The 280,706-nt window shown below is 54.7% G+C and overlaps 5 protein-coding genes across 22 annotated transcripts in view; 4 read left to right on the top strand and 1 right to left on the bottom strand.

Moving 5' to 3' along the window:
* The first annotated feature begins 6,638 nt into the window (after positions 1-6,638).
* On the top strand, positions 6,639-11,559 carry DUSP2 (dual specificity phosphatase 2). Its single transcript, XM_054018829.1, has 4 exons — positions 6,639-7,194; positions 8,048-8,181; positions 8,883-9,102; positions 9,888-11,559. Exons 1-4 carry the CDS (start codon positions 6,807-6,809, stop codon positions 10,100-10,102), a joined length of 957 nt encoding a protein of 318 aa, XP_053874804.1. The 5' UTR covers positions 6,639-6,806; the 3' UTR covers positions 10,103-11,559.
* A 14,909-nt stretch (positions 11,560-26,468) lies between these two features.
* ASTL (astacin like metalloendopeptidase) lies at positions 26,469-43,764 on the top strand. Its single transcript, XM_054017603.1, has 9 exons — positions 26,469-26,555; positions 30,138-30,228; positions 30,807-30,924; positions 32,032-32,213; positions 32,850-32,931; positions 33,473-33,618; positions 42,313-42,441; positions 43,235-43,362; positions 43,642-43,764. The coding sequence occupies exons 1-9, from the start codon at positions 26,469-26,471 to the stop codon at positions 43,750-43,752; spliced, it is 1,074 nt and encodes a 357-aa protein (XP_053873578.1). The 3' UTR covers positions 43,753-43,764.
* A 5,612-nt stretch (positions 43,765-49,376) lies between these two features.
* NUDCD3 (NudC domain containing 3) lies at positions 49,377-103,812 on the top strand. Its single transcript, XM_054018221.1, has 6 exons — positions 49,377-49,776; positions 55,209-55,513; positions 80,838-80,970; positions 88,990-89,133; positions 101,615-101,803; positions 103,272-103,812. The coding sequence occupies exons 1-6, from the start codon at positions 49,579-49,581 to the stop codon at positions 103,380-103,382; spliced, it is 1,080 nt and encodes a 359-aa protein (XP_053874196.1). The 5' UTR covers positions 49,377-49,578; the 3' UTR covers positions 103,383-103,812.
* A 16,618-nt stretch (positions 103,813-120,430) lies between these two features.
* CAMK2B (calcium/calmodulin dependent protein kinase II beta) lies at positions 120,431-265,635 on the top strand. Of its 16 annotated transcripts, none has more exons than XM_054017945.1 (24): positions 120,431-120,530; positions 137,093-137,187; positions 184,177-184,236; positions 188,634-188,688; positions 193,237-193,302; positions 206,516-206,588; positions 212,032-212,134; positions 212,228-212,311; positions 214,785-214,879; positions 216,932-217,054; positions 219,422-219,505; positions 220,980-221,022; positions 223,798-223,872; positions 238,026-238,063; positions 238,477-238,548; positions 248,248-248,292; positions 252,630-252,678; positions 256,596-256,724; positions 257,890-258,018; positions 259,394-259,507; positions 263,077-263,152; positions 263,472-263,566; positions 264,234-264,468; positions 265,043-265,635. In XM_054017945.1, exons 1-23 carry the CDS (start codon positions 120,466-120,468, stop codon positions 264,464-264,466), a joined length of 2,001 nt encoding a protein of 666 aa, XP_053873920.1. In that variant the 5' UTR covers positions 120,431-120,465; the 3' UTR covers positions 264,467-264,468; positions 265,043-265,635. The 16 variants fall into 16 exon arrangements, with proteins under 16 accessions (XP_053873920.1, XP_053873918.1, XP_053873919.1 ...); XM_054017943.1 differs by having other exon boundaries at positions 238,023-238,063; XM_054017944.1 differs by lacking the exon at positions 206,516-206,588 and adding an exon at positions 197,319-197,391 and having other exon boundaries at positions 238,023-238,063.
* Positions 265,636-277,588: 11,953 nt separating this feature from the next.
* The window catches only part of YKT6 (YKT6 v-SNARE homolog), an 11,327-nt gene continuing 8,209 nt past the window's right edge, over positions 277,589-280,706 (bottom strand). For all 3 annotated transcript variants that reach the window (XM_054017811.1, XM_054017813.1, XM_054017812.1), the window contains exon 8: positions 277,589-279,950. In XM_054017811.1, the coding sequence (XP_053873786.1) occupies positions 279,915-279,950 (36 nt within the window). In that variant the 3' untranslated portion in view covers positions 277,589-279,914. The remainder of the gene's footprint in view (positions 279,951-280,706) is intronic.

The raw sequence follows: 280,706 nt of genomic DNA, 5'->3' as shown, positions 1-280,706 counted from the left end.
TGGCTGAGTCATGCAAACACCCCTCCCCAATGCATCTGGGTAGAGCAGGTGCATTCCAGGAATGGGTTTCTTCTCCGCACCAGGAAGCGTGAGGTGCATTGAGCAAACACATTTGTCCACCTCCCAGCGATGTTGTGTCTGTATTTCATGCAGTGGAATGGCCGTTCCATCAGCATTGGCCAAGCCCAGACAGCAGCAGCTCAGCAAAGGTGATAACCCTGCATACTCGCTGTGATTACCCAGAGAAGGTGCAGTCCCCAGCAAGCTCGTTCCATTATTAGCTCATGCCAGTTTCTGCAATTAACTGCAGCGCTGTTTGCTAATGTTAAAAGCAATTATCTCAGGGTGATATTTTCACTGACACTGTCATTATCATTTCCAGCCTGCGCGTGCACAAGTCATGTTCATTCTGGGCACTGCACACTTCACCTGGGGTTTGTGTCTCCATCAGGTGCATGGAGTGGCTCCAGAATGGATCTTCCACTAACTCTCTGTCTTTGATGGGCAAGCGTGCTGAACCTTGGGAGGTTACTCTGGGCCCAGGAGTGATGGCCTTGTTTTGCCAAGATCAAAAAGCTTTGTAATGGACTGGACCGAGAGGCCCCTTCCTGGGTGACTAGCTGGCCTAGGACATTGAGACTAGGCCACTGAGCTGTTCTCCCCTAGACTATGGTTTGAATCCAGCCCAAGCTGATGGGCACTTTTGAAAAGACGTGTTCAAGGTCTGAGTAGGCCATGGGGTCTGAGCTCCCCTCATGCCTAGGGAGGTCCCTCTAGCTCAGGATAGAGGTAGGAAGACAGTGTGGGGGAAGCTAGCCCTGCCTGTGCACCACCGTCTCTGGGGATAGGGGGCTTCAGGGTGAATATAAAGCGAGTGTCATTTGTCTGCTGACTCTCCCCGTGCCTCCAGCAGCACAAACGTGCCCCACTGCCCAGCAGACCAGAATGGATTCTTGTGGGCAGCCAGCCTAGGCTGTGGTCCCCACTGACCCAGTCCCACCCTGTGAGGGAACGGCTCATTCTCACAGCTGAGAGAAAGGGGCTTTCCCTGATTCTCTCCTGTGGGTTGCTTCCTCCCACTCTTCTGGCGCTATATTTATCCAAATGCCCACAGTTGCATCAGCCCCTAGCCCATGCTCAAAACCAGCCTATGTCACCCGTGTCCCTTATGGAAAGGAAAATGTGAAAGTGGGGGCAGGCTGGAGACCACCTTACTGATGACAGGCCACTGGAGTCAGTGGGAGCCGCCCACGCCCAGTATCTTTAGCCCCTTAAAACATTGGCTATTTGGCTACTGAAATGTGGCTCCAGTTATTCTGTGGCAAGGTGGCTGGGCCTGGTATTTGCCATTGGGGCAGGGCCTGGCTCTCTGTTCGTCGGTGGGTGGGCAGCACTAGCCCACTGATGTCCCACTGATGAGGCTCCTGAGAGCTACCTCAGTGATAACTTTAGTTGCCAGGTGTCCGGTTTTCAACTCTGGTGGCTCCGGTCAGCAATGCTGACAATGCATCCCCGCCTGCCACTCTCAGCAGAGCGGCCAGTGACTGCGCGGGCCATGGGAGGGCATATCCAGGGAAAGCTGCCTCTGCTCTGGCCTGGGGCCTGCACATGCTGAGAGAGAACTAGAGCCCTTCAGTCTCCTGGGCTGCCGAGCCAGTGGTTTCAGGAGACTGAAATTAACATGATGGCAAATTCCATCTCAGGCCGCCTGGGCAGCTGGAGGGACCGTTTGGAGACGTCGCATTTCACAAGCTAGCACCCGCAGGAGTGATGCACTTTCTAAGCACAGAGAGGGGCTGGAGGAGATGAGACTAGAAAGGCTTTATTCGCTCCTAAATTTCAGGTCTGCTTGGCACAGAAGAGCGGGTCTGTTAGGAAACTAGCTACAACTCTCTGATGCTGTGCTGGCTCTGCCCTGATTTGAGTTAGAGCAGCCTAGAGGCTGCTCTAACTGGTAAACTGGGGCTAAGGTCCTCAAGTTCCATCCTACTGCTGTCCAGCCCTTGGCATGCTCCTTCCCCTGGTGGGGCCTCTGTGCTGGGAAGGTGAAGGCTGTTGGTGTGGGCATTAGTTCCACTACCAAGGGAATTCTGTGCTGGCCACAGATGGCCAGAATCTATCCCCTCCATGTCACATAAGCAATGTCTGGGCCTGTGGGTGCAGACCATGGTGGTACCCAGGGACGTCTCCTCCCCTGTGCAGAGTGGGACGGCACTTAGGAGCCCTGTCCATGCCGTGTGGATACCCACGCTGTGCCCCCAGCATCACTACGGCTCACTAGTGAGTCTTGTGGCCCTTGCCCCAGCCATCAAGGAACCAGGAGAACAGAGTCCCAGGCGTCAGGAACCTGCCTCTGATTTCACTGCCCCCTGTGGCGGATGGTAGCTAAAGGCAAGGGGCTCTTGGCCTCTCCAGACCCAGAGTGTAACTGTGACATTGAAGCAAGAGGCGCCTGGGGGCAGGCAGTGGCCACTCAGGGCATCAGCCCCCTAGACTTTGTGCTGCGATTCTGAAGGTAGCAGACAGAAGCAGATCCGCACTATGGGCCAGACTCAGCGCTACACCCCACAGAGTCACACAGGGGTCGCTGAGAGCAGGTGGACACAGAGACGAATCCGGATTCATCCGCCTGACCTTTCCCTTTTTGTAGCGGTTACGCATGAGAAATGTACGTCTCCCTGCTATAATTAGCACTCACTAGCTGACCGGAACACAGGGCCTGTGGTTCCACTGACTGTCACTGCTGCAGGGGAAGCGTCTGGGGGTTCCCCCTTCCCCGGCTGGCTGGGACTTTCCTTCCCCAAGAAGTGAAACTCCAGGAGGCAGAGACCTGCGAGAGCATCACACTGGGGGGTGTATAGGCAGCAAAGAGCGGGGGGGGGGGGGGGGGGGGGAGAGGAGAAGAGGGGCATGATTTGCATTTTGCAATCCTGCAGTCAGTGGGGGATGGAGCAGTGCTCTGGGGATGGGAAGGTCGGAAGATGAGGGGGACACAGGAGGTTGGTGTGTGCAGGGAGAGGTATGTTAATTTGTGGGTTGGGGGAGGAGGAAGAGTCACTGCTGGGACATGAGGGGTCGGAGCTCTGGGGAGGTCTTGCCTTGGGGTGGGGAACAGAAGGAGCCAGTCTCTGCAGGGGGTCTGGATGTGTGCCCAGGGACTGTGAGTTGGAGACTGGAGAAATGATGGCTCTCCCCATAGTCTTCCAGCCCCCTGGATTAAACTGAGTGCACCACCCTTGGTGGCAATGGGAATCAATGGACGTTGAAATCAGGCCACATGTCCTGGTGCCTGGGAGCTCAGATCCTAATCCTAGTCTGCCCTGTGGCTGCTCCTGACCTTCCAGAGGGGATGATGCACATCAGGTTTGCAGTCCCAAAGCTCTACTTCAAATGCTAGCAGGGCAGGGGTCGTCCTACGGCAGGAAAGTGGCGCTCCCCCACATGACTCCCAGGGTGCTTGTTGGAAGCGGAGACCTTAAAGAACAAGGCCCCACTTGTTCTGGGGGGACATCAAAGATGCCAGAGCATTTCTCCCCTGAGAGTTGGCGTTTGCCCTGGTATTCTTGGCCCCAGTGCCCAGCTCTGCTCACTCCAACGCTGGCTTTAGCAGGGCTGTGCACACAGCAGCTGATCCAACTCCTACGCCAGTCCATGCAGAGCCGACCCAGTGGGCGAATCAGCCTGTAGATTGTGGAATGCATGGTGCAGTGGGAAATGTGAGATCATGTTCACGGGCTCAGACAGACTTCTGCACTCTCCCAATGCCAGGGGTATCATGACAGCCCAGAGCAGGGGTCTCAACCTTTGCTATACTTTCTCCCAGGTAGCTGTGACCTAGCCAAGACTCCCCTCCCATCTACCAATATGGGAAGGGCATGGGTGGGGGGGGTCGCAACCTCCTGCTACCTGGTCATGCTCACCACCTAAAGATCAGGGTAGGCCACAACACCCCAATCCAGATCCCCATCTGAACTTCCCTGACATGTAGTGGAGGTGATGGTGGTGGGGGGGCTGGATCATGGTGTGAGTCTGGCCTCCTTTTCTGCTCCACACTTGTTGCATCCATCTCAGCTGTCGAGAGACTGCCCACCTCTGCTGTGGGGGGTCTCCATCATCACTGCAATTCCTTACCGCCCCCTCCCCCAGTCATCCCTGCTAGAGTCACTTCTCCTCTCAACCCTTTACTTGGGAGGAGGTGGGTGGTGCATCACCTGCAGTAGACACCATACCCGAGGTGGGATCTACAGTGGATCTGGCTCCTCAGGGGCTCCTCCTAGGTAGCCATCACCTTATGTGCTGGCCTTGGAGAGCAGCCAAGGCCACCAGTGCTTTCTCCCTCTACTTCCCATGCGGCTGCTCCTTGGAAGCCACCTGGGAAGCCGTGTCCCTGAGCTCGTTGTTGGCTGCAGCTACCCCTGCTGGTGAAAGGCAAGGCTGACCCAGTCCTGCTGGTTCCCTTCATCCCAAATGGCCTGGTGTCTCCCCAGTCTCCATGGGGCTTGCAGGGTGGAGAAATGGGGAAGATGCTTCAGAGAAGTGTGCAGGCAACAAGGTAGAAGTCCCAGTCTTGACCTGGCCTGATCACTAGTATTCTTTGTGTTCTGGTAGCCCCTGGAGATCAGGACCCCACTGGGCTGGGTCCTGCACGCACACCTAAGAGGAGGCAGTCTCTGCCACCAAGAAAAGATCCCTACTCCCACTGCACAGGTGGGGAACTAAGGGGTTAAGGGACGTGCCCAAGTTCACTGAAGAAGTCTGTGGCTGAGCGGGGAATTCACGCCAAGGCTCAGCCCAGTGCCTAAACAAGGGGATCCACCCGCACTTTAAGGTGGCAGGGTTGACTGTTAGCTCCATAGGGCTGGAGCTAGATTAAAGGCCGAACCAAAGCCCTGCCCAAGCTCAGCCCCCAGAGCTGAAGGCTGGTTTGCACCGCTCCCACCAGGAAGTGGTAGCGAAGGCTCCACTTTTCAGCGCAGAGCTGCAGTGTGGCTGTGACCCACACTCCTGCTTCTTTCCTGCCCTCTGCTTGCGGCTTGTCCACCTCAGCCCTGGCCTTGAGCGGGAGGGCCAGCCCCGGGCTGGAATGGAGCCCAGGCCACAGCAGAAGTTCATCTTGCTGCTGTCTCTGCTTCCTGGGCATGGTGGGGCGTGTCAATACCGATTTTCTTCACAGCGACTCCTGCCCCCAGCCCCGTGACTCGCTGCCAGAAAAGGCCGGCCTGGGGGAGAGGAGAGGATGAGTCAAAGCCGGGGCAGACCTGATAAAGCCCCAGTGTAAAATGGGACCAGATCACAGGACCCTTGTATCCTCCCTCCCCCCCATGTCACTCTGCCCCCACAATTTCACATTCTGAGACCGGGGCCCCCATGTGGGAGGAAACCACAGAAGGTCCCCACGCCACTGACTAAAGTCAGTTGAGCAGCGCCATATATAGAAACCACAGGAAACCAGGTGTGGGGCGGGCAGGGGTTCCAGGGGAAATACGTTGTCTGGGTTGGAAAGGGGCTGAGACAGATGAGAGCATTCATGGGGGCTGCTGAGAACCAGGGGAGCGTTTGGGGAGACTTTGGAGAGCCACTGAGAGCCAGGGAAATGCTGGGTTGAAAAGGCTGTGGGAAGAGGCGTCTGCTTAGATACAAGAAATGATTGTCTGGAGGGGGAACTGGTTAGCGTCGGGAAGTGAGGGAGATTTTCCTTGGCTCCCCCAGTCACAGACAGGGAGATTACTGAGCTGTCTTTACACAGGGCCAGGAGCTTCATGGCCAGTCTTGTAAGCAAACCACACAACGCAACTCACATTGAGATATAGGCATGTGCAGAGAAAGACACACAGAATGAGATACACACAGACTGTCACACTCCCACACAGGCATGCACACACGAGATTCATACACACACAAATATACACACCCTGATAGACACACACACATGCACATGCACACACACAAATATACACACTCTGATAGGTACACATTCACACACACCTCCTGATACATACACACCCACACCCTGAGAGATACACCCTGAGAGATATACACACACATATATACACACTCTGATAGGTACACACTCACACACACACCCTGATAGGTACACATTCACACACACACCCTGATAGCTACACACGCATACACACAAAAGTACACACACCCTGAGAGGTATACATTCACACACACACCCTGGTAGATACACATGCACACATACATGCAAATACACACCCTGAGAGGTACAGATACACAAATATACACACTCAGATAGGTACACACACACTCTGATAGGTACACATTCACACACACACATAAGTACACGCACCCTGAGAGATACACACACTCTCTCACACAAACAAATATACACACCCTGATAGAGAGAGAATCTCTCTCTCGCTCGCTCTCTCTCTCTCTCTCTCTCTCTCTCTCTCACACACACACACACACACACACACACACACACACACGCAGTGGGACGGCCTTAGCTCCTCTGATCTCAGTGCACGTGAGTGGAAGCTGCCCAAAAAAGGAGTTCCTCAGTGACACACAGTCCCTTATATGGCTGCCCGGAGCTGGCCCCTGCTCTGAGTATTTAAACGCCAGCGCCCGGGTAGGCGGCAGAGACACTGAAGCGTCCATCGCCCCGCGTATCCAGCCTCGTGCGCCCTGCTCTACGTTGCGCTCACTTCCCGGCCGAGCCCCGTGCGCCCTGTTCCGGACCCCACTCTGCGCTCACTGCCCGGCCGTGCCCGTGCGCCCTGCTCCGGACCCCGCGCTGCCCCCCGGGATTGGAGTGGACGCATCCCCCAGCCCCAGCCATGGTGATGGAGGAGGTGCTGCAGCTGGAGAGCGCGGAGCTCGCCAGGCTGCTCCGAGAGCCCGAGGAAGCCGGGCGCACGCTGGTGCTGGACTGCCGGCCCTTCCTCGCCTTCTGCCAGGCTCACCTGCGGGACTCGCGCCCGGTGCGCTGGAACGGGCTGCTGCGCCGCAGATCCCGCGGCAGAGCCGGCGTCAGCCTGGACTGGCTCGTCCCGGACAGGGCGCTGCTGGGGCGGCTTCGCAGAGGCGAGCTGTCCCGCCTGGTGGTGCTGGACGAAGCCAGCGGCTCGGTGCTGGCTCTGCGGGCCGACAGCCTGGCCAGACTGCTGCTCAACTCCCTGCTGCTGGAAGCAAGAGCCAGGCCCACGCTCATCTACCTGCTCCGAGGTAAAGGCACCTTCCCCTAGGGGCTCGCCTGTGGGCACCCAGCACCCCTCCAGGAGAGCATCCTTCCCCCCACCGGAAGAACACTGCGCACCACCCCCACCAGGAGAGCAACCTCACCAACCCCCCCCCCCAGAACACTGAATACACCCCCCCCCCACACACCATGAGAGCACCCCCACTAACCCTGGGAGAACACCCCGCACCAGGGGAGCGCACACACTCTCAGGATCACACACAAACTCACTCCTATACAGTATCAGTACCACCACTTCACACACATAAGAAATGTCACACAAACACAATCTCACACACATTCACAGCATGACACACTCTAACTAGCACCCCACAAACTTACAGGCACTCACAAACTCTCTGGCACACAGCACCAACTTCCACTCGTGAACACACATGCACAACAACCAGAAATCTTCTCTGCCTCTCTCTCACACACACATTCAAATACATAAATTCAGAACCACACCTGCAGCCCGTCACACTCACTGAGCTGCTCACACTACTCCTTAGTGCTAGAAAAGTACACACGGAAGGGCTAAAGGAGACATGGTTAGTACCTGGCTCCTGCCCCCAGCTTGGGAGGCCCTGGAGAGAGGCGGCCCCCCTTCTCCCAGCAGGTTGAGATTACAAGCTGCAGTAGCAAACCCCATTTTAAAATGCATTTTCAGCACACAAATGCTGGCCCATTCCCTGGGCTCATCTGCACAAGATCTTTCTGCCTGTTATTCCCAACGGCTTCAGTGCCTGTTTAACTAACCCTGGCACACCTGTCCCTGCGCATGTGCTGAGCAGCGATGCTCTACCTGCTGCTGACATTAACGTGGTGTGTTCTTTGCAGGGGGATTTGATGGTTTCCAAGCCCGCTTTCCAGAACTATGCTCTGAGCCACCGCCTCCTCCTGCCTCCTTGCCAGCCCTGATAGACCCCAAAGACGACAGTAACGCCAGGACCATGACTCCTTTCTACGATCAGGTAAGTTTTCCTGACTTCCTCAGCAATGCGACAAACTTGGGCTGGAAGGCTGATCTACAACAACGACTCCCCTCCCCCCATTCCAAATGTAGACACCCCAGAGCCTATGAACGCATATTACAGGGCCTGATTCTGATAGTCTGACTCATCCCGAATGGTCTCTTAAATGCTGAGGAGCCCGCTGACGTCAGTGTTCATGGGCGAAGGTGTTACTCAGCTGGCGTACGGGGGTCAGAATTGGGTACCACAATTAGTCATTCGTTTTGTTTGAGGGCCAGTCCTTGATCCCATTTCAGAAATGGGAGTTTTGACAAAGCCTCCAACAGCATCAGGATCTGTCCTTGAGTGTGTATCTGGCCCAACATCTGTCAGCAGGATTTGTGGGGCTCGCAGATTAAATTAATCATTAACTGATCTGGGTTTTCAGCCAAGGTCAAGTGCAGGGTCTATTGTCAGTTCACTCCCAGAAAAGTCATTGGTCCAGGCACTAATCTAATCTGTCCATCTGTCTAATCTCCTGATATCATTACTGGAGTAGCACTCCGATCCAGCAGAGATGAGGGGCATAGGAGTACCATAGGCAGATGCAGCTCCAGGTGATTGCAGGGCGAACTGGGTGCATGTCTCCAGGGGAGGGTAAAGCTGTGAAATCAACCCAGAGGAAGAAGGTCTCACGTTGTCTTTATTCTTCTTGTTTCTAGGGTGGCCCTGTGGAGATCTTGCCATTCCTCTATTTGGGCAGCTGCCACCACTCCTCCAACAAGCAGGTGCTGGAGTCCTTGGGCATCACAGCCGTGCTCAATGTCTCCGCCAGCTGCCCCAACCATTTTGAAGGGCAGTTTCGTTACAAGAGCATCCCTGTGGAGGACAACCACATGGCCGAGATCAGCATCTGGTTCCAAGAGGCCATTGGCTTTATTGGTAAGTCATGAGTACAGCCATTCCCCCTTGCAGCCCTACTGACGCCCTAGTACAGAGGTTTTCACATAGAGCTCATCAGAGGCTCATTGAAAGGAGCAGGAGCCTTTCCATTGATTTCAGTGGGGTTTGGATTAGGCCCGTAGTCTCTAGGCACGGCGCACTATTAAACCCCCTGCAGCCCTTGCTCCAGAGGGAGAACTTTTGTGTGTCAGGATCCGGTCCAGCCATAGGGCACGGTTCCAGCCCTGTCAGAATCTCATTCCTGGCCCCATGTCCTCCCCTAGGGGCAATGCCCCAGGAAAAGCAATGGCTCTTACCCAATGCCTTAAAGCCAAACAGGGCCTGGTTCCCCTCTCACCAGCCACTGGAGCAAATCAGGAGTAATTGCAGTGACATCAGTGGGGTTACACTGGTGTAAGCGAGAACAGAATCAGGCCTGTGAGCTCTGCGGGATCAGTGCACAGCAAGGAGAAGAGGAGGGAGTTTCAGGACTGAGAGCCCTACACTGGGCCCATCCTGCCCTGGACTTCAACCACTTACATCTAGGGACTCTTGGCCAAAGCATCTCCAATGAGCCACCCTGTAGGGCAGGCTGCATGGAGCGCTCAGCCCCTGGCTCTGAGGAAGGGGGATCTCCAGAGATACGAGCGGGAGAGTCTGGGTTTAAAGGGCACAGATCCGGGGGGGTTATTGGAGGGTTCTGAGGGCAGTGCCTCAGGACAGGATGTTCTCAACCCAGGGGTCCTGCTGGAGCATTCAGTGACCCTCTCTGCTTGCTCCCCTAGATTCCGTGAAGAGCAGCGGTGGGCGAGTGCTAGTCCACTGCCAGGCTGGCATCTCCCGCTCGGCCACCATCTGCCTGGCCTACCTGATCCAGACCCAGCGGGTGCGCCTGGAGGAAGCCTTTGACTTCGTCAAGCAGCGCCGCGGGGTCATCTCACCCAATTTTGGCTTCATGGGACAGCTTCTGCAGTTCGAGACAGAGGTGCTGTGCCATTAGCTACTGCCTAGCAGGCACCTCCCGCCCTCTGGAGCAGCCAAAGACCTAGACTCACAGTGTGTTTCCGTTTACAGCCCCAAGGGGGTGCTCTACCCAAACAGTATCACTCATGTATATTGCACTAAGATGTCAGAGGACACCCCTCTGCAACCTGTACAGACACCTCGACTTCCCCGGATGAAAGCCCCCATCCCCGTATGAATGCGTTGGACCCTTGAATGCGAAAAAAAGAAGTGAAGATGGGCAAGATGCAAAAAACGAGTGAAACTCTGCTTTTCCAGACGCACTGAGAGCAGCCGGGTGGCCTTGTTCCTCACACTGGGACCATCTGAAGGTTATGTCCACTTTATCAACCCCCCAGCCTCTCCCCAATCCCGGTCTTAAAAGAACACAGGATTGATTTGTCCCTATTGGTTTGTGGTGTGAAATCACAGCAGGTAGCTTCAGAGCGAGGCCGTTTACACTGTTAATTAGGGCAAAGTGCTTCGTTGTTTTTCAACGGGGCCCAATCCTGTTCCCATCGAGCAGGATCAGGGCTCATGTCAGATAATTCAGTACATTGCCTGATCTTTTTTGATCCACAACTTTCTGCTCCAGGGGACAGAAGGAAAGACAAAAGTCCAAATTTTCTGCTGGGAAAAACTCCACTGAAGAACCCACAGAGAATTTGGTTCCTTTGCTACCATACCACAAAAATGACTTGCACAGTGTCTCCTTTGATTTCTCTCTTGCCACCCAAACATCCATCTAGAACCCTGTCTGAACCGTGCCACAGAGTTTAATGGCTGACGCAGTGGGACTGGATTGATGTAAGAAAGCAGAGTTTGGTCTGTAGTGATAAAAAAAAGAGTTTAAACGTTTTCTTGGCCAGAGATCTTTCCTTGATCAAGTCAGCCTCATTGACCTGGAAAATCTACTCTGGCCCAGAGTGACAAATATACTGAATCATTATGACCAGATTATATGAACAGTGGATTATGATTGTCCACCAGGCCCCAGCCTCACTCCTGAGAGCCAGTAGCCTTTCTTCTTTGCACCTGAAAACCCGCTGTAATTCACTCCCTGCTCATTTTTAAAATATGCTGTGGAAGTGGGTTGAGGATACTTGATTGCAGATGATCCAATCCTTCCTCTTGGATAATGTGAGCCTTGCACAGCACCTTCTCTCTCTTGGGGGAGAGGGTGGGTGCCCATCTCCCAGCAGAGATCTCCTCTTTTGAATGCACTGAGGGACTTGATAAAACTTGCCAAGCCAAAGAACCCTCCTGGAGGGCTGACTTCCTCAGCAGCGCTCTCTCTGACAGTGCAGAGCAATACGGTTTCGTGCACTTGCAAACCTCTCGCTCGACTGAAATTAATGTATAGAGCTGTTGGAAATGTTGCACTTTATATTTATATAATATCCCACCGAGTTGGTTTGAACGATGTTTCAATTAAATGCTGGTTTTTATATTGTTCTCCGAGTCTCTGAGCATCATTCTGCCGAGGCTCTGGAGGGTCTCACTGAACAAGGGGACGTGGCCCCGATGCTGCATGACAACAAGCACCTACCACTGTCGCTGGTGTCCGCACCTGCCAAGAGCGGGCCCTAAAGGGGCAAGGCCAGATGTGCATTCCCTGTCTTCCAGCACTTGGGGCAGTGGGTTTCAGGCCCCCTTTCTCTCCTGCTGGTCTAGGACCAGGCAAGAGCCTCTGTGTAATATAGAGCAGCCTCAGGGCTCTCACTGGGTACCTGCATCTCTGCGGGGGGTAGGGAGGGGTCATTCTGGGTAGGGCTGGGGGTCACTGGGTGCCCAGGGTTGCTGTGCAGTAGGGGCAGTCTGGGCACGGCTGGGTCTCTGCGCTGGGTGTCACTAGTTACCCAGCATCTCTATCCATGCAGGGGCCATCTGGGTAGAACTGGTACACATCCTTTGAGTAGTGATGTGTGCTCCACTTCTGGGGCACGTGCACCCCTGTGCCTTTGATGAGAGATTTATGGTAGCCGTGCCGGTTTGGCCCACACCTACGCCCCACCCAGTGCTTAATTTGTGCCTGGGCTTGCCAGGGCTGACCCCCGGCACCTCTAGGCATGGCAGTTGATAGCCCCGGCACCGCTGGGTTTGCCATATCAGTTATGAATGTAAAAAAAATTGCTTCAGCCCTGACACCTCTTTCATTACAAATTAGGCACTGACCCCACTCATCCTCATTCCCTGACCCAAGGATATATGGGGCCGTGTGCCTGAACGGCCCTCATTCCCTTCTCCCTTTGGGCCTGAGACGGAGTCTGTAGCGTGCCCTGTTCTGTTGAATACTTTAGTGTTGTTAGCTAGCTCTTGAGTTAGATATAGTGGTAAATACTTGATAGTTGTAAATAGTGCCTTTGTTTTTCCCCATTTGCAGGGTCTCTTTGGACTCTTTATATCTGGGATATGCTGTGAGTCCTATGCTTAGATTTCACTAACCAATTATCAAGTGTAAACTCTTCCATGTAACATGGAGTCACAGACAGTCCCCTTGGGTACTCCACTCTGTCTTGCCACCCAGGTGAGCCTGCCCTTGTGATAGATGTCCCTTACACCAAGAGTCACAGCAATATTCAGGTTACTCCCAGTCCGAAAGGACCCGTCACTTACCCCAGGTCAATTGCACCTTGGATCTAACATCAAAGACAATGCTTGTAGCCAGTCCCATAATAAGCTATTTACAGATTTATTAATAGGAAAAGGAAATGAGAGTTATTTACAAAGGCTAAAGTGGGTGAACATAGATACACAAATGAGTTACAATCTTAAGTTTCCAAAGATGATAAAAGCTTCTAGAATAAGCAAGCTCTGTATGTCCTTTAGGGCTAGGCCAGGCTAAGTGACTGGGTATTCCTTGCTTATGCCTAGGACAGCTTGCCCCCTAGAATGCAAGCGGTATAGAAATCCAGTTCATCCTTATTAAGGGTTAATATCCCCTTCCTCACTTGTGCACGCAGCTGCAAATACAGCTGTTGGGAGGAATTCACGTGCATGACATATCTTCACTGGGGGAAGGGCAAACAACAAATAGCTTTTGTCCTCTTTAGTGTTCCACAATAGTCCATCTGGTGTTGATGGACCATCCCTGTTGGGCAAGACGTTAACACCTTCTGTTGGAGACCAGCACTTTACACTAGTTCTTGTCTTTCTCGTGGCTGGTGATTTATACAGTCACAGAGACTCACAATACAATTGCTCAAATATTACTTTAGAATATGGAATACAGATGTTATAAGTGAGATTAATGCGTGCAGTAACTCACAAGCAGTCAAAGTCCAAACACTAAACACATTCTTATAATCTAGGGTTACCATTCGTCCGGATTTACCCGGACATGTCCTCCTTTTTGTGCTAAAAATAGCGTCCGGGGGGGAATTTGTAAATCACTCAAAATGTCCGGGATTTCCCCCCCAGGCAGAGCAGAGCGAGCAGCTGGGAGGGCTGCAGGAAAGTCACCGGCTGGACTCCGGAGCAGCTGTAGAGCTCCTCCTCCCTCCCTCCCTCCCTGCATTCTGAGCCGGCAGCTCTTCCTCCCCTGCAGCCCAGCGCCCCGCTCCGGCAGCACTGTGCAGGGGCAGGGACCGGGTTGTGTGTTGCGCTGGGGAGCGCAGCCACGTGTCCGGCTCGCACAAAGCCCAACACCCTGTTCTGAGCAGCAGGGTAAGGGGGCCAGGGGGCAGGAGAAGGGGCAGGGAGGTTCTGGAGGGGGCAGTCAAGAGACGGGGGGGGGTCGGGAGTTCGGGGGGGGCTTTTTGGGGGGAGTGGAGAAAGTTTTTGGGCAGTCAGGGTACAGGTAGGGGGTAGGGTCCTGGGGGGCAGTTGGGGGGACAAGGAACAGGGAGTCTTAGGTAGGGGGTGGGGTTCTGGAGGGCAGTTAGGAGCAGGGGTCCCAGGAGGGGGCAGTCAGGGGACAAGGAGCAGGGGGGTGGGGGGTTGGGAGTTCTGGGGGGGAGCTGTCAGGGGGCAGGAGTGGGGAGAGGGATTGGAGCAGTCAGGGGACAGGGAGCAGAGGGGTTTAGATGGGTTGGGAGTTCTGGGGGGGGGCTGTCAGGGGGTGGGGAGTGGTTGGATGGGGCGTGGGAGTCCCAGGGGTCTGTCTGGGGGTGGGGGTGTGGATAAGGGTTGGGGCAGTCAGGGGACAAGAGGCAGGGAGGCTTAGATAGGGGGTGGAGTCCTGGGGGGCAGTTAGGGGCAGAGGTCCCAGGAGGGGGCAGTCAGGGGACAAGGAACGGGGGGAGGGTTGGGGGTTCTGGGGGGGCGGGAAGTGGGAGGGGCAGGGGCGGGGCTAGGGCGGGGCTCCTCCCGTCCTCTTTTTTGCTTGCTGAAATATGGTAACCCTATATAATCCTAATACCCATTTTAACAATGCTAACACACAGGTGAGCAGGACTGATTCCAGCTATGTATTTGTCAGTGTTCAGTTGAGACATGGTGAGATTGGCATGAGCTGGCACCTGGTCTGCCAGAGTCACACCCCATCCACCTCCAGATCAAGTCACCAAGAGCTTCAAGGCATAAGAATTCTAATACCCCAGTGTGTGGGGCAAGTGTGCCCCGTTCCTTCTTGGGGTGGGGTAATTACTTCCCTGCGGTTGTGTCCTTACGACCACCCCTTGTCTTGGGGTTGTGTGGACTAATGGTAAAAGTCAATATGGCCATTCTCTCTCTCAAGGTTGTGTGGACCAATAGCCAGAGTTAATATGTTATTACCTTGTACCTCATAGTTCGAACAAAACATCTTCATCCATTATCCTGTCACTACATCCTTATCTTTAGGAGGGGTCTGTGTGTTTTTGTACCATCAGCTCCGGAATGTCTTTATGTATTTACTTAAGAGGTCTGTGTGTTCTTGTACCATAGAATCATAGAATATCAGGGTTGGAAGGGACCTCAGGAGGTCATCTAATCCAACCCCCTGCTCAAAGCGGGACCAATCCCCAACTAAATCATCCCAACCAGGGCTTTGTCAAGGCTGACCTTAAAAACCTGCAAGGATGGAGAGTCCACCACCTCCCTAGATAACCCATTCCAGTGCTTCACCGCCCCTAGTGAAATAGTTTTTCTTAATATCCAACCTAAACCTCCCCCACTGCAACTTGAGACCATTACTTCTTGTTCTGTCATCTGGTACCACTGAGAACAGTCATGTTTATTGCTGACGATGCATGGTGCTAATGCCCCGGCGGAAAGGTTACAGGTACACCAACACGTATGCCTGTGACAATGGACCAGCTCAGTCAGTGGCGGGACTTTGCACTGCCCCCTAGTCCAGACAAAGGGTTAACGCAAGATATCCCAACATTAATAGACTGAGACAAACAATCTGGGATAAACAATGTACGTATCACCTTACTTGTTTCATGACATGTTTGTTACCTCCCCTTGTACTTTTACTCCTGATTTTTCAGACAAAATAGCCCTATTCACCACTTTCATCAAACCATTTTATCACATGCTCGGTTGGGGTGTTCTTGTGCTGGCCTGCCGGGATGTGTTTATGTATCCAGTGTTGTTAGCATCTAGGCTTGTTTGTTAGCCTGGGGTAGAAGTTTGGGTTTGACTTTTTGATACTCTTATATCTTATACTAACGTGTGAAGAACAATGAACAAAGATACTGTGTGTTGCATTACCCACAACCAGACGGGGCTTTTAGTACAATGAGACAAGATAAGGGATTGATGGCAGGTAGATGCATTGGTGGTATAGTGGGTGAGCTTAGCTGCCTTCTGAGCAGTTGGCCGAGGTTTGAGTCCTTGCCAATGGATTTGGGACAATCTCCGCTCATTGATATTTTTTGCGTTCCACAACCAAATCTCTGTACAACTTTTCATGAGTGATGTACCCAAGTACTCGGATTCTAATATCTAAACTGTATTGTTAAATCTATCCACCTACATTTGGGTTATTGCTGATTATGCACTATATGTATCTTATGACTTTAAAAACAAACTTTGTATTTGTGGATAATCTAAGCACTATGCCCAGATGTACAGACACTCTTTCCCCAACCTTTGTATTAGATAATTTTTTTAACATTAGCTTTAATAACATTTTTAAATATGAGTATACACTGGAAACTGCCTGGCTCTTCTCTCAAGGCAAGGTCAAGCAACTAGTTGGGAGATATGGGGGGTACTGGGGGGAAGGTATAAAACACTAAAAGATCAAAGAAATGCCTGTCCCTGAGTGTAGCACCACCTCACTCCTTCCCTCTCCCATGGAGTACAAAAGGGGTGGGATGAAGACCCCAGACCCACGACCCCCCAAAATGGACCATGACCATAAATGGTAAGGGGTGGGACTGTGGGCGTGCATTGCAGGTATATTTGGGCCTGCTAAGAAGAAGGAAGTGAGAATGGGGAACAGGGACATAGGAAAGGCTCTGCGATATCAGAGCTGGGAAGAGGGACTGTGTAAATGCTATGCGGCATCAGAGCTGGGAAGGGAACACTGGGAACCAGGGGCCTGCGGCATCAGAGTTATGGGATACATATGCCTGCTGGAAACTAACCCCAATAAACATCGCATTGCCTGCACTTTGGACTTCCGGTTTTCTGCATTCTGTCTGCGTGACAAGAACCAGGGGAGGGAGCGAAGGGAAAGCCCTCTAACAAGTGTGTTGTAGCAATGCCAGCAATACTGGTGCTGAGTTTGTGTACCGGTCACTGACTTCCAGGCAAGCATCTGCTTTTGACAGGGCTGGCTGTTGGTCATAGCATAACTTTTGCTGACTTTGGTACAGGCCTCAGACCTGGCACCAGGTTCATGCTTCAGGCTCTCTTTCTACTACAACAAGCAAGTCCCAGATCTTCCAAACTCAGGTTGGAAATTCCCTCCAGCCTGGGATCACCTCCCCTGTTGTTCAGTCTTTGTTCTCTAGTCCTGTTTCTAGGTGTTGAACTGTGTGGGGAGTGAGGCCCAAGGATGACGTCACTTCCCACTGTTATAACTTCTTCCAGCTTGCTGGAAAGATCCTTTGCTAAGAAGTGAGTCAAACAGCCTCCATCGTGTAGGTGCTCTCTCTCAGAGGTTTCCATTGTGTATAGTTCCTGAGGTAATACTTATGAGTGCGTGTATTCCCCTTAACAGGCCATTATCAGTTTCTGGCTGCCCCATTGTTGTACCTGAAAGGCTGGTTGTGGGTGTTTCCAACTTTACAACATATTTCAGTAACACACACACAGCAAAACTTCATAAATTCACATACAATGACAGCACATGCAGTCCAACAGGATATTAATGTTCAACAGATTAAGACTTTTAAAATGATACCTCACAAGGTGTACTTCGTACAAAATGTATCATAATGTTATGACAGTGGTGAATATGGGGGTGCCAGGGTGTTGCTTTGGGGTACAGAGTGTCACACTAGCTTTATAGCAGGTGGGGACAGTCGCCGTATAGCTGGATGCCATTGAGTACCCAGGGTCTCTGGGGCAGGGCTGTCAGGATAAACCTGGATGTCAGCCAGACATCCAGAGTGTCTAGGGGTGCAATTGGGCTAAAGCTGGGTGTCACTGGGTACCCAGGGATCCTTGGGGGGCAGTCTGGGTAATCCTGGGTACCCAGGGTCTCTGAGGCTGAGTTGGGGGTAAAGCTGCATGTCACTAGGTACCCAGGATCTCTGGGGGGCAGCTGGGATACAGCTGGGTGTCACTAGATACCCAGGATATCTGGAGGGGAAGTTGGGGTACCAAGAGTGTCGGGGGCAGTCAGGGTGTAGCTGGGTGTCACTGGGTACCCGGGGTCTCTGGGGGCAGTCAGGGTGTAGCTGGGTGTCACTGGTACCCGGGGTCTCTGGGGGCAGTCAGGGTGTAGCTGGGTGTCACTGGGTACCCGGGGTCTCTGGGGGCAGTCAGGGTGTAGCTGGGTGTAGCTGGGTGTCACTGGGTACCCGGGGTCTCTGGGGGCAGTCAGGGTGTAGCTGGGTGTCACTGGTACCCGGGGTCTCTGGGGGCAGTCAGGGTGTAGCTGGGTGTCACTGGGTACCCGGGGTCTCTGGGGGCAGTCAGGGTGTAGCTGGGTGTCACTGGTACCCGGGGTCTCTGGGGGCAGTCAGGGTGTAGCTGGGTGTCACTGGGTACCCGGGGTCTCTGGGGGCAGTCAGGGTGTAGCTGGGTGTCACTGGTACCCGGGGTCTCTGGGGGCAGTCAGGGTGTAGCTGGGTGTCACTGGTACCCGGGGTCTCTGGGGGCAGTCAGGGTGTAGCTGGGTGTCACTGGGTACCCGGGGTCTCTTTGGGGGCAGTGGGGCAATGCTGGGGAGGTGACAGTCAGTGGGTAAACAGCCGCTGCTGGGTCTGTGCAAGGAGCTGTGTGTGGGGGGGAGCCGCTTTCGTTCTCAGAGGTGTGATGCTGTTGGGCTCTTTGGCTCATGTTTTCCCTCCGTTGCCCCGCACAGCACAGTGCCCGGGAGTTGGTACCTTGTCTCTATGGCGGTAGTCCCTAAACTTTTCAGGGGCACCCTTCCCTTACCCTGTTTGCACCCCCCCCAGGCCTGGGACGTGGGGCGGGGGAGTGACAGGCATAAGGGGGGCGAGGCTGGGACCACAGCTGGGGGAAGGTCTGGGCTGGGAGTGGGGCCAAGAATAGAGCTGGGGCCAGGGTCCCAGGGTGGGAGCAGGGCAGAGCAGAGCTGGGAGCAGAGTGGGACTGGGTGGCACTCCCTCCCTGCCCCCCCACGGGGGCTGGTCTGGGCCCCACTGCATCCCCCAAAACTTTCCTCCACACCCACCCAGGGAGGGGTGCTCCAGTTTGGGAACTGCCTCCCTAGAGGGGGCGTGCCCCACAGTTTGGGGGCCTCTGCTAAGGAAAGATCCCCTGCATCTGCCCGCCTTGCTGCACAGGCTGCTGTTCTCAGCCTATTTGGTGTGGAATTCTACTGCCCCTTGGTGGCAGAGGGGGATTCTGGCGTTTGCATCAAAGTGCGAGTCCAGGACATTCTGAACGTCATAGAATCGGGCTGGGGGGCAGGTGAGGGGTGTCTCTCGGTCTCTCCTGGTGAAGCTGTTACACTTTGTATAAAGAATTATATCTTCATTGGAAGAGGGGCTTGAAGCTGGATGTCACACCCGAGTGCCCTGCCCACTGGGCTACTGAGTCAATCTCTCTGCTTGCCCTAGGATGTTTAATTATTTATACAGAGTGGAACAGCCCAGAACAGCCAGGCTGCTGGTGGTCACAGATCTGCCCTGGGAGGGGCGATCTGGGTTCACCTTCCTACTCTGAATCTGCGTCTGCCCATTCTCGAAGAGTGCCCCAGGCACTGCTCCCCTGGTCCACCAGCCAGGCAGCTCCAGTACTCCCAGTCTCATCGCCCAGCCAGGGGAGGCGTGCTCTGAGCACACCTGCTGCGTCAGGCCTTGCAGACAAGGCAGGTGGGGGATCACCGAGTCTGAGAAACCAACAGGGCTCAGGCATTAGCCAGGCACCAGGGAGCACAGCAGCACGTGGCTTCAGGCAGCTTGGGCATGGCACTGGTGGAAATGTAGGGCTAGCTTCACAAAGGGACTTAGGTGCCTAACTGCCACTTTCGGCACCTAAATCCCCAACTCCCCGCTCAGCTGCTGCTGAACCCGACAGTGCTCAGCCCTGGGGGGCACGAGGCAGCCACTCCTTGGGGATGGGGATGAAGAGGAAGCTGAAGCTGTCAGTGACCAGCACAGCCAGGAGCAGGGGCACTGGCTCCGGCCCCCCAGTACCCTGGTCGTCCCAGAGCCAGGCCAACTCCAGAAGGAGAGGAGAGGGCTCCATGGGGACAGACTGCCAGGTCCTATTCCTTAGGGACATTCTGGTTCTGTCCCTGTGAGAGGCCCCTGGGCTGAGTCTCCCCTCTGCCTGCAACGGCAAAAGGATTTCAATCCCAGGGATTTTCTAGGCACCTAAAAGTTAGCACTGCAAGGCCTATGTCCCTTTGTGGATCTGGGGTGATCATCCCCCAGCTGAGTGGGGATTTTGAGAATCTCACTGACACCTAAACGGTGGGTTGAGGCACCTTGGTTAAGGTTGTGCAGGACATTGCTAGCAGAGGTAGAAATTGACCCTAGATGGGGGAGGGATAGCTCAGTGGTTTGAGCATTGGCCTGCTAGACCCAGGATTGTGAGCTCAATCCTTGAGGGGACCATTTACTGGGGCAAAAATCTGTCTGGGGTTGGTCCTGCTTTGAGCAGGTGGTCGGACTAGATACCTCCTGAGGTCCTTCCAACCCTGACATTCTATGATGGGGGTTTCAGTGCAAGTCCAGCTGAGTGAGCCAAGCTAGCTGAGGAGTGTAAAAATCTGTACACAAAACACCCAAATTAGAAACGGGGTTTCAGTTTAGTCTGTTCTTTCCCCTTTTTCCTCCGTGTTTGGGAACATTCATATGAGCAGCTTTAAACGACCCACAGCCAAGGTTCAGTCTATACAGACAATCAAAAGGCAGAGCAGGTATGATACAAACTGAAGAGAAAAATCACATGAACCCCCACAGCCCAACTGGCTTGTCTACAGTGTGGGTCTGTGTATCTCTGCAGTGCTTCCAAGTGTGCGTTTGTATGCATCTGTCGTATACAATATGTGTGTGTAAGTAAGTGTAGGGGTGGGCAAATTGCATCATCAGTGATTTTGTGCGTTCCTGACGTGCTTTTTGCTTGTGTGTGATTGTACCGCCAATAATTGTGGTGGTGTGTGTTTGTAGCTCTTCAGGAGAGTTTGGTTTGTGCCCCTGCAGTGGGTATGTGAATGTAGCTGCAGTGTACGAGGTTTTGCTTGTGTCACTGTCACTCTGCAGTGTATTTGCATACTGATGGATGTGTGCGGCTGAACAAACGGATGTGAGCCGGCCATGAACAAACCGGGGAGGGAGGGAGGTTCTGGACGAGCCTCCCCAAAGTAGTTGTTGGAGACAGAGCTGGACAAATTTAGGAGTGCAATGGTAGGATGGGTACTTGTGATGATGGGAATCAGGGTTCACTTCTGGTTCATCTTATGTTCCTAAAAGCTCAGGCTACAGGGTTTCAGCTGGCCACTGGCAGAGGTCAGGAAGGGAAGGGGTTTTTTAATCTCTTTGCTCTGAAGCATCAGCGATGGCCACGGCTGGAGGTGGGACACTGGACTGGGTGGGCCAGGCATGGAGCATTCTTTCTCTCCGGTGCTTGGCTGGGCTGGTTCTTGCTCACATGGTCAGGGTCTCACTGATTGTCATATGTCATATATGGGAAGGAATTTTCTCCCAGGTCAGATTGGCCGGGATCTTGGGGGGTGGAGAGTCACCTTCCGCGGCAGCCTGCGAGTGGGGTTACTTGGCAGAATTATCGGGGTGTATCTCATTTAATAATTCCCTGCCATCGCAGGGACCTCGGGCACTGGGGCACCTCAGTCCCTCCTATTCACTGCCTGGGACACAGCACAGTCTAGTCTCCTGTGGGCTGTAACGCTTGGGTTGTTGGGTAGCGTGTGCGTGCTGGGTAGCCTGTGACCTGCTGGTGGCCAGACTAGATGATCTGGGAGTCCCTTCTGGCCTTAAACTCTATGGTTATCTCTGCACTGGGACCCCCTGAGCCGGGAGAGTCCCAGAGCCTGGGCTCCAGCCCAAACCTCAATGTCTCCACCTCAATTTTACAGCCCCGCAGCCCAACCCCCGCCCCACCAGGCCAAGTCAGCTGGCACTGGCCAGCCATGGGTGTTTAATTGCAGGGTAGATAGACCCTGGATATATTGGCAGTGGGTTATAGTGAGTTTGTAGCTATAGAGATGATATATGCTGCTATCCCTGCAGTGTGTGTGTAGCAGTCTCTTATTGTTGTTATATGGGCTCTGTACAATGGGTTAATGGATCATCCCTTAATCAGAGGGCCAGTTCCAGGTGGTGCCTCTCACCTGTCTCCTATATAAAGATTCACAGGGGAGTAGTACTCTGAATAGGCTGTGTGCTAGTAGGCATGTGTCGAAGTGTGTCACAGTGGTAGCTGGTCCTTTGGAGTTCCTCCTTTGCCATGGTGTTGTGTTTTGGCATTTGGCCTATATTCATAGGCCTTATCTGGGTAGCAGAAGGTAAGGGGAAATTCTGCCTCCTCCATAAAGCTGTTGGCTTTTTCCTGTGTCCCCATTAACAGTTTCTGCTCTTGCTCCTTTGAGGGTAGCTCTAGGGGACATGGGAAAGCCCCAGAGTGTGTTTAAGGCTCTGCTTAAGCAGACCCTGAGCTGTAAACATGGAACTTCACTATGTAATGTTTGGAACCTCATGCTGGAGTTTGCTGAATGGCTTGGAGATGTGCTGGTGTTTCTGTGGATCAGAGTAAATGTCAACTGAGAACTCCCATGTTGGTGCTGGGGCTACTTCAAAAACTGAGCCTAATGGAGATAGGCTCTAGAGTGGCTTTCTGCTAATGAAGTGACCCCTTGCTATGGGAGTAGAGTTGTCCACCTGCCCACTTAGGATAATGGGGAAGCTTAATTAGAGAAGCTGCTGGGCTCTACAGTGCAGTTCCAGAGAGTTTAGGGCTGTATGTCTGGGTCTGTGGCTTTAATTAAGGATGGGCCCTAACTTTACTCTTTACTTTGCATAAAGAGTAAGATGTCAGGGTGGCTTCCTTGGAAAAGGATCCCATTGGGTAGCTGATCTTCTATTAATACTATAGTGGAAGCTTTAGTCTCATTAGTGATCTCATCCCCTCCTATTTTTGCAAGCTTGGCTCTATTGGTTTTGCTAGGGCTTGGTTAAAGGAAACCACCTAGCTTCTTGAGCCAGGAAGCTGTTGTCTAACTAGAGCTATGGCACTTCTAGCTCTCAACAGGTGATATCTCTGTTCGAGGGGGTCCATCTGCCCTGCTCCAAATGCGAGCTCTGAGGAATACTAGCCAGAGAGCAATAGCTGTACCACTTTAAACATCAGGACTTTGTTCTTTTAAAGATTTTTATAAGGGTGGGATCCATGGTGGGACTTGGGTACTGCAATGCTGAGTGTCTCAGTGTAACCTGTGGGCAGCCTAGCATTCACTTCATTGTCCTTCTGCTTAAAAGCCCAACTTCCATGGAAAAGCACCTGGAGACCCAGAATTCATTCTAAGGATTTTCTGCAAGGATTGCACAGGGTCAAACTTCCTATTTCTCCCCCCCCCACCACCCCCAATTAACTTAAGTACCAACTTTATAAAATGATAAACAATGAACATGGCTATTTTATAAGCAACATACTTTATCTTCTGTTTAGAGGAACTTGTTTTTTATGTATAACTGGTCAGTCCCCACAAACTCAGTAAGAAGAAACTCCATTACCAAAAGTTTAGGTTGAGTTCACCTGAGTCTGTTAGTCTTTGATCACTAAATGTATAGATTCTGCTGAGTCAAAAGCAACATCTTCCCTCCCTTTTCTTGTAGAAATTTTCAGCTGGAAGCTATGCAGACTCCTCTGAAATCACTCCATTGAGCTAGTCAGCTGCTAACCAATTAACAGCCACTGAGTTAATCATGTAGATAAAAAACAAACTTGCATGCAATATTAATAGCAAAATAAATGACCCTTTCCCCACTGTATCATTTAAATAAGAGGCAAGCTGGTGAATTGTACTTGATGAGACTGTTTAACTAAAACAGTTTGGCTAAAATCAATCCTTCCATTTATACAATTAAAATAAATGAGGGGAAATGGGGAGGGAAAGCTTTCTGTAACAAACACTGCTAGGGCTTCCCTGGTGGAGAGCTAACCATATCACTAGCCTGCTGCAAAGCGCTTCAGAGTTTGGGACAACAGCCTGTGTCCTGGTGCTGGGCTCAGCTTCTCCCAGCCTAGGCTGGGCACATGGCTGTTGGCAAAGCAGCTGCCCTGACTGATAGTGGGGAGGGTGCTCTCCTGTCCCACCAAGTTGCGGGATGCCCATTCTGGGAAATGAGAGAGCAGGAGACTGGGCCTGGGGTCTCAAGTGGGCACCCTAACCAGCAGCTTGGCCTGGGGGTGGTGAGGCAGCTGAGCCTGGCTCTGGGGGTGCTTGGTGGGGTTGGGCTTCAGGTGGAAGGGATGGGGGGGGCTAGCCTCCCTGAAAGGGGGGTTCACCCACTGCTCATGTAGGATTTCAACAAGGGTCTCCATTTTCCTCCTCCATTGGCCAGAATTTGAATGGGGCTGGATCCAGCAAGCAGCCTCTGAGCATGCCCTGCACATGACGCCAGTCTTCCCCTGGCTTGTGAATCGCTCTAAGGTTTAGGTGCCCACATGCCTAGAGGGACAAGAGGCAGCTGTGCGTGATGTGCCCTGAGGCAGAAACGTCAGTGCCGAGGGAGCTGAGGCACTTGCAGGGTTTGGCAGGAGTTTTGTGGATTGTAGCAGTACCGAACTTGGGACTGAAGCACCTAAGGCTACTTGGGCATCTCAATGCCTAGCCTTAAGTATCAGAGGGGTAGCAGTGTTAGTCTGAATCTGTAAAAAGCAACAGAGGGTCCTGTGGCACCTTTAAGACTCCCAGAAGTACTGGGAGCATAAGCTTTCGTGGGTAAGAACCTCACTTCTTGCATCTGAAGAAGTGAGGTTCTTACCCACGAAAGCTTATGCTCCCAATACTTATGTAGTCTTAAAGGTGCCACAGGACCCTCTGTTGCTTCCAAGTAGCCTTGTGGATCAGGGCCTAAACATCTGTCCCTTGACTAGCTGCCAACTTGCCTCTTGCTGATGTTAGTAACTTGCTGATGACCTTGGTCATGCTGCTTAACCTTGCTGTGCCTCCATCTCCTTAATGAGGCTGAAAATGCCTAGCGCTTGGGGCAATGGCAGATCCTAGAGGGGCTTTAGGAAGTGACTGAACATAATGAGGAAGGAGCTTTGACTCGGTATAAAATGTCCCACAATTCTTGGGGATTTCCCTCAGATTGTCAGGGATCTGAGCGGATCAAAGATGGTGAGGCCTAAGCTTAGCTACCTTTACAAAGCTCTCTATATAAAAGTAGCTGGATAGCTTAATTCTTGAAACTTAGCTTGATGTTTCTGAATCTCCTGGGCCCTCGTGATAGCTACCTGCTGAGTGGATGTGGTGCAAATGAATCCTCACTAAATGGCAACCAGGGTGGCTGCAATACTTCCATAGTGGCTGAGTGCTATTCACTGAATGTGGGTTCTGGAGCATCTGTCCGGGACAGTCAACATCCCGGACTTTTCAAAAGGACTTGGCGGTGCCTGGTGGCTAAAGGCCAGCTTGGTAAAAGTGACAAGCTGTGAGAACAGCATGCACCTGCCAGATCAGGCCTCTACTGCCCAGAGCCGTATCTGTTTCCTTTCCTGGCTCCTGTGGGCCCTGCAAAGCCAATATTGCTGTGGGAGAGGGAACTGTATTTTAGTCTGGTTTGTCCTTGGTGCAGCTGGTGCTACCCCCATCTCCAAGGACCCAATTTGAGACTGTGCTAGTGCCCTGAACCAGGCCTGACTCTGGGTGGGTGATCAGCACTCTGAATAGCCACCCCCTCAAAACAGGCACCCATGATCCCAAGTCACTCCCAAAACTGCAGCTGGAGTGGGGATGAGTGGGTTAGATGCTGCTTGGGGTGGAATGGACGTGAAACCATCTCAATGCCTGTCCCTGACCTACCCCAAGAGGGGGTGGGAGTGAAATCTCCAATAACTTATTTAATCTCCCCCCTTCTAGCTCTCCCTACAGGAGGCCTTGGCAACTCCCTCCAGCTCCAAAATCCTCAACATGCAGCTGGGAATCCACCTGCGGGTGATGAGATCCTCAACATTAACCAAGGTGGGAAATCCCCTTGTGCTTTGAGGCATTTGTGTCTGTGGATCCCTCTGAAATCTGAATGCTGGAAGCTCTCACTTGCTGGGACCGGTTCTGCCCGGGTGTCCATGTCTGTATGACCAGGAATGCCATCTTCCCACCAGCCAGTGTATGCTGTGTACATGTGGGCAGGCTCCCTGCCTCAGCTGAGGCTCTGCTGAGGGTGGCTTATCCCAGCAAGTCTCCAGCAGTGTCTTGGTGTGGTGCAGTGCCCCCAAGTCTGGGAAACCTGAGAACCACCTTGCTCAGCCCATCTCCGGCGGAGGTCTAGCAGCTCTTGCTGGTGCTCTGCTGTCCACACCTGTCTCTAACTCCCCTGGGAGTGGGCAATGGGATGCCTGTGATAACGCAAGCCAGGAGAACAGTGGCCAAAAGAACATCAGACCTAATCCCCCCTGTGGGTGTTGGGTGGGGGAGGAGGGGAGGGGAGGGTGAGTGGTAGTAACAAAGCCTAGGCAGTGGACAGTGCCAAGAAGCAGGCCCATGCTGACTCCTAACAAACTGGCTGGGTGGAGCTTCCTGTTGTCAGGATGCAGGAAATGTTCTGACTCTGGGCTGGCTGATCACCTGGTGATGTACCTTCCCTCTGAGGCATGGGGTGATTCAAATGACGGGGATTCTCCTACTTCCAGAGCTCATTCCTCCAGAAGCACCAGCGAGCAGCTTCCTGCTGGAGGGAGACATCGTCAAGGTGGTGAGTGACCCTCCAGGGGGTGAATAACAAGGCAGGGTCATTGAGGCCATATCTGCTCTTGTCAGGTCTCTAACCCTGAGCAGGGTACTGCTGGCAGAACTGAGTCAAGAATTGGGAGCCTTACTGGTGTTCCCGACTGTAGGTCCGTGCGTTTGCTACAGCAGCATTCAAGCAAGATGCACGCCCTGCCCTGGGGAGAAGGGAAGCACAGAGAAGTAGTCAGCAGGGGCACAGACAGTCCTCTCAACTAGCTTTGTCTTGGCTTTCCTTCTAAAATCTCACTAGCTGTGGTGGTGGCAGAGAACAAACTCAATGGAAAACCAGTTCCACCAATGCAGAGATGTTTCACCCCCTTACCTATTGTTTGCAGAGGGCCTGAACAGCCCCATTTGTTGAGTGCTAAATCAGCTATTGTGTGATGACTTAGATGTCAGTATTCACGATCTTCACTACTCAGACCATGTAAGAGAAGCAGTACTGATGCTGGTGTTGCAAAGTGTGGGGAGAAGGACTCCTGAAGATGTGGATGGCTCTGCTGTGCAGGGGGGTCACTGTTCATTTTCCTGCTGTGGGGGGGTTTGGTTTCCAAAAGTCTGGGCATGGGGACCAACAGGGTCCTCTGAGCCCTGCTGTGGTCCTGGTAGAAGATGAATTGACATGAAATTATATCAAATTATGAAGGAGGAATATAAAAAAACACAAGCATGTAGGGATGAAATTGGGAAGACCAAGGCAATAAACAACACTAAACTAACTAGGGGCATAAGGGTAACAAGAACACTTTACAAATACATTAGAAGCAAGAGGGAGACCAAGGATGAGGTGGTAAGGGGACAATAACAGAAAATGCTGCAATGGCCAAAGTGTTAAATGCCTCTTCGCACAAAAAAATTAGCAGTAATTGGATTATTAACATGGTGAACATCAGTGTAAATGGGATAGGATCTGAGCCTAACATAGGGAAAAACAAGTTAAGAATACTTAGGCCAGGTCTACATTACAGACCTAAATCCCTATAACTATGGCATTCAGGCGTGTGAAATCCACCAACCCAGTTCCCCCTGGAGACAGGGATATCCCTATGGGAGCTGCTCTCCTGTCAGTGTAGTAGCATCTTCAATAAAGTGGCACAGCTGCATCGGTGCAGTGTGCTCCTGGACATAAAGACCAACCCCAAAACAAGTTGGCTGTCTTGCATCCTAGAATACTTAAAGAACTGGCTGGAGAGATCTGAGTCACTAACAATTCTCTTTGAGAATGTAGCGATCCCAGAGGACTAAAGGGCACAATAATTTCCCCCTATCTATAAAAGAGGAATAAGGACAACCCAGGGGATTGTAGACCAGTCAGTTTTTCTTTGGTACCCAGAAAGATAATGGCACAAATAACCAGTTTGCAAGCACCTAGAAGAAAATAGTGATCAGTCAGCATGGATTTGTTAAGAACAAATCCCTGTCAAAGGAGGATTTGAAGTTGGTTTGACAGGGTAAGAAGCCTTGTGAATAGGGATGAAGCAGTAATGTGATATGGTCTCACATGGCCTTCCCATAAACTAAAGCAACAAGGCCTAGATGCACCTACCATTAGGCAGGTGCACAACCAATTAGAAAAGCGTACTCAATGCTTCAGAGTCAAGCTGGAAGGGCATATTGAGTGGAATTCTGAAGGGATCTGTCCTGGGTTTAATTCTAATCACAATTTTCATAAATTGTTTGGATAATGCCATAGAGTACACTTAAAGTTTGTGCTGGATACCACGCCAAGAGGGGATTGCAAGCACTTTGGAGGACAGGATTAGAATTTGAAATGATCTTGACATACTGGAGAAACCGTATGGAAGAAATGGATGAAAGGCAACAAGGACAAACGTGATGTATGACATTAAGAAGGAATGAGTTGCCCCAAATACAAAATGGGATGTGATTTGCCTAGGAAGAAGTACAGCAGAAAAGGCTCTGGGAGTTGTAGTGGATCTCAAACTTAATGAGTCATCAATGTTTGGTGGCTTGTTGCATTTTGCAACAATATTACATCATTCTGGGATGTATTGGCAGGATTGTTGTAAGCAAGACATGAGAAGTAGCTTTCCACTTTTGGTCAATTTCAGTCATAGGATTTAAAAAATTTAAATCTGAAAATTCAGTGTTGTAATTATAGGGATCCTGACCAAAAGAGTTGTGAGGTGGTCACAAGGTTGGGGGGGGGGGGCATACTGCAGAACCACAACCTCCTACTTCTGCACTGCTGCAGCCCTGCCTTTAGAGCTGGAGAGCTGTCTGCTGCTGGCTGGGAGCCCAGCTCTGAAGGAGAGCTGCTGCCAGCATCAGTGGAGAAGTAAGGATGGTACAGTATGGTATTGCTACCCTTACTTCAGCGCTGCTGCTAGAGGGGCACTACCTTCAGAGCTGGACACCTGGCCAACAGCCACTGCTCTCTGGCTGCCCAGCTCTGAAGGCAGCACAGAAGTAAGGGTGGCAATACCATGACCCCTCTAAAATAACCTTGCCAACCCTGGGTCAGGACCCTGAATTTGAAAAACACTGGTCGCCTCCCCTGTGAAATCTGTATAGTAGTGGCTAAAAGCACACAGAACCAATTTTTCATAGTGCGGAGACTGGATTTCAGTCTGACATGTTTTTCATGGCCATTAATTTGATAGGGCCCTACTGATAAGGCCTCAGCTGCAGTATTGTGTTCAGTGCTGGGCACTACATTCCAGGAAAGATGTGGACAAATTGGAGGAAGTCCCCAGGAGTACAACACAAATGATATTAAAGGTCTAGAACACATGGGCTTATTTCTTCTAGAGAAGACTGAGGGAGATATAAAGAATAGGCTGATAAAGTGTTCCCCCTAACACTGGGGACAGGACAAGGGGCTTAAACTGTAGCAAGGGAGACTTAGGTTAGACATTGGGGACAAACTTCCTAACTGTCAGGATAGTTTGTTTTGTTCCAATGTTTACCTAGGGAGATTGTGTAATCTGTCATTGGAGGCTTCTTAAGAACCAATTAAGCTAAAACCGTCATGGGTGGTCTAGATAGTACTTGAGTGCAGGGGACTGGACTGGGATGACCTATTGAGGTCCTTTCCAACCCTGCATTTCTGTGACTTCAGGGCTTGCCAATACTTCTAGCAAGCCCTCTGCTCAGCTTGAGAATATCTTGCATCAGATTCTGGCTGAAGCAGTGTTCAGCTCCAAGGACCTGATGAAAGGGGGGTGTGTGTTGCAATGGGACTAAAACACTAACCATTTCACAATGCAAACACAGCAGCAATAGAGGGGGAGCTCTCACTGTAGATGACATGAGATTGCTTCTCTTTGTGGCTCACTCAGTGTCCTTTCCCTCTGTTCCCAGTACCATATGTGCAGCTTGCAGCAGCTAGTACACTTAAATTGTATTAAGTGGCAGCCACTGACTCATCTTGACTGGCTGGTAATGGGTGTTCAGGGAGGAACATAGTAGGGGCACACTCAAACTCGGCAGGTTCCTCTAGTCTTGGTGGGACTACTGGTTGGAGAGTCCAATCCTAGGGACACCTGCCCACCAAACCAGCTTGTTTCTCTTCCTCCTGCTCCAGAGTCCTTTCAGAGTGTTTTCATCTGCAAGCCCAAAATGGCCTAAGAGAAGAGGAACTGTCCAAATTCCCTACATCATCTCCTACAAATATGGTAGGTGGTGTCTAGTGCTCAGAAGCCCTTTCCTGGAGTGCCGGTTCCAGGTTTGGGGTGACCAGCACTAGCTAGAGACCAACAGGAGAATCCCTAGGGAGCAGAAAGGTGCCTATAACCAGTAACAGTTGGCCTTTGGCACTACAATCCTGAAAGCCCAGAACAAAGTAACCCCCTTGCCTATCTGGCTGGGGTTTCTCTCCCATCCAGCTGTAGGAACACAGACTTGCTGCTGCCTGGTCCTCTATGGAAGGAGTTTCACTAGGGACTAATCACTAACTTATCAGACTTCCTACACTAGTTTGGAGCTGGCTTGTCACCAGTTCCGGAGAGCTCCTGTCCCTCCAGGAACCCTGAGTGTTCCACTAGCCACAAAGCTGGATGCTGGAAATGGCCACCTGGTGTTGAGCCACTTGTCTGTTTATATGGCATTACACTGCCCTTGCCACCTGATTACAGTAGCTCCAGCTACTAGAGGGAAATCTGGTAGGGCTAGAGCTCCATGGCTCAGATGGGCTGTAGTGATGCAGGTGAGTCATCTAGGTGACATGACACTGAAGCACCCCTGTTCTCCCCAGACAAGCCTAGTGTGAAGATCATCAAGGAAGCATTTGCAGACTTCGCAAGATTCACATGCATCAAGTTTGTTCCATACTCGTACCAGAGAGATTTCATCTCTATCATGCCGATGTCTGGGTTAGTATTGAGCCTGAGCAGATAACTTAACTGCCTCCAAGGTAGTGCAGTAAAACCTCTCGCTTGCTTCCTGCTCGTGCATCCAGGCTTTATCTTGTGGTTGTCCCATGCTGCCTAAGCAAACTCCTCCTTGGCTGGTATCAATCAACCCCTCCTCTGAAGTTTGATTCCCCTCCAGTAAAATTCCTGAAGCAAGCCCCAGCTTCTCCTAAGAAGCTGGGGAGCAGCACAGAACTCTCTGCTGGAGAGAGAGCTAGCAGAGACTCACTGGTGCTGTCTTACAACCCCCTGCTAGCCAGCAGCAAGAACATCATCTGGGCCCTTTAGCACCAAAACATGGGTTCCTCCTACTTGAGCTGTAGGAGAAGTTGTAGCCTCTTATCCTCTGGACAAGACACTGGAGGGGGCCATGATGCTCCTAGCCAGTGTAACATCCCTCTTCTCCCAGGTGAGAGCAGCCCATCCAACATGCTGGAAGTATTCAGATTCAGCAGGGCCTGAACTGGGGAGCTTGGCACTGAAAGCACAACTGAAGTGCCTGAGCAGCACCACCACCCCTCTGTAGGTGGATCTTCCAGTGCCAAGGTGATCCCTGCAGTCCTAGGAACTCCAGTCTAATCTCTTCTCCCCGGCACAGGAGCCCTCAGCTGTCTTTCTGCTCATGTAACCCCTCCCCCTCCTAGCCCCCAAGCTCTTGGGCAAAGAGCTTGCCCGCCATGTGACAGAGCAAGAGGTACCATGGATGGGGTGGAGGTGGCTCTGTTCCCTGAGCTGGGTCAGCAGAACTCCTCCTGAGCTGAATGGCAAAGCTGTCAGATGGGGCAACTTCTCCAATGCCAGGACAGTCTCTAGCTTGACACTGCCCCTTCTGGCTTGTATAGATGCTACTAGCGCTCAAACAGGACCTGGCTGAAGTTCAGATCCTGCCCTTGGTGGGATTTACACTGGTATAACCAAATCAGGGCAGTTCCTGATGAGTGGAAGCTGCATGGATGGACTAAGTTCTGCAGCCTCCAGCTTTCCTGCCTTAGTCACATTGAAGGGGCTGCTCTGCTTGGCAGTGTACCCCGTCCCCTTCCCTGAACATCTGTCTCTGGTTCACACTAGGTGCTTCTCCAGCGTTGGACGCACTGGTGGGATGCAAGTGGTCTCCCTAGCACCTGCTTGCCTCCGAAGGGGGAAAGGGGTGACTCTGCACGAACTCATGCATGTGGTGGGTTTCTGGCATGAGCACTCCAGGGCTGACCGGGACAAGTACATTAGCATCTCCTGGAACGAAATCTTGACTGGTAAGTCCTCCCCTCTGCTGTCCATTCCAGATGAGCTCTCCTGAAAGCAACCAGTGGCTTGGAGAAAGATGTTGCAGAAGTTGGAAGTAGCTTGTTTCCACTCTGTACCTCCATAGCTGATCAAATGTCCTCCTTTGGGGAAAACTGAGGGAGTCTCCTTCTATCCCCACTGCTAACACAGCCCACGTGCCCACTGCTGGACACCTGGGATCTCCAGTGTAGGATGGTGGTATTGCATGTAGAAAGAAACTCCAGTTTCCTTTGGGTGGGAGTACATGTGCAGAACAGATTCCAAAACCTGGAAACACATCAATAGGAGATGCTGGACTTTAGAGCCTTTCATTAAGAACCAAAGCCACTTAGACTGGGGCAATGCTTATTCTAACAGACCAGGAGGGACTATCTAGATACCAAGCAATCAAAGTTAAAAAAAAAAAAAATGTCATGCCAATTTAACTGTATCCCACTGGTCTCTTGTGCCATGAGGGACCAGAAGAGCTGCAATTGTACAAGGCAAAACTGATGCCCTTCCAAGTGCTGCTGTTGTGCAGAGGGTACTGCAAGTCCCAGTCCATTTTCCATGAGGCTAGGGGACTAGGCTGTTGGAGTAGATCTGTTACACTCCTTGCCTTACAGGTTTTGAAATTAACTTCATGAAATCCTGGAACAGCAACATGTTGGTGAACTATGACTATTCCTCAGTCATGCACTATGGCAGGTAAGCCACGCATGCACACACAGCTCCTGAGGCTGCCAGCTTGTTCTCCAGAACTTCTGTTCTCAGTTAGCTTTTAAAGATGCAAGTAGAAACCACTCTTAAATGTGGAAGGAGTGTAAGCCAATGCAGTGGTGCCTGCCTGAGTCTGCAGAGAGCCCAAAATAGTTGAGGGGCAAACTGCCCCATGCATCCGAGATGTTGACTCAGGTTCCCAATGACTATAACAGTGCTAACTATTTCACTGCTATCCAAGCATATAAAAGTTATGTTCTCTCAGCTGCAAGTGGCATGTCACATTAGTGTCATGAATGGGTGGTGCTTGGGAGGGAGCCGCCTCTCTATCAGAGCCAGGAATAGTGTCTCCTTCAGGAACAGAAGGAGAATAAGGAGGCTTCCAACAGCCTCTCCAGTTACCTTGCCTGGTATTCTGAAGCTACCTTTTCACCACTACACTCAATGTAGGACACACTGCTTGGAAGATCGCTGCTTCTCCATGAACTACTTGGCCTCCTGACCAATTATTCTCATGTCTTAATTCTAGGTATGCCTTTAGTATGACTGGCTTGCCCACCATCATACCACTCTCCAATCCTTATGTTGCTCTTGGCCAGAGGTGGAATCTGAGCAGTTCGGACATTGCCAGAGTCAACAAACTCTACAAATGTTCTCCGACTCTGACAGAATCAGGTAGGGAGGAGCTGGGTGCCTTCTGTGCCTAAAGGGCTCTCCTGGTGCAGGGCCATGGTGCATTGTGGGGGCAATAATGCTTCTAAGCACTTTGGCACAAACCTTTTGTAAGTATCTGGGGAGTGGGTTCTCTCCTGTGGGAACAGCTAGGTTTGGGGAGGTGGTAGGGCCTGAAGGGGAAGGGGTGGTGCAGGATCAGGGCCCACATCAGAATGGGGGGTATGGATGCACTCTGGATTACAGTGGGTAACTATCTGCAGAACAGATGCTTCATTAGCCCATCCTATAGAAGTAGTAACATGCACTTAGCATTAGAGTGCACTGCAGCCATCCTTGGCATGTTGCATAGCATGACAGTTGAGACAATGTAGGTGCACAAATGGATCCTCTGCTAAACAACTTCTTTCCAGAAAGCCCAACTGAAAGTACTACCCAAGAGAATATAATGGACTTCCTCTCTAACGAGCTGGAACCTTGCCCAACAGAAGGGGAAATCAAAGTATCCACCCCCTCTCCCACTGCAGGAGCTGCCTCTCCAGGAACCAAACCCCCTGAAACAGTCCAATCTGCAAGGAGGCTCTCTAGCCAAACGACAAGTGCACCCACAGCAGGGACGGAGGAGCTCCTGGGCAGAACTACAATGGATGGTGAAGGCCTAAATGTCTCACTGGCTGAACACCCCATAATGGAGTCGGAGATATTTGAACCTACAAGGCTGTCTACCCATGGCATAACTTATCTGGAGGCTACTGGGAAGCCCCCTCCACCTCACATGGAAATGGGGACTGTAGGTGCTCAGGGGAAACCTCTGATTCCTACAGGGGAAACTTCAGTCCTGGGAACTGCTTCCATTAAAGAGTCTGACTTTACTACAGTAATGGCCCCTCCTGCTTGGCTCTCAGAAGTGACAAGTCACCATGGGAAGACAGCAGAGGGAATAGGTACTACTAAAATTCCTACAGATGCTCTTGCAGGGCTTGAATTCCCAGAACTGGTATCTCCTGCAAGAGTAGTCCCTGTGGAGACAGGGGGCACTAGGCCAAGTGATGTGGGAATAGTAGAGACTACAAGCATCCAAGGAACAGAGCTGGCCTATCACTCTACCTATCTGGTACAGAAGGGGCCCTCTCCAGCAACTGAAGTTGGAGTGGTGACCTTGTCTTCAGACCAAACACAGTCTCTGGAGAGTCAAACTGAGTTGGCCACAGCAGAGATCACCAGCCCCTCAGAAGAGAGTTTAGGGACCTATGCAGCACCCCCTGAGCAAGTACATGCCACAGAAACCCCACATCCAACCAGCACGGAGAAATGGACCATGAACCTAGCCAGACTGAGTACCAAATCCATAACCACCATCACACCCACCAGGACCAGGTCTGCCCCAACTTGGGAGACTCTCACTGTGCAGTATGCTACAGAGCAGACTTCTCTGCTACCCCCTGTACAGAACTGGACCAGCAGCCCAACTAAGCAGGGAAACCAGTCTGCAAGCAGCCAGGCATACAGCCTAGGGAGTCATGAGCAAAGCACCATTGCCATTCCTAACAGTGGCATTACAGAGACTGAGCCCACAGAAGTGATGCAACCTACATCATTAACTACCTCCTTTGAGATTGTTCAGAACCACACAATTTACCCAGTGGACATAAGAGTGCATGGGGCCACAACTAGGCATAAAAAAGGTACAGCCTTGTCTTCATCAGGAATGGAAACCTCCTATAGAGCACCTCCAACAAAAGCTACCACCTCCATGGAGACCCAAACTGAGGTGGGATTTGTTGAAGCCACAAAAATCAAAGCCAGCCACCAACATGGCTCTCCTAGCCTAACAGAAGGGACTTACTTTCCAGTGACCAAAGTGAAAGATGCTGAGTATGCTACAGAAGCAGAGACCCTTCCAGCAGATTGGGGCTCCCAAGCCTCTGAACCAGCTGAGTTTGGTATGCAAGCAACTAAAACCAACCACAGAAACAGAGAGAGGGTGCACACTAATGCATTATTTCCTGTTGGAAGAACGTCACCCACAGCGATTGGACCCACATACACAACACCCTCTCTGGGGGCTTCTGAAAACCCAATAACAAACCCACTCAATGCAGGACCTGCAGAAGCCACAAGAAGTGAAGCTAGAAACCAAGGTACCTTGTCCACCAGAAGCTCACCTGAGATGTGGGTACAAGAAGCCAGTAACACTCCTCCAAACAGAAGGCAAGAACTAACTTATACACCTGCTTCTGTGTTAACATCCTCCACAGCAACTGAACTTAAATTCATGGAACATCCTACAAGGGAAGCATCAGGCCTGGAAATTCCAGTGGCTCAAGCCAGCAGACCAAGTGAGATGGTAATTACAGGAGTCTCTCCTGCTTGGACTGAAGCTAAAGACCAATTTAGCTCTTCTGCAACAAGGGAGGCAATGCTGTTTCCAATTAGCAGTGATACAGAAAAGGGGTATTCTCCCCAGATTATCCAGTCTCCAGAATCTGCCAGCCTACCTGAAGTGGAGATAAAGGAACACAGAGTCAGTTCCAGAATAGGAGCTGGACTAGTCACATTTATCCCTCCACAGTCAAGGTCAAGGACTGCACTGGTGCCATCTATAGAAATGCCTGAGCTGACAGTTCCTGAGAGACTCACCCCTGTCCATACTGAACCCACAACTAACCAAGCCCAAACTGGCATAAAAAATACCAGTCTCACCTTAGTGGGTGAGATGCCTTCCTTACAGATCAAGCCCCCCAAAGCAGCATTCCCTACAGAGGGACTCTCACGGCTGCAGGCTTCACCACAGACGTTCAGCTCAATTGAACTAAGACTTAAAACTTCAAGTAAGCAACAAATGCATGCAGGTGTGACTTATGGGGAAAGCCTGACACCTCTGGAAGGGAGCCCTACAGCTTCCATTGCTGCATGTGAGCTGTGCCGTTCTACAAAAGCTCTTACCGTTCAAGCTCCTGAGACGCCTACACAGAGATCAGAGGAAGCTAAAGGAAAAACCTTCCCTCTCCCCCTGGGATCAACACTGCCTGCAGAAAATGAAACCTACATGAACCCTTATGACATGGAGATGTCAGAGAGCCATGCAACTGAGCTACAAACTACAGAAGTGTCATTAGCTCAACCGCCTCACTCTATCCATGTAGGAACAAGCTTTCCCATGGCCAACCCATCAGAAGCTGTGAACACTCCTGAGACACCAACCACTCACTCCATTCTCACCTGGGAACCCATAGCCCAAGTAGGGTATAGCAAGCAAATGATGACACAGTTCCCAAACACAAGCCCATTGGATGCAGAGCATTTGACTAAAATAGCCTCTTTGGAGGCCACAGCTGAGTCTGGGCTTGTGGAAACTACTGGCACTGGCATGGAAGCTAAAGAACATGGCTCTCCAGTAGAGAGAACCTCCCATCCACCAAGTGAAACCCCAGAAGCAACATTCCCTCCAGAGACTTCAACAACCAACCCAACTGAAATGGGTGTTCAGGAAGCAATAAGCACCCACAGAAAGAGAAGCAGATGGGTCAGTCACACCACTCACTCCATAGAGAGACTTTCACGGGCTGCAACTGAACCCACATACCTCATGGTCTCTAAGGAGCCTGGCAACCCAACAATCAGCCCAGACTATCGGACTGCAGAAGTGATCAGCACAAACACTGGAAATGAGCTGAGATTATCCGTATCCAGCAGCAGAACTGGTATAGGAGCCCAAGAATTCAAAGGTGAGCCCAGGAGGGAAGGAAGAAGACCCAGCCCTACACTCCCTTCTGTGGGAAGAATAGAGTCCCTAGAAGTGGTGCCATCTCTCAAGAGCAAAGTCATGCTCCTTCAGGGAAGTAGGCTCAGGAAAGGCCTGTTCCCCTTGAAACAAACCCAGCCATTTCTGGGAATGAAATCTACTGAATCGGTGATGACCACAGAAGAATCTCCACTTCTCCCTGAGACCTGGCAGCTGCACCAGGCACAGACTGGCTCCAATGTTCCTGCTATGCTTTCCCCAAGAACAGAGCAGGCCACAGGGGCTCATTCTGCTAGGGAGGAGACCTCTCTGCCCCCTCCACAACTGACTCCTGCCTCCCCTGAGTCAAACAAGCTTATGAGCTACAGAGAAACACATGCCACACGCCTCCATGGAGAGGAGGCTGTGCCAAGTATCTCCGCTCTAGAGAGAGCTCCCTCAGCAAGAACTGCCAGTCACATCCCCCACCCTCAAGAGCCCTGGGGGAGCAGGACAAGCCACCCGGTTGGAATGGGAGTACAGGAGGCTGAGAGCTATAGAAAGAAAAGTAGTGAGTACAGGCATGCTCTTGCTCCTGCCAAGGAGAGAGCACCTGCAGTAACTGAACTGTCTTGTACAATGGTGCTGGTTGCAAAAGCAATAGAGGATCAAGGGATGGCGATAGGAACGGAAGGTAGAGAGCAGTCTGCTGCCCCTACAACAGAGGGACTGGTACCTGTGGACACTAAAACAATAGAAGGCGTGTATACCTTTCCAGAGGCACTTGGGACTCAAACCACTAATGCAATTGAGGTGGTGGGTACAAAAGAAGCCCCAAATAGCCCCAGAAAAGGGGGCAGAGGAGGAATTTCTAGGCTGACTCCCACTGGAATGCCAGCAGCAGCAGTTGAGAAACACTTGGCACCTTCAAAAGTAACATCTGCCACAGGGCACCTTGAGACCCAAACCATCAGCCCCACTGAGTTGGCAAGGATGAAAATCCCATTCAGCCAAAGGAAAGCTTGTTTGACAACAAAAGAAATTAACTTGCCAGTGACTGAAGTGGCATATGGACAATTCCTGGAGGCTCTGACCAAAACCACTACCCAAGCTGTCCTGGGGCTGCAAGAAGTCCATAAGAGCCCTAAAAAGCAGGGTAGGGCGTCCATGCCTGTAGAGGGAACTAAAGCCACATATGTAATGGCCTCTCTAGAGACACCTAAGGCCCCAGTAACAAATCCAAGCACTGGGACTGCAAATACTACAAGCATTGGTGCTAGTCTCCACGATACCTCACATGTTCTCAGCATATCAACTGAGATGAATGTGCAAGAAGCCACAAGCAGCCATGGACTGAGAAAGGGAGGACACCCCTACACCGTCACTCCTGCTGGCACGTGGCCTGTAACAAGGGAGTCAGAACATAGAGGGCATCCTACCAAGGAAACCCTTGTTCAGGAGACCCAATCCATCAGCCCACATTGGAGAGGGGCTACAGAAACCACTTCCACTCAGACCAGAACCCAAACCCTCTCTAACACTGAAGAGGGAACTTCCATTGCAGACACTGCTACTGAAGTTGTGCATCCCACCAGGGTAATGCTGCTTCTGGAGGTTCCTGAAAATAAGACGGTTGGTCTAAGAGAGGTGGAAAAGGAAGCAACTAGTAGTTACAGAGAGGAAGGTGGTCTGTCTACTACCCATCCTCTGCCTTCAGATACCATAAGCACTGAAACTGAGCAAGTGCAGTCTACACAAGTAAATGAGCAGATGCTTCCTGAGAACTGGCCCACCAGGCGCCCTGAACAGGGGACAAGCAAACCAACAACTAACACAACCCAAACAGGTGGAGAATATACCAGTCTCCCCTCAATGGGTGGGGTGCCTTCCCTAGAAGCTGTGACACATTGGTTTGATCTTGCAGAGGGAATTTCATTGCAGCAGGCTTCACCCCACCAAACTTCCAGCCCAATTGAATTGCAAATCAAAACTATAAGCAGCCAAGAAACACCTGCAATGATCCTCCACAGGGAAGAATATGGCCAAACACCTATGCCCACAGAAGGGACGCAACCTGCCAAAATGAAAGCTTTAGCACTACTAGGGCTTTTTACAAAGACTGTATCCCCACAGTCTCCTGAGACCCCAACACCAAGACTAGAGGAGGTCAGTGTCTTCCACAGAAAGAGAGGCAGAGGAAAACCCTCTCTTCTCTCCATAGGAACAACGCTGTCTGAAGAAAATGAGACTTACATGGCATCTTCTACGAAGATAGCACTTGAAGCTTTGGCAGGTCAAACCACCAGCCAAACTGAGCTGGAAATTACAGAAGTTTCACTAGTGCAACTGCTTGGCTCTCCTACACCTGTGGAGAGAACTAGCTTTCCAGGGGCTGAGGCAACAGAAGCTGTGAATAAAGTTCCCAGCAACGGTACAGAGACTCAAACCATACTCCCAGGTGAGACCAGGGGACCAATTCCAACAGCAAGGACTCCACCTGCAGGAACTGAAGCCACAAGACCATCTTATTCCACCACAGTGAAGGTTGCTGAGACCCCTAGCAGTCCAAGTGAGAGGAGGGGGTACACAGCTACACATGGCTATAGAAAGAAAAATGGAGAACAAGCCTATACCCAGTCTGCTATTAGAAGCATGTCTTCTGCAGGAAGTGACACCACTCCTACTAGTCCCTCCCTGTGGCCTCCCTACTACCAAACTGCACTGGCTTCCACAGAGCCTGTGAAGACTCAAATGGAGTCTGGAGCAACATCTCCTGTTGGAGGAATTCCATCTAGAGAAGTGGAACCTACCTATAGTGGCTCTTCTCTTGATACCCGATCCCCAAGCCCACTAGCAGGGGACAAAGGCAGGAAATACACCTCCATCAGCAGAGAGCATGTAATACCAGTGGGTCACTGGGATGTGAGAAATGCAATCTCTGTCCTAGAACAGGACTCAAGTCTATCTGAGAAACAGGCTATCAACACCACCAGACTGGCCAATGGTGAACAGTCAACCCCCCAAGCACAGGTTCACCGAGAGAGCACTACCACCAGCTCTACAGTGGGAGTGATGCCAACCCCAGGCACTAAAGAAGCACATGGCATAAAAGTGACTCAGTTGAAACGGGCTTTTCGAAAGCACCCCAGTGACCTGTTTGCAGTGGACCCAGAGCTCCTACACCTTGTTGGCAAGAGGTCCTTGCCAGATATAGGTGAAAGCCCAGCCCTGCCCCATGACAACAATCCAGATCTCAAAGTGATTACTCTGACCCATGGGGACACACAAATGCAGAGTCCCCTGCTCTCAAATACCCTAGAAAAACTAAGGGCAAAGGTTCTAGAGGCATTCCAAAAGCAATGCGCCCTGTTGTCAGAGTTTCACATGTCCTCTGTCACTGGATTATATCCAGCTGCAAAAGAGATCAAAAGTGTTCCTTGGCTTGAGACCGGTACCTCTGATTCTGCTCCTGACTCTAAGCATGGGGTCTTTAGACCTAAAGAGCTTCTCTTGGGAAGGAAAAAGGCAACTAGCTTGGCTCCATGCCTGCTTTTTGCCAAAGCAATGCAGGCAACAGCACGCCCTGCCATGGACAAGCCTATTGCAGCTCCTCTTCCCAGGAGGCCATCTGGCTCTGGTAAACATGCCCATCACATCCTACCAGCTCCAAGGGCTATGGTGCAGCCTGGCTGGCAGGTCTGTGACTTTGAAAAGGACTTGTGTAGCTGGCAGCAGAGTGATACTGATGACTTTGACTGGATACTTGCTGGGGAGAGACCTGCTAGATCAGCAATTGGTGGCAACCTCTCTGAAGAAACCCATTCTCCTCCCTCCAGGGGTAAGTTCTGCTATCTCTTGGCAGGTCTCTCAGCAATGGGTTGGGAGTAACTGTGTACCATGGGATCCAGGAGTGGCCTGGTTAACCAGCCCTTGTGGGGAGCAGGCTAGGTACCACATAAGACATGAAGCCTTATTAGCAGTCATGGAGTCCAATACCGGGGAGTCTGCATTGGGACAAACTGGTGTCCATGGCCATGGCAGCCTCCCCTTCTGGTGACTGGCAGTCCTTTCACCAGGAGGAAAGGAGCTGTGCCAGACTGGGCATGCTGCCCTCTGACTAGCCCTGCTTGGCTGACTAATAGCAGGGAAAGCTCCTCCTAGAGCAAGGGAAAGGCCCCTCTTGTATGAGGGCTGGAAGTGCCCAGCCTTGCACTTGGTTATAGGCCTGGGAGGACCAAAGTAGCTGGTACAACTCGGGCATATTCTGACCCCAGTCCTAGCAGTGACTTTGTGAGCATGGAAGCTGAGCAATGGGAAGAGAAGGGACTCTAACAAAACCCTAGAGTCAAGTAACCCAACTAGCCTCTGATTCCCATTTTGAAGAACAGAAGTCTTAAGACCACACATTAGAAAGCAGGGTGTGGAGTCTCGCTCCTGAGACTTTCCCAGAGGGCCTCTGGCAAAACGTGTGTACCCTAGGCAAAACCAGCAAAGATCAGTGACAGACTTGGAACACCAACTCTACATTCTGAGGCTTTCATGCATTCTAAAGAAATGCAAGGCATGAGCCACCCTAACTTCCTTTGCAGCTCACTTAATAGCTAAACCTTAGTGTCCCTGGGGAGCAAGCAGCGCTAACATGGACAGATACCCTCTATGGGTGTTTACCTCTCCAAATGGAATGGGACTTCCACAGTATCCATATGCTCAGCCCACCACAAGCCAGGAACTAGACTCCTGAAAGCCTAACCCTAAAGCCATTTGGAGGATGCAAACTGTCACTTCTGGGTTACAAAACCCTTAGCCCCATACATGGCTGAACTACCAGCTCTTCCATGTACCTTGTTCAATCTTGTATACATGCACTGACATCTGAGCTGTCTGCCCCTCCCCTGTTTAGGGAATTTCTTCCTACCATGGTAGCAAGCAATCGGGGAGGATTACTACATTTGATTCAACTTGTCTTCCACCAGGTGGTTACATCTCCCTGAAGTCCCCTTCTGCCAGACAAACCACCGGACATAAGACTTCTCTAATCAGCCCCATCCTGCAAAGGCTTGGATGCATCCACTTCTGGTACAGTCCCCTGGGCTCTGTCATGGGTAAGCTTGGCCTTGTGCCTCTGACAAGGCTTGAAAGAATGTAAGACTGACTAAATAATACACTGGCAGCAAGCTCAGTCTTAAGCACCTGCTCTGACATCCTGGCTGAGGGCTCCCAGCTGGGGAAAGGAGGTGGGGCAGGACTGGCCCCTGAATTCTGAGCACAGCACTGCATGGCTCTGTCTGGAGCTGTAACAGATGCTTCCCATATTGGGCCTTTGGAAAAGCTCCCTCAGAGCCTAAGCCTGTGTCTAGATCAGTGGCTTTCAAACTGTCAGGACCCCAAAGTGGGTTGTGACTCCCTTTCTAATGGGATCACCAGGGCTGGCGTTAGACTTGCCGGGGGCCAGGGCTGAAGCCTGAGCCCCACTGCCTTGGCTTCAGCTTCAACCTTGGGTGGCAGGGCTGAGGTTATAGGCCCCCCCCCCACCTGGGACTGCAGCTTTGGTCCCCCTTCCGGGGGCCATGTAGTAATCTCAGTTGTCAGATGGAGGTCACATTGTGATCTAGGTGATCCAGAGAGCCACCATGTATCCCATGCACACACCAAACAGCAAAAAGGCATCATAAGTGCGTGGTATGTCTAGTGGTGGCCACTAATACTAGCTAAACACTAGCAGTTTATACCTGAGCTACAACATGGTGGAAGTGACTATTCCCATGAACCAAAGTAGCCCATAACTCTCATCTGCAGGGGGCTTTAGGGTGGGGACACAGACCATGTTTGGTTTGTTACTGGCCTTTATCAGCCTCTATAGCCCATTGGCACTAGTTGCTTGAATTCTCTCTCCAGGCACAATAAACATCTATATCAAGTTGACAGATGCCCCTGAGTGGCACAGAATTTGGTCTGCCAAAGGGCAGCAGGGCACAGACTGGCATCAAGTAGGCATGGAGGCCTCTGAGTCACAGAAGCTGCAGGTGAGAGCCCCTCTGGGTTGGTCTTTAGTCTCAGCTATTCTATTTCCTTCTATCTCTGGGTGGGGAGGGAGGAAGCCATGTGGTGATCAGGAGGCTCTTTAGGAAGATGCCTGGTAGCTTCAAGGGGAAAGGCTGTGCCCACTCTGCTGTCACCTACAGATCCTCACTGGAGAAGGCTGCAGGAACTAGGTATGTGCCATAAACACCAACACTTCCTGCTGTTGGCACTCCTGGAGCCCAACTCAAAGCCACAATCTACTGACCTCTCTCCTCCTGCAGGTGATGGTGGAAGGTGTCATTGGCCCAGATGCAGGGAGTGATGTTGGCATTGATGACCTGTCTGTCTGCATGGCAGAGTGTTGGGGAGGCTGTGACAAGCTGATTCATTGACATGAAAAGTGAAATGAGCAACCAACTAAATAAACATTTTTAAAGTGCAAAATGCCCCAGAGTCTTTCATGGGGCTGGCCTGATCAAACCTTGGTCAACTTGGGCTCATGTGCCAGCACCCTGGAGAGGTCTGTGTGCTCACTGAAGCTTGAGTTTCTGACCACTGGGAGGAAGGTCAGCTGGGCTCTTAGACTGGGAAGGTGGTGCTTTGGCACTCAGCTGAGTGGCTCATCTCCTCAGCCCTTGGGGAAGCACTGCAGGGGTTGGACTCATTGCTGGCATAAGGAGCAATTAGACCTGGTTCAGCTCTTTCCATTTCATCCTTTTCAAACACTACAGTGGGGGGAAATCTTCCTCTTCCTAAAAATGTTCAGCTTTCAAAGGGGTGGGTGAAAATCAACACATGCCTACAGAGTGCCTCAGTTCTACTCAAACTGAACTTCTAGGGGGGGGGGGGGGGGGAGAGACCTACTGGCCTCTTGCCCAGATCTAGAGCTGTCTGAGAGCATGGGTAGCTAGCCTAGCTTCAGGCCCGTCATGTTGGAGTGGGACCTGTCAGAGGCAGGCTTGGCTTGTTGTCTGCTCAGAGCAGTGAGCTAGGCAATGCTCCAACCCCCTGCAGGCAGTGCTCACATCCCTCTGCCATTGTTCAAGGCTGCTTGCACACCGTGATACTCCAACAAAAGGCAAGAGACCTGGCCTTGTCTAGTGACTAGCTCCAGTTGGAGTGTAAACAGGTTAGTTAATATAGAGGGACTGGCGCCAGAATAGCTACAATGTTTTCATAGACTTTAAGGTCAGAAGGAACCATTATGATCTAGTCTGACCTACTGCACAATGCAGGCCACAGCATCTCACCCACCCCTGTATCAAACCTGTGTCTGAGCCATTGAAGTCACCAAATCATGGTTTAAAGACTTCAAGGTGCAGAGAATCTTCCAGCAAGTGACCTGTGCCCTACACTGCAGAGGAAGGCCAAAAAAAACCCCAGGGCTTCTGCCAATCTGCTCTGGAGGAAAATTCTTTCCTGACACTAAATATGGTGATCAGCTAAACCCTGAGCATGTGGGCAAGACTCACCAGCCAGACACCCAGGAAAGAATTCTCTGTAGTAACTCCAATCCCATCCCATCACAGACCATTGGACATATTTACCACTAGTAGTCAAAGATGAATTGCTAAAATTAAGCTATACCATCCCCGCCATAAACTTATCAAGTTTAGTCTTGAAGCCAGATATGTCTTTTGCCCCCACTGCTCCCCTTGGGAGGCTGTTCCAGAACTTCACTCCTCTGATGGTTAGAAATCTTCATCTAATTTCAAGTCTAAACTTCCTGATGGTCAGTTTATATCCATTTGTTCTTGTGTCCACATTGGTACTGAGCTTAAATAATTCCTCTCCCTCACTGATATTTATTTCTCTGATTATATTTATATATTAAACTGCAAGGGCCTGTTTCTTAGCAGGGTTTGTCTAGGTGGGGTAAAGTGTTTGTTTGAGTTTAGGCTGAGCTTTGCCAGTTTGTGTTAACTAACCCCTGCCCATGCATCTGAACCAGCAAAGAGTGACTGGCTTTATGGAATAAAACAAGGGAGCTCACCTGGTTTTGAACTCTCCTTCATGTAGACACAAAGCTAGAATCTCTGCACACTGGCAGGAGGTGAACTCATAATGATAGCTTCAGGTTCACCTCAGCCAGATGAACTGTTGCATCTGATTAGCCCTCTCCATGCTAGGGTCTTAAACAACTTAGCTCCCACATTCCTACTGTCCCTGCTGTACTGCAGTGTAGACATGTGGGCTGGGGCTGAAGCCTGGGCTCCAGGAGCCTGGGAGGGTTCTAGGGCTCAGGCTGCAGCCCACTCCTGCATGTCTATACCACAATTAAACAGCCCATAAGCCTAAGTCAGCTGATGGGTCAGCTGTGGGTTTTTAAGTGCAGTATAGACATATCCAGTGTAAGAACCACTGGCTTAGCTCAGAATTTTGTTCGACTTGTAAATGTAGGTGCTGACTCCATGGGTACTCTGGGGCAGGAGCACCCATGGGGAAAGATTAATGGGTACTTTGCACCTACTGGCAGCCAAGCTCCTCCCACCCCACCCCACCATCTCCTCCTCCCCTGAGCGCGCCATGTCCTCGCTCCTCCACCTACCTCCCAGCACTTCCTACCCAACCGTTACCCTACCGCACTCCAGGAGGGAGGAGGAGGAGCGGGAACGTGTCGTGCTTAGGGAAAGAGGTGGGGCCAGGGCAGGGATTTGGGGAAGGAGTTGGAATAGGGGCAGGGAGGAGGTGGAGCTGGGCTGGGGACTTTGGGGAAGGCATTGGAATGGAGGCGGGGGTAAGGGAGTCAAGCACCCACAGGAAAGAGGTAAAGGGTGGCACCTATGCTTGTAAACATGCTTATTGACCAACTTCTGATCTTGCATACACCAGTGTAAATCTGGAATAAATGCAGCACAATCCAGATTTATTCCAGTTTTACACTAGGATAAATCAGGTGAGAATCTAGCTCATTTGCCTCTTCCCTAGTAGTATCGAGGAAACTCTAAGGGGACTCGGACAGGTGCAGTAACATGCATCCTGCACCAAGGGGGATGGGCTTGTAGTCTCTCCACTTTCTCTGGCACCTGCCAAGATTTCCTTTATCTCACAGTGGCACAGGTATAGCCAGCTCCCTTACGAGGTCAGATCTTTCCATGCAGGAGCAGTAGGTGCTCCCTAAAAGTGGGGGAGGGCACACTGGTGCCCAAATCATGGCCCTGCCCTGCTCGCTCTTCTCCCTCCCCCCAGGGCCGGCTCCAGGGTTTTTGCTGCCCCAAGGGGGGGGGACCCGTGATTGCGCTCGCGATCTGCAGCGGCAATTCGGTGGAAGGTCCTTCGCTCCGAGCAGGAGTGAGGGACCGTCCGCCGAATAGCTGGACGTGCTGCCCCTCTCCAGAGTAGCCGCCCCAAGCACCTGCTTGGCAAGCTGGTACCTGGAGCCGGCCGTGCCTCCCGCTATCGCTTGCCCTTACAGCCAGCAAAGAGGGAGAGTGTAGCCATCCCACTTTTAAAAGTGATGGGACTATGGCCCTCTAGCCTGCTTTGTTCTGGCACTCCTGTTTCAGTGCCCATTTCCACAAAGACAAAAATGTTCACAACAAGGTGCCTAACATTAACTATTTAAATGCATAAGAACGGCCATGCTGGGTCAGAGCAGGGGTCCATCTAACCCAGTATCTTGTCTTCGGTGCTAGATGCTTCAGAGGGAATGAACAGAACAGGATCAACCCTCTGTTTCCAGTCCCAGCTTCTGGCATGCAGAGGTTAGGGACAACCAGAGCATGGGGTTGTATACCTGACCATCTTGTCTAATAGTCATTGGTGGACCTGTCCTCCATGAACGTATCTAATTCATTTTTAACCCAGTTATATTTTTGGCCTTCACAACTTCCCCTGGCAACTAGTTCCAGTTTGACTATGCATTATGTGAAGATGTACTTAGGTTTGTTTTAACCCTAGGGAGGGGAGCCCTAACCATAGGAACCCTAACCCTAGGGTGGTGAGCCGAACCTAGAAGAGCCACCTCCTTCCCCTTCTCCCCCCGCCAGGGGCATGCAGTGATGTGCCAGCTGCTGGCCGCTTCCGGGAGCAGCGTGGGGCCACCAGCCACGGCATGCAGGCAGCCTGCCTGCCTGTGCCCTGCTGCACTGCCGGTCGGGACTCGGGGGCAGGTTGTCAGATATTTGTCCTGCATTTTGGGGGGCCCCCTGTCATTGGGGGCCCATGCCACCGCACGGTTTGTTTCATAGTAAATCCGCTCCTGACTTGGGCTGATGCCTCCTTGGATCTTTTAAAGGGTATGAGGGTGGGGGATCATGGCCCACATTATAGCTAAGCCAACTCCTCCTTGCCTTAGCAGTCTGGGGCAGCCCAGGAGGCTAGATAAAGCCAACTGGGTGGGGTCCCAGCAGGCTGCTGTGCAGAACCACAGGGAAGGCCAGGAGAGGTGTGGCTGGGTGGGAACTGTTGGAGGGGTACACCTAGTGAAGCTGCAAGAGGGAGATTTAGATATGTAGAGTGTGGGGAGACACAGGGGCAGACGGCATCAGTCGGAGACCAGGTGGTTAGGAGCTAGAGCACAGTCATGAAGCTATAGCACAGCAGCAGTGTCCCAGCTGGGGAAAGGAGTGACCATGAAGCAGGTCCAACAGGAAGGGCCTTGAGCAGTCGAAAGGGATCAGCAACTAACTCAGGCTGTTCTGCCCGTGATGGGACGAGGCTCCAACCAAGAAGCTATTTCACCTGGGAATCGAGTGCCATGGCAAGAAGTGACAGCAAACTACAGGCCAGTGGATTGGGCCGATGGCAGCTGGGCTGCACAAGGAGCAATGGATGGGGATACTGGGCCGCAGCAGGTGGGATCCAGAAAACAGGAAGGGCTTGTGGATGAACAGTGTGGAATCCCCCATCATTGGGGATTTTCATGTTTCAGAGTTAACACTGAGATGAATGGGGAAGTTCCTGCCTCTGTGTCTTGGGAAGAGCCGTGCTATGTAAAAAAAAGCCATTGCTAATCCAGCGCTCCCTTTTACCTTCTACCCCACTGTCTGCATTGTAGAGCTCAGTCCTGGTTCTTGACTATAGGGCTTTGTATAGCATCAGTAGTGTTCCCCAGGGTCTGTGCCCTGTAGCAAGCCCAGCATAAATTTGTGGGCAAATAAATAGAAAGGGGGAAACATAAAGTTTCCAATGCATTTCCCAGCAACAAAGCCGTTCTGTGTTCTCATTTCTATAGACTTCGTTTCAGAGTCAACACATCCACGGACAGAGATGTGGCAGGAGACAGGCATCAGAGCTACTGTTTCAGGCTCTCTGCAGACTCAAGCACAGGCTGCCCAATATTGGGGAGCACTCCTGGTGGCAGACTAGTCTGGGATGGGATGAGAAATGACACCTAGAGAATGAGAGTGAAGCCGGGGGGCAGGTGTGGCTGGGGGGAATTGGGGGCCAGGCCAGCCGCCCAGGTCAGCCCCGTCCCGACACCCTCCCCTAACTCTGCCAAACCAACCCCACCCAATGCCCTGCCCCCAATCCCTTAGGCCAGCCCCCTTCCGATAGCAGCCCCCAGCTCTATCCATCTAGCTCAGTGGTTCTTAAACTTTTGTACTGGTGACCCCTTTCGCATAGGAAGCTTCTGAGAGCCAACCCCCACCCCTTATAAATTAAACACACTTGTTTATATATTTAACATAAATGCTGGAGGCAAAGCAGGGTTTGAGATGGAGGCTGACAGGTCGCGACCCCCCATGTAATAACCTCGTGACCCACCGAGGGCTCCCGACCCCCAGTTTGCAAACCCCTGAGCTAGCCCCTCCCCCCGCAGTACGCCCCGCCCCCACCCCCGGGAGAGAGCGGGGCAGCCCCGGCCCGGGCAGGGAAGCCCTGGAACCCCGCCCCTGCTCTGCCACTATCAAGATGGCGTCCAAATCCGTCACGCGCTGCTGCGACGCTCTAGCTCGCCGTCTCATCTCAATGATCTGCGGGCGTGTCTCTATGGCAACGGCATCGGTTGCCGGCCGGAGCGTTTAGCGGAGCGGGACGAGCGGAAGTCGCCGCCGGGACCTGTCCAGAGGGACCGGAAGTGCCTGGCAGGAGGAAGCTAGGTTGCCCTGGTAGCAGAGGAGTCTGGCCTGGAGGAGCCCTCCCCTCCCCCCGCGCCCCAGAGACTCGGCGGGGCCGACCCCGTCCTCGCGCTTCCGGGTCCCGGCCCCTCCCCCACCCGCGGGGCCCCTGGGCTCGTCCCCCTCGCTGCTCCCCGAGCCCTGCGGGGCCCCGCCATGGACCTGGCTCCTGCCATGACCGACATGTACGACCAGGCGCTGCTGGGCATCCTGCAGCACGTGGGCAACGTCCAGGAGTTCCTCGGCGTCCTCTTCGGCTTCCTCTACCGCAAGACGGACTTCTACCGCCTCCTGCTGCGGCCGGACGACCGGCTGGGCTTCCCGCCCGGGGTGGCGCAGACCATGGCCCTCAAGGTAACCCGGGGCCTCGCCAGGGGCCGGGTTCCCTGCAGCCAGGCGGAGTTTTTACCCTCCTGGCTGTAAGAGGAGCTGTTCGGCCAGGGGGTCGCTGACGTCTGCCTGAGTCTGCAGGCAGCCTTAGACAAAGGCTCGGGCAGATATGAACTGGGCCATGCCTCCCGCCCCTTTGCAAGTGCCGCAAGCCCCAACCATCTCTATCCCAACTGCCAGAACTTCCAGCTTCCCCATGGCACCTTCAGCGGTGTAGTTCTGCCCTGTTAGTCCAGGATGAACCGAGAGAACAGAAAGGATGGGGACAGCATTGCATTAATGACTCTCACACCAGAATTTGAGTGGGCCAGCATAGAGCCTTGTCGGTTTCCCTCACAGAGTATAACAGTTGTTGTTCATGACACTGACACCCTGAGGGTTGGACCAGCCCTTCATCAGTTGTTCTCATGATGTATAGTGGTGGTTAGTGGCATTCTTACACCAGGGTCTGAGTGGGGCCAGCTGTGTTACATGAGCAGTTTGCACATGGCCAGTGACTCCCTAGCAAAGGGTGGAGTTACTATTTGTATTTATTTTTCAAGCTTCTAGAAATGTTTGCCAGTCCACAACCAAATAAAGACCCAGGCCTTGCTCTGGGGAGTGTACAGTCTGTGTGCCGTGACACAAGTGAGCCCTGTAAACACCCAAAGGGGATGGCGAGGGGAGGATGATTGTGAGGTTGATCAGTACAGAGCTGATTGTTTAATTCCTTTGTTATTTGCAGGTTACGTTGCTCTCCTGTCATGTCTTAGAGGTTCTACATCAAAAGTGAGGTTTTGGGAGGAATTGGAATGAGGGGAGATAGGTTTGAGGAGAAGAGACGAAGGGAGGATCACGGTTGGTGCTGCTGTTGGAGAGGAGGGCACATGAAGGATCACTTCAGAGATGTGGGCAAGGGCAGCATGATGGAAGAGGATAAGAAGTTTGAATGTGATGCACAGTACAGTGGAGAGCCAGTGGAATGATGCATGGTGGGTGAACTCCTGAGAGGAATGGGCATGAGAGGATCTTGACAGCAACATTTTGCACACACTGGAGGGGATAAGGTTGGTGTTAAAAATGCCTGACAGAGTGATTGCAGTAGCCAAGGCAAGAGGAGAAGTCAGAGTGATATTGACAGAGAAGGGGGGGAATTTGAGAGACACTTTTGGAGAGAAAAGCGCGTGGATCTGACCATAGCTTGGCTGAGAGGGAGGGATCGAAGACCTCTACTTTAGGTTTCAGTGTCAATATTTACCAGTTGGTTTGACAGGTTTGTTATTTATACAGCATTACAGAGGTGTGCTTGATGTCTTAGAAATCAATAGTCTATAAAAGTTCCCTCACCCAAGGCTATTCTGTTCTAAGTAAGTTGAAAAGGAGCATTGTCTAGTGGTTGGAGCAGAGGGCTAGGGGTCAAGAGATTTGGAACTGTATTCTTGGCTCTGTCACTAACTTGCTTTGTGACCTTCAGCAAGTGGATCCCCTCCCCCGGTTAAAATAGACTCTTAATTATCTACAGTACCTTACAGGCATGTATGGCTCGGTGCATGTTTGCAAAGGATTCTGGGACTCATAAAAGCCCCTCGAGAAGTGTCAGATATTAAGTATTTCTTATCATAATAAAGTTTTAAGGAACTGGAAATTGCCTGCTACACATGTGCATTCATTTTCAATTAACAATTTAATGCTGAGTATAATGTTCCAGTGAGGTGCAGGACAAGCATGCCTTATCTGAAAGTGCACATTTGAAATAAACACAGCCCCATTTAGTATGGTGTTTATGTGAAGGCATAAATGTGCTATGCTGGCACAGACACTAATCTTAAATACCCAGCCTGCAAAGTGGCCAAATTAGTGATGCTGTGGAAAGTTTGAAATCACCTTGCTTTAGAGAAAGCTCTCTCTACTTGGAGCTGGTACTCCAGAGTTGCAGGCAAGCAGCATAGAAGTGACCTGCAGAGAGGAGCAAAAATGGATTTGTGCCTTTATTACTGAGTCATGACGGACAAAGGAGACCTGGAAGTTATTTTGTTCCTTCTTGTTATTAACGTTGAAGCCTTGCCTTCCTTGCCTTTTGCTGGAGGACCAGAGAACTGGTGTGGGAGTTTTCTCATCCCCCCCAGTGGAATGGACAGATGTATTTTTCAGGGAGAGCATTCACTCCAAGTGTTTTACAGGAGTCTACGTTAAATTGGTGTGAACAAAAATAGAGGCAAACTAACGAGTTTTAAACAGTCTGTTACTGAAATATCGGGTCCACCTAGCTGAGAGCCAATAACAGCCAGACAGGGATAAGGAAGAGTAGCTTTATTCTGCAGAAGAAAGGAGAGCTTTGCACCTTGGTACAAAAACTCTGTCTTACACACATTTTACAGATCCTTTATACACATTCAGACAAAGGTCCTTGCAGTGTTAACACTTGATTGGTGGTGGTCAGACCCGTGCTTTTGCTATCTGGTCAGTGAAAACCGGCTTGGGACCAGCTCCAACTACCTTAAGGCCTTGAAGGGAAAACAGTTGAAAAGTTCAGGCTACTGTGTACTTGAAGTGTCTGCTTCCCCCCTAATGGCCGCTGGTTGACATAAAGGCTGCTCTGTTAAGGGGGGGTCACTAGTAACTTTCACAAGTCTGATTAACAATCCCCTTTCCTCTCAATTGCTCAGGTTACAGGTCTCTTGTGATGTTATAATCTCATTAGTTCTCCAAGCAGTTCTCCAGGAAAACCAGGGAAGGCAATGTCTGATATTTCTAATGTTCAAAAAGACAGTTTAAAAAACCAGGTAACCCCCTCTTTGAGTAAACAGGCGGCTTTTCAGGGCTTTAGGCAGCATAAAGTAGCAAACAAAGCCCATACCCGTTGTTTCCTTTGCAGATCACGTTTCAATAAACAGGGTCGTACTGAGGGGGAGGAGCCAAGGGGCATGAGAGGACCACATAGGCAGTGGGCTTGTACTAGGGTTGGTGATGGTGGAGTGCACAAGGAAGCTGTGTCACTGTAGTTCTGTGCTTCCCTGCCCAGCTGCAGTAGCTACTCAGAGCAACTCCCTCTCCGTCCTTCTAATGCTGCTGCCTCTCTCACCACAGCAGCTTGAGAGCAGCATCCCTGCTTTCCAGAAAATGGAACAGAGTGCACCTGCCATTGCTTTTGATAGAGCACTGAGATCTGCAGAGACCTCGGCTCCTAACATCATACATTGCAGCTTAACATTGCATTATGGGGTTCAGCTCCTGTCCCCGCTGCTTTGATGGCAGAAAGGGGACAAAACAGCCCCCTGGGGAATATCTTCAATACAGGGCTGGCATAGACCCCCATGTGCAGCCCCTGCCATTAGAGACTGCTGGCGAGTAGCCAGAGATGGTAAGGGGAGTCATTCCAAGAATTCTGAGCTTCAGAGAAGCCATTAATAACTGTAGCCAACTTCTGTAAGTTAGAGCAGACCCTGTCCAAAGTCATGCTAGGGGCTGTGCTGTCTGCAGGGGCAGCCCAGAATCCTGTGTGTGCAAAGGAGGTATAAAGCCCCCTTTGCCCTCCCCCTGCTTGTGCTGCGCGACCCAAGGCAAGTACAGAATCTCATCCCTGGACTTGTAGCCTGTGAGCCCCCAAAGGTGAGGGTGCCTGTAGACCCCACTGGAGAACTCTGCAGCCTGTGCTAGGAATTAGGTAGAGAAGTTGCTGTGCACATGGAGCAGCCCAATGAGGTGACAGACTAGTAAGTGTTACGGCCTGTTGAGGAGAGAATGTGTATCTTCTAAATGAGAAACTGTGTCATGTTCCCCCCCGAGGAGTAGCTCAGGTCTAATGACTGCGTGAGAACAAACCACTGCACAGTAGCCTAAATCTTAATTTCCCCAGAGAGAGGCCATTCTGGGCTCCGGCTTCAGTCACTTCCAGGACATGCTGTTTTTTTCCACTAGCCATGGGCATTCAGAGCCGAGACACTGCTCCCAATGGTACTGTGCTGCAGACCAGTTCAGAGGTCACCCTCCCTTCTCAGCTCAGGATTTTGGGTCCTGTCCTGATTTAAAGGGCACGGTCTGAGCCGTGTCTCTGAATGCTCTGCCTTGGGCTGGTTTGTGTTTCATGATTGAAATGCAGCTGGCCGAGTGGGTCTCTATGAATAGCACATGTGAGTCACTCGCTGGGATTCTTATGGAGCGGCCGTGCCTGGTTTCAGGCTGTGGCTTCACTAATATGCTCTTCTCCGAGGGAGCTGCTGGTGGCAATGTCACTCCTTTCGAGAGAGCTCTGCCCTTCTGACTGAGCCCGCCTGTAGCCTGGCTCCTCCGTCCAGTGTCTATTCCCAGGACTGCTGACTTCTCTAGAACTGTGGCAATGTTACTTCCGTCAGCTTTCTGCTAGCCTGACCGGGCAGCAGTACTAGCAGGTATGGATTTAAGAACAAAAGCCCAGTGAGCATGTGAACTGAGGAGTTTGGAGGGGAGGAACCAGTGTGGGGTTAGGGTAGGGGTGAGGTGGTACAATTGGAGAAGTAGCCAAGACCAGGTGGGTTGGGGAGTGGCAAGATTGCACCTGAAGACGAAGGCAGGCCTGATGCAGGTTGGAAACTGCTGGCTTCTCTAATCACCCCTCCTTTGGCCTCTCTTCTGATCTTCCACCCCCCCAGTAGCCTCCCACTCTGTTTTACACACACACAATGCCAACCAACCCATTTCTGTTTTAGATTAAAAAAGAGAAAGAACCAATATAATGTTGTTTGTGAGAGAGAGAGAGAGAGAGAACGGTGTACGTGTCTCAGGGTAACTGCAGCCACAGTGAGCTGCCTCAGAGCAATGACCCCACTGGAGGTTTCCTACTTAGGTACAGTCCACGGAAAATGGAAGAATACATTTGCTTATTCCTGTGTCACCTAAAGAATCTGTCAGCTCACTGCTCCAGGCAGGCATGCTTTCTGTCACCAGTTTCCTGTTAGAAGCAGTGCTATACTGAACTAGTGTCTCTTTTCCAGTCTCAGTGCCTCTAGTGTCAAGGTGCAAACCCTGCACCATGTCTGCTTCTGAGATAGACGCATATTACACCTCTACCCCGTTATAACACAACCCGATATAACACGGGTTCGCATATAGCGTGGTAGCAGCAGGGCTCTGGCGGCGCTTTAAAGGGCCCGGGGCTCTGGCTGCTGTGGGGAGCCCCGGGCCCTTTAAATCACCATTGGAGCCCTGCCGCCGCTACCCCAGGGCTGCAGCAGCGGGGCTTGCTGGTGATTTAAAGGGCCTGGGGCTCCCCAAATCACCGCTGGAGCCTTGCCCCCCTACCCCAATATAACGGCGTTTCACCTATAACACGGTAGGGATTTTTGACTCCCCACAACCGTGTTATATTGGGGTAGAGGTGTAGCTGTGGATTGATGGCTTGGCTGCCTGCTTGTTTGCTTGATTAGCTTTATCTCTTTCAGGCATTCAAGAACTTTGAACACCTGGCCCGTCAGGATGATGAGAAGAGGCAGCGGGAGCTTGTGGAGAAGATGAGGAAAAGGGAGGAGGAAGCGGCAGCGGAGAGGATGAAAGTGCCTGCTGTAGCTCAGGAAGTTGAGATCCACTCGGCACCAGAGCCAGTCCCTGGCCCAGATGATGGGGCTGCCGCCAGGCCTCAAGAGCCCACTGCAGCAGAGGAGACAGCCGAAGCGGCGGACAGCTCTGCGGCCACAGAGCCACCAGGAGCAGCTGCCCCAGTGGAGTCCCAGCCATCAGCATTGCCCAAGTATGGGTCTCTTGTTATGGTACTTCCCTTGTGTCCGTTGCAAGCCTAAGCAGCTCATTCTGAATAGAGTCTAGTCCTCAGTCCTAGCTCATGAGGTAATGGGGTTGTGGGAAGGTTGCACTTCTCCAGGGTGGTGTTTAGATTCTTCCCAACAGAGATCATTGTGTTGTGGGGACACAGGACAGCCCCAGCCTTGTCAGGCCCATCAGTCAGAGGAGGTGACATGGATTCACAGAAGCATGGCAAAGTCTTCAGATTTGATTTCTTTGCTCCTTTGTGCGCACTTCAGTCTGTCTGCTCTCTTCTCTCCTCTAAGCAGAGGAGGTGGTCTGTTAGCACCTCCCTCTTCACAACACTGCAGTACAATTGTTTGCTCAGCCAAGTCGCTAGGCCTTCCTCCCCCATGGTCAGCTCACACACAGTCGAGACAAGGCCACAAAGCATCTTTTTTCTCCCAATATGGGATGTGGTGCTGCTTGTGCATCTCCACGGACTCTACTACTTGACTGTGTTTCAATGCATTCAGGGAAAACCTTGTCAGCTATCCCATAATGCCTCGGGAAGTTAAGTGCCCAACTCCCATTGCTTTCAAACTCCCTCAGTCCACCTTGAGCACTCTGGCCATGCACCGAGAGCAGAGACACGTGGGGCAGTTCACTCTGGGAGGTTACCACACAGAGAACTGGGAGCAGGGAGGACCAGCCAAACTAGTTATACCAGCGCAGTTAGGGTCCAACTTCACAGCAAAACAAATGACCTTGTCCCAGCCTAGGCTGCAGGCCTGGGTGCACACCAGCTGATTAATCAAGCCATATATAAAGCTGATTGTGTGAGCTGCAGTGTCAATGGGACCAGAAGGTCAGGTTGTTTTCTTTTGTTCCTTGGGGTTTCTCTCTCCCCTGTGGAAGATCTCCCTGGCTCAGGCCAAGGCCAGCGCATACATTCCAGAGCAAAGCTGGACTCTCTTCATTTTTGAACTGGCCAGTTTTTAAAGCCTCTGTGCAGATGTCTGTTACCCCTGTGTGAGTGAGGAGCATTCTGCTGGCCTGGGCTCTCCTAAAACAATGGCAAATGACCCTTTGCAAGGCTAAGTCAAAATGTCTCCCCTTTCCTAGAGTGATTTTGTGGGGAGGAGCTGTGTCTGTTTCAGCTGGGCTCTGCTCCAAGTAATACCCTCTTGTCTCTCTGGAGGAACTGTTCTAGAATGTTGAGTGATCTAGAAGCACAGCTACTGCTGGGAATATATCAGGGCAGATTCTTTGGATAGCTGGCTGCCCTGCCCAGCCCATACAAACCACAAAGACCAGGGGATGTGAGGATGGTGGAGAGGGATTGGATGGTGCAGGGGACAGATGATGGCATATAAAGCATTTTGCCTCTAGATCAGCCATTCAGATCTAGAGCAGATTAACGAGGGAAAGTTGTTACCAGTTGGTGGCTCTTTAACTGCCTTTGTGAAATGAAATTCAGTATGATAATTAATGGACAGGTGTCCACTTCATAATGGGGCCTGTGTGATCCCCTTTACTGACATCCTCCAAAGAGATGCCAAGGATCGAATGGGCCACAGCAATGTCAGGCCGGTTAGGCAGGGGCAGTTTGCACTTCTGTTGCCTGGGCTGTCCTGGTGACGGGGGCTGTCAATCTCCTGTATCCATTCAGTACCTTTCAGGAGCACTAAATTAATGGTAAACAGCAAAGAAGCGTTAATAAGACACCAGGCTAATGAAGTATTAAAGGCCACACGTGAGTCTCTCTGGACTGAATATTTCCATCTAATCCTCAGGGATGGGGATGTTCCATGTTTCTCTCTGAGGAGACAATGCCAAAAGAAAGAACGGAAGAAAAGGATTACCATAACTCTGTGTTTTTTGGCTCTTATAGTGGGGTGTGTGTGTCTGATCCTTAACGTACTTTTCCTGTGGTTTGAGAGAGCTGCTGTATGAGTGGTGGATCCAGAATGTATAGCCTTCCGTGCCCCTCCAGTGACTTTATATTGTGTCTATTCAAACGTTGCTGTTATTGGGGGTGGAAGGCAAATGTCCAGCTCCTCATATCATGGCCTTCTGCCCCGCCTCCCCAACCCAGAGCACACAGACCATTTCATTCTTGAGAGTCTGGGTGCTAAGAGTTCAAGGCATTGCAGGCTGGGCTCATTTTCAATCCCCTGGCATCCCTCAAGAGCCACCACCCAAAGGCAGGCCAAGGATAGTGTGACACTGCCAGGACTCCCAGAGATGGTGAAAGATGTTTTTCCCCCCCTTGTCTGTGCCTTTTCTTCCTATTTCTACCCAAGCAACAGTGTGTTTGGCAGGACCATCCCCTCATCAGCAGATCAGAATATTGCAGGCAAAGGATTATGGGAAGTCCTTGCATCGTTGTCTCCAAATGCTATCTCTTTGGTAGAGGAAAGGCATGAAAAGCGAAAGGCCTTGCATTGCAGTAAAGTCCCTCCTATTCCCCCACCCCTGCTTATTGCAGTTTGAAAAGCTGCTGTACATGCGCTGGCTGCAGTGGACAGGAAGCTTCTCCAGCACAGTAGGTTGTGTTGATTTTTATCCCCTTACAGCTGCCACGGTTTCACAGCAGGGCTGGCATGCATGTAACGAGGAAACAAGCTGAAAGGGCTGGTTGTGTTGATGAGTGCCTGGAGTGGCTTTCCTCTTAGGAGCGCTACAAATAGGCCTCCAGAGCCTTTTGGTGCTTCAGGATAGGGCAGCTGGAACAGTGTGTTTTTGCCAGCACAGTCTAACTAGCTTGCATGCTGAGTTTGTGCAGCAGCAAGTGGAAGGATGGGACAGAGCGATCCCTGGGAGCTGGAACCAAGTGGCTGAGCGGATTGGTGACAGCCAGTGAGCCTTCCACTTCTAGGTTTCCTGGGTAAACATGATGTATGTTGGTAATGAATGAGGCCAGTGAGGAAAGGCCATTGGAAAGAGAGAGGCTGATCAACTTGATTCTAGTGAGGAGTCTGACCCAAGACATCTTTGATCCACATAAAAGAACCAGGTGGCCTTCTGCCTCCTGTTTGCTAGGATAGAGGATGTGAAGCAGGAGTGCACCCTGAGGGCTGCTGGGTTAGTCCCATGTGGGACTAAATGCAGTAAGGATGGGAAGATTAGAAAGGAACAAGAGCTTCAGGGAAGTAGAAAGAGAACGGAAGGAAAGAATGATGTTCTGCTGCCAGAGTTATAGTTGTCCTGTGCATAAAAGCTTCATTCTTCCAGGCTGTCAGTCTGGCACCTTTCACTAGCATGAAATTTGCGGGGGAAAAAACGGTTAGAAGTGGCAGAACCCTTGAGCCTGCCATGCAGCCGCTGCCCTGGCTAGTGTGGCTAAAACCGACTCTTTCTAAAAATACATCTGAAAAATTAAATCTGTGTGCAAAAAAAGACCTGAATGCAAACTACTAGCACTCAGGTTTAATTTCAGATTTATTGTGTTAATAGTCTGTGGGACTAAGGTTTGATTTTCTGAGTTGTCCTCTTGCTATAAGGACAGTAGTTGCTGGGAGTAATGAGTATTTAAGGGTGGGTACTTAAGGCCCCATAAACAAAAGTCCTATGAACAAATGTCTAGACTGGGGAAAATAAGCAAGACGAATTAGAAGCGATACTAAGGGAAGGAGATTGATGCAGTGGGCATAGGATGCATCTTGTTATGGATGTGTGTGAGCTGATGGGTACAGTGTCTGTTGGAGAGACTAAAAGAGCAGGCCTACCCCTGCCAAACTGAGAGGCTTGGAATGAGCATGCTACAGCCGTGTTCTGTGAGCAGCACTTGTGTCCAAGAGCAATTGAAGTTGTTGGCTTTAATTTCTCAAGTCCAGTGGTGTGGGACCTCAGGGACAAACTCTCTCCCTGTGCAACCTCATGATGCCCAAGACCAGTTGGGTCTGTCTTTTTGACCGCCTGATAAATTTGTATTCAAGGGCTGTCCCTGGAGCTTCCATCCCATATGGGACAGTCAGGTGTTTAAACAGTGTGGTTGAGCTAAGTATCCAGCAAACGGGCTGGGCTGGGCTGTCTAGTGGGAGCTGTAGTTTCAGTGCCACTGGACCTGGGCTGAGCCTTCAGGATCTTCAGGGAACTCTACAGCAGAGCCAATGAATTTGTCTGCAGCTCCTGGCTGCTGTGAGGTCTGTGTGGCTAGTGTTACTACAGTGACTGACGTGGTTAAGCTTGGAGAGGAACTGATTGTGTAGGGCTTCTCCAGCGTTGTATCTTCTGAGGCTAACTGCGGTGGGTATTGTCCTGTTTGATAAAGAATGGCTCAAAGCGAAAAAAGCAGGAAGAGACACGGCTTCTTTCAGTACAGCCTGCCCCTTCAGAGGAGCCACGCTGGGGGCGATTTCAGGAAAAGCCACACTTTTAGGGACGGGGAGTGTTGGCAGACATGGTGTTGCAGTATCTGCATCGGAAATTCTTTTAGCAGCCTGGATCTTCCAGTCCCCTGTGGTGTGTGACGGGGAGATCCAAGAAAAAGACGGCCTTGTCATGAGGACCTCGTCCTGTGCGTGGTCCCTGTAATGGGCAACAATGGGCAACACTTATTGGGAGAGGAATATTCAGCTGTCTGTAGGGAAGAGTACAAGAGGCTGGGCTGCCATTCTTCAGCCTGCTGTCACCCTGGAAAGCCAGGCTTTGGGGAACAACTTTGCTGCTGACATTGCTGAGTGAGAAGGGCTACTTCAGGGCAGTCACTAAGCAACTGTGTGTCTACAGCCCCTCTGCCAGCTAGGCTGGTTCTCCTCTTTCCATATCTGGCCCTGAACCCGTTGAAAACCCCTGCGTGACAACCCTCTCCCCACCTCCTCTCAAATGTATGCATGGCTGTGTCATTGCAGGGATCAGTAGAATCGGGTGAGGAGCGGCCTGAGGAGCTCTCAAGCCCAAAGTCGTGCAGGGGCGCCCGCTGCTCAAAGGGGCTGCTCAAAACTGAGAGATTCCGGGCCAGCAGAATCTGAATAGGGCTGTTTTGCAGAGCTGACTGTAGCTAGTGCTGTCTGCCTCTGGGTGGCGCTGCAGTCACAGTCGAGGGCACTCGGATAATGGCTATTAATAATTTAAAGAGCGAGTTCCTTCTGCACAGCTCCCTGCCCCCCCCCGACAAAATTCAACGCCACCAGCCTGGTTAGTAGGAGCTCATGAATAATGCGCATCCCCAGCAGCTAGCTGAATGCAAAAATGAGATAAAACAAAAATATTTTTCCTCTCTTCTCCGAAGGGGAGGAGGGGAAATAAAGAAAAAACCAAACGTGTTAGTTCCCCAAACTTTAGTGCCGTGTAAATCTAGGGCACTTAGCATCCCAGCTGCATCAAGCCCCAGCAGCGGCTGGATGAGCCCCTGGGTTCCCGGGCTTGCATCCTGGCGCCTCTCATAAACTGCCTCAGTATGGTCGTGGCTTTTACGTGGCTGCAGCAGGTTTGGTTCTGCTTTCTGGATAGTGCCGAATAGGCGCTTGCCAGGGACTGTGTAGATGAGAGGCTTGGGCAAGTCACTTTGTCTCTCTGGGCCTCAGTTCCAGTGGCAGTAATAGCTGGGCCCTTGTGTTTGTGTGAGTACGTATGTTAAAGATGATGAGGTTCAGATATTGTGGGAATAGGGGCCAGAAAAGTACCTTGAGAGACTCTGTTGTGGTGAAGGCCTCTTCAATGCAACTCTTACCCACCCATGTATACAGGCCATTCCCAGCCCCATTGCAGGACAGAAGTTTCCCTGGCACTTCTGCCTGTGTCTACCCACCATTCCAGTCCACGGGGTATCTCATGAGCACATCTCCCACTCTTCTAAATCTCAAGCCACTTGGTACTCTCACCTGCTCCCTTTCGGTTGAGCGTGGAATGACCACATCTGAGGGAACGTGGGCTTTGATCGCTCTCCCGCAAATGAAGCGCTTAGCTCTGCACTCCCCCTTGGCACTCCTTGCAGCACTCCTTGGTAGCCTGGCTGCAGCCACCTCTCATTAATCAGGATCAGGCTCCCTTGTGCCTCACGTCCTCACTTCACCGTGCTGAGACAGGAACAGCACCATCTTAGGCTTAGTCAGTGCAGGTGATAGAGGGCACGTCCATCTCCCCAGCATTGGCCTGCTGATCCCTGGGGGGCTTTGTCAGGCATATGAACACTACCCCACCCATGATGAGGTGTCTCCAGCTCCTGAAGGATCATAGCAGGGCAAAGAACACTTAGTTTGCAGCCATGTGTCTTGCACAAGGTGGTGAATTCCCCCCTCCCCCTTCTTCGCAAGCAATTCCCATCTGCTTCGAGAAGCCGTTCTCTTCATCATTCATGCTGCTTGAGCTCAGCTCCTAATTTTGAGCATCTCCCTTCTCACCCAGCCCCCTTCTTGGATTTGGCTCTGCATACATTTGCCACATAGCATTCAAAATAGTGCCCGGCTTCCCACATGTACCGCAGCGCAGTCTGGCCTTTGAGTTCTATTTATGCTTCTTGACTCTGGCTCTCAGTTCTTCTCCGAGTGCTTCTCTGCAGGAGGCTGAACTTTCATACTGACCTAGTGCTTCATCGCTGTGCGGTGGGCTAGCCGCTCTCGAGAAGAAGCTGCTTCCCAGTGTTTTCTGGGAATTAGTTAATTTCCAGAACCACACAACTGTTTGGAAAGCCACAAGGAGCCGGCAATGGCCGGAGGATGAGTGAAGTGAATATCATTGGGAGTCTAAATATGATTCAGGATGGTGGGTGTCTCATCTTCCCTGTTATGTATTCTCTCTCCGGATAGTTACACAAGAACGTCCAGACTGGGTCAGACCAAAGGTCCATCTAGCCCAGTGTTCTGTCTTCTGACAGTGGCCAGTGCCAGGTGTCCCAGAGTGAATGAACAGATCAAGTGATCCATCCATCCCCTGTCGCTCATTCCCAGCTTCTGGCAAACAGAAGCTAGAGACACCTAGTTTCTCCCCCCCACTCTCGCCTCCACACACAGCACTTCCTCACTGGTGCCTGCAGAGGGGCAGCTTCCAAGTGTGTCCTGGTCAGTTTCACAATGCTCTTGCTCAGACAGGGAATTGCTCTGTGCCTGAGCAACAGCAGGTGGGTCTTCTGAGTGTGGCAGGAGGAGTAGCAAGCGAATCTCCCACCTGCTCCGAGCAGCAGTAGAGCCAGAGGCTCGCACCAGTTCTGCTCTTGCACAGAGCGTGGCACCTCTGGCCCAGCAGCCTTGTGTCAGTTCCATGCTGGGGGCTGTGCTGAATACTGGGAGCACTACGTGCACCATTCTGGGGGAAGAGGGCAGTGGGAAAGGGAGCAGAAGGGAAGCTTGAGTGAGACACGTGCAGGAGGGATGGGTACACAGACAGTGGGGAGGTGTGATAGGTTACCAGCAGGCAGAACTCAGGGCTAAGCTTTCTGCATGGCAGGGCCTGGAGCTCTATAGAGCTGCTCCACTCCATCCCACTGCTCTCGGGCGGAAGGACGGAGCAGCATCTACCAGGCTCAGCCAAATGGATGGTCTCTACCCTACAGGATCTATGCGGGATGGAAAGACCCCTTTAAAGAGGAGAGGCTTAAAAGGAGGAGATGGAAGAAGCAGAAACTGGTTGCTGGCTGTGATTGAAGTTTAGGGGGCAGGTGGCAGTCAAGGTCTTTCCGCTTCTGCTGCAGTAGCTTGTGGGATCTGGAGCCTAGTGACGCTCAGAAATCGAGCCCCTGCTCTCCGCAATTTGAAAGTATTGGGAGGTGGGGTCCACACCCTGGCAGACTGAGAGAACCCAGCACAGCTCTCCTTTGTACCCTGTTCCGCTGCTTCCTGGGCAACCTGGCTCTGGCCCCGCTCTGACACGAGGCCGGGGTAGTGAGTTAAATCCTGAGTTACATCTTGAGAGGTATGTGCTCTTGGGGAGGAGAGGAACTGGGGTTGTGGCAGCCTGCATGGGCCCAGCAGGGAGAAATACCAGGCTCCCAGTGATGGTGGCAGCAGCGGGGAGAGGCCCTGAGAGGAAAGATGACCAGGGCCCCCTGCACTGGCGCAACCCATGGTGACTCTACCCAACTGCTGTCTCCCTCATGGGCAGCAGGGAATACAAGAAGCCACAGCTCTCAGGGCTCTTCCTGCGTTAGCGGGACACGTGGCAAAGAATGGAGCAAACCAGTCAGTTCGGAGCCGCCGAATCTCTGCACCTGTGTGACCCAGTTTTCACTTGCTTCCTTTTCGTAGCTCACACGTGGCTGGAAACTTTCCAAGCCCCAGAATCAGAGCACCAAAAAAGACTCCTGGTGAGACACCTAGCAGAAGCCAAGGGAGCAGTCACAGTGCCTTATTGCTTGGGAAAGGTTTTCCAGCTGCAGCCCGAGAACTCGTAATGCAGTGACATGTGAATGTCAACTGCAGGTCACTGATCCAGAGCAAACCAAAACCCTGGCCCAGGGGGTTCTGCAGCAAGACATCTGTTTGCTTTAGAAAAGCCCTTGGAGCTATAGGGGAAATAAATGAAAGGATTGTAGAGATTTAGAAAAGAACTAGACCATTAGGAGACAATATTGTCGAATGGTTAGAACGGGGGACTCCTAAGTTCTGTCTCAGTTCTCCCGCTAACTCACTTTGCATATGCTGCACTGCCAATTGCTTGGGGTTGAACTTGAGCAGCTGAGTTGCTGTGTCTTCACTGCTGTTTTAATCCACATTAGCTAATGCAGGCTAAGAACCCACCTTTGTTTTTGCAGTGCAGACCTATCCCCTGTGACGTGGGGGACGCCAGGTAACTTCTGTTCTGTGTCACCATCTGTAAACCAGGGATCATGGTGTTGCCTGACAAGTGAGGCTTAATCATTGTCTGTTAGGAAGGGCTTGGAGACTCTTCGCTGAAAGGCAAGGTAGTGCTTCCTGTCGTCCAGCCAGCCAGGGCTATGTCAAATCCCAGCTCTCTTAGGCATCCTGACCTTTGCCCCTCTCCTGGCGATGCTTGTGATGTACTCGGTAATGCCACTCTCCGGGCAGGTAAAGTTCACTGCTGTAACTTCCCAGTAAGTAGGTGGATAGGAACGCCGGTGACCTACAAAATCACTCGTGTGCTTTCCAACTCTCTGTCCCTAGCGAGAGGCGGAATAAAATTGAACTGAAACATGTTAATGTGGTGAGCTCTCCCAATTGTGAATGCTTCTATTCCTGGAGGCATCTGCGTGAAAGTAACTGTTTCCAGGGCATGATGGTTTCAGTCCTGTAGAGTTTCTATGAGAGTCTAGAGTGCTTCAGCTCAGGAACAGCCTGGCCTGCCCGAAGCTGAACTGATTGTCACAAGCGCTTGCTACATCAGCCGCTCTAGAAGGGAAAATTGATCCATGTGGAGAAGAACCTTTCTCCACTTCTCCCTGCGCTCTTAACAGAAGCGTTGGGGGAGCAAGTGGTGGGACTGGCTTCCCACCCTCTTCTACTTCACTTGGTACTCTTGCGTGGTAGTGCAGTTCAAATGGCTGTCCCGAGCTGCTGGAAGGGGAGAGAAATGAAGGCAAGTTTTGCATTGACTCATTTAGGAGTGGGGTTGACCGCAGCTCTTTACTATTAACTCGTTGTAAAGGGGACTGGCTGTGCGCTGCCCAGATTCCTGTGTTGAATGGCCCATTCTGCTTGCTCTGGCATTGCACGGTACAGAAACCAGTTTCAGCTGATTTCTCCCTCTGAAGGCCCTTTGGTATTTCGGATTCACCGATGACTCACAAATACCAGACCATTATAGTTACAATCAGTGGTATATTTCGGTGGCTCCAGCCTGACCCCAAAAGTCTGCAGGCTATTGTGAGTAGAATCATAGAATATCAGGATTGGAAGGGACCTCAGGAGGTCATCTAGTCCAACCCCCTGCTCAAAGCAGGACCAATCCCCAGACACATTTTTGCCTCAGATCCCTAAACGACCCCCTCGTCAAGGTCAAGGGGCTGCAGTCAGTATTGCAGGGCAGAGTCTTTGTCCTGTTGCGTTCTCTCTTTGCACTGTTCAGGCAGCAAGTCCCCCTGCTGGGCATAGCTGTGACCCCCTGTGGTACAGGAGCCCGCTATACTAGCTCTCCTCCACCTTTCCTGTGGCCCCTGGTGCCTGGATCCTCTCTTCCCCCAGGCAACCGCTACACTGCAATGGGTGGAGAGAGGCCCTCTCCTGTGATGGTGAAGTTCTGAAGTGTTTTTCAAAGGGGATAAACACTTGTCTCTAAGACGAGATTCCACTCTACCCTCGAGTCACATGTGTGCCGGAGCTCTAGCTACGGCTCAGGCTGGCTTTGCAGTTACGAGCCCTTCAGAGCTGTTGTGAAATCACACTCAGGGCCCAATTTCCAAATGCTTTAATCAGGCTAAGAGCATCACCGGAGTTCCATCCCCTTGTCATGGCCTGCCACTAAGGGATTTGGGTGCTTGGCCTCAAAAATCAGGCCCTGAAACAACCAACCTCCACCCCCAAACCTATGAAATTTCTGTTGTTTCTCTTAACAAGCAAAAAGTCCCTGGGCTGGAGGCAGAAGGAAGAGGTGTACCTGATTTTAATAAAACATAAGTTTCCTTCTTAAAATATCGATGCTCATCAAAATAGAGAAATTCGGTGTGGAAAATCACTAAGTAGAATTCAGACTTTTTAATGCAATATTCAAGTGGCGGGGAAATTCAGACTAGGTCACCTTGTGCATGGCTTAAGCGTCTACAGGTTTGAAAGGCCACATTTCCTTGGAATTGTAGGTTTAAATCCTGTCAGGAATTGTTTGGTCCTTCATCCTTCAAGGTAGCTAAAACTGAATCCAGTGCAGTTCACTATGTGGGGGTGTCTCAAAGGAGACCTTTAAAGCCCAAGTGTGTGTGAGTGCTGTGTGATCAATAAAGATCCCAGGGGACTTTTCCTAAAAGTAGCATGTCCTGCTATCCTTGACCTAAATTTCCCAGCAGTAGTGAAACCCACTGACGACCAGGTGGAGTTTTTCTGCAAGCTGGCGGTGACATTTTAACTAGTTTAATGTCAGTAAAGTCGACTCTCTGCTGAGCCACTCCATAAATAAGTTGAAATCAAAGCAGAAGGGTGGAAGACCACCTGAAGAGAGCGAGAGAGTGTGTTTCACACGAGCAAATATCTGACCAACAGAATTTGTTGGGGGAGAAGAGGAAAGCTCCTGGCACATGGAGGAAAAAAATCTCTCTCCTGAATCTTTGCAGTAGCTAAGAACCCTGCAAGGAAAAATCTGAATCGGGGTCTCTAGCCCTTCAGAGGGCCCAGTGGCTATTAACCAGAGCTGACAGACACAGCATGCGTACCTGTAGTTACAACAAGCCTGGGGGGAGGGATAGCTCAGTGGTTTGAGCATTGGCCTGCCAAACCCAGGGTTGTGAGTTCAATCCTTGAGGGGGCCACTTAGGGATCTGGGGCAAAATCAGTACTTGGTCCTGTTAGTGAAGGCAGGGGGCTGGACTCGATGACCTTTCAAGGTCCCTTCCAGTTCTAGGAGATAGGATATCTCCATTAATTAATTAATTTATTTTTTACAAACCTACTATGGGCCAGGTTGATTGCCCAGGATAGTTGCTGGTTTCATAAGGCTGCGCCTACACCAGCAAAAATTGTAGCTATAATTCCCCACAGGTGTGCAACTCCACTAGCAACTGTTGGGGTGACCAGGCTTCTGGCTTGGTTGTAGCATAGAGGGGACTCTGGTGACTTACCATAGGGTCATTTAACCTTACTTACATAATACCTAGTGGAAACATGGCTAAGTACTGCTCACATTGCAGCTTCCGTCATGGCTACCGCTGTGGTGATGAGATATGGCTTCGAAGCTTGCTAGTGTAGACAAGGTCTGTCAGCATGGTGGCCACTAAGGGCTTGATCCAAAGCCCACTAAAGTCAATGGGAATCTTTCCACTAACTGTGATGGGCTTTGGATCAGGCCCTGTAACAGCATTGGTGCCATTGTTTGGGGAGCTGAGGGGTTTATTGACAGTTTTTTTGGCTAGTTCGTGGGGCCTTTTGTCATTGGTTGGTGAGAGATCTGGGCACTGGAGTGGAGTGTGTGCAGATTCCCTGGGTCTGTACAGGAATGGGCATTTTAGGGGAGATTCTTGAATCAGGGCAAATGTTGGTTTGGTGCTATGAGGCAGTAAGGTGGCCATTGCATGAAATGAGGCTGGAATGTAATAAACTCTTAGCAACTTAACTCAACCACTTCCTGATTCTCAGATGCGTTGGTGTGACACTGACCATCTAAGTGATTGGAGAGGTTATACTAGAAAATAAAAGGGAGCTCACCATTTTAAAGATGACTTGCACAGGAGGAGAAAGAGGAAGAATGGCTCATTGGTTAGGGCACTAGCCTAGGACTTGGCTTTAAGTTCTGTTCTGTGACCTTGGCCAAGTCATTTAGCATCTCTGTGCCTCCGTTTCCCCATCTGTACAATGATGATGATGGCACTGCCCGGCCTCCCATTTCAGACTGTGATGCACTCAGATACTATGGAAAGGGGGCAAGTTTGGGACCACAGATAAGTAGTGTTTGTGCTTATGATGGACAAAGAAGCCCTGGAAGGGATTTTTCAAAACAGGTGTTCGAGTTGGTGTCTCCCCCCCACCCACCGCTTTTTTTCGTTTTCCTTAGTCCCGTCTAGGCTGGAAGGCTCTCTGATGCAGGGGGCTAGTGAAATGATCGGAGCAGCACAGCTAAGCCAGTGAGAGTTGATAGCTGTGAAGTGGAGAAGGGATTGGTATTTGGACTGTTTAACACTTTGAACGTCAGTGATTTCTAGCCATTTTGTATTAAGGAAGCCTTTGCTAAACACACAACACCTCTTCAGTGGAGGTGTTCAGAGCTCAGAATAAGCATCTCCTTGCCTCCCAGTAGTTCTCCAGCTAAACTAGGGAAGATCAAACTTTACATTCCAGATATTTTGATGCTTTTAAAAAAAGGGGGGGGGGAATCCCTTCCAGGCCTTCTCTTCATCGTCTAGAAGTACAAAGGGCTGAACCCCCATATTTTCAAAACCCCTTTGCAGCTCTCCGATAAAACATCATCTTTCCAGGAGGCTAAACTTTATCTTCATCTTTGTCTTTAACTGTTTTAGCTTCCCCCTGGTGGACGTTAGGCTCAACAGCCCTGTTCTGAAATTCAGTTTGCAGAGGCCTCATATTGGGTTCCGGGGAGGGGCCGGGCGGAAGCCCCCAGCTGCTAAAGGACCCTTCCCTAGCCTGTGGGGAGGATCCACAAGGTCCAGGAACTCTTTCTGTGCAGTATTTGTTTCTAGGAAGGGCCCTAGCTGACCTTTAGCCATCTGCCCTTGAGCAACGGGCAGGCAAGGTCTGTGGGGAAAACGGTCCGAAAGTAGCTGGCTTCATCTCTCCCGCAATGTGTATTCTAGCACTCCTAGCATTGCAGATGGCTTCCTCTTTCCAAGGCGACTCTCTCTTCCTGGAGAGGCAGGAGAACCGTTTGCCTAGTTAACAATTATTTGCCTGAATGGGCTCTTTAGGTAGCTCAACCGGCAGCTGAACAAATCCTTGCTGTAGAAGAGAGCAAAGCTGGTATCTAGAAAGTAAAGTCTCTTGGTGAGAGTTAAGGGGATTTCCAGTTGCAGAGGTGACTTGCATGTGGAAGTGATCTGAGTGGCTTGAACAGTGGCAGATTAGCTACCTCTGTGCTGGGATCTTCTGGTACAAGGCCCCCTTTAGAACCGCATTTCCCAAATGATGGCTCCTGACTCCCAACCCACCAGTTGATCCCATGTGCTCCTATGCTCTCACTTCCCCTGGGTGGCAGGCAGCAATGTGGGGAGTAGGATCTGGGTGGCAGCGGCAGGGACAGACTGGTTTCAGAGTGGTAGCCATGTTCATCTGTATCAGCAAAAAGAACGAGGAGTCCTTGTGGCACCTTAGAGACTAACAAATTTATTTGGGCATAAGCTTTTGTGGACTACAGCCTACTTCATTCGATGCATGCAGTGGAAAATACAATAGGAAGATTATATATACACAGAACATGAAAAAATGGGTGTTACCATACCAACTATAACAAGATTAATCAATTAAGGTGGGCTATTATCAGCTGGAGAAAAAAACTTTTGTAGTGATAATCAGGATGGCCCATTTCCAACCATTGACAAGAAGGTGTGAGTAACAGTAGGGGAAAAAATTAGCATGGGGAAATAGGTTTTACGTTGTGTAATGACCCATCCACTCCCAGTCTTTATTCAAGTCTAATTTAATAGTGTCCAGTTTGCAAATTAATTCCAATTTTGCAGTTTCTCGCTGGAGTCGGGTTTGGAAGGTTTTTTGTGGGATTATTGTGACTGAGGTCTGTAATTGAGTGACCAGGCTGTTCGCTCTCTAGCTCTGGCTGCTTCCTCCAGGCAGCAGCATAGATCCTGCTGTCACCCTCCTTGGGCAGCATGCAGCAGAGTCAGAGGTGGATTAGGGATTTGTGGGGCCCTGGGCCAGAGCAAGTGGGAGGCTCTCCCTAACCCTTTCACCTGCAGTTCCTCCCACCCTCACCCCCTGGTGCTCCTGCCAGGGAAATGGGGTCGGGGTGCGGGGCCTTGCCCTGCTCTGCCCGCCTGGCGTTCCTGCTGTGGAGCGGGGCAAGCCCCCAAGCCCTCTCCCCAGTAGGAGCACTGGGTGGGTGGGGCGGGGCAAGCCCCCAAGCCCTCTCCCTGGCGGGAGCGCTGGGTGGGTGGGGCGGGGCAAGCCCCTAAGCCTGCTCCCCAGCAGGAGCGCTGGGCAGGTGGGGCGTAGGGGCACCCCAATTGGCCATGTCACTGGTCATGGACCCCAGTGGCCAATCTGCCACTGAGCAGAGTGGGGAGCCAGATCTGGGCAGCAGGAGCAGCCTGGAGGAAGTGTTTGGAGCCAGCAGCTAATGGACAGTTAGCAGCCCGATGGCAATCGCAGCAGGGCTGTGGCCTAGCTGGGGCTGCGGAAGGGAGCAGGGAAGGGGCGCAACTGGCTAGAGGGCTGGGGTGAGAAGGGGAGGGGGGAGAAGAGGTAATGGTGGGTCCCCAAACAGCCAGAGTGCCTTAGTAAGAAGGTTGGGAACCCCTGCTCTGGAGCACAGAGCTGGCCAGTCAGTTCAGGTAAGGGGTTGCTTTGGGGTTAAGTCCCAAAGGTGGTTTGGCCAAATTTTTAGAAGTATTTCCTTTGGGACAGAAATCAGACTTCCTGTTGAAAACACCACCTCTCCTGAGCGCAGTGAGTGGCATGCGAAGGAATCACAAGAACAAAGCCTGACTCAGAATCCCTCCTGTGCGTGCTGCCCCCTTACTTCTGCTGTTCTTCCAGGCCTTTAGCCCGTCCCCCAGCAGTTCGACTGCTTCCTAGAGGGGAGGTTTCAGCTGGCCTGGGGAAGGTGAGGCTGCAGAGTTGGTCTCGGGCTGTTGGAGGGCACGCGAGAAGCCAGAGCACTTAACTGTGCCATGGCGTCCAGGGGAAAGGCTGCACTGCTGTCCTGGCTGCTACTCAGAGGTGGACACGTAAGCGGCAGTTGGATTGTGAATGCAAAGGACCCCTTGCATCTGCATCCACCTATGCCCTGCTGGGTTCTGTCACCTTGCCTCTCCCTGAGTTAATTCCAGTCAGGTAACTTGTGTTCAGTAGATGGTCTAGCCGTATTAGCACTTAGGGGACTGGGGCTGCTTGTGTTTCTGCGTCGCTCAGCAGATGTAGTCCAGGGCCTTTAGAAAAGCTTCTCAGTCCAAATGCAAAGGAGAAGTGCCGAAATGCCAGAGCGTGGCTGAGCATAACAAGCTCCAGTGCCTGCCTGAAATGAAAACAATCGGACTCATTGACATTTACGGAGAGGCCGCTGGACTTGCCAGCTCTGTGATGGATGCCCAGGTTGGCTGGCATCTGGAATCCACACTGGTAAGTGTCTGACTTGCTGGCCAATAGTTGGCTGCCACCTCCGCAGGTCAGGCCAGGGCCAGGACCGCAGCGGAGGCAGCGTTTGCATTCAGGAGAGGGCTGCTGGGGAGGATCAAATTGGATCATCCAGAAGCTTTATAAATAACAGGACTGTTCTCCTGCCATTAAAAACTGCAACATCATTTAGTTCTAGTAACCGCTCAATTCCCTGACAGCCCCTAGCTAATGGGAGCAGAGCAATGTTATTTGCAAGGGCTTTAAAGGAGCTGATTTTATTTAATGCTCCCCTAATCCATTGTCTGGGTCTGCTGCCTTTGCCACTTGCTTGGCTGCCAAGTGCCTTGCTTGAGCCAGGTGATGATGGCTATTAAATGATGCTAGGGTCTAACTGGCATCAGCTAGCATCTAAGGACAATGGCACAAGGGGTTACACAGCATTAGCTCATTGGGCTGAGGTGGTGCCCCATCTCCCTCTACCTTCATGCGCAAGAATGATTAGACTGGTGCCTTTCCTCAATCCCTCGCCTCCCCTGGTGTGACTCGAAATAGTGGGAGTAGCTAGCCAGAGCATCCTTTTGCTGTGCTGGGGCTTTGTTGTGGGGAGGTGTCAGCCCTGGTGAGAAGCTGCTGGCGCAAGGAGAGCGGTTGACTGCGTTTCCAAATGCTGGTCGAGGCAAGTGCTAGCTGGCACGACCAATGGTGGCTGAGGCAGGGCCGGCAGTTATCAGATGAAAACATAGGCCCTGGTCCGAAAACATGACAGAACGGCAAGCCCAGCTCAGTGCACGGGTTCTCAAACCCTGGCGCACTGCAAAGCACCTCAGGAAGTACAATTATCCTGCGCTTGATGCACTCCAGGCCTGCTGCTTGCCAAAATGCTCATGTGCCAGCTGAAGCATCTCTTATAAAATCTGCCACCTCCTCCCTGATTCATCCCGTTGTTGTCACAATTCAGTGTTTGTGAACTCACAATTAATTACTTTGATGGACGCCTCTCGCTCTAGGCCGCTGTCAGGGAGAAGCGGCCTTTATTTGACTGTCTAATCATTGAAATAAATGCTGGTCTGTTTGCGCATAGTGCATCTCTGAGGAATGCCATACTTGCTGCATCCTTATGTGGTTAAGGTGTATGGATGCATCAGACATCATCTTCCTACTAGCTTGTTACTTCAGTGTTGTCTAATGAAATTGTTTTGTGTTTAGCAAGACTCTTGAGCTTGAGAATAGCTTCACTTGTCAAAAAGGGCACAGGCTAGTGCTTAGGGCACAGGACTAGCATCCCTCCTCTCCCCCCCGCCCCCCCAGATCTCCCTGCCTCTGCCACACACTTGTTGTGTGATCTGGGGGAGTACACTTCCCCTCTCTCTGTTTTCTTATCTGTACCATAGGAATAGTCCCATATAATGGTGAGGCTTAAGTCATTGATTGTAAAATAGGATGGGGGCCTGTTATGAAACTTACTGTTGATGGCAAAGTATTCATAGGGTGTGAAAATTGTAATGCCCCTTCCATGTTCCTGAAAGGACTCAACAGATTTTTCTCAGCATTTCCCACCTTTTGACTAAGAACAATCAGAAATTTCATCAGAGGAAACCGTTGGAGAAAGCCAAGTGACCGAACATAGTATAAGCTAGAATTGGTTGATCAAGACTAAACGCACTTAATGTTGACGATAAACCAGTGATCTGCTCTAAGCTCAGGCTCTTTCAGCCTTTTCTCTATTACCTCTTCTAGGAAAGTTCCTCACGTGTCGCAGGAGAGGCAGGAGAGCCACAATCCCGATGGGCTTCTCTTGGCCAGCCACAGGTGTGGTTCTTGTCACTCCAAAGGGTAGCGGAACTGACCTGATCAGGGCTGTCCATGTCTTAGCACACCGAACGAGAGCATCTTTCTCCATCCCAGCGTGGTGTCCCTGTCAGGCTGACTCCTGAGAGGGTAGAGAGTGAGAAGTCTGGTGTTTGAGAGCAGGTGTCCCAAATCTGTCAGGAGAGGTCCAAACTGAGCTATCTGACGCCTCTCCATTAACCAGTAACCTGTGCCAGTGCTTAACAAGGAAGGTTGTGGAATCCCTGTCAGTGAAGGTTTTTATGCACAGGTTAGATGAACACCCGTCAGGGACAGTCTAGGTATAATTAAGGGGGTGGACCAGATGTGAGGGGGTGGACCAGATGTGAGGGGGTGGACCAGATGTGAGGGGGTAGACCAGATGACCTTTCTATGATTGTATAATTTCATAGAGCCGTTCTGGAGCTTTAGTCCCCAAGAGTGGGGGATCTGTTGAGATGGGAGTCTATTGAGAAGAAAATTCCTTCTCTGTGATTGTTGTGGGATGACTTCCCACTCCTTACAGAGCTGAGGGTTCATTCCATCACTTTCTATGTGTGGCAGTAACTTCACTATCTGCTCTAGGAGGAGCTGCTGGGCTTGCATTCCACAGCAGGGACTGGCACGAAGCTTGCCCTTTGAGCCTGGCATTCCTGTCTAAGGCCTGGGCAGAGCCTGTTTTGACTAGATCTCTAGAGCAGTGGTTCTCAAGCAGGGGTACATGTACCTCTGGTGGTATGCAGAGATGTTCCAGGGGTACGTCAACTCATCTAGATATTTGTATGTAGCCTGTTTACAACAGGCTACGTAAAAAGCACTCGCGAAGTCACTACAAACTCAAATTTCATACAAACAGTGACTTGTTTATACTGCTCTACATATCATACACTGAAATGGCAGTACAGTATTTATATTCCAATTGATTAATTTTATAATTATGTGGTAACAATGAGAAAGTAAACAATTTGTCAGTAATAGTGTGCCTGGGACACTTTTGTATTTTTATGGCTGATTTTGTAAGCAAGTTGTTTTTAAGTGAGGTGACACTTGGGGGTACACAAGACAAATCAGGCTTCTGAAAGGGGGACAGTCGTCTGGAAAGGTTGAGAGCCACAAGTCTAAAGAACAACAGTTACAGGTAAGTAACAGTCTCCTCCCTTTTTTCCTTCAGCGGCCAGCACTTGCAGTTGGATGGTCAGTTGACCTCCGGGTCTAGGTGGGAGTGGGTCTAGGCATTGGTATTAATGACAGCATAGACGTTTGTTGCAGTCCATAGGAAAGAAAAACAGATTTGCTGCTTCTCGGCGGTGCATTGTTAAAGGTTTCACCTCCCCCAAAATGACACATTGCGAGCAAAAATAGAGCAAGACAGAACACACAGACCCACCCACACCATCCCCACCACCAGGCAGCCAAGTGCAATCCATACCAAACCCTTTATTTTAAAGCTGATGCTTTTTCACCCTCCCTCTCCTCAACCCCACCGCCATCTGCTGCCAGCCATTGCTAGTGTTCCTGTGCCCTGGTGCACTGACCAGCACAGCAGGGGGTGGTAGTCATTGACAGTCTTCTGCCTGGAGACCAACTGCAGATGTTCCTGAGCTGGCTCCATGACTACCCTGTCCCCTGGGAGATAATCAGTGGGATGGACTGTTGTTTTCGCTGTGTGATGGCAGGAAAGGCTCTCTCTGGAGGTGGGGCTGGTGCTACTAGATGGCCCTGTTGAAGCAAGACTAGCAGCATGTTTGACCATCAGGGCTGTCTTCCCATGAGCACGTCCAAGTCTCAGCCCGGCAGGAGGCAATAATGGAAGAAGCTGCCTTGAGTCCTCTCTGCCCTGGTCATTTTGAAATGATGCAGCCATCCCAGTATTTCTGAGGAGAGGGGATCAGCTGTTTTCTAGTTTATCTTCCCACTTCAGCTAAGAAGCTCTAGCCAGTTACCTTATGCTGCTAACACAAAGGATCATATAAGCCAAGCAGGGCCAGACCAGGGTGGTGTTTGGACGGGAGGCCTCGGTGGGAAACCCAGGTTGCTGCACAAAATGATGTTGGTGAGTCAGCGAATGGTGCCATTTCTTCTGTGTCAGTACTGAACCCAATGTCCTCCTGTGGTGGTAGCAGGAGCTGTGTTCAAAACTGAGGTCCTGACCACTTCTTTCATTAAAAATCCCCTGTTACCCCTGCACAAGGTTAGGGTGTTAACCCTACTGCCTTGGTAAGTTTCCACTTGCGTAGTTCCATCCTGCCTTTCTAAATCACCCATTTTTAATGTCCTGGCCCAAATTCTGTGCACTGTTGCTGTGCTTTTAGAGAAAGCTGCCCTACTCCACCCCAGAAGTGGGTTCACAGATCTCTTACCTGCATTTTGAGGCTGAAAGATTCTGTAGAAAGACAAAGCATTACCTAGTTTTGGAGAAGTAATTAGACACCGATGATGGAACTCTGTTCTTCCTAACGCTACCTGTGTTGCAGCCTTGCTGAGAAGGCTTGGGACAGGATTGCTGCTAACTTCCACTTGCCCTGTTGCTGGGTGAGATGGGAGCAGGGGAAGGAAATGGCCATTCTTTGCATTACCTCAGTCTGTGGTATCCCTATTATGTGAGTCTCTCTAGGAGGCAGCATGGCTTGGTGGCATGAACGCAGGAATGGGAGGGGCTTTGGGCAAGTCACCCTGCCTCAGTTTCCCTATCTGTAAATAGTGGGTAATACTGGTTTACTTCCCAAGGCTGTTGTGAGGCCCAACTCATGGCTGGGCTGTGAAAGTGTGCTCCAGCCATGCCTTGGTGAGCACTACGTGTCAAGATGACTTCCTTCCTCGGGGCCGTTCGGCTCCAGCACAGTAGCTGCGTTTTGATGAGCTTCAGCTTGTTTGCCCAGTTTTCCCAGCAGAGACACACTGGTGTCAGTCTGGGAGTGCGACAGCCTGTTCTCTCCAGGCCTCGCAAGCCCTTGTTAAGACTGACCTTTGCCGCAGGAGGGTGACCTCTGAGCACTCTCCTTCTCATCTGCCTTGCATAGTGGCTGCTGCAATTAGAAATGCAGAGCAGCCCTTTAAAAAGCAAACCGCCTTGTCATGCAGGTTGGGGTGCGGACACAGAACGTGCTCAGTGGAAAGAGAAATGGAGCGGCTGGAGATTCCCTAGCGGGAAGTCATTCTGAAGCCCCTGCTTGTAGATTAAAATGAGATGCAAGCTTTAAGTAACCCAGGAGAGGCCTGTAAACTCGCCTACAATACAGTTGTGAATAGCTATTCTCCCAGCTTCAGTTTGTGAAATAAAAATCCCAGCCTGCCTTTTGCTAGCTGGTAGGAAGCCCCAGACATTGATCCAGTAATTCTCCTGATGACCCACCTTTCTGATGTCGCCCTCTTTGGTGTATGTTATTTAAATGACAATAATACAGTTGTGTTTTATGAGCTACTTGAGTCCCCAAGTGTAGATACCCTGAGTGGCTGAAGGGGGAAAACTGATTGGAATGAAACAGGACTGTGGTCCCATTACTTACACAGCCATATGGAATTAAGGTGAAAAAGGTGTGCTGCCTTTGGCTTTTTTCTCATGGATAAGCAAACAAACATTCCAGGTTTCCGTTTTCTGCTGTTATTTTAGAAATATCAGGCACATCAAATTGTCTTTCCTGTTTTTGTAGGATGACTCTGTGGAGGACCAGAGAACTGGAGCAGCAGCTTTCTCAGCCCTTAGTTGGAGTGGAGGTGTTGCATGTTTCACAGAAAGCTTTTTCTCCCTGCTGTTTGTTAAGGGTTTGAGTTAAATAGGCACTAACCAAAAAGACCCTCTCCGAATTTGAAATTACCAGACCCTTTCTCAATAGCTCTTGTAATGTCCTAATTCCCCTAGCTCTCCAGCCCTCGCCCAGCAAAGCCAGATAAATTGAGACCTGATTATTTCTGCTGGAAACAAGCAAGCAGGACCCCTACTTTTTTTTAAACCCCTTCGCCCTCCTCCCCCCACCACCGCCGGGCTGCCTTTATACATCAGAGGGCCAAATGCGATTCCCGCCCTTTGTAAAAAAGCATTGAGAATGGAGGAATTGATTTGGGTAATGCAGAGCCTGACTCTGGATATGGGGGATCACCTCACAGATTGGTGACTTATTACAAAAGGGATTTATTTGATGAATAACCACCGCTGTTTTCAGTACCCCTTATGCAGCACACTAGCTCTCTTCCCTCATGGGTGGATGAGAAACATGGGTCTCTCTGTATACCTCAGCTACTTCTATAACCACCCATTGACGTAGTATCTGAACCCCTTGTGATCTTTAATGCCGATGGAGACCTGAGGCCCAGAGAGGCTAAGTGACTTGCCCAAGGTCTCGCAGGAAGTCTGTGGCAGAGCAGAGGAATTGAATCTGGCTCTCCAACAGCCCAAGCTAGCATCCTAACCACTTGACCATCCTTCCTCTCCCCATGAAGCATGTGGGATAACCATAAAGTGCTTTTTCAGACAGTTCTATTGAGGCATTCTCCTTGCATGGTAACATGACAGTCCAGAGTCTCGTCTGTAGCGGTAGCTGCTGCTGACACCAGGACCCTGAGTTGGAATTGATTTTTGTTTTATTCACGCTGTGCAGGTATCTAAAGTGATGACGTGGCTTGGAAATCATTAGCCAGTTTGCCCTCCCAAGATGACTCTGCCGGTCGTGGGCGAGGGTGTTGTGGGGCGTCTGAAATCTTCCCCTGCGCTTTCATTTTCTATTTGTCCCCCAGTGCTTTCGGTTCCTGAAATCTGTAGGCGGTTTTGGAAGCTGGCAGCTGGAACCAACCAGCAAGAACGCTGGTTCTCTGCTGCCATGCCAACCCCGTCTCCATGGAAATGGAGGCCCAATGGGCGAACACCAGGCAAATCAAACTTTGTCAAAGTGTTTCAATACCCTCCTTAAATCTCTGCTCTGGTCCATTTCCACAGGGACAGGACATGGCAACAAGCAGCTGAGCTTGCAGAGCTCAAACCCCTCAGCTGCTGCCTTGTGTGCGCCCCTCGGACCTGGTGCTCTCGTTTGTTAATTTCAGCAAGTGGTTTCAAAACCACTGCTTTAATAAGACTGGCGACATCTTATTTTTACCCCTTGAACTTTTTTTTTTTTTAAAAAAGCCTAATTTAATTAAAATCTGTGTCTCTTATATAATCTTCAGCATGCAGTTCTGCTGGAAACCACCCACACTTGGTTGGTTGAAGGCCTAGCAGTGCGTGGGTGCTTGCATGAGGGATAGGTCCCTTGGGTGGGCCGTCTTGTGGGCCCGTTACATTACCTGTTACATAACTCACTGCAGCCCTTGTTTATATTAATCAAGATCGAAGACTAGGTACGTGTCAAAACATTTTAAAATAACTCAGACTTTTGTTAGCGCTGCAGCTATGTTTAGAAACGATTTTAAAAAAAAACCAAACCCTTCTTGTGAGATTAAAATGAAAGCGATTGTATCTGACAGTGATTTAAAGGGACGTTTACAAGTTAGGAATCTCATTTCCCGCTGAAAATTTTATGGATTACTGTTATAAATACCCCATAAGATTCCTATAGCTATGAAAACAATTTTGTTTTTCTTTAGTGTGTTCCCCTTATGCACTGGCAATTGTTTTGCGTGGAGTTACTTTCACTGTTTTGTTGGTCAGTTACGCGTACTGTCTTATGCACTAGCTGATCTCACCGCTGTGCGGCCAGTCCCATGCCTGCTCTGCTTTTGACTGGGGTAGAGGGCTTGTGTGCATACATACTGTGCCCCTCACACCTTGCAAAAGGGTGTTTACCGGTAATAACAGCTGCGAAACTGAAACGGAGAAGTCGGCAAACAGGCCTGTGCCCAGAGAGGAAGGAGAGGGTGCGTTCAAGCATATTTGGTGCTGCCGCTCTTCCCTGTTGGATAGACCCTTGCAAATATCACAGGGGAGCAGAAAACACCTTTTGCAAATCAACGTTTTATAAAGGAATTTAGGTAAATAATTGTTTCCGCATTGTTTAAAAGGGGCTCCTCAGACTCTTGAATCGTTTAAATTGTCAGTAGGAATTTTTTTAATGTACCGGTGTCCATTTAGACAGGTAATCCGGAGCTACAGGTCCCAAAATGCTCCTCTACTGCACCAGTTCTTAAAAAAACCACCACACAACAAAGCTGTTAGCTCAGAGTATGACAACTCTTCAAGAGTCTTACTAGGCAAATCTTGCCGTCATCTCTAGATTAGAAACCCATCAGAGCCAAGGCACTTAACGTTTGTTTCCTAAACACTAATTTCCTCATATGGCAGTTAGCTTTAGGGTTGTTTTTTTTTTAAGGTGAATGCAAAAGAAAAATAAGACCTGAGTGTAGTCCAGATTCTGATGCCGAAGCTCCTGTCTGTCTAACCAGGCTTGGGGGTGGGCTGGGGGGGAATCAGGTAACCCAGATTCCATTAATTTTAAAAATCCTCTTTCTCCCTCTGTGGAATTCTTCTCCTGGTACTTCCTGGCTCAGCAAAATGATCTCGGAACGCAAGACCGCAAATACCAGGTGCCTTTTTTGCAATCTATGGCATTAATTATGTCAGAGTGAAGCATTGTGGGATATCTTCACTGAGCCCAGGGATACCAACAAAGAATGTTAAAAAGTTAGTCAAAGCTGGTGCATGGGGTCTCTGCACTAGATTCTGGGTGGGCTTCCCTCATTCTTCCCTTTTATTTTGAAGTTCCCCTTTGAGTTACACAGAGGAGAAATGTTTAAAGGGGCGATACTGTAGTCATGTTTTGGGGGAGGGGTTCTAGCTGTAGCCCCCATCAGCTACACATTGGCTATAGCCCACCTTCTCTTTCCAGCTGTTCTCATACTGCCCAGTCTACTTCCTTCTCGCCAGCTACCTCTGTGAGCACCTCTCTCTGGTCTGGCCAGGGCAGGCAGGTAGGCTGTGTGGACATGGTGGCTTCTTCTGTACCACTCCGTTGAGTGGCAGCAGGTCAGGAAGGCTATGTTAAAAGACAGCAGCCTGTGTCCACCATTGTGGTGTCTCCCTTGTCGCTGGGTTCATCTAGTTCAGCACCTTGTAAGTAGCCAAAGGAAATCTGAATATTCCTTAGAAAAATCCCAGTGTGCCTCCGTTCACCAGTTCCTCTCTCCTCATCAGGTTGTCATGTTCCCACATGTGCTGAGGTCACTGGGTCAGGCTAGACATGCCTTGGCTGGTAATAGTCTTTGTCTGGAGGTTGCATGGAGGTTGGAGACAGAGGGGCCTGGACGCACTGCGTGCTGATCCCTTTGCACATTTATAGTCATTCCTTCCTAGGTTGGCCATGGGAGTTTCTGCTGCAAACACAAGTGGGGAAAGGCACCAGTATTAGAGACATTGAGTCTACCTGAGCCATTAATAAGCAGCAAATTGGCAAGGCAGGTGACACCCCTCTCTCCACACAAAGGGTCCTGGGGCTGGGGAAGACTTGTGGGAGCCTGGAGCTGTTTCAAACCTGTTCCCTTAGCAGGTGTCCCTAGCAAAGAGAGGTCCCAGGGAGTGGGCAGCAGAGTGCCTGTCAAGTCGCTCTTCGGTGCTCCTTGCTCTGCCTCCAGGTAGCCGATTACAGGCACAGCACTCTCCATCTGCCTCGCCCAGCGTGTCCTAGTGTTTCCCGCTCGCCGCGTGCCGAGCCACTTGACACCTGCCATCTCGCTTTTTCCCCTCAGGAGGCAGGAGCAGTTCCAGACCAACCCTGACAGTTACAATGGAGCCGTGCGAGAGAACTACGCCTGGTCCCAAGACTACAGCGACCTGGAGATTAAAGTGCCGGTGCCCAAGCACATTGTGAAAGGCAGGCAGGTAATGAGCACCCGTGCTGTCAGCCTGTGATGGGTGACGAGCTCCCCATTGCCCCAGCCTGCCAGTGTGTTGCTTCTTAGCAGCTCTAATTGCCTGCAAAGCGATGCTGAACTGTGATGGAGCAGGCGTGCGCATGCTAGAGGTGCCCCAAACTTGCCCACTGAAGGCCATGCCTGATTCCCTTTCAGCGCAGCAGAATGCAGCTGCCTCCTCTCATGCAGGCATGCGTGGCCTGTGCAGACGCTGATCCCCTGTCTTGATCAGCGCACCCTACCCCTGCAGACTCCTGACGCTGCCTCAGCTTCCCGGGAGGAATACAATGACATATTTCCTCTTTCTTCTCCACTCCCCCTCGCTTGAAACCCAGATGCTGCCTCTGAGTGGCTACATTATACACACACACACACTGAAACCCAGACCTTGCCTCCAAGCTGAGGTTTCCTAAGGAAAAGCGTTATCCAAACTGGTGTAATTAAAGGCCAGGTCGTCCCACACGAGGTCCCTGTTTCTCTCAGACTGCCCCGTGGCTCGCTGCTCTGTAGCTTTATTTTGTGCTGCTGTAAGAGAGCTGCCTGCAGGGTGGATTCAAACAAGTGCAGCTCATGTGACTACAGCTGAGGCATGCGGCAGAGTGGCCTGCTTCATTTCACCCCAGACTGTTTTCCTTGGACTCACAAGGGAATGGGAGCTGGGTTTAGTGAATGAGGCAGATCCCTTTGACCATCCGATCCCCCTCCCCTGTTCTCCCCACTCGCTTAGCGCTTGTGGGGAAGCCCTGCCTTTTTGAATGTGAGTTGATCTGACAATATTGTCAGGTGGGTGGATGGAGGGTTTTTTTTTAACCTGGCAGAGACCCACTGGCAAGTGACCTGCAGGAAAATCTACAGGTAGCTGTAGCTGCCCTTCCTCCTCCACGCTTCCTGCCCTGTGAGCATCTCATTGCTGGGCTGGACAGTGGGTTGGGGGTAGCTAATGTAAATTACACCCCTCTTTGGTTTGTTCCCACTCTGTGATCTTATTGGTGGGGGCGGGTTCAGGGAGGGGTACGCAGACACTGGCTGTTCCAGCCAGAGGTTTATTTTTACTTTCCGTTGTCCTAGAAGCCTTTAAAGAGGCCCCCACCGACTTTGTATTTTTCCATTTGGGAAATATGTTTTTTTTTCCCCTTCCCCTCTGTTTTCAGGGCAGCTGAAATGAGCACAGTCGGTTTTGTTCACCAACTTCAACCTACATAGCTCTGTATCCGAAATAGCTTTGTTTGTGCATCAACATAATTGACAGTGGCAGCACAGACGTAGGGAGAATGTAGTTTGCTGCTGCGGGGCCAGCAGGGGGCACCCAAGACACCCTTTTTCTATAGGGTCTATAAAATGAAACAACCATTTCTTGCTAGGTCTGAGAAAACAACACCTGCTTCTACCTTGTTTTGCAGTGAGGGGCTTTTCCTCTTCGGGAACAGTCTTCAGGCCAGTGAAGTTCTGGGCCTGACTTGAAAGCACAGTGCTGTCTGCATATGGTGCCAGCTTGAAGGAGCAGGGTCCTCGCATGGGAGGTCCTGCACTCTGGTACTGCATGGGTGCACTGCAGAGCCACCTTTCATTCTGATGGTGCTGGATCCTCCAACCCCCTTTTGCATCATGAGCTGAAGGCCGCTAGCAACTAGAGAAGGGACAGGAGAGAGAGAGGAATGTTAGTGTTCACTCTCTTTAGAAGGAAGAGGGGCAGAAAGAAACCTCTGGCTTGTTCTTTCCTTTTTCTTTTTCCCTCCTTTCCTTTTAATGAGCATCCCAGCATGACCTTGGGGGTGACCCTGCTGTCCCTGGCAGCAGAGTTTGATGGCTGATGTAGTCACTTCATGTTATTTTTTAGCTCAGTTTACATTACTTCTCCTTTCCCTGCATGCAAATACGTTTGCCAGATGTCAGCCCGATTCCACTGCAGAGACTAATCTTGGTAATCAGGAAACTGAACTGGCTTAAAGATGGTTTGTCTCTCCCAGAGCTGGTTGGGTAGATTGTGATTAGGAAAGCCCAACGCGACCTGCTCACAGATGCTCCCGGCTTGTGCCACATTCTCTTCAGATCTCACAAACGAAGGTGGATGGGAGACCACCTAGGATCTGTAAGAGTGGTGTTGGTGACTTGTTAGGGGTGGTCTCCCCTGTAAGCTGGTTCTGAGTCAATTCCCCAGCACAATGCAGGAGGTGCTATGTGGCTGAAGGTGCTGTCTTTTAAATGAGATGTAAAATTGAGCTCCCGGTGACTGGTGTTCCTTAACGTTCCCAAGGCATTTATTGCAAGGGTCAAGGTGTAAGCGTCTTGTCCAGATTCCACCTCCTCTTCTTCCTCTCCAAACACCCCTGCAGGTTCAACTGGATTTGAGCTCTCTTCATTTATTGTCCTACACAATTGTGTAGTGATGCCGCATGCTGTTAAACAGCTGGCCTGGCCCACCACAGAAGTGGCTGCATTTCAGTGGTGGGTCAAGTAATCGCTGTTTTCGCTCTCATCTACCCCATGGAGGGGTTGAATCTGAATGAAAGTTTCCAAGTGTTGTGACACTTTCGGAAGAGGATATAGTTTACGGCACTCGGGCCTGAATGGAGTTGTACTCACGCAGGTAGCTGCTCTACAAGCTTTCCCACAACACCGTGCCGAGGTTAGATGGGAGGAAGGAGTTCTTACTTCTGCACGGGAGAATATGCCTGGCTGGGCTGCTGCACAGCCCTACGATTTCACATTTCTCCTCTCTAATAACATTGGCAAGGTGGCATGTGTGTGACCACAGGCATGGCCCTCTGCTTCAGGAAGGGGTGTCCTGGGGATAGGCAGGGTTAAGAAGGGGTTGGCTGCAGGAGGGAAACAGGAAGTGACACCATTCGTGTCTTTTCATCCAGTCCTGGTCCCCCGGCACAGAAACTGCAGATATTTCTAACCTGCAGCACCGCCACATTCCCTGCTGTGGGCAAAGGCCCTGGGAGGATTGGAGTGAGGCCACCAGTCTGCGAGCTGTGTGGCTGTGAGCTAAGCTGTGGCTGACCCCAGCTGTTCAGAGGTGACGGTAACATCTGAATCATCAGTCGTGGGTTTCTAGCATGCACTCCCCTTGTCAGATGATGGCTGTAGTGAAGCGGTTCACACACATGGTAATGTCACCCTCCCTTTCATCTATCCAGTGTCATGGAAGCAACTACATAGCTAAGGTTGCAGCTGAGTTTTCATTTAAACCAGATCTTGACCCACTCTAAAATCCACAAAAACGTCCGTATCTCCATCAAAATGGATAGGCTAGGTCAGGGGTCAAAGTATAATTTTTCTACCAAATTTGAAAGTAAATGGACATAGGATTTGTGAATGATAGCAGCTTGCAAACTGGAAGTGTTCACCCATGTTCTACAAATAAGCATACTCTTTTCCTACTTGGTAGCAAAAAAGCCGAAGTAAAGTGAGATTAAAATGCACTTCACTGGGCTTTCTTGGCTGTGAACTAGTGCCGAGCACCAAAGATGATTTAAAATCTCATTTTAAACATGATTAACTTTTGATTTAGGACAGTTGCTATGGCATTTTGGCTCAGGCAAGCTTAAATGTAGCTGTCCCTGGCCTGTCCCTGGAGGAGCAGCCGCTGGAGACTGGGAGGGTAGAGGTTCCTCTCTCTCACCGTGAACTCTGAGTGTAGCCCCCCCTCCCCTCCCATCACATTAGTATGAGTGCCTCCCCAGAACTTGAACATAGAAATAACGACAACAAATCTTTCTTCATTCCCAGCCTGTAGGAAAAATAGCTGGATTAGTTCATAGGTTTTTTGTTTGCTTGCTTGCTTGGTGTGGGTGGGTGTGGGTGTATTTGTGTGTGAAGAAATTATTGGGGCTGAAAGCGACATGGAAGAGCTGAGTTCCGAACTCGGCAAGGCCCACAGTCATTCTGCTCCCTTGTGGGAGTTGGTTTCATAGTCTAGGCACGGCTCCGGTGAAAGTTCTGTCTCCTGCACCCTTGCGTCCCATCTTCCGTGACTCCAGTGGAATGGAGTTGTCATGGGAAGTTGTGGTGGTGGCGGGGAGAGGCAGCTAGGGCAATCCAATGGGGGAGTTTGAGCATCAGGGACAGAGACCTTGAATCGCTCTCTATATTTAATGGGGCGCAACTGCAGAGAGTGGAGCTGGGAGGTGATGAGATCACGGTGATCTGAATTGCTAAGCAGACTGGTTGCTGTGTTTTGTGTTCGTTGGAGCTTCCTCAGGCTGTGTGGCTTCATTCTGGATATGAACTGAAATCATCAAGCCTAGAAGTCTCCAAATGCATGAGTCCTTGTGGCCAAGAGTGTGTGTGTTTGGATGGGGCACGATCATCTGGCCTATCACAGGTGCAGATGTGGCATTTCTGCAGCTACTTGGACATCCATGAGCCCAGAGGAGCTAAAAAGGGCCCCGAAGGCTCCAGGCCAGCTTAACAATCTGAAGGGCTGATGCACTCAACAGTGTGGGAAATTTTAAAACCACAACTTCTTCCCACCAACATCGCTTCAGTCTTGCCTGGCTGCAGTTTAGCAGCTGCTCTGAATCCAGGGGCTGGTTTTGGCTAAGCACTGAAATAGCTGGGAGGTGGGGCTGCAAGCCCTTCAGGAATGTAATCATGTATTTCTTTTCTGTCAAGGTGGCCTCCCTGGTAGCCATCACCTCTGCTCAGAAGGCATCAGACTGTAGGGTCTGATCTACTGAGGAACGCTACTGCACATTCTGCAGTGATGGTGTGATTCTTTGAGCAGAGTTGGGCTGTATCCCAAAAATTAACTCATTAAGCCTAGAAAATTGTGCTCCCTGCTTTGTCCAAAGCCATCTTGCCCAAGAGAACAGCTGGTCTAGAGCCTTCAAGATCTACATCCACTGCATGCAGGAGTCCCAAGTTCAATGCTCTATTTATTCTTTACCATCTGGCATCTACAAGAAAAAAGAGTATCAAAATCTGCTATTTCAAAATGGTTAAAATGGAGCATCCATGAGGCCTACAAGTCAGTGTCTCTGTCCAGCAACCAGCATCCAAGCCTACTCTCTCTGAGAGCGGTAGCAGCCTCTGATGCACCACGTTAAACCTCAGCAGGTGCTGCCTTTGGTAGGAGGGTGCACCACGTTGTGCCATCCCAGGAGTAGAGAAGGAATTTAAAACCCTGTCATTCTGTTTGCTCTGAACCCTCCCTGAAGGTGTACTGCTATAAAAATCCCATTCGTTAAAGGATCTGTGCAACTAGTGGAATAGGAAAACTTATTCTGATGTATTGAAAATTTCCTTTCTCTGAGTTCCAAGATCTGACCCTCCCTTGTTTAGAGGGAGGCCTGTTTGGCTCATTGATTAGTTCGTGACGGTATGTTCTGCTGTTGGAACTCAAGTTCATTGCTAGTGTGTATAAGCTTGTTTGGAAATTTCAGTCCACAGGGGATATTATCCTGTGCTGTGGAAACAGTTTCAACTTGTGCATTCTTTGGTGTGGTTAGCCAAACCTTCCCATATCAATGACTGACAGGTCTGGTTTTAACTATGTATATTCAGGCTGAGAGCCCATTGGTTAATGGATCTGCGTCCTTGTAACTCAGAGAGGAAATTTCCAATAAATGTTCCTATTCTGGGAGCCTAATTGTGTTGTATCAGGGTCTCTCTTGTCTTTAGCCCATGAGTGCTTATAGATCCAGAGCTCCCCCAATGAAACAGCAAGTCACGTCCGTCTGGGGAATCCTGGTGCTATATCACTTAACAGATCAGCTTGGATTGCCTCTACATCCGCTCTGGGTCTCTCCACAATCTCCGCAAACTCTCCCCCCGGCTGTACCCTGCCCTATAGTCTCTAATAGGTGTCATTTCAAATACGAGAAGCCATACTCCATTGACTTTATTAAAAATAATACTGCTTTCCTGGCATGCTCACCACCTCCTGGCATCTTCCTGAGGCTGATCTTCTTTGAAACATTGCCGTAAACTTCTCAGGTCCTGGGCACACTTATCCTGGCCTTGTTACTGCCCAGTGTCTGGTTGTTCCTAAGAGGTCACTTGGAGAAGTACATCCAGCCTCAAGTGGCTTCTCTTTTAGCCACCTCAGACTAAAGAGATTGCAGGCTTGTTTAAGGATTCATTTGTTTGCTGAACTGTGGCTAAATCACTGACCTCCGCTTTGGAGGCTGCCGGCTTATTCTGTGCCATGCTGTGGGAGCAGTACCCTGCAGAACTAATTCTGCTTAGAAACTGCCTGTGGTTAAATCTCTGACAGCTCCTGTCTTCCCTCAACTCTGAGAGTTACCAACGAAAGCGGCCAGGCTGAGAGTCCTTGAGGCTGAAAGCCCTCTGTCCACAGAGCAGCAGCCGGGCTCTCTTCACAACCCCCTTCTGGAAGGCCTTCGCCCTGCCTTGGAGGGGCTCATCTCCAGGGGTGAGAAAGGAAGCTGGCTCTGTGGCGTGGCCTCTCTGAGAGGCTACATGGGACGTGGATTCCCTCAGCTCAGTTCACAAAGGCCCACAAACATCTGTCAGATAGAAATTTGCTTCCAGTCATGTCTGCCCTGGGCTGGATCGAAACAGGAGACTTAGTGCTGTTACCGGTCCCCTGAGCCAGCCAGTTCTCTCAGTTCCTTTGTTCCTGAATTCCCTTTGGGCTCCTCTCAACGGGCCTTTTGTATGATTTAGAGACTCCACTCAGCTTACACGTGGGTATTTTAGATACATCCGTCTTGCATAGTCTGGGTTGAGCAGTATTTAAGCTTAGTGACTCTTGCTTTCCCTGTTTCCTCCTCCATTGTGTGCACTGGGTGTTCTCAGGTCCTCTCCAAAACTTGACAGGGACCTGTCAGAAGTGGCTCATTTTTTGGTTTTATCTCTGTGGCATCTATCAAATGCAATTGTGGTGCAGTCCTTGACTGGAGCAGCTTCAGTCTATTTCCTGCCCGCACTGAGTCACTAGAAATCACCTAGGTAATGGATAATGTAAGAACATTTCAGATGAGAACCGCAGAGCAATATCTGGGGGAACTCTGGGAGAGTGTTTAGGCAAATCTAGTGGTAACCCCCTCGCCTCAGCGCTAAGGCGGTGTTTGAAAGATGGGGCAGTTCTTTCCTGAATATGTTTTTATAGAGGGAGAGTTGGGCTCCCCCCAGATCCCTTTCTTCAGCGACTGCAGCTTGAGGCTGGGGAAGAAAGAACAGATGGTCTCTTCTGAGACTGAAAGTAACACCACTCCATGAACCAAGCCAGCAGTTGCCTCCACCTCCTTTGGGAAGAAGCATGTCCCCTCCACAGCAGGTCTGATCAGGGTCTCCCATATGGCAGCATTGCTGCTGTGTGAGGGACCTGGCCTCATTCCTGTAGAGGGCAAGCCAGGAATAAAACCTTTCTTGACTTTGCTATCAGCGCTGTCTCTTTGCTTCCATTTCCTGCCCTGTCCTAATCTGTGCTGTTGCAGGGGCAGCGAGCCATGTTCCGCCCCCACCCCCATGACCCACATGCTCTCCAAGCCCTACCACGGATGCAGCCGGAGGCATAGGACCCACCCAAGATCACAATTTTCATGCTGTTCTTCGGGTTGATTCTGGAATCTCCATCAGTTGCAGGTGTCGACGTTAAAGCACATGCCAAGCTGTCTTTCTCCCCCCTTCCCCAAACCCAGCAAGTATGCCTTGTCTATAGCACAAGAGTGAAGAATTCAGAGAGAGAGACAGACACTTCAACCCTGTGGAATCCTTCGCAGAATAGAAATCCCCTCCTCATTCCCCCTGTTCTCAAAGCTGGGGCATGCACTCGAACTGCAGCAATAGCAAAGGGCACATAAAGAAGTCCCCAGTAGAGTAAATGACTGCACATACGTGGTTTTCCATCTCCCTGGAGCTGTGGCAGGATTCCCAGCCTCCGTGCTATATAAAGAGCTGATTGCTTTCCTCTCTCTCATCCCCAATGAGTGCACTCGACCCCCCCGCCCCAGCAAACACGGGGAGAAAGCAGGAGGGAATGTCCCTTTTGATTTCCTTGTCTCTGTGCTTCCAGGTGTCGGTGGATCTCAGCAGCAGCTCAATTCGCGTGGCCGTGCTGGAGGGGAGCAGCCAGCGTGTCCTCGTGGAAGGGAGACTCACCCACAAGATCAACACGGAGAGTTCCCTATGGAGTCTGGAACCAGGGAAATGCATCTTGGTAAGAGCGGCCTCTTTTGGGCACCTCCTTCTCACAGTCACGCAGCGGGAGAGCGGGAGCAACACGCACATTGGCTTTTTGTGTTCTTGCCCTTTGACCAAGAAGCAGCCATCTGCAAAGCCAGGGTGGTAGCAGCCTTTGCCAGATCAAGGGGCCTGACTTGGCTCCACCACCAAATCCTAAACCGATCTCTTCCCTCCCTCTGCAAATGACTCACACTTCCACTCCCCACCGCATCCCTTCACTGGCTGTTCCAACAGCACGTTTGAACTCCCCACCCCTCTGCCCTGGCTTCTACTGTCTCTCCTCTCTTGCCCCTGAGCTCAGCTTGCTCTGCTCACCTTTTTGGGTACGCCTCTCCTTTCCTGTGCCTGGAACCCCAGCCCTCCTTGTTCTTCTCCTTCAGCTCCCTCCTTGAATCCTGCTGGCTCTCCCCTCTGCTGTCTGCTCCTGTCTTGCCCGACCTCAATCACCACTTAAACACGTGTCCGTGATCCACCGCTCTGTACTGTGAATCACGTGATTCCTTCCAGCCCTCCCCTCCCTCTGTCTCTCCCCCGTCCTGTCCTGTGTCATCTTATTTAGACAAGAAGTTCTTTGAGGCAGGGACTGTCTCTCTCCCCTTCCTTAACCTGTGATGTGCCGTGCGCAGTTGTGGCGTTGTATTAATACTTATTAGAGATGAGCATTAGTTGGCACAAGGGGTGGGAGCTGTGGTCCCTGCTAGTCCGGGTGCTCTGAGCTCTGCCCCTTTATTTCGAGAGCGGTAACTGGGCAATTCTGCAGACTTAATCAACTGGCAGCTGATTAAAGGGAGGACTTCACATTATCACCTTTCCAGTGCGTACTAGCATTCAGTGCCCAAACGTCACCGCAGTGGTCTTGCTTCCCAGCCTGCGGCAGCCTCATCCAGAAGAGGATCCCCAGGGCCCTGCCCACATGGTAGTTTTGTCAGTGTGATCTTGCTTAGGCTTTTATCTCGCTGCCCACCTCTGTAATACATGGGCACCTTCCACATAAAATCCATAGCAATAATCAACTGCGTAGTGGATTTCATGGAGTCTCTGGCATGTCTCCTTTCTGGGGTCAAAACTCTACTTGGAGGAGAGGTTTGCATTTGTTTGTTTACATTTTATTAATTTCCTCTCTTTTGATTGGTTGGGGCATAGGAGAGGAGGGAGGGTTGGGGGTGGGGGGCTGGGAGCAGGAGGGGGGCGGAGTGCTGGGGAGGTAGGAGAGGGGGTTAGGGCAGGGGGCATAGGGGCAGGGGAGCCAGTGTTGAGTGTCCTCCTTACTGTTCCTGCTATAGTTTGTAGGACTGGTTCTTGCAGACTGTTCTGGAGCTGGTGACTTTGCTGGCAGGGCTAGCCTGTGTGGAGTGACAAGAGCTTTCCTTTTCAATGACCATTGAAAACTATCGTTAGCCCGGGGAGAGCCTAAGCTGGAGTGGGTGTAAATGCCCATTTAAAAAAATTGCTTTCCCATCGCTGATCTTGATCCAGCAGAAGTTGTGGTGTGGGTGGGGTGTTACTGACCCTATCTGCCCAAGATGAAAAAGCTGCTCAGCGAAGCCTGGATGGGGATACTTGGAGCGGCTAGTATCAGTGCCCTATTTCCGCATGCACCGGCTGTCTCCGATACTGATTGGCTGCAGCGCCTGGGGGTGTAATCGTTAGCTCAGGGCCAGCTGACTGAGGGAGGTCTCCCATGGCTTCTCCTCATCGTGGATGGGAACCAACAAGTGTTGCAGCCACATCTGGCCATCTGGTCCTCCTAAGTCCCCCCTGCTGTGTAGCGGAAATTAGTCAAAAAAAGCCCCGATACCAGTCATGGTGGTGTTCCAATGTAGGCATCCCACTGCTGTCACATGCCCTCAGTGTGGCCCATCCTCGCGCACATGCTGAGCCATTACAAGGATAAATGAAGGAACTGGCCACTTCATGCCGTTGATGTCCTCGCATCTAGTGAGTCTTTAGACCCTAGCTTCTAGGGGGGAGCAGGCCAGGTTGCATTTAAGGTGTAGGAATAAGATGGAAGATAGGTCTGTGGCCACCCCTAGGCTCAGACTCTGGCACAGAGGGGGCTGCACAGGGAAGGAGTGCCCCAGAGTTATAAAGAAATCTGTATGACGGGACCATGTCGTTGTAGTTAGTCTTGTTGCTCAAGTGGTAGCAAGTGGCAATGTTAAATTTCTCTGCAAGGAGAGCAAGTGACCTTCCTTGGGGCCTGGCTGTGCTGCTCTCTGAGGGGAAATGTACAGTGTGTGGCCGGCTCTGGCATCAGGAATAGCAGAAGATGTTGCACAAATGGACCAAGTGCCCCTTTCTTGAGTCTCCGCGTAGCTTCCTGCAATCTGGGGGAGAGAATTATTGGTGCTTCATTGCACCACCAGGTTTTGGGTCACTAGAGGGGACCCCCCCCCCGGAGGTAATGGAAAATGGTAAGCAGCCAGCTGGAGGGCAGAGGAGACACCTCAGTATGGTGATGCCCACTAGGGAGAGCACTTTTGTGGATGGTGTTACGTGGAAGGCCCTCTGAGACTATGGTGATGGGCAGCTGTATAAAACCCTATGATAGGTAGTGCTAAGAAAACTGGAAATCTAACCAAAGAACTGTGTAACTCTTGAATGGCCTCTGTGGGAGAGAGAACCACATCTTCTAACCTGTCACCTCTTTAGAGAATGTTAAAGGAGCAGATAATAGCGATGTAGTTTACTTCGATTTTTCCAAAAAAGGTTTTAATAAGGCCCCTACTAGATGAATAAGGAAAACAAACAAGAAACAAAGACATTCTGTAGGAGCTTTGCAGATTGTGCAAAGGTTAGTCGTGGGAGTTCCCAGGTCAGCAAGAGGACTTGTGTTTGTTAAATAACAGTGATTTGGAGGAGGAAGGGGACAGCGAGATGGTGAAGTAAGATCAAGGGCCTTCTCCAGCTCCCGTTGGAGTTGACGAGAGTCTTTCATTGCCTTAAACAAGCTGGTTCAGGCCATCAGTGAGTGAAAATGATGGAGGATTGTGAGAATCTCCAGCTGGCTTCTAACATATTGATGGTGGGAGTGTGGGGTGCAGGGCAATGAGGCAGTAGATGAAATTACACTTGAAGGTAATTGGAGAATAGTGAGTAATTCTCAAGCAGGACTGTCTCCTTTGCTGCTCACAGAATAGACACGAGTGGTTTGCTGGTTCCTTGGCTTCATTCATTGTTTGCAATTCGACTGTTTGTTAATGAATTGTTGTAACTCTTGCTTGCGCACAGCTCCCTGCGAGCATTTGTACGTGAGCTGTACGGGTTAGGTAAACCACCTGGTATTGTTTCTGGTTTGTGATTGGTTGAGCAACACAAGCTTGTCCTTCTGCAGCACTTGCCCATTTAAAATCCAGTGGTGATGACTTCACGGCATTGCACTCTGAAGTTTTATTTCACACAGATGTTCGTGCTGGCCAAACTTACTGTCACCTCCGTGCTCACAGGAAGCGAGAGCAGCCAAAGCAAACTCATAACACAGCGAGTGACTCTTCATGGGGGATCTTTGCAGCGTTCCCCGCAGCTGGCGCATTGGCAGCAATAGTCCAACCTTCTCTGTGGGATCATTGTGGGGAAAGGGCTAGGAGTTACTGAGATCAGCGACGAGCGATTGCCCGCTGCACAGAAAACAAACAGGTGCATAGCATGCTATTTGAGCTGAACACACATAGGGTGACCAAATGTCCCGATTTTATAGGGACAGTCCCGATTTTTGGGTCTCTTTCTTATATAGGCTCCTATTACCCCCCACCCCCGTCCCGATTTTTCACACTTGCTGTCTGGTCACCCTAAGCACACATCAGCCGAGCCCCACACACAGAGCTGCTTCTGTGCGCACAGCAGACATTTTACCTGTTGTCAAGCTGTCCATCTTGCAGGCACTGGGAGCAGGGACAAGATTGGTACGAAAGGTGGCTTCTAGATGGAGGCAGCGTTGTTGTAGCAAGGTTGGTCTTGGGCTATTAGAGAGACAAGTTGGGTAAGCTCAAAAGTTCATGTCTCTCATCAGCAGCAGTTGGTCCAATAAAAGATCTGACCTCACCCACCCTGTCTCTCAGATGGCTTCTAGTGTCTCAGCCGTTCTAGCCAGACCATAATTGAGGCTAGGGCCATCTGCCTATTCAGGGTGGTGATGTCCGCTCTGCTCCCAGCGGTCTGGCTGTACTGAGTGGATCAGTCTGCTGTTCAGACTGATTTCTTTTCAGCTGAAATCCATCACTTTTTATCTTAGTTTGAGAGATTTCATCTCTCTCCCGTGCAGGCTCCCTTTATCTTCCACAATCCCATCTCAGTTTTCCAGGCTGTAGATATGTACTTTCCCTTAGCCCATGGAACCTGCCATGCCCCTCTAATTGCACGCCAGGTAAGTATAAAGAACAGGAGTACTTGTGGCACCTTAGAGACTAATAAATTTATTTGAGCATAAGCTTTCGTGGATTGCAGTGCTCCCCATGCCCTGCAGCTCTTTGATTACACAACGGTGTCTCCTCATCTGCTTCTCCAGCTCCCTTTTCTGTACCTTCCAGCTCCCTGCCTCTCATCTGTTCCTCATCTCAGTTCCAGCTTCCTCACCCCATCCTGCACCCTGTCTCCTCCTTACCCTGCTTGTCTTATTCAACATTTATTTTCCCTATTTTCTCCTGATTATTATTAAATACAAACCGGGCTAATGCGGTTAATTTTCCTTGTAATCCATCCACCCCATCCTAGCTGCTCTCCTGTACACCTCTCTGTTTCACTGTCCTATAGTTTTTGTCCCCCCATGCCACAGTCAACGTGTTTAACCATTTCATCCTCCAGTTTCTTATGCTGGTTTCCTCTGCATTTATCCTCCTCAACGCTCCCTTTATTCTCTGCCTAAAAGGAGCACCACTGCAGTGTCTTGTTTAATTATGTCCAATTTGCAGGTGACCGGACTAAAGATCAATGTATTTTCCATCCTCTCCTCCAGCATGTTTGTGAAACACATTAGAGTCTTGGTCCAGCGAAGGACGAAATCCAACGGCTGTAATTTCCCAACCTAATTCTCTACCTCTTACCATTTCTTGATGTCTTTTAGTGTTTGGGTGCTAGCTGGACCAGTGCTCTCCAAACACCTACGCTCAGTTTTTATTGTCTCTCCAGCTTCGCTGTCCTAGCTAGCCTGCCTCTTTCTAGTTTCTCGGTGACTGTCGTGTGACCCTGTGTGAAGTGCCTTTGCAAACTCCTGGTACTGTGTATAATCTCCTCTGCGTTCCCCTTCTCCATTACACCAGTTAGCTTGTCAAAGAGTGAGATTAAAATAGATTTGCATGAGCTGTTTTTAGAAACCTGTGCTCGGTGTTTTGCACAACACGTTCCCCACCCCCGCCCCCCAACCACCAAATGTTCGCTAGCCAGGCTATTTGAATTTGTTACAAAGTCCTGCCTAGAAGAGCCATGAAAGCACTTTTCTGCGTAACACCCAGGGAGCTACGGGGCGATGTTAATAATTGGTCTCTATTTCTCTAGATCTCTCCTGATCCCAGGTTGAAAATCGCCCTGACACCAGTGACCTCTCTTGCCTTCCATGAGCAGTTGACGACGGCTCCATGTTAATTCCTTTAATGCCCTTGAGTAGGTTCCGCTGGAGCCTGCTGATTTTTAAGCAGGCTCCCCACCCTCCCGATATTCCCTCACTTGCTCTTGAACAATTCTGCTGCTTCTCTCGTTTGGCTGTTCACCTCCTTCTCCGCTACCTGATTGCTCATTACTGACATTCTTCTCTTGCTGGAGCTGAAGTGAAGTTGGCATTTAGTACTTCAGCCCTGTAATTTGTTCCCCTTCCTACCTTGTTCTCTCCCTCCCCCTGGGATGTTATTTTTAAAAAGTCTTTTGCTTCCTCCCTCCCATTCACATCCCAACACAGCAGGTCTTGCAGGATCTGGACCACTGCGACAAGCTAAGCAGGGTGGGGCCCAGTCTGTGCTTGATGAGAGACCTCCTACCTGTGGTAAACCCTCTGACTCTTGGGACAGTGGCTGCTGACCCCAGTGCCCCCGGGAGAGGCGCTCTGCTGCAGGGACTGGGTGCAAGGAGGTAGTGCTCTGCCCTCCTGAGTTGTGTCCCTTCACAGGGCAGCGGGCTGGTGCACTCTGCCTGTGCTGTCTTTCGGCTGAGACCAACAGAATCCGCATCAGGCTCCTTGGCCTCACGCTTTGCCCTCCTCGGTGCTTAGCTCCCATCTACCTTCAATCAGTTTTATTCCTCTATCCAATGCCTCATTCCTATCTCCCATCTCCTCTCCAGTCCCGTCCCATCACCCTTGGAACCTCCTCCCTCACCCAGCCTGACCAGGCTTCCCCCTCGGCTCCATCTGTTCCACTTACACCTCGGTCCCCTCAGCAAGAGTCTTACCTGAATCCCTGGTGACGCTGGTCCCTCAGATCCTCAAAGGGGAGATGCCTAACACCTCTTGACACCCATGGAAGTTAGGCACCTCAGTGCCTTTGAGGAGCTGGGCCCCTGTGTCTATTGCTTTCCCTTACTTACAGTCCAGGTCCTTTCCCTGGCCACCTCATTGCTTTGTACAGCTCTGAGCATACCGTGCTGTAGCAATAATACATTCCACACCAGGAGGGGTTAACTCCTGCAGCCTGCACAATATTGGCTTGGGTAACTTCAGGGGGCCTTTAGGGTGGCAAAATGAAGCTTCAGTTCTAGAAGCTGCCCTGCTGGTTCCCGCTTATAAACCAGTCCAGCTGCTGCTTTCTCCCTCCATTTCTACCAGAGGTGAATGACCCTTCTATACAGCCCGTAAGGGGCTCTGGGCCCCTCTGGTTGAAAGGCATTCTAGACCCGTCACGTGCTGGCTGCTCATTCTAGACCCGTCACGTGCTGGCCGCTCAAGGCCCTGTACGCTCAGCAGCAATCCGGACCTCTGTCCTGCAGAAAGACCCATGGTTTCTGGGGCCCCGAAGTGCTAAATTCAGCCATCAGCTGGAAGTCCTGGAGCAGCTTCAGGGAAGTCCCATGGAGTTATACAGGAGTCAGACTTAGGTGGTCACAATGGTCCCTTCTGGCCTCAGGGTCTAAGAATCAATGCACAAAGTTTTGATTCCTATTGAATTCAATAGGGAAACGAATAGTGCAGTCAGGTCCGTATTTCTCTTTGCAATGCGATTCGGTTCTCTTGATGCTGCCCCAACAGGTTTGCTGTGGATTTGCAAAACCCGTCTTTTTGGGCCATGTGTGTTGCGGTTTGCAGGGCGGTTGAGGCTACAGGGTGCTTCTGGTCTTTGGGGTTTGCTGGGTCTGCTGCTGTCTGACGGCTCAGTGCAATCTTAACTCAGCGCTCTCGTGTGTCTGCATTATGATAGTCTTCAGTACATGAGCATGTGCTATTTTTTCCACAGGACCCCACTTCCATCAGTTGACAGGATGGGACAGTGCTCAGGGAATGATTTAGGATTGTGTAGGAAGGGTGCACTCCTCCCTTTGAACCCAATGGCAAAATTCCCTCCTCTTTTTTTATAGTGGGACAGGATCAACCCTCAATGAAGCTGTTGTCTGTGGCAGTGGTTCTCAATCGGGGGTCCGCGAGCCCTTTCAATGGGTCTGTGGGGCCCTGCGGCTGAAACCCAGAGCTCCAGCGCCCCCCCCCCCCCAGGGCTGAAGTCAGGAGCTGGGGCTAAAGCCCTGATCCCCGGTGCCCCCCGTGGGACTGAAGTTCTGATTCCTGGCACCCCCCACAGGGCTGAAGCCGGCAGGCGCGGGCCTGAAGCTGACAGGCTCAGAGCTGAATCACTGAGCCCTGTTGCTCCCTGTCAGGCAGAAGCCCTGAGCCCATGAGCAGAGTTGGGAACATGGAGGGCGTTGCCCCCCTCCTCCATCTCCCCCCCAAATTGCAGCACAAGAGCACAGCAGTCCTGGGGGCAGCTCCAGCCCCCCCCCCCAATCTCCTCTCCCCACCCCCTGCCCAGGTCGGAGGCGGAAAGCTGGTGCCATGGAGCAGGCAGCCGCAGCGTTCCCATATCTCCTGCTGGTGTCCCAGGTTAAAGCTGCTCCTCAGCTCCCAGCCCCCTTTGCTGCCGCAGAGGCAGCCAGTGAGAGCCCCTTGGTGGGGAGACCCAGCTCCGTGGCTGGCAGACCCCGCTGGGAACAGGGACCGCAGGGGAGCCTTCCCTACGTACAGCCCCCTCCCTGCACCGTGAGCTACCCCCTGTCTGCACACAGCCCCTAGCTACCCTCTTGCTTGCACCCTAAGCTGTTTTCAAACTTTTTGAGCTAAGCTCCCCACCTTTCAGTTATAATTTTTGGTTGCCCACCCCCCAACTTGGACCGGCTGAGTCAGGGGGTGGAGGTGGCACTCCCTCTCTGGACCCTGCTGTCCGGAGCTGGCTCGACCCCTGCCCCCGTAAAATAGAAGTCAAACTATGCCTATGCCCAAGGCCCCTGCCTCGAGGCTCTCCCCGCCCCCGCTGGGCCATGGAGTTTTTAATAGCATGTTGGGAGGGGGGGGGGCTCAAAAAGAAAAAGGTTGAGAACCCCTGGTTGTAGGACCCCTCCCTCGCTTGTTGCAGAAATTGGAAGGTGTGTAGTGAATCGAGCAGGCGACTGCAGGAATAAAGCCTGGCCTTGTGGTTTAGGCAGTTGAACGCTGCCTTGTAGAGCTGGATTAATCCCTGCCTCTGCCACAGCGTTCCTATGTGATGCTGGGCAAGTCACTTACTCCGAGCTTTTCACAGCTGGTCACTCCCTGTGTTCCTCATCTTCCAGGTGCCCAACTTGAGACGCTGGGATCTGATTCGCAGGAGTGCTGAGCACTCGCAGCTGCAGCTGAAGTCGCTGGAAGCTGCGCTTGGCACGCGTGACGGGCTCTCTAATGCTTACTACTTTCGTGCCATAGACACCTCAAATTGGGCACCCATAATGAATGGACACTTGTCCTTAATCTCGCTGGGCCTCAGTTCTCGCTCTGTAAAATGGGGATAATGCCCCATGTGCACACACATGGTGGTTGTGAAGCATTCAGCTCCTGGAGTGAGGAGCGCCATAGAAAAGTGCAGGAGGGAATGAATAATTCTGCCTTCAGAGCAGGGTTTGATTTTGGAGCTTAGATTCTGGAGCATGGTTCTGCAGCAGATGTCATGGCCACGGCCTACGATTGCCGCTCCTAATGCAGAAGAGAGTCCAGCTGCACCCCGCTTAGTCACCTGCAGGTTGGCAAGCCTGTGAGCCTTTCCTCTGTCTCTAAAGCCGAACTGAGCAATGACCAGGGGAAGGAATGCACCAGTTTGGCTGGAATCACCATTGCTATCTGTGCTGGAATATTTTCCTGGCTCCTCTTGCCTAGAGGGCTTGATCCCAAAATGCCCCCGCCCGCTTCTCCTCTGTTAACCGGCTTCTTTCCTTTGCTCGGGAGAAAATCTCCTTGCTTCATAACTTTAATAGCTGTGCACTTCTGCCCATGTTTCCCCTCTGGAGCTGTTGAGAGCGTTGACTAAATTGTATTGTCTGACTTTATTGATGATTTTGCAGAGGTGCCAACGCATGCCATATATCTTCTTCACTGCTGAGATTATTGTTAAAATAAAAAACACACTGGGAAAAAAAACCATCTCGGCTGGCCCCAGCACAGTGGGTGAGAGAAATACTGATTGCTAGGAGCTCTTATCTGTATCTGATTCCACGCTCCTGCTTCCATGTTTGTCTCAATGTGATGTTTACACATGTACATTTCTCCCTCACCTGGCTCTGCTGTGTTTCCCCCCCCGCCATGACTGCAGTCCAGGCTGTTGAAAGCGTTATGAAGGAAAATCTTCTGCCCACCTTTCTGCTGGCTATTGGCAGAGCTGCTGGGGCTGTGTCTGAAGTTGGTGACTCTTCACATAGCGCTGAGGCTCCCAGGCAGCCTCCAAAGTGCTGTTTTCCACTCCTGCTAGCCGGTCCTTCAGACGCACGCCTGGCCCCGTCTCCTGTCACAGAGCAGATTCTGCATCACACACGCGGGGCAGGCGTTCCCGCTGAGCAGGGGCGGCAGCTAAAAGCGTGTGACATTTCAGCCTCCTTCCCGCCCACGCTCGTGCATGGGAGATGAGACTGATGGGAGCTGAGGCAGGACTCTTTTCTGGGTTAGTGAAATGTGAAATCTCCGCGCCGAGGGCTCCTCTCTGGGCTGCACACGAGCAGAGTCGTTAGCTGGCTCTGAGAGGGTCTGAATTTCTTAATCAAGTGGTGCGTCTGACAGGTCCCTCCGCTCTGAGCCTGTGGGCGGCTAGGGGCGATTCCTGCTCGCTCTGCATCATCTTCCAGCCCTGTAAGCACACAGTTGTCTTTTATCAGCTCTCCTGGCATTGGGTTTAAAGAATAAGCCATAACCCCATTGCCAGGTGGTTCTGGCCCACCTCAGGTGGGGCTGCACCGCGACGGCAGGCATTGAAACCAGGGGCCGTACCCAGTTCAGCAGTGGCTATGAAATGCACGGCCTCTCGTCACGGCTGTTATGAAATGGAATCTATCCATTCAAATAAAAGTCAGGGCCTGCGAATTATTGGCCTCACAGACCTGGGGATGACATCACTGCCAGCCAATCAGGAAGCTCCAGTTGTGCCCCCAAGTTCTTGAGCCGTTTCTTAATTCAAGATTTGATGCGTCTGCTGTTGGACTGGACTAGGGGGCATGCTGAGCTGGCTCTCCAGAGGGACACCTTCCATGCTGAGAGTGGGGTGAGAGTGGAGACTGCTGGCCCCATGTCTCTTTGAAGGAGAATCCTGGATGTCCTGCACTGCTTGGCTGCAAAACCAGCTGGCCCTGTGGTGGGGAGGGGTGGTCGTTAAGAATTGCTATGGAAGGACAGGTTAAAAAACTCACCATGTGGAGTCAAGCAACCTACCAACTTGTCTAGTCATTAGAACAGACTGGCATTGGGTGTGAAGGGAGACACCACTCCCTGCTAAAGGGCATATGCCAGCCAGCCCCTCCGTTCACTTTCCTACTTGTGGGCTGGGATGCAGAGAGAATCTGGAATGGTTAGAGCGAACCCCCCAGCCCACAGATGCCAGAGGCCCACGTGGGTGGGGGAGCGTTATCTAATGGCTAGAACCAGGACTCTAGCGTTCCACTCCCATCGCTGTCACTGACTCAGCGGGACGTTGGGTAAGTCTGGTCCCCGCTCTGTGCCTTAGTTTTCTTCATAAAATGGAAATACTAGTATTAAGGGCGTAGAAGGAAAGAGAGAGGAACTCTGGGTAGACCCAGTGCAGAGAACCAGAATCCTGGTTTAAGCAGCGTCGGAAGGTAGAGCGAATGAGGCAGAGGTCTCCCCTGACCCAGGTCTCCTGGGCTACGTGGCAGTGCGTAGCATGGTTAATCCCTTTCCCACCGTGGCTGTACATAGTGGGGGGCACACCCTGGCAGCCGTGTATGTTCCCACTGGATGGCGTAAAACGTCCTCCAAGGCACTGCTGCTTGCTAGCCTGGGGAACGTCCCCTTCAGTGGGCAGAGCTCCAGCTGGTGTAGCGCCCGTTGAGCAGAAGCTGCACAGTGAATGGTGGTTGGTGTGGGAGGGTATAAAGACTTGGGATGGGCACATAACTCATGACAACAGTCATCCTCTCCTCCCCCACCCCAAATGAATGCCCATAAAGCCTTCATCCTCCCCACACGGTGCCGCGTTAGGCCAACGCCCAGAGTTCCCACAAGGCAACTCAACAGCGAAGAAAACGTGCACCATCCCAAAATGATGTAAGCAGCTTTTCAGCACATAAATGTGGTGTTAATGGCCGGGGTGTGAATCCATTGTCCTGTGACCCCACCGGAAAGCTAGACTCTCCCCTTTCTAGCTATATATAGTACCCATTTCGAACCCTTGGGGGCCATTGTCAAATGCCAAGTAGTCCGTCTCCTGAGCCTTGGGCCGGTCTATCTTTGGGAGCTAAATTCCGTGTTTGGGAGGGAAAGGAGGAAGTCAGGCACACAGCGTGGGCTGGGTTTGGTCTGCAGCCACTGAGCAGTTTGGGATGCCAGCAGTAGCCCCATGGTAGCAGGTTAGTGGGCAGGGTGCAGGTGAGGGGGTCAGTGGTGGGTGATAAATGTAGGTTAGCCCAAAGATTTCTGGGGGCAGGGAGCTGTTTGGAACAATCGTTTAATTTGATTTCCTTGTGTGTATTGACACTCTCTGGTTGCAGTAGAACTTCTGTTGCTCTATATTTATTTTGCCCCCCTTGACTGGGAGCTGCCAGCCTGTTGATTCGTTGGGGTTAAAGCGGAGCCAGTGAAATGCTGTTGAGGAGCTTTTACAGCTGCTGCTTCTGGGCAAGCTCCACTGCTCCTGCTTCCTACAGGCCCTGACGCTCTGTTGGGAGACCTCATTTCTTGCCTAGAGCGGTGACTCCTGGTCTGGGCTCCCCTCCGGCCCCAGGCCTGGCTGGCTGGCTGCACCTTGTCTCTTGCTTGCTGGGCTGCACCTTGTCTCTTGCTTGCTTTGTGTCCCCAGATCAACCTGAACAAGGTGGGGGAGTACTGGTGGAGTGCCATCCTGGAGGGAGAGGAGCCGATAGACATCGATAAGATCAACAAGGAGCGTTCGATGGCCACGGTGGACGAAGAGGAGCACGCCGTGCTGGACAGGCTGACCTTCGACTACCACCAGAAACTGCAGGGCAAGCCCCAGAGCCATGAGCTGGTAGGTCCTTCGCAGCTTGCGGGGAAGTGGGATGCCGCTGGCTGGGCAGATCCTTGCTGATCGCTTTATTCTGACTCCGCGCCCCAGGCGCTAGGGGATGGCTGCGGCCGGCTGGACTGAGTAGGGACTTAGCAGCAAGCGCTGTCCCTCCTCTTGCCCATTGTGACTGCCAGGAGCTGTAGACCTACCCTGACTCCCTGAAGGGCCCCAGCTGCTCTGACTTGAACGGATCCCGCTCCATGAGCCAGCTCCAGGGAGCTGAGCTCCACCATCTTGCCTGCCATTGAATTTTTGTTAGTGTAAATGACTGCATACTCTGATGTGCACCCAGGGGAGCCATTCGTTGCCTGGACCTTGTGTCCTGTGTGGCAATGCTGAGTTCTCCATCACACACACACCCCGTTGGCCCTCAGCAAGCATCGTATTCCCCACACCCTCCTGTGCAGGTGAGCCTCACGCCGTACCCTGCAAGTCATCAGTGCCCAGTCCTCGTGGCCCACCCGCCGTGCGTTCCATAGTCCGCAGTCCTCTGAGAGCCCTGCCGGCCGCTCTGGAGAGAGCTAGGCAAGGACTGATAGCAAGAGGGGGTCTTGTCCGTCACAGCCGGGCATGGAGGAGAGGCAATCGTCCAGGTATGCAGGTCCAAGATCATTCATTCCTAACCTGCTGAGCTGCACCCGGAAGCAAGCAGGTAACGGCCAGCCTGGCTTCTGCTGTCTGTCCAGTAGCTGAGCCTGCAGGTGAAACGGCCAAGATTGCTGAGGGTGGCCAGGAACGGTCCGTGTCCTGCCATCTGAAGGTTAAAAAGGGACACATCACTTCTGCTGCCTTCCCCCAATACCCAGGGATCCTAGACTCCACAGGCTGGCCAATGGCTTTGCATTACCACAAAGCAAAGCTGGTGTCTCCCGTCGTCCCAGTGGCCCAGGCCCTGCTGATAGCAAGCAGCCACCAGTGCAGAGTTGGCTCCCACTCGCTCTCCCGTAGCAGCAGTGGTCCAGCAGGGTGGCTGTTATCAGGAGCGGAGGGGGAGCTGTTTGAGCGCCATCTCACTGCCCCAGGACAGGGCTTGGGTGCAGGTCTGTCATGGAGCCCAGCTCGGTGGCTCTGTGAGGTGGAGAGACCAGAGCAGGAGGCGCCTTTCAGCTTGGTATTGAAGTGCAAAGCTCTCTGGGAAATGAGCCAGTGCCTCTTTGTTCTCTGTTCTTTGGCACAGACCCTGAGCTTAGCCACTCCCTGGGAAGGCCGGGCATGGAGCTGGCTTAGGGGTTCCTTAAACTCATTTCTTGGCGACAGCTGTAAAGCCTGAGGGTTTTGAGGCACTCGATTGAGGAGAAGGGGTGGTGGACCCCGGCTGGGGAATGGCAGAGATCGGTGGGGCATTGAGACCAGCCTGGGGGGTGGGACTGTGTCTCCGTCAGCTGTGTTTCCCCTCAGTAGACTTGACTCTAGTGCGTTGCGTTTTCAGAAGGTGCATGAGATGCTGAAGAAGGGCTGGGACGTGGAAGGCTCCCCGTTCCGGGGCCAGAAGTTCGACCCCGCCATGTTCAACATCTCCCCTGGGGCCGTGCAGTTTTGACGACGCCCAGCGAGGAAGGGAAAATCACCATCCACGCTTGGGATTGGAGGCCAAGGCCAGCGCCACTGTGTGTAACCAGCTAGTACGGGGGCAAAGCCTGGGCTTCCCCCTCTGCCTGCTCCCATGAGTGATGTCCAGCCGCCCCTTTATCCTGGTGCTGCCACCGGGGGCTGTTTGCCAACAGCCAGCCGCCAACCGGCTGGGGTGGGGGTGTGGTTTGGGGGGAGGGGGGAATGCCAGCTTGGCGCGTTTGAGATGCATGTGGGGCAAGCCTAGCAAATGCAGAACTACGTCCTCTGTCACCACGGCAACCAGCGGCTGCTGGTAGCATTTCCCTTTCTCTCACTGACGATGGCCCCGGTTGCTGCTCGGGGTGGGGGGGCATGGACGGCTGTTGTTTTTCAGGAATAGATGATGCTTGTTGAGGTGACTTTGAAGTTTGTCTTTCTTGCTTTTGGGGAGCCCGCCCCAGCCCCCAGTGCCTGACCCTCTGAGATGGCAGCGCTGCCCCCATTGAAAAGTTGCCAATCTGTGGTGGCCGTATCTAACCGAGCTGCACCGTGTTCAGAGCCCCAGCGCGCTGGCAGCGGGAGGGAAAAGCTGCAGCCGCAGACACCTGGTAGCGGAGATGGCACAGACCATGCCATGCTCCAAGCGCTATACACCCGCAAAGTGTTCCATGCAGCCTGGGCACGGGCCCAAGTGTGGCACTCTGCCCTCTGCGCCCATGGGTCTATCCGCAGGCGGCCAGTTCTCCGTTGGCCGTGGCAGCTGGGGTGCTGTGAGTTGCTGGTTATATTAACAAGGTTTTGGCTCTGGCAGAGAGCGAGAGGCCAGGCCTGCCCTGTGCCTGCCTTTGCAAAGATAAGCTGATATACACAACCCCCTAGGGCTCACATTGTGAAGTCAGCCCAGCTTTGGGTGCCTAAAGCACCTGGGGGCTGATTTCCAGAGGCAGCAAGTGCCTGCAGCTCCCGCTGTCCTTGCTTGGCTTGGGAGTCTGAAAACCGAGCCCTAGGGGCATCTCATTGGGCACCCAAAACTAGTGGCCGCTTTATGGAGTATCGTGTCCCCAGCTACTGAGGGGGTGTCTACGCTACAGCTCGGAGCGAGTCTCCCAGCCTGGGAGCTACGGCCTCCCTCTGCTCAAGGTCTCACGATAAAGGGGGCTGTGTGGCGGGTGAGCAGAGCTAGCGGGTGTCTGTCTAGCCAGCGTAGTGGCCAGCACTGTTAACGCAAGATATGGTGGGACTGGTCTGCAGACGCTCCCCTCTGAAGGCGTTAAAGCCAAGTGCTCAGACCCATCCAGGTCACCCTCTGTGCTGCATCCTGTGTCCTCTCCATCGCCAAGAACCCACACTGATGCCCCACCTTTCTCCCAAGCGGGTCAGAGCCTGGAAACCTGGCCACCTGCAGGCTGCCACTGCCTGCTGTAGCAGCGAGCCCCAGAGGGGACTCAGAAATAATAGCATGTGACCGTGTCCTTAAAGGCTGTATCCTAATGGGCGCGCACACAGGGTGAATTAAGGTTGTCTAGGCAACCTTCATTTGGGCATTTCCTAGCTTTTGATTTGCAGACTTAATCATGTTCCTTGCACCTAGTTGTGTGGTGTAACTTCCTAGGGTCTTAAAAGAATAAGCTGGAAACAAACCCAACAGGAATTCCAGCATGTGGAATCCTATTGGGACCCCGTGGATCATCAGCAGGGTTGAAACCTGTAGATCCTGCCCCCAGACCTCTGCTGCTTGAGCTAACTGACCGACTGATAGCAGTAGTAGGTTGTCATCCTCGCTGTGGACCAGCACGAGAAGAGGATGGGATGCTCTGCCAGTGGGTTTTACAGCTATTTGCTGACAGTGGAGGAATGGTGAGACTCAGGACTCCTGGGTTCCAGGCGCGGGAGAGGAATATTGTGGGCACAACTTATTTTGCCTCCCAAGCCTGACTCCTGCTCTGTCCCTTCCAAACTGGCCTTGTTCCAACCTGGCTCTTCCCTGCCCCTGGTCCCGCTCTCCTCACCTAGCCAATCCAATCTTCCCTCTTCAGGCTTCCTATTACAGCCCCAGGCTCTGGGCCCAACCAGTTCTCGTCTGCCTCCAACTCCCCGTCTATTCCCGGCTCTTTGCCTGGCCAGTCCCAGTTGCCCTTCCTCCCAACTCCTTATCTGTTCTCTCTTCCCCCTCCATGATCTCTAGTTGCCCCCTCCCCACTGGCACCCAGTCCCAAGCTGTGCCCCCCCCCCCCCCCCCCCCGCAGGCTTCTTGTCCTAATCTCTGCCCAGCTGATACCCGTTCTCCCCCTGCATCGTCAGATCTCCCTCTCTCTCTCTCCTGCCCAGCCAGTCCCCTGCACCCCCAGCTCCATGTCCCTTTGCAATCTTCCCCTGCTCAACCTACTGACTTCCAGTCCCTCCCTGGCCCCTAGTCTACTCAAATCCCTAGGCCCACTTTCCCTTCCCTCCCCGTTGGCACCAACCTTTGGCTCCTTATGCCAATCTGTTGCCCCCTGCTGGTCTGGCACTTGTCCCCTCTCCATATCCATTGGGTAGCTTCCTCCTCCATGCTGCGGGAGCCCAGCCCTTGGGGTCATGACGGGTGTGTCTACACTGCAGCTGGGAGCAAGCCTCCCAAGCCAGGTCGACACGTCGAGCGGCTCAAGCACAGGTCTGTTGCGCTAAAATGAGCCGGGTGGGCACGGCAGCTCCAGCAGAGTTGGGCCTGAGAGCCCCAGGCACCAAGGCCACACTGGTTTGCTCGCTCGAGTCCCGCTGCAGTGTAGACGTAGCCTGAGAGCACAGGCGAGAGTCTCTCTGCTCTGAGCTCAGGCGCACGGACCGGACACGGCTCCGAGCTGCACTTGCAGTGCTGCTCAGCTTGGGGGGAATTTAACTGCTACGCTCTAAGAAGTCTCTACTGAGCATGTGTGAGCTGGGATTTTTTTTGGCCAAATTAGTGTTGTTTTTAAGGGTGATGTCAAAACACAGATGCTGTGGTCTACACGGAGCACCCCTGGACCCCCCCCCTCCCCTCGCAGGGCCCGATTGCGGCAGGTGGGGGCTTGCAGCTCTCCCCATAGCCATGTATTTGGATAGCGCTGGTCACTAGCCATGGGCAACTGCAGCTCTGCTACTTGTGCTGCTAGGCTAGCACCCTGGGTGAGCCCAGCTCAGCCTACTCTGCCCTGCAGCCCGTTCCCCACGTCCTGCTGGCTTATCCCTGCTCCCGCCCCAGTGTGAGCGGAGCAGCCCAGCCAGCCTGGGTGCGTGTGCCCCACAGGACGTCAGCCTAGGAGCTCAGGCTGGGATTGACACCCCCTTTCCGTCAGTGCCTGGGGGCCACCCCCTAGAAGAGCCCCTTGGCCTAGACTCTCTGCCCTCTCTCCATCACAGCTGGGTCTCCTCCTGGGGTAACTCAGTTCCTCTGCCTGTTTAAAGTAGCCCAGCCCATGTGTTCTGCTGGCTGGCCCCCCCACTCCTTTAGGCCCGGTTGGGTCAGTACGTGTAGCTCCTCTCCCTCAGCCTGGAGGTTACCTAGTGGTTATTCTCGCTTTGTTCTTCCTTGTCTCCTCTTCTGCGGGTCTCTTCCAGGCCAGGGTGGCCCACAGGCCAAGCGTCTCCAGCTGCCCGTGCTGCGGTGGGCGCAGCCTGCTTCATTCTTGCAGTATGACTCTGCTGGCTCAGGGAGCCCCTCGGAGGCTAGCAGGGAAGCAGTCAGCACCCGGGAGCCAGCGCCGGGCACCCCGTGGCCGCCACATGTGGCTGCGCTCGGATTTGTCCACCTCCCTCTTCTTTTGCAATAAACATGTTTATATCCGAGCAACTGTGTGCACACGTATGTGACTCAGTGTGAGGACATCCCCCCCACAACCCGCCCGGGGACATGCGTTGGGCTGGATCCGGCCTCCTGCTGCTTTTCTGGGACAAGGTCACTGGGAAAGAGTCAAGGCTCCAGCTGGGCCTTGCCTTAGGGTTGCTCCCTGGATTCACCCGGCAAGGGCAGCGCTTGGAGCCGAGCTACGAAGCAGAACAGTGCCCAGCAGCCAGGGCTAAACCTGGAGGCTAAACCACCCCTGGAGGAAAGAACTGGAGTTGGCTAGATCCCTCTGGGGGCGAGGAGACGCTCTGCCATTCAGCAGGGAGCTAGGGCTAAGGTGTGTGATGTTTTCCACATGGCTGCTGGATTAACCCTTTAGCCCTGACCCACATCTTCCCACCAGCTGCTTCCTTTTTGCAGCCGCCTGCTGTTCCCTGGGCAGCTGAGAGTCCAGCCAGCTGGGCATGGGGAGGAGGGGTGGATGGCATGGCAGTGTGGGGAGGAGAAGCCCTCCCTGGGGGGAGGTTGGTGAGGAACAGAGGGGGCATTTCAGGCTGTGGGGAGTGGCCCTGTCACTGGTTGGGGAGTGAGCGGGAGTTGGCTACAGAAGTGGCTCTTCCTTACTAGTGGCTCATTCCCTTGTGCGCCGGGTGGCCTGGTCCGAGGAGACCCACGTGCAGCTCTGCAGAGAGGGGAATGGTCAGGGCTGACTGGGTGCCCAGGGGAACGTCCCTGGGCCAATGAGGAGCCAGGCCCGTGAGTGCCAGCACCGTGCACAGAGCATGGAATGCGCCAGGAGCCAGCGTGACTTTCGCTCTTTCTGTTCCCTTTGCTTCCCGCCTCTCCCAGGGCTTCATCGATTGTGCTCATCTAGTGCGACGTCCCGTAGCTCACAGGCCCTGAAATGTCACCCGCTTACTCCTGGAGTGAGCCCAGCAGCCTGGTTGGACTGTCACGTCTTGCAGACAGACTCCCCCGTGTCCTGTGGGAGATTGTTCCAGGGGTCAGTCACCCCTGCTGCTAAGAGGCTGCCCCATTTCTGATCGGAACTGGCCTTGTTTCAGCTCCAGCCGGTGGGTTTTGGTCTGCCTTTCTCCCCGAGACGCAAGAGCCCTTTAATGCCGGGACTTTCTCCCCGCGAAGGTACTCAGACACTGTGCTCACGTCACCTCTTGATCTTCCTTTCAATAAGCAGAAGCCAGCCTCCTAGTACCCCCCCACCCCTTCCCAGGGGCCATGGCTGCTCTCAGCTAGGAGCCAGCGACCAGCCCTTGGCCTCCGCCGAAGCCTGACTCACGCTGACGTGGCCCGTGAGCAGCAGTGCGCTCCAGGAAGAGAGATCCTGTTTTCACACCAATGTTCCCGTGCTAATGGAGAGCCAAGGGAAGAGACATGCCGCAAACGGGAGCGAGAGGCCGACTTGCTTGAGCCACGTCAGCTGCTCTGGGAAGGCGAATGTTCCTTCGGCCAGCCAAAGGCATGGCGGTGGGGGAGCCGGGCTCTTTGGGAGTGGGAGAGAGCTGGTCTCACCCCCGCCTCGAAGCTGTTCCTCCCTGGCACTTTCCACCTGGCAGCAAGGGTGCAGGCAAGCGGCTGGCTAATCACCAGAACTCGCACTCGTAACTAGGAAGCACAACTTAAGCCCGTCCGCTTAGCATTTGGGGCTATGGAGAAGAGTGGGGTGAAGCCTGAAGGATGGGGGCACCATGGTACAGGGCAGAAAGAGGACACTGGGTACAGAAGAGAGCCCCCCGGTCTCTCCCTTTCTCTCCCAGGGGATCCAGGGAGCGGGCCTGGGTGGGGGCAGTGGTGAGGTATCGACCCCGGGGGCTGACGGGTCCTTGGTGGAAGGCTCGAAGAACCTCCCGGGGCTAGGGGAGAAACATGCAAGAAATGCAGCAAGTTCCTCAGCATGGGAGGAACTCCTGGGCCTGAGCCCCTGGCCAATGCTACCCCTGCATCTCGGCTTCTGCTTAAAGCCGGATTGTGCATCGCTTCCACAAACCCACCCTCAAGCAGTTGGCTTGGCCTGGAACCTGGGGGTGAGACCAGGGCCTGGGGTGGCAGATGTGGACAGAAGGGGGTTCCCAAGGTGGAGCTCCCTAAAAGGGGAGTGGTGCCAAGGGATTCATTCCTGCCATCCCTTTGCTGCGTCCCGCCAGGGCCCCCAGGAGGCACCAAGTCTCCAGCACTGGCCTCCCCTGGTGCCAGCCCCAAGGCCCAGCCCTGGAAATAGGACGAGATGTGGGCCTGGAAATGACAGCTAACGAGCCCCTAAGACGTGGCCGGGGCCCTGGAACTGCAGGGGAAGGGGGCTTTGGGTAATGGGGATGGTTGGAGCTGGGGGCCTGTAGATTTCCGCTGTCCGGGGGGGGGGTGGCAGGGAGCAGAGGGGCCCCCGGGAATGTGGGGCTTGGGATTCAGGGCAGAAGAGATCCTCTGCATGTGGCAGCACCAGCGTGGGCACCGATTGCTGCGGGTTCACTGAGCTGCCCCTTCGCAATTAATGAGGTCAATGTTGCAGCTTCCTACCGTGAGTTTTCCTGCCGGGCTGGGGATGCAGCCCCCGGCCTGGGGGGTGTCAGGCTTTGGGGGGCTTTTCCAGGTCACCCGGATGGCGTGAGGAGACTGGAACTGACAGCATTTCCATGGTGGCTGCGGGGTGGGGGGGAGATTGGGGTTCTGCAGTCCTACATTCCCATAGCATATGGGAAGCAGGGAGTCAGCAGAGGTCTTAATGCAACCCCAGTGGGGCTGTGGTGGCAGCTGGAGTTAGCAGGGTGGCTGGGGCAGGGGAGCCAGGAGGAGAGAAGGACACAGGCTGCAGAGGGAAAGCGCCCTCAGAGGAGATGCAGAGAGTGGCGATGAAGGGGTGACGGGAGGAAACCGGAGTCAAGGGGATGCCAGGTAGAGCTGGGCGGTGCCTGGGGAGGGACTGACGGCTCCGGCACCGAGCAGGGAAAGGGTCCCCCAGCACCATTATTTCACACTGGCTTGGTTTCTCACTCCCTGGGTGATCCCCACCCAGGCAGGGTCCATGGGGCCTGCACCTGCGGTGTCCTCGACACCGCCATCCCCAGGGTGACACTCAGCTCGGGCTGCAGCTGCCTCTGTCTCCCAGGAGCTGAGTGACAATTTCTGGCAAACGAAAGCACAAATATAAGGGGGCTCTGTGCAGCCCCCACAGCCACCCCCGGTGCCCATGGCAACAGCGGTGCCAGCTGCCTGCCTGCCTGTCTGGCAGGGCTCCCTGTGCACTCTGGCTGCCGGGGGTCAGCACCAGCCTGTGAGCGAACCCTGCCCTGCCCATCCCCGCACTGGCTCACTAATTCAGCCCGGTTTAAATGCCCTGACGCTGCTCCTTCCTCTGGCACTGAACTCGAAGCTCTGCTGGAAGAAGGGAGCCAGTGTCTACCTGGGACTCTCCCACCTGCTTCCGAATGCAAGTTAAAGAGACAAGACACACAGCCTCACCCAGGCTGCCTGGAAAAGTGAGCCCCCGCTCAGCAGAATAATCTCTCTCTCTCAGCCCCAGAGCCCCCCAAATCCCTCAGCCTGCCCCCCGTCTCCCAGCACTCCAGAGAACAGTGGCTCTGGTGCATGGGGGCTGGGCCAGAGCAGCCCCTCCACTGATCGCACCGGCATGGAGGCTAGACGCACCGCCCAGGAGGCCAAGACCAAACCGCGAAGGGCTCTGCGGGCTACACCTCCAACTGCCCAGTGCAGGCCCATGGCCACGCTGGGCCCCACGAGCCCACCTCTGGGGAGGGCAGTAGCGGGTTTGCTTCCTGCTGGCCAGCTGCAGCAGGGGAAGGTGCCTGGTCATCCCAGCTCTGCCCCCACCAACCAGGGCCTGGTATCCTCTCTGCCAGCCCCTTCCCTTGCCCTACTCAGGGAACCACAACCCAGCCCACGCTCGTTCAGGGGCTGGCTTGTGCTGCGCTGGCCGGGCGGGTGGAGATGGACACGCAGGTGGACACTGTCGCTCCTGCTGGCCTCAGGGGCCCACGGGGCAGAGGCCTTGTCCACCACTGCCCTCCCTAAAAGCACTGACGGGCAGGCAATGCAGAGCTGTGCCCAGGCAGGACCCTGGCGGCAGGAGGTGCTGCCCAGCTGGGATGGTGGGATTCGGGGGCTGCGCCTGTTCCTCTGGGAGCGTGTGCTGGCCCTTCCCCAGGGAGAGAGCTGGGGTGGGGGGATTCTGCTGCCATCTTCAGAGATGCCACCTTTTGTGCAGCTCCAGGTGGCACACTTCATGCAAATGAGATGAGCTAATTAACATAGGAAAGGCCCTTGTGGGCAGCGACACCCACAGCCCAGCCGCCTGCCACTGCCCAGCCAGCAGCCCCCTTCAAACTGGCGCCTGGGCGATGGCAGCAGTCAGCAGCTGGCAGCCCTGGGTTCTGCTGCACCACAGCTGGCAGGGTGCCCTGGTTTTACGCGATAGCACTAGCGGTAAGGGATTCATTTCTCAGGATGGGACTTTAATCAACCCGGTTTTGAAACAGGGAAAGACAGATGGTATCACATACCACCCTAACCCCCAGCCCCCACCCCTGTTAGCAGCAGGTTTGAATCCCAGCACAGACTGGTCCCGCTTGAGGACAAATCACCTGCGTTTTTTCCCCGGCCTGATCTCTTGGAGCAGACGTGATGCCCGTTGGGACAGCGGGTGGGAACAAAGCAGGTGCCCTAGCTCTGAGCAGGGGTGCGGGGCAGCGATTTGAGACAGCACACAGCGCTGGCACCGTTCCTCCGGAAGGCGGCGTCATGGGGTGGTTGGCCCTTTACCAGAGCACAGCCTCACCTGGGACACTGTTCACTCCCTTCCCCGCGTGGGGAAATGAAGTAGGGCCCCATAAGTCAATCTGGCCTGGAAGAAACGAGGGAGAGAAAGGTCAGAACAAGCCTGGAGCAGGCTGGGTGCGGATCCTGAGATGTAAGGCAAGTAGCAGAGGGCGTCTGGTCAGTCTGAGCGTGAGGGACAATAACTCAGGGAGAGTTTTGGATCCTGGCCTTTGGGGGAATGAGGATTCCCTCTAGACGGGGCTGGGCCATGGCCTCTGGGGAGAGCCCCAGGACTGGCAGAAATGCTGGAACACAGTATGAACGTTTGGACCGGGGGGCCGGAGAGGGACTTTATTTTGGGACTCTGAGCAATGTTCTGAACTGTTCATGTCGTTCAACCTGCCCGAGGCCGGGGGCGAGGAGTAGCAGTGAGAAAGCCTTGGGAAATTATTTCTGGGAACCTTGGAGGGAAACTGAGGCAGAGCTGCTGCAGAGCCACCCCTGGCCATGAGGGGGTATTCAGGAGGCAGCAACCCTGGTACAGGCAGCATGGTGTGTGCAGGCTGAGCCAGGAGGCAGCGATATGTGCTAGGCATGTGGCCAGGGGCACAGTGCTGGGGTGCAGGGCTGTGATATGTAGCCACTGGCTGGCCAGGCCAGGGGTCCCATGCAGTGGGCACAGGTACTAGGGGACCTAGAATCCAGTTGTGATTTTCTACCTCCAGATCGCTCTCGTGTTCCTTCTCGGTCGCTTTTGAAGGACGGGAGGGGAGGGGAGTTTGCCCAGCTGTTCATACACCAGTTGGGGGTCCCTGCGTGACTCTGAGGTTGGAACAAAACTCTCTTGTTGGGATGGAGGCAGAAGCAGCACATGGGCCAAGAGAACCTGGGGCACAAGGGAAATCAGGGGACCCTGCAAGGTCCTCTGTGGGGTTTTCCTTATCCCTCGTTGGGCTTGGTACCTTTGTCAAGCTGTCCTACAGCAGCTCAAGAGTGTCAGTGCCAGCGCCAGGCAGAGTGTCAGGAACGGGGGCACGAACCCCACATTGGCTGGGAGTTCTACACTGCAATTTCACCAATCACGTGTAAACTCCTCAGCCCCTGTAACATCTGTCCCATGCAGTCACAGACACCCCGTGGGCACTCTGCTGTGTCTTGTCACCCAGGCGAGCCTGCCTTTGTGATCGATGGTCCCTTACATCCGAAATCACAGCAATAGTCAGGTTTTTTCCCCAATCCCAAAGGAGCAGTCACTTCTCCCTGCTCAATTGCACCTTAGGTCTCCCACCAAAGGTCTCCCACCAACGCTTGGAGCTGATCCTATAACAAACTATCTAAAGATTTATTAACTAGGAAAAGAAAATCCCAGAGTTATTTATAAGGTTAAAGCAGGTAAACGTACATACACGCAGATGAGTTCCAACGTTAAGTTTCAAAAGTAATAGAAGCTTCTCTAAGAAGCAAGCTCTCTGTGTCCTTTAGTGCTAACCCAGGCCAAGCACTGGGGATCTCTTGCTTATGTCTAGTAATCCTTGCCCCGAGCAGCATTAAAGAGATAGTCCCTCCTTGATGGGGCTCTTTTATTCCTTTTGCTTTGAGTTGCAAATTCAGCTGGTGGGAGGAATTCGGTGACACATGTCCTCTTGGTGCAGGGGGCTGCGATGGGGAAAGCAATCAACAAAGTCTTTTGTCCCCTGATGTTCCTTCCAGGAGGGTTTGTCTGGGTTGATGGGCCTCCTTTCTAGGGCAGGAAAAGAGTATTTCACACTTGTTCATGCATCTCTCCTCTTTGGTGATTGACAGTTGCTGAGCAAACACTTAAAAGCTGTATCCTGTGTTATAAGGTAATATTCATGAGTGAAATTAACGCATGCAGCAATTTACAAGCATTTCATAAAGTTTTAACATTCTTCTAACTCTACCACCTATTTTAACGATACCAACACAGGCGAGCCAGTCTGGTGCCAGCTATCAATTTTTCAGAGTTCAATGGAGACCTAGGGGCCTTGGCATGAGTTGGCACCTGGTCCCCCTTTTTGACATGAGCAGTTAGCCAAAATATGGGGCCCTGTGAGTTGCCTCCATTAGGAGGAGCTGCTCATGCTGAAGATGGGTATCCTTGACACCATTGTTTATTTACAAAGTCCTGTTTCCCTGAACAAAGCAATAGCCAACAGGAGGCCATTTAATAAATAAAGTTACCCTATCTCCTAGAACTGGAAGGGACCTTGGAAGGTCATCAAGTCCAGTCCAGCCCCCTGCCTCCACTAGCAGGACCAAGTACTGATTTTACCCCAGATCCCTAAGTGGCCCCCTTGAGGATTGAACTCACAACCCTGGGTTTAGCAGGCCAATGCTCAAACCACTGAGCTATCCCTCCCCCTAAAGAGGATTGGATCAGCTGCAAATGTTGTCTTTGGTGGGAGACCTAAGGTGCAATTTCTTTACTCCCAGCCCCTTTCTAGCCTCCACTCTGCCCAAAAGCTCTCTCTTTCTCAGAGCCACACACCACAGCAGATCTCTGTGCTATGGCCTCTTGGGCAAGTGGGCTACTGCCGGTTACCACGCCAGGGTGATCGGCGCCACTAGGGAGACGACAGTGATGTCCTTACAGAGTGGAAGGCTGGGTGAGAAAGCGAGTCCAACACACGAACTAAATCCAGGCGCCCGTCCCCGCATCTGCCTCCTTGTCCACTTGATTGTAGCTCCTGGAGCAGGCTCCCCTGGCTACTCTCTGGCTTGGCCAGCGTGGCTGCAGCCATGCCCTGGCCTGGTTTCTTCCCCAGGTTGTGACTTGGGGGGCAGCGGTGCAGACAGTGGCTCCTGTGGGGAAGAGTGCCCAGCTTGGCATCTGGAGGATGGTCTACAAGGCCTGGGCTCCCTAGATACAGAGGCCATCCATTAGCTCCAGAACCTGGCCATGGAGTTTGGACCTCTGCACGGGCCACGCTCCCAGAGCTGCTGTGCCTGCTGCTTGCTTGTTGCTTTCTCCCCTCTCCCCTTTCTGGTCTTTTTCTGCCTCTCTTTCCCAGACCCAGAAACCCTCATAAAGTTAGAGCCAGGGAACCCCCTCATCGGTACTGAGCCCCTGCACCTCTGGGCCTGGCAGTTCTTAGCGCCGGCACCCCGGCTTGCCATATCAGTTATGAACGTCCAAAAATTGCTCAAGCCCCGACCCCTCTTTCATTCTGTATTAAGCATGGCCCCGCCGCCCACCTGTGCCTTTCTTTTGGGCAGGACACGTGCCTGGGTTTGCTCGGAGGCCCCCGTAGGCCCCGATCCTCAAAGGTATTTAGATTCGTGAGGAGCCGGGCCCTATTATTTCAGCCGCAGGGCTCCATTAAGGATCTTAGCGGCGACTTACAACCCTCTTCAATGTAGCACAGTCGTGGGCCAACCCACAACAGGCTGCCCTTCAGCACAAGTGGTCACGGGAACAGCATAAGCTGCGTCCGTCCCCCCCCTCGCTAGAGTGCATGTGCTGGCAAAGATCAATGCAAACGAAATGAAAGATTACTAGGTGTGCTGGGGTAGCCGCACCCCATTGTGCCAGGCACTGTCCCTGCCCCACACCGCTGACAGGCTAAGTAGGAAGTTGCACTGTGAGTTTATAAGGCCGATCGCTATATAGGGCAGCCTAGCTGGCTAATTGCAGCCTAGGCATGTTTCTGAAGATGCAGCCCAGCGGTGGTAGGAGCAGATGCAACGGACACATGCAGGGGAGAGACCGGTAGCCGGCGTACTGATGGGCACGAGCGATCGGGGGAGCCCTGAGCCGAATGCGACTGTCATGCGTTCTGTTCTCTGGGCTCGCTCTGAATAGGGTCTGATGATGCAGCAGCCGGCGAAGACCGTGAGTTCTAAGCTCCCCTCCACGTGCTCCTGTTTGTTTCTGTGCCCGCCGCATTCCCGGCTCCCGAGCAAGGCCTCGTGCTCCAGGAAACGACCCTTTTCCCCAATAAACGCGCTGAGAGGACACACAAGGGCATTCCTGGTAGAACTGGGATTAGAATCCAGGTCGCTCATACGACGCACCTGAGTTTCAGCCACACTGCTGCTTAGAGTGAATGTGCCAGATCTATGTACGGGTGACTGTTGGGCTAACCACTAGACATCACTCCCCTCCCAGGGCCCAGAACAGAACCCAGGAATCCTGCTTCCCGCCTTCCTCCTGCTGTCTAGCAAACAGCTGCATCACGCCCTCTAGTGGCTGGTCCCTACAGAGGACAATTTAGGCCCTGTCTGTCCGAGAGGGTTGCAAGGCTTTAACTTGCACCTGTTTAGAGAAGTGACCGGCTTTGAGTTCGTTTAAATCAATTCCCAAGTGACTTACGCTGAACTGAAATACACCTGAATCCAGACACATTTAGAGTCTGCACGGCCTTTGGCGCCGGTTTAAGGAAAACGGGTTTCAATCCTAGTTTTAGTGAAACTAGGACAGCATTTGAATGTACTCAAAGCTTCCTTTAGCTCCAGTGGGAGAAGCTGTGCTAGGGATCAACCAGGCTCCGGACAGACCAACTGCTGATTCCTGGCTGCACGGGCTAGCGTTTCTATTTTACCCGGGGAGTTGGCTTCTAAGCAGCTTGGTAGTTAATTGACACAATGAGAAACCATCTTTAGCACCAGGTTTGGGAGTTAAAAACCATTAGAACCTGTCAGTGACAGTGTCACATGCAACAAAACACAGGTGTCCTGTGTGTCAGTCGCTTATTATTAATAATCATATTTATTACTGGAGTGCCCAGGGACCAGCTGCGATCAGGGCTCCATTCTGCCAGGTGCCTTCACAGAGCAGAGCACACAGTCCCTGTCCCCCACACTTCCAAGGAGGAAGAACGGCTCAGTTTTTAGAGCACATGGGAACCCAGTGGTCACGTCCTGCTCCGTCACGGACTTCCGGTGCCCTTGAGCAAGTCACAGAATCATAGAATATCAGGGTTGGAAGGGACCCCAGGAGGTCATCTAGTCCAAACCCCTGCTCAAAGCAGGACCAATCCCCAACTAAATCATCCCAGCCAGGGCTTTGTCAAGCCGGGCCTTAAAACCCTAATTCAAAAAGTCATTTAGCCTCCCTGTACCTCAGTTTCCCATTTTACAGATACTAATGCTTCCCTACTTCCCAGGGGGCGCTGGGAGGAGTAACAGATCTAGTGATGGAAAGGGCTATAAAAGAAATAGACATTTATTATTAATCCACGAGGCAGGACAGATGCAGGGTAGACAGACACGCTCGTTGAGTGGCTTCTGTCACGCAGTGGCCAGCTTGAAGGGTGAGATGTACAAGCCGCATCGATGGGAATTGTTTGGCCAAAAAACTCCTGGTGCAAACAGCATCTCCCATGTCTGGCACCTAGCTGAAGGCACACGGGCTCCTGGAAAGAAGGCAGCCCGGCCCCCATCCTCAAAGGTGCTTAGGAGCCTGGTTCCCCCGGAAATACCTGTGACGATGCAGGCCCCTGTGTGCCGAGTGGCGAGGCTGCTGTGTAGCGATGGGGAACACATCCCGGAAGCGTTCAGGGCATCCCTCCACGCAGAGCCGGTAAGGCTCCCTCGCTTTGGGCCGTGCCTCTCATCTCAGTTCCTTTGTATTCCGTTGTGATCGCTGCCGTGTTTCTTAAAGCCCCAGCTCCTGGAGTCAGGTGATTGTGTGAGACTCTCCACTTTAATTTTTAAAAAAGGCAAGCGTCTCTCTCCTAGTTGTGGAGAAGAGATTGCAAAGGTGACCCCGCCAGGCTCTGTGCCCAGGAACCCATTCGAAAGACCCTCTAATGTTGTCATTTAAAATCTCCTGTTTTTTAAGCTGATCTCATGGTTCTGGGGAGGGCTGACTCCTGGTTTTAAAGCCTGGATTGGTGTAACCGTGGACAGGGGTGCCAGAGATGAAGAAGCTGCTACACCCTGCTCATGAGGCGGTGCACCAGCTGGTGGGTGACCCCCCCATCCCCAGGGCTACATGGTTCATCAGATTTGTGGCTGTGGGACTCTGGGCTCCATCTCAACAAGCACGATTTCCCCCTGGAGTTTCCTGCTGGGCTAATTCTGCATCCTTCATTTCCAGTTGCACGTTCTGCCCCGGCTCCATCTCCTGCTCCAGATGATGCTGGCAGGATGCCCCTTACGCAGCATCACTCTCACAGGAGGGACCCTGCGCTGGGTTCTCTGTAGACACTGCTGCTCTCCAGCTATGCTGGCCCGGCCTTGGAAACCAGTTCACCGCACGGGGGTTCTCCCTGACCGGGACAGCCAGCTTGGCCGAGTCAGGACGTGTCAAGTCAGGAGAGGCTGCTGTGGTGCTGCGCAGTGTTGTGATCAGCCCAGGCGCCCTGATGGAGCCAGAGCTGGGTCTCGTTAGCAGAGCTTTTTCTCCTTCCCTTGATCGTGGACACGGAAATTTCCTAGGTCTAAAGCCAGCAGCGTTCCCTTGAGCCCTGTCACAGAAGCTATAACAGGAATCTGCCTTCACACCCTATGGAGTGTGAACGCTCCTCCCCACCCCCACTAGCACCATACACATCCTGCTGTTACCGATTAGCAATGATGTCCATGCTGAATGGGGGCGGATGATGGACAGAGCACTGGACCGGAACTTAAGAGACCTGGAATCTCCTCCCAGCCCTGCCACTCCCCTGTCAGTGACCTTGGGCAAGTCAATCCCCTCCCGCGCCATCTCTGTGCCTCAGTTTCCCCATCTATAAAATGAGAATAAGGATACTGACCTTCTTGGTAAAGTGCTGGGAGATCTGCCTATAAGAGCGATGTGGGATTAGTTCAGATTTCTAGCAACCAAAATGATAGTTGTCTATGGGTCAGGGACCAGCCCGACTGCTGTGCTCTCTACCCAGGGCAGATTGTTGGCTCTAACCCGGTTCATTGTGGTGGCCATGAGGATGCCTCTGCCCCTTTCGCAACTAGGATGGTGCAAACCCCCGGCCAGAGCCCGGGAACAACTGGGACTACGAGGCCTGGTCACGCAGGGCTAGTTAGCGCATACACCTGGGGCCCACGGGCGGAAGTGTGATCACACCTGTGCCCTTGCTGAGCAGCCCTGAAGAGTGAATGATTCCCAAACCAATCTCGGGGGATAACTCAGCTGGAGCTGGTGCGGGCGAAGGGGTTCTTCTCCATGCTTATTACGGTAGGATCTGAGTACCTCCCAGTCACACTCGAGGACACATCTGTGGGGGTGTTTGCTTCAGCCTCTCCCCAGGGGGGAGAGGGATGTGGCAGGGGGAGTGGCTTGTTTGGGTCGGATTGTTTGTTTTATTTAAATGTGCCTCTTGCTGTGTATGTCTGTTGGAGGAGGCAAGGTCAAGGAATGCACCTGGCACTTGGAGCAGAAGTGGGGGCCTCTGGGCATGGGGGGGGACTCTGGGGTGGGTGTCTAGGAGTGGGGGGCTCTGGGTGGGTCTGGCAGCGCTGCTTGGATTGGTGGTGAGGGGGGAGTTTGCCACACAGGCAGGGACCAGGCCCTGGGGCAGCCCTGTCTCGGGCACTGACCTTGCTGTGTAGAGGGTCCATCACCCGGAGTTCCACCGTGACCAGGTGAACCCCCCCTGTAAGGGCCTATGAGAACCTGGATGATGGTCCTGAAATATCCTTACAGCTGTGCAGCCCCCGGCTCCATCGCTCCCTGGCTCTAGGTGCAATAGGCTGGCATGTGGGGGTGCAGGGTGATGGGCCCACCTCTCTCAGACTGGGCAGTGGTGCTATATTGTGCTTTAATGGCCCTTTATCGCCCAGCCCCATGACCTCTGGATCCAGGGGCAAGGGACTGATGCGGAAGGGAGGGGCCCTGTCCCAGGGCAGAACCAAGGTGCCCACTCCTTAGTAAAGGTCTTGGCCCTGGACAGACCCTGGCCTGTATTTTTGCCTGGCTGGCCACAATAAGAAACAGAGACCGGTCAAGCAAAAACCAGACCACATTCACCATCTCCCCCCACGCTCCCCTCCCAGTGGAGCCCAGGTTCCAAACACCAAGGGGTCTGTGTCCCTCTCCGTCTCCGGGAGGGGCCCTGGCTCCGTGGGGTGGGAGTGGGGAGGGGCTAGAAATTGTGGGGTCTGGGGACCCTGGGGCTTTTTTGGGGGGGTACACTGGTGGGCTGGTTCTAAGGGGGGGATCTCTGTGAATGGGGAGGCTCCTTGGCTTCTGGTTGGGGGGCCCCTAATGATGTGGGGCTGGCACTCCCCCCTCCACTGGGGGTATTGTGGGGTGCCCCGAGGGCCCCTGGGGGGGCCTGACACCACCCCATGCCCTGGGTGCGGGGGGTCGCTGGGCTGGCCGTTCCCCTCCCCGGGCTGCGGGGGTCCCCGGGCGGCTGGCCCTTGCTCCTCCGCCGGGGTGGGGGGACTCGCCGCTCGCAGGGAGTCTCGGAGCGCAGCGGGCTGGGTGGCTCCTGCCCCCGCCCCTGCCAGCCCCTCCCTCCCCCGCTGCCAGGCGGAGCCGGAGCCCAGCTCATTGCGGAGCGAAGCGGCAGCCGCGATGGCAACCACCGTGACCTGCACCCGCTTCACCGACGAGTACCAGCTGTACGAGGAAATTGGCAAGTAAGGAGCCGCGTCTGGAGCCAGCGGCGCGCCTGGGGCCGGGGCGTCCGAGGGGGGCTGCGCCCCTCGGGGGTGGGGGAAGCTGGGGGTCATTCCCCTCCCCCGTTACAGGGCCTGGTGGGAGGAGCCGGGGGTGCTGCCCCCCCCCGGCATGGGTGCGGGGCAGGGGGTGCGCTCTCCATTGCGCCCTGGGCGCACGGGCCGGGGGGGGCTGCCCCCGGCGCGCCTGGGGCCTGCGCCCCTCGGGGGTGGGGGGAGCTGGGGAGGGTCATTCCCCTCCCCCGTTACAGGGCCTGGTGGGAGGAGCCGGGGGTGCTGTCCCCCCCCGGAACGGGTGCGGGGCAGAGGGTGCGCTCTCCATTGCGCCGTGGGCGCATGGGCCGGGGGGGAAGCCCCGCGGGGGTGGCTGGAAGGTGGCTGCTGGCTCTGGGGTGTCACCGTGCTGGGGGTTCCCTAGTGTGTGTGTGTGTGGGGGGGAGCCTGGCCCAGGCTGCTCTGGTTGCCAGCTGCCCCCCTCCCCCGGGGGGGCGTCCTACTACTTGCCATGTGCCGGGGCTGGGCTCGCCCGGCCGCGAGTGGCAGCGGGGGCTGGGGGCTCGCTTGCCGGCCGGAGCTCGCAGCCATGACGCATGTTGCAGGAGGAATGGGAACCATCTGGAGAATGGCACTAGCCCTTCAGCGGGTCCCTTGTGCCAGAAACCCTAGACCCCCCCGCCCCCGGCTCCCCTGCGGCGCTGGGTCCTCCCCGCCCCCCCTCCGGCTCGGGCTCGCCGCGTATTTATAGGCTCCTGCAGCCGCGCCGGTATTTTTAGGCAGCCGGTTCTGCGGGGCTCACCCAGCCCCCTCGCCCCCACTGCAGTGGTTTGTCTGCCTGGCCCGGCGCAGCCCCGGAGACCGGCCTTCGCCAGCCTGCTCCTCGGTCATGAGTTGCATTTAGAAGCGCCCCCCCCCCCCCCCAACACCACCGCTGATTTTTGGCTGGGAGGGGGCGCTCTTGGTGATGCCCCTGGGCTGGGGAAGACTCCACCCACCCTGGCACCCTGCCCCGGGCTGGCAGCAATCACCCCTCTTTGCATTCAGGGCCATGTGCTGGCGCTGGAGGAGGGGAGCTGGGAGAGGGGTCCCCACCCGGGGAAGATCAGTGCGCCAGGGCTCTGGAGTAGTGGTGCCACAGAGCGGGCTGGCCAGGGGGAGGAGCTACCCTGGCAGGTTGGTTCAGCGCCCCTTCCCCCCCCCCCCGGTGCCTACAGGTCACTAGCGCCCAGCTGGGGGCTGGCATAGCTGCCCCTCCAGTGAGTAGGGGCTGGGGCTGCCATGTGTTCCCTGCTGGGGTCTGCCCTTGTGCTACTGGGAGAGTGCGCGATGTGGCACCCTGCCATCTGCACGCCCACGCTGGGACCCGGCCTTGTGCCTGGGGGCTGGCGCTCAGTGCTGCCTACTGAGGGGGCTTTCCCCACCCCAGCTGCCCCCCAAGAAGTCCGGCTGGTGCGGAGCATCTCCCTCAGCATGCCAGTGGCGTACATTTCACACCCATGCTCCGTGGCTGTCAGAAGTCACTGGCCTTTTGGGGCATCTCCAGGCTGAGACCCCTTAAAGCGGCCCGGGTTTCGGAGAGCTGGTGCTTGGCAGTAGCCCAGACTCAGGACCTCTTGGGGTGTCTCAAGCTGAATTTGGGGGGCCCCAATTGAGCCTCCCCCCCAAACTGGGATAATCTTGGCCCTGCCATTTCGCAACCCCTGAAAATATTCCATTCCTTGCAAACTGCTCCATCTTTAATGCAAGTCTGGCCACCCCATAACGACCTGTCTCAACGCCCACCTGCATGCATCCCTTCCCAAAGGCCTGCAAACAAACATGGACTTTGCAGCGTGCCTGGAAGGTTTAAACATCCTACAATAATTCTCCTGCTGCCCCATCCCTCAGCCACTTGGCTGAGCTGTATGGATTTAGCTCTCACCGTCTTTCCTTATAACCCAGCTCGCAGCCGCCTGTGTTGTTTGGCTGGGAACCCCTGCCAGTTTTTCTACATCCGCTACTTGGACGGACAGCACTTTGGGGTGGGGACTCTTTTGGTTCCGTGTCTATCCAGCGCCTGGCACAACAGGGTCGGGCCGGGACTGGAGCCTCTAAGCGCTCTGAGAATGCTCATAGTAGTCAGGCGCCCAGAAACGAACACGACCGCTGGGCTTCCACGTTTCTGTGGAGACTCTTTTGGTTCCGTGTCTATCCAGCGCCTGGCACAACAGGGTCAGGCCAGGACTGGAGCCTCTAAGCGCTCTGAGAATGCTCATAGTAGTCGGGCGCCCAGAAACGAACACAAGATGCCAGGTGGGCTCTGCCCAGAGGTATAGAGAGAGATTGTCCCCTCCTTGCTACAGAGAGAGGGGCCGGTGGCTGGGTCATAGGGGGGACCGGAATTGGTGTCTGTGGAGTGATGCTCTGTGACCCAGGGCGAGTCACCCTGTCTCTGTGGGCCTTCATTCCCATGTGTTCACTGGGGATACCAGCTCAGCCCTTCCCTCCAGAGGTGGAGCGAGGAGGAGAAACAGGCTGAAGATTGTGGGGTGCTCAGAGACATAGTCATGGTGGTCCCAGGTGTTGAATGTGCCCTGGAAGGGTGCAGAACATGAGGCATCTGGGAGGGACAGCGCTGAGGGCACATGCTGGGAGTGTGTGTGTGTGTGTGGGGGGGTTCTTTGCCAGAGCTGTATAGAGAGGGACCCTCCCTTCCTGCTGCAGAACACGACCGCTGGGCTTCCACGTTTCTGTGGAGGCTCTTTGACAGGCATGAATTCGGCAGAGCGAGGAGGTGGCGTGAGCGCTGTAAAACAGAACGGGGCCTGCAGAAGGGCAGCAATGGGACTGACTTCCAGGGCCTTGGAAACAAAGGTCAGGAGCCCGCCCCCAGAGGAGCTGGACAGTGCTGTCCGAGGAGAGCCAGGCACTGCAGGGCTGTTCCAGAACTGGCTGGCGTGCTTGTCGGCGAGCCTTCCTCCGAGCCATCGGTGAGCTGCCGGGAAGACGCCTGACTACGCCCCCAGCTTCGGAACAGCCTCCTGGAGGAACCCCTTCGATGTGTCAGATCCCAAGGGGGGCTTGCTGTGCCTTTGGGGTAGGCCACGTGGCCTCGCAGCCACCGGAGACTGAGCCCCGGAGGCTCCCGCACTCCTGCTTCGCGCCACAAGCTCCTCCTGCCAGTCGCACGCCCGGCCTTTGCAGCGGGTGGGTTTGTTAGTCACCTGGAAGGCAGCGCAGGAAGTCCTGAGGTTGGCCTAGAGAAAGGAAGGTTAAAGTGTGCCCATCCGGGTCGGCCCAGAGCAGACCTGTAGTGAACTTCGTTTCTGGCGCGTACGTCTCTCTCCCCCTCAGTTTCCAGGTCAGCCAGCGCTTCCCCTGTTCATTCCACCTGCATTTATGTCCCTTAGTCTTCCCTGAGAGCAAATGTAACCCTTCTTCCTCCCACTCCTCACCGGGTAGCCATCTAATGTGTGGGGAAACTGAGGCATAAAAATACTACAGCAAATTCTCACTTTGGCACGCTTGGCATGTCCAGGCCTGAGGACTAAGCCCCCTGCAGGGACACAGCAGCTGCCCCACGGGTGCTGAAGTGAGGCTGCTCGTGGATCGTGGTGGAGCTCGGATACCAAGGTGATGGATGTGTTCGAAATAGCTAAGCAGATCAGCAGTGGCTGCCAGTCTGCTCGGAGCCCAGTGCGATGGGGGGGGTCTCTTCGTGAGCTGGGCCCAGCCTGCTTGGAGAGCTGACCCGGCTCCCTGCCCCTGGCTACGTGTGGCCTGCTCTTGATCCCCAGGTCTTTCTTGGTGAGGCTCCTATTTACCCATGCCGGGGGTGTCTCCGCTGAAGCATGCCCCCTGCTATCCTGTCCTTCGGGTGCACCGGGCTTTGATCACTTGGGGGACTAGGAGGGTCACTTTTGCACGAAGGCCCATTGGTGTGGAGGGGGCTGGCGGGTGGTGGCGGGGCTATTGGGCAGCACGTAGATCCCTGCCCCGAGGCAGCTCGGCCAATAAATAATAGCCAAGCTGGGCTGCGGGGTGTGCGACCGCGGGCCCTCCCACCGCTGCTGTGCAGAGCCCTGTGGAATAAACAGCGGGCGGCTTACAGGAACCATTCGGGAGAGGCTGGGGCTGCTGGCTGGGGCAGTCGCCTGGCTCCTGGGGTGCAGGCCCTGCCTGTCTGCCGCCCTGACGCACGCTTGGGGGCCTTGGGCTCGGAAAGGAACGTGGCCAAGGGAGTGAAAAGCAGCAGCTGGGCCGGCGAGGGGCGTTTATGGGCCCAGCACCTCTAAGAGTATGAAGCAACGAATGCCTGGCTCTGACGTCCCATTCTCCACTAGTGGGTTTCAAAGTGCTTCATAGGGGGGAAGACTGAGGCCCAGAGCAGGGAAGTGACTTACCCCGGGTCACCCAGCAGGCTGGTGGCAGAACCTGAACCCAGCTCTCCAGAGTCCCAGTTGAGTTGCTCTAGGCACTAGGCCACGCTGCCTGTCCTAGAGTAGAGAGGTCTCTGAGGGCTGCCCCCAGCTGCAGGGCCTTATGGCGATGTCTGACTCCTCACCCCAGCTACCGAGGCATGAGAGGGTCTCCTTCGCCAGGTCCGGGAGCTTGTCCATCCATGTGAAGGGAATCAAACTGAGTATTGGGAGGGGATGGTGGCGGACATACTGCAGCGAGCTGAGTGCCGCTGTCAAGGCCCATTCCAGTGCTCTGTCTGCTACCTTCGGGGCGAAGTCGAGTGGAACAACCAATGAATGATGCAGGCACAAGACGCAGGGGTCTAAAATAGAGCAGGTGCACCGATATTTACCCTTCATCATAATACAAGCACAAGGGGCCGGGGAGTGGGACCAAAAGGCAGCTGGCTGAAACCGGGAAAGACAATTATTGCATATTGGGTAATTAGCCGGTGGAACTCACCGCCGCAAGATCTGACCGAGGTCCGGAGCTCAGTGAGGTTCGCGAGAGGATTGGACAGTTAGCTGGACAGTGAAATAGACAGTTCTCAGTTACAGGCATTAGCAGCTAGGTATAAAAGAAGGGGGTCTCATCTAACACCCCAGCCTGGCCTCAGCGCAGGAACTAGTCTCTAGGGGGAATGTCCCCATGGGGAGGTTTTTCCAGAACTGGTGGCTACAGGCTACCAGTGTCTGAGACAGGAGTGGGGCCCCACGGCTGATCTGGCCTGGAAATGCCTCTGGGGTGCTGCCCTGACTAGCCCCAAACCCTCTGGTTGATCAAAGTGCCAGCCCTGGGCACTGACGCAACCCTGGCTAGGCCCTGGCACCTGTTTAGAAGCTCGCAGCCTCTCCCAGCTCAGGCTTCCCCTCCCTGCCCCAGCTCACCCTGCCATTTTTATCCTATCCCTGGGCTGTGGTGCCAGTCAGACCAGCTGGGAGGTGCCATCCTCCCTCTCATGCGGGGCTCTGCCAGCTCCGGAACAGATGGCTGCTCCAATCACCCTCCCTTTGCCACTGCCCATCCTCTCTCTGTGACTGCTCCCTGCCGGGACACCTGGCATCTCGCTGAACGGCAGCGGCTCTGGGCCCCTGCTAGCCACAGGCGGGTGCTCAGCTCTGGGAAGGGGTTTAACGCTCGGCCTTGATTGCGTTGCCCTGAGACGCTGGCAAGGCCCTGTCCTTCCCTTGCCCTCTTCCCCGTTCAGCTGAAGGCTTGTTAGCCGTTTGGATCGGAAGAAACAACAGCAGCAGCGGGGGTGTGAGCAGAAATGTACTCAGTGCCTGGCTGGGCAGCGCCTCCGGGGGATGACAACACTCTCATGGAGGGGGGGGTCTGCTGTTCTGTGGGGGGAGAAACTGGCCCTCGGGGGGCTCATCCAGCCCTGCAGTGTTGGGAAGCTGGGGTTATAGGCCACGCCGGGCCGGTGCTGTGCACCCTGGGCGGTGCGTCCTGGGGGAGGCCGTAGTCTGGGGTTAGGGCCGCGTGGATCGGGGCGTGAGTGTCTGCGCCCCTGGCTCTGTCAGCCCCAGGGAAGTTGGTGGTGGTTCTGCCTGCCAGGCTGTGGGGAACTGGGGAGTCCCAGCGAACGCAGAGTGGGGTTAGCGCCATCGAGAGGATTACAGCCGGGCCCCAGAGGGCTTGGAGCAAGGGCGGCGCATGGACGACATGGCCCGGCCCACGGTGGAGTGGTGCTGCCTGGTCGGGTTATGCCATGAGGGGACAAAGGCGATGGGCAGCACAGCAGTGCGGGATGAAGGCGGCAATGAGCAGTGATTGAAGGGGGAGCCCGGCCTCGGGTGAGGTTTGGAGAGGTTCTCGGGGCTGCAGAGGGCAGGAATTAGACACCGGGAAAACCCTCTGGCGCTTGCTGTTCTGCAGGACCAGGAGCAGGGTGGGGCCTGCGAGTTGGAGGCCCCCAGCCCCTTCCCCAGCAGAGCATCTGCGGGCAACACGTGGGGCAGAACAAACCGGACCCTGGGGGACCCCTGCCGGCCCTCTCTGCTGGCTCGGCCAGCCCGCTCCTTGCACCAACATCGCTGGCTGCTGCCCGGGATGGGGCATCTTGCTCTGTGAGGGAGCAGAGTGCGCGGGTCCCCTGCCCCTGACATGCCGGCTGCCAGGTGTGGAAATGGGAAAGCTGTCTGGCAAGCCAGGGCTTGGTGCAGAGGTAAACCAGTGCCGGGGCAGGATGTGAGCCTGTTCCATTCCATCACCGCCTCCCCCGGGGAATAGGCTTGTTTCTGGATGGAGGGGGAGGGCTGTCACTTGCTGCGGCTGCCCCTCTGTGCCCGCGAGCAATGCAGCTGGCTCTGGAGGCTGGTCAGGGCCCCCCTCATTCCACCCAGAGGAACTCCTCGCTCCTGCCATCCTGTGCCCCTGCCCAGTGCTTCCCCCGCCCCGCCTCCCGTCTTCCCGCCCACGCTCGCTTCCTCACCCCCTGCAGCAATCCTCAATCCGGGGCACCCAGCGTTTCCATGGCAACAGACTGCGCTGGCAAACACAGGCTCATAACAGCACCGTGTGCTGAGGCGGCTGCTGCTGCTCCGCACTGTTCCTGCCCTCGCTGGCTGGGTTTTCTAACGCAGCCAGCCCAGGGCACCATGCATGTCGCCGCAGGGTCGGGGCCCCAGATCCCCCGGCCACCTGAGAATCCAGGTGTTAGCAGTACAGAGACTATGACACACAGGGAGGCTCCTGAAGTAGCTGACTCTCTCCAGGAGGAGGCAGTGCCCCCCTGCCCCTGTTCATTGCCAGGATTGTCAGCCATAATCCTTCCCCGGCACTTTCCATCTGCAGGCTGGGCCTGCCTTAGTGTTAGCGCAGTGTCGTCGGCCTCTCGGAGCCTGCAGCGAGGTGGGTTTCATTACCCCCCCTTTACAGAGGGGCAGAGCAGGGACGCGGCACGGGTGAGGTCAGATCTACCCAGTGGCAGAGTTGGGGAAGAACCCAGGAGTCCCTGATGCCTCTGACCTGGGCAAGCGGGAGCTAAAGCACAGAGTTGGGAGCCAGGACTCCTGGGTTCTTCCCCAACTCTGTGCTTTAGCTCCTGCTTGCCCAGGTCAGAGGCATCAGGGACGCTGGACGGTTCCCTCTTCCTCCTGTTCTCGCCAGGGTGCCCGTGCTGGGGTCTCTGACCCACTGCTTGCTGCCCATCCCATTTTGCTGCTGTTGGTCCCAATGGGAGCCTCGCTGGCTGGGTTGGTTCTGAGCTCTCCCCAGGCACCATCCCAGCCCACCGAGAGCCGGGTGTGAGTGTCTCCCGGGGCTGGGTTCTCTGGGACAACTGGTGCCATCTTTGCAGCAGGTGGGGCCCGGGTGCCTGCGGGGCAGGGCTGTTAGAACGGCTGAAGGGGGTAGCAGGTCACCTGGCAGGCCCGGACCGTGTCCTGTTCAGGGGGCCTTTCCGAGCTGGTCTGGGCTTTTGGATTTCAGGAAGCAGATGTGCTGATGCTGGAGAACTGCTGGGGGACACCCCGAGCCTGCCTTGCTTGGGGAAGGTGCTCAGAGGGGTCATCCTGCATGGGCCTTGGGGGCAGGGGGACTTGCACAGAGCCACAGCCCCGTCGCTTTGGCCCCTTTCCCCCAGCCGAGCCTCCGCTTTGAACTCTGGTTGAAGGGATGGAGATGCCACATCTCCCCACTCCCCGACACCAGATCTCGGCCACAGGGCTGGTGGCCATCACGCTGACCTGTACTGTGCTCTCCCTTCTGTATGCACCTGTTGTCTCTTGTCTTGCTTGTCGGCTCTCCAGAGCGGGGAGCATCCCTCTGTTCTGAGTTTGTTCACCGCCTAGCACGATGCAGGCCCTGCTCTGTGACTGGCCAGTGTAGGTGCTCCTGTAATTCATGAGGCAGTAATGTGCCCTGGAGAATCGCTGTTCTCAGCATTGTTGCTTCTAGTTTATGGTTGGGGGGGGCTACCAGCTTTTGGGGGGGATTCCTTCTGTGACAAAGTGGGAATGTTCTTAATGTTTTCTCTGAGTGCTGTGTGGGTGCCTCAGTTTCCCCTATGCATTTCTTGAGTGTCTAGGGGTGTGTGATTGTTGCAGAGCCCTAGAGGGCCAGTGTGATGGTGTCTGCACAGAGAATGGCCGACGCCCTCTCTCCTGGCAACTGATGGCCTGGGCCCCTCCCCTGCAAAGGTGCCAACTGAAGGTGTTGGAGAACAAAGAGATCAGATGACCTCCTGGCCCGGGAAAGAGACAAAGGCCAGAGGAGCAGTTGGAGTTTTTTCAGTTTGGGGCTGGCTGAGAAAATGGAGGGGTGCCCAGACAGGGCTCTGGCCTCCCTAGCCCCTCCCCCCCCAAGATGGACCTGACTGAGGGGGTCCTGTTGTCTCTACCTGCAAGACCTGTCTTGGGCTTTGTTCCTGTCATCTAAATAAACCTTCTGTGTTACTGGCTGGCTGAGAGTCATGGTGAATCGCAGGAAGTGGGGGGGGGCAGGGCCTTGTCTCCCCCCACACTCCGTGACACCTTCTGTGGAGGGGGGGCTACAGGATTGGGCTCTGCTTCTGGGCACTGGTGCTAGGGGGTGGTGAGGGCAGAGAGGAAGAGTGGCCCAGTGGCTAAGGCACTAGCTTGGCCCCAGACTGACTCCCTGGGGGGCTGTGGGCTAATCACCTAGGCCCAGAGATTTTAAGGCAGTCAGGTGCCTAAATCCCTTTGGGAATGAGGTGTCAGCTCCTAAACCCATTAGGTGTTGCAACGCTGAGCGTAACGGTGCCTGGAAACCTTTATAAACCTGGGCCTTCGTCTCTGGGCCTCGGGTCTCCCCTGACTCCAGTGGGATTAGCAGGCCTGCCCCGCCGCCTGGGGGCATGGGATGATCCATATCTTGCAGTGTACTGCCAGGATGGGGCTGGAGGAGCAGCCTGATAGACAGGAGGGGCTCTTGATAAAGACCCCATGGCTGGGTGAGTGGCGGTTTCTATGCTTTAATATGGGGGAGGCGAGGGGGCTCTCCCTTGCTCTCTCAGGGACAATCTCTCTGTTCAGTCCATGCAGGCTGCTGTTTCTTGCTGACAGGCCAGAAGCGAGAGCTCCTGGGATAGATCTTTCTGCACCTGAAATGCTGGGTGCTGACCAGGCTTTGGGGTGAGGGGAGCCCTGCTCTGCGGGTTAAATACTCCGTGGAACTTCGGCCGTTCCTGTAGTTGATTGCTAGTCAGGACCGTGTCCGGGGATTTCACCCGGAGCAGCTGAAGAAGGGCTCCGGTCAGTCCCCATCCATCCACCCCCACCCCTTCCTCGCACACTGGGATCGGACCACTCCCCTGGGCACAGGACGGGGCTGGGGCTGGGATCAGCGCAGTAGAGACGGAGATGGGCTGGTCTGAATGCTGAGCGGGGCACACAGATCAGAGGCGGGGTGGGAAGCAGGTAATTCCCCTGGTAGGGAGAACCTGGTCGGAAGGTCTGTGAGGTGGATGAAATAGGAGCTGGGGTCTGCGTGTCTAACTGGATTCAGGAAAGTCACTGATGCCGTCTGCCGAGCGGGGGCCATGCCTCCCATTGGTTCTCAGGCCACAGATCTGGGCACTGCAAACGCTGATTAGACACTTAAACTGGCCCTTTCCACCAGGGAAGAGGCAGTAACACCGGGGACACGTAGGCTACAACTGCCCCGGCAATATCAGGACCGGGAATTGCCAACGGGTGCAGCTGCCCTGATGCCTGCTGTAGTGTAGACAGGACTCCGGCATTTCACCTCTGTGTTGTCTTAGAGCCAGCCTTGTCTACACTACAGCTTCTGCCAGTGGAGCAGCGGCCTGGGGCAGTTTTGGGGCCCGGTGTGTGGTGCAGACAAGGCCTCCAGAGGGCACAGCAAACCTGGCAGCACAGCTGGCCAGCACAGTTTGGGGCTCTGTACCAGGAAGTATCAGGTCACAGAGCAGGGAGGAGGCAATCCGATGGAGCTCTGATGCGGCTGTCCCTGAGACACAACATCTGGTCCTTGGTGCCTGCTTACCATCAAGAAACAGAGAGGCTGGAGGGGGGAACTTCCCGGGAAGGCTCGGCGAAGCGATGGCTAAGGGGAGTCTGCAGACACCTGCCGGGGCGGGAGGAAGAAGAGGCGTTACCGAAGGTGATACCAGGGGGGCATGTGGAGCACCTGGCATAGAGGGGCCCCAAGTCTTGTTACCGGTGCATCTAAATTCTGCTATAATCCCCCTGTTAACTCCCAACAGTTCAGACACCTAGGGACACAGCTGCTGGCACCCTTTGGGATCATGGCATGATACCAGGGCAGCTTGTTCTGCTACGTACAGATGGAGCCTGAGCGTGTTCTCTCCATGGTACTGAAGTGTGTTGCTTCTTTAGAGGTTCGTTCTGGCCTGGCCTGAGCCGCTGGGGAATGGACCGGGCACCTAGCAGATATCTTCCCTAACAGAATGTTGGGAATCATTAAGAAAGGGATAGATAATAAGACAGAAAATATCATATTGCCTCTGTATAAATCCATGGTACACTCACATCTTGAATACTGCGTGCAGATGTGGTCACCCCATCTCAAAAAAGATATATTGGAATTGGAAAAGGTTCAGAAAAGGGCAACAAAAATGATTAGGGGTATGGAACGGCTTCCGTGTGAGGAGAGATTAATAAGACTGGGACTTTTCAGCTTGGAAAAGAGACAGTTAAGGGGAGATGTGATTGAGGTCTATAAAATCATGCCTGGTGTGGAGAAAGTAGATAAGGAAGTGTTATTTACTCCTTTTCATAACACAAGAACTAGGGGTCACCAAATGAAATTAATAGGCAGCAGGTTTAAAACAAACATAAGGAAAAAGCAACAAAGAGTCCTGTGGCACCTTATAGACTAACAGACATATTGGAGCATAAGCTTTCATGGGTGAATACCCACTTTGTCAGACGTCTGACGAAGTGGGTATTCACCCACGAAAGCTTATGCTCCAATATGTCTGTTAGTCTATAAGGTGCCACAGGACTCTTTGTTGCTTTTTACAGATCCAGACTAACATGGCTACCCCTCTGATACTAAACATAAGGAAGTATTTCTTCACACAACGCACAGTGAACCTGTGGAACTCCTTGCCAGAGGATGTTGTGAAGGCCAAGACTATAACAGGGTCCAAAAAAGAACTCGATAAGTTCATGGAGGATAGGTCCATCAATGGCTACTAGCCAGGATGGGCAGGGATGGTGTTCCTAGCCTCTGTTTGCCAGAAGCTGGGAATGAGTGACAGGGGATGGATCACTTGATGATTCCCTGTTCTGTTCATTCCCTCTGGCGCACCTGGCATTGGCCACTCTCAGAAGACAGAATATTGGGCTGGATGGATGTTTGGTCTGACCCTGTATGGCCATTCTTATGTCCCCTCTCCTCTCTCTGACCCCAATGAGCCATGTGTCCAGCACAGATATGAGGAAGCCCTTGAGGAAGGACGGCTCAGTGGTTAGAGCACGATCCAATCCCTGCTCTGCTACAGACTTCCTGTGTGGCCTTGGGTGGGTGTCTCTGGCCATCAGTTCTCCACCTGTACAATGGAGATGTACGATGCCTTGCTCCAGGGGACAAATCCCTTGCAAGGTGCTCCGATAGATCGCGCTTCTCGTTATGTATTTGTAGCCCCTCAAAGCCAGATGGGTGGGACCAGGACCAGGTGTGGCCAGTGCTCTACGAACACAGAGCAAAGACCCAGTCCCTGCCCGAAGAGGGCAGCGGAACTCCCAAGGGCTCCCACAGTCCATGGCCCGGAGGGTTGCTTTGCCCATGTGACCTCCCTGCGGTCAGGGCCTCAGAAAATCAGCCAATGGCCTTTCTCAGGCTGTTCTTCTCTTCCAGCCAACCCCTTGGTGGCTCCTAAGTCCAGAGATTTGGAGCAGAAAATCTTGCTGATCAGGGTCAAAAATCACCCACCCTGCACACGGCTTGGGGAATGAGGCCCCGGGGGGGGAAATACAGGGCCGGGGGAGCAAGCAGCTCCCTGCAGCCCCTGGCTGGGCGTAGCTGTTGCTATCCTGGTGTGTCCGGACCTGTGCTGGCGTCGGGCCAGCTGCCACGTCCCCGTCTGGGAATCCCCCGGCCCCACCTCCGTTAGGGATCTGGTCTGCTTTGCCTGCCCCCCTGCTGGTCACGGGGGAAGCCCCGGAGCCGCTCTCTGCAGATTGCCTTTCTGTTGGCTGCTCTTTGAAGGCGCCTCTTGCTGCCTATGCTTCTCCTTCTTTTGAAGGTGTTTGAGCAGAGCAGGATGGCCCCGTTTGCCCATCAGCGCCTGCCGGCTCTGCGAGCGGAATGGGCCACTGCTGGGTCTGAGCAGAGCCTTTCCTCTCAGCGCTGCAAAGAAAGGAGGAGCCGGGGGCAGAAGATCATTAGAAACGCTCCCAAGCTGAAAGCCTCGTGCGGGGATCCCGTGCCGTGCGTGGCGGGAATTGCTCCACGGGCCTCACGCAGCACGGCCTGGCTTCCCCTCGGCTGGGTGCCGCTGCTTGGCAACTGGGGCCCCTGTTACGTAAGGCGTCACTCCCTGTGGGGAAGACTCAGGGGGAAGTAACTGAGATGTGGGCCCAGAAGAGACTTGGCAGGGAGAGGTGGGGGAGGGGGATGACTCTGACTCTCGTGCTCCCCCTGCAGAAGGTGCCCAGGTTTGCTGAGATGGGTTTCTGCTGGGAGTTCTCTCTGCAGTCGCTGTTCGTGCAGCGCCTAGTGCAGAGGGGTCCTGGCCCATGCCAGGTGCTCTTGGCACTGCCGCGATCCAGACAATAAATAAGGGAGGAAAAGGAGGGCGTGTAATGGGCCCATGCAGGGAGAAGGGGCGCCTGGCTTCGCTCTGTGGCTCTGAGCCCCCAGCTAGTCATTTCATCCCCCAGCCGGGATAGCCAGATGCGTATCGGGGCGGCAAGGAGCATTGGGGGGGGGTCTGTCTCCATTCCCTGTGCCCCAGGAACCCTGGGTGCCCTTTGCCTTCCTGCCCAGGCAGCAGCTGCAGAAGTTTCCATTGAAAACCATCACCCCGCCCTCCCCACAGGTCTCTGCCCAGGGCCGATCTTAACTGGGCCAAGACCCCTGGGGAGGACAGGGTGAGCGGTTCCATTGGAAATGACTTTTTGCTGGGAAATGGCCTTTCATTTTAGTTTTCAAAAAATGGGCCAAAGAGACCTTGAAATTGAAATAAAATGTTCCGTTCACCCTGAAATTATTATTATTATTATTATTATTATTTTTGCTTGTCACTGGAAATTCTGGCAAATCTTGTTTTCGGGTGGACCAAAACTGATTTTTTTCTCCGAACTTCCAGCAAACCGGAAAAGCCATCTGTCGCCCTGCTCTGCGTGCAGGGGTTATACACCTGGGGGTGCTGGAGTTACTGTGCTCAAAGCCATAGACACATCCCGAATCTGTGTTCTGCCCCCTTCGGGCAGAGCTCAGCCCTGCTAGGTGCGAACTGTGGCCCTTCCCCAGCCCTTGTTCCCCCAGACAGGCATTCACGAATCTCTGATAATGAAGCTTATAATTCTGGGGAGCTGCAGCTCTTGAAGAAGCAGCAGTCTCTGGGGAGCAGCTGGGTTGGGCAAGATGATGTGGAGTGTGACAGAGTGCTGAGAGCTAACAGCTGTCCCAGCACTCCGGTCACTTAAGCTCTGATTAGTTTCCCCTAGAGAAGACTTGAGGGAGGAATGGAGAGTACTTAATTACCTAATCAGAGTGCAGGCTGGCTGGCTAAGGAGGTGGCTGTCCCATCAGCTGTGAGGGGTGGTTAAAAAGCACAGGAAGGAAGTGGCAGAGGGAGAAAGCTAGCAGAGTGGAGGGGAGAAGGGATTGCAGAAGGGCAAGATCTCGCCTGGGAGAAAGGGCTGTGGTTTGAAGGACACTGTAGGTGAGGATCTCCTGGGCAGGAGGGGAAGCAGCCGCCCTTTTCCATGGCAGGATCAGGGCTGGCTAGTCTACCCTTGCCAGGCTGTGGCAATGTGAGGCCAACAGCACATGCTCTTTGGAGCTGTGATTGATTTATTAGTGGTGCTTCCCTCATGTAAGTTACCTCCTGGCAATACAGCCACCTCTGGGGTGGAGGACAGCAGCCGGTTGCACAGCAATGACTGTAGCGAAGGGGAGAATTCAGCTGGGGCTCCAAGGTCTTTAATGCCCACCCAGAACCACTGGCTTTTCTTAAGGAGACCTCCCAGCTGATCACAATGCAGAGCAAGAAATCCAGGAGCTAGGGACGCCAACGCTTTCCCCTTAGAGCGCTGGCTTGGGCACCTGGGGAACGCTTAGCTCTGCGGTGATCAGCATCGGCTTTTAGAGAGCCTCAGCCAGGCTGCAGGCTGCGTAGCAACTCTGGCGATCTGCCTGCATTCCCAGGAGCAAATCTCCCCGCTGCCACTTGCTGACAGTGCTTTCTAGACCCTCTTTGGCTGGACCTGGCCTGCGCTGCCCACCTTTGGATGCTGATATCTAGGCTTTAACAAGTAAACACCACCCCCATCCGTGGAAGCCGCTTTTTCTGATCCAGAACAATCCTGGAAAATCTCGCATTGGCACGTTTGGAATTTCAGCATCTTTTGCCCTTTATCCTTTTGAGGGGGCACCGTCTCCAGATGAGCTGCTGGGGAGTGAGCTGACCAAACACCAGCCAGGCAGCGGGAGAAGGGCCAGGTCAGAGCGGTCTCCTCGCACCTGGTTTTCCCCGTGTTCAGGGAATTCTGTTTCCTGATTGGGGAATTGTAACGGGGGAGGGAAACGTGGTTTAAAAGCGGTTTGGAAGTGTAGTTAAAGAAAAACGGACCTGCCCTAGGAACGGAATTGTCCAGCAGGAATTTGGTGCAAAATACGCACCATGGATACAATTTTCAAGAGTTAAAGGGTAAAATTTTCAAAGCAATGAAGTGACCCGGGAGCCTAACTCTTATTTTCAGGAATGATGTAGACATTGAGGGTATGTCTCCGCTGCAGTTAAAAACCCACGGCTGGGCCGGCTGCCTCGGGCTGTCTCATTGCAGCATGGGCTGTAGGACCCTGCAAGGGGGAAGGGTCCCTAAACGTCTACCCTACAATTAAAAAGCCCCTTGAGTCAGCTGGCCTGGGTTTTTCATTGCAGTGTGGCCCTGCCTTATGAGCCCCATTCCAGCTGGCTGTCCAGGAGACAGAGGCATCTGAATGCTAGGGGGCCTGATCGTCAAAGACGCAGAAAGGCACCTAGTGAGATACAAAAGTGCCTAAGCAGGTTAGGTGCCTAAATCCCATGGGAGACAGGGTGCCTGACCTGTTTAGATGCATCTGATCGTCCTACTAGGCGCTCTCCTGCGTCTTCAGGCACCTAAGAATCTTAGACAGTCTGGCCCCAAGTCACTTTTGAAAACACGGTGAAGGACATCTCAGTCACTGAGGTTGCATTAAAAATTTTTTACCCTAGAGCTCTGAGCTCCTGCCTTCCTGTCTGAGGGCTGCTCGGTGCCTGCTGCCCTTCTGTCCCCACGCCTGTCTGCTCTTTGGGGCAGGCTCTGCCGGTATCTGGTGTGTCGTACAGCACTGAGCGCAGCAGCAGCTAATTGCTGGTTGTCCCGAAAGGGGGTGGGGTGGGGCTGCTGGGGTGTGTGGGAGCAAATGTGTGGGGGGTGAGTCCTGCCCAGCTGCATTATGGGGCGCTGATGGCCTTGGCTTGGGACCAGGATTGATGGAGGTTTGGGGGTGATATGCTAATGTTCCTTTTTTTTTTTTTTGCAATGCATTGTGGATTAGCTCCTCCCGCTCAATGGGAGAGGCTCCGCCCCCTATGCTGGGAGAGGCTCCGCCCCCTCAAACGCTGTGTGGAGGGAGCTGTTGGCACTGAACATCAAGCGGTCCCTGGGTCACCCCCGTATAGCAGGAATACCCCCCCAAATGTGCCCTGCGAATCCTGCAGGCCTTAGATTCTCGCACACCTGCCATCACGGTGTCGAGTCGGAACTGGTGCCAGGTGTCCCCGTGTCTTGTGCTGGTTAGACTGAAATATTAAGCCAATGCGATAATCAGCAGCCTAAGGGCCTCTCCAAACCGGCCCGGTGGGCTGCTGCTGAGCTCTCCTGGTGCGGAGGTTGGGAAGTTAGTTTTTTTTTCTCTCTCTCTTTTCCTCTCTCTAGGGGGGCTTTCTCGGTCGTGCGACGCTGCGTCAAACTCTGCACCGGCCATGAGTATGCAGCCAAGATTATCAACACCAAGAAGCTCTCCGCAAGAGGTAGGCTCAGCGCTCGGCTTGTTTCCCTTCCATGGCTGCGCCGACTGGGAAATCCGCTGGCCTTCCCTTCTCACCTCTGTGGCCACAGAGGGGAGGGGGGATCCTTCGCTAGCCATTTGCTGCCGTGCCGCCGGGGGTGTGGGCTTTAAGGGCAGGTGACATGATGATCATTTTGTCTGACTTCCTGCATTCGCACTGGCCCCAGGGTTGTGTGTGTGTGTCGATTCTCCTATGCGGGTGACACTGTCACACCCACTGATTTCATTGGGAGCTGGATCGAGCCATTTCAGTGGTTGCCTTTAAAGAGTCAGCATTTGCCAAAACAGTTACCCAGCAGTAAATTGAAAATCACCTGTAATAGACATGAAATAACTCCAGTCGGTATGTGGTACCTGTGGACTTTCCTGACCAACCACTGTCTCCATGCTTGTTGTCTCACGATGGACCTGACCTGTTCGGCACGTGCCCACAAAGCTGTCGTGGTCTATGGCTGAGTTGTAGGAGAAGGGAGGGTATGAATTCTGCAGGCCTGTTTTGCTTTGCTAGGATGACATATGAAGTTTCATGACAGTCTTTTAATGTGAAGTTGCGGAACTATTAACTATGGTTTGTAACCTGTCCTTTAAATCGGCTCTGTACCCAATGCCTGGAAGATAGCTAATGTAACGCCAATATTTAAAAAGGGCTTTAGAGGTGATCCCGGCAATTACAGACCGGTAAGTCTAACGTCAGTACCAGGCAAATTAGTTGAAACAATAGTAAAGAATAAAATTATCAGACACCTAGAAGAACAAATTGTTGGGCAAAAGTCAACATAGTTTAGGTAAAGGGAAATCATGTTTTACTAATCTATTAGAGTTCTTTGAAGAGGTCAACAAACATGTGGACAAGGGGGATCCAGTGGACAGTGTACTTAGATTTGCAGAAAGCCTTTGACAAGGTCCCTCACCAAAGGCTTTTACATAAATTAAGTTGTCAGGGGATAAGAGGGAAGGTCCTTTCATGGATTGAGAACTGGTTAAAAGACAGGGAACAAAGGGTAGGAATAAATGGTAAATTTTCAGAATGAAGAGGGGTAACTAGTGGTGTTCCCCAGGGGTCAGTCCTAGGACCAATCCTATTCAACTTATTCATAAATGATCTGGAGAAAGGGGTAAACAGTGAGGTGGCAAAGTTTGCAGATGATACTAAACTGCTCAAGATAGTTAAGACCAAAGCAGACTGTGAAGAATTTCAAAAAGATCTCACAAAACTAAGTGATTGGGCAACAAAATGGCAAACGAAATTTAATGTGGACAACGTAAAGTAATGCACATTGGGAAAAATAACCCCAACTATACATACAATATGATGGGGGCTAATTTAGCTACAACAAGTCAGGAAAGAGATCTTGGAGTCATCGTGGATAGTTCTCTGAAGACTTCCACGCAGTGTGCAGCGGCAGTCAAAAAAGCAAACAGGATGTTAGGAATCATTAAAAAGGGGATTGAGAATAAGACGGAGAATATCTTATTGCCCTTATATAAATCCATGGTACACCCACCTCTTGAATACTGTGTACAGATGTGGTCTCCTCATCTCAAAAAAGATATACTGGCATCAGAAATGGTTCAGAGAAGGGCAACTAAAATGATTAGGGGTTTGGAACGGGTCCCATATGAGGACAGATTAAAGAGGCTAGGACTTTTCAGCTTGGAAAAGAGGAGACTAAGTGGGGATATGATCAAGGTATATAAATCATGAGTGGTGTGGAGAAAGTGAATAAGAAAAAGTTATTTACTTGTTTCCATAATATAAGAACTAGGGGCCACCAAATCAAATTAATGGGCAGCAGGTTTAAAACAAATAAAAGGAAGTTCTTCTTCACACAGCACACAGTCAACCTATGGAACTCCTTGCCTGAGGAGGTTGTGAAGGCTAGGACTATAACAGGGTTTAAAAGAGAACTGGATAAATTCATGGAGGTAAAGTCCATTAATGGCTATTAGCCAGGATGGGTAAGGAATGGTGTCCCTAGCCTCTGTTTGTCAGAGGGTGGAGATGGACGGCAGGAGAGAGATCACTTGATCATTACCAGTTAGGTTCACTCCCCCTGGGGCACCTGGCATTGGCCATTGTCAGTAGACAGGATACTGGGCTGGATGGACCTTGGTCTGACCCAGTATGGCCATTCTTATGTTCTTAACAGAAATTGCACTAATTCCTCAAAGGTGTCACGAGGGGGGGGGGTGCAGATTCTGGGTGACTTAGACTCTCTGTTCCTCGCTTCCCATTTGTACAATGGAGATAACTCCCAGGGGAGTCTGAGGATAAATGCATTGAAGACTGTGAGGTGCCCAGATACCACGGTGATGGGCGCAGGAAAAGTACCTGCGATTCCTTACTGGCCACGAGCCCATTCCCCTCTGGCGTGGCTCGCCTGCCTCTGCTTGCTGAGCCTGTTAATTCTCAACCATCCTCCCTCTCCTCCAGAGGGAGACGCATCCCTACCGTGTCTGCGACCTCACAGTCATCTCCGTGGCTACCGGCGGTGAGATAACAACCCTAGGGCCGACTCCGGCAGCTGGAGGATGGAGCTGGTGGGAGAGAAGGGGCCGTGCTGAGTGATAAATATCCCTAATAACAGCAAAGGGGGCCTGGAAAAGTACTGGCCCAGCTATGCTCCCTTTTGTACCACGCTCGCTGCTGGGGGCCCGATCCTGAGCAGTGCTGGGCCTCTCCAGGAAGCGAATGGGAATTGAAGGGGGCCAGGGCCGTGCTGCTCAGGATCAGGCCCATCCAGCTGCCTTTAGGGACAGGCCCTGCTGGCGCTGTGTTGTGAAGCTGTTGGAGTTCACGGGCTCTAGAAAACAGATGTCCAAGAGTTCTGCACACGCCGGTGTGTGCGACGCCTGCCTGGAAACTGGAGAAATCACAGCCTCTCTCGTGGGCACAGCGTCTGGATAAGCGTCGCTCACCTCTTCCGAGCTCTCTGCCCCCACCCCCCAGCATCTCTCAGCACCTCATTTATCTTAATGCCCCCCCCCCCCCCGGGCTATTATCCCTGTTTTACAAATAGGGACTGGAGGCCTGGAGAGACTAAGTGACTTGCCTACGGTCACTCAGGAAGTCTGTGGCAGGGCAGGGAATCAACCCCTGGTCTTCCAACTACTAGGCCCCCATCCTAGCCACTGGGTTAGCCTTTCTTTTATTTTAGGAGCCTGAAATTCACGTGGCTTTAATGCTTTTGCTGATGGTCCTGTCCCCAGGCTACCAGCTCAGCTCCAGCAGTGGGGTCGGATGGTTAGACCCAGTCCCAGAGGCGCAACCAGAGGCAATAAGTGGAGGGGGCCGGTGTGGTCATGTGCCACCCCCAGATTTCTGCCAGGGTTTATATTTGTATTTTTATTTCCTTTTTTTTTTTTTTTTTCTTGCGGGGAGTACCCCCGCCCCTCCGTTATCAACAGTTACGCTCCCCCTCTGGGCACAACCATGAACAAGTGTTTTTTCTATGTAAACTGTCTCTTTTCCTGCAAATCTTGGTTTAAAAAGGGGGCTTCTTTTTAAAAAAACACTACCAGTTGTTGGGCTAATGCACAGCTCTACGGAAAACCTGGCTGCCTAGCTGTAGATCCAAATCACTCCAGGGCTCTGTCGGTTAACCAGCTCCCCAGGAGAGCTATTCTGCAGGCAATGAATAAACACTAGGGGAACGTGATGGCAAAGTTGCATAGTTAACGCTCAAGTCAAGGAAAGTAGAAGTGAAGATTGCAGGCATCAACTTAAATCTGCCTCCTTTGTCCCTTAGAAGCCAACCTGGAACGATGTGATCTCACCTGGAAATTCCCCGTGTAAGAGAATAGACTCCCCTATTCAAAGGCAGTGGGCTTTTGCTTTGTGGCTATACAGCGCCTAGCACAATAGGGCCCAGGACTGGGACTCCTAGTCACTACTGCAAGCCAAATAATAACTAAATAGGGGGCCTTGTTAGGATGATGCAGCTCCTGTCTTTTGAACAGTGAACTGTTGAATGCATTCAAGCATCATTGCAGCAGATATCCCGTCCTTTTAGAAGGAAGAAATGGGGGAACCCTCCAGTCGTGTTTCCACCAACGCCCCTGGGTGGGTTGGCAGCAGTGAGGGGCGCTTCATACATACAGCTATTGCCTGAGCTGAAAGATTTCAGTCTCTTAAACAAGGCTGTGGCAGGCTCATCACCAGAGCAGGGCAGAATGCCACGCACAATGGGCACGTCTTGTAATTTAACACACAGGCAGTAGCCCGGCAAGGCCAACAGGGGTCAATGGACATTGTTCTCCTTTAGCTTCAGCAAGCTCACGTTGCTCCTTGTGTGTATCGGAGCTAGGTCTGCTGTCAGCATGACACACAGTCAGTGTAGCACATATTAAATGGATTAAAAACTGGCCAACTGATAGATCTGAAAATTTAATTGTAAATGGGGGGGTGGGGAGTCATCCACTGGGGACATTTCTAGGGGGGCTCGCAGGGAGGTTGTGGTGGGGTCATGCTGGTTCCCAGCACAGGGTTAGTCAGTGTCTGGGTCACGGATCCACAGGGTCAGTGCTACGCCCCAGCTTTGAAACAGTCTCTAGGAGGAACCACTTTAGTGTGCCAGACCCCCAAGGGTCTCAATCTTCCTGCACAGGATAGGCCATGTGGCCTCTTTAGTTTGAACCTCTGGGGCTCCAGCACTCCTGCGTCACACTGTGAGCTCTGTTCAGCGAGTCCAGCTGAGGTACTTCTGGTGGAGACGTGTACGTTTTTCAGGGATTAATGTGCCTCACCCAGCATTTGCAGTGACATTCAAACCGCCTTGTCCAAGCAGGCAGGTTTATTAATCACCTGGAACACAGCATACGAAGTCCGTACGTTAGCACAGAGAACTGAAAGTTAGAGTGTAGACCGTTCTGGTCAGCCCAGAGCCCAGCCCAGCTGTGGTGAACCCCCTTGTTCAAACACTGCATCTCTGACCTCCTTGGTCAGTTCCCACAGGAAAGCCCCGACTCCTTCCAGCAGCCAACTCGTCTGGCCCACACTTCTCCAGTCCTTTGTTCTGAGTGGGCGGATGTTGCTTAGCTTCCCTGCGGAGAGGCATGGAAATCCACCTCCCTCCGGGTCCCTGGTGTCTAGGTGTCCGTGTTCTAGTGATTGGATTTGCCGCTGTCTTTTTGGGTTCTCCGTTGATCTGGGGTCCCCGTGCCGACGTCCCCAGTTCCCGGAGGGTGCTCGCCTCCTGCTCTGCCCCAGGCCCCACCCCCACTCCACCCCTTCCCCCAAACCCTAGGGTTGCCAGGCATCCGGTTTTCGACTGAAACGCCCGTTAGAAAAGGGACCCTGGTGGCTCCAGTCTGCACTGCCGACTGGGCTGTTAAAAGTCCGGTCGGCGGCGCAGTGGGGGCCCGGGGCTAAACCAGGCTCCGTGCCTGCTCTAGCTCCACGCGGCTCCCAGAAGCCAGGTCCCTGTGACCCCATGGCATATGGGCTGCCAGCAGGGCCGGTTCTAGGCACCAGCAAAACAAGCTGGTGCTTGGGGCGGCACACTTTTAGGGGCGGCATGGCCGGCGCCAGAATGCCGCCCCTAAAAATGTGCCCCGGCCGCCCTAGCTCACCTCCGCTGCTGCTGCCACGGTGCGCGAAACAGCTGATTCGCGCGCCGCTACTCGCCCTCCCTCCCAGGCTTGAGAACCTGGGAGGGAGAGGGAGCAGCGGCGCGCGAATCAGCTGTTTCGCGCGCCGCGGCAGCTCGGGGTCTCCCCCTCCCTCCCAGGCTCTCAAACCTGGGAGGGAGGGGGAGATCCCGAGCGGCCGTTTTGCACGCCCCTGCTCCCCCTCCCTCCCAGGCTTGGGCGCCTGGGAGGGAGGGGGAGAAGCGGCGCCCGTGCCGCGGCCACTCGGAGTCTCCCCCTCCCTCCCAGGCTCTCAAACCTGGGAGGGAGGGGGAGACTCCGAGTGGCCAGGGCGCGGGCGCCGCTTCTTCCCCTCCCTCCCTCCTAGGCTTGAGAGCCTGGGGGGAGGAGGCAGGGCTGGGGATTTGGGGAAGGGGCGGAGTTGAGGCAGGGCCAGGGGTGGGGTAATTAAAGAAGGGGGGGCGGCCAAAATTGTTTTTGCTTTGGGCGGCAAAAATCCTAGAGCCGGCCCTGACTGCCAGGGAGGCACCGTGCGCTGCCCCTGCCCCGAGGGACGGCTCCGCAGCTCCCATTGGCCGGGAACCGTGACCAATGGGAGCTGCGGCGGCGGCGCCTGTGGGCGCAAGGGCAGTGCCTGGAGCCTCCCTGACCAGCCATGTGCGTAGAGGCTGCAGGGGCCTGTCGGCCGCTTCCTGGGAGCTGCGGTAAATGCCACCGGGACCCCACATCCCAAACCCCTACCTGCGCCCCTGCCCCAGCCCAGAGTCCCTTCCCGCACCCAAACACCCTCCCAGAGCCAATACTCCCCCTGCACTCCATCCCTCTGCCCCAGCTCGGAGCCCTCTCCTGCACCCCAAATCCCCTCATCCCCAGTCCCACCCCAGAGCCTGCACCCCCAGCCGGAGCCCTCACTCCCCCACACCCAGCCCGGTGAAAATGAGTGAGGGTGGGGGAGAGCGAGCGACAGAGGGAGAGGGATGGAGCAAGAGGAGGCCTGGAACACAGCATAGGAGGGGGCCTGGAGAAGGGGTGGGGCCTCAGGGAAGGGGCAGGGCAGGGGTGTTTGGTTTTGTGCCATTAGAAAGTTGGCAACGCTACCGAATCACGGCACGCAGGAGGCACTGGGGGGAAGAGGGAGGAGCTGATCCGTGGGGTAGCCAGTGGGTGCTGAGCACCCACTCTTTTTTTCCCACCGTGGAGTCGGCGCCTGTGCCTTCCTAGGCTAGTCCTTTTTTTAATTACTCATTCAGGGTCACATAGCTCGGTGACATTCATACTTAGGTCTCTTAGTCTGCCCGGAGACCAAACAGCCCTTTTTGGGCCCGTTGGCTAGCCATGCACAATACAGGGGAAACTGAGGCATACATCAGCTTAATAAAAATATTACAGAAAATTCCCCCTTTGTCACACGCTGATCTGGCAGGAACTATAAAAGCATGACACACAAATTGGCGGAGTGGTAAAAGATGATGGCAGGTCAGCTCGACGGAGCGATCTGGCTCGCACAGAAAGCTGAGCTCACTTGGACAACCGGCGTTTGAATTCAGCCAAATGCAAGGCCATGCATCTAGGAATGGAGAATGTGGGTCACATTTACAAGATTCTGGGCTGGCTCCTGGAAAGCAGCGACTCCGAGGAGGACGTGTGGGGGCTGACGGATAACCAGTTGAACGTGAGCTGCCTATCTGAGGCTGTAGCTAGGAGAGCTAATGCAACCCTGGGCTGTTTAAGGAGGGAATATAGAGCAGGAGTAAGGATGAGGTTCTTACCTCTGTATACTGCACTGAGGAGACCTTACAGCGAGAGACGAAAGCAGCTCAGATGATCCAAGAGAAGACGGAGAAGTGACTTGATCACACTTTAGAAGTACCTACGTGGCGGTGATACTAGTTGGCTCTTCAGTCCAGCAGACCAAGCCAGAACAAGATCCAGTGGCTGGAAGCTGAAGCTGAAATCTTCAGACTAGAAATAACGTGCTAACTTTTAACAGGGAGGGTAACTGACTTACTGAGGGATATGGTAGATTCTCCATCCTTGGAGTCTGTCAGTTACGAGTCGGTGTCTCTTTCTAAAATGTAGGCTGTAGCTCAGCCAGGGGAACATAAGAACAGCCAGACTGGGTCAGACCAAAGGTCCATCTAGCCCAGTATCCTGTCTTCCGACAGTGGCCAGTGCCAGGTGCCCCAGAGGGAATGAACAGAACAGGTAATCATCACGTGATCCATCCCCTGTCGCCCATTCCCAGCTTCTGGCAAACAGAGGCTAGGGACACCATCCCTGCCCATTCTGACTAATAGCCATTGATGACCTATCCTCCATGAATTTATCTAGTTCTTTTTTGAACCCTGTTAAAGTCTTGGTCTTCACAACATCCTCTGGCAAGGAGTTCCACAGGTTGACTGTGCGTTGTGTGGAAAAAAATTTGTTTGTTTTAAACCTGCTGCCTATTAATTTCATTTGGTGACCTCCAGTTCTTGTGTTATGAGAAGGAGTAAATAACACTTCCCTGTTTACTTTCGCTACACCAGTCATGATTTTATAGACCTCAATCATATCCCCCCTTTAGTTGTCTCTTTTCCAAGCTGAAAAGTCCCAGTCTTATCAATCTCTCCTCATACGGAAGCTGTTCCATACCCCTAATAATTGTTGCCCTTTTCTGAACCTTTTCCAATTCCAATATATCTTTTTTGAGATGGGGTGACCACCTCTGCACGAAGTATTCCAGATGTGGGCGTAACATGGATTTATACAGCGGTAGTATGATATTTTCTGTTTTATTATCTATCCCTTTCTTAATGATTCCCAATGTTCTGTTCACTTTTTTGACTGAGTTCTGGGCTAGATGCAGGAATTGCTGGGGGAGGTTCTCTGGCCTGGGTTAGACAGGAGATTGTGGTCCCATCTGACCTCCACATCTATGAGTCTCTGAACTGTAATCTGAGCCCTAAATCTTCCCCAGAGTTGTTAGCTAATTGCAGGACCCCACTAATGCCACAAGGTTGCCCGGCCAGGTCTGAGGCCCGAGGTTGGCCAGCAGATCCTTTATGACTGGGGCTAGTCTATGAGCCAAGAAGAGCCCAGGGGGAATCTCAGGGGGAGTTTGCAGAGGCGGATGCCAGAAAAAGCACTGTCAGATGCTGGGAGAAGGGCGGGAGAGGATGATGGGTCCAATGGCAGCTGCTGCTCTAAAGCATTTTGGCTTTGAGAAGCCAGAGGGGCCCAGGACCCTGCGAGCAGCTGGGCAAGAAGAAGATGGGAGAAGCATCCAGGGTTTGGGAAACACCAGTGCGTCTACACTCGTGGCACCAAGTCTCAGAGCCTGGGTCGATAGCCCTGGAGACGAACCCAAGCTCTGAAACCCAAAGAGGGCGGGCAGCCCAGGCTCCAGCCCAAGTGGGAATGTCTACCCGGCTGTTTTTAGCCCTGCAACCTGAGGCCTGCAAGCCCAAGTCAATTGATCCAGGCTCTGAGACAGCGCCACCGGCCTTTTATTGCGAGGAGACATAACCACCCCAGTCGGACCCGATGTCTAAACAGCGGCTGAAAATGGCAGATCTGGAGCTCTGACGTCTGTACTCAGAAACTCTTTGAGGGGAGATTCGTGGATGTTCAAGGTTGTATTCTTTCAGCGACACCAGTCAGAGGAGCGAGGCAGCCCAGTCTGCAACGAGCACATCTTGCCAGCCACCTCTGATCGCATTATTTAATGTGATAACAATCGGTAAAGAGAGCAAAACGTGTAGACTTAACTGAACCAAGTCGGGCTCCGTGTCCCTCTGCAGGGAATACGGAGTCATTTGGCGGCGTTCAGAGGACTGATACCGGTGTGACTGGGGGCTGGGTTTGGGTCAGTGAGTGTGTTCTTCGTGGCGGCTGGTCCCTCATGCAAGGTCATATAGTTTGTGGATGATACCCAAAGGGGAAGAGGTTGGGGGTGGGGAGTGGCCAAGACTCCGATGGATGCAGCTGTTCACGTGATGATTTTGATTAGGTGCCTGGGCTCAGAGGTAGACCAGAATGGAGTGTGTCTGTTTAAAGGGATGCACTTTGCTTGTTAAGGGGAGTTTAAATGGCACTGAGGAGGGAAGGGTCCAGGTGCATCGTAGTGTCCAGCATTTAAAATTGTCTGCCTAGGTGGCAGCGGCAGAGAGAAAACCCAGTGGAAGGCCCAGCTGCCCTGTTTGAAGGAAGATACAGTTTCATTGGAGGGAAGTTCCGGAGGCTGGGGGGTGACCAAGTCGCTAACTGGATTAGAGGGGTTTAGGTCTAAGGAGAGATTGATGAAACTGGGCTTATGGAGGCCTGGGAGAGGATGATTACGAGGTGACACGATTGACGTGTTTGAACAAGCTCAGAGTTGTTACAAAGTTAAACCCGGCAATCGGTGGGAGGTCGCGCTGCCCTGGGCTAGGGGCTGGGGGCGGGTTATGGTAATCCGGACACAGTGCTCGGAAGAAGCGTTTGAGGAGGGCGTTAAAGCGAGTACTATCTGCTTCCAGACAAGGTGGTGGAGTCAAGTAGCATTAACGCCTTTAAGCTAACATTGGCTGGCTGGCTCGTTCCATCCTTGGTTTCTCTGGGCCCAGGCTGGGATTATTCCCTAGGGGACGAGCTCCAGATTTCCGTGGTCTCAGGGGACGGGGCTCTCCCTCCTTCCCCTGGGGAGCCATGTCTCACTGCCAGGACACCTGTGTTGCCTTTCACACGCTTTCGTGTGGCTTTGATAATGCCCTTAGACCCCAAACTGGAGTATTCTCCTCCTGGTCCCAGTTTGGGTCCATCCTGTGCAGGCCATTCCGACCATTCCAGTGATGTCCTCATAGGTGCCGATTTCCCCTCTGCCTGGTGGGTGCTCGACCCCCCCACCCCACCCCTTCCCCAAAGCCCCAGCCCCACCCCCTTCTCATCCCCTTTCCCCAAGTCCCCGCCCCTGCCCTGACTGTTCTCCGCCTCCTCCCTCTCCCTCCCAGAAAGTCCTAAGCGCTGCCAAACAGCTGTTAGGCGGTGGGGGGGCAGGAAGCACTGGGAGGGAGGGGGAGGAGCAGGGATGCAGCGCACGGGTGGGGGAGGAGGCGGGGGGGAGAGCTTGGCTGCCAGTGGATGTGGAGCACCCGCTAATTTTTCCCCATGGGTGCTCCAGCCCCAGAGCACCCACGGAGTCAGCACCTATGGATGTCCTGGTGCGATGAGGGGCATCAAACATCTTGTCACTGGTGAACCTCGGTCTTGGCAGATTATAAGCTCAGGGAGGCCACCATTCTAGGCAGAGCTGGTTGTGATGCCCATAGGCAAGGTTGACACTTAATCTTATTTAAACCCTGTTTTCAGATGCTTAGCTCTTTACCGTTCAGGCTGAAATTTCTCCATGCTGAGTGTCGGCGTCAGGCTGAATTTTTGGCAAAAATAGTTTAGCTGTTTCCAAGAATAAGGACAGGATAAAATAGGTAGGTTTTCCCACGGTTAATTCCCTCCAGGGTTTGGAGCAGGAGCTTGACATTTGGCAGAGGGATGATCCGTGGGTCAGGGAAGTGGCTTTTGCAGTTCTCATGAACATCCACTCAGTTTTGGCTGAGTTATAAAACTTCGGCCAATTGCCATCTGTACCCTCAGTAGGGCTTGTTACAGGCTTGCGGCTAAAATCGGTCCCGTCCTGTTTGCACGGAGCGAACTCCAGCCCCACAGAACTCCGGAGCATCTTCTAACCATCTGAGGAGTGAAGGTCTGGGACAGCCTCCTGGGGGAGCAGTGGGGGCAAAAAACCTAACTGGTTTCAAGACTGAGCTTGATAAGTTTATGGCGGGGATGGGATGATGGGGCTGCCTACAATGACAGGGAGCTGATCTGCAACTGCTAGTAGCAAATACCCCCAATGGCTGGAGATGGGACACTGGCTGGGGCAGGCTGAGTTACTACAGAGAATTCTTTCCCGGGTGTCTGGCTGGTGGGTCCTGCCAACATGCTCAGGGTCAAACTGATCGCCATGTTTGGGGTCGGGAAGGAATTTTCCCACAGCTCAGACTGGCAGAGAGACCCTTCGAGGGAATCGCCTTCCGCTGCAGTATGGGACACAGGCCACTTGCAGGTTTACACTAGGGTAAATGGTGGAGTCTCTGTAACTTGGGGTCTTTAAACCATGAGTTGAGGACGTGAGCGACTCAGCCAGAGGTTCGGGGTCTGTTACAGGAGTGGGTGGGTCAGGTTCTGTGGCCTGCAATGTGCAGGGGGTCAGACTAGATGATCATGCTGGTCCCTTCTCACCGTAGATTCTCTGAGCATGCTCACAGAGGCAGAGAACTTGAGCTCAGAGGGGTGGATGATGCAGAAGCTGCTGGCACCTCTTTGGGCGAGGTCTGGGCAGGGTGGGTGTCAGCATGGGTCCACGTGCTGGGAGGTGGCACCTTGGTCTCCCCTGTTCTCTCCCTATGGCACATAGTTTAGTCTACTAAAGACTGAAATGCTTTAATCTAGCTAAAGTCTTTGGGTTTGATAGAGGGATCTGGGTGGAAATGAATGGCTTTGTGGTAAACAGGACGTCTGCCTGGGTGATCTGCTGGCCCCTTCTGGCCTTGGTCTCTAGGCAATGAGCAGTTTTGAGGTTGACCTTTTTTTGCTTAAAAAAAAAAAAAAAAACCAACTAAGACATTGAATTTAAAAAACCCTACAGTAAATCTGCCAAGTTTAGAAACTCCGATTCGATCCTATGGAAATTGTTTGCCTGTGCAGCTTTCATCTGGATGTGCATTACGACACACTCTTTAGTGGTGCACTGGCACACGTCTTGTTCTGTAGGCCCCGGGCCCGGGTCAGTGCACAGGCTGGGCAGTGGCGGCGACTGGAGGTGGCAAGAAAAGGCTTGCGTTTAAAGATCCAGGAGGGCTTTGTTCTATTCCTGTCTCTGCCAGGGTCTGCCCGTGTGAGGTAGGGCAAGATGATCCCAATTCGCACACATGAGGGCTGAACGGAGATTGCATGTGCAACCTGGTTTCTGGCCTCTCCTAACTTCTGAGTGCTTGACTCTTCAACCACCATGTTCTTTTAACACGATTTTTGGGTGTGTTCTGGATGAGTGCTAGCAGCTCCAGAGTACTGACTGAGACAAGCTTTCTACTGGACAGCTGATTATTTCCCCCCACGTCCCCCCCGCCCCCAAGTGCTCTAAAGCCTACGAGCATACTTGGATTGTCTTAAAAATTGCTAGACCTCGTTGAGGCCTGGGGTAAAAGGGTTCCTGAGATACAGTGCTTGGGGCGGGGAAAGGACCACTCAGTCAGATCTTTCCATTCTGTTAGGGGCTTTCCCTTCCCCCCCTTCCCCTGGTTCTTATCACGCAGACAGAAAGCAGAAGACCGGAAGTCCGAAGGGCAGGCAATGTGATGTTTATTGGGGTTAGTTCAAGTAACCATATCCATAGCTCCGATGCTGCAGAGTCTTTTTTCTGTGTCCCTATTCCCACCTTCTCCTTCTTAGCAGGCCCAAATATACCAGCAGTGCACGGCCCTGGTCCCACCCCGTACAATTTATGGTCATATTCTGTTTTGGAGGTTCATGAATCTTGGGGTTTGGTACTACCTCTTTTGTACCCTATGGGACCGGTAGGGAGTGAGGTTGTGTACGGGCCAAGGTCAGGCATTTCTTTGGCTTTTAGTGTTTCTTATACCTTCCCGCTCGACCCTTCCTACTGGTTTCTTGACCTTATCTTGGGAGAGGAGCTGAGGGAGGACAATCCTTCAAGTGTATGCTCATATATTACACTCCCATTGTACCCTCTATACCTTATCTTACCTATGGATTGGTGGTCAGCTCACAAGTGTTTCTGGCAGTAGACCCTGAGCCTAACTCAAGAGCTATGAGTTCATGTCCCACCACTGACAGATGTGTGAGACTGTATGATGCATGTATTACTATTCTCAGCCTGCTCCCTGCTCGGGCTGCAAAGATGCTCCGTTAGGAAGGTTGGCCTAGGAGGCAGGCAGTGTTATGGAGGTGCAGCAATGTGATTTCCATGACGGAGGCTGAGCAGAGCTGATTTTTGTTCCAAGTGCTGTACGCTCAGTGTACTCCAAAGGATTGTCTTGAAAACTGGCCCACGACAGCGGTTGGGGTAAGAACACATTTTGAGGTCGTTTGGGCAAGGGGTTCCTGTCTGAGTCCTGCCCTGGGTTCTTGGGCAGTGCTGTGCCCAGGATGTGGGGTAGGGGCCCTGGGGCTCCCCTCCCTTAGCTCTTGCAGCCTCCATCTGATCAATGTGTGTCTCACAGCCCGGCCTCTGCCAGAGTTCCCAGGCAATGCTGGGCAAGTCACTTACACCCAACTTAGATTCATAGATTCATAGATTATAGGACTGGAAGGGACCTCGAGAGGTCATCGAGTCCAGTCCCCTGCCCGCATGGCAGGACCAAATACTGTCTAGACCATCCCTGATAGACATTTATCTAACCTACTCTTAAATATCTCCAGAGACGGAGATTCCACAACCTCCCTAGGCAATTTGTTCCAGTGTTCAACCACCCTGACAGTTAGGAACTTTTTCCTAATGTCCAACCTAGACCTCCCTTGCTGCAGTTTAAACCCATTGTTTCTGGTTCTATCCTTAGAGGCTAAGGTGAACAAGTTCTCTCCCTCCTCCTTATGACACCCTTTTAGATACCTGAAAACTGCTATCATGTCCCCTCTCAGTCTTCTCTTTTCCAAACTAAACAAACCCAATTCTTTCAGCCTTCCTTCATAGGTCATGTTCTCAAGACCTTTAATCATTCTTGTTGCTCTTCTTTGGACCCTTTCCAATTTCTCCACATCTTTTTTAAAATGCGGCGCCCAGAACTGGACACAATACTCCAGCTGAGGCCTAACCAGAGCAGAGTAGAGCGGAAGAATAACTTCTCGTGTCTTGCTCACAACACACCTGTTAATACATCCCAGAATCATGTTTGCTTTTTTTGCAACAGCATCACACTGTTGACTCATATTTAGCTTGTGGTCCACTATAACCCCTAGATCCCTTTCTGCCGTACTCCTTCCTAGACAGTCTTTTCCCATTCTGTATGTGTGAAATTGATTTTTCCTTCCTAAGTGGAGCACTTTGCATTTGTCTTTGTTAAACTTCATCCTGTTTAACTCAGACCATTTCTCCAATTTGTCCAGATCATTTTGAATTATGACCCTGTCCTCCAAAGTAGTTGCAATCCCTCCCAGTTTGGTATCATCCGCAAACTTAATAAGCGTACTTTCTATGCCAATATCTAAGTCGTTGATGAAGATATTGAACAGAGCCGGTCCCAAAACAGACCCCTGCGGTACCCCACTCGTTACGCCTTTCCAGCAGGATTGGGAACCATTAATAACAACTCTCTGAGTACGGTTATCCAGCCAGTTATGCACCCACCTTATAGTAGCCCCATCTAAATTGTATTTGCCTAGTTTATCGATAAGAATATCATGAACAACAAAGAGTCTGGTGGCACCTTAAAGACTAACAGATGAGTCCATCTGTTTGCATTTGGAGAGGAAGATGATGTCTGTCTGTATCTGTGCAAGTTTTTTGTTGAGGTTGATGGATTTCCACTCCATACGGCTAAATTTAGTGCCTTGCATGTTATCAAGTATCAGGGGGTAGCCGTGTTAGTCTGTATCTACAAAAACAACAAAGGTGCCACCAGACTCTTTGTTGTTTTTGTAGATACAGACTAACACGGCTACCCCCTGATACTTGACAAGAATATCATGCGAGACCGTATCAAATGCCTTACTAAAGTCTAGGTATACCACATCCACCGCTTCACCCTTATCCACAAGGCTCGTTATCCTATCAAAGAAAGCTATCAGATTGGTTTGACATGATTTGTTCTTCACAAATCCATGCTGGCTGTTCCCTATCACCTTACCACCTTCCAAGTGTTTGCAGATGATTTCCTTAATTACTTGCTCCATTATCTTCCCTGGCACAGAAGTTAAACTAACTGGTCTGTTGTTTCCTGGGTTGTTTTTATTTCCCTTTTTATAGATGGGCACTATATTTTCCCTTTTCCAGTCTTCTGGAATCTCTCCCGTCTCCCATGAATTTCCAAAGATAATAGCTAGAGGCTCAGATACCTCCTCTATTAGCTCCTTGAGTATTCTAGGATGCATTTCATCAGGCCCGGGTGACTTGCAGGCATCTAACTTTTCTAAGTGATTTTTAACTTGTTCTTTTTTTATTTTATCCGCTAAACCTACCCCCTTCCCATTAGCATTCACTATGTTAGGCATTCCTTCAGACTTCTCGGTGAAGACCGAAACAAAGAAGTCATTAAGCATCTCTGCCATTTCCAAGTTTCCTGTTACTGTTTCTCCCTCTTCACTAAGCAGTGGGCCTACCCTGTCTTTGGTCTTCCTCTTGCTTCTAATGTATTGATAAAAAGTCTTCTTGTTTCCTTTTATTCCCGTAGCTAGTTTAAGCTCATTTTGTGCCTTTGCCTTTCTAATCTTGCCCCTGCATTCCTGTGTTGTTTGCCTATATTCATCCTTTGTAATCTGTCCTAGTTTCCATTTTTTATATGACTCCTTTTTATTTTTTAGATCGTGCAAGATCTCGTGGTTAAGCCAAGGTGGTCTTTTGCCACATTTTCTATCTTTCCTAACCAGCGGACTAGCTTGCTTTTGGGCCCTTAATAGTGTCCCTTTGAAAAACTGCCAACTCTCCTCAGTTGTTTTTCCCCTCAGTCTTGATTCCCATGGGACCTTACCTATCAGCTCTCTGAGCTTCCCAAAATCTGCCTTCCTGAAATCCATTGTCTCTATTTTGCTGTTCTCCCTTCTACCCTTCCTTAGAATTGCAAACTCTATGATTTCATGATCACTTTCACCCAGGCTGCCTTCTACTTTCACATTCTCAACGAGTTCCTCCCTATTTGTTAAAATCAAGTCTAGAACAGCTTCCCCCCTAGTAGCTTTTTCAACCTTCTGAAATAAAAAGTTGTCTCCAATGCAGTCCAAGAATTTGTTGGATAGTCTGTGCCCTGCTGTGTTATTTTCCCAACATATATCCGGATAGTTGAAGTCCCCCATCACCACCAAATCTTGGGCTTTGGATGATTTTGTTAGTTGCTTGAAAAAAGCCTCATCCACCTCTTCCACCTGGTTAGGTGGCCTGTAGTAGACTCCTAGCATGACATCTCCCTTGTTTTTTGCCCCTTTTAGCCTAACCCAGAGACTCTCAACACTTCCGTCTCCTATGTCCATCTCTACCTCAGTCCAAGTGTGTACATTTTTAATATATAAGGCAACACCTCCTCCCTTTTTCCCCTGTCTATCCTTCCTGAGCAAGCTGTACCCATCCACACCAACATTCCAATCATGTGTATTATCCCACCAAGTTTCAGTGATGCCAACAATGTCATAGTTGTATTTATTTATTAGCACTTCCAGTTCTTCCTGCTTATTCCCCATACTTCTCGCATTTGTATATAGGCATCTAAGATACTGGTTTGATCTTTCCTCCACACACTACTCCAGCTGGGACTTGATCAGTGCACTCGCAGCTGTAACTGAAGTCACTGGGGACTGTGCTTGGCACGTATGACGTGCTCAGTAATGCTAAATACTCTGATGCCAAAGACGCCACAAACTGGGCACCCAAAGTTAGTGGATGCTTTTGTCCTTAATTTCTCTGTGCCTCAATTCCCCCCCTCTGTAAAATGGAATAATACCCCATACATAGACACAGGGGTGTTGTGAAGATCAATCCACTAGTGTCTGTGGAACCTTCAGCTCCTGGAGTGAGGAGCGCCATAGAAAAACCCAGGAGGAAATTTAATAATTCTGCCTTCAGAGCAGGGTTTGACCCGTGTGCTGTAAATAAGGCCTGAACAATAGAGATAAAATGAAATATTGGGGAGCTGCTCATTAAGTGAGCACCATCCATCCTGGGCAGGGGTCCTGTGGGGAAAAAATAATAGGTGATTCTGTAATGAAAGACTTCACCATAATGCACCAGCACAAGGGGACCGAATTAAGGAGGCAGAGACCACCTTTGTTCTGGCTTTAATCTAACTGTTGAGTGCTTGGCTTGGCACCCTTACTGTTCTTTTAAATCCGATTACTTTGCATGTGCTCTAGGAGTGACTTCACTGGGTGTTTTGCCTGGGCCAGGACAGGCGGTGGTGTTCAGGAGTCGGCCCGTTCACCCGCCATGAGATTTGTAGCTGGAAATTATTCCCCCGTGGTCACCACTGAAATCTACCAGCCAGAACTGCCAGCCGAGGGGGGCGCAGGACGTGCTTCAGATAAAGGAGCAATGGCTTTTCTATCAGCTTCAAAGATCCTGTCTATACGGACGCCTGGGTTTTCTTCCTGTCTCTGCCACTGACTCGCCATGACCTTGAGCACGCTATTCCGTGCCTTGGTTTACCTGTCTGTAGCCCAGCGATAATACGACCCTCTCTGACAGATGGGGTTGGCGGGCTGTATGAAAAACGCAGGAGCTCCGCCCGTGAAATGGACTAGAGAAGGACAGAATCTTATTGTTCGTATTAACTCTGCTGAGCCTCGGTCAGTTCAAAGCAGCACCCTTCTGTGTTAACCAGGCCTGAAATCTGTCCTCAGCATAGTCGGAGCACTGGAAGTCCACGGTTTGCTGGAGGTTTCCATGCAGCTCTGCTAAATACAGCTCCCGTAGCTCCGATGGGCTGCATAGTGATAAGCCAGAGCAGCAGTGTCTGAGACAGACTCCAGGGGAGAGACAGGGAGGGAAGCGGGAATGGGAGGGGTACAGTAACTGAGGCAGCACATGGGAGATAGAAGTGACAGGACTTGATCAGGAGCCTGGCTGTGGGATGAGCAGGATGGAGAAGAGTCTGTCTCACCTTCCTCGCCTGGCAGGGGGCCCTGGTGTTGGGCAGGTCCGGCTGTCCTGGGTTCTCTCCCAGCAATGGAGTCATGGGGTGTCTCTGATGGTTCTTGGGGTATCCAGGACTGTGAGTCACCTGGTGCCCCCTGCCTGTCACAAGAGGGAGCCTTGCTGGTGGCAGCTGGCTGTCAGCCTGTTAGCTACTCACGCACTCTCCTCCAGGCTCGGCCAGCCGTGGCTTTACCTTGCAGGTTAACAAGCAGTGTGCCCCAGTGCCAGCCCCTGACACTGGCTGGTCGCAGAAATCCCGGCTCCTCTGCCCGTGAAGGAGCAACGAAACCCCGGTTAACCTGAAATCACTGCTCCTGTATCCCACGCAGCACTTGAAATCAAACAGAAGAAGGTTGATTTAAGAGAGAGCAGAGATTCCACTAGAAAGGAGAGAGAGAAATGGAGACAAATGGTTACAATACAGAACCAAATCAGAAACCGCAACCTAGCGCTGGGATTTATGAACTGTTCCCTTTCCTAGCTAATAAAGGGGGTCAATTCCCCACCCCAAGTCCAGGCTGTTGCAGAGCTCACTGGGTTCCTAGGAACCAGGATCCAAACATTCACGAAACACCCCTGCTCACCCAGAGGTCTCCTGAGCGAACGGGTGCCTCTTCCCCACCTGACATTCTACTGAAAGTCTTTTGTCTCTCTTCACAGATGGGGTGACTCCCTGTCCGTATCAATGGCCCTTTTTTACCCTCCCAGTGGCTTGGATTGTTTGTAGCTGTCTGTGATGGTTCTCCATGGACTGTTCTGGGATGGGGCAAGAGTGGACAGCTGAGCCTGGCATTACATCTCTGGCTAACCCGGAGGGATAGCATCTCCCCCCGGCAGGACTAGGTCGTCACCAAGGAACATTACCCCTCATGCCTCCTTTTAACCTTAAGACCATCAGGGCATAAACTTTGGTGCCATTGCGTTATTCCTTAAATATCACCTGTGCACACGCCATGCCGTCATTATGAACGTCGATAGGTTGCCAGCTTTCAGTAGAGACCTCCCAGGTTGCTCTTTATGGACACACATCCTGAAAGCAAGGCATTTGATGTAGTGAGTTGGTCATATCTGAGATGAGAGTTGTTTGCAAGGAACAGGGGACCCTTTGCCTAGGGGCCTGTGTGTCATAGCATCCCCAGGACGGGGCAGCGGTTGGCACCTTTGGAAAAGAGCTCTCCTGTTTCTGCTTCTGTGTTATCCCCAGAGCAGGCCGGTACCTGTGTCTGGGGGCACTCCAATGGGTTAGCTTTGGCGTCGTCCGATGTGCTGCGAATGCTGCGAGAGGACAGGGGAGCTGGGTGCCCCGGGGTACTGCAGGCAGGAGGTTGTGCCCAGTCCTGATCGCGGGCTTGGGTCCAGCCCGAGTGGGAGCATCTACCCTGCAATTCTAGAGCTCGGGATCTGGGCTCTGAGATTTGGTGCCGCAGGTTTGTCATCGCAGCATGGACAGACCCTCTGGCTGCCTTACCGCCCGGATTGTCCCGTCTTTTTGGGAGAACTTTGGAGAGAGGCCTGTTGGGCTACCGGGTGGCTCTTGGCGTTTCTTAGACATTTATTCCATTCAGCACTGTGGTGCATTTCTGCGGCATTCGCTTTTCCCTTGAAGTAAGAGGAATTCTCTCAATGTAGTGCCCGGGATCATAGGAATAATGTCCTCCTCCCACCTTTCCCTAGCGCTGCCTGAGGGTCTCTGTGACATGGCGGGGGGTGGTGGTCTTTATCTGTTAGCGCCCCCTCGTGGCAGGATGGGGAGCTACCCTTACCTGGCTCCATTCCCCCCCATGCTGTCACAGCCAGTTCTGCACGGGCCGAGGGTAATAGTCTCAATAGTCTCTGGCCCCCTTTAGATTAATGGGGAAACAGAAGTTCTATGGCTCCAACTGGGGCTAATTCACTCTAGTTCTCCGGGGCTTAGGGGCTTCTTCCCTAATAGTCCCTGGCTGGGGTAGGCAGGGGACCCCAGGCCTATCCACTCCCCAGCGCCAAACCCAGAGGCGAAATAACCTCTCTGCTCCTACTCAAGATTCCCGTTTTTGCATTCAAGGATCACATTAGCCCGTTTTGGCCTCAGTGTCTCACAGGGAGCTCATGTTTAGCTGATTGTCCACCACGCCCCCCAAATCTTTTTCAGGGTCACTCTATTAAATCACTCTGTAGAGTTATAGGGGTAATGCAGATACCTCGAGCATGCTTTGTCCCAGAGGTCATTGACCAGAGGCCGAGGGAGGAATTTGGAATCTCTTTAGTGAAAGCAGGGTGCTCGACACTGTCCTTGGGACGTTTTGGGTATTTCTGAATCCTCTTTAGTGCGTGTCTGCATGGGAAGTTATGCTGATATAAGGTGTGGATTTACACTGCTAGAGTGACACCAGTATAACTCCCATGTGGACATGCTTGTTCCAGTTTGAGTGGCTTTTTCTGGTTTAGCGTAAGCTGCTTCCAAAGCCAAGTAAACTAAAGCAGCAAAAGCCTCTCTTAACTCCGGGAAGTGCTGAGGCCTGCGTTACACAGGAGGCCAGGCCGGATTACCAGAATGGTCCCTTTCAGCCTTATGAGTAGGAGTGTTCGCATGGGGAGTTACGCTGGGCTGACAATAGCGGTTTAACTGTCCCAGTGTAATTATACTGGTGTAACTTTCTGTGTAGACAAGCTCTCCGTCACAGATGTACACTGAGCTGGCTAGGCAGGGGTGCCGGGGTTTGGGGATATGATTTGCTGGCAGCTCTGCATGCTAGAACGTGTGGCTTGGGGTGCCTGTTTTATCCTCCCAAGGGGTTAGCCCCAAAGTCGTCACTTAGTGTATTCTTAGCTCGGGTTCCCCGCAGTTACCACGTGTTGGTTATGTTCACACTACCATTAAAAACCTGCTGCTGACCGGTGAGAGGCGGGAGGGTCCCAGACCTCGGGCTGCACCCTGAGCTCCAATCAGAGGGGAAAGTAAGCCGGTCCGGTCCTGTCTGGCATACCAGCAATTTAAAGGGCCTGGGGTGCCTGGCAGTGGCCGGAGCCCCAGGCCCTTTAAATCGCTGCCTGAGCCCTGCTGCCGGAGCCCCGGGTAACAGAGACAGCTGGGAGCCCCGGGGCTTGGGCGGCGATTTAAAGGGCCCGGGCTCCCTTGTCGTAATGGTGTCCAGGAGCCCCGGGCCCTTTCAATCGCTTCCCGAGCCCCACTGCCGGAGCCCCGGGGAAGCGGTGACAGGGCTTTGGTAGTGATTTAAAGGGCCAAGGGCTCCAGGCACTGCTACTGCAGTGGAGCCCTTTAAATCTCTGCCAGAGCCCCGAGCTCTGGGGTAGCGGCAGCAGCCGGGAGCCCCTGGGGCTCCGCCGGCGATTTAAAGGGCCAGGGGCTCCACTGAAGTAGCGGCGGCCAGAGCCCCAGGCCTTTTAAATCACCCTGGAGCCCCGGGGCTCCCAGCCGCCTCTGCAGCTGGTAGCTCCGGTGGTGATTTAAAGGGCCTGGGGCTCCCAGCCGCTAACGCAGCGGGAGCACCGGGCCCTTTAAATCTTGATTCAAAGGGCCTGGGGATTTAAAGGCCCCGCCTCTTCCGGTTGAGGCCACGCCCCTTCTGGCTTAGGCCCTGCCCCCTGCTCAAGACACTGGCGTACCAGTAAATCCTTTAAGTTACTTTCACCCCTGGCCCCAATTAAACAAGCCCCACCACTTGCACCCTGCGAACCCGAGTCAGCTGGCACGGGCCAGCTGGGGTGTCTAATCACACTGCGGAATACCCTGGCACAAGGTAAAACCCTAGTGAAGACAAGGCCCTCTGTAGCTTTCAGATGAGTTGCAGGTCAAGGTAGACCTAGGCCAGGGGCGCTGGAACAGGCGGGGCCAGGGGGCCATGCCCCCGCCCCACTTTTAAAAGGGGGAGGGTTATGCAGAGGGTGAGTGATGGGGGGAGGGGCAGAGAGGAGCGAGTGGGGGCAGGGCTATGGGGGGGAAGAGGCAGCACAGGAGCAGGGACTTTGGGGGAAGGGGTGGCACAGGGGCTCGGAGAGAAGGGGTGGCGTGATGGCAGGTGTTCGGGGGGGGCAGCATGGGGGTGGAGTCATGGTTCGGGTGCCTATGCCCCCCCCCCACACACACACACACTTTTAGGGCACTCCTGCTCTGGACTGATCCATTGTCTTTAACTTGTGTGAAAATGACCTGCTGCCGTGTCTTCACTAGGGCTTACCACTGGTGTGCACTAACTCGAGGTAAGAAGGCACTTTCTCTTAAGCCGTGTCTACACTGCCATTTATGTCGGCAAAACTTTTGTCGCTCGGGGGGGTGGTGAAATAAACACCCCTCTGAGTGACATAAATGTCACCAGCATAAGTGGTAGTGCGCACAGCGCAGTGTCGGCTTGTTAGGGGTGGTTTAATTATGTTGACAGGAGAGCTTTCTCCCACCGGCATAGAGTGGCTACAGGAGAGACCTTACAGCAGTGTGTAGACATGACCTAAGTAAAGACTCACCCAAAGAGAAAAATCTGGAGCCTTCTAGTACTTGAAACATATTAGAGTGAGCACGGTGCGGATTTACCATGGAATATCTTTACCCTGACTACCTGAGACGCATGTCCCGTAATGGGCTAGGTCACCAATTATCACCCAGGACGAAGCCAAACCGAAACTTGGGGCATTGCTGAATTCTGCTGAAGCCCCAGGCAGCTGGCATCTTCGGCTTAACTCGCTTTCGGAGCTTGTCTCTCCACGTAATCAACCAAACGGGCACTCACACTGTGTGTAATTGTGCTGGCAGTATCATAACCATCTCGGGAGGAACGAAAGAAAGATCCCATTGGAGACCCAACCATTGTCTACGTCAGTGGCTCTGCGGGAGTCAGCAGAGACCTCCTCCGTCGTAGCAGAATGTTATGCCCGGAAATTCCAATATCCGATAACCCCTCTCCCGAGCAGATCTTGCCACCAGAGTGTGTGCAGGTTCTCCGGAAACAACCAACGCCACTCGCACGGCACAGTTGGAATGGGAACAAAGATTGTAGGGCGCGTTGTGAGTGGGCTGGCGTCGCTGTATCTAGCTGACAGTTGGCGGGGATCAGCTACCCCGGCACGAGCCACGAAATCCAGCGTGTGGGGTTAGAAACGTTTGCCAGGCTCTGGATTGTCTTGCGAGGGAACACGGCAGGGCCAGGGTAGGCACTGTCCCTGCCTGAGGGTTTTGGCTGGGCTCAGCTGACCGATTTGCCTCGTTTCCGCCCACTCCAGGAACAACAGGGGTGGAGTTTTTAATCCCTGGGGACCGAGCGTATGTCTCTGCTACATTGGACGTGTGAGTGCGGCGAGCGTTCGGCTGGCTAGCGTGGGTACCAGAGCAGCAAACCATGCAAGGCTGGCTTCAGCGCGGTCCAGCTGCCCAGGTACAGAGCTCACCTGGCACCTGGGGTGGCACAGCCCGTGCTGCTGCAGCTTCACTGCTGCTGATACCTGGGCTACCTAGACCAAAGTTAGCTTGGGTCCATCTAGGCGCATGGCAGCCACCCCTCTGATTGCAGTGTAGCGACAGGTGTGTTACCCACTGCTGCCCCTGTCCAGGAGGGGAGCACTGCAGCCTCCCTCCTGCTGCCCCCTCACCCTCCTCTGACCCACAGAGAGCCTTGCCCCCATACCCTGCCCATGCTCTGAGAGGGACAATAAGGAACCCTCCAGGCCTGGGACTCACCTCGCTCCGACAAAAGGTGCCACGGGTAGCTGTAAATCATAGAATATCAGGGTTGGAAGGGCCCTCAGGAGGTCATCTAGGCCAACCCCCTGCTCAAAGCAGGACCAACCCCCAACTAAATCATCCCAGCCAGGGCTCTGTCAAGCCTGACCTTAAAAACCTCTAAGAAAGGAGATTCCACCACCTCCGTAGGGAACCCATTCCAGTGCCTCACCACCCTCCTAGTGAAATAGTGTTTCCTAATATCCAACCTAAACCTCCCCCACTGCAACTTAGGGGAGTTAACCCAGAGCCCTGCGGCTCGGCTTCTGCGGGGTGCCTCTGCCATTCCCTTTGATGCCCTTGTGCGCACAGTGAAACATCTCGGCAGCGTTTGCCTCCTGCCCTGTGCGCCTGTGCAGAGTGCAAGCGCTGTGCGGGGTGTTGGGGTGGTGTCGTTTGGGGGTGGTGTGTGCGTGCCAGCTGTGCGGGAGGGCAGGTGCGTGCAGACCTTGCTGGGGGGCGGGGGGCCAGATGTGGCAGGCGCACGCAGGAGGGGGATGCGTACATGCGGGAGGAACTTGCTCTCGAGCAATTTCGCAGGATTCCTTGGCTAGAGTCACCCATAAAAAGAATGGAGCTGATTAAAGTGGGCGGTAGGGTGACCAGATAGCAAGTGTGAAAAATTGGGACGGGGTGGAGGGGTAATAGGAGCCTATATAAGAAAAAGACTAAAAAAAATCGAGGTTGTCCCTATAAAATTGGTACATCTGGTCACCCTAGTAGGCTGTGGAGATTGGCTCCCCGTCTCTTCTCGTCCCTAGCCCCAACCCCTTGCTCTGCCCCCTTTCAGCTGCACCAGCAGCCCTAGGGCACAGCCTGGCGATTCCCTCCCCAGGGATTTCTGTTCATCTGCCTCCTCTGGGTCTGGGGCTAACAGCTGCCTCTGCTCTCCCTGTGCACATGTGAGACATGTGTGTGGAGCCCCTCTTACCTCTGCCCCTCCCCCCAGAACGAGGCGCCCCACTGCGTTATGCTCCCCCAGTATCTCTCCTGCGTCTCAAATCTGCTTGTGGGGCTTCGTTAGCCCCTCAACCAGGGTCTGGCTCTGTCAAAACGCCGGTGGCAGGGAATTGTGCTGGGATTTGCATTCTGGCGGAGTTAGAAATAGTTGCTTTCCTGTCACTTCCCCCTCCGCCCCCCATTCCAGGCGAACGCTCCCCCCTTCGGCTCTGCTGCTGTGCTAATAAGGGTCCTGGATGGCATGATGGGATTAGCATACAGCTGGGTTAATAGAGGACAACTGAGCCACTGCATTGCAGGTAGAACGGAGCATGCTCAGTCACAGAGCGCCAGCCCAGCTCCTGCTCCTCTGATTGACAGCCCCTGAGCCCTGGGAGGATTGCTTGGGTCTGGTCTGACTTTAGCAGGCATGAGGCTGTGGGCTCTGCCTGCCAGGCCAGCTCCTGACTGGCCCCTTCATGCATGAGTCAGTCACTCTGCCTGGTGAGATGGGTGCAGGGCTCCTGGGTCGGCCCCCTCCAGGCTCTGTGCTGCCCGGATTTACTCTGCCGTGGCCAGTGGAGCAGGGGGACGGTCCTGAGGCTGTTTAAATGAGAGCGAAAGGTCTGTTCAGAATCTCCCAGCTCTGTGCAAGCCCTGCAGCCCCTCCCTCTGGTGCAGAGCTGCCGGCTCCCAGATGTTCATGGGCCCAGCCTGAGGGGAGTATGGACACCCCCCTTCCCTGCGACAGCCGGCTGGGTGGGTGTCCGTGTGCAGGGGGGAGCATGGACTGCTGGAGCTGTGCTGTCCACGGGGCATGTCTGGGCTGTCCAGACTGCGCTTCTCCCCAGTGCTACAGGGCAACTGCCGGGGCTCCCCAAAAGCAAATGGAAAGGAGAATCACTCGCTTCAAAATGTCGTTGGTGCAGGCATGAGGTGCCTGGTGCCGCCTCGGGAGAGCAGCTAGACGTATACCTCGCAACCAGCAGCAGCCCTGGAATGGCCCAGCTGGCTCACAGCTGGTCAAAACTACCGTGGCTTTTATCCTGGCCCAGGAAAAGTTTCTTGTTGTCATGTTGGTGACTCCCTAGGGGGCGCTCTTCCCTCTGGTCTGTGCTGACGTCAGGGCCCCCGCAGGATCCTAGGGGTGCTCTCCTACTGGGGGCGGGGGGGCTGTCCTTTTTTGTATGTAATAAGGCAGGGGTGGCCAACTTGAGCCTGAGAAGGAGCCAGAATTTACCAGCGTACATTGCCGAAGAGCCACAGTAATACATCAGCAGCCCCCCCGTCAGCTCCCACTCCCCCACTCCCAGTGCCTCCTGCCCACAGGCAGCCCTGCTGATCAGCGCCTCCCCCTCCCTCTCCACCCCTCCCAATCAGCTGTTTCCTGAATGCAGGAGGCTCTGGGGGCGGGAGGAGGAGAAGCGAGGGCACGGCAGGCTCAGGGGAGGTGTGGAGTGGGTGCAAGGCCCATGGCAGAGCCAGGGGTTGAGCAGTGAGCACCCCCCAGCACATTGGAAAGTTGGTGCCTGTAGCTCCGGCCCCGGAGTCGGTGCCTGTACAAGCACCCCCTTTTAACTTCTGAAGAGCCGTATGTGGCTCCGGAGCCACAGGCTGGCACCCCTGTACTATGGACTGTTGTCTCCCGTTAGCAGGATGTGCCCCGTTCCTTCCCCTGGGCCCCCTCTCCAGCACTTTACCATTTAACAATGCTTTAATTGATTTGTTGTAAACAGTTAATCCACAGCAGGGGCTGATTGGCTCCACTGATGGTATTAGCACTTCTTGACCTAGTCCCTGGCACACTCACTCTTCCCCCAAGTGCATGGCAGCGCTGGGCCAGGGCCTTGTTAGAGCCCAGGCATTATACCAGGGCTTGTCACTTGTGCTAAGGTAGCCTGACTGGAAAACACGCCCAGCCTGCGTGGGTAAACAGGCTCAGAGAGGTGGAGTGATGTAGACAAGGCCACACCAATTCAGTGGCAGGACGGGGAACAGAACCCAGGAGTCCTGGCTCCCAGACCCACGCTCAGCTTATTAGACCCTAATTACAGATGACACTGATAGCGGCAGCTCTAGTTGGGGCTGCCTGACACTTCCCACTCAAAGACCCTGTTTTCAGTTGCTTATAACATTGGCAAACTGTAACCGTTCGGGCTGAAATTTTCCGTGCTGGGAGTCTGCTTCAAGCTGAATTGCTGGGGAAAGTTTAGCAAAAACTATACTACAGTGTCTGAGAATGAGATTTTTTTTTTTCCCCATGTTTTAAAAAGAATCGTAAAGCTGTTTAGTACAGAATCTCTAGCGCCCTCTTGCTTTGGAACAGGGACTTAAAATTTGGCAGTGGGGGCTCACCCTGGCATCTGGGATATTAGGATGAACGTCTCATTCTCTCTCTTGTGTTGTCCACATAGAGGATGACAACCTACTACTGCTATCAGTTACTCAGTTAGGTCAAGCAACAGAGGTTGTGGGGTAGATCTCCAGGTGCCAACCTTGCTGATGAATCATGTGAGCGTCAATATGATGCCACACTGTCATGAACTCACAGATCGTGCCCACTCTTGGCCCCATGCGGTCCGTGGGAGGGTGCCCCTTTCAGTGCGACAGCCCTTCTCGGGGGTCCACTCTCTTTCGGGGTTAAGCCCCACCACCTCCTGGAGCCGCACCTCTCTGTGCCTTAACACACCTGTTTCTCGCCGTGGGCCCCCTTAGGGAGTCCACTCACTGTGGACCCCCCGGGCCTCCATCCCCAAAGGGGTTGATGCAACCTGTTCTCTAGACCGGAGTGACTCCCAGCCAGCGTAAAACAGGAGGGTTTATTAAGTTGAACACAGCACAGGAAACTCTCAAGGCCTCAGGCCTGGCCTCCCTCAGCCCAGCACATCCCAGTCTCTCTGCATCCAGGTGGGCTCTGCCTGCTCCCCCTCTCCAGCCCAGAGCCCCCCTGCTTCCCCACTGAGCATCTGAGATCCCCGGCCCCAAACCCCGCCTCTGTCCATTGTCTTTTCTCCAGGTAAACGGGGTCATAAACTGGGGCCTCCTCTCCTCGCTTCTGTCCTCTGGCTGGAACCGGCTGGTTAGGTCACTGGGTCCTCACTCTGCAGCCCATTGTTCTCCCAGTGGCCAGAACCTGTGGCTGCAACTCCTGAGCTGGGTCTCCGGGTCGGAGTCTCAGATCACCGGTCGCTGGGGTATCCATCCTCCAGGCCATTGGCTGGGGTCCCAAGTTCCCTCTCCAGTCCTCTGTAACAACCAACTCCCTCTCCCCTCACCTCATTAAACCAGTAATACCCAGGGAAACTGAGTCCCACTCCCTCCGCATGCAAACCATTGAAACCCCACCGAAAACAAGTAAAACACAAGAAAATCCCCCACTTCGTCACACACACGATGAAATGTCTGGGGTTTTTTTCAGTTTGCTTTTTTTAAAAACCTAGGAAATGTGTGACCGCTGCTGGAATCCTGTGTCCAGTTCTGGTGCCCAAGTGCAAGGAGGATGTTGATAAATTGGAAGGGGGGCAGAGAAGAGCCATGGGAATGATTAAAGGACTGGAAAACCTGCCTTGTAGTGATAGATTTAGCTTAACAAAGTTAAGGGGTGACTTGATCAGTCTATATGTACCTACACAGGGAACAAATATTTAATCATGAGATCTTCAGGTTAGCAGAGGAAGGTCTAACACACTGGAAGTTGGAGTTAGACAAATTCAGATTGGAAATAAGGTGTAAATACTTAACTGGAGAGGTAATTAACCATTGGAACAATTTACCAAGGGCCAGGGTGGATTCTCCATCACTGACGATTTTTAAATCAAGACTGGATGTTTTTCTAAAAGCTTTGCTCTAGGAATTATTTCAGGGAAGGTCTCTGGCCGGTGTTACACAGGAGATCAGACTAGATGATCACAATGGTCCCTTCTGGCCTTGGAATCTAGGAATCTATAAGATTGCGAAGTCAGCTCAAAAGTTAGGAAAGGCGAGAGTGAAGGTTCACCCCCCCATGTGTGTGCGCATTATGATACGGTCTCTAATGACATGGCGTGATTACTTCTCACTGGGTGTGTGGGTCCTGCAGCTGGGCTGATTTTAATGGTGTCATTTATTTCTGTCCTGTGCTGGGAGCCCAGATGTCACGTTGCCAGTGTGAAATAAAATAAACCCAGCGTGAACGTGAATGGAGGCCACAAGATAGGCCGGAGGCCTCTCACCAGGCTCTGTGCCTGCGGTGGGCTGGACGAGATTCTAAGGCTGGGCTCTTGGGCTTGGCCATCTGCTCCCACATTCTCCCCTCCTCTCTGGCTCTGTCCAGGAGCTGGAAAACCATGGCACAGAGTCCCAAAGCCCAGGTCAATAGAAATTGTGAAGATGTCTGGGCTGGAACCCAGACTCTGAGACCTTGTGAGGGGGGTGGGGTCTCTGGTACCCTGTGAGGGGGGTACCACAGATCTTTGATTGTAGTGTCGGTGTACCTGAAGCACCTCAGGAAATACACGCCCTGTCCGTGGGGGGTGCTTGCAATGTGGCTGGCTGCAGAGCTGCGACTGGAAGAGCACGGCTTTCCGATTTGGGTCACTGGCTCGGTCACGCTGTCTCTATCCTTCAAGCCTGGTTGCACGGCAGAGAAGGAGACATGTGCCTCCACTGGCACCCAGCCGTGGTCCCTGTGCCCTATAGAAATAGCACTTTCCCCAAGTGCTGGCTGGGGAGAGAATCTCAGAGAAAGCCATGGGCTAGGGGTTCTATCCCAGACAAGACCCCTCAGCCTCAGATATTCCTCGCCCCCAGCTAGTTATTTCAAGCCACTGATGCAAGATCACGTGTCCCTCCGAGGTCTCTTCCAACGCTAATCTTCTATGAGTCCCCTTGGGGCAGCCAGCTGGTGGGTCTGAGCTCGCCCTGCTCTCTGTTTGGCCTTCCATCCAGCTACCTCCAGTGTTTATTTGGCCTTGGTAGGTAGATTTTCCCAGGGTTTTCCTTGCTGGTGACCCCTGTGCAGTAGACTGCAGTAAAACACCCATGGCTGGCCTGGGTCAGCTGACTTGGACTGTACAATTGCAATGTGATCTTCTGGCTCGGGCTGGAACCCACGAAGGTCCAGTACCAATGATGCTGCCCTGCCCCCTTCAGCACCCCCTGCTGGTCCAGGCCAGAACTGCTGCACCTGTGGGCAGCCGGGAGTGGCTGTTCCATATTCTAGCCTCAGGCGTAAGGAAGTCTCCTCTGCAGTGCTTGTGTGGGCGGGTTCCTCAGTCTGTTTAGCTTCAGTCCAAGACCGTGTGAATCTGAGTCCATCCATCAGGATCGTGTCTCCCACTGATTTCCCTTGGTCTGCGACAGGGGCCAAATGGGCTCTTGAGTCGTAACTCAGAGCTCCACATCCCCAGGCTCACTGCTGCCGTCAAAGTCTGCAGAACTCCCCTCTTTCTCCTGCCCCGACGGCCACCCAGGGCAGGGGCGGGCAAACTTTTTGGCCTGAGGGTCACATCGGGTTTCCAAAATTGAATGGAGGGCCAGTTAGGGGCGGCTGTGCTTCCCCAGACAGCCAGGTGTGACCTGGCCCCCGACCCCTATCTGACCCCCCCCCCGCTTCTCGCCCCCTAACAGCCCCCCCAGGACTCCTGCCCCATCCACTATCCCCTGACCACTCCCGGACCCCCTACCCCTGACTGCCCCCCGCCACCCCGTCCAACCCCCCCTCCTTCCTGACTGCCCCCCGGGACCTCTGCCCCCATTCAACCCCCCCGTTCCCTGCCCTCTGACTACCCCAACCCCTATCCACACCCCCGCCCCCTGATCACCACCCCGAACTCCCCTGCCCTCTATCCAACCCCTCCTGCTCCCTGCCCCCTTACTGCGCTGCCTGGAGCGCCGATGGCTGGTGGCGCTACAGCCGTGCCGCCCAGAGCACCAGGACAGGCCGGACTCTGCAGCTGCACTGCCCGGCCACCCAGAGCATTGCGCCGGTGGCACAGTGAGCTGAGGCTGTGGGGGAGGGGGAGCAGCAGGGGCGGAACCGGGGGGGCGAGCCTCCCAGGCCAGGAGCTCAGGGGCTGGGCAGAAGGGGCCGGCCCACAGGCCATAGTTTGCCCACCCCCGTCCTAGGCCACCCTCAGAAAAGAGGAGTTTTTCCTTCTTAATGGCCCGGCTGGGTTTGAACCTCACTTCCCAAATCCGGACATGCCTCGTTTTCTAGCCTGGCGAAGGTGCCCTGTAGTCAGTGAGCAAAATGCTCTCCAGTCCTATATCACTGGGTGCTGGGAACCCCGAGGGAAACGCCCTATGGGACGTAACGGGGACAAAACCAGTACGGCTGTGCAGAAATTGCCCTAGAAAGTTATAGGACTCTGATTCCCTCCCCCCGCCGCCAGGTAGCTTATAAAACTTTCCTCTTCTGGGTTGACCCACTTTGCCTGTGTCAGTGACGATGGCATGAGAATCAGTCTCCGAGCCTCTGCTCCAGAATTCTGCCGGCTGCTCAAAAGGTTTCAACGGCACTTCTGCCTCTGGAAAGTGGGATGCTAGAGCTCTCCCCTGCAGGGATCGCCACAGCCCTGCCTTTATTGCGCCACTGATGCACCTGTTCTACTTTTAAATGAGCAGTGTGGACTTGGAGGGTTCTTCCTGGGGGCAGTGCGGCCTAGTAGCTAGAGCTCTGGACTGAGACTTGGGAGACCTGGATCCTGTTCCCACCATTGGCCTGCTGGGTGGATGACTTTGGGCAAGTGACTTCACTGCTGTGTGCCTCCGTTTCCCCATCGGATCGCCTTTGTCAAGCGCCTTGAGGTCTGTGGATGAAAAGTGCTAGATAAGAGCCAGGGATCATTCTGATGCGATCCCATCTTAGACCGGGGCTGGTTAAGCTCCCGCCGTGCCTTGGATGTTTGCTGTGGAGCCCTACAGCTTCCGGCCTCTGGCTTGGAGCCAGCTGTCCTGTTTCACGTGGGGCTGTCAGCGTTGAAATGAGCTGGAACTAACGCTGGGCTTGCCACGGGTCGTGACCATGCCTGCCGATGGGACTGGAGGAATCACAAAGGGGCTAGGCTGGCCTGGATAGGAGCCACACAAGTCAGGCGTCTCTCCTGTCCAGGGAGATGTGCAGTCACGGTGCCCCAGTTGCTCTGACTGCTAATATTTGGTTTAAGCTCTTCCTTTTCCTGCTCCGGGCCATTGCTGCTCCTTCTGCCATCATCTGAGTCGGCGTAATTCCCTCCTTTCATTTCCATGGCTACCTTGGAGGTATTTACAGACAGAGACTGAATCCCCCGTGCCTCCTCTCTTTAGACTATAGAAATGCAGCTCCCTCCTCTGCCCCAGGCAGGGTTTAGCTTCTGTTCCTTGTACCAAGTTTTTAAACGCCTTTAAAATGGGTTTGGATATTAAAGGGTCCAGCAAGTGGCTGGGTGTTTGGATGAGCAGGAGCACACGGTCGCCCTGCTCAAGGCAGCCTGAACGTGCCAGTCATCGCTCAGATGGCTCCAGATGTTACCCACGTACTTTGAGCCGACGTCGCTAGCTGCAGGGAGCGGGCGGCGAGCGCTCCTGTGATCACAGAAATACAACGGGGAAAGCCCCAGTTATCTCCCCAGAGTCAGGGCAGGAATCTGCCCTACAGCTCACGTTCTGTTTTGTCCAGCCGAGTTCACGTTCCCCAGCTCTTCCCTCCACGACTCAGTCCCACAGCCCCACGCAGGACTGTCCCAGCTCTTCAGCCGTTTCTAATGTCACCCCATTGCTCCCCATTATACACTGTGGTGCTGCCCATCTGCCCCATTTCTGCTAACACCCTCCGCATGTCGTGTCCCCTGATGGAACTGCCCAGTCGAACTGAATAGGGATGAAACCTAAGGAAGCTGCTCTTAAAAGCTGCCTAAGGTGACAGTGAGCAAGGCCCTTTCTATAGGGCATTTGTATTCCGGGATGTAATTTTCTATTGAATCCTATAAAATGGTCTGAAACCCTATAGACGATGTTCCGTTCTATGGAGCTGTTTCTGCAGGTTCTGTTTATAGAACTCCTTGAATGGTGTCTCATAAGTCGGTCCCTGCATCTCCCTGGATGGACAGACTGTTTGTCTATCTGTCACACGTACATACTCCCCAATAAGACAGTATTGTAGGGTTTGTCCACACGCCCATGGGAGCGAGACTCCTAGCAAACATGGGCTAATGGGGCCCACATTAGCACCCTAAAAAACAGTGTGTAGACGGCCTTTTGGAGTTGTGGCTCGAGCTGTGAAGCCTAAGGAGGGGGTGGATTTCTGAGCCTGCAGTGCTGACAATCAATAATAATGTCAGAAGATGCTCGATTCCAAGGCCAAAAGGGACCATTGCAAACTAATCTGACCCCCTGGATAGCACAGGCCAGAGAACAGCCCACAATAATTCCTAGCACAGATCGGTTAGAGAAAGAACCGGACGTGAGTTATAAATGGCCAGGGATGGAGAATCTCCCACGACTCTGGGTATATTGTTCCGATGGTGGATTACCCTAAGTGTTAAGAATTTCACCTTATTTCTCTTAATGGGGAGGGCAGAATTCTGTCAGTTTCATTTATGTCTGCACAGAGCAGCTTTCCTTCCTGTGTGGCCCTTACAGCTGGGGCTGAGGGGGCAATAGACACGCTCGGGGGGGGGGGGGGCAGGGCCATTACAGCTGGGGCTGAGAGGCAAGGGACACTCTCTGGGGGGGCAGGGCCGTTACAGCTGGGGCGAGGGGGCGAGTGACATGCTCTGGGGGGGGGGGGTAGGGCTGGTACAGCTGGGGCTGAGGGGGCAATGGACACGCTCGGGGGGGAGCAGAGCCGTTACAGCTGGGGCTGAGGGGGTGAGGGATATGCTCGGGGGGGGGGGCAGGGCCATTACAGCTGGGGGTGAGGGACATGCTCTGGGGGGGCAGGGCCATTACAGCTGGGGCTCAGGGGTCAAGGGACACGCTCTGTATGGGGAGGGGCACGTCGATTGACTGTAGTTATCTCTGCTTTCTTTGCGTGTTACTTTCCCCTTCCTGCTGCAACACCTTGCCATCTATTCCCCACTTTCAGGCCCTCTCTCCGCTGTCATCCTCCCTGGTCAGTGTTTGGGGGTGGATCATTTTCCCTGCTCCCCCTTCCATCCCACTCCTTTTGGGCTGGTTCCCCACAGCCACATGCGGTGACTTTCATCCACCTGCTCTCTCGGAGAGCATCACGGCCGGCATTTGGCCCGGTGAGAGTGGCTCAAACAGTCCTGCTGGAGCCTGGTGCTGGGCTGCAGTGGGAGGTGGGTCCCTCGGGCCCTTTCAGAGGTTTGGTTGGGCCTCGATCGGGAGAGAGGACCCAGGTTAGGGTTTGGGTACAGCCGGGAGCCCAATACCCCTGTTCTGTTGGGTGGTGGATTCAGTTTCAATGTCCTCTTCTCCCCTGCATCCTCTGCCCTGTCCCCATCGCCCTGTGGGTTTGGCCTCTCTGACAAGGGCCTGCTTTTCCTCCGCTCACCACTGACCATGCAGGCCTCATTAGCATATTTAAATATGGTAATGTGACCATGGTGGGCGTTTCTCCCTGGCCCTGACCACTGGGCATTCAGGCATCTTGGGTGCGGCCGAATACCAGCGCTTAAATGCAGCGGGCACCCAGCTCTCCACCCCCACCCCTAAGCCACAGATGGCTCAGTTCATCTGCCCCAGCCTTCCACAGCTGGGCCGCGGTCTGTAGAACGGGCCCTCTCTCTGCTTCTCAGGCTGGCGGACGCCGCGCAATGGTGACTGGAGACCGGGGGCTGGATGATGTGGCAGGGCTCTCCCTGCGTCCTGCCCAGCCACTCGAGTGTATTTGGCAGTGAAGCTGGGTTGCTTTGGAGCTGTTAGAGATTTTCTGTCCCTGTGGGTCTCCCGTAATCCTGTCTGCAGCTGCCTTAAAGCACATGCCAATCAGGGGATCCCCTCCGTGTCCCCGAGACTAGAAAGGGGCCGTTGTTCAGGGTGGTGCACGTGGGCAGGTGTCTCCTCTCGCTTCAGGGAGCACTCTCCCCCTGAGTTACTGGTAGAGGGGATCCCTAAGCAGCAGAGATCCAATTTCCCTGCAAGTGTCGCTGATGACAAGCCGCAGCAGCTGGGGCAGGGAGGGCAGGTAGCTGGGGCTGTGCATCAGCAGAAGGCTTCTGCAGTGATTCCACGGCCTCTCCGACGGACACGTGCCCGGTTGGATGGCAGAACCTTCCTGGTTGCGCACCATGCCCCTGCCAGGCATTGGAGGGGCGAGGACTGCCCAGTGTGGCACATTAGAACATGAACTGGTGAGCGCTGTGGGCCTGGTGTCCTGTCAGCCGTGCTGCTGCGACGGAAGCCAGAAGCCCTCCCTGAGGCCATGGAGGAAGGCCAGAAGCACCAACTGCGGGACCCTGTGCGTCCCCTGCTGTGCGGCGTTGCTGCGAGCTGCTGCGCTCCACCCCAGAGGTGGTTCCATCTCAGCACGGCGAAGTGCTTTGGGCTCCGTGGAAGTGCAATAAGAATGTTTATAAACCCATCCACTGCATGGCCCAGCCCACGACGCGGCCTTACTGTTTGCAGCCTGCTGTGACCTTTAGGGCATCACAAGTGGCCAGGCCACCAGGAGTGACTGAAGACAGTAATGTCTGTTCCTTCTCTTCTTGGAGCCAGCAGGGTTCACAGTGGGGACCCGGCGTCTTTCCCCAAGGGGCTTCCAGAGAGAGAGACACAGATCTCCTCCAGACCCCCTGCTTAGTGTGGTGCAGCTAGGCAAGGGGAGTGGGCCATGGCTGAAGGAGGAAGGCTGCTGGGTCTGAGTGTATCAGTGCAGGTGCCTGAGTGCTGAGCCTCTCTCTCCCTTTCCGTCTCTCTGATCTCTCCCGCCCACCCCCCCTCACTCTCCTAGAGGGGGAGGTGGCACAGCTGCCATCTGCCCTCGCGGCTCCTGCTGGGGTGGCAGAGCAGCTGGTGCAGGAGGAGGAGAGTGATAGCAGCGGGATCCGCCTGGCTGTGCAATCCCAGCACCAGGTTTCCAGCCGACCCCAAGGATGGAGGGGAAGTGCCTTGGGTGCATGCAGCCGCTGCAGAGCCCATCGAAGGAGCTGCAGCCGCGCTCGGTGCTGGAGAGGTGGGGAAGGGCCTGGGGGAGAGGGCTGTTGCTTGCTGGGCAGTGAGCAGGAGGTCAGGGGGCAGCCCTGGCAGAGGTGAAAAAACCCTCTTGTCTTTGCCATCTGTGCCATGGTATGTAATTGGCAAATCTCTGTGGGGCTCAGACGGACTAGCAACAGTGCTGTGGGTCAGCAATAGTGAGGGACCGTGCCTTGGTCCTGCCCCACAGCTCTACTGGTGCCCCCTTCATCCCTGCTAGCCTGGACTCCGCCCCTACCCACCCCCTTCCTGATGCTCCTCAGTGCCAGGCCTGGGTGCATCTTGGCACAGGCTGCTGACTGCACCGGTGTATCAGGTGGAGGTGCCACGGGCTATACGCTGCAGGGCCCCGGCGTTCAGTTCATTTCTGCCCTGGAGAGGGTTTTGATCAAGCCCATGAGGGGTAAAGATCAAATGCATGAACCCGCTCTGCCCTGTGCCCGGAGCTCCCCTTTGGTTCCCTGGGTTATAATTTCGCTGGGCACTGAGCTGTAGGGCTCCGCCAGTTGTCACGGAGTGTGGGGGGACACAAGGCCCTGCACCCCCGGCTTCCTGCAATTCACCATGACTCTCAGCCAGCCAGTAAAGCAGAAGGTTTATTTAGACGACAAGAACACAGTCCAAGATAGGTCTTGCAGGCACAGACAACAGGACCTCCCCCCAATTAGGTGCATCTTGGGGTCCCAGGGCACCACAGCCCCTTTGGGAGGTCAGAGTCCCGTCTGCCTCCCAGCCTGCCTCCGTCAGCTCTGAAACTCTCCCCCCAGCCTTTGTTCAGTTTCCCGGGCAAAGGTGTCACCTGGCCTCTAACCCCTTCCTGGGTTCTCATGTTACATGCTCAGGTATTCTCCCTCACGGCCAGTCTCCCATCCCCCAATGCAGACCGTCCTAGCCACACTCCCCTGTCTTCCCAGCCAACACTCCCCACTCAGCATTCAAAGACCACATTAAGAACAGTCCCAGTTCGTCACATCTTTCCCCTCTTGGAGACCGAACTGAGCGGGGTCACTTCAGCCAGTGACCTGGGGAAGTTCGAACCTACCCCTGTTCCCGTGGATGCCCCAGCATCCCTCCCATTCCTTGGTGAGAATTACACCAGGCCCTTCCCGTTTCACGCCCCCCCCTTAGGTCGGGGGTGCTCGATGGCACTCATAGTTCACCTGTGGGAAGGTTTATGCGGCCCGTGCCCTTCCCCCCCCCCCCAATACCTCTGGGGTTCCAACTGGGCTGTGGTCTTCTCCCAGTGTTCCAGTCTGGAGGTCTGTGATTCGGGCTCTCTTGGTTCAGAGCCCCCCTTTTTACCCTGGCCCCCCCCGGAAAGACTCCTCTATGCTGGGCAAGGGTCCTAAAGCCATTTTCCCCTTGTCCCAGGCCTTCCTCACCCCCTGACGGGGTCACAGGATCGGCAGTACTGTCGGACAGTAATAAAGACCCCAGGCCAGTAAAAGTTTCGTAGCAGCCTCTGCTGGGTACGCCAGGTTCCCTGGTGCCCTGAGAGGGGAATGTCATGGGCCCGGCACAGCAGCTGGCGGCGATATTTCTGGGGTACCACCAGCTGCCTCCTGATTCCCCCTGACTCCATTTTCCCTGGGAGAGCCCATTCTCAGTACAGGAACCCCTTCTCCTACAGGATCCTTTTCCGGCAACCTCTCCCCATGGTCCTTACCCCACTGAGGTTTGCCAGGTCCCTTATCTTCTGCAAGGAGGGATCTTTCTGCAACTCGGCCTGGAACTCAGCAGCTGGGACAGGGATGGCAACCTGCTCTCTCTTGCCAGCTGGATCTGAAGCCGCAGCCTCCCTGAGCCGTGTCCCTGGGCATTCCCTCCCCACCAGATTAGGGTCCTGCGCCTCGGGCAAGGCACCCTCCCCAAGGTCAGGGCGCAGTGCCCCTCGCCGATTTTGACTATGGGTCACAACCAGGGCACCCTGGGGGTTGCTTGGCCAGTCCTCCAGGTCCCCCCCCAACACCTCAGTGGGCAAATACGGGTGTACCCCCACGTCCTTGGGGCCCTCCTTGGCCCTCACTTCAGGTATACCCTCGCCACGGGCACCTTGAATGGGGTCTCGCCCACCCCCGTCAGGGTCAGGTAGGTGTTGGGTACCACCCAATCTGGGGCCACCACCTCGGGCCGGACCAGCATCACCTCTGCGCCCGTATCCCAGTATCCATTGACCTTCCTCCCATCCACCTCCAGGGGAACAAGGTACGCTCTCCAGAGGGACAGCCCTGTGCCCACCCTGTAAACCAAAAACCCTGAGTCTGGAGCATCCAGCCCCCCAGAGGAGCTGGCCTGGAGCTCTCCTCCCTCCTTAGCAGGTGGTATGCTGCCAGCCCCCCTTGCCTGGGAACACTGCCCTTCGTCTGGCTGGGTCTTTACCCAGTCAACCTTCTGTGGGTTGGGTCTGCTCAGTCTGTCCCTGAGCCTGAGGCACTGGGCCTTTATGTGGCCTCTTTGGCCACAGTGATAGCAGCCCATGTCCCGTGGGTCTCTTCGAGTGGGTCGGATGGACCTGATGCTGGATGTTCCCCTTTGGTGGGGGTTCTCCGTATTTCCCCACTGGGAGGTCCCATGGTGACTCTCTCTGCGTTGTGGTGGGACTGTTCCTTTGGGATTCCTCCCCGTCATCCCCTGCCTGACTGTTCATAAACTCGTGCTACGGGTTCTCTGGGTTTTGGTTCATCAACCATCGCCTCAGGTTGGATGGGCACTGCTCATACATGTGCTCCAGTACGAATAGGTAAAGCAGGTCTTCTTTAGTTTGGGCTCCAGCTGTCCACATACCCCTGTGCCTGGTTCGCCAGTTGTAGGTATGTAACCTCACGGGTTTTATGCTGACTCCGGAACCTTTTCTGGTACATCTCAGAAGTCAGCCCAAACTCGCGGAGCAGGGCCTTTTTGAACAGTTCGTAGTCCCCTGTCTCCGCCCCTTTCAGTCGGCTGTACACCTCCACGGCTGTGGAGTCCAGTGAGGGGATGAGGAACTGGAGCCTGTCTGCAGGGTTAACCTGGTGCAGCTCGCAGATATTCTCAAAGGCCGTCAGGAAAGTATCCATGTCCTCCCCCTCCTTACGCTGGGCCAGGAAGCACTTATCAAAGCTCTTTGCAGTCTTGGGTCCCCCGTCGCTCACCGCAGCCGGGGCCCCAGTGCTCCTCAGCCTAGTTCCAGCTCATGCTGACGTTGTTTCTCCTCCTGCTGACGCTGTTTCTCCTTCTCCTCCTGCTTCAGTTCTTGCTTCCTTAACTCAAGCTCTTCCCGTCTCATCTCCCATTCATATCCCAGCCGCAACCATTCCAGGGACGGGGAGCTCCGCCGGGACGATCCCCTGCTGGCCACCGGGGTCAGGGTGCCCTGGTTTTCACTGGGCTTCCCCCAACCCCTCCCCTAGACATAGGTAGGCAAGGTCTCGGGATGTCCTCGGCAGCAGTCTGACCCCTCCCAGCCAGGTCAGGCTCCGGGGCACCCGCTGCATCCGCCGGGCGGCTTCCCTCAGGGACAGGGCTCGGTTCATCCAAGCGATTCCTCTCCTCCAGCTGGGCAATGAGCTGTTCTTTGGTGGACCTCCCAATGCGCAGCCCCCTCTGCCTGCACAGCTCCACCAGGTCGCTCTTAAGGCGTTTAGCATCCATCCTCCTGCTGGCCACTCGCCGGCCTGTGCTCTCAGCTTTCCACCATTCCAGGGAGACCCCTAGTGTGCCAGCCCTTCTTCAGGTCACCACCTCTCTGCCAGGGTTGAGCTGCAGACTCCTCCGCCCCTGGGACCACTCGCTGCGATCCCCCCGGGGGACCCTGTTACTGCAAAAGTCCTTCTCGCTGGTTACACATTCCCAGGGGTTAATCGCCCCCTGAAACCGTCTCTCTCTGACTGTTCAGCCCACCTGGTCCCTGTCGATCCCCCTTCCCCAGTCACTTACTGCAGGAAGTGCCATCCACGGGGTGCAGTAGATCCTTTGTCACGGAGTGTGGGGGGACACAAGGCCCTGCACCCCCGGCTTCCTGCAATTCACCATGACTCTCAGCCAGCCAGTAAAGCAGAAGGTTTATTTAGACGACAAGAACACAGTCCAAGATAGGTCTTGCAGGCACAGACAACAGGACCCCCCTCCCAATTAGGTGCATCTTGGGGTCCCAGAGCACCACAACCCCTTTGGGAGGTCAGAGTCCCGTCTGCCTCCCAGCCTTGCCTCCCAGCCAGCTCTGAAACTCTCCCCCCAGCCTTTGTTCAGTTTCCCGGGCAAAGGTGTCACCTGGCCTCTAACCCCTTCCTGGGTTCTCATGTTACATGCTCAGGTATTCTCCCTCACGGCCAGTCTCTCATCCCCCAATGCAGACCGTCCTAGCCACACTCCCCTGTCTTCCCAGCCAACACTTCCCATTCAGCATTCAAAGAACAGTCCCAGTTCGTCACACCAGTCTTTCGCTCTCTTTCCCTCTCTCTGAATTTCTGGGTCAGGGAACAGAGAAATGGATCTTACTCTCAGTGAGCGTCGGTGGCGGGGTTTGCAGTGTGTGCTGGGACGTGGGATACCCAACAGGGGCAGTTGGGGATAAAATCATTCTATGGCTGGGGAAGGATTGCCTGGCCTGACCTAGCCAGCGGTGTGTTATAAAAAGACACTCAGGATGGCCCAGGTGTGTGTGGAAGCAGATAGGGGACGGGGCTGCATGGGGACTGGCAACACACCTCTGTCACGCTTGTTATTGGAGTCACTGCACCAGCTGAATTCTGCTTCTGCTTGGCACTTGGAGTTGGGTGGAAGGGCTCTGGGAAGGGACTGTAATCTGAAGCAAGCCATCCTGCTGATCCTGCATTGCCGGAGCAATGAGAGCCGTGAGATGCAGCCACCTCTGGAGTGGAGTGCAACAACTGGTTAACACCATGCTGCCGGTGAGCGGAGGCTGTGCAGAGAGTCATCTCCGGCTAAAGCAGCCAGGGCATTTAGGGAGGCAGAATTGACTTCCATGAGTTGGGGGACAGGGCACGGTGCTTCTCACCCCACTTCTTGCAAAAGGTGTTGGGAGAAGTGGTGGTCAGGCCCTTGTGTGCATTGTGTCTGGGGGAGGCAGTGCAGCAGTTCCCAAGCCCGGTGTTGCTGGCACTGCTTCCGGCAGGGCCTGGGAGTTCCCTGGTGGTCTCCCCCCCTCAGTTCTGACTCGGCCCTGCTGCACTGCGCGGTCCGGCACAGTTTGGCTTGTGCCCAGTGCACAATAGGGAGTGATGAACGTGCTCTGTAATGGCTCCATCCAGCACTGCCTGGGCTGCGGGAGCCCCTCACTGTGTTCTGCAGCTCTCCAGCGTGGGTCCATGCCCCTCCCTCTGCTCTAGCATGAGTTCCTACGCTCTAGGGATGGGCTGGGAGATGCCTCTTCCCAGTGCCCTGACAGCTGGTGCCCTGGCTGGATGGCTGGCTCCTCTCCACCCCCAGGGCTGTGAGCCCTGGCACCAGGCTGATCCAAGGTCCTGGCCCAAGCCACCGCTTCTTCCCTGAAAGAACCCAGCCCTGCATCGGGTGATAAGGGCACCTGCTGAGATGGATTTCATTCCCACCAGCCTCTGCCCCAAGGGAGGGTGTGTCAGCAGGTGGCCCCGTCATGCCCGTGGCTCCATTAGGCTGGAAGAAGCCCACCCTCCCCTGTGCAGCACAGGGGAATTATGAGGGTCTTTCACCACCTTCTGGACCATCAGGTGTAAGCCTCCGATCTCCCCACCCCCCAAACTGGAGCAGATCCAAAGTCCATCTAGCCTAGTGTCCTGTCTCTGAGTGTGGCAGTACCAGATGCTGCAAAGGAAGATGCAAAAACTCGCAATAGCAGATGTGGGGTAATCTCCCCCCCACACACACATTATGTTTCCTCCTGACCCCTAATAGTTAGAGACTAGGTTAAGCCCAGAAGCATGAGTATTAATATCCTTTCTAATGCCTTTTTGTTAGCAGTAATGATTCTAGCTCTAGATATTGTTACCCTATCCCTCTTTGAATCTTTGCCCCAGTGATATCTTGTGGCACAGTCCACCTATGCATTGTGCGAAAAAGCATTTTCTCGCAACAGTTTTGAGTTTGCCACCTACTAATGTCGTTGACTGTCTCTTTGTCCTTGTGTTCTGAGATAGGGAGGACAGATGGCCCCTCTTATTCGCCTCCTCTAGCTTTCCAACCTGTCTTCAGAAGAGAGTTTTTCCAGCTCTTGATCATTCTCATTAACTTTCTCTGAAGCCTGTTTTAGTTCAGCAAACCCTTTCTGAGATGGGATGCCCCATCCTGCACACGGGAAGCCGCCCTGTTGATTTCTAACCCTCCTTGCCCAGACACAGCCTCATGCACCTTCAGGGGCAGTGTCTGCTGAGATAAACACTGCGGCCTGTATTGCATTGATTCCACGTTGAACTCAAGTGGTTCAGGGAGCCCTGCGTCCCCACATCACATGCGGGGACGGGATTCCCCCAGCACGCTTCCCTCTCTGTCTTTGTTCGTCAGCCACATGCTTTGCTGCACAAGCCTCCATCCAGCTGAGTTTCCACGGATACCACTGGTCAGGGGATCCTGGTGTTTCCCATTGCAAGCCCCTTTCCCACCCTCTTGTTGGTCCCTCACCCGGAGGCAGCTTTTCCAGCCCACACGTTGTTCTTGCACTTCTGCATTGGACCCTTTCCAGTTTCTCAGCATCTGTTTGGAAGCGTGGAGCCCGGAGCCGGAGACCGCGTTCCAGCAATGGTCTTACTGACGCGATGCACGGTGGTAGTTCGACTCCTACGCGTTAGTCCCCTGTTTCTACAGCTGACGATCGCATGAAGCTCTTAGCAACAGCGCTGCCCTGGGAGCTCATGTTTAGTTGTTTGTCTACCCTGACCCCAAGACCTTGTCAGAGACGCTGCTTTCTAGGACACAGCCCCCCATCCAGCAAGCATGACCTGCATTCTTTGTTCCTAGGTGGATAGCCCTGCAGTACAACGGACGTTGATCGAGTCTGGTTTTCTAAGCCCTGTAGAACTGACTTTCCCCCTCATTGCCGCTATCAAGCAGAGTGCCCCAAGGGTCGGTTTTGTTCAACATCTTCATTAACGATCTGGATGATGGGATGGATTGCACACTCAGCAAGTTCGCAGATGACACTAAGCTGGGGGGAGAGTTAATACACTAGAAGGAAGGGATAGGGTCCAGAGTAACGTAGACAAATTGGAGGATCGGGCCAAAAGAAATCTGATGAGGTTCAACAAGGACAAGTGCAGAGTCCTGCACTTAGGAAGGAAGAATCCCATGCACTGCTACAGACTAGGGATCGAGTGGCTAAGCAGCAGTTCTGCAGAAAAGGACCTGGGGATTACAGTGGATGAGAAGCTGGATATGAGTCAGCAGTGTGCCCGTGTTGCCAAGAAGGCCAATGGCATATTAGGCTGCACTAGTAGGAGCATTGCCAGCAGATCGAGGGAAGTGATTATTCCCCTCTATTCGACACTGGTGAGGCCACATCTGGAGTATTGTGTCCAGTTTTGGTCCCCCCCACTACAGAAGGGATGTGGACAAACTGGAGAGAGTCCAATGGAGGGCAGCAAAAATGATCAGGGGGCTGGGGCACATGACTTATGAGGAGAGGCTGAGGGAACTGGGATTGTTTAGTCTGCAGAAGAGAAGAGTGAGGGGGGATTTGATAGCAGCCTTCAACTACCTGAAGCGGGGTTCCAAAGAGGATGGAGCTCGGCTGTTCTCAGTGGTGGCAGATGACAGAACAAGGAGCAATGGTCTCAAGTTGCAGTGGGGGAGGTCTAGGTTGGATATTAGGAAACACTATTTCACTAGGAGGGTGGTGAAGCACTGGAATGGGTTCCCTAGGGAGGTGGTGGAATCTCCATCCTTAGAGGTTTTTAAGGCCCAGCTTGACAAAGCCTTGGCTGGGATGATTTAGTTGGGGTTGGTCCTGCTTTGAGAGGGGGTTGGACTAGATGACCTCCTGAGGGCTCTTTCAACCCTATGATTCTATGATTATTTACCACCCCTCCCCCCAGTTTTTGTGTCACCTGATAAATTGACCAGCAACGAGGCAATATTTTCTTCCAGATCACTGGTAAAGATACTGAATAGTGTTGGGCCCCTCTAGAAACACCCCTGTGGGGTGATGATCCTCTGTTAACACGCTCTTTGGGAGATCTATCAGTTAGCCAGTTTGTAGTCTAACATGTTAAATTGATTGTGTATGTTTTTTAAATCAGAATGTCATGCAGAGCTTGGGGCAAGGAGGGTGTGACGTTGCAGTCTATATGGTTTTATAAAAATATGCTAATGAGTGAATATAATGTAACTGGAATATGCTTCATGCAAAAGGTCTCTTGTAAGGTATCATTACAAGCTTATAATCTACTGAGTGTGGTCATCCTATTTGTATAAATGTATCACTCTTGTATCTGAAATTAGAAATATGAAATATTACTCTGAGGTAATTATGCAAAGTGTGGGTCATTAATGGTGGTTTCGAATCTTGATGACTCCCATTAACCAGGACAATTGTCTGCAGATGGCTGTGTTTTACCTGTAAGTCTTCCTGTATACAGGTGTGCTGGCAAGTGGGCAATGAAGTCTTGCAGTGACATGTGATCATGTCACCTGAAGTGGAATCCATCTTTAACCTGATGCTTTTCCATTGAGAAGGGGGGTGGGGGGAACCCAGAGAGGGACAAAGGATTCCCGCCTTATGCAAAAGATATATAAAGGGGCGGAACAGAACAAAAGGGAGGAGCCATCATGAAGAATCCCCTAGCTACCACCTGAGCTGGAACAAGAGCTGTACCAGGGGAAAGAATGGTGCCCAGGCCTGGGAAGGTGTCCAGTCTGAGAAAAAAACTTACTGAAGCATCTCTGAGGGTGAGATTATCTGTATTCAGTTTAATTAGACATAGATGTGCGCGTTTTATTTTATTTTGCTTGGTGACTTACTTTGTTCTGTCTGTTACTGCTTGGAACCACTTAAATCCTATTTTCTGTATTTAATAGAATCACTTTTTACTTATTAACTCAAAGTATGTATTAATACCTGGGGGGGGGCAAACTGCTGTGCATATCTCTTGATCAGTGTTATAGAGGTCAGACAATTTATGAGTTTACCCTGTATAAGCTTTATACAGGGTAAAACAGATTTATAAGGTGCAAGTTCACACACAAGATGACAACAAAACCCTAATGCTACCCCATAGAAATGGCAATAAGAACATCACCGTACCTAGCCTTTCGTTTACAAATGGTGCCATTTTCTCTGGGTCCACCACAATTTCGCACCCGGACTCCTAGTCAGACAGCCCCACAGGACCCTTGCCGTGTGTCAGCACTAATACAGGGAGCAGCTGCTGCTGGTTTACAGAGATCACGCTACTGCCTTGTTTCTGGCTGCCCGGATGCAATTAACGAGGCCAATGTTGCGTTGGGCAATTTGCTTCCTGCACTTGAAGCCACCCTCCCTCCCTCCCAACAGAGTGATCCTGTGGGGCAGAGTGAAGGCCGGCTGGCTAGGCTGGGGGAAACCTCCCTGGGGGGTGTTGGGTTGGGGGAGGCTTTTCCAGGGTACTGGGGAGATGTAGGAAGGCTTGAACTGACTGAGAATTTTGGGAGTGTCTATGGGTGAGTCTGGGGTGATGTGGCCCCGTGTCTTGGTGGTGTAGGGGACCCGGCTGGGTGGCAGAGGCCTGACAGAGCAGGTGTAAGGGAATCAAAGAGAAGAGGTGACTTGATCACTGTCTGTAGGGAGCTTTCTAATGTTCGGGACATGTTAGCTGAACAGACACGCTCCAATGGCTGGACCCTGCTGTTAGGGAAATTCAAACTGGAAACAGACACAACTTCTGAAGTGGGGGGACGAGTAGCCACCGCAACCGATTCTCCAAGGGCAGGATGGGCAGACTCTCCACCGTGCCGGCTCTTTGCAGTGAGAGCGGATGTCTTTCTAAACACCATGTGCTCGTCACTCCCCCGGCAGGGGAGAAGAAATCCCAGTACCACAGGACTTGCTGGCCAAGGTTCTCTGGCTTGTGCAATGCAGGAGGGCAGACTTGATGGTCACGATGGGCCCTCTGCAGGGCCGGCTCCAGGCACCAGCTTGGCAAGCAGGTGCTTGGGGCAGCCACTCCGGAGAAGGGCGGCAGGTCCAGCTATTGCAGCAATTCGGCGGACAGTCCCTCACTCCCGTTCGGAGCGAAGGACCTTCCCCAAATTGCCACCACAGATCACGATCGCGGCTTTTTTTTTTTTTTTTTTTGGCTGCTTGGGGTGGCCAAAACCCTGGAGCCGGCCCTGGCCCTCTGGCCTTGAAATCCATCCGTCCACGACCCTGACCCGCCTGAGAGCCCTCTCCCACATGAGATCCCTGGTGGCCTTGGGCTGTCAGTCCCCAGCCCTGTGTGCATTGGAAAGCCAAGCGTCTGCTCCTGGAAGGAAGAGAAGAGGGGGCTTCTGCAGCCTGCATTGCTGATGTAGCTTGGCTTCTGATATCCTCTCCTCCAACCCCAGTCTGTCTGCTGTATTAAAGCCCATGCCCTTTGGCCCGGTCCCGCTCTCAGGACGGGAGACTTGGGCTCTGGTTGGGGTGCTTGGTGGCGCTTCACGCTAGTGCCGGCCCTTGATAAGCAGGATAGGTGACGAGTGCCCCTCTTTGCCCCCAGCCCGCCAGGGCTTGCTGAGCATGTGGCATTGCTGCATCAGGTGATACTGTTAACGGGGCTTGTTCTCTCTTCCGTCTCCAGATCATCAGAAGTTGGAGCGCGAAGCCCGGATTTGCCGTCTCCTGAAGCATTCCAACATCGGTGAGTGCTTGCCGTGGGGCGGGGGAGGGTGACAACCTCCCCAGGAGGGCCGGAGGAGGAGATGAGGAAGGATGCCCCTCCCCGGGATTTTGGTTGACCCAAAACGACCTGAATTTGACCCAATTTTGCTCATAGTATTGGCACCCCCCCAAAATGCATGTTCCGGTGAATGTATGGTTCACCCCAAAAACGTCACCCAGCTCTAGCCAGATGGGGTAGAAGTAGCCGGCAATGCAGACATGTCCTTGGGAAGCCTGGGTTTTAGAGCTTCAGCGGAGGTGGAGGAGGCGGCATATGCTGCCGGCAGATTTCACACCTCAGCAAGGGCGTCTGGCTATGCCCTCGGTCCCCCGGTCCAGGCGGCTGCTACCCATGCGTGCAGGTAGCTGGTCTGGTGGAGCGCGTTGAGACCAGAGGAAGAATGCGGGAGCCATCCGGCGCGAGGAGAAAGAACTTGCAGGCCGCACCAGTGCTTGTTGCATGCCAGTCTCTTGCTCGTTTAAAGACATCGGCTCAAATGCAGGGAAACTGCTGACGGGGATAAATGCTGGCAACTGGGGCTGATCCTGACCAGCCAGGCTGCCTCCTGCAGCACAGCGTCCCCAGGCCCAGCCTCCGCCCTGCACGGGGCGTGATACAGGCCCCCTGGAGAACCATTGCAGCATGGGGGTGCAGATCCAGGGCCCGGCGCAGCGATGCATTGATAATGGCCAAGTTAACAGCCCTGTGGAAGAAGGCCACAAGCCCACGCCTGCCCTCAGCTGCTGGCAAGGGGGTGATTAAAACAGGAGGTTTTAATCAGCAGAGCATTGGGCAGGTCTTTCCTCCCAAGCAAGTGGCCAATTAAAACTTCACGGCCCCCCCAGCACCAGCGCGCGCTCTGGTAATGCCACTTATTTGTGTCAGTTCTTGTTCTTGTTTTTTTTTTTTTTTTTTTTTTTTTTAAGTTTTCCTCTGTCCCCCCCTTTCCCCTTGAAGTACATCAGTTGCTATGGAAACAGTGTCGTCACGGCCATCTTCTAATCTAGGTGGAGATGGCCACAAGTGCAGGAGAAAGTCAGTTTATATCATGGGCTGAAACTGATACTGGGAAACGTGGGAGGGTGAATGATGGGCACGGGGTGTGTGTGTGTGCGTGTGCATGTGACAAACACAAGCTCAGTTAGGGGCAAACCACAAATCTTTGTGTCCTGGAACAAGTGTTTGGGGAGCGTCTGGACTGGCCTTCACAAATAGATTTTAAGGCCAGAAGCAGGGCCGGCTTTAGGATTTTTGCCGCCCAAAGCAAAAACAATTTTGGCCACCCCCTCCCCCCGCCCCCGGTTCTTTAATTACCCCACCCCCGGCCCCGCCTCAACTCCGCCCCTTCCCCAAATCCCCAGCCCTGCCTCCTCCCCCCAGGCTCTCAAGCCTAGGAGGGAGGGAGGGGGAGAAGCGGTGCTGCACCGCGGCCACTCGGAGTCTCCCCCTCCCTCCCAGGTTTGAGAGCCTGGGAGGGAGGGGGAGACGCTGAGTGGCCGTGGCGCGGGCGCCGCTTCTCCCCCTCCCTCCCTGGCTCCCAAGCCTGGGAGGGAGGGGGAGCAGCAGCGCGCGAAACGCCCGCTCGGGATCTCCCCCTCCCTCCCAGGCTCTCAAACCTGGGAGGGAGGGGGAGACTCCGAGTGGCCGCGGTGCGCGAAACAGCTGATTCGCGCGCCGCTGCTCCCCCTCCCTCCCAGGCTCTCAAGCCTGGGAGGGAGGGTGAGTAGTGGCGCGCGAATCAGCTGTTTCGCGCGCCGTGGCAGCAGCAGCGGAGGTGAGCTAGGGCGGCCGGGGCACATTTTTAGAGGCAGCATTCTGGCGCCGGCCATGCCGCCCCTAAAAATGTGCTGCCCCAAGCACCAGCTTGTTTTGCTGGTGCCTAGAGCCGGCCCTGGCCAGAAGGGACCATCGCGATCCTCCAGTCTGACCTCCTGCACACCACAGAACCTCGCCCGCCCACTCCTGTAACAGACCCCGAACCTCTGGCTGAGTCACTGACGTTCTCAACTCCGGATTTCAAGTTACAGAGAATCCACCATTTTCACTAGTTTAAACCTGCAAGTGACCTGTGCCCCATACTGCAGAGAAAGGCGATTCCCCCCCAAGGTCCCTCTGCCACTCTGAGCTGGGGGAAAATTCCTTCCCGACCCCAAATCTGGCTGTCAGTTCGACCCTGAGCATGAGGGCAGGACCCACCAGCCAGACACCTGGGAAGGAATTCACTGTAGTAACTCGGAGCCCGCCCCAGCCAGTGTCCCGTCTCCAGCCATGGTGTTAATCGCCCAGAGTTAGCTGCCTATCTCAAGTCAGTTAAAAACGTCAGTGTGGACAAGCACCTCGGGGCAAAGAGGCACAATAATAGGGTCCCTGGCTCCTTATGAAGCCCTCAACACCAGGCCGCCGTGAGTGTACAGTATGCCTATTCAGGGCTGGTGGTGTCTTATGCTCCCTTTTGCACTAATAGCCACGTGAGGGCCTAGGAAGTTAGAAGAAGAACAGGAGTACTTGTGGCACCTTAGAGACTAACAAATTGTCCCCACATCTGCCTTTCTCACTAGATACCCTTTCTACTCGTCAGCAGAACCTTTGCCATGTTGTAATTATTGCAAAAAACATTCCCACCCCACCCGAGCTTAAATTAACCACATTCTAACATGAACTAGCCCTGAGGCTGGACAAGTTGAAAATCCAAGAAAGGGCTCCAAGTAGCAAAACATCTTCCCTCAAGCCAGAATCGCTTCCCTTCCCTCCAGAGGAGTCGGATTGCTTTTGTTTGGCAGTGGAACAGTCCCGAGCTCTTTGTCAAACCCCTTCTGGTCTGATGGCATCACAAAGGGGCTGGGGAAAGTGGCCCCGTTGAAGTCACTGATCAGGAAAGCTGATTTCGGGGAGAGCTCCAGTCTCTGCAGGGAGGATCAGCCAGAGCTGCCCCCGCCAAGTATCTGAGCTCCCCTTCAGCCAGCTCTGGGGAGCCCCCGCAGGGCCAGTTACAGGCTCTCACCACTGCCAAGCCCACCGTGTCAGTGCATTAGCTTTGAGATGCATGAGCTGGCTTTAGCATGCGCTGCTCGTGTTTCTAACCGGATGCTTCCCCCATTTGTTCTTTTCCCTGGTTTCTCCTGGTCCTGTCTCCCCTGGATCTCATCGAGAGTCTGATTCTGGGCTTAGACTTTTAGGCGCTGAATCAAACTGGGATCTGAATCGCACAGATCCAGGGCCTGGGGCTCCAACGGCAGGAAAAGTGGTTTGCAAAGAAACCGACAAGTTGCCAATGGAAATGGATTGTCTGGAATGAGCCTCTCCCTGGGCATCTGTACTCCAGGGCCAGCTGCGTCTGTTCTGTTTCTTTTCCCTGGCCCCCTTTCTGCCATCGCTGCCCCAATCCCCCGCTCAGCCTCTCTTCCCGAGCTCACCCTGGTCCTGTGTGTAGTTAGTTGTGGTTCTCAGTCCAGTTCCTAAGGGGATGGGCGTCCACCTCTCCAAACCATCCCAGCAATGGGGCACTAGCCTGCACCTCATCTTTGGGAAGCGAGGCTGCCTGCACCCCGTCCATCCTGCAGCCCTGCCCGCGGAGATGAACTCGGCAAGGCTGTGCGGTGGAACCATAAGGCAGCTGCAGCTAGTGCAATATGGTGGCCGCTTTGCTTCTTGAGTGGGTCGCGGGTAGAGAGTGTAGAAGACCCATGTGCTCTGAGATGGACACTGGCTGCTGCTTAACTTCTGGGGGGAGCAGATGGAGTCTCTGGTGGGGCATCTGCCTGGGGGATGTCTCTGGAGTGCCACTGTAGGTAGGATCAGTGGAGGCACTGGAGGCTGGGGAAGGACCTCACTCCACCAGAGCCTGGATTTGCTAAGCTTTTGGGCCTGTGGCAAAGCTCATCTTATCTTGGGCTGGGTGGCTGGGGCTGCTACCGAGGGCGGTGATCCACCTAGGCCGCCTGCCCCTAGCAGATAGATCCTTTGTCCTCCATGTACCATAACGCACCACATGCGCTGAGATCTGCCATTGATACTGAATGAAACAGCCTTGGGGCCCCGGGTCTTGGTAACTCCCGGATCGGGCAGGGGGCAGCATGATCCAAGCTGAGCTCCAGGCTCGGGACTGTCCCTCCAACCCCGTGCCCCAGAACTAAGATTCCCAGGCAGGCTTAAGTGCAAGTGCTGGTGCCCGGACATCCCAAGCATCACCACAGGTTCCTGGGCCCGGCTGCTAGTGCCCGATTCTGGAGGGGAGTCCTGGCAGCTCTGCAAGCCTCTGGAAACACATCTCGTGGTAGGTATCGTCCCGCAAACGAGTGAGAGGCCAGTCCCCAGGGCTCCATCCGGGCATCTGTTCCTAGAGCAAGGCAACAGCTGACGCTTGTGCTCCTTTGCAGTTCGTCTCCATGACAGCATATCCGAGGAGGGCTTCCACTATCTCATCTTTGATCTGTAAGTAGCTAAAGAGTCGCCCTGGGGTGTGGGGGGGTTCTGGGCAACGCGGCTCTTAATTCGCCCTCGGAACCGGCCATAGCGTAGTTCATTTGCTGTAACAGGAAATTCAGGACAGCTGTGTCTGGCTGTGTTTTTCCAAGAGTTTGAATTCAGTTCTAGGCCGGCTGCCCTGAAGCAGCTGTCAGGGAGGGGACTGGTGTGAGGGTGAGATGGGGCGGGGGGGGGCGCAGAGGGTGGAAGGGGCTTGGGAGCTTTTGCCCCTCTGGGCAGGAAGGAGAATCCCTTTGTGACGGAACGGATTTGACCTGGGAATGTTGCCTGGGAGTTACATTGAGTTACCTGAGCTGTAACCTGAGCCAGGAGGGGGGTGGGGAGAAGTGACACCTTCTGGCCGGGAGACTGAACAAAGGAGAGGAGGAGCAGAGGGGAGGGGAGAGAAAGTTGCTAGGGGGATTTGGGAGTTTCTGTTTTGGGCTGGGTGGTGCAATACAGGGAACCCCAGGCTGGGGTCTAAGCTCCCTGAACCCCCTCAGAAGGACTTAATTGAAGGGTCCTGGTTGTACCTACAAGCTCTGCTGTAGACTGCGTTCGTATTGTCCAATAAACCTTCTGTTTTACTGGCTGGCTGAGAGTCACAGTGAATCTCAGGAAGAGGGGTGCAGGGCCCTGACTCCCCCACACTCTGTGACACCCGTCTCTCCCCCCTTGGAGATTTGTCTTTCTCTCTGCTTCTCCTCCTGGGCTGGGGAGGTAAGATACCGTTGCGATTTACATTGCTGGAGCTCCTGCTCCTGGACCAGGACCCCATCGGGCTAGGCTTGGTCTTAGCATCTGCTGTGCCCAGAGGCCCCATTCTTCCCACTGCTGTCTGTCCGGAGCAAGATGCTTGACTCCCTCTGTTGTGCTAGACACAGAGCAGAGAGCCGGTCCTTGCCCCTAGGAGCTTCCAATAGAAGTCTAAGACCAGGGACAGCTGGTGGATACAGGCAGATGGGGGAGTACATGGAAGCAATAAGGAAGGCTACGATTTTGTCATGGAGATCATGGAAGTCACGGATTCCGTGACTTCCAAAGACTTTCGTGACTTCAGCCCCGGCAGCTGGGAGCTCCAGGGTCCCGCTGCCTTCTGCAGCAGCAGGGAGCTGTGAGGTACCCTTGCTGCTTGAGGCAGTGGGCCCCCAAGATCCCAGCCACCATGGGCAGCAGGGATACCCCACAGCTCCCAGCCATCTCAGGCAGGGGGGTACCCCACAGTTCCCGGCTGTCTCAGGCAGTGGGGTACCCCACAGCTCCCGGCCTCTGTGGGGGACCCTGGCAGCTTCCGGGCCACCGCTGCGGGACAGGGGGACCTTAGCAGCTCCCCATGCTGCGGGAGGGGAGAGGGCAGGAGGATCCCCCCAGGCCACCACAGGCAGCAGGGGGATCCCCACAGCTCCCCACTGCGGTGGTGGTAGGGGGATTCCCACAGCTCTCCACCGCTGGGAGGGGGCAGGGGGACCCTGGAGTTCCCCTTTGCCACTGGGGGTAGGAGACCCTGGAGCTGAGTCCCCACAGGTGGTGGGGACCCCAGATCTCCCAGTAGGGTGACCAGATAGCAAATGTGAAAAATCGGGACGGGGGCAGGGGGTAATAGAAGCCTATATAAGAAAAAGACCCAAAAATCGGGACTGTCCCTATAAAATCGGGACATCTGGTCACCCTATCTCCCAGCCACCCCGCAGCTGCCCGTCCCTTCCCATTTTATCATGGATATTTTTAGTAAAAGTCACAGGCAGGTCACGGAAAATTCACGGAAGCCTGCGACCTGTCCCTGATTTTTACTAAAAATATCCATGACAGAACCTTAGCCTTAGCAATGAGACAGTATTGGTCAGCTGGGCAGGCGGGGTCTCCCACACTAGTGACACGATTTCAGTAGACCTCCCGGCGAATGAGTTTTAAGGAGGGATCGGCAGGTGGCTAAGGAGGTGGCTCTGGGGCTGTTTCAGGGGAGCATCTCCCAGCTGGAGAGAAATGTGTGTGTGAAATGTAACAAGGGGGCGGTGCTGGCTGGCACGACTGGCAGACCAGAGGCAGGACCGGTGAACGACACAGAGTGGGCAGGGTGGGGATAGGCCGGGCAAGACCTTGAAAGTAGCTTGTCTGATGCACGTGAGAAAAGGCTCCTAGGACTGGCCCCCGGCACGCTGTGCCCAAGGCAGGAAGGGCTAGTGGAGCCTAGCCAGATGACCACGCTTGTCTGTATTGCAGTAGTGCCCATGGGTGCCAGTCAGGATCCGGCCCAGCAGTCGCTAACCAAAGCAGCCCTGGCCCTTGGTTTCTCTGAGGAGGCCGGGGCTGAGGCCAGAGGTGGAGCCAGGGCAGGCGACCAGCATGAGGGTGTTAGGCCTGGCGCCTTGGCTCCAGAGAGCCCTGGGACCCAGTGCTTTGTGCCGGGCCGGCGCGGCGCATCTGGGGGGCGGCGGAGACCCGGTGTGCTGTGCTCAGCTGCCTCTCGCCTCGTTCCAGATATAGCAGCTGGTGAGCTCATCACTCGGTGCCTCTGACAGCTCAGTTATATTTAGCTCTCCTCTGAGTCACGGCAGCTCCAGGTTCCCTGTGCTGGAGTTGCACAGACCTTGGCGTGTCCTCAGCCTGCTTTGGGAGGGGAATCAAGAGACACGGGTTTGCCCCGGGCCACTTGGCCCTGGTGGCTGAGCTCACCCCGGTCACCTGCTCCCCCCGCGCCGTAGGGCCGGGACATGGGCTCTTCACTTCCATGGCCAGCCAGGGCTTGAAGGACAGTGAAAGGGGAGGGCTTGCCCTGAGCTGAGGAGGAGGGGGACCGGTGCTCTCCCCGCCCCCCGTTACTGTATCCCCAGTCAGTACCGTGTCACAGCTCAGCAGGAACAGAGCTCGCGCCTCCTCCCAGCCTTGGCCAGGCCTGGGGTAGCCGGGATCTCCCCCCACAGACAGCTCCCTGCCCTGCCCCCCACAGCGCCCCCTGCTGGGCGAGGCCGGGGCTGGAGTAGTTGGGAGTTCCCCCCACAGACAGCACCCTGCCCCGCCCCCACAGCACCCCCTGCTGGGAGAGGCCAGAACTGTCCCTGTGATCGCACTCGTGTGTTGATTTTTGCCATCCATTCAATTCAGGAGCATCGGCTCTTTCAGCCCCTCCTGGCCTGCCATGGCTGTGGGCTGAATTTGCGTTGGCTTCCCCGGGGGCTTGATTATCAGACAGACCAAAGTGCCCACAAGCCCAGCTGGCAGGTGCCTGGCCTCCCCGGGAACCCAGCCTGCAAGCTGCCCTGCCCCTCCTCCTGTCCGCATGAGGCCAGTCACACCACAAGAGGGAGGGGGAGACTCACCTGGGGGCTGTCGGGGTGCAGACGAATGCCTGCGGTGCTGTGGTGCAGAGACGTGGGGATAGATGGCGGAGAAACATGGAGTCGTCTCCCTTTCTGCCACATGGGAGTTGAGCTCCCTCATGTTGGGGCTGGCGATGAGCTGGGGGAGGCGGGCTGCCGGCAGCCACGTGGGCAGAGTGGAGACAGCCAGCATAGGCAGGCAGGAGCAGAGTGTCCCGGAAAAGCAGGGCTTGGCGATCGGAGAGGAGCAAAGAGGGATGGGGGGAGTCCAGCGAAGTGAGGGCGTCCTGGCACTGGGACCTCAGCCAGCCAGAGGGGACATGAGCCGTGGCAGAGACTGGGGTGGCATGGGGCTCCATGGGCATCACCGGCAGGGACTTGACTCCTCTTATCAGCAAGGAGCTTGCTTTGATCAGGCTCCAACCCCATTGCCCAGCCCCTGCCCTGTGGCCCCCAAACCTGGTATGCCCCTGGTCCAGACTGATTATTCTCTCTATAAACACCTCCAGGGGGGCAAACCCCCGGGAAGGGCAGAGTCACTGGAGCTACAGGCCAATGGGACTGGACTCAGTGACCCAGGATTTCCTTGCTGCCTGATGTCCTATGGCCGTGTCCCTCAGGGAAGGAGCAGGGCTGGCCTCAGTCCGCTGTCATTGACTCGCTGGGCTGGGCCCAGGCTGGCACCTGGGTTCCTGCGTAGGATGGACGAGGGAGGAGGCCCAGGCCCTGCCTGCTCTCCCCTGCCCATTGCCAGGGTGCAGGGCACAGAGGGGCAGGCAGTGCCCCCCACTTGGCACCCGATACCCCTCGTATCCCCGGAGAGGCACTGGGTTTCAGCTCACCCATACTGAGGGGCTTCCCAATTGGCGTTGGGGGTGGGGAACATGGCAGCCGCCGAATCGCTGCTGTCTGGATGCCGGGGCTCTGGGCGCGTGTGCCATGCAGCCCGCGCTCTTTGCCTTGGTCATGCTGATGAGCCAGGGGTGAGCTCTCTGGAGGAGCAGAGGGTGCAGCTCCCCCACGCCTAGGGGATGAACACTGGGGCCTGGCTGTCAGCTGGGGATGGAGCCGTGGCCTACTCTGGTTCTCCAGTGCCGGGCTGGCCCCACTCAGCAGGTGCCCCGCGAGGGGTTTGGGTGGGAGCCGGGCACTGGGGCCTGGGAATTGGGAAGGTGAACTCTGCCTCTCTGTGTTTCAGGGTCACTGGTGGGGAGCTCTTTGAAGACATCGTGGCCCGGGAATATTACAGCGAAGCCGATGCCAGGTGAGTGGCAACTCCCCACCCCCCACTTTCCCCTCCGCCCTTCTCCCCTTCCCTCCCCCGCTTCTTTCTGTTCCCTGATCCCATGCCAGCTGTACCCGTCAACATTAACCTATTCATGACCTGGACAGAGCCGGGGGGACCCCAGAGATATCGCCAGGTGATAGCCAAGTTCCTATGCCTTTGGCACTGCCGTGCCACGTGTCCTGCTGTCACATCCAGCACTGGGTCCCTCTGCTGTGGATCAGTTCACAGGGCCCCTCAGCCGCCCTGGGCCTGAAAACAGGTGCCTACCCCATGCTCCCTGAGGACGAGGGGGAGAGTTGCGGCAACTCTCCCTCTGGGGCCCAGCTGGCTTCTGGGGCGCAGCCAGAGAGGCAGAGGGGTGGTGGGACCCCAGGCATTTGTGCTTTCCTCTCTGGGGAGTTCACGGGGGGTTCGGGTCGTCAGGGGGATGAGTCTGGTCTTAGCCTAGTCCCTTAGGGAGTACTCACAAAGCCACCACACAGCTGGGTGCAGTTGCCAGCCATGCACCGGGGGCCAGGGTTGCTGTAGGTGCATTGGCACAGCAGCAGGGGAGGGGGCGTTCTGGATCAGAGCCAAGGGGTTGGGCTGGGGAAGAGGGCTCAGGACCGGACGAACTACTGGTGAGGCTCTGGCAGAGCTGTGGGGCAGGGCCAGGCGGGATGTAGGGGAGCACTGAGCTGCAGTACTGGAGTATTGTCCCAGAGCAGGAAGGGTGCAGTGTCCCTCCCTCTGGTCCCAGCCTGGCTGTTGGGGCCCGGCAACTGGGAGGACGCTGACCCTCCCACAAGCAGCTGGAGTCAGTGGGGCTTGTTTCAGCCATCGGGGAGCAGCGGGCACAAAGCAGCAACCTGGTAGAGAGTGTGGGGGACTGGGAACAAACTGCAGGGACAGGGCATGTCTGAGGGCAGCCGCAGGGCTTGGGGGCATCACTGACAGGGGCCTGAGCAGTGGGTTCCCTGCAGGGTCAGAGGCACTGGTGATTGGTGACTGGTCACGCATGGGCTCGGCCGGTAACGTGCCCGTTCCTGGTCCCGTCCGACTGGAGCACGCTGGCCCCCTCCCACCATGTGCTGATCCCCAGAATCTCGCTGTTCGCTGCTTGTCATCTCCCCAGCCCCCTTGTGAACAGGCCGGGGGGCCCTGGGCCGGGCAGGCACTGGGACTGTGCCAGAGGAGGTCCGATGTCCGTCACGCTTCTCAGGCTCAGACGGTTCCCAGCCACAGGGACCTGGCCAAGCTGGGCTCTAGGTAATGACCTCACACGCCACCCCGTCTCGGCACTTCTGGGGAGACCCGGGCTCAGGGCCCCTGAGCAGCTTCATTGCCGTCCCAGGCATCTGATGCTTTCCCCAGGAGGGGGATGTGGCCTAGGACAGCGGGCAGGCATCCGATCAGGATTGAGGGGCCGTGGCAGAGCTATATGTGTGGGGAGCCCGGGGCTGGGATAGCAGGGGGCTGTAGGTCAGGACTGAGGGGCAGTGGCAGAACTCTGTGTGGGGAGAGCTCAGGGCTGGGCTAATGGAGTTGGGGCTGGTGGCAGGTGCTAATCAGTTTCCCTCTCCATGCAGCTCCCACCTCCCCGATCCCTGGGCTGTCAGTGGTGGGAGCCCCCTGCCAGGGGAGTCCGTGTGGGGCAGCCCCACAGATTAGATCTCTCCCATGGCATTCAGCTACTCAGGCCTGTCCCTGCTGGGTTTGCTGACAGCCGGGGGGAGGGAGGGAGGAGAACCCCAGGGGTTTCCAGCTCCCAAGTTCTACCCATTAGTCCATGCCGCCTCTATTAAGGCTCCTCGTTGCCCCAGCATCCCAGAGGCACTGCCCTAGCCTTGTAGCCCAGCTTGCTTTGTGGGTGGCAGGGGAGGAGTCTCGGGGTTGATTTGTGACCCAGCAGGGCAGCGGGGAGCTGCCCCCAAGAGGCCATTTCTGCAGATTCACTCCCCTGCCCATTGCCCCCTATTCACCAGAGAGCTTCCAACCCCATGTGAGGCCCTGCCCTGCACTCCTGTGGCCTCCCCCTGCCTCAGGGGGAGCTCTCAGACTGTATTTTGGCCCCCTGGGCACCCGCCCAAACCCCTGCGGGTGGGGGCCTGCTCCGAGCATCAGGCTGCGGCAAAGGGAGGCAGAATCCAGACAGGACGTCCCAGTGGCCTCCACCCACTCCTGGTGTTCCCCTGAGGTGCGGTGAGGCCAGGCTGGGATGGGATGGATCTGTGGGACTTTCTCCCCGCGGAGAGCCCAGCTCCTCCTGGTGAGTCCACAGTTGGGGCCTTCCCCTTTCCATGGCATGGCTCTGTGGAGCGGTGGCTTCCCGCGGCTGCGATCCAGAGAGCACCCCCAGATCCCACCCCCACGCATGCCGAGGGCTCCCCTCCTCTGCCCTCACCAGCGGCGCAGCCCAGTGGAACAGACCTGGAGGCTCTTGGTCCGTATCAAACCAGCCCGATGGGGCGCTATGGGCAATGTCCACTCCTCAGAGGCCCAGGACTGGAATGGAGGGGCACGGACAGAGCTGAAGCCAGGGTGCCCAGACTGGAATAGCAGGGAGAGCCACTGGGCCGGACTGAGGTACATGAACAGAGCGGTGTGGTGCCAGTTAGGAATAGCAGCCAGGGCTGTGGGTTGGGGTTGAGGGGCACTGGCGAAGGTGGGGAGCACAGGGCTGGGACCGCAGGGGCTGTGGATCCGTGAGGAGAGCTTGGACCTGGGGCTCGTTGTTGTTGGTTGGGGGAGGGGGCAGGAGCTGGGCCTAAGTGCTAGGGCCCCATGCAGGACTTGTGGAGCTGGGATTCCTTTCCCCTTACTTAGCACTGGCAGAGCTGGGGGGAACCGAGGGCTGGGATAGCAGGAGCTGCGGGTCAGGAGTGAGGGGCACCGGTAGAGCTGTGGGGAGGACCCGAGGGCTGGGATAGCAGGGGCTGTGGGTCGGGAGTGAGGGGCACCGGTAGAGCTGTGGGGAGGACCCGAGGGCTGGGATAGCAGGGGCTGTGGGTCGGGAGTGAGGGGCACCGGTAGAGCTGTGGGGAGGACCCGAGGGCTGGGATAGCAGGGGCTGTGGGTCGGGAGTGAGGGGCACTGGTAGAGCTGTGGGGGGAGACCCGAGGGCTGGGATAGCAGGGGCTGTGGGTCGGCGTGAGGGGCACCGCTGAGCTGTGATGGGGAACCCAGGCTGGGACAGCGGGGCCGCGGTGGGTCAGGATCAAAGGGCATTAGTAGAGATGTTGGGGACGCTCAGGGACGTGCTAGCAGACCAGGCTGTAGGTCAGGCTTGAGGGGCATGGAGAGAGCTGCTATTTTGGGAGGGGGGGCGCAGCCCCAGCCCGCACGACCCCTGACTAGATAGTGGGGTCACCCTGCCAGGTCATCCATTCCCAAAGCCCCAAGACGGTGACCCTCCTCCCACAGCACCTGCAGCCTGTTCCCTGCTCTGCGCTCATTCTGGGGCTGCTGCACTGGACTCAGCCCTGCCAGCCGGGGTCTCTGCTCACCCGCTCTGCCCTTCGCACCTTGGGTCCCAACCGTCCTCTGGGGGGGGGCTGCCCCCTCCCTCCCTCCCTCCGGCCCTGGCAGCCTGCAGTTCCTGGTGCCATTAACAGCCATCCCCGCACACCTTGTGATAACCCCCTGTGGTCTCAGAGCTTTCACAACATTGTTTCTCTCTCTCCTTCTCTCGTCCCCCATCTCCACCCTGTCCCCCCCGTCCCTCTTTGTCTGTCCATCTGTCCCTCTGGATCCCCCCCACCCCGCCCCCGTTCCCTCTACCTGCTTATCCCGGCTCCGGAATTCGTTCCCTTTCATGCATTATTTCGGTTTCCTTCTGTACATTTGATCGTCTCTCTCACGCCCTTCCTATCCCCCTCCCCCACCCCTCTCCTCATCGGGACCCTGCCCTACCCATCTCCCATGTCTGCCCCCTTCGCCGCTCTCCCCGTCCCCCTCTCCCGCCCCTCCCTGACCCACTTTCTCTCTCCCTTCCTCCCCGTTTTGTTTTGCAGTCACTGTATCCATCAGCTATTAGAAAGCGTAACTTACATGCACCACTATGCCATTGTGCACAGGGACTTGAAGGTCAGTATATGCCTTTCGCCCTCTCCTGGCGTCGGGCTGGGGGTGCTGGCGCCGCCCAGCGCTCACACGCCCCCCCCTCCCCTCCCCGCTAGCTGCTTTTGATTTTTGGGGGGTGGGGAGGGAGACGATATCCAGCACTGGGGGCGTTTTTTTAGTTCGATTCTCAGCGTGCCCGGCCGAGTCCTTCCTGCGGCTGGGCAGGGCAGGCAGGTCTGAGGCCCTGGACAGGAGGCAGCGCCCGGATGCAGATGTCCTGCCCCGACTCCAGCACACGTGGGACCAGACACCAGCCCCCCTCCTTTCCCCCAACAATAATTTGAAATCTCAACCGGGCGGCTTTATTCAATTCGCATTTCACTGTCTCATCCCCCCCTTCCCTGCCCCCCTCCCTCTCTTTCTCTCTCTCTCTCTCTCCCTCCCACCCCCCGCCTCTTTCGCGTCTCTTGTCTTGTTTGCCACCCCTCACCCCGCCCCCGCATGGCTGCCAGTTCTGTCTCCCAGACCCGAGCACCTAGCGCTGGCTCCGAAGCTAGAGCTCGCCGCGCCCCGTCGTGGCCAAGGGGACACATTCTTCCCTCCAGGCTCCTGCTCACCACGGTCTCCCCAGGCCAGGGACTCCCTGAGTGACGGCAGGAGAGCTTGAACCTGTGGCTTGTTGGTATTGTTGGGTGGGGGCACAAGCTGGGCTTAAGGCCACTCCGCACCCACCGAGACGCTCTGCCCGGATCTGCCCATGTTGCTGGCTTATGCCACAGTGCCCTATCCACAGTCCCCAGGCTACAGGGGAGTTCACAGGCACCTTCCCATGGGCTGAGAGCTGGCCCCTTCCTCTCTGAGCTGGACAGTGATCGCGTCTCTCATTGCTCAGCCCCAGCTAGGGTGACCAGACAGCAACTGTGAAAAATCGGGACGGGGGTGGGAGGGTAGGTAATAGGCACCTATATAAGACAAAGCCCCAAATATCGGGACTGTCCCTATAAAATTGGGACATCTGGTCACCCTAGCCACAGCCCCTCTTCCCTTCTGTCCTGGGTGGCCTCCTTGGTTCCTGTGCTGCGGTTTGGAAGAACCCCCCAGTGCCAGGGAAGAAGGAGGACTGAGCGAGGCTTTTTGCTGCCAGGATGCAGATGCCTGCTCATATGCTGGGTGCCCCCTGGCCTGACACAATGGGGCTTGAACCAGTGACCTCCAGAACTACGTGCAGGAGCTGCTACTGTGTGGGCCGAAGAGCCAGGGCGCCCTTACTGGGGCAGGTCCAGCGCAGGCCCGGGGCAGGGACTCTATAGCGCCCCTGGACCAATGGGTTATGTCAACACAGTGCCAGGGGATCCCCTGTGGGGCTCCAGAGTGGGCAGCCCCAGGCAGCGGTGCCCTCTCCCTGCATAGGGAAGGGTGGCCCATGCCGGGCCGTACCTTGCTGGGCTCGCCTGCTGGAGAAGGATTGAGGGAAGTTCCTGCGCTGGGACTCTGCGCATGGGGCAGGTGGGCAGCCGGAGGCCGTTAGGGACCCTATCCTCAGGGCAGCTCGGGGACAGGCCCCCATTGACTCAATCCTGATCATGTGGCCCTAACATTCCAGGGGAGACAGCTGGGGGCCCCCTCGAATGCAGACATTCTGGGCAGTAAAGTCCCAACCTCTCCCCGGGGTAAGAACCCCACGGCAGCAGCTGTGCTGCCCATGGGAGAAAAGGGCCGAGGGATCCTGGCCGTGCGAGTGGGTCCGGGTGGGAGGCGCAGGGAACCCAGCTGTGCGAGTGGGCCCGGGTGGGAGGCGCAGGGATCCCGGCCGTGCGAGTGGGCCCAGGTGGGAGGCGCAGAGATTCCGGCCGTGTGAGTGGGCCCAGGTAGGGTTGCCAACTTTCTATTTGCACAAAACCAAACATCCTGGCCCCACCCCTTCTCTGAGGCCCCACCCTACACTCACTCCAGGCCCCCTCCCTTGGTTGCTCACTCTCCCCCATACTCACTCACTTTCACTGGGCTGGGGTAGGGAGTGGGGTGCGGGAGGGGGGGAGGGCTCCTGCTAAGGGTCTGCGCTCTGGGGTGGGGCTGGGGATGAGGAGTTTGGGGTGCAAGAGGGGGCTCTGGGCTGGGGCCGAGGAGTTTGGAGTGCGGGAGCGGGCTTAGGGCTAGGGCAGGGGGTTGAGGTGTGGGAGGGGTGCAGGCTCTGGGATGGGGACGGGGATGAGGGGTTTGGGGTGCAGGAAGGGGCTCCGTGCTGGGACTGAGGGGTGCGGGCTCTGGGAGGGGGCTCAGGGCTGGGGTAGAGGGTTAGGGTATGGGGGGTGGGCTCTGTGAGGGAGTTATGGTGTGCAAGGGGGTTCCGACCTAGGGCAGGGAGTTCGGGGTGCAGGCTCTGGCTGGGCAGCGCTTACCTTAGGTGGCTCCTGGTTGGTGGCACAGCATGGCTAAGGCCTGCCCTGGCTCTGTGCTGCTCCCGGAAGTGGCTGGATGTCTCTGCCCACACCCGCAGGTGCCACTCCCGCAGCTCCCATTGGCCGCAGTTCCTGGCCAATGGGAGCTGCAGAGCCAGCGCTAAGAGTGGGGACAGCACGCAGAGCTTCCCTGATCACCCCTGCAACTAGGGGCTGGACGTACCAGCCGCTTCCAGGGAGCTGCGCAGATCCAAGGCAAGCAGGGAGCCTGCCTTAGCCCCGCTGTGTCGCCTACCGGGTTCCTTTTCAACCGGGCGTTCCGGTCGAAAACTGGCCGTGCGAACGGGCCCGGGTGGGAGGCGCGGGGATCCCGACCATGCGAACGGGCCCGGGTGGGAGGCGCGGGGATCCCGGGCAAGCGAATGGCCTGTTGCAGTCCACAGTAAGCATAGGGAGGGCAGCACAAAGCACCGAGCCAGTGCGTGACTCATAGTCTCTGCAGTCTTCTTGTCTTCTGCACTAACTCACTTACCAGCTCAGTGACCTGAATCCTAGCAGAGGGAAGACCCAGGGCCCTGCAGTGTCTGCCCCTCCCAAGTCCCCCCCTCCGGGGGAGAAGGACAGCCTGTCCATGTAAACAGGCAAGCAGGCGAGATCGGACCATTTAACGCTACTTCCCTGCAGAACCTGCAAGCACAGGACCTCTCTTCCCCTCCCCGGGGCACATGCCCCCTCCATGCTGAGGCTATGGGGTTCTGCCCCTCTCCTGAGCTCCAAGTGCCTGGGGTCCTGCCCCTCCCCTGCTGAGACCCAAGTGCCTGACTACCTGCAACTCCCCTGGCCCCTTCCTTCCACACCAAATTCGTTCTCCAAAAGGAAAAATCAAGGGGGGGGAAATCTAGCCCCAGAGCAGGCACCTGTCCAGCTAGCCAATCCGCTCCGAGCAGCCAGAATAACTTAGCAACCAAGCGGAGAGCTTGGCAACCAGAGCAGCTGCACCAGAAAACCTTCAAAATACTAATGAGCTGGGCCGGAGCCCTCTGCAGTGTGATCGCCCGCCCCGGGGAAGCCGGCTGGCCGCACAGCGATGGCAGCTGGGCAGAGCCTGACCACGCACGCAGGCCAGCATGCAACGGGGCCAGTGGGCAAACCATGACCCCCAGAAGGACAAGGACAGTGCCAGAGATGCTCAATTCACCCTCCCGAGAGCGGGGCCCTCCCTGTGGAAGGGAGCACCCAGTAAACACCAGCAAGTGTCACCAGCCGCAATGTGAGACTGCTCTAAGCTCTGCTCTCCAACCGGGCCCAGTGCACAGCCGGGGCTAGCGGAGCGATGGTTGCAGCTCCCTCTGGACCCCTGAATTCCCAGAGCCGGGCATGGCAGATCTCCCTGAACTCACAGTGTGTTTTCCACCATTCCACCATGCAGCAGAAAGCTGAGGGCAGGCTAGGAGGAAACCCACTCGCCCCCACTCATTTCGAATGCAGAGGCGTCACACAGCTGGGACCCTTCATCCATTCTAAGCGCGGGGCCCGACACGTCGCAAACTGGGCCCTGTGTCTCTGATGCCGTCTCCAAGGGAGGGGGAGGAGGGTATCTCTACTAGCGTGTCAGATTTCCCCCAGGTGCTGCTTCAAGGAAATACCCTCCTAGAAGCAGAACAGTTGGGCGAGGATGCAAGCTCATCTAGTTGCCCCTTGTCCAGGGCGGAGCTGGTTTCATGCAGATACATAGATCACTGTGATTGTCGTGGATGACACTAAGCTGCAGGGAGAGGTAGATACGCTGGCGGGTAGGAATAGGGTCCAGAGTGACCTAGACAGATTGGAGGATTGTGCCAAAAGAAATCTGATGAGGTTCAACAAGGACAAGTGCAGGCAGGGTTCTGCACTTTGGATGGAAGAATCCCATGCACTGCTACAGGCTGAGGACCAAATGGCTAAGCAGCAGTTCTGCAGAAAAGGACTTGGGGATTACAGTGGATGAGTAGCTGGATGAGAGTCAGCAGTGTGCCCTTGTTGCCAAGAACGCCAATGGCATATTGGGCTGCATTAATAGGAGCATTGCCAGCAGATCAAGGGAAGTGATTATTCCCCTCTATTCGGCACTGGTGAGGCCACATCTGGAGTATTGTGTCCAGTTTTGGTCCCCCCCACTACAGAAGGGATGTGGACAAACTGGAGAGAGTCCAATGGAGGGCAGCAAAAATGATCAGGGGGCTGGGGCACATGACTTATGAGGAGAGGCTGAGGGAACTGGGATTGTTTAGTCTGCAGAAGAGAAGAAATGAGGGGGGATTTGATAGCTGCTTTCAACTATCTGAAGCGGGGTTCCAAAGAGGATGGAGCTCAGCTGTTCTCATTGGTGGCAGATGACAGAATAAGGAGCAATGGTCTCAAGTTGCAGTGGGAGAGGTCTAGGTTGGATATTAGGAAAAACTATTTCACTAGGAGGGTGGTGAAGCACTGGAATGGGTTCCCTAGGGAGGTGGTGGAATCTCCATCCTTAGAGGTTTTTAAGGCCCGGCTTGACAAAGCCCTGGCTGGGATGATTTAGTTGGTGTTGGTCCTGCTTTGAGCAGGAGGTTGGACTAGATGACCTCCTGAGGGCTCTTCCAACCCTAATCTTCTATGATCATCTGGTCTGAGCTGCTGTAGGACACGGGCCATGGAACTTCCCCCATAATAATTCCTAGAGTAGATCTTTTAAAGAAACAGCGAGTTTTGATTTTAAAATTGTCAGTGATGGAGAATCCACCACGACTCGTGGGAAATTGTCCCAACAGTTAATCACTCTGACTGTTAAAAATGTACGCCTTATTTCCAGTCTGACTTTGTCTAGCTTCAACTCCCAGCTATTGGATCATGTTAGACCTTCCTCTGCTAGACTGAAGAGCCTGTTATCAAATATTGGTTTCCCATGTAGGTACTGACAGACTGTAATCAAGTCACCTCTTAACCATCTGTTGAGCAAAATAGATGAAGCTCCTTGTGTCTCTCACTCTGCCGGGTTTTCTAATCCTTTAATCATTCTCGTGGCTCTTCTCTGCTCCCTTTCCAATTTATCGACATCCTCCTTGAATTGTGAGCACCAGAACTGGGCGCCGGATCCCAGCAGCAGTCGCACCAGCGCCAAACACAAAGGTGAAATAACCTCTCTGCTCCTACTTGAGATTCTCTTGTTTATGCATCCCAGGATCGCATTAGCTGTTTTGGCCACAGCATCACATGGGGCGCTCACGTTCTGCTGATTATCCACCGTGACCCCCAAATCTTTTTCAGAGTCACTGCTTCCCAGGATAGAGTCCCCCATCCCGTATGGCCTAAATTCTTTATTCCTACCCGTGTACATTTACTCATACTGTTTCCTTGCACCCAGTTTACCAAGCAATCCTGATCTCTCTGTGTCAGTGACTTGTCCTCTTCATTATTTACCACTCCTCCAAATTTTATATCAACTGCAAACTTTATCAGTGATGGGTTTGTTTTTTTCTCCACATCATTGAGTAAAAAATGTAAAATAGTCCCTGCAGGACTGCGCTAGAAACACACCCGCTTGATGACAATTGTCCGTTTACAATTACATTTTGTGACTTATCAGATGGCCAGTTTTGAATCCATTTCATGTGTACCATGTTAATTTTAGACTTCTAGTTTTGTAATGAAAATGTCGTGCAGTACGAGGTCAATTGCCTTACTGTATCCAAGTATATTACATCAATGTTATTACCCTCATCAAAAAAAGATATCAAGTTAGTTTGACAAGATATTTTTCCGTAAACCTGTGTTGATTTGCATTAATTACATTATGCTTCTTTAATTCTTTATTAATCGAGTCCTGTATCAGCCACTCCATTATCTTGCCCAGGATCGATGTCAGGCTGATAGGCCTATAATTGCCCAGGTTGTCCCATTCACCATTTTTAAAAATTGGCACATTAGCTTTTTTTCTAGTCTTCTGGAATTTCCCCAGTGCTCCAAGACCTATTGAAAATGAACATTAATAGGCCGGCAAGCTCCTCAGCCAGCTCTTTTAAAACTCTTGGATGCAAGTTTTCTGAATTTGCTGATTTAAAAATGTCCGACTTCAGTAGCTGTTGTTAAATGTCTTCCTGAGATACCAGTGGAATGGAAAGCCTGTTATTATCATCACTATATGATGAGACTACATCATCTATTTTTTCCTCCCAATACAGAACAGAAATATTTATTGAACACTTCTGCCTTTTCTGCATTATTAGTGATAATTCTATCATTTCCATCTAGCAATGGACCAATTCCATTGTCAGGATTCTTTTTGTTCCTAATATATTTTTTAAAAACCTCCTTATTGTCCTTAACTCTGCTGGCCATAGATTTCTCCTTGTGTCCCTTGGCTTCCCTTATCAATTTTCTACAATTCCTAACTTCCAATTAATATTTATTACTGTCAACTTCCCCTTTTTTCCATTTATATACATATTGGTTCTCCTAGGCTTTGTCCAGCCTGGTCTTAAGATGTCCCAAGTGAGGGGGCTCCCAACCCTTCCCAGGGAAGACCTTCCATGCCAGGAAGCATTTCCTGATTTTCAGCCAGAGCTCATCCCCATATGCCTAATTCAAGCCCCTGGCCATCCCTGGACCGTTCCTCCCCTCCTTGCCATGCGCATCCTTTTGTGGGTGTAAATGGCACCCCGTCCCCTGGGTCATCTGTTAACCAGTCAGGACATTTTTCATTCTTTCCCTCCAAGTCAGTCACCTCAGGTCTGGGGGCCTTTGAGTTTGTGACTCAATTCAAGGCCCTGACTGAAGCCCGTGGATGATGGGTCCGTTCCATCAACGTTCGACGTTTGCATTCAGCGTGCTCTGAGTCTTTCCCCTTGCAGAGGGACACTCTTGGCTTGGCTTGGAAGAGGAGGCTGTGTGAGGGCAGGGTGATTGTTCAATCCCCTCTAGCCCTCAACCTATTTTCCACCATCCACACTCATCTGCAAGCAGACGCCTGAGAAGACAGAAGGGGTCTGCTCTGCGTTCAGAAGTCCAATGGGCTCCACGTTGGCAACGCACAGAGACGAGGACCCCTGGATGAGATTCCCCTGCACCCAGATGTTCCCAGGGAGGGGCCCCTCTTTCCAATGCCATGGGAGAAGAGCCTTTTCTCCAAGAACAGGAACCCACAGCAACCAGAACTCCAAAGATCACTGGGAATCAGTCCTGGAAAAGAACTGGAAACCAAGGCGGTCTAGGACAGCTTATGGGCCAGACATGAGTGCCTGCTCTGGGCTGGAAGGAGCATGCAAAAAGGTCTAAGTGCCCCAAACTCACAAGCTCGAAAGGACAGTGTCTGCTCTGGGGCCGAGTGGTGGCGACATCACTATTGGTTCCTGCGGTGTACCTGGACCGTGGGATCGGATGCCGAGGGGCGAGGCTTGGCGTGGCTGTTACGAAAAGGGTTGGCGAGTGGGGCCCTCGCCCAGGGTGAGGTGGTTATCGCAGGGCAGGCTGGGGGGGCCACAGATCAGAGACAGTGATGGGGGGAGGTTTGCAGGGGCTGAAGACAAGCCATTCCCAGCATTTCTGTAGGGCCTACACAAAACGTGCTCCTGAGCTCCCTTCCTGCTGACCCCGTAGCCATGAGCTGAGCCCCAGCTCCTAAGAGACTGCGAGGCGCAGGCCGTGTATTAAAATCTCCTTGCCCCAGTGTCTCTCAGCGTGAGGGCATCCGGCTCGGGCTCTCCTCAGTCGCTCACGGGAATACTACACGTCCGGGCAGTGCTTGGCCCGGGGCTGAATGCTCCCATCTCTGCGCTGGGCAGGGAGCGGATCCACGCTGGAATCAGAAGGAGACTTGGGAGCTGAGGCTGGGCAGGGGGCAGCGGGTGACGATCGCTGGTTATTTTGGACTGGGCTGGCCCCTCGCAGAGCTTCAGGCCGAGATGGGCCCTACCCTACATCAGATCAGTGACCACTGTGCATTGGGTGGTTTGGACAGGCCTGGTGGCTGGCGAGGTAGGAGTGGAGCGCAGCTGGGCTGGCTGGTTGGTCACTTGCAGGGGAAGTAGGTGGGCAGAAATTCAACAGGCCCAAGGTCTCGGTTCTGCTGTAGCTACCAAGGTGCATCAGGGCCGGGCAGCAGGGGCAGGAGGTACAGACAGCCAGGCCAGGGGCCAGCTGTATCCCTGCTGCTGTCCGTCCTCTTTCAGGAGGGCACCGCGGGGTGGGTCTCCAGTGGGTGGCCTCGTGCCACGTTTGGTACTGCTTCCTCCCTGATGGAATGGGGCTGAAGGGACAGAGGTAGCAGGATTTTTTTGGGGGGGGATTTGCGGGTTCCCAGGATGGCACCTCACATCCCCTGCCTGCAGGTCCTCCTTGAAAGCCCAGAGCAGGAGGAAGGGCAGTGCTGGAGACAGGCGGATGGCAGACCCCCTCCATCACCGCCTGACCCTAACGCTCCGGTGCCCTTTGTGTCTTCCCTCCTGGGCCCCTTTCCCTGGCCCAGGGCTGCTCCCCCATCACAGGGCGTTTCTTCCCCGACCCCCCCCCCCCCCCGCCTCCGGGTCCGTAACTCGGGGGAGCTCCTTTGCAATTAGAGACTGAGATTGAGAGGGAGTCCGACTCCATTATCTCCATTCTCTTCCTCCTCCTCTTCCTCTTCTCCTCCCGTCCCCCCCGCCCCCCATCATCCCCCCTCTCACCTCCCGCCCCCCACCAGCCTGCGTGGTTGTTACCACTCACCATGAACTAACACGCCCCCTGGTGTTTGCATGCAGTCATTGCATCCAGCAGATCCTGGAGGCTGTTCTCCATTGCCACCAAATGGGGGTCGTCCACAGAGACCTCAAGGTGAGTTTTCTACCCCGCTGCTCTGTCCGTCTGTCCGTCCGTCCGTCTTTGTACCTTGTGCATGTTTCTGAGCGAGAACTGGAGTGGCTCAAGCCCCACGCCGCTGCAGGGGCCTGCGGGAAAGGGGCCGTCACAGGGGGCCCAATCAGAAATCAGCTCGGCTCAGCTCAGCCATGGGGATGCGCCGGACAGACCCTGCCCAGTAGGGAGGGACAGAGTGCCCCGTTGGCACCTCCAGGCAATTGGGGAGGCTGGGTGAGGGTTGGGGTTTGTCGCCACCCAGAGGCAAAAGGGGAAGCTGCTCCTTTCTAGCCGCCGGCCACGTAGGACAACTGGAGAATCCCTGGGAGAGAAGATACTGTGCGGAGGGGATGGCGCGGCAAGGGAGCCGGCCCTTGAACGGGGGCAATACAGCTGGCCTCTCGGCCACCTCCTGGAGCTGCATCAGGTGGCGGGCCGAGATCAGGCTCTTTATCCCTCTCCCGGCACCCATCCCCTGCGTAGATCAGTGCAGGGGCTCACCCGCTGGTGCCCCTTGGTATCGGTCAGGCGCCCAGCCCCGGTTGCTAGGAAGGATTCGTTCTGCGCAGCAAAGCCTGACTAACCTTTTCCTCTCTTCTTGCCCTCCCCTTTGCCTCGTCCAACATCTCTCCCCGCCCCCAGGCGACACCGGTGGGCGGGTGGGCAGGACTCCTGCCGAGGAAGGCTCTCGCTGTCTGCATGCCCTGTGTCTGGTTGAACCGTGTTACCTGTTCTCCGTGACACCTGCCGTGGGTTGTTTGTCTTTTGTTTGCCCCCCATAAAGCCCTCTGGGCGTCGCAAATCGCGCTGGGCCTCCAAGCGTGAGGAGCAGGGACATGGTCTCGTGTGGCCGAGTGGGGCTGGGATAAAGGGGTGCGTGAGAGACCCAGAAACAGCGCTGTGAAATTAACAAGGGGGTTCCTACGCCAGCCCTGGTGGAGAAGCCAGGCTTCCCCCTCCTCTGCTGCTGCCCAGCTTTCCCTTACAGGCTTTGGAGACAGGAAATGTTCAGCAGTTCCTTGCCCCTTCAGTGACACACCAAGCTTTTCCAGGGGGCTCCTGCCTCCTGTGAACTGGAGGAGGCCAGCTGGGGTCCCAAAGGCCACAGAACCACTCTGGGGTGTCCCTCCAGAACATCCCCTGAAAACCCGGGAAATGGTACGGGGCAAAGATGCTGTTCCCCAGGAGCTCATGGCTGTCTGTGACCTGCCTGGGGAGGGGGACAGGACAGGATATTTTCATGGCTGGGCTGTGGTGCATAGGGTCATGCTGTAATGGGGTAATGGAACCAGGCTCTGGTTGTGCCACAAGGTGGTAGTTGAGCCAGGGTCTGGTGCCTGGAGTCATGCTGGAACGGGGTTATGTAGTTGGGCCTTCACTTGTAGGGTTATTCTGTAATAAGGTGATGGAGCTGGGCTCTCGCCTGTGGGGTTGTGCCGTACTGGGGTGATGGAGCTGGGCTCTCGCCTGTGGGGTTGTGCCGTACTGGTGTGATGGAGCTGGGCTCTTGCCTGTGGAGTTGTGCCGTACTGGGGTGATGGAGCTCAGTTCTGGCTCCTGGAGACATGCCATAACAGAGTGATGGAGCTGGGCGGTCACGAGACATTGGACTCTAATGGGGCAATGGAGCCGGGTTCTCAAAGGCGGAGTCATGTTGTCATGAGATGATGGAGCTGGCTCTTGGGAATTGAATTATGCTGCGTCAGGATGATGGGGCTTGATTCTGGCACATGGAGTTCATGCCGCAGGTAGCTAGAATGGGGCTCTCAAACATGCAGTCAAACCATAGCAAATTGATGCAGCTGCATACTGGTGCCTTGAGCCATGCCACAGTGAGATGTTGGAGCCGGTCTCTGGTGCATTGAATGCCTCTAACAGCTTGATGGGGATGGGCTGTTGCATGTGGCGTCCTGTCCTGATGGGTTTGTGCAGCTAGGCGCTTTCACCTGGTGTCCTGCTTAACCAGGGTGATGGAGCTGGAGCTGGTGCCTCGAGTCCTGCGGTAATAGGTGATGGAGCTGGGCTGTGGCTCGTGCCATCCTGCTGTCATGGGGTGACGAAGCTGGGCTCTTGTGCATGGAGCTGGGCTGCAGTGGGACAATGGAGCACACTGCATGGTGCTGGGCTGTGTGCTGGAGAGCTGGAACCTGGTGCGTGGGATCATCATGGAGCGGGGTGATGCAGCGGAGTCGGGCAGCAGCAAGGTGGTGGAGCTGGGCTCAAGCAAATGGAATTGTGTTCTGGGAGTTGGAGTGGCACCCGGGGCCGCGGTAGCAGGTGCTTGACACGTGCTGGAGTGGTGCCTGCGGCTGGGGGAGCAGGCACTGGCATGTTCTGGAGAGATGTAACGATGCTGGCTTTGGTGGGACCCAACTGAGAGTACCAATTCAGGACAAATTGCTCAGAGAAGGGCAGTTACAGCCCAAGGCTGGGGTTCCTTTTCACACCAAGGCAAACCAAACCAGCCAGCCAGAGAAGACTTTGGTTTTACCCCACTGGCTAATCACAAGTCACACAAGCAATTCCCTCAGACACTCCAGTTTCCCAGTATCACCACCAGTGCCACTCGTTATGGGGATGACTGATTATGAAAACCAATATCCCAATAAAAGGAAAAAGGTTCTCCTGATCCCAAAGGACCAAGCCCCAGACCCAGGTCAATATACAAGTCAGATCTAACCCACAAATCACGCTGTTGCCAATCCTTTAGAATCTAAAATCTAAAGGTTTATTCATAAAAGGAAAAAAGATAGAGATGAGAGCTAGAATTGGTTAAATGGAATCAATTACATACAGTAATGGCAAAGTTCTTGGTTCAGGCTTGTAGCAGTGATGAAATAAACTGCAGGTTCAAATCAAGTCTCTGGAACATCCCCAGCTGGGATGGGTCATTCAGTCTGAAGCAGGTCAGAAGCAGGATTGAAGACAAGATGGAGGAGATGCAGCAGCCTTTTATAGTCTCTTGCCATGTGGTCTCTGCTTTCTTTGTCCCAAACACAAGCTTTCCAGCACATGGGGCATGGAAAAACCTCAGAGTTCTGTCCATAGGCAGGTCCCTGCATACCTTGCTGAGTCACAAGGTGTATCTGCCTTCTCTCAATGGGTCAGTTGTAGCTGATGATCCTTAATGGGCCATCAAGGAGGCCAGGCAGTGCTGATTCCACATTGTCTGGGGTGTCACCCAGAAGCATAGCACAAGTTTGAACTACAGACAGTATAGCGCCAATACTTATAACTTTACATACCAAAATGATACATACACACAGATAGCGTAATCATAACCAGCAAACTAGAACCTCCTCATAGACACCTTATTTGACCCCCTTTATACACGATTTGGTGTCACTACAGGACCTTGGTTGCACCAATGAACTATATGGTCTCAGTTCTTGTTAATAACGTCACAAGTATCACTTGGGGCCAGGGTAGCGGGTGCTGGCATGTGCTGGAGTGGCACTCGGGGTTGGGAGAGCAGGCATTAGCATGTGCTGGAGTGACGCTTGGGCCGGGAAAGCAGACACTTGGCCCGTGCTGGAGTGGCACTCAGGGCCAGGGTAGCGGGTGCTGGCATGTGCTGGAGTGGCGCTTGGGGTTGGGGGAGCAGGCATTGGCATGTGCTGGAGCAGCACTTGGGGTCAGGGGAGCAGGCATTGGCATGTGCTGGAGTGGTACCCGGGGAGCTGGTTTCTTGCCCTTTGTGTCATGGTGCACTGGCGAGGCAGGGGGCTGCGTTGTATGTGGTGGCATGGTGCCAGTGGGCACTCGGCTCTGGGGTGCAGCCGGTGTCATCGTATGCAGGGGCTGGGCCGAGAAGGAGAAGGGGAATGGCACCAGCCTCCTTCAAAGAACAAGGAGGAGCCCAATCAGCCCTCAAGTGTCTGGTTCCGTGAGGAGTGGCCTTTGGCCTCTATGGGTGTCCCTTGCAATCTGGCCCAAGGGCAGGGGGTCCGGCTGGCACGGGAGGCAGGGAATGGACAACAGGGTCTTTCCCCTCCTGGGGGCACTGGCTCGGATCACCTCCAGGTTGAGGGGCCTGGCGGGTGCAGGAATGGGGTATGGGGCCTTTCACCGCTGGGGACATTGGCTCTGATCCAGCCCCAGGGCGGGGTGTCTGGCTGGCGTGAGACTGAGGTTTGGGGGCCCGAGACTCTCATCTCTGTGTGGCTGGAGCTCATTCCCACCTGCTGCCTGTCTGGTGGCCGCTGTGTGACCTGATCTCAGGCCACGGCATCTGGACAACGTGAACTTTTGAGACTCCCATCCTGTCCCTGCCCTGTCAGGCAGCTGGTCCCAGCAGGGCATGGGCGGGGCTCATTGGCACAGTCATGCGTGGTCACCCTCCTGGCCAGCGCTCTTTGTCAGGGGAGGTGGAGCTGTGGATAGATGTGTACAATCCAGCTGTTGTCCTCTGTCTCAGAGCCAGCACTTCCAGCCCTTTGCATAACATTTCCAGAGCTTCCTAGGAGACATTCTGATTTCTCTGGCTCTGCTGAGCTCTGACAGATCGATGTGGGGGGTTAGGGGCACCAGCAGAGAAGCCAGGCCAGCCAACCTGGGGAGGGGAGGGGGGCACCTGCTGCCGGAACCTGAATGCCCGGGAGGTGGCGGAGAGGGGAGGCCCTTTCTGTGTATGTTTGGTGGAGAGAAGCATTGGGTTTTATATTGTGCAAATGGACATATTGGGGGCTGGGAAGCCCTGGGAAGGGGGGGCTGCTTCGGTCCCCCAAATTGCAGCCAAAGCTGGTGGTGATTTCCTGGCTCTCAGAGCCTGTTTCGTGCCACTTACTTCTCTTGTTAGCCCAGGTGCCTTGGCAGGCCATACTGAAGACTTTGGGACCTGACACCAATCCCAGAGGGGGGGAAACGGCCTGCCAGCCTGGTGGCAGAGCACCACCAAGGAAAGTGGGCAGGCAGGGTCTCTGCTTGTCGTCCCCCTCAAGCCCAGAGCAGCATGGGGCTTTGGGCGGCTGGAATGTGCCCAGAAGCCATGCCAGATGGGCACAGCAACACAGGCCAGGACTTGCCCATGGGTCAGGAAGCTGGAGGCTGTGCTGGCCTGGAATAATCCCAAAGCTGGAGCTGGCTTTCTGCCCCCCTGTAATGGCAGTGGGTGCAGGGGAGGGGAGCTAGGAGGGAGGGGCGTCAGTCTGGATCCTAACACATCGGCCGAAAGAGCACAGGGGCTGGAAGGTGCCAGCCGAGCCGGTCGGGCTGTGTGGACGCACCGATAGCCCCATCCTGCCTGGGGTGTGACCCCCACTCGGTTCTCTCTGCTCGTCAGCCTTGCACGTCTCTCACCTGCTTCTGCAAACCGTCTGTTGTTGTTCTTCTGTTTTGTTTTCTCCCCCCTCCCCTTCTCTATCCCCCTCCGACCGCGTGTCTGGTCCCACGGCGCCCTGTGCCCAACGGCTCGGCACGACAGCCAGAGAACCTGCTCCTAGCCAGCAAGTGCAAAGGCGCGGCGGTGAAGCTGGCGGATTTTGGCCTGGCCATCGAGGTGCAGGGGGATCAGCAGGCTTGGTTTGGTGAGTGGCAGAGCCCTCTCCCTGCCCCCATCCCACCCCTACTGCCCAGGACAGTCATGGCAACACAGTCTGTGCTCTGTGTTTTCTCCCCAGGCTTCGCCGGCACCCCCGGTTACCTCTCCCCCGAAGTGCTGCGCAAAGAAGCGTACGGCAAACCCGTGGATATCTGGGCGTGTGGTAAGGCCTGCGCCGCGAGTCATAAAGTCATAGACAGGAAGGCCAGTGGGAACCACTGTGCTCATCTAGTCTGGTGTCCTGTATAGACCTGGCCTGCAGGAATCCCTGTGTGAACTAGGCCAGATCTGCTAGAAAAACAGTCAATCTTGAGTTCAAAATTGTCAGTGATGGAGACTCCACCACGCTCCTTGGGACATTGTCCCCTGGTTAATTACCTTCCGTGTTAAACATTGACACCTCATTTCTAGCTTCACCTTCCAGCCATTGGGTTATGTTAGACCTTCCTCTGCTCTCATGTAGGCACTGGCAGACTGGGATCATGTCCCCCCTTCACCTTCTCTGTATTAAGCTAAATAGATCGAGCACCATGAGTCTCTCACTCTCAGGCAGGTTTTCTAATCCGTTAATCATTCTCGTGGCTCTTCTCTGCCTCCTCTCCAGCTTATCAACAGCTCAGTGTCAGGGATCTGCCAAGTCTCCTTCTCCCTGCCTCTGGGCTGAGCCACCCACTTGTGCCTTCAGTTCTTTGTGACGGTCGGTGCTCATGGACTGGTGGTGAGCTGGCCTAGTGGTTAGGGGGCTGGCTTGGGAGACATGTATTCAAGTCTCACCACTGCCAGTGTCTCTCTGGGCAAATCACTTAAGGCCAGATTGCTGAAGGGATTAGGTACCCAAAGATGCAGAAAAGGCACCTAGTGGGTGTAACAATGCTGCCTTTGGTGGGACGCTACTGAGAGTATCAATTCAGGACAAATTGCTCAGAGCAGGGCAGTTACAGCCCAAGGCTGGGGTTCCTTTGCACACCAAGGCACCAAACCAGCCAAACAGAGAGGACTTTGGTCTCACCCCACTGGCTAACCACAAATCACACCAGCAATTCCCTTAGACACTCCAGTTTCCCAGTATCACCATCAGTGCCACTCGTTATGGGGGATGAATGGTTATGAAAACCAATACCCCAGTAAAAGAAAAAAGGTTCTCCTGATCCCAAAGGACCAAGCCCCAGACCCAGGTTAATATACAAATCAGATCTTACCCACAAATCACGCTGTTGCCAATCTTTAGAATCTAAAATCTAAAGGTTTATTCATAAAAGGAAAAAAGATAGAGATGAGAGCTAGAATTGGTTAAATGGAATCAATTACATACAGTAATGGCAAAGTTCTGGATTCAGGCTTGTAGCAGTGATGAAATAAACTGCAGGTTCAAACCAAGTCTCTGGAACATCCACAGCTGGGATGGGTCCTCAGTCCTTTGTATAGAGCTTCCGTTTGTAGCAAAGTCCCTCCAGAGGTCAGAAGCAGGATTGAAGACAAGACAGAGGAGCTGCAGCCGCCTTTTATAGTCTCTTGCCAGGTGGTCTCTGCTTTTTTTGTCCCAAACACAAGCTATCCAGCACACGGGGCATGGAAAAACCTCAGAGTTCTGTCCATAGGCAGGTCCCTGCATACCTTGCTGAGTTACAAGGCGTATCTGCCTTCTCTCAATGGGTCAGTTGTATAGCTGATGGTCCTTAATGGGCCGTCAAGGAGGCTAGGCAGAGCTGACGCCACATTGTCTGGGGTGTCACCCAGAAGCATAGCACAAGTTTGAACTACAGACAGGATAGAGCCAATACTTATAACTTTACATACCAAAATGATACATGCAGACAGATAGCGTAATCATAACCAGCAAACTAGAACCTCCTCATAGACACCTTATTTGACCCCCTTTATACACGATTTGGTGTCACTACAGGACCTTGGTTGCACCAATGATCTATACGGTCCCAGTTCATGTTAATAACGTCACCGAAGGTTTTACAGCGGTGCCTACGCAGATTAGGTGCCTAACTCCCATTGGCATTCCATTCCCGCCTGCATGGAGCCCAGAGCGTTGCTGTTTATTGAACTCTGTGTCCAAGATTCTGCATGAAGCCAGCCAGCCCCAAATCCCACTGTGAGCAGTTTGGATCCTAGTCCCTATCCGTGCCTGATAACGGACGCTAAAAGCCCGCTGCCCCTTGGCTCATCCTCTCTGTGGAGCCTTTGCTAGTCCCAGAGACCCCTCCCCATCCTATAGGGAGAGGAGGGCTAGAGGCATAGACAAATGTCAGCACGGGGGTGCTAGAGGCATAGATAGCAGTCGGGCAGGGTCAGGTCTAAGCCCCTTGCTGCAGGCTCCCGCTCCCATCCCGTGGTGGCCCCTGGGCATCCAGGCACCTGCTCAGTGCAAGGGCTTGCTCCTTCCCTGCCGGGTGCAGGGGGCAGACAGGGGCTGGTTAACCAGCAGCAGGTCAGTGCTGGAAATGTAAAGCCAAGTTGCATTAAGGCAGGAGAGAGCAAGTGGGACCTGGCAGAGACGGGGTTCCCCGGGAGATGCCTGCTGGCAGCAGACTGAGCAGAAACCCCCATATCCCTGTGTAAGTCCAGGCCTGGGTCCCCAGGAGTCGGCAGGCACTGACTCTTTGCTCTCCCACCCCTCTCCCCAGGTGTGATCCTTTACATCCTGCTAGTCGGTTACCCTCCCTTCTGGGACGAGGACCAGCACAAACTGTACCAACAGATCAAGGCTGGTGCCTACGACGTGAGTACCTCCCTGCCCCCCTGGCCCAGAGCACCGTGACGGGGACCTGCTGCCGCGGGCCAGGAGTCCCGTACGCCACCGGCTTTGTCTTCAGTATGTCAGCCTGCCCCACTGGCTTCTCCTTTGCCGCACCTGCTATAGGACCTGGAATTGCTGGTGTCTCCCCAGCCGTAGGCCTGTGCCCAGCACTTCCAGGGTAGGACACGTCCCTCCTCCTCCTCAGGGGGCCAACAGGGCTGTGGCTGGCCAGCCTCCACCCACAGTTCACCCCTCCCCCCCATGGCTTGCCCCTGTCACGGTGCAGTTGCTGGGCCCCATCCATGATGCATATAGAGACACTCCCCCGCCATGTAGACAGCATCCCAGAGAGCCCTGGACGTGGACATGGTGCTAACGCAGGTTAGCGCTCACTGGACCTGCCCAGTCTGCAGGGATAGGATATCTTTGAAACCATGTTGGCTAGCGGGACCCCAACAGGACTTGTTCCCAGTGTAGACGGGGCCAGGTGGGTTTAGGATCGTGTTAGCAAGTTGGGATCAGGCCCCATGGCCGTTCTGTTACTGTCAGGGCTGGGAGGCTGGGAGAAGCTGCTTTCCATTACACCCAGAGACCAAGCAGAGCGGGGGCTCCGTTCTTTGCCTGGGAGGGGCTGTGGCCCACCTGCCGCACTGCAGGGTCGCGTGTGCTATGGATCTTGCGGTCCCGGATGCTGCCACACAGGGGCCACAGGAATCACCCACACACACACCCACGCCCCGTTCGTAGAGCTCCATCCTGTCCCCACCCCAAGGCCGTCCTGCCCTCGGTCCCGGCTGTCTGCACAATCCCCATGGCAAGCCCAGCACCTGCCGTGGGGCGTGCTGACAAGTGTGGTAACCCGCCCTCCTGGCTCCCTTGCAGACACTGGGCAGGGCCGCGGCACAGGGACCTGGCCGAGATTCCTGCCTTGGCACGACTCTTTCTCCACGCACATGGCAGCACGGAGGGACCCGGGAGCATCCAGACGCCCCATGCGAGCCGCGGTCCTGCGACTGCCCAGAACGCAGGTCCAGTGGGTATCTCTCCGCTCCTGATAGCTTGGTGGAATTCGGCAGCCTCTCCGCTCCCTCTCTTCCCCTCTTTGCTGGCGCTTACTTCACCCCTGTACGCTTGGCCTCTTCTGCACGCACTTGGGAACGACCGGGGGCCTGGGGAACGGTCTCTGCTCGTTTTTCTCCCCGCTCCCAGGGCGCCTCCTCTCCCCTCTTGCTTGTACGGAATACGAGCGGGGTCCTCCGGATTGTGCAGTGTCTGAACCGGCTGCAGGCTCCCCCTCTCACTCCCAAACCCCGGCTTTAAACCGATTTCCCTTCTGAAGCCTGGGGCTTGCGGGGGAACCCTCCAGAATGCAGCCTGAGGGGAACGGTGCAGTGACAGCCTGTAACAAGAAGTGTGAACAGCCCCTACTGCGCTCAGTCTATCTGTTAACTCTGAAACCTAATGATACACGTCCATACGGTTCACTGGCCGCCTACCAGCAGCAACATCCAGGCAATGTGCTTATCCCAAAATCCCCCACACTCCCGGGGGGCAGAAGCCCCTGCTGCCCCCTCTCCAGCATCCAGCACCTCCAGCTTCCCCACACCCACAAAGCCTGCAGACCAGCCACATGTGGCCAGCACCAGCGTCTGTGAGACGATGAAAACACAGGGAACGAGGCATTTAACCGGAATTAGCTGTCGAGGCAAAGGGGCGGCACGAGGGTGGGAACGACAGGTTCAAGTCAGGAAATCAAGTCCGGTTTTGCAGTAGCCCTGGATTGGCCACAGAGCTTCCCGCCCGCTGCTGTGCCAGGGCAGAATGCGGGTACCACTCACCTTGGAGCGGATGTGATAAGGCTGCGGGCAGCATCGGCCGGGCAGCGGGATGTGGGCAGACTATGGCGCTGGCTTTGGGCTGCCCTCAGGTTCCTGGGGAGTCACTGGTGCCTTGGCTGCGAGCAGCCAGCTCCCCGCCCCCGACGGCTGCGATCCCCTGTATTTAACCTTCCTGGCCCTTGTTTCTTGTCTGCAGTTCCCTTCTCCCGAGTGGGACACGGTCACCCCCGAAGCCAAAAACCTCATCAACCAGATGTTAACCATCAACCCGGCCAAAAGAATCACAGCCCATGAAGCCCTGAAACACCCATGGGTCTGCGTAAGTGTCGCTGCCACCCCGGACGCAGCCAGGGAATGGGGCTGCTGGGTTCTCCCTCGCTTTGCCTCTTCTCTGGAGCCACGCTTCTCGAGCTCAGCTTTGGGGGAGTGGCGAGAGGGGCTGGCCAGGCCACACCAATGGCGCCAGCTTGGATTAGCCCATAGCGCAGTGGCTTTGGAACCAGCATCGTCCCCAGGGAACGGTAGCCATCAACGGGCTGATCAGAACCTGGGCCGGTTCATCTCAGCCACCCACAAGAATGCCCAGCCCATTGTTTCCCCATCACTGAGTGAGCAGCTGTTCCTCCAGCAGCGTGCTGAGCTCTGGGGCCAGCTTGCTCACTAAGGGTATGTCTCTGCTGCGATGGAAGACCCTGGCCCGGCCGCGGCTGGCCCGGCTCAGCGGACTGGGGACGTGGGCTCGGGCTGCGGGGCTATAAGATTGCAGTGTAGGCATTTGGGCTCAGGCAGATCCTGCAACCGGAGTGTGACGGGTTCGGTCACAGAGACCCCCTTGGGCTATCACCTGTTGTTCTGGGACTACTTCTGAGCCTGTTTTCTCTGCCAGCTTGGGCCTCCAGAACCCTGTCTTGTTGAGCCAGACACCCTAGCCTGCTACAACACACACCCAGGGTCTGAACCACGCCCCCAAAGCTGCAGAGTTAACTGAAAACAGCTCAGCAAGTCACCTGTCTCCAGCACCCAGATACCCAGCTCCCAGTGGGATCCAGACCCCAAATAAATCCGTTTTACACTGTATAAAGCTTATGCAGGGTAAACTCATAAATTGTCTGCCTTCTATAACACTGATAGAGAGATACACACAGCTGTTTGCTCCCCCACATATGAATCACTTACTCTGGGTTAATTAATAAACAAAAGTGAGTTTATTAAGTATAAAAAGTAGGATTTAAGTGGTTCTGAGTAATAACAGACAGAACAAAGTGAGTGGCCAAGCAAAATAAAACAAAACACGCAAGTCTAAGCTTAATACATTAAGAACCTGTTTACAAGTAAAATCTCACCCTCAGAGATGGTCCAAGAAGCTTCTTTCACAGACTAGACTCCTTCCTAACAACGCTTTCCCCTGGTACAGCCCTTGTTAGTTCCAGCTCAGGTGGTAACTCAGGGATTTCTCATGACTTGCAACCCCTTTTGTTCTGTTCCACCCCCTTTTATATCTTTGGCCCAAGGGGGAATCTGGGTCCCCACCCCTCCTTCTAAATGGAAAAGCACCAGGTTAAAAAGATGGATTCCAGTATCATGTGACATGTACACATGTCCCTGTAAGACTTCATTACCCACTGGCTGGCCCGCACCTACCCAAGAAGGCTTACAAGTAAACAGAGCCATTTACAGGAGATTGATTCTGAAGCACCCTTAATGGCTTCCACTTAATGTTTACACCTGTAATACAAGTTTATATCTTATTCTCCTAACTCCAGACATAGGAATAATACATGCAAACAAATAGGATGAGTACACTCAAGAGATCCTAAGCTTTGTAATGATACCTTACAAGAGACCTTTTGCATGAAGCTTATTCCAGTTACATCATATTCACATTTATAAACATATTTTCATAAAACATATGGAGTGCAACGTCACAGGGAGGGGCCCAGAATGTCCACACTGCGATTTTATAGCCCGGCAGCCCGTGCCCTGTGAGCCTGAGGTGGCTGACCTGGGCTCTGAGACTCGGTGCCGTGGGGTTTTATTGTCACGTAGACGTCCCCCGAGGGTCTGTCTGTCTGTGCTGCATTGTAAACCTGAGTCTGTGAGACCCGGGCTTGTGTTTGCAGTCTGTGCAGGAGCGGCCGCCCTGCAACGTAAAGCTGGGCTCCCAGTTGCTGGGCTCGGGTCTCAGTCGTGCTAAGGCAGCCGCGCTGCTCTACGCCGCCCTTCTAATCGGGGCCGTGGCTTGAGCTGCGTCCACACTGCCAAACGACAGGGAGTAGGACTTGGTCCTAGGATCCCGGCCCTGAGTGCTCGCTGGCCCAAGTCAGGCTGATTTGTGGGTAGGCAAAAGGTGGGGTTCAGCTCAAACCTGAGTCCCACTCGGGCTTAGTGTGCCGTGTAGACAGACCCTTGGAGCTTTGTCGTTGATCTGGTGGGACAGGATCCAGGGGTGCCCAGTGCTGGTGGCCTGCCATATCTGCAGTGTTATGTCACCTGTGGTCCCAAGCCAGGACCACGCCTCTGGGGGCACTAGGGGCTTATCTGGGTGGGGAAGGACTCTGCTGGCTGAGCCGTTTCTCTAGCCTCCCCTCCCCCCCCGCCCCCGTCCCGTTCCCTCCCCTGACCACAGTCGTTTTCTGGTGCCGAGGCAGAAGCAACTGATTTCTCTCCCCCACCTTCTCTCCTCCAGCAACGTTCCACGGTGGCCTCCATGATGCACAGGCAGGAGACCGTAGAATGTCTGAAAAAGTTCAACGCCAGGAGGAAGCTCAAGGTAAATGCCCCTGCAGAGCCCTGGGGCCGGACTCTCCCGAGAGCCACGGCAAACAGACACGGTGGGGTCAGTGTGGGGCTGAGGTCCCCCCTGCCCCAGGGGCCCCATGATCTCTGTTGCTCAGCCAACAGCCCCAGAAAGGAGCAGAGGCTGCTTGGTTTGTTAGCATGGCACATCCAGGGCATAGCGTGCCCCGGCGTCTCCCCCGCCAGGAGAATTTCTGGGCCAGTGGGTTCTCCTGGCCACACCACAGAGCTCAGAGCCCTGCAAGTCCTCTCCAGGTGCTAGCAGCTGAGACTGGAGCTGGAGAATTGATCCCCCAGCTCCTAGCCCTTCCCCGGGGGGGCGGCATGCGCACAGGAACCGCAATGTGTCAGCCACTGGGCATCTCTGCAATGGCAGGGTAAGTCCATTGCCCCTGGAGAGTCCAGCGTCTGGCGGGGGGGTTCGGCTCCCACTGTTTGTGTAGCCCACACCCGTGCAGGTGGATGAGCCTGCTCCGGCCCTGCTTAAGAGAGGTGGGTCTGTTTGCTCAGGCTGGACTGGCTCATGCTTTAAGGTGCAAAGGTGCCAGGTTTGGTGCCCCCTTGCGGGCGGCTAGAGGGGACAGGGTGGTAGCTGGCGAGGGCTGTTTCTCTAGGGGGTATAACGCTCAGGGGGACTTGTGGCCTGTCTTTGCGAGCGGAAGGATACGCAGGAGAGTCCCAGGACCATGGGCCATTCTGTGAAGTAGCCAAGTGGGAGGAAGGGGCTGGGAAAGGGCCTGATGACCGTCGTGTGGCAGAACCTGTGAGAACTGTGCCTCTGCCCCTCCTGTGTCCCACTGCCCCCCCAGCTCCAGCTGCTAAGTGAGAAAATCCCCATGGGGCCCGGATTTCACCAGGGTCTCCAGACCCCACACTGTCCCTTACAGGCCTGTGCCACTCATCAGAACCTCAGGGGTTCTGGAGCGTCGGCCCACAGAGGAGAGAGGGAAGAGTCAGGGGAGGATCCGAGGGGAGCAAGGCGCCGTGCTCTCAGGGGTGGGGGCATGCTGTGGCCAGTGGAGTCCCACGGACAGACGTGCAGCAGATTCTAGTCGGCATCCGTAGCTCCCTTCGGGGCAGTGCATTGGCAGGGAGTCACCCCCAGCCTCGGCTCACCACTTTGGGACCGGCATGGGTTCCCACCCTCCCGGGCTCTGCCCTCCCTGCCCCGATGCGAGGGGGGGCCGGGGCGTCAGCCCCGCGTCATGGGTGGGAAGCCGGGGCTCAAGGAGCTCAAGGGACTTGCCCGCGGTAGGCTATGGTGGAGCTGGCCAACAAAGCCAGCATCCCCGTGCGCTAGGTACACCTTCCCCACTTGGCCACACCCTCCTCGTGAGTCTAGGGGGCAGCGCCCAGGTGGTCGGCGGCCTGGCCCCTCTCAGACCAGCTGCCTGTCACGCCACGGTTTCCTGCACTGTGCTGTACCAACCCCGGCTCTTCTCTTCCAGGGGGCGATTCTCACCACCATGCTGGCCACAAGGAACTTTTCAGGTAAGCGCTCGGCTCGGCTTCGCATTGCAAAGCGATGCGCGTCCCAGTGTTTGCCCCTGAGACGTGAGAGCAACCTTAGCCCCCCTCAGGACCGAGGCCACGTTCGCGGGAGGTGCAATTCCACACCAGAAAAGCGCTCCTCCTGTGGATGCAGCTAGAGCGGCAGAGCTGTGCTCGTACCGGTTCAGCGAACCGCTCTGTCACAGTCTCCCCGTGTCCCTCCCGCCACGAGGGCCCTGGCAGGGTCTCGGACATCACCTGTCTCTGAGCCGGGACCCTGGTGAGCGGGGGTTTTAAGGCTTTTCCGGACCCCTGCCTTCCACTGTGATATCTGACCAGGGCAGACTGCCTCCCAGCCGGCCCTGTTCTCTCCGAGGGCTATGAATAGGGTATGGCCAGCCGTTACAAGTGACCGCCCCGCGCTTTCTAAGCAAACCCCTTTGTTCTTAAGGCAAAAGCGTCACCGAGAGAACCTATGAGAACAATATGCAGATTTAACCACACATGACATGTCCCCAATCGGGCGGGGGTGGGGCACATCTTTCCCACTCTCCTGCAAGGATTGGGGCCCCCCTTGGACAGAAGGTCCAATCCGTTTGCTGCATCAGAAAGAAGGCCCTGCGTTAGTTTAAAGGCAGCCTTTTTATTCCCAAAGCCCTTTCTTTGTTGGTCTCTAGAAAACCCAGCCTGTGCCAGCCTCCCCAGGGGTGGCACCTCTCTGGAGGTGTTTACAACCTGGTTGTCCTTAATCACACCCTGTTTTTGGTTCCTGGAGGAGCCATGGTAACCTCCCTCCCTGGAGTAGCCTACAATCCCTCTCCCACAGTGCTACATAAACTCGCTATAGTGTGGTCCCCAAAGATACTGCATGGGGTTGCTGCATGCCCCAGTGAAACAAGCGATGCTGGTAAAAGCTCAACTTTGCCGATGCCGCTGCATCTGCACCAGGGGCTTTGCCAGCCAAGCTCCGTTGGTCAGGGAATCTCTGCTCTTCACACCCTGGCCGACAGAGCTGTGAAATCTGTAGTGTCGACCTGTCCTGAGGAGTTCTCAGCGCTGCTTAGAGCCAGACGCAGCCCAGGCAAATGCCGTTCCTCGGCCTTAGAGGGCAACCTCTTATCCTGAGCCGTGCTGGTTTGCAGGGCCGGCTCCAGGGATTTGGCCGCCCCAAGCAGCCACAAAAAAAAAAAAAAAAAAAAAGCTGCGATCGCGATCTGTGGTGGCAATTCGGCGGGAGGTCCTTCGCTCCTAGCCGGAGTGAGGGACTGTCCGCCGAATTGCCGCCGAATAGCTGGACCTGCCGCCCCTGTCCGGAGTGGCCGCCCCAGGCACCAGCTTGCCAAGTTTGCTGGTGCCTGGAGCCGGCCCTGCTGGTTTGGTAATGTGGGGAATTGGGTATAGAGCTGAGAATGACAGAGCTCATCTCACCTGTGCCTGGCCAGCCTCAGTACACAGATGCCTAGTGCAGAAACCTGTTGTGTTTGCTCTAAAGGAGTCTCTCTAGATCCCACTGTTAACATTTGCACAGCAAGGCTGGAGGGGTCTGATTGCGATGCCTCCAGGTGCCTGTAGAAATGCAGACGTGCCCGGGTATGTTTCAGGGAAGAGGCGGATGGATCTGTGTCTCTTTCAGCCATTGCAATCCCATTTTTGTCAATTTCACGGCGCGGCTGATTCTCACCTCCCAACTATCCTGCTGGCAGAGCACTCCAGGGGAGGGCGCTGGCGGGGAAGGGGCATGCCCCTGCCAAATGGATGTCCCTGGGAATGCCGCTCTAAAGCATACCCTTCTTTCCTGGTCTTCCCCTCCTCGGTTGGCACCCAGTATCAGATGAAACTGATCGCCTCGGGCCCCTGCTATTGCCCCTGTCTAGAGGAGTGAGGAGAATCATCTCAAGGGAACAAGGCGGGAGGCAGCTGGGTAGATCCTTCAAGCAAGACATTTTGCTATCTCTCCCGAGGGGCCATGACTTCGCTTTGCAGCACCCAGGCCTGGAATTCAGCTTTCCAGGGTCATGGTCACTTAGCAAGTGGTGCAAGAAAGACTAAGCGATAAGCAGCCATTGACTGTGTCACAGGGATTCAAAGCCCCCACTGGGCTTTGGGGACAACCAATGGGCATGGGGCTCTGGTGCTCTGCCCCGTGCATCCCTCAGGATCTCAGAGTTGGCGTCTTGGGCGAGAATCCCTTCTCCCGTCCGTTCCACACGGCACGGGGTCGCGGCTCCTTGACTGGGACATCCCCTGATGTCTCAGCGAAGCTAGCGGGGCCTGGCGGGGTGGAGGGCTGCTGCTGTGTGGAGGGCCCTCTATGCCACCTCCAGGAGTAGCTTCCCCGCTGGGCACAGAGGGTATGTCTCTGCTGCAGTTAAAGGCCCGCAGCTGGCCCGTGTCAGCTGCTGGACTTGCGGGGCAATAACATTGCAGTGTAGTCGTTCGGGCTCAGAAATCTGGCGAGGGGGGAGGTTGAAAGTTAGCTCGAGTGTCTCCATGCAGCCCCCACCCCTGGCATTGCGGTGTGGACGTGCCTCCAGCTGTGGCTCTAGGCCGGTCGCCCCTGGGGCATGTGGAACGGGGGCTCAGCTACCAGCAATCTCGCCTCTCCATCTAAACTTTAACTCGAATCTTTTTTTCTGCTTCCTTTGTCTCGTTTCTTTCCCTCTCTCTCCTGCCCTCCGTCTGTCTCGCTCCCTCTCTCTGTCTTTCTCTGTCTCTCTCCCACTCCCACCCCGACCGCTCTCCTTGTCCCTCCGTTTCCTACCCTGGTGCTGACAGTCGGCAGACAGACCACCGCTCCCGCCACAATGTCTGCAGCCGCCTCCGGTGCCACCATGGGGTTGGTGGAACAAGGTAGACGTGTCCTGAAGGGACCCTCCCTGTTTCCCCTCTCTTTCCTCCCCCCCACCCCAGAAATCTGAGCGCATGCAACTTCATCCATCATTAACATCTCATCCCCAACCAGCGCCCAGAACTGGGAGCAAACGCAGCTGGGTCTGCTCTGGGGAAGGGCGCCGGGCACTGGAGGAAGTTCCAGTTTACTCCAGCAGAGATTTTAAAAGGCCCTGGGGGAAAACAAGGGTTAAAAAGTAGAATTGGAAAATGCGTAGGAGTCTGGAATGGCGGAAAGAGTAAAAAAACTGGGACTGTTCAGCTTAGAAAAGAGATACCTGCGGGGGTCTGTGATAGAGGTCAATACAATCCTGAATGTTGGAGACCGTGAATAAGGACGTGTTATTTACTCCTTCCCATATCACCAGAACCAGAGGTCACCCGATGACATTAATAGGCAGTCGGTTTAAAACAAAGCGAAGGAAGTACTTCATCACACAGCGCACATTCAAACTGGGGAACTCATCGCCAGGGGATGTTGCGAAGGCCAAAAGTGTAACTGGGGTCAGAAAAGAATTAGATACGTTCTTGGAGGACAGGTCCATCAATGGCTATTAGCCACGATGGTCAGGGACACAACCCCATGCTCTGGGTGTCCCTAAACCTCTGACTGCCAGAAGGTGGGCCTGGACGACAGGGGTTAGATCACTCTGTACATTTCCCTGTTCTGTTCATTCCCTCTGGGGCACCTGCCACTGGCCACTGTCGGCAGACAGGACACTGGGCTAGATGGACCTTTGGTCTGACTCAGTCTGGCCGTTCTCACGTTCTTATTTAATTTCCATGTTACTGCAATTGGGCCTCTCGTCCCTGGGAACTCAGAACCTGGGTCATAATCTCAGATGGCAACCAGGATCGATGGGGGAGAAGCCCGGCGACCTGGCCACACTTTAAAAGCCAGCCTCCAGTTTGGTGCCCGCCTCCTTGTACGTGCAGGTTGTCAGGGCACACAGCTTGTTCATCGCCCCCAGGGCTCAGGGGGGAAATGCCAGGTTTGAACCCGCTACCTTGATGAAAGCCCTGAAATGTTTATGTGCAGGGCAGGACACCTGGTGGTCAGAGTTGGGCACTGCACATCAGGGACTCCACTTCAAAAGTGCCTAGTTCACTTAGCAGCATCTGAGTAAAATCTTCACCTGGGGCCTAAGTGATTTAGGATCCAGTGTCCAATTCTCAGGCGTGACTTAGGCACTGAGAGGAGGCTACCTTTCATTGCAATCCAATGGGGCTTAAGTGACTCAGGGCAGGGCTGCCCAGAGGATTCAGGGGGCCTGGGGCAAAGCAATTTTGGGGGCCCCTTCCATAAAAAAATTGCAATATTATAGAATACTATATTCTCGTGGGGGCCCCTGTGGGGCCCGGGGCCTGGGGCAAATTGCCCCACTTGCCCCTCCCTCTGGGCGGCCCTGACTCAGGGCAAGATTTGCAAAGGTATTTAGGCCCCTAGAAATGCAAAGAGGTGCCTAAGTCCCTTTCACAAACAGGCCCTTTTGAAAATTTTACCCGTCACTTCTCCTCGTGACATTAGGCAACCCTCTCTCCGTGCCTCAGTTTCCCTATTAGTAAAATGGGCACCCAAACACTCCCCGCCCTCTGCCATGTGGGTTCCTGGCTGTAGTCCAAGAGCCAGCTCCTATTGATTTATTCATTCATTAAAGCCAGCAATGTGGCTCCATTTCTCTGTCACGCCGCGCTCAGCGCGGGACTCTGTGTTCTCTTTGGCAGGAGTTGAAACCCGTCCCTTTCTCACACAGGGCAGGGAGCAGCTGGTGGTGAACTCCTCTGGGGGCGTAAAAACCTGAACTCAGGGCTTGGCAGGGGATGGAAGGTGGAGATGGGCTGCAGACCCTGTATTTTAAATGCCACTCTTTGTAGTCCTGGCTGATTGGTTTGGGAGCATAATCCACATTGGATGTGCTGTGCGGTTCCTCTTTGAAACAAGCCAAGCCCTCGGCTGTTTTCCTGCCATACACAGAGCCCTGGGCTGGGCATGATTGTACTGGGGTGGCTACACCAGCTGTTTTTAGCTCCATTAAAGCCAGCTTGGGGATGCCTACCCGTGCTGCTGTCCACCTCCTGACCGCAGTGGGGACATCCCCGGTCCCTTTTGGCGCTTGCGATCGGTCCCTAGAGCAGGAGGAGGCGAGGGCCATGCATGCCAGCTGCAACCAGTGTCAGGCAGGGGGTCGTGCCTAGCTGCAGACCCTCTTGCATCGGCCAGGCTGTTGGCCTGGTATCCTGCACTGGTGGCTTCTCAGGGCAGCGAAGGCCCAGCCGGCTTTCCCAGCGTGCCCAAAGATTCTGTTCCCAACTTGGGATTGGAGTTCCCGTCTTCAAGCTTCATCGGTCGGTTTGCCGCGGCTGCCGCATTGGGATTCCTCCCCCAGCGAGGGATTTCCACAGTCGGGCCGAAATGGGAAACAATGAAATGACCCAAAGCCCAGGGAGCAGGCAGGCAGATCGCCCACTGTATAAGATGTGAGCACCACCCCCAGGCACAGCACCAGAGTTGCCCATCACACGTTGGTGTGCGATTGCATGGTTCGTCCAGAGAGCGGACAGCAGATAGATGCTGGGTGTGCTTAAGGACTGACATTCACCCTGTGCAGCGGATCAGCCCGAGGCGCCCGCCAGAAGCACCCCCGATATTTGGAAGACGTCAGCAGGGCGGAGACCCACGGTGGCTCTCGCACGGGGCGAGAGTCACTGGAGGGGGGTGTTTCAGGGAGCGAGGGGGGAGAGCAGAGAGCACCCGTTTGCTTTTTGGCGCTGTATTAAAATGTAAAGACTGGAGCTGAAGAAAGTTCCTTTCCGAGGAGATCTCCCTCGTGCCAGGGTCTGGGGGCACTCCCTGCCTGGCAGTCAGCGGGGTAAGTTCCCAGAGGCACAGGGAATGTCTCCAGTGTGGATATGCAAGTCTGATGCACCACCCCGCCCCCCCAGTCATGGATAAGCAGAGCCTCTGAGTAACCTCTACAAAGGCTCCTAAGTCACTTAGGGCCCAGATCCTCCAAGGTATATAGGTGCCTGTCTCCCACTGATTGCAGTGGATGTTAGGCGTTGAGGTTCTGGGCCGCGGAAGCCTGAAGCCCACTGACTTTCTGTGGGACTCAGCACTCCTGAAAATGGGCTCAGATGAAATTGACCAAAGCACCCAAGTGATTTATGAGCCTATCTATCATTTTCAAAAGCCCCGCAGGCGCCTGGGAGTCCGTGTCACTGCCAGTCAATGGGGTTTTGGCTCCGAAGTCATTTGGAGGCATTTGAAAATTTCCCCTCTATCCATTTCCAAATGGGGTTTGCAAGGAGCTTGGGGCCCTTTCTTGGTGCGTGTGGGGCCTGGAGATGGGCTCTAACATGGGCCCGTTTGCCTTTCTGCCTGAAGCTCGCCTGTGTGCGGAGCACAGTGTGAACGTCCAACCTAGGTGTGGCCGTCGCGCCTGTTTGCATGCGCACTGGGCGCTGCATTGGCAAGATTCCTGGAGCTTTGTGCACAGAGCAGCCGCCGATTGGCACAGCCGTCGTCTGTAGTCCCCTAGCCACGCAGGCAGGCGTTCCTGTATTGCCCCCAGAGCCCGGTTAACTCTGCTCTTCTGGTATCTCTATACCCCCTGCTGATCTGGCATGTCATTGCAGAGACCTTTCCCTCTCCAGCGCCCGCCTCCTCTTCCTGATGCGGTGAAGTCACTGGCCGGCTGAGCACAGGGGGGTGGATATTGACAGCTCCAGCACAGAGCAGGAATGTGTCTGGCAGCTGGGGGAAGAGGCGGCTTTGGCAGCAGTATCTGATACGGGCCGCCTGTTGGGTGCGCACCTGTATGAGGGTGCCCAGTCTGTCTCCGGATGAAGGCGAAAGGGACTCGGTTACTGCCCCGGGCGCTGCTGTTGCACTGATCTCTGCAATGCACTGGCAGATGACTGGGGGGAAGCTCAACAAACAGCTGGGGGCCAGTCCCCAGCTTTGGTGGGTAATGGAGAGGTGGCTTTTTCTGCCTTTCCCATTGCGCTCTTCCATGGTCTGGGAGCACAAGGATCACTGGAATGGGAAGCCTGGCAGGAGGCATCTGTCAATCACAGGTGCCTTGGGGCTCAGCAGTGCTGGGGAAGGAAAAACAGAGCCTGTGTTAAAGGAAGTGTTGGGGAAAGACGCCTGAGCATGCCGGGGGCTGTCTGGAAGCGGCTGGGCTGACTGGCTAGTCTAGTGAAAGGAGATAGTTGGAGATAAGGGAGAGCTTATCCATATGGAGGGTCTGTGGGCATTCAGACAGGCTCCCCCCCTCCCCCCCCCCCGCCACCTCCATCCCAAAGGGTCTTCCTTGTGAATGCTGGCTCTCTGCTTGCCACGGCCTCCCGCCCGCTCCTCCCCCTGGCCTCACCTTGAACTTGGTGAATGATGCATGAGGTTGTGTGACCCCAGTGCATGGGCCAGAGCCTTGTCTGGTTTTATCTGTCCACCCAAACCGGAGGTTGGGCTCTTTGCTTTGTGTCCGCTGGTGCCAGCCCTGCATGCAGGAGACTGATCTGCATGGCAGTGACAGAAACTGACCCACCCGAGCTTGTATTAATGTCTGTGCAAAACTCCGGCCGGGATCCAACCAACAAATCCAGTGGAGAGAGCAGTGACTGACCCACGTGTCCCACTGTGTCTGGCACCGGTTATAAGCCCGTCCCCTCAGAGCAGACTGATGTCGGCATTGCCTTTCATCTGCTTTAAGGAGAGGCACCTGAATCTCTATGCAGACTTCAGTCCATAGGCATTCCCAATGTACGTGGGGCTGGAAGCTTGCAAGGAGAGAGACGCTGCCTCGGGTGGCTATGGCAGGGCTCAGAGGGGCACGTGGGAACAGCCGGTGACTATCTGAAAAGCAGAGGCCCGTGGGAGGGGGTAATTTAGGGTGACACCCAGGGGTGTATATTAGGGAGCTGTAATGAAATCGATTTAAAATTGATCCGGTTACACCCGAGACCCCCTGAATGAAGATGCACCTAGATTGCTGTCACTTGCCCGTAAACAGATTTTCTTGATGCGGAAAGTTGCTGTCACTCTCCTGACCCCGGGAACTGCCCCGCCAGCTCTGACAGCGCGCGTTTGAAAAGAGAAACGCCCCGATGGTTCAATGGCTGACACAGGAGCAGCTTCCAAACTCTCCTGCCCTGGCTGCGCCCTCTCTGGATCCACTTCCCCTCTGTCTGCTAGACGTTGTGTCAAAGTCACATTCCAGCCCCTTGTGGAGTCAGCAGCAGGTGGCTAGAACGGAGCGGAGCATGTCAGGGCTTTTCGTACAGCAGCACGGAGGACAAGTGAGCGAGTCACATGAGTTTCTCCACTGGGGGAAACAATCGGTGTTGCGCAGTGGAGAGGGGCCCGGGAGTTTGGAAAGGAGCGGTAGCGTCAGCAGAAATGGAGCTGCCACACCAAGAAGGGAGAGGTGGGGTTTCTGGCCTTGGCCTGGAGCGGGACTGGTGCTGCTTAGCTCGGCGTGGCAGAATAATAGATCTCTGGTCTTCACAAGAACATGGGCCAGGCAGATGGCGGATATTGGCCATAGAGTCACGGGCCAAGGATGACAAATGAACTAGAAGCAAGAGCGATGCCCACCCAGGAGAGCAATTGAAAGAGATACAAACAGGCCCTGAGCTTGCCACAGCAGAGAGCCCCCGTGGAGAACCTCCTGGGCTGCCTTTGCTGGCCACTGGACGATGTATTGGACTGATCACCAAAAGATGACCCGGAGCCACCCATGACCAGTGGTGCTGAATGGACAGCTTCAGCCCTGAAGCAAGTTTGGATCCTAGGTTACGTCCAGACTACCCGCCACATCGGCGGGTAGCGATCGATTTATCGGGGATCGATATATCGCGTCTTGTTAAGACGTGATATATCGATCCCTGAACGCTCTCCCCGTCAACTCTGGAACTCCACCGGCGCGAGCGGCGGTAGCGGAGTCGACGGGGGAGCTGCGGCCGTCGATCCCGCGCCATGAGGACCCAAGGTAAATCGATCTAGATTCATAGATTCATAGATTATAGGACTGGAAGGGACCTCGAGAGGTCATCGAGTCCAGTCCCCTGCCCGCATGGCAGGACCAAATACTGTCTAGACCATCCCTGATAGACATTTATCTAACCTACTCTTAAATATCTCTAGAGACGGAGATTCCACAACCTCCCTAGGCAATTTGTTCCAGTGTTTAACCACCCTGACAGTTAGGAACTTTTTCCTAATGTCCAACCTAGACCTCCCTTGCTGCAGTTTAAACCCATTGTTTCTGGTTCTATCCTTAGAGGCTAAGGTGAACAAGTTCTCTCCCTCCTCCTTATGACACCCTTTTAGATACCTGAAAACTGCTATCATGTCCCCTCTCAGTCTTCTCTTTTCCAAACTAAACAAACCCAGTTCTTTCAGCCTTCCTTCATAGGTCATGTTCTCAAGACCTTTAATCATTCTTGTTGCTCTTCTTTGGACCCTTTCCAATTTCTCCACATCTTTTTTAAAATGCGGCGCCCAGAACTGGACACAATACTCCAGCTGAGGCCTAACCAGAGCAGAGTAGAGCGGAAGAATGACTTCTCGTGTCTTGCTCACAACACACCTGTTAATGCATCCCAGAATCATGTTTGCTTTTTTTGCAACAGCATCACACTGTTGACTCATATGTAGCTTGTGGTCCACTATAACCCCTAGATCCCTTTCTGCCGTACTCCTTCCTAGACAGTCTTTTCCCATTCTGTATGTGTGAAATTGATTTTTCCTTCCTAAGTGGAGCACTTTGCATTTGTCTTTGTTAAACTTCATCCTGTTTAACTCAGACCATTTCTCCAATTTGTCCAGATCATTTTGAATTATGACCCTGTCCTCCAAAGTAGTTGCAATCCCTCCCAGTTTGGTATCATCCGCAAACTTAATAAGCGTACTTTCTATGCCAATATCTAAGTCGTTGATGAAGATATTGAACAGAGCCGGTCCCAAAACAGACCCCTGCGGTACCCCACTCGTTATGCCTTTCCAGCAGGATTGGGAACCATTAATAACAACTCTCTGAGTACGGTTATCCAGCCAGTTATGCACCCACCTTATAGTAGCCCCATCTAATTTGTATTTGCCTAGTTTATCGATAAGAATATCATGCGAGACCGTATCAAATGCCTTACTAAAGTCTAGGTATACCACATCCACCGCTTCACCCTTATCCACAAGGCTCGTTATCCTATCAAAGAAAGCTATCAGATTGGTTTGACATGATTTGTTCTTCACAAATCCATGCTGGCTGTTCCCTATCACCTTACCACCTTCCAAGTGTTTGCAGATGATTTCCTTAATTACTTGCTCCATTAAGATACTTCGACTTCAGCTACACTATTCACGTAGACCCCCCCCCCCCCAGTGTACACCAGCCCCTAGATCTGGGATCCTAGATCGGGCCTTGATAGGAAGCAATGGGTGCTGAATGCCCTGCTCCCCTCTTCTCCAGGGGGATACACAGCCTGTGACCCCTCCATTGCTGTCCCGCCTGGTGCCGCTCCCCCAGAAGAAGCTCTGGCTCTGGCACATCAGCTCGTTGTAGGTGTGGCAGGCAGTTGCTCCGATGGGTTAGGCAAAGGGTTGGCCCAAAGGGTCCCTTTGCACCTCATCTTACACACCATCCTCCAGGACATGGAGAGCGGCTGCAAGTGGCTTCTGGCCCCTCCACCCGTGAGGTTCATAGAATCATAGAATATCAGGGTTGGAAGGGACCTCAGGAGGTATCTAGTCCAACCCCCTGCTCAAAGCAGGACCAATCCCCAACTAAATCATCTCTGCCCCACTACCTGCTTTGTCCCCTTCCATCCCCTCTGTCTCCAGACAAGCCTCACCCACGGTGCACAAGGCTTCTTGTCATTTATGTTCACATCTCCCCTGCCCTCTGGGCGAGAGATCTCTGCCGGAGCACCCACCTTGCTGGCAGCCTCCTCAACTGTAGACAACGGGCCTGGCTTTGTCTCGCCTCTTCCTGCATCCGATCCCGTCATGGCAGGGTTGTAGCCCTCCAGAGTCTTCCCATTGTCTCTAATAATGAATAAGCCCAGAGTGTTGGGTTCTCCCTGCTGGCTTTAAGGTGTGAAGTCCTCTCTGGTTCTGCACCCTTCTCCTTTGGGGAACTGTCACGGTGCCCACTCTTGGCCCCGTGCAGTCCATGGGGGGAACCCCTTTCAGTGAAACAGCTCTTCTCGGGGGTCCACTCTCTCTCGGGGTCAGGCCCGCCACCTCCTGGAGCCGCACCTCTCTGAGCCTTAGCCAGGGCCGGCTCTAGGATTTTGCCGCCCCAAGCGAAAACAATTTTGGCTGCCCCCCCCCACCCGTTTTTTTCTTACCCCACCCCTGGCCCCGCCTCAACTCCGCCCCTTCCCCAAATCCCCAGCCCTGCCTCCTCCCCCCAGGCTCTCAAGCCTAGGAGGGAGGGAGGGAGAGGGAGAAGCAGCGCGTGCGCTGCGGCCACTCGGGGTCTCCCCCTCCCTCCCAGGCTCTCAAACCCGGGAGGGAGGGGGAGATCCCGAGTGGCCGCGGCGCACGAATCAGCTGTTTCGTGCGCTGTGGCCGCTCAGGATCTCCCCCTCCCTCCTGGGTTTGAGCGCCTGGGAGGGAGGGCGAGCAGTGGCGCGCGAGCGGCAGCAGCAGAGGTGAGTTAGGGCAGCCAGGGCACATTTTTAGGGGTGACATGGCCCACGCCAGAATGCCGCCCCTAAAAATGTGCCGCCCCAAGCACCAGCTTGTTTTGCTGGTGCCTAGAGCCGGCCATGGCCTTAGCACGTCTGTCTCTCGCCACGGGCTCCCTCAGGGAATCTACTCGCTTTGGACCCCCGGGGCCTCCACCCCCCCTCCCCGAAGGGGTTGATGCAACCTTGTTCTCTAGACCAGAGTGACTTTCAGCCAGCGTAAAACAGGAGGGTTTATTGAGCATTGAACACAGCATAGGAAACCCTCTGACCCTCAGGCCTGGCCTCCCTCAGCACAGCACATCCCAGTCTCCCCTGCATCCAGGTGGGCTCTGCCTGCTCCCCCTCTCCAGCCCAGAGCCCCCCTCTTCCCAGCTGGGCATCTGATCTCACCGGCCCCAGGCCCCGCCTCTGTCCATTGTCTTCTCTCCAGGTAAACAGGGTCGTCTGGGCCTCCTCTCCTCTCCCCCCTACCCCCAGCTGGAACCGGCTGGTTAGGTCATGGGGTCCTCTCTCCGCAGCCCATTGTCCTCCCATTGGCCAGAACTGGCTGCGACTCCTGAGCTGGGTCTCTGGTGAGGGTCGTCAGGTCACCAGTCGCCGGGGTGTCCCTCCTCCAGGCCATTGGCTGGGGTCCCAAGTTCCCTCTCCGGTCCTCTGTAACAACAAACTCCCTCTCCCCTCACCTCGTTAAACCAGTAACACCCAGGGACACTGAGTCCCACTCCCTCTGCGTGCAAACCATTGGAAAACCACGAAAAGATAAGAAAATCCCCCACTTTGTCACAGGAACGAATGCATCACCTCCCCAGAGCTCTATCCTCTGCCAATCCAGAGCCTCGGGAAACCAAGCTGCAGTCCCTCACTTTACACTCAGTTGGGCTCCCTGCCGGTCCAGGAGCCAGCCATAGCAAAGTGAAACGCCCAGGGGGCCATGAGAGATCTCAGTCTGCTGGCATCCATCTCCCCTCCCCTCGCCATGGCTACTGGGGATGAGCCCCCCAAACGGTTACTGGAGCATCTGGGCCAGTCTTGTAGGTAGGTCGTGCTGTGCCAGGATCTGTGAGTTCACATGATGAGACCAGGTCCCTCACCCTACACGTGTTGCGCAGGGCATCCGGCAGCTTGAACCTTGTGGACGGGCATTCCCAAGCGTGACTTTGGGAGTTAGGTTTGGAGAGCCCAGGGTCAAGCTGGGCTTTGGGGACCTCGTCCCCTGCTTTCCGGCTGGGTTACCAGTCAGAAGAGCTTTGAGGGTCCGAGCGTGACCGCTTTGCACGGCCAACTTCCTCCTCCGTGGGGATGGGAGCCCACTGCCAGTGGCACGTAGATGGTCTCTGAGGTTGGGTTCCCTCCCAGCGCACGCCATGCTTTCGTTTCTCAGCCAGGCGGCTGTCCCCTGCAGGAGGGCACCAGGATTGCCAGACGCTACTGGTACCGCCTGTCTGGATGCTCCCCACAGGGGGCTCTGCTGAAAGGTATGAAGGCAGCTCCCCTTCCCGATTTGCAAGGTTCTGCAAGCCCTGGAAGAGCTGCTCTTCTGTGTCATGTGGAAGAGTGACGGTTGACGAGGCAGGCACAGTTTACGTGCTTGGTGGCTTTGCTCTAGGGAGGCAGGGTGACCCAGGGGATGGGCCGCTCAACTGGGGGCCGGGACTCCTGGGTTCTGTTCCCAGCTCTGGCGTTGACTTGCTGGGTGAGCTTGGGTGAGTCATGCCTCCGCCCCTCTTCCTCCCTCAGCGAGGGATATTGACCCTCCTTAATAGCACAGCTGGAAAGTGCGAAGCTCCCTTGTTGTCAGGCCCAGCCGACCGGGCTGGCTTGCAGCAGAACCGACCATTCCACTCTCCAGATGCGAGGAATGCTCTGCCAAAGCCTGAGCTGAGACCTCTGTCCCCATGGGCATTGCACGGATGTCTCAAGTCCTCGAGACGCTTTCTAATCCTGGAGTAACTCATCCTCCAATCTTGGGGCGACTCCAGCTAGACCATCGCATAGAGCATGGCTGTGGGCCAAGCCTGTAGCCTTTTCAGCACAGTGTAGGTACTTGCGCAGTGCATTTTATCAAAGGCACCCAAACAGCTCCCTTCTGAGTCACAGCTGGCCGGATTTGCTGGCTGGGTGCCCTCCGTGGCTGTGTGCAGCCCAGGGACAGACGCTGTCAGCCACTGGATCCGTGCTGCAGAGCCAAGGAAAGCTACCAGCTACCTTTTGATCACAGCCTCTATTGCCAGGGCTAAAGAAGCTCTGCGTGGTTAAGGCCAGAAAGGACCATGACGATCATCCAGGCTGATCTGCATGGCGCAGGCCAGCGAATGTCATCCTGCGTTTATCCCGGTACCTCCTGGCTGCACCACGGCGGATCTTTCACAGGGGGTTGTCCCGTCCCTAAAGACTCTAAGCACCAGAGCGTCGGCCCCGTCCCTTGGAAAGCCCCCCAGTAACCCGCATTGTTACGAATGCGCCAGCGGCGGGAACAGCTGTAGTAGTTACGGCCGCGCTTACCGGTAACGCTTTCCCGTGGACCAGTCAGCAGCCCCCTCCCACGCACCCTGGGCTCAGCAGAGTGACAGGAAGCCACGGCAGGATAGATCTGTTGGGGGCATGCGCCCGCTCGTTTGAAATTGGCTGCATGAAGCAAAGCCAAATTGAACACCAGACGCTAGCAAGGATCACTTCAAACCCCAGATTGGGGGGGGGGAGCAATGTTAGGGGGTACTGGGGGGGGGGAATAGGGCCAATGTGCTTGAATGACAAAGAATTTGACTTCGGTGACACCGAGAGACACGATCCGGGGAGCGGAGAGCTGCCTCGTTCTGCCTTGTCGCTTTTCTGACTGTTGTGGCATTTTAAAAGGCTACTATCCACCCCCCACCCCCGCACCCTCATCAGTGTGACTGTGCTCAGGCCAGCTGTGAGTGGTAACTTCCCCTTCCCCGCAAATGTTGCACTCTGCCGGAATCAACACCTCTTTTTGTTCTCTTCTCTCCTCTGCCCTCCACTCCCTCCTTCTCCTCTCACCTGCCTGTCTCTCTCGCTTTCCTCTTCTGTACATTTCTCTCAGGTAAGCAAACTTTTCCCCGGGTTCTCTCCTCAGAGCTGGCTGGGGGATGGGAGGCAGAGGTGGCCGTGGGGCAGTGGGCCGGGAGGCGGCGCTCCCTGTGTTCCACCTAATCCCCGGGCCGTAGGGCGAGCGCCGATGCTCGGGTAGCGTTCAGAGTGGGTTTCTGTGTGCGAATGAGCGACAAACGGCACCAGTTAAAAGCCGGCAGATAGAGGCAGGTGGTGTGCAATCTGTCCCCACACACCACTCTGCCAGTGCACCTCGGTCTTGACCGGCAGCCCCTCTGTTTCAGTCCTAGGCTTACCACAAACAGCTCTGCCAGTGCCCCTCACTCCCGACCCGCAGGCCCTGCTACCCCAGTCCTGCCCCTCACCCCTGGCTCTGCTGGTGCCCCTCACTCCCGACCCACAGCCACCTGCTACCCCAGCCCTGGGCTCCCCACAGACCTGCCAGTGCCCCGCAATCTCAACTCACAATCCCTTTTTATCCCAATCCTGCCCCTCATCCCTGGCTCTGCTGGTGCCTTCAATCCTGACCCTATGTCCCTGCTATCCCAGCCATGGGCTCCCCCCACAGCCCTGCTGGTGCCCCTCAATCCCAACTCACACACCCCTTTTATCCCGGTCCTGCCTCCTGCCCCTGGCTATATTGGTGCCCCTCACTCCCAACCCACAGCCCCCTGCTATCCCAGCCCTGGGCTCCCCACAGCCCTGCCAGTGCCCCTCAATCCCGACTCACAACTTCCTTTTATCCCAATTCTGGCCCCCATCCCTGGCTCTGCCGGTGCCTTCAATCCTGACCCCATCCCCCTGCTATCCCAGCCCTGGGCTCCCCACACAGCCCTGCTGGTGCCCCTCGATCCTGACTCCCAACCCCCGGCATATCCAGCCCTGGGTTGCCACATCTCTGCCAATGCCTGTCATTCCAGACCTGCAGCTCCTCTGCTCTCTCAGCCAGGGCTGGTTGACACAGGACAGTTGTTGGCTATTCTGAATGCAGATTCAAACCCAAGGAGGGGCGGGGGGGTGGCGAAAGAGCAGGTAGTCAGGCCCAGAGGGGACAGCGGGGAAGCTGGCAGCACAGCCTAGCATGCTGGAGACCACAGGGCAGGAGGGCTGGGCAGGGCAGTGAAGACAGGACCCAGAGCACAGCAGGTGCTGCGGGTTCCAGGGGTTGCTTCCTGGAGAGCGAGCTTCTGCTGTTTGGACCCCACCGGGGGAGGGCCATGGACACCAGGCTGTGACACTCAGGGGGTTGGGAGCCCAGGCAGTGCGGGATAGCGGTTAGAGCAGGGGCTGGGCATCATCTCTGAGTTCTAGTCCCAGCATAGGTTTGACCTTGGGGAAGGACCTTAACCCCTGTGTCTCCACGTGCCCCTCTAGGAGTGCAGGCTGACACCCCCCCTCCCCCAGCCTGCCTGGTGGGCGCATGGTGAGATCGGGGGCAGGGGAGGAAGTGCTCTCAAGGAGCGAAATGAGATTGTGCCAAGTTCTGAGAGCGCCTCAGTGCCGTGCTGCCCAGTGGGCATCTCCTGGCCGGAGGGGCAGTAGTGGCTGGGGACTGGCTATTGGAGGGCGTGATCCTGCGTGGGAAGGGTTGGGGCAGAGGAAGGACCACTCAGCTGTCAGCTGACTGGCTGTGAGGTGGCGAAGCGCTGAGCCGGCTGGTGTGAGGGCAGGGGAGAAGGGCCCTGGGGACGGGGGTGAGGGTAGATCAGACTGGTGCAGAGGGCGAACAGCGGGAGATCACGTGGAGGCAGCTGGCGCCCTCTGCCCAGCGCCTGCGTTTAGGAACCAGGGAAGGGACTAGTGAAAGGTCCAGCTGGGAGGAGACATTCTGAGTCAGTGGGTTTCTAGCGGCACCTGCTGGCCAGCGGTCACGACAGGTGCTGGGGGAAGAGAGCAGAGACCCCAGGGCTGCCCCACTTAGGAAGGTTTGGAGGGTTTCTCTGGGGCGACCGAGGGGGCATCATTGCCAGAGCCGAGCGCTGTCCCAGAAAGCCTGCCCCCAGCTCTGCTCGCGTGTGCGCTGGCCAAACTTGGGCCTGCCTGGGGCAGCTCTGCTGAGCAGGGAAACCGAGGGCATGCTGCCCTCGCACGAAGGGAACAGCCGCCAACGGGGCCGACCTTTCTGAGTCCCCATCTCGTATTCCGCTCAAGCCGGTGAAGGTGGGGGCTCCCTGGGTGCAGGAGGCTAAGGGAAGGAGTGGCGCTCCCCTTCTGCGTTCGGGCGTAACCCATCAGGGTTTGGGTTTGAAGCGGCCTCTCTCCGCCCCTCAAGGGCAGGCGGCAGCACGGCGGGTCCTGGCGAGGGGGGAACTGCCACTAACCCTGTCCTTTCCCTCCCCATGCAGCAGCTAAGAGCTTACTGAACAAGAAGGTTGATGTTGGCAAGGTGAGCAGCATGCTGGGGCTGCGGAGAGATCGGTTTTAGATCCCGAGGCCGGTGGGAAATGATGCCGGCGGTACAGGCTCCTGTCAGGCCAGTGCTGTGGCGAGCTGGTGCCCGCCGCTTGCAGCTTCTGCCTGGCCCGGAGCCACGACTCGAATATCCGAAGTCTCTCCCAGGCCAGGAGGGCTTTGCAGAGCTGCCCATACACAGTTCCCCTGTGTCTCACCCACATCTGGGCCTTCTCTGGAGCCCTGGATGCACGCCAGGCACTTGGCTTTCCTGCTCATGTCCGCCTCGGCCTGGCCACTTAATGCAGGGGATCCATGCTTGCCCCGTAGGGTTGGGAAGGTGTGTGGGGGGTGGAGGGGAGCATGGGCCACCAGGCCTGTCTTTCAGGGTGCGTTTCTCCTTTGCAGCCGCAGACGAACAGCAGCAAAGGCAGCGCCGGGGTCACCAGCCCGAAAGGAACCCTCCCTCCGGCTGCACTGGTATGGCTCTCGATCTGTTCTGCTGCCCCTCCGCTTTCCCAGCTGTCTGCGAGCCACCCGGCTCTGGGGAATTGAGTGGCAGTCCCTGCTCATGTTCCCCCAAAACCTCCTGCACTGGATGTGGGCTCTGCATGGCCAGGAGCGGGCACTGCTACGCACGGCTCTGGGCCATGTCTGCCGGGGTGAACCAGCTGCCCGCGTGTGCGCAGAGGGTGCTGAGCACACAGTCCGGATGGGGCAGGGCCAGCGTGCAGGCAAGTGGGGCTGAATTGGCCGGCTCCAAGCCCAGCCCTGCTCTGAACGCCTCCGTGGACACAGACCCACTTCTTTCCACGCTGCCCTCCTTGAGCTAGGGCCCTGCCACGTTCCTGTGGCAATCCAGCCAGATGGGGAGGGCTGCATGTTCCTGCTCACAAACAACAGAGGGGGCTTCCTGCCCCTCTGCATCACTAGCTCGGCCAATGGCAAGTGCCAGGGCCTGCCCCACCCGGCTGGGCTCCCTGCCTTCGGCCCCCGTCCCTGGCCCGACTGTGCGGCGAGTGCCAGCCCCAGAGCAGACCCCGCAGAGGACCAGTCACAGTCGAGACCAGTCCGCGGGCAGCTGGCCCAGAGTGCGATGGGCAGACAGTGGCCTGACCTTGGTAAGTGTGTGGAGCCCAGGACCGTGCCCAGCCCCAGGGATGGTAGGACAGGCCTGGGGAGAAGGGTGCCGGGCCTCACCTGGGGAGCAAGCTGTTCCTGACCCAGGCCTTGGCCTGGGACAGCGAGCGTCCCAGGAGCTGCTCTAGCCCTCCCGGAGCTTCCCGTGACCCAGGCAGGGTGAGCTGTGTTCACTTCTACCCAGGTCCAGACACTTCCCCATTCAGCGCGGGGCCCCGGCTGCCACCCCGGGGCTAGTGCCAAGGGGGCTGAATAGAAGGGGCGGGGGAGATGCCGCTGTTGGCAATCGCTTGAGGCAAGGCCGAGCCGGGAGGGCAAGGCCGACGCAGCATCCAGCAGCCTGCACGCAGGTCTGGCTCCGTAGGGCTACCCAGAGCCCTGATCTGCAGCCAGCTGCTCCCTCTGGGGCTGGGAGTCACAGACAGGCCGGAGCAGGAGGTCACTCTGGGCTCCATTAAGCTGTAAACGAAGCAGGGAGAGGCAGTAGCCTGCTGTACGGTCCAACACCCCGGGCCTGAATCCCGGGGACAGGCCTCAGAGACTGAACAGGGCTGCAGTGAGGGGAGGCTGCCTGGGCAGCCAGCCACTCCGAGGGCTTGGCTCTCCCTCGTGCAGTCATTTAGACCAGTGCCAAGTCTGCTGCGGCAGCGTCTTACACCTAGCTTGGCATCTACCCAAGGAGCAAAGTGCTGGAGGCTCGGGCTACCAGATTTAGTATCCTTGGCAGAAACCTTTAGGGAGCAAAGTCCCTTATAAGTGAGTGCAATGCGCAGGCCTTTGCGTTTAGGCCGTCCCATGGAGTGGCCTGTTTCTCCTGTTTCTGTGCCCCTGCTCTGCCCAGCCCTGGAATAGTTTTCATTGGTACCCCTAGCACGGATCACGTCCACTAACATGCCTTGAAATTCTAGTGCAGACAGCACACACCCGTCTGTTCCCAGTCACGCTTAAGGGCTAACCCTTCATGGCACATCTACACCCGAGTTTACAGTCACGCTAGTGTAACACTCCCAGCGGTGACGCAAGAGCATGATACCAAACGCAGGGCAGACTGTTAAACACCAGGGCACAAACCCCGAACGGGTGGTGAGTTCTATGCTTAGATTTCACCAACCAGTGCAATCTCCTCCAGTGCTATAACAGTACCCCTGGGGTATGTCACTCTGTCTCGCCACCCAGGTGAGTGTATCTCTGTAATCGACGGACCCTTCCTTCCACCAAGAATCACAGCGATATTCAGGTTATCCCCAGTCCCAGTCACTTGCCACAGGTCAGTTGCACCTTAGATCTCCCACCACAGATGCTTGTAGCCAATCCTGAAGACTGATTAGGTAGGAAAAGGAAACGAGAGAGTTATGTACAAGGGCAAAGCAAGTGAACGTAGGCACACGTGTGAGTTACAGTCGTAGGGTTCAGAAGGTGATACAGGCTTGTGATGAGAGTTAGTCACCACTGGAGAGCCTCCTGGTGGCCATGTCTGGGGATTAGTATTTTTCAGGTCACGATCCCTTTCTGACCTCGCTCTCCTGGACTCACCGTGTGACTCAGCCCTCCGGCTAGGTCATTAACAGTCCTACCCTTGTAGGTTTCAGAGTCCCACTGGGTCAGCTGTGCATGTGCCGGCTCCAGGGCCAGGCCCTCTGCCGCTTCCCCAGCAGTTGGTAGGGGAACCCGGGCCCCCCACTACTCCGGCTTCCAGACCAGGGACTCTGAGTCTAGCAACTGCCCTCTACTTGATCCCAGATCCTGTTGCTATTTCCCTGGACTCTTTTCTGCTCCCCTTCTCCATCTTCCAGCCCTCTCCTCTGGGCTTGCCTGCCCAAACTCCAGATTACGTTCCCTGCAGCCCTCTTCTGTTCTATCTTTTTCTTCTCCTCTTGTTTTATGCTTCATCTTCAGACGTTCTCGCATCATCAAAATCCTATGTCCTCCCCCCTAGCCCAGTATCCTTCGAAAAGCGAAGTGATTCTCTTTTACGGCTGCCCCACTTTCCCGGCGCCCTCACCAGTCCTTTCCGACGATAGTCTTTCACCTCGTGGCCTCTCAGTTCTTGAGAAAGAATCTTTTTGTGTAATACTCCCTGCGTTACCACAACAGTTTCTCAGCTGGGTCTTAGACTTTTGCATGCGTCACAGAGCACGTCTTTGTGCTTGTTTCGTAAATATAAATTACCATTCGGGTCACAGCGAGCTGTTTGAAGAACGGAAGTAACCATATTCAGAGCTGTCGTAGCTATTAATAGACCATTATCCTCAAGTTGAGGACATAGTTCATGGAACCGTTGTCCTTTTTCCTCTTGGAAAAAGTACTTCCCGTTCCTTTGCAAGTTCTCTCTTAACCAAACTTTTGAAGTCCTGTTTTCTCAACCTCCTCACTTTGTAAGGCAGTTTTTGTGGCTTTATCTGCTATTTCATTGCCCAGTGTCCCGACACGCCCTGGAATCCAAACTGTTACTATATATATACACCCAATTGTGCTATCTCCATAGTTAAGAACAATATTTCATTGAATAAGTCATTCCTGCTTTCCAAGGCTTCCTTTCTAATCGCTGTTACACCCAGTAAAGAGTCAGGTAGGATAACAGCCATAGCTGAGCATACAGCTTTTCTGCAGGTCAGTGCCAACAGTACACCCATCAATTTGGCCATCAAACGGCCACAGAATTGGCTAGGCTCCTAGATCTCTTAATTCCAAATTCGGGGATATAAAGGCCATTCCCACTCTGCCCGTGCTGTTGTCTCTGGAACCGTCAGTAGAGCTTTAGCAAAGCTGGCCCCATTTGCTATGTATAAATTCAGAAATCTTAGTCGTCATATTTGATAGCCCTGCTCATCCTTATGTTCTTATCATTCCAGCTCCACAACCGTCCAGCAGTAGGTGGATTTCCCAGGACTAAAGATTTTAATTTCCTCCAGACCTTCCTTTTCACCCAAGTCTTTTACTCACCTTTTGACCCTGGGAGTTTGTGGCATCCACTTACTTTCTTCTCTACTTAATTCCCAGCAGTCCTCGTCTATTCATTGAGTACTTTGATCTTCTCTGTTTCCATTAACCTTCGCCCAAAATGTGAAATCTAACAATTTCATCCTTCCATTTATAGGCATTTCTCCGGTTGCGACCTGCAGCCCACACAACGGAATCGTGATATTCACACCACCTGTGAATTGCAGGGCTTGGGCTCAGCTCAGCTCTGATTGTTCGAGTGTTGAGTTAGAAGTGGAGTTAAAGGCTCGGCATACCCCAAGCATTCCCAACAATTCTTTGAAGCAGATTCATCCTAGCTTTACATTTAATCTTGATATTACCTAGGTGACCCTTCCAAGTGAGCTTGCTGTTGGACATAACTCCTAAGAATGTCAAATGTTGAGCTACCTGTATTTTTTCTATACAGATAAGCCCCTTTGTTTTCAGTTTAAACCGATTTTTATCGAAAAAATCCCGGGTTTTACAAAAAATATTATTCTGTTTTTTCTGATGCTCACCCTACTTTTGTATCATTCAGATATATAAAAAATAACTTGTTTTATTAGGAAACTACAATACATTGCATGAGATCTATTGTTTTCTTAACCTCGGAGGTGGCATTGTGTTTTGAGTTCTGTTTTAATTCTGCACCAAACCACACTGATGAACGGAAGTCAGAGCATTAATCTACTGAATACTTTCCCCCACATCCCCTGTCTTTCCATCCACCAAAACAAATCCCGATATTTACCCAGAAAAATTATTAGTAGTTTTTTGCACTGATTTTTGCCTGTTTTTGTTGTTGTAATAAACACTGTAAATTCCAGGGGGAAATTAAATAAAACAAAAGCTGAAAACAACGGGCCCTATCTAGAGAGAGAGAGAGAGAGAGACAAGTTCTGTTCCTCCCCAGTCTTCCTCTTTGGGACGATCTTAGCTTTAGCAAGTGAGAACTTAAATCCCCGCATATCTCCCCGTTTTGAAACCACATCCCCCTCGAGCGTCTTACTGGTTCTCTCCACAGCTATCGGAAGCCTTCTATGTTGGGTCTATATCGCACAGTCATCCCCAAATCAGATAATAACTATTCCTGCCTGTATACTCCCCAGGGGATCATTAGTCATAAAGTTAAACGGGGTTGAGCTGATAACACCCCCGGGGGAGAGCCATTAGTTCATTTATAAAGATTTGACAAAGCTGCCCCCATCTTTACTTGTATGGTTCTTCTATTACTTAAGTAGTCTCTTACCCGCTTGACCCTTCTTCTTCTTATTCCAATTGTGGCTAGCTTCTACAGCAAGCCTTCCCTCCACAGCGTGTCCTGCTTTCTCGGTGTCCAAGAAGACAGCTGTCAGAAACGCTCTGTTCCTCCTGGGGGGTTGTATTTCTCTTTTTAATCTTACAGTATGATCAGCTGTGCAGCTTCCTTTCCCGAGACCTCTCTGTACACAGTGCATAATTTCGTTTTTTCCCCAAGCATGCTACTAAGCTCTCATTTTTCAGTCTTTCCTTAATTTTGCGGAATAGATCGACGCATCAGGTCTCGTGTGTATTTGGGCAGGTTTTCCTATCAATATAACCACTGCTTGCTTCCATTCGGCCGGTAGTATTCCTCTTCCCAGAGATTATTATATAATTTAAAAGAAACTCTTATGCTGCCTTCCAGTAGGTGCTTAAGCATTGCATTACATATGGTATCTTTATATAGGGCTGTAGTTTTGCTCTTGTCTATTAGCTTTTTTGAGTTCCAGTATGCTGAAATTTTCATTCACTGTGTCATCTTTATATTACAGTTTTCTTCGGCAAACATTCTTTTGGGTTCACAAAACTCTTTGCTTTGCTTTGTATCACTACTAGCTTTTTGGAACTCTTTGGCTAAAATGTCCGCTTTTTCCTGAGTCAGAACATTCAACTTTATCATTTACTCTAAGTCAGGGTCTAATCTGTTTTTGTTCTGTATCCCATTCATTCGTTTATCTCTCTCTGAAGCCTTGGAATCTTTGTTCAATTTCCCATAATACTTTCTCCAAATCTCGCTTTGCCTTTCTAATAGTTCTTTGTGCCACTGCTTTACATCATTTATAGTTCATTAAGTCCTTGCTATTCATTGTACTTTTGGCTTGTTTGTATGACGTATTGCTTTCTTTAACTGCACTTGACAATCTTCATTCCACCAGGGAACTGAATTTTGGAGTTTGTGGTAGTTCAGTATCTTACATATAGCTAGATTGGTTGCTGCTACTGCTCCTTTTATTATATTATCATGAAATTCCTCTAGATTATCACTTACACAATTGGTACTCGGATACTCAGCACACCTACCCTTAAAGCATCCCCACTTTGCTTTTCTAAGCCTCCAGGTAGGAATTCCTTCAGTGTTTTCAACGTTACCTTGGCCTTGATATGTAATTAGCGTAGGCAAGTGATCACTTCCCATTCCATCTTCTTTATAGTTTCCCAGCTGCATTACTTTGCCATATTGCTTCTTGCAATTCCCAGATCGAAACATGAAAAAGTCCCATCCACCAAATGAAACCTTCAGAATTGAGCAATACCAGGTTGGGCGTATCAGTGAAACTGTTTTATAGTCCGTTTTCCTGCTTCCCCATAATTCACTATGGCTAGTAAGGTCTCCACAAGTAATATACAGGCTTTTGACACCCTTAACTAACTCTTCCAATTCTAGATTGTCTTGTTTTTTTATCTGGGTTGTAAACATTATAGATTTGTATGAAGGTGGAGGAATCTCAACAGTATTGTACTCAAAACATAAGTTCTGCACATCGATACCAACATAACTTAGACCTTCCTCCTCTTGTCATTTCTCTGTCACGGCTGATTACATCATATCCTGAAAGCTTAAACATGAGTTTTCTCACTAACCATGTTTCTTGGACACATATCTCATCAGGGTTGTGTTCTGTTTCAAACCCAGTTTTCTGTCATTCCCGGCCATGTGTTATTAAACTATGTGCGCTCCAACAAAAAAATGCTGTGTTGTTTAAACTACATTATTACCTTCATTTAAAATTGCATGTATGTGGTCTACCGAGAGATTGCCCATATGCAAATACTCTTCTATCAGGAGGTAGCCGTGTTAGTCTGTATCCACAAAAACAACAAGGAGTCCGGTGGCACCTTAAAGACTAACAGATTTATTTGGGCATAAGCTTTCGTGGGTACAAACCTCACTTCTTCAGATGGTAAAAACCTCACTTCTTCAGATGCATCTGAAGAAGTGAGGTTTTTACCCACGAAAGCTTATGCCCAAATAAATCTGTTAGTCTTTAAGGTGCCACCGGACTCCTTGTTGTTTTTGTAAATTCTTTTCTGTCACTTTGGTTATCATTTTTAATCTTTCAGTCATCTTCTTCCCTGTTCTGTAAACTACAATCAATCACGTTGGTCATAAATGCTATCAATTTCTCTTTGCCTGCAAGCCGTGTGTCTTCATCTATTCCCCTTATATCATCTTCCCTCCCCTGAACTGCGTGGTGTTGTACCAGCAGCTCGTTTTCCTCCTCCTCCAAATTCCGATGTGAATATTTTTGTTAGGATGTTTTATGGATGGTTTTAATTTTCTGTCTCTCCCTAGCTTGTTCTGCGGCCACACACCCTCCGTGTGCTGCGCTGGGTTTATAACTGCCACATTGTAGTTGTGTTCTTCCCCCGCACTTCTCCACATTTACCGCCCCTCATTTTTCCCTGACAGGCAGCAAAGGGGCCGAGGTATGTGGTTTAACCCAGCAGAGTTGAGTTCCTATCAGGTAGCGTTGCAGCTTTAAATGTTACTCAGACAGCTGTGGATGGCTTCTGGTCTCCCCCTCTCCTGCTAATCAGCACTGGATCCTCCCCATCCCCTTTTTAATTACATCCTCAGCCATGCCTAGTGGAACCCTGCACGTTACCCCTCTTGCTTCTAGGGTGACCAGATGTCCCGATTTTATAGGGACAGTCCCGATTTTGGGGTCTTTTTCTTATATAGGATCCTATTACCCCACATCCCCTGTCCCGATTTTTCACATTTGCTATCTGGTCACCCTACTTGCTTCTGTCACAAACTTAGGTAGCTGGCAAATTACTTTCATTGCACATAAGATTCTCGTTTTAAGAAGTTTCTCAGCCTGTTCCTCATGTGTACGTTCTCCTACTAAATGGCCACCCTGCCGACTTTGAGCTCATCCTAGCTCTCTGATACTGCGCCTAATCCTTCTGCTGTTTTCAAGGGATTAACAGCTCCCAGCGTCAGTGTAAGATGTCGATCCTTTTCCTTACTCATGTTTCCATCCCCGTCTGCTCCCTCCCCTTCAGAGACAGATCTTTCTATTCTTCCCAATCTGAAGCTGTTCGTCATCCTTTGCTGCTTCTCCCTCTCAGCCTGGATTCCAGCTCTGTTCAGCCAGCCAGCCGCCGGCCCAAGCCCTGGCTCTCACCCTACCCGGCCAGCCCTCTTCTGCTCCCAGCTTGCTGGCTTTATACCAGCCCAGCCTGCCCCTCATCATCAGTTAGCTTTTCAAGCTGTCCCCCGGGTGCTGCCTGACAGCCTGCTCTGCCCTGCGGGGGTGACACCCCATCGCAAGGCTTCTATAATCAGCAAGCACGATTTGACCTTTAGGGCTAAACGCAGCCTGGGGATCTCTTGCCGTCTGTCTAGAAACACCTGCCTCTATGCCCCGAGTCCATGCAGCATGGAGCTAACCCCAAACCAAAGGAATTAGGGCTTATCCCCTTCTTGCCATGTGCTCTGAGCTGTAAACTCAGCCGATGGGAGGAGTCTGCTTGCAAGACTCTTCTTCAGGGATGAGCAGAAAAGCTGCAAGGGTCTTGAGTCCTTTTGCCGATGATCTGGAAGTGGGGAGTTCTCAGTTGTACAACACCCCCCGCTCCCCGCCCCGTAGCCTGTCCAGTGTCCATGGAGCTCTGCTTTCCAAGGGGGCGTGACAATTTCTGTGGAAGAGCAGCCCTTGCACTCCGTCGTGTCCCTCTCCTGCATGGTGATTTGCACACTCCCCAAGGCTCACGATGCAGCCGCTCAAGTATTACATCACAGGGGGGACCAGGCATATGACAAGTGAGATTAGGCCAGGCAGCAGCTCACCAGCGTTCAATGGTCCAGACGTTTTCTGGTCATTCCAATACCTGTTTCATCAATATGAACCCACATGGGCGCCAGAGAGAGACTAGCTGTGTGGCTGATGAGACACGGGGACTTTGCCAGCCTCCCAGGTAAGCGCATAGTAAAGTTCCCAGACGCAAGCCCATCTCGCGACCCCCCCCCCACTGTGTTCTGGCAAAGGTAAGAGCTCTGTGCCGCCGACCTGCAAGCCCTTGGGTGGCGAGAGAGGTGGGGGGCCACACATCCCGAACACAAGGCTGCAGGAAAGACAATCCCCCAGCTGGACCCTTCCCCTCTGGCTGGACCCAGGCTGCTTCAGGGCTGAGACCTGGGCTGGCTGATGATGGCTGAGAGCGCTCCCCAGAGACAAGCGCATTTAAAGGGCCATTCCTTCCATGCTTGGGCAACTAGCTGCCTTCCCGCTGGCATCTGGAGCAGGGCACCCCTTCCCTGTGAATGGCGCTGGCCTTGCCCTCGTGACCGCTCTTGAGCTCATGGGGACTTGCAGGGCTCCCTGGTGCCGCCTGTATCGGGGTGCTGGCAGCCCTGCCTCCTTCCTGACGTGCCCCCCGCCTCAGAGGGCTCTGATCCAATTTCAGCTTCACGCTCTCCATTCCCCCCACCTCGCCTAGATGCTCATGCCATGGCTTGGGCTGTGATTCGGTTTCATTCATGGAGATCCAGCCCCAACCCCCAAACCCCGTTTCTCTCTTCCTGGTTTACTCTGCCACTCTCTGTTTTTTTAATCATTTGCCTTTGGCTGAACTAATTACTTTTTGCTTTTCTCCCTCCATCCTCCCCCCCTCCCTGCTCTCTTCTGGGTCTGTCCCCCCTCCGTCTCCCCCCTCCCCTTCACGTTCTTGTCACCGTTTTCTGATCCGTCTTTCCCTCTCTTCCAACGACTACTGTGTTTTTTCCTTCCTTTCTGTCTCTCTTCTCTTTCCTCTGTCTCTCTTCCGTAGGAGCCTCAAACCACCGTTATCCATAACCCCGTGGACGGCATTAAGGTACTGCTGCCTGTCTTTCCGTCGCCCTTGGCCCAGTTGCGATCTTGGCTACGTTCTGACACAGCTGTGTGCTCTCACCTCTGGGGACAGAGCCTGGGCTCAGGCTTTTCCTCCTTAGTGTGCTCCGGTCTCTCTCTGGAGCGTAAGAGAACAGGAGTTGGGTGCCCCTTAGGGAGCTGTCCAGGGCAGCAGATTGGCCCAGCAGACGCGTCTGCAGGGCATCGGCCTCCTTGTAGAGCTCACAGGGAGGGAGCGTGGTCAGTGGGTGAGCAGTCTGGAGGGTAGACCCTGGCTCTTGGGGGGAACCTGGCCCCCAGTGCAGTCTGTGGGAGTTTTGTTGTTCGCTCCCACCCGGTCTCCTGCAGAATTGCTGCTAACAGCAAGTGATGACCCCCCCCAAGGGCTGCCCCTCCTCAGGCGCAAACGCCCCTGAAGTCGGGGGGCAGATGCCAGCTGGGGGCTCTGCCAGCTCCAGCCTTAGTATCTCAGGGTTCAGAGCCCCATGGGGGCAGTGGGCTCCGTGCTCGGAGCATGCACTGGCTGCCTCTCGGAGGGTGTATTGCTGTGCATGCCGCTCCACGTGCTCCTCACCCCACAGCAACAGGCCTAGAGCCATGTTTGTGGTCGCAGAACCGGGGTTTGGGGGAGTCTGGCCATCCGGGGGTGAGGGGTTCGCTGGCCCAGCTGGAAGTGGGGCACTTGCTTGGTAAGGGAGGGGGTGGGGAGCCTCTGCTCTGACCCCAGAGGAGCCAGTCCAAGAGCAAAGATCCTGAGCTGGCTCCGAGCACAGCCACGGAGAGGCAAGTGAGCAGACAGCCCCAGAGCTGGGACTGGCTGAGGACTGACAAACTCCCTCCATGCCACGTTCATCCATTGCTCTCACACAGCCCCCGCCTCCGCCCCAGCCTGCATCTCGTCCTCACCCATTCTCCGCTGCAGGGATTGAGCGTCCCTTTCCATCCCCAACTTCCGACTCATTCCCTCGGCACATCTGACCATCCCCACTCCCCGGGGCAGGGGGCACAGGCAGAGCCGGGCGGGGAATAGGTTCGGCTGCAGTAGGGACAGATTCACAGTTTGCAGTTCCCTGCCCTCTGGCCCCTCCTGCCCGCTTGGCCCAGCTGTCTAGCACGGCAGCCTCCTGCCTCGCTGAGCAATGCAGTCGCAGCAGAGGGTATGCAGGATCGGGCCCTTAGGAGCTAATCCATTGCCCCAGCACTGTATCCACCTCAGTGTCCCCTTGGCTGGACTTTCCACCTGCCTGTGCAGCTTTTGTGACTAGCCTGATGGGTCCCTTACCTGGTCTGTGGGGCCGGCGCCCCGCGGGGTGACTGATCCCAAGCCAAGAGCGCTCCAGGGAACCCCCCGTGGGCCGTAGCCTGCTTCCCCCGCCATCGCCCTGCCCCCACCGCAGCCCCATGGACTTCAGGGAGTGACTCCTAATGCGTGTCGACGGCCAAGAGAGCAGGATGCTGCCATAGTTGCTGGCATGTCCCCAGCGCGGGTGGTGTATCAAGGTGGGGCCAGCCCTGGCAGCTGTGTGCCCACCAGAGACCAGTACGTCCCCAGGTAGGGCACTGCTGTACCTCTGCTCCTTTGCCCCACCTGGAGAATACAAAAGGAGCAGGGCCTGGCACCTAAATCCACACACCAGTCACCCAGCAGCCGTGAGGAGTTGGTTTTTAAGGAGCTTGTCTCTTAAAGGTGCCCTGCAACAGCCAGGTCTGTGCCCTTGGTTTGGTTCTCTGGGATGGATAAAAAAGGCTGAAAAGGGGGGGGGGATTCTTGTTTCCCAAAAGCTGCTTTTTTCCATCTTAGAAATAATCTGCACTGGGGTTGGCAGAAGACGCACTGGAGGTCTTTGCCATGGCGATTATGAGCCAACGCAGGATGGAACTGTAGGATCTGTTTGAATTTGCAACAGAGTCCTGCTTTCTCTCAGGTGCTTCTGAATGGCTTGAGTTAAACAGACATTAACAAACCTGAAGTAAAGAATCTGAACAGCCAAAAAAAACCCCTTAGTTCACTGCTCTGATTTGTGCTGTCACAATCCGGCCAGGTCGCCAGGCGCCGCAGAGACTCCAGGGCAGACGGGCTTTCTTTCTACATCACATGGAAACAACAAGGAGCACACATCCGATTTTGTTCTCCTTCATGCATTGCAGAAATTATTCTGAGAAAAATGAGCAGGCAGGCAGCCTCTTAGCCGCTTTACTCACCGCATAAGTGGACGAACAAGGGAAGGTGGAACAAGCAGGACCTGGCCTATTTTCTCCAGAGACCTTTTTGTCTAATTGTCCAGGTGGCACCAGAAGGTCTTGCCATGCAGGTTGTTCTGCCCCGGACAGCAAACTTGGCAGCTGGTCTCACTCAGAGGGAAGGTGGCGTCTCTATTCCAGTTGAAGGGGGTGGGAGGTTTAAGGGCCTTTTCCCTGGCTGAGCTGTGGCTTGAGGATTTTAAAATTTTACTCCCAACAGGTGGGGAAAGGGCTTTGTTCCCACCGTGCAAGTCTGGCAGATCGGCTCCATAATTAGCTACATCTCAGTCACTCTAAGGGAAGGCAACTGGTGTCAGGGCATAGACGGGACTTGGGTCTGGTTCTCCATTGTCCCACACCACCTTGTGGCCTGAGGGCTGGCGATTGCCTAACAATCGAGCGTGGAAGCCGTGGTATGAATAGCAAGGCCGCGGAGTGATAGTGTTCCATACAGAGCAGCATGGTTACAAAGGCTCCTGGGGAAGACCAGGCGATCGAATGGGTCTTGTCCAGCTCCTGAAGGCCAGGGCACGGGGCTAGCTGCACAGGTTTGCTGAAGGGACTGGCTAGCTCACAGCATTGGTAATGGTGGTGGAGCCTTGGGCACTGGCTTGAATTCAGGCTCCTTCGCTGCTCGGTGATGTACGTTGGTGGCCAGATGGCCCACCCGTGGATGACCCCTTCCTGCCCATTTTCATTGGTGCGACTCAGAGCCTGGCGTTGACGGCGTACGCTGCTCCGGAGGTGCCACGGAAACCTGGTTTCCCCCAACCCCGTGACGGCAGCAAGACGGGCCGGTCGCTGTCTTTGTTCAGGGCTGGCGTGATACCTGTCTGCACAGGCTGTGAAGCGCTTTTCAGAGCAGGTCTCCTCAGTGGGCCCAGAACGAGACAGGGCTCCCAGCAAACCCCTCCCTCAAGCTGTTCCTTCCCCTTAACCCAGGAGACTGGCCTTGCGTTAAACTAACCAGAAGGTGCTGTAACTGGGGCGATTCCTCTCCTTCCCCTTCTGTGCTGACTCAGGCTGGCCTCCAGGCTCTCAGCTAAGGTCACATCTTCCCAGGACCCCCCTGCCGGAGCTGGGATTATTCCTGGGGTTGGGACGCGACAGGGATTTTCCAACACAGGTGCCAGCTGCCTGGAGTGAGATGGGAAACGTTTGCTGTCCACCTGAAATAAATGCATCTGCAAAAGGGCAGATCCCATTTTCTCTTCATTCTGGAGGGCCCTGCAATCCACCCACCTTCCCCAGAGCCTCTTGTGGGGGGAAAGACCCTGGCCACACGCTACTCCTGCCTCCCTGCTGATGGCGGGGAAGGTGGGACGGGAGCCTGATCTGGAGCATCAGTGGATGGAGCTCAGGCGGGTGCCCAAGGAAGGGTTCTGGGGAGGGCTGTTGCCCCAGAGTCAAAGGGCAGCTTTTCTCCCTGCAGTCCTGCCTGGTGCTGTGAGGGGTCCGTGGCACCGTTCCTCGTCCTTCCCTGCTGCCCCAGCGCTGGAGGGGCAGGGCTGCAGGCAGGAGGCATGAGTGGGAGCCTCAAGAGAGACCTGGCTACTGTGAGCCATGCCTGAGTCTCCCCTGGGCTAGCCTCGCTTGGGAGCTTCAGGGCAAGCACAGCTCCCCTCCCTGATACCACAGTGAGGGGCACGGGGCCAGATCTTCAGCCGACTATTGTGCCTGGCTGCCATCGTGGACACAGCTGTTCCAGGCCACTCCCGTTCACCCCGGAGGGGAAATAAGGCCCCACTAGGGGAAGGGGGCAGATATATCTTCCTAAAGGCCCCAGACATGGGTTGGGGGCCTGGATCTGCCGGGCCTGGGGGGAGTACTGGAGGGGGTTGCCTTGCGAAGCTGTCCTGCCTTTGCCACGTCACAGTGCTGCTGAGCGTCACTCCTGGCTCCAGAGCCTTGGGCAGGAGTGGGGCCCTGATAGGCCACTCCCAGAGGGGCCACGTGTGGGGCAGACGCAGGACAAGGCTCACGGGTTGTGCTGGGGCTCTAGCCTGGACACCGGGTGACCGTGGCCCAGCCCTGCCTAATGCTCTTTCTGGTCTCTCTCCCTCCCGCCTGTCTTCGCAGGAATCGTCCGACAGCACCAACACCACTATAGAGGACGAGGACACGAAAGGTAACAGCCCCGCCAGCAGCCAGCCAGGTGCCCCCAGGGCTGGCCGGGCAGCAAGGTGTGGTGGGCAGTGCCCGGCAGCTGGCGTTTCTGCGTTAGCAGCCTTGAGTGATCAGCCAGGAGAAGGGTGGTTGTGGGGTCGGTTGGGAGCTGCCCAGCGAGGGGGCAGAATGGGGGACTGGGGAAGACGAGGGGGCTGGGACAGGAGAGGGGACACTGAACCAGAGACACTTCAATCCAGTGGGATCTAGGGGCAGTTTGGAGAAGTTCCCCCAGCCGGGGCAGTGCCGCTGCTGGGAACTGGCAGGAGTCAGTGGAGAGGACCAGGAGTCGAATTCCATGGGTGAGTCCCAACTATACCTATACAATAATGGGGTCTAAATGAGCTGTTACCACTCAAGAAAGATCTTGGAGTCATTGTGGAGAGTTCTCTGAAAACATCCACTCCATGTGCAGCGGTAGTCAAAAAAGTGAACAGAATGTTGGGCATCATTAAGAAAGGGATAGATAAGACAGAAAATATCCTATTGCCTCTGTATAAATCCATGGTACACCCACATCTGGAATACTGTGTGCAGATGTGGTCACTCCATCTCAAAAAAGATACATTGGACTTGGAAAAGGTTCAGAAAAGGGCAACAAAAATGATTAGGGCTATGGAACAGCTTCCGTGTGAGGAGAGATTAATAAGACTGGGACTTTTCAGCTTGGAAAGGAGATGGTTAAGGGGAGATATGATTGAGGTCTATAAAATCATGCCTGGTGTGGAGAAAGTAGATAAGGAAGTGTTATTTACTCCTTCTCATAACACAAGGACTATGGGTCACCAAAGGAAATTAACAGGCAGTAGGTTTAAAACACACAAAATGAAGTATTTCTTCACACAACGCACAGTCAGTCTATGGAACCTGTGTGGAATCTGGGATGGGGCTCACTCTGTGTGTGCCGGGGGGGGGGGGCAGTTCTGGGATGGGGCTCTCTCTGTGTGTGCCGGGGGGGCGGTTCTGGGATGGGGCTCGCTCTGCGTGTGCCGGGGGGTCTGGGATGGGGCTCGCTCTGCGTGTGCCGGGGGGGTCTGGGATGGGGCTCGCTCTGCGGGTGCCGGGGGGTGAGTCTAGGATGGGGCTCGCTCTGCGTGTGCCGGGGGGGTCTGGGATGGGGCTCGCTCTGCGTGTGCCGGGGGGTGAGTCTAGGACGGGGCTCGCTCTGCATGTGCTGCGGGGGCGGTTCTGGGACGGGGTTGTTCTGCGTGTGTTGGGGGAGTCTGGGATGAGGTTCGCTCTGCATGTGCCGGGGGTAGAAGGTTCTGGGACTGGGTCGTTCTGCATGTGCCGGAGGGAGTCTGGAATGGGGCTCACTCAGCATGTGCCGGGGGAGGTCTGGGGCAGGGCTTGCTCTGCGTGTGCCAGGGGGGATCTGGGATGGGGCTCGCTCTGCGTGTGCTGGGGGGGATCTGGGATGGGGCTCGCTCTGCGTGTGCCGGGGGGGATCTGGGATGGGGCTCGCTCTGCGTGTGCTGGGGGTGTCCTGGGATGGGGCTCGTTCTGCGTGTGCCGGGGGGAGATCTGGGATGGGGCTCGCTCTGCGTGTGCTGGGGGGGATATCTGGGATGGGGCTCGCTCTGCGTGTGCTGGGGGGGATATCTGGGATGGGGCTCGCTCTGCGTGTGCTGGGGCAGAGGTCTGGGATGGGGCTCACTCTGCGTGTGCTGGGGGTGTCCTGGGATGGAGCTCGCTCTGCGTGTGCCAGGGGTAGGAGGTTCTGGGACGGGGTTGCTCTGCGTGTGCCGGGGGTAGGAGGTTCTGGGACGCGGTGTGCTATTTGTGTGGCCTGGAGGCGGGCCAGGCTGGGCCAGGCCGGAGTCCCTCTGCATGCCCTGGGCTGGCTCTCGCTGCAGGCTGGTGTGGCTGAAGTTGGGCTCCTCGCCTGTGCCTGGCCAGCGGTGGGCTGGCCCGAGCTGGGACTCCCCCCAGGGATCCAAGCCGACGTCCCCTTTTCCTGCAGGGTTTTGGGACTTGGTTTTCAACCCAATTTTCTCTGCCGTTCCGCAGCTCCTGCGCCCTTGGTACCTGGGCTGCGGGCTCCCAGCCAGCATTCCCCGCAGCCTCTGGCAGGGCTCCGGGGCACCAGCCCCATGTCAGAGAGTGGGCATTACCATGATCAGTCGTTACGGGCGGTGCCACGGGGCACCTAGGGGGTCAGGAGCAGAGCCGGGCATAGAACCCAGGAGTCCTGGCTCCCAGCCTGGGGCCTCAGTGTGCCATCTGGTCTCTCTCTCTATTCACGCCCCCTCAGGGCTCCACTGTGTCATCTCTCCCCAGCCTTCGGTGTTAAAGCCAGTGTTCCTCCTGTCCCTGGGAGCTCGCCCTCTCCTGCTGTATCCGTTCCCTCACCCCCTGTCACAGAGCGTGGGGGAGTCAGGGCCCTACACCCCTCTTCCTGGGATTCACCGTGACGCTCAGCCAGCCAGTAAAATGGAAGGTTTATTGAACAATAGGAACGCAGTCTACAACAGAGCTTGTAGGTACAACCAGGACCCCTCAGTCAAGTCCTTCTTTGGGGGGCAGGGAGCTTAGACTGCAGAGACTTGGGGTTCCCTGCGTTCCACCACCCAGCCCCCCAAACTGAAACTAAAAACTCCTCCAGCTGCTCTCTCTCCTCCCCCCCCAGCTCCACCTCTCCTTTGTCCAGTCTCCAGCCAGAAGGTGTCACTTCTCCCAACCCCCGTCCTGGCTCACGTTACAGCTCAGGGATTTTCCTGCAAGGGCAATTTCCCATCCCCAATATAACTCCCCTCCTCCGTCACACACCCCCAGCCAAGAGCCCTGTGGAAGTCACCTGGGCTGCTCGTCCGGGGTGTGTCAGGGTGCAGGGCCGGGTCCCACAGAGCCCATCCAGCCGCTCTCCCATCCCATGTGGTCTCGTGGCCGGAGCACTAGAAAACGTCCTGTGGGGAACCACCCTGCCTTGGCCCCGGGGGGAAGCTCGTGGGGCTTTGCCATCTCGTGTGGGGCATCCAGCAGGTGCCCACAGTCAGTGCCCGCCAGGGACACAGCCAGGAAGTGGAATATTGCCAAGGCTCAGGCAGGAGAGCTGTTGTGCGGGCAGACGCGGGGTAGGCCTCGCTCAGGATCCAGGTTAGGGAGGGGATTATAATGGCTAGCCTTGCCGAGGACATGGCACTTAGAGGGCAGGGAGTAACCCGGCCACTCTGCCCCGCATCTCCCCTCTGTTCAGCAACTGCAGGGGCAGATACGTCCCCTCCACTCCACCCCGGCTGCCCTAAATCCCACCCCGGCCTCTGGACCTCTGCAAACGGTGCAAAATCGCTGCACCGCTCGTCTGCTCCTGCCACGTCCCTTCCAGTCTCCTCTCTGCTGGCAACTGGTACCGAGCCCTGTGCCTGGGCATAGGGGCTGCCTGCACCAGGGCAGGGTTTCCCTTTGTGCCAGCTCATCTGGGCAGCACTGGAGCATGGTATGCATTTAGCATGTTCAGGTTCCTTTCCTTTCCAACCGTCACCTGCCCGCCACCCCTAAACCACACTGGGATGCAGGGGTGGGTTCTGGAGGATGAATCCAGTCTTTGCCTGCTTCCTGCCACAAGGAGATGACCTGGGCTAGCTCCGCAGAGCCTGTCACCCCTTTGTGGCACCGAGGGGCTTTGCCACGGCATGTTGGTTTTGTTATTAATAATGAGGGTCCTTAGAGTGAAATTAGCACTGTGAAGTCCATGGCCTCGCTCGCTGTCCCTGACAGCTCCGGGGAAGCCCTGATATTGGAAATCAATACAGACCTCCTCCCACACCTGCTCCTCCCACAGCAGCTCCTCCCCTGCTTTCATCCTGTCTTGCTGCTTTTCCATTCCATTTTTCCATTCCATTCATCCTTCTCTCCATTCTTTTGTCTGTCCTGTCCCAGCTGCCAGGTTCTCTGACATTTTATTCATGGTGAGCAGGGGCTCCGGGCCCCCGGATACCGAAGGGCTGCAACCTGCCACCAGCCAGCCCTGCCCATCTCCAGCTGTCACAAACCCTCCGCCTCCCCAGCGTAAGTAGCGAGTGTGACTGGGGCCTCTGTGGCAGCCATGCAGATGCCTGTCCCCTAGGGCCTGGGTAGAAGGTCCCGGTGTCCAGGAGCCTAGCTAGAGAGAAGGATCTGCCACCTCTTGTGGTTTGAGAGCCAGTCTTGCAATGGATGCAGTTTTCCTGGAAGGCCCGGCTCCCGGAGACACTCACGTTACAGTGCTGCTGGCGTGAGACAATGAAACAGAACGAGCCAGGCCCTCAGAATCCGAAGCTCGGCCTCGTCAAACCTGACTGAGATTTAAAGAAAAAGACCCAATGAAGGTTGGGTTCCATTTCTTTGCCGCCTGGTTTCTGAGCCTTTAGGTTACTTGGCTTGGGTTACATGCCAAGCTTTTCTCCACAACCACCACCGCGAGGAAGGTGCTGCTTGTGGTGGGAAAGCTGAGCCTCTGCTTGGTAATCATCTGCCTCCAGGAGCAGGGGCTTCAAGAGAGAAAGCAGCCATTGCAAGACTTGCACTAAAGCCCTGGCCATGCTTCCCCCGCGTGACCTCTTCCCTTTCGTCTCTGCCCTTGGCCTGTTCCTACAGCACTTGACGAACTCAGCTGGCATTTTCCCTAGGATGCTGCGTGAACTCTCCCCTAAACCCCAGGGGAGCAGAGTTGCCACCTCCCTCCAGGGCCTTGCACCCCTCCAGACAGCAGCGTTATAAGCAGGATTTTCCAGGATCGCTCCCTCCTATTGGTCGGCCCAGTACCAGCCTCCAGACTTACGCAGAGCATTCCATTGTGCACGAGAGGTCACTATTACTATTTATACTACCGGCACGTCTACGTGCGCCAGGCATGGCCCAGGACCCCACCCTGCCAGGCGCTATACAGACACGGAGCAAAGGAGCTGGTCGGCTAAGCATGACCAGCCCCAGAATGGCAAAGTGCCGCCCTGCGCCTGGCCCAAGCCACGCAGCGAGTCAGTTGCAGGACTGGGGTTCGAAGCCAGGCGTTCTTGGCACTTAGCCCTGACGCTAAACCACAGAGCAATCCCATTCCCCAGGGTCATAGGCAGAGTGCAGGGTATGCTGGCTAGCGGAAGGCCCCGCCGCAACTCCCGGCTCTTCCCCGCGCTCCTCCTCTCCGTCACGCTTCCATTCCACCTGTCTCATCCTTCTCTCGTCTGTCCCATCCCAGCCACCAAGTTCTCTGACATTTTAAGCACGGTGAGGAAGGGCTCTGGAGCCCCGGATGCTGAGGGGCCGCGGCCTGCCGGGAGCCAGCCCTGCCCGTCTCCAGCCGTGGCGAACCCTCTTGTTCCCCAGCGTAAGTAGCAGGGCTCAGGGGGGCCTGCGGCTCGGCACTGGACTAGTTTCTCTGGCCACCGCGGACCAGTGCAGTCGCCCGCTGGGCGCCTCCTGGCTGCGTGCGGTGGGGGCTACGGCTCACCTGCCCCTTCACTAGTTTCTTTCGGGGCTCCTGGTCTGAGCGCTGGGCGTGTGCTTTGTGCTCTGTGGGTGGAGGCCGAGCTGGACACGGCTTGTGAGGACTCCCCTTGTACAGACCCCCTTCGCCTCAGCCTTGAGCCTGCTGTCCCGGGGAAGCCAGCCGGGGACCTTGCCCCCCCCCGGGCCTTGCCACCACTCTCAGCCTGGGCAACCCTCCCCTCGTCCGACGGCCCCGGGTTCTAGTCACGCCTGCCCACTGGGATTGGGCTACCAATGGGACCCTTCACTGGCCCTCTTCCTGGCCAAAGCAGAGGCCTCTAGACATGCTCTGTCTCCTTTGGCTTGAAAGGAACCAGTTCCCTTTCGGGGTGGTTATGACCACTGCAGCCCCTCTCCAAGGTAGGGCTGGGTAGGTCCCAACGTAGGCACCCGCCAGCCCCATTTCACTGGTGCCCAGACCAGGAGCTGGACTCAATCACCCTTCGCTGGGATAAAAGGGAACAGTGTGCCCGCCCCATGCCCGCTGCAGAGCTGAGCTCCACAGCGCCTGCCTGGCAATGCTGTGCCATGAGCCCTGCACACGGAGCAAAGCCGAGTGCAGGCTGCTGCGCTCCCCAGAAGTGGGGGGGGGGCACGGCAGGTGCCCCTCGCTCCTTTCCCGCATGGTGCCAACAGCCAGCAGGGCAGGTGGGTTTTGCTTGTCAAGGTTTCTCCCACTGGTTTTTGCCTTTAGAAGCAGGCTCGTCCCTGACTCAGTGGGGAATCTCTTTGGGGGGTATGTGGGGATCTCAGGGCTGCATCTCCCACCAAGGAAGGGCCATTTGTGTCCAGCACAGGGGCCCTCCAGAGCTAAAACACGAGCTGGGGCTGGAACAAACTCATCCCTTCAGGTCGGGCACCAAGGGGGGGCCAGGAACATGCGCTCCCCCGTGCATTACTAGGGCAATAAACAACAGAGGGGGGGATTTCACCAGCCCCCCACTTCCTGAACCCCTCCCTGGCACCTCGCTCCCAGGCCTGTGTGTTCTGCACTCCGGAGAGCTGGATTTTGAATGTAAAAACAACCAGCACTCGCCCCTTTTCGGCTCCTCTGCTCAGCAGGAAGGTGCTGGGGAGAGCCCCCCGCCCGAGGTCTCCAGCAGGGAGGGCATGCGTCCCTGGCCAGTTGAATCCCACCCTTCCCTGTGCACCTCCCCGTGTCACTTTTCCATTCCATGCATCGTCTCACCCGTCTCTCGGCCATCCCGGCCCAGCCGCCAGGTTCTCGGACCTTTTCAACACGGTGAGGAGGGGCTCCGGGCCCCCGGACACTGCCGTCAGCCAGCCCTGCCCATCTCCAGCCGTCACGAACCCTCTGCCTCCCCTGCGTAAGTAACGGGGCTTGGGGACGAGGGGCTGCGGCTCGGCCTCAGTCACCCAGCTTGGATCTGCCTCCAGCCCTGAAATCTGCCCTGGCAGTCACCCTGGGGCTGGGTCTCAGCGGGTGCTCTCCTGGCACAGAGCCCAAACCCATCTGCAATGCCCATGTGGGCTGGCACAGCAGCGTGGAGGGCCATTGGCAGAGTCGGGGGGGGGGCGGAGCGAGGATATCAGAGAGGGCTGCTGGGTCAGGACTAAGGGGCATCAGCAGAGCTGGGGGGGAGCCCAGGACTGGGACAGCGGGGGAGGGGGGGGCTGTGGGTCAGGAGTGAGGGGCATCGGCAGAGCTGTGTGGGGAGCCCAGGGCTGGGCTAGCAGGGGCTGCAGGTCAGGACTGAGGGGTGTTAGCACAGACGTATGCTGGCGGGAGGGGCGTTTTGCTCTGTTCAGGTGCCGATGGTTCACAGTTGTCTGAGCGCTGGGCTCTGGGCTCCTGCCCAGGCGCTGTAGCGTCAGGTGTCCCGGGCGCTGGGAATCCCGGCACGGATGGTTTACAGGGCTGGCTGACAGCTCGCAGCCAGGGGCAGGCCCGGGGAATGGGAGCTGCCGAGCCAGGGGTGGGGAGCTGAGCAGGGAGAAGCACTGTGTGGCGCAGGCATGACCAGCAGGCTCACAGGTAAGGGCTGGTTTGGCTGGGACCGGGGAAGGATTTGGGGAGTCTCTGGAGCTGGCTGGGGTGGGGACAGACCCTTCCCCTGAAGGCTGTGCTGGGTGCCGAGGCCGATTAGCCGGAACTATTGTGGAGGGGCAGGAATTTGAACTAACTCAGGGTGGGGGGCAGACCCGGGGCAGGGGAGCGGGACACAGAAGGGGTTGTGGCAGGACTGGCACTGGCTGGCTGATCCCAAGAGGGTGTGAGCTGTTCACCCCGGGGCCCAGGGCGCGAGGTCCCTCCCACAGGGCAGGGCTGATGTTCTGATACAGCCACAGCCTGGCGCCGTTCGGGGGGGCCTAGTTCGGCTCCCGGCTGCGTGGTGTGAAGCAGAGAGAGGAGCTGGGGTTACACCTCAGGAGCTCGACCCCTCGGAAGCATCAAGGCCCTGGGCTGGGACCCTGGTGTCCAGTTGGGCCCGGAGGCGGTGCAGAGCGGGAGGGAGCTGTAGTGCGGGGGCTGGGTGCGGGAGGAACAAAGGTGCTGTTGGCAATGAGGGCAGCGATGCAGGGAGACTGCAGGGGAGAAGGCTCTTGCACCCATGCTGTGGAAGGGGCCGGTGCCAGAGCAGGGACAGGGATGGAGAGCAAGCGGGTCTGGGGGATGGCCAGGAGAGCACAGTGTGTAGCACCTGGGTCCGGGGGATGGAGTGAGCAGCAGAGCCCGGGGCCTGTGGGGGCAGCCCCATAGGCTGGGAGTGAGGAGGGACTGAGGAATTCAGCAGTGGGGCCATAGCATGGAGGGCCCGGCCAACCCAAGCGAGAAGGATGGGGGCAGGCTCTGGGGGGTGGGAGTCTGTTGGGCAAAGGAGAGGGGAGGGGCTTGCCCCCGGGAAGGTCCCTCTGGCCCAGGTGGAGGGTGAAGTCCCTGCTGGATGTTCCTGTGGGGCTGGGCCAGGCCTCGCTCACCCTGCCCCTCTCCAGTGGAGCCAGCTTCCCCATTCCACCAGCCAAGGGAGCCAGGAGAAGCCCGCAGACAGCGGCTGGCCTGAGGGTCCAGCCCTGGGGTCAGTGTGTCCGTGTGGGGAGCTGTCCTGGTCTACCCACAGCAGTGTTGTCAGCCTGAGCTGGGTACCTGGCCTGGGACTCCAATAACATGACTAGTAACTAATAACCGTCAGTTCCCCACACAGCCCCGCCCAGAGACACTGGGCAGCCCCCCAGCCCCTGGATGCTATTCACATGCAGCCTGGCTCCACCGGGCCGTATGGAGTCTAGGGGCTTTCTTAAACACTGCCAAAAAAGACTACCAAGCCATTCTAGAAATCAGTGGGGTGGCCTCATCTGGCTCCGGTGGACAGGATCAGGCCCCCCCATCTCAGTGCGCAATGGGAAGGAACAAGGGCCTGGACTAACGCCCCTGGGACGAGCGATTGAAGAGACTGGCGACAAATAAGGGAGGACAGGATAAAAGCATAGAAAACAATGGCTGAGCTGGAGCAGGGGAAGCATTTGTTCTCCCATCTCAAAACACAAGAACAAGGCGCCATTCAGGGACACTGAAATTCAGAACCGATAAAGGGTGATGCTTTTTCACACCGTTAGACAGTGGAACCCCCTGCCACTGGACGCAGGTGAGGCCAAAGGGATTGGACGGTTATGTGGATAACAAGAACCTCCCACGTTAGCAGCAGCACATTTGGGGCGGGCTAGCAAACCTTGTGCTTCGGAGCTAAAACCAGCCTCAGGCAGGGATGGAGGGAGATTTATGTGGGAGGCAGATTAGCCCCCATCAGCCACTGTTGGCTTCTGCTGAACCATCTGGTGCTGGCCACTGATGCAACCAGGAGCCCGGACAAGATGGGCCATGACTGTGTAACCCCTCCGTGCAGGCCGGCTGGCCCCCTGGCCCTTGCCCGCTGCAGGTGGGGCACTCTCTTCCTTGGCACTCCCCCCCCCCGTTGTTGCCCTTCCCCCAGCTGTGCTGGGCAGGGAGGGGGTGTCCCCCCGTGGCACGGGGCAGGGGCTGTTCTGTGGGCAAGCAGGGACCGTGGCCAGACAGCAAGAGAAAGGGGAACTGGGGTGCCTGGCGAGAAGAGCCCCTCTGGGGCAGGCTCCAGGCCCCCAGCAGCTTCGAGGCCGGGGGTGCTAGAGAGGGGTTAGACCCCCCCCACCACACTGGATTGAAGTGTCTCGGGGCCTGCATCGCCCCTCGCTCTCCCTGCTGTGACAGGGAGCAGGACAGGACGCCCTGACCCCGACCCGGGCCCCGCTCTGAGCAGCACGGCAGGGCAGGGCCAGCAGCCCCATGGGGCCAAGGGGCAGGAAATGGATGCTGCAGGGCAGGCCAGAAGTTTCCGAGCACTGCTCCCGTGGCAGGGAGCTGAGCCGCGGCTCCGCTGCATAATGCATGGGCACTGAGCTAAATGGGTCACCTGGGCATCTCCCAGGCCCCCTTCCTCCCCCAGGCCTGGAGCACGGGCTGCAGGAGGGTTATGGGGCACGGCTGGGCAAGGGACACCAGAGGGTTACTGGGCTGGGAATGGGGCACGGGAGGTTTCTGGACCTGGGTGGATCTGGGGCACGGGAGCTGTGGGCATGGGGCACGGGAGGGCTATGGGGCTGGACCTGGAGGGTATGAGGAAGGGGCTAGAGCTGACTGGTTTTTCAGGGTGCCCGGTTGTCGGCCCTGGAGGCAGAAGCCCTGGGGGTGCCCACCAGGCAGTGCCAGAACGGGCTTCCCCAGTTTGTGCCCCCCACACACAGTGCCTCAGCTGAGGCAGAAGGGGGCAGCTCGTGGGCTGGGCAAACTGTGAGTTGTGGTGAACCCGGCCGCCCATGGGTAACTGCCAGGTCTGGCCCTGGTGGCCAGGGGCTCCCCCCAGTGCCCACCCCCTGCTGACACCCCCCGCTCTCCGCCCTGCAGCCCGCAAGCAGGAAATCATCAAGATCACCGAGCAGCTGATTGAGGCCGTGAACAACGGGGACTTCGAGGCCTATGCGTGAGTCCCCGGGGCAGAGCGGTGCTGGGCATGGGGCTCTGCGGGCGGCCTGGGCTTGGGTTCCCCACGGGCCAGCCTTGGCCCCCGCCCCCACATGCCATGCCGCGAGCCAAGGCCGGCCCTCGGGGAACCCAAGCCCAGGCGGGGGCGGAGGGGCCCTGCCCGCTGGGTGGGGAGACAGGCACCGAGGCAGCCTCCTGCCAGGTCGGCATGGGGGTCGAGGTGGCTGGCGGTGCAGGCCGGGGGTTCTCTCTGGATGGGGCTGGGGCGCTGCGAGGCGCCCTGCCCTGTCGCTCATCGCCCCGTTCTTCCCTTCTAGGAAGATCTGCGACCCAGGCCTGACGTCATTCGAACCCGAAGCCCTGGGCAACCTGGTCGAGGGGATGGACTTCCACAGATTCTACTTCGAAAACTGTGAGTGAGGGCGCCTGCTGCCAGGGCGGGGCTGGGCACCCCACAGACTGGCCTGGCTTGGCACCCAGGGGTCCTGTCAGCCGGCCCAGCTCGGACTCCAGGCTCACGTTGACCCTGCTCAGTGCCTGGGGGTCGTATTGGCCAGCCCAGCGCAGCGTTCTGGCGATCCTGCTGGCCGGACTTGGCTCAGTGCCTGGGGTTCCTGGCAGTCGGCCCAGCGCGGTGCCCAATGGTCGTATTGGCCAGCACAGCACAGGACTTGGGGCCCTGCCATCTGGCCCAGCTTGGTGCTCAGAAGTCCTGCTGGCCAGCTGGCTTGGGGTCCAGGGGTCCTGCTGGCCCAACCCAGCTCAGCACCCAGGGTCCTTCTGGCTGGGCCCTGGCCCTTGATTTGATGCTCAGAGCAAGACGTATCCAAGACCCCTCACCCCCTGGCTCTGACCCAATGGGCCTCACCACAGCCCTGCCCCCAAGACCTGCCCTCTCCCCATGATCCTCCAAAAGCTGCCTCCACCCCAGGGGCCCCCCATGACCTGCCCCCTCCCTGCAAGACCGTCTCCCAGGCTGTTGCCGCGTGCCCCGGGCTCACTGCTGGTCCCTTGGGCCCATCCCTCTGGCTCTGGGCTGCAGGCCACCCCCGGCTCACAGCGGCTCTCTGCCTCCCCAGTGTTATCCAAAAACAACAAGCCCATCCACACGACCATCCTGAACCCCCATGTGCACGTGATCGGGGAGGACGCCGCCTGCATTGCCTACATCCGCCTGACGCAGTACATCGACGGGCAGGGCCGGCCCCGCACCAGCCAGTCCGAGGAGACCCGCGTCTGGCACCGCCGCGATGGCAAGTGGCAGAACGTCCACTTCCACTGCTCGGGGGCGCCGGTGGCACCGCTGCAGTGAAGGTGAGACCAGAGCCCAAGCGGCCCCCGCCCCCATCCCCTCCCCCACCGGGGCCGATCCAGGGCTGGTGAGACCAGAACCAGAACCTCCCTGACCCAACCCGGCCTCCCCTCTCCGCGGTGCTGCTCTGGAGAAGGTGGGATCAGAACCAGAGCCCCCCCCAACCTAACCCGTGTTTAACACACACATCCCACCGATAGTGCTGCTCCGGGGAACATGAGATCAGAACCAGCCCCTGCTGACCCAGCCCTGCTTCAGGCTGGCAGGGATCCCTCTGCGTACAGGGCTGTGCCCATGAGGAGGGACCTTTGACGGGGTGGGTCAGCAGGTCTGGTTCTGGTGGAAGCCCCCAGCAGGAGCAGCTGGTCACAGGCCCGGTCTACGCTACGAAGCTCTCCTGGCTAGGAGAGTGACCAAACGCCCCTCCTGCTATGCCAGCAAAACCCTGGTCTAGATGCAGCTCTGCGGCCAGAAGGGCCGGTGTGGCTGAACTCCTGTGGTCTCCTGCCACGTCTCCACCGGTGGCTGTCCCGGCGCGGGCCTGGCCCACGGCATGTGTGTGTTTGTGTCTTGCAGAGCTACCGCTGGCTGTTTTGGTTTCATCCCGAAGGAGATGGTGATTTGAGCTGAGCCGCTAGCCGGGAGCAGCGGTGCCAAGCACGCGCCCGCATGCACGTGTCCCCCCTCCCCCTGCCCGTTTCCAGTGCCTGTGTTTGCAGAAAAATACCACCAACAACAAAAAAAACCAACAACAACAACAAAAAACCCAACCCCACCCCGAGCCCAGCCCGGTCGTGACCTCTCCAGACCCAGCCGTCCCCCTCCCTGCCCCCCCGTGTCCGTCCAGCCAGGTGAGCAGGTGTTGCGATGAAACTGTTCCGACTCTGATACAAACCTTCCTTCCAAAGCCCCGCGCCGCCCGCCCCCCCGCGCTGCCTGCCCCCGCACTGAGCGGCGCTCCGCCAAGACGACTTGCATTCTCTGTCGAAGCATGGACCTTCCCCGTGGTCGTGTCCCGTGGTCGTGTTTGCGCTTGGACATCTGTGACCTGTTTTTCGAACCGTTCCTCGACAGCGGACTCTGCTCCCGAGCGCTCGGGCTTCCCCGGATCTTCCCCTTCTAGTTGTGCTTGTGGATTGTTCTGATGACGATGACATTACTATTCTTCGGCTGCCTCGTTCGTTTCTTCTTTGGTGGGTTTGGTCGCTGGAGCCGTGGCTTTGCTGGGCCTGGATCCCCACCCTGTCCCCCGCTAGCCAACGGCTGGCTTGCCCCACACACCGCCGACTGGGGGGGAGAAGGGAGTGTCGTGAAGTGGAGATATGCTGAATTCTTGCCAGGCCTAGAGCTTGTGAGATGCACCCACACCCTAGACCCCCTCGCCAAGGGTGCGGCTGTGCCCGGATCCGCTCAGGGACGGTCCCGGGGTGGCAGAGCTTGGAGGCCTGGCGCGGGGGTGACATACCAAGGCCTCTCTCTCGGCTAGCGCTAGACCCTGAATTTCCAGAGAGATGGGCAGGGAAGCCCTAAGTGGAGAGCTGAGTGTGGCAGGGTCAATCTCCAGCATCCCAGCAACCCAGTCCCAGGGGCGCGGTGGTCTCCAGCGAAGCCCACCGCCGCCCAGCACTCTATTGGATTCCCCGTAGGGGAGAGGAAAGCGAATGGGGGTTTCTCTAGTCCTGTCTCCAGCTCGAAGGTGTGAGCAGAGCTGCAGCCACCAGGCTCTGAGGGATGTCAGTACCACCGCAGGGCTGGATTCCCTCAGAAGCGAGGGGCCAAGCCGCCCTTCCAAGTGCCTGCTGCATCTGTCAGGGGTGTGGGCTCCTGGCTGGGTTGGATCCCCTCCTCCTCGCCCCGGCCATGTTCAATGAGCAAGTGCCCCCCATTCCAGCTCAGCCCCTTGCCATTGCTGCCCCCCGGGGTGTTCGATTGGCCCCTTTCCCAGAGAGGGGTTGGCTGGACAGTCCGGGCTGAGTCACATGTAGCAGTGAAGGCTTGGTCTGGGGTGTTCAAGGGGCCAGCAGTGGGCTCGCCCCCTTGTCAGCGCCTGAGCTCTGCTCTGTGGAGCCGGCCGGGCTTACAGCCCCTCGGCATGTTGGTGAGCCTGGCCTTGTCCCGTTCGCTGCCATGGCTGGCTGTGCCCGTGGGCTGTGGGAGTGCCAGGGGATGTACCCATGTGGGGCGCGCGCCACAGGCCAGTTAAAATGGCGGTTGTGGAAGACCCTGGCACCACGAGGTCTTGGGCAGGGGGCTCAGCCTGGATCCCAGCTGGGCCGCTAGCTGTGTGGGACGGGGCTGGACATGTGCCCTGGCAGGGCAGTGTCAAGAGGCCACGACACACTCGGCAGGTGGGGCAGGAGTAGGTCAGGGTGAGGCAGGGGCCGGGGCAGGAGGGGTGCGATTGATGGTGGAGCAGTAGGAGAGGGCACGGGGCAGGTGGGGGCTGTGACGGACAGTCAGGGGCAGGAGAGTTGGCTGGTTTGCTCACAGGGCAGCTGGAGGCACTAGAGGAGCAAACGGGTGACAACACCCCAGCTCCATGGTGCCAGCACTGCCGGCTTTGCCCATGACCTCTCTCTAGCCGAGGGCCCTGGGCGTGGCTGGGTGGGGCTCACACCCTGGCTGGACACCAGCATGCAGGAGTCTGCCCGGTGGAGGGTGAGGGGCACTGTGGGGCCAGGAGACTGGCCATGACGTGCAGAGTGCGGAGGAGAACTGCCCTGGGAAGGGGCAAAGCCCACTTGGCGTGAAAGTAACCAGGCAACAAGCAGGTGGGAGAATCCAGCACAGGATGGGCATGGGGGCATGTGCCCTGTGGGGCTGGGGCGTGGGCCTCACAGGTGGAGTATAAGATAGCACGTGACCCACGGGGATGGGGTGCAGGGGGGTGGTCTGCATATTGTGGCAAGCCAATCCGGGCGTTCTCGTTTATATCAGGGGGGCAGAGCATGGGGGATGGGACGGGCGCTGTGTTAATGTGGGGAGGGTGTGGGGCTGGCCGGGAGGGCCCATGCTGACCAAGAGAGGTAACGCTCGGCCTCCCTTTGTTATTGGGAGGGGCTTCTGGGGGCTGAGCGACAGCTACAGAAACTAACTGCACCACATCCCCAACTAACCCCCCCCCGACCTCTCTTTCCCCCACCCCCCCAGCCAGTGGTCACAGCCGCCCTTTCCTCTGTGCAGTGCAGCCTGCACCCGAGCTCAGCGATTGCGTGCGAGCGGGGGCCGGAAGTGAGGGTCTGGTGGGGGGTCACTCCCGTCTCACCGCCGCGCAGCCGGGGTCGTGTGCTCCGGGCCCGCGGTGATCTCCATGCTGCGGTTTGTCGTGTTTCGGTGTGAGCAGAGTTGTTAGTCTCGGTGTCCTTACCATTACCTGGGTTCTCCTGGGGTCTCTCCCCACGGACAAAGACTGCCCGGCGGCCTGGGTTTAAGAACAGCATCTCTAAGCACCAAGACTGCCCCTTGACTGGGAGAGAGCCCACGAGGCACAGGGCCGCTGGCCGAGAACCCACCTTCTGGACAACCCGACCACAAGTAGATCCTGAAGGGGCCGGTTCAACCCTTCCCATCACTGGGGAAACTTGCCTCTGCCTTCGACGAGCGGCATGTACTTGGCCACCATTTGACCCACTCCAGGCCGGTCACCCAGTTCAATGCCGTCCCAGCGGCTGGTGATGTGAGCGAACTGGGTCTGTGCCTGGCTGACCCGCCCAACGCCATGAAGAGAATTCCCTTCCCCTAAACTCGTCCCTGGAGGAATTGCTGAGTTTCACAGCAACCTCCCTGGCCGCTCTGCTTGTCCCTTCCCCACACCGCACACTGCCAATGTGGGGAGCAACCGGTGCCTGTTGGACATCAGCCAGGCTCTGAGGTCCGACCGGCGAAGGACAAAGGCGAGTAGAAACTCCCCAGGCTGTTGGTCGCTGGCGCTGAGCAGTCGTGACAGGAGGCACCAGCTGCTCAGAGACTCTCTACGGGCTCCCAGGCCAGTTGGATGGGGCCTACTGCCGGTGAGGGGCTTGTCATGCAGCACCTTCTCTTCTCCTCTTGGGATGGGCAGATGGGGCCAGTCTGCTCCGCCAGTCGGCTGGCCTGCCCAGCACAGAGCAGAGCCCGTGACTCCGCTGGGCTAGAGCGGAGCTGTCAGCTGGACGTCCAGGCGCGAGTGCTGGAAGCTCACCACCGTCTCCTCTCCCCGCCGAGCTGATGGATCGCAGGAAGGACCAGCCGCCGGTGTGAGGCCGATGGAGGAAGGCGGGAGCCACACAACAGTGAGCCCTGCCAGTGATTGAGTCGTCACCTGCTTGGGGTGGGACTCGAATGCAGCACAAGCCCCTCATGAGGACCATAGGGTTTGGGTTGTGGGCCTGCCTGACGCCGTCCATGAGCAACGGCCCTGGGTGGAGCTGCCCCTCCAGTCCCAGCTCTGGGCACTGCGCTGGGCTCCACAGGCAGGAGCAGAGATTCTCCTGCGGTCCCGGCTGCACTCACTGGACAGGCCCCCTTGTCACTGGCCGGGCTCACGGCTATGGAAGGACCTACCCTTGGGACCGGTCAGCCCACAGGGCTAACCTCACTGCTGGCCCCAGGCAGCCCCGGCTGCAGGGCCAGCTGACACCACAGCAGCTCAGCAGCCTGGAAAGCCGTCCCCACAAGGTTGGGTTTTCAGGCTGTGGATGATGCCGGGTGGGTGAACCTGCTGCCAGCTTGACTGACACAGCAGGGGTCTGCGTGCCGGCACTGAAGGGGGGAGCTGCCTCAGACACAGCCTCAGCTCTCCACAGAACGGGCAGAGAGTGGGGGACATGAACCAGCCCCCTCATGGCGTTGTGCACTGTACATTATTAGGTGTTTTATGGTACTACCTAGGGACCCCTGGCATGGCCCAGGACTGCCAGGTGCCAGGTGCTGTTCATTATTATGTGTATTACGGTAATGCCTAGGAGCCCCTGGTGTGGCCCAGGACCCCATGGCGTTATGCATGCTCCATTATTAGGTGTATTATGGTAGTGGTAGGAAGGGGAGAGAGGCCCCTCTGGCATGGCCCAGGACCCCATGGCGTTATGCATGCTCCATTATTAGGTGTATTACGCTATCATGGTACCAGGCACTGTCCATTATTAGGTGCATTACAGTAGTGCCTAAGAGCTCCTGGCATGGCCCAGAACCCCATGGTGTTGTGCGCTGTACATTATTAGGTGTTTTATGGTAGTCCCTAGGGACCCCTGGCATGGCCCAGGACTGCATGGTGCCAGGTGCTGTACATTATTAAATGTATTACGGTAGTGACTAGGAGCCCCTGGTGTGGCCCAGGACCCTATAGTATTATGTATGGTCCATTATTAAGTGTATTACAGTAGTGGTAGGAAGGGGTGAGGGGCCCTCTGGCATGACCCAGGACCCGATGGTGTTGTGTATGGGCTATTATTAAGTGTATTACGGTATCATGGTCTCAGGCACTGTCCATTATTAGGTGCATTCTGGTATCATGGTTCCAGGCACTGTTATTAGGTGCATTACAGCAGTGCCTAGGAGCCCCTGGCATGGCCCAGGACCCCATGGTGTTATGCACGGTCCATTATTAGGTGTATTATGGTAGTGCTAGGAAGGCCTCTCCAGTATGGCCCAGAATGCCATGGTGCCAGGTGCTGCCCATTATTAGGAGCATTACGGTACCATGGTGCGCGACGCAAAACCCAGAGCTTAGGCCTGGCCCAGGTTTTGCAAAAAAAAATCCTACATTTGAAACCCGTTCCCAGGGCCAGCCCACAACATTTTGGCACCTGAGGCGGGGAGCTCAAATGACACCCCCATACCCCCTCGCTTGAGCCAAAACTTTGAAAGGTCTCAATTCTGCCTCCTTCCTCTTCTACTCTCATGATCTTGCTCTGCTACCTACTGCAAAAAAGGAGAACTTTAAATGCCTTGTTCAAAAATTTTAAGTAACATTTAACTTTCAAACCCCTGAACAGCAAATGTAACTTTTCTTGTCTGCATAGTAAACACTGGCGTTTTTATCTGTTTGAATAATCAAAGTGGTGCTTTCCGTGCCTTCTTGGTTGCAAAGATTTGAACTGCTTCCTGAAGGTCCACAGTCTGGGCCAGCTCCTGCTCTACTGAGATGGTTGCAAGGCCGACCAGCCTCTCCTGTATCATTGTGGAGCGTAGTTGTGTTTTCATTAACTTCAGCTGGGAGAAGCTGCGTTCTCCACTGGCAACTGGTACAGGAAGTGTTAGAGGTATGCGCAGAACAACAAAAGCATTTGGAAAGAAGGTGGTCATCTTATTTGTGCACATATATTCCAGAACAGCCTTTGGCGTTGATCCTGCTAAAATGTATCTTGAAAGGGCTTTCAGTTCATCACCTAAATCACTCGCATCAATATCGCGCATGTCATCACGTGTCAACACTGTCTCTAGTGCCCTGCATTGCTGGTGTAGGTCTTCTTCAGATATAGTGAGGAGTTTTGAAATATCATACAACATCCCAAATATACTGCTGTGTTCCTTGAGCTGCATGAAACGTTCTTCAACTGACTGTATTGCACAATCTAGCACCTGGTTAAAGAATTCAACTTGGAATTGTTGTTTGGGGTCTCTTATGGGATTATCCCATGCCTCGTAATCAAAATTTCTTCTTCGGTGACTCTTGAATTCTTGAATGGGTGGGAAAATAGCTTCAGTGTGAAGTTCCTCTGCTAACTTCTGTGCACTCTTCAGAACATTTTGAAATCCCTCAGCTGAACAGTAAGACTGCAGATATGACTTTGTTTTGTCCAGTCGTTCCATTGCTCCAGATATAACAAGGTCAACACCTTGGAGTCTCTTGCTTACAACATTTATTTCAAACAGTACGTCATGTCACAACACTAAGCCACACAGAAATTTGAAGTTATGTATGTTTCTGGTGATTCCATTTCCCTCTGCCACTGTTCTCCTGCGAACAGTTCCTGTCATAGCATTATCTTCCATAATGGCAACTATGGCATCATCTATCTTCCCAATTTGGTGTTTGATAGGCTTTATTACCTCCACTTGACTTTCCCATCATGTGGCACTCAGTAGCTTCAATGTCAGAGAGGATGTTCCCAGATGTTGCTTCAAAATTTGCCATCGATGAGTTGATGCAGAGAAAAATACATAGATGCTTTGAATTACATTAAAAAATTCAGCAGCCTCACTAGAAGCTGATGCTGCATCCTGACCACCAAGTTCAGTGAATGAGAACTGCATGGGACAAAAAAAGCTCAAGGGTTTAACTCTTGGATCCGTGTCTGCACTCCTCTGTTCTTTCCTCTCATGTTGGCACCATTATCGCAGCCCTGACCTCTCATGTCAGCTATCGCAATTCCTGTATCTTCCAGCTTTTTAAGCAGCACATTTGTCATACCTGCTCCTGTAGTATCATCAGTGTCAATAAATTCTAGAAAATGCTCTCTGACAGTCACCATTACAGGGACATTTTCACTAGGTTCTGTAGTTGTTACAAAACGCACCATTAAAGTTATTTGTTCCGTATGGCTGATGTCAGGTGTGCAGTCCAAAATAACAGAGTAATATCTTGCTGACTTCAGATCTGCCACAATCTTCTGTTTGACTTTTGTTGCCACTAACTGTATGATCTCATTTCGAATTGTTTTTCCAAGGTAGTGGTGTGTGTACATTTCTTGGGTGGTGACTCTTCTTAGATGCTCCTGGAGTACAGCATCAAACTCAGCCATCAACTCCACAATTTTAAGGAAGTTTCCATTGTTTGGCGCATACAGCTGATCTGAAGTGCCATGCAGTGCTAGGTTTTGGGTAGCAAGCATTCTCACAATGGCAATGAGCCTTTTCAGAACATTTTTGCCAGTTAAGAGACTCTGATGCAATCTTCTCTTGATGCTGATCATCTATGGTGGCCTTTAACCTTAGTCTTATCTCAAGCTCTTTCCACCTATGGAATGCTCTCTGGTGACTTGCTGCCTTCTCATGGCATGCCAGATTTCTAGCCAGATTTTTCTGGTCCTTTGTTCCTGTAGAACCCAATGTGGCTGGAACATTAGACTGGAAGAGTTTGCAACAAAAACAGTATGCAGCATTCTGGGTTTTTGAGTACGTAAGCCACGGCCTCTCCACTTTGTCACTATTGGGGATTTCACGCCAGTAACGTGTTGGATGGAAACTTCTATTTTCATTGTCTTTGGGGAACATGACGTTTTTCACTTGCTGTGGCCCAAGCAGTACAAGGATGTCCCTCAGGCTACTGCTCAAGTGGGTCCACAATCCTGGATCATTTAGACTTAAGGAACTAAACTCAGCAGCAGCTGTTTCTTGCGTCTCCATCACACTCTTCTCTGATCTACACTTTTCTTCAGGAATGTGCATGGTTACATCCATTTGAGATGGAGATATGGATGCTGCAGACAGTAGCTGCCAGGTCACCTGCACTCTGACTAACTGGAAGATCAGGCATTTCCTCACCACTCACATCCTCACTGGGGCCGGAAGGCTCACCGTGAACATTTGTGTCTATGTATCTCAGCAGAGCTCCTTCCTGCTTAGATAGAAACGCTTCCTTTGCTTGCTTGCTTTTTCTGAATGCTGCCCCAGAGGGGCATTTTCTTCTTTCACTCATGACTGCTGTTCTGTGCCAGCTACAATGGCTCTCAACACTCAATTGAAGGGGACAAATAAGCAGGCTGGTACCAGGGCCTGAGTGAGGGAAGATATCAGCGTCTTAAGGGCCTAAGTGGCTGCTACTACTTCAGTTGACTGCCTGTTCTCCTCAAGTGGGTTCAGGGAAGCAGCAGGAACCAGGAAGCTCCCTGAGAAGCTGGTGTGAATCACTCCAGGCTCCTGGGGGTGCTAGAGAGGTACATAAGAGGCTCCTCCTCTCTCTCTCTCTCTCCCTGTAGCTCCTGCTGCTTTCTGTTATTCCCTCTCACCTTTTCTCCTGCATGCCTGTTATGTCTTTTGTGCTCTCCTTCCTCCAGCACAGCACTCCACCATCTCTGTCCATCTAGAGCAGAGAGAATACATATGCATCAGCAGCAGACACAATTTTCTACACTCTGAGTCCTAGTGGTACCCCCCCCAGCCTGGCACATGAGGCGGCTAATATATGGAGATATTTCTATCTCATAGAGCTGGAAGGGACCTCGAAAGATCATCGAGTCCAGCCCCCTGCCTTCACTAGCAGGACCAAGTACTGATTTTGCCCCAGATCCCTAAATGGCCTCCTCAAGGATTGAACTCACAAACCTGGGTTTAGTAGGCCAACACTCAAACCACTGAGCTATCCCTCCCCCCTATGCCTCAGTTTGCCTCATGGGAAGGCCAGACCTGCCCATTCCTGGGACTCCTTTGTGTATCCCTCCGCGCGGCAGCCCGCCGATGCCTGGTCTGTACACGCCAGGCACCAACTGCCAGCCTGGGTCAGACCCAGGCAGCTTGTTCCCCCCTGTCTGGGGTGGGGAGGTGCCACCTCTAGCCCGGGCGGGTGCACACACTCCACAGTGGAGCTGACAGCCGGGAGGGGCCCAGTGCTAAACGCTGCCAGGACAGGACCCCGGCCCAGGGTGGGGGGAACAGTGCGGGGGAGGAGGGCCATGACAACAGCAGCTGAGCTGCTGGCTGGGCGGATGGTGGCAGGGCGCAGGCAGGCAGGGGCGACAGGCGCAGGTGAGAGGAGCATGAGGAATTGCAGTCACTGGATCCCTGGTGTTTTTCACACGGCTCCATGCTGCTCCCCTCCCCCGCTGCATTTGCGTGCCCCATTGCCCCATGATACTCACGTCCTCCCCCCGAGGTGCCACCCAAGGGGCTCGCATGGGTGAGATTCAGCCTGGGGTGGCCCTGCACGATGGCACCGGGGGAGGGTGAAATGCCGAGCAGGAGCTGATCTCCTGCCCTCCCCCCACAGCCAGCGCTAAGAGCCTGGGCATTATATCCACAGTGGGCATTGAGCTAGGGCTCCTCGGTGACAGCCGGTGGCGTGCGATGGGCTGTGTGCTGGCTGCCCCCCAGGGCAGCGGATGGAGTTGCAGGGCAGGCGGGTGGCTGGCAGGGAGCTGTGGGTGCAGTGCTGGGGCAGGGAACGGTGTCACGGCTCTGTAGGGCCACCCTGCCCCAGCTCGGAGAGGAGCCAGCCGTGCGCACATGGGACAGCAGCCACACTTTGGCCCGCACAGGGTGGAGGTTGCAGGGGGCTGCCGTGGGTCCAGCCTCTGCAAGCCCAGTTAGGTTTGGGGTGGGGCTGTTTACAAAGTCCTGGCCCGGCTAGGAGCAAGGAGGGCAGGCTGCCTGGCTGGCGCCTGTGTCAGGGACAAACAGGCATCAGGTGCATCCTACATAGAAGGCTGCTGGGAGCCAGCCTGTGGCCAACTTGGCTTGGTGCCTGCACCATGGTGGTGGGGTTATAGCCCAGGACCCAGTGCTGGAGGGAAAGGGGGATCACCGAGGCAGGCAGCATGGCTCAGGGGGAGGGCAGGCCAGGCCTCTACATTCTGCACCACAGCACGGACCCCCTGGCCCCCTTTGCTCTCCCAGCTGGCACCAGCCCCCCCAAAGTGCAGGGAGCAGTTCCTGTGAGGGATGGATTCGCAGTGTGCTGGGAGCAGAAAGCTGGGTGTTTTCCTGGTATGTGCAGTGAGTGAGCCAGGCTCTTGTGGGGGGTGGGGTGGGGTGGGAGGGGCACATCTCTGATGGCCCCCAACTGGGTCCATGGGAGGGGAAGGGCTCTCCAGGGCTGCAGTGAAACAGCAGGGGTATTGGACCAAGCCAGGGGTGGGCATCCAGCCAGCCTGAACACCACATTAAAAGAGAGCAGGGTTCTTAGAAGGAAAGGGTGGCTGCCAGCCCCACCCCATAGTTTGGGCTTTGCCCAACGTTGCCAACCCGCCTGGAGCAGTGGGGCACTGTCCAGACAGTCCCAATGGGTTGTTCCCCACCCAAGGCAGGGGCCAGCGCAGGGGAACAGAACACAGGGAGAGGGGCATCCAGTCCTACACCCCACCTCTCTCCCAAACCCATTGGACCCCAGCAGGAAGCCAGGGGCTAGGCCTCGCTTTGTTCTCGCCCCCTCTTCTCCCAAATATCTTTTGGGGATGGGTGGGGGCATAGGCTGCCCATGCAAGGAGAGGGGGGGAATTCTGAGGCCGGGGGCTTCCTTCAGCTGCTTGTGCACCAAACCCAGAGCGCCCTCCGTGGCCGCATGGGGAAGCAGGTGTTTAATTCGTGCCCTGGGTACTCTCTGTTGCATTTAGCTGGAGCTCTAAGCGCTGCCAGGGACTGGGAGGATCTCTCTTCTGCATGCCCTTTCAAGAGCGAGCCTCTCACTACACAGCTGTAGGCCGAGGAGCTGTTTGTCCGTCCCCTGAATGCCGGTGGATCCTTGCTGAATTTCCCTCTTAGTTTCTCTTTCGTTTTGTCTGGGCTTCTCACTGTCTTTTCTCTCTGAGCCTTGTAAGTGTAAACGGTGAGTCTGATTTTAGGGGGGAGGGGTGGCTTGTCTCCGGAAACTGCAAATAAACTTAAAAAAATAAAATAAAAAAGGGACGAAGTGAAACGACTGCGACTCCTTCTGTGAGCAAGATCCCTGTGCCCTGGCCCCCCTGGGCTGTGCCACCCTTAGGAAAGGGGAGCCCAGTCCCTGTGCTCTCTGCCCCTGGAAACACACCATGCTGGGCGATGCTGGTTAATTACCATTCTACAGCCTTGGCTACCTGCCAGTTTGATGCTTCAACCCCTCCCCACAGCATCTGATCTCTGCCACATAACGCACTAGCAGAGGCAGGAGTGGCTTTTTTGGAGGCTCTGGTAGCTGCCTGTGAGCAGTCAGCCCCGAGGGATCTGTTACAAATTGGCTCGAGCATAGCCCAGAGAGGACCCCCATGGGGCTTGTCATGGTCCCTCCCTCTTGTCCCCCTTTAGCATGTTGTGATTGGGCACCACCCCCACCCAGCTCACCAGCCAGGGCAACTACCCAGGTCCAAGCATCACTCCCAGCAAACCCAGCCCCTCCCTGCAGCGCATCCCATTAAACCATCAATGGTAGAAGCAGAGGCTTGGGGCATTGGGGGCTAAGGCCTGCTTGGGGCAGGCAGCCCCTGGGCCTGGAGCCTTGAGGCAGCATAAGGAGCAGGCCGGGTGCATGCCCACGGGAGCGGGCAGGTGTCTGTCTTAAGAGTGAGCAGGAGGTTTCGTGCCTGCGGCAGGGCAAGCTCCTGGAAGGCCAAGCCTAAGGAGGCAGCTCTAAGGGAATGCGGCTAACACAAGCGACAGGGCTGGAGGGGGAAGAGTGAAAACCCACTGCTGGCCCACATTCAACACCCCTGCCTGAGATCCTGACACAGAACGAGGGAAGCCGCTGGTACACCAAAGGATGGGCCTCGCTGAACTGGGGCACAGCACCCAGCCATTGGCCAGGAGTGAGCAGACCCCTAGCAGCAGGCTGGACTCCAGCACCAAAGAGCCCTGCTGCACAGCCGGTTCAGCGCTCACAATGGTGAAGGCCAAGGGGCAGCTGGGCCAGAGCTTGTGCCTTGCCTGGGACTCTGGCCCCCAGTGGGAGGGTGAGGCAGCAGCCTCCAGCTCTGAGGCTTAATGGGGCAGCAAGGGGCCCAGCTGTGAGAAGCATCCCTCCCACCCCCCTTCACTCTGCCCACCACCTTCCCAGGGTTGGTGGGGGCTGCTGCCAAAGAAACTGCTATAGGGTCACCACAGGAGTCCGCTGCCCCTCACCCAAGCAGAAAAGGGAACTGGAAGGTTAGATGGATGCTCCTGACCTTGGGCAGGGGCTGAGCTAAACAGGCCCTGGGCTAATGCCGCCCAAACTGTAGGGCACAGGGGGACCTATGGGCTCAGAGAGCAGCAAGCCCGGTGGCATCAGGGCCACCAGAGCAGAGGCAGTGGAGGGACACTCACTCCAGCTGTGCCTAGTCACCCCCCCTGCACACACATACATGGTCAGGGCATGTGGCTTCACAGCCAGCCAGGAGGGGAGCACTCCCTCAGCCCTGAAAATGGAGCTCCCAGCCATGTAGCACTGGCCAAGGCTGCTACCACAGACTGGGAGATCTGGCAGGCCACTGTCAGCTGGCCGGAGAACTGGAGTACTAATGAGAGCCCAAACCAGCTGAGAACGGCGAGAAGACAACTTTATCCAAACAGGTACAGGCCAGCCAACAGCACGTACAGAGAAGTCAGGCAACGGTTACTAAAACACAGTCTTCGCGTCCGCTAGCCAAAGCTTTTCCATTGGAAACGGTAGGAGTGGGGGGATGGAGTGCAGTGCCAACATGGCCAAACATCACCGCGTCCAGGGGCACAGCTGGGACTTCTTCCTTCCTTCCCACAGGGCTGGGCTCACTCCAGCCATCTCATGCCCACGCTCACCCCTCACGTGCCTGTCTGCTGGGCTCAAAGGGTAAGAGGCCAATGCCACGGGCCTGGGAACGCGAGGGGCAGGAGGGAGCTCAGACAGCCAGGCGGTACAGCCCAGCTCCAGTTTCAGTGGGGAGGGGAAGCCAGGTAGGAACTCACCCCCATGGAGAGGGTGGCTCTGCCATCCCTGCGGCTGGCTCCCTGCCTGGCTGCACGGAGGGCTGCGCCAGGAGCAGGGTGCAGCTGAGGAGTCTGCCAGGCAGGGTCTATTCCCAGCAGCACCTACCCCCAGAGCATTACCAAGCCATGGCTTTAGCAGCCGCTCCAGTGGCCTTGAACCCCAGGCTGGATGTGCAGCTTGTCGCATCAGGTGGGCAGCCAGCCACACACACAGCTCTGCTGATGCCCCTCTGCCCAGCTCTTCCCTGGCACCTGCCCACTCCCCCAGTCCCAACAGAGCCAGCCCATTGTGCAGTGAGGGCCTCCCAGGGGACAGACCACAGGTGACCAAAGCCAGGTCTGCAAAGTGAACTCTCCCTGGCCCTGGAATGGCACCACACCCTGCTAGCAGCGTCCCATGTCACAAACACTCACGTCACCTCTCACTGCACAGCGGAACTGCCACGAGGATGGGCACTCGCTGCTGCTCTCCCACATGCAGACCAAGCCAGTGCTCAACCCGCCCACTAGGAGGCGGCACTGGCACATCCTCCGCACAGTGAGCTGGTGCCTGGAACGCCCTGTTCCTGGCAGCTGCCTCGTCTCCCCGGCACCCCTCCCCAGGTGATTGCTCCCTGTTCAGAGCCCCACCCAAGAACGCTGGTTCCCCCCTGCCTGATCCCGGTACATCAGTGCTGGGCAAAGGCAAGGATGAGCAAGACTCAGGTCCAAGGGGGGGAAGGAAAGTGCAGCTCCACGGACAGGATGGAAGGACGGACAGGGTGGGCTCTGCTCAGCCTTCATCTCCGTACGGAGAGGGGACGTGAACATCATGTTCTAGCCTTTCCACCAGCCAGCAGGGAGCTCCGGGTCTGGCAGATCAGTGAGACCCTCCCCCATCACAGCGCACACTTGGCACAGCTCCCAGTGCAGAGTGGGAGGTGGCACAGCCCCGGGGGCCAGAGCCGCAGGTTAGGGCGAAGTGATGGGGATGCTGGCTGATGAGCAGCCTGGTGAGGACAGACAGTAACTGTGACACAGCCCAGGCACCCATGGAGGGGAGAGACCCACCAGCCCCTTGGCGAAGAACAGGGCGAAAGCAAGGCAAAATGCCAGCATCTCCCCCTGCTCCACTTCGAACGGCACCCACCGGGGGGGGCTCTCTGCTCACTGCCGGGGTGGGGAGGCAGATCCCCTGCTGCAAAGCTCGAGGACCTTGGCTTGGTGGCACCTGTTGGGAAAGTGCCACCATGAGTGCTGACTCCCCAGCTGAACAGAGGGAACAATTGGAGATTCCAGGTCTGGCTCCCTCTGGCTGGCTGAGACTCCAGCTGGAGCACCCCTGCTGCCCTGGGAGCAGCAAGGCTACATCCCACAACACTGATGCCTCTCCTCAATGCTCCACAGAGGCCCATATCAACCGGGCCCTGCGCCCAAGGGTTCAATCGCTGGGTGGGTAGGAGTCGGAGGCTGAGCTGATGGGACCTCAACGTTGGGCAGTGGTGCTGGCTGGTCTCAGTTACTGGAGTCCCTCTCTAGTGTTATGACTGTAAACAACAACGTGACCAGAATGCAGTCCACGTCTGATCTCTGGAGATGAGGAGTGAAAGCCCCTGGCCAATCCAGCGTCGCAATTACAAGCCAGATGTCAAAGCAACAAGCCCTTCAGGCCAGAAAAGGCTGGCAGGAGAATGGTCACACTGTCTCTTCAGGGCTGACCTTGCCGGCCTTTCCGAGGAAGAGCTGTTTAACTATATGGCCCCGGGGTGCTGAGAAAGCCCTGTCCCAGCCCCACCGCCCGCAGAGGTGCAGCCTGGAACCGGGGATCCCCACCCACGGGCGGTCTCTTTTCGTCCCATGTACTTTAAAGGTCTGAAAGTGAGTGAAGGCCAGGCGGTGGGAGCAGCGGTCTCAGCTGGCTGGGTCACATGATCTCGCAGCACGAGTTCTGCTTTCGGGCCTGAAAAGGAAAGAAGAGCTGAGAGGCTTCTCATTGGAGTTCCCCTCTAGGGACAGGCCGAGAGCCCGTGTACTAGGCTCACAGCCGGCTCCTTCCAGGCGAGCACCCCGCAGTTCGTGTGCCGGAGAGCCAGCAAGATACAGCGATGCCTAACTCTGCCCACTGCCCCTGTGCTACAGGGCCGGTGAGTCAAAGCAGCGGTGGGACAGGCAGGGTTTGGATCTGGGAGGGGGTGATCCATCTGGGGCTTGTGACCCATCACTTTGAGGCTCACTAGCAGAAGTGAGCCCAGCTGCAAGGCCATGGCTTTACAGGGGGCCACTGGCATTAGCTAGTTCAGTGCCCTCCACTCCAAGTTCCACCCCCTCCCACACGCATTATCCTCTTCTATTGGGAAAACCCCCTCCCGCTGCACTTCTGTAATGCTCGGCCCGCCTGCCTTGGGACACCGCTGCCCTGTCAGCTCCTGAGTCAGCAGCTCAGTTAGACGCTTCCAAACCCCAGCGGGGTAGCCTGTGCCGTGTCACCAACCCCAGGCTTGCTGGAGTGAGGCAGAGGGAAGGGTAGTCCCGAGAACCATCCACCTCTGCCCCTCCCATCAACACCCACCTCGAGGGTCACCCAGAGACTCACGAAGGGAGCTTGCAAACAAACAGAGCACGTTAACTCCACCTAGAAATCATTATGTTCTTCGGGGCAGGGACCAGCTTTGCCCAGCACCTGGCACGACGGGGGCCGGCTCCATGAGGAGGTCTC

The sequence above is a fragment of the Malaclemys terrapin genome, chromosome 2 (genome assembly GCF_027887155.1).
Source record: "Malaclemys terrapin pileata isolate rMalTer1 chromosome 2, rMalTer1.hap1, whole genome shotgun sequence".
Taxonomy (NCBI): domain Eukaryota; kingdom Metazoa; phylum Chordata; order Testudines; family Emydidae; genus Malaclemys; species Malaclemys terrapin.
Note: the sequence above shows the minus strand (reverse complement) of the source record. Positions and strands in the feature narration are given on the sequence as shown.

Excerpts from the sequence above, each read along its gene's own strand:
- DUSP2 (XM_054018829.1), top strand. The coding sequence starts at position 6,807 with ATGGTGATGGAGGAGGTGCTGCAGCTGGAGAGCGCGGAGCTCGCCAGG. Across the intron at positions 7,195-8,047 it reads GCTCATCTACCTGCTCCGAG|GGGGATTTGATGGTTTCCAA; the intron begins GTAAAGGCACCT and ends TGTTCTTTGCAG. Across the intron at positions 9,103-9,887 it reads AGAGGCCATTGGCTTTATTG|ATTCCGTGAAGAGCAGCGGT; the intron begins GTAAGTCATGAG and ends TTGCTCCCCTAG.
- ASTL (XM_054017603.1), top strand. The coding sequence starts at position 26,469 with ATGACGGGGATTCTCCTACTTCCAGAGCTCATTCCTCCAGAAGCACCA. Across the intron at positions 30,925-32,031 it reads TCTATCATGCCGATGTCTGG|GTGCTTCTCCAGCGTTGGAC; the intron begins GTTAGTATTGAG and ends GGTTCACACTAG. Across the intron at positions 43,363-43,641 it reads CTGAGTCACAGAAGCTGCAG|GTGATGGTGGAAGGTGTCAT; the intron begins GTGAGAGCCCCT and ends CTCCTCCTGCAG.
- NUDCD3 (XM_054018221.1), top strand. The coding sequence starts at position 49,579 with ATGGACCTGGCTCCTGCCATGACCGACATGTACGACCAGGCGCTGCTG. Across the intron at positions 55,514-80,837 it reads CAGCCATCAGCATTGCCCAA|GAGGCAGGAGCAGTTCCAGA; the intron begins GTATGGGTCTCT and ends TTTTCCCCTCAG. Across the intron at positions 101,804-103,271 it reads AGCCCCAGAGCCATGAGCTG|AAGGTGCATGAGATGCTGAA; the intron begins GTAGGTCCTTCG and ends TTGCGTTTTCAG.
- CAMK2B (XM_054017943.1), top strand. The coding sequence starts at position 120,466 with ATGGCAACCACCGTGACCTGCACCCGCTTCACCGACGAGTACCAGCTG. Across the intron at positions 188,689-193,236 it reads CACTATCTCATCTTTGATCT|GGTCACTGGTGGGGAGCTCT; the intron begins GTAAGTAGCTAA and ends TCTGTGTTTCAG. Across the intron at positions 206,589-212,031 it reads TCGTCCACAGAGACCTCAAG|CCAGAGAACCTGCTCCTAGC; the intron begins GTGAGTTTTCTA and ends TCGGCACGACAG.